Source organism: Crocodylus siamensis, chromosome 1, assembly GCF_052110815.1.
Source record: "Crocodylus siamensis isolate JL-2025a chromosome 1, ASM5211081v1, whole genome shotgun sequence".
Classification (NCBI taxonomy): domain Eukaryota; kingdom Metazoa; phylum Chordata; order Crocodylia; family Crocodylidae; genus Crocodylus; species Crocodylus siamensis.
In genome coordinates, this window is record NC_143395.1 from 114242584 (window position 1) to 114530941 (window position 288358).

The window sequence follows — 288358 nt, forward strand, 5'->3', positions numbered from 1 at the left end:
TTTGATCCCAAAAGCTTGCAGACAAGGACAGTTTTTTTGCAATTTCCCAGTTGGTCTAATAAAAGGTATCGTTTTGGAACCAAGAGTTCTAGTTTTTTGTATGTCTTCTATGTGTAGTCTAATTATTGATGAGTCATCTTAAATTCAGGGTTATTTTGTATTTGGGTAAATATAGTATCATATGCTTCTGTATTTCAAACAATCTATACCAAAATGAATATGGGCTATTTTCCTTTATATTCTAATTTTGAATGTGCAAATTAATAAGATTTTTTTTTCTACCATCACATAATGTCTATATCCACTACCCTAATGGTAAAACACAATAAAATACAAATTCTTTTAATGAATATCTGGGCGTACAGGAAATTCCAAAACATCTAGAGATGGATCAAACAGTTTCCCTTAGATCTTTATTTCCAACAGTGTAATTTCGAGAATATCCATGCCACCCAATGTCTACTTCCAGTGTTATTGCATTATTGCTGCAAAACCAGATCAGGAATTATGGAAAGAGCCACAGTGGCCATGTAATTTAAGTACCAATCATCCCTACTTGCTTTACCTTGCCTTCTGAATGATCCTAAGGTTGATATACAGTAACATTTCTAAACACATGGATCCTATTAGTATTAGTATTTACCTGAATCCAGGATCATTTCTAATTTAAGATGACCCCGGCACTGCAATGATTAGCTCCTATATAAGGAAAATTTATAAATTTGTTTACAGTTCCCAGGTATAGAATCAAATTATCAGAATGTCATTTTAAATTCATCCACCCAATTACTGCAGTGGGGAAAGCCCTCAGTGCTTGCACCTTCTGCCCACCTGCTTCCCTTTGCCTCTGCCCTGGTGCCTGCCCACCAGTCTCTTCCCCCCACCCCCCAGACTCACTACAGCCGTTGTCCCCTGTAGCTTCCATCACCCTGCCTGCTCCCCATAGCTTCTGCTCTCTTCCCCACAGCCTCTGTCCTCCCCCTCCCCCTTTACTGTCAGATACAAATCCAACTCCATTTAAGACTGAGCACATGGAAAGTACACCCTCTGCCCAGCCATACAATAGCATCCTGGAGCTGAAGCTGCACTATTGCTGAGCAGCTGGGCAGAGGATGCACATTCCATGTGCTCCAAACCCCAGCAGTGAATGAAGCCAAAGCAATACTGATAGTAAGGGGAATAGTGGGAGGGGCAGGTGAACCAGAGCACGGGGTATGGGGAAGAGGTGACAGACAGCTGTTGTGGCCCTAACTCTGGCCCTGACCCAGGCTTAGAGCCAGAATCAGAACCTCAGCAGCTACCTTCACTGCCTCCCCCACCTTGTATGCAAATTTAGAAGAGAAGCTTTTCAAGCAGTCTTCATAGGCAAGGTCAGCTTCCAAACTCTGCACCTAGCAGTATAGTTTGGGGAGGAGGTAAGCAGCCAACAGTGGTGAAAGAATAGGTTGGAGACTATTTAGAAAAGCTGGACATGTACAAGTCCATGGGGCAGAACACAGGGTGTTGAGGGAGTTGGCCTATGTGACTGCAGAGGCCATTATCTTGGAAAACTCATGGCAATTAGGAGAGGCCCCAGACAACTGGAAAAGGGCAAATATAGTGCCCATCTTTAAGAAAGGTCAGAAGGAGGATTTGGGAAACTACAGTCCAGTCAGCCTCATCTCAGTCCCTAGAAAAACCATGGAACAGGTCCTCAAGTATCTATTTTGGAGCACTTGGAGGAAGAGAGGTAATTAGAAATATTCAGCACAGATTCACTTAAGGCAAGTCATACCGGACCAGCCTGATTGCCTTCTATGATGAGATGACTGACTCTGTGAATGTGGGGGGAGCAGTGGATGTAGTAATCGCTTCTCGGCCTCTTGAAGGCTCAGATCGAGCGAAAACATTTATTCTTCTATCTTGACATTAGCATGGTTTTTCATACGGTCTCCAACAATTCTCACAAGCAAGCTAAGGAAGTATGGGTTCAATGAATGGACTGTAAGATGAATAGAAAACTAGCTGGATTGTTAGGCTCATAGGGTAGTAATGAATGACTCAAGGTCTAGTTGGCAGATGGTCTCAAGTGGAGTGCCCCTAGGTGTCAGTCCTAGGGCGAGTTTTGTTCAATGACCTGAAAGATGGGATGGAGTGCACCCTCATTAAGTTTGCAGATGCCAGGAGGCTGGGGGGAGTAGTAGATATGCTGGAGGATAGGGTTAGGATTCAAAAAGACCTTGACAATTGGAGGACTGGACCAAAAGAAATGTTATGAAGTTCAATAGGGACAAGTGCAAAGTCCTGCACTTAAGACAGAAGAATCCCATACAGGCTGGGCACTGGCTGACTAAGCAGCAATGTAGAAAAGGACTTGGGGGTTACAGTGGACAGTGAGCTGAATATGAAGCGCATCCTGTTTTTGTTAGCCTACCCCTGTAACCTATCCAGGTCTTGCTGCAGTCTTTCCCTCCCTACTAGTGTGCTCACCTCACTCCACATTTTGGTATCATCAGCAAATTTAAACAGGCTGCTTTTCACCCCATGGTCCAAATCACTGATAAAGACATTGAACAGCGCAGGCCCAAGGACCAAGCCCTGGGAGACTCCACTGCCCATTTCTCCCCAGGTCGAATATGACCTGTCCACCACCACCCTCTGAGTATGACCCTTCAGCCAATCTGCAATCCATCTGACCGTGTAGGCATCAATGCCACAGTCACCCAATTTTTTAACGAGGATGGGGTGGGAGACAGTGTCAAAGGCCTTGCTGAAGTCCAGAAAGACTACATCCACAGCATCACCTACATCCAATGCTTTTGTGACCTGATCATAAAAGGCAATCAGGTTGGTCTGACATGACCTGCCCCTAATGAAACCCTGCTGGTTGCCTTTGAGCATCATCTCTGAGGCCGGCCCATCGCAGATGTGCTCCTTGATGATCTTCTCAAAGAGTTTCCCTAGGATTGAGGTAAGACTGACGGCCCTATAGTTGTCCAGGTCCTTCCTCCTCCCTTTTTTAAAGATGGGGACCACGTTGGCTATCTTCCAATCATCTGGCACCTGGCCCGAGCACCACGAGTGCTCGTAAAGCCATGCCAAGGGCCCTGAAATAACCCCTGCTAGCCCCCTCAACACCCTGGGGTGAAGAGCATCTGGACCCGCTGATTTGAACACGTCCAGCCCCTCCAGAAGCTATCTAACCCGGTCCTCCCCAACCTGAGGTCTGGAGGCGTTCCCCTCGAGTCCATCTTCCATCACGGTGGGGAAGTCCTGGTCCCTGCCCAAGAAAATGGAGGTGAAGGATTGGTTAAAGACGTCTGCTTTCTCCTCTGGCACAACCACCAGATTGCCCAGAAGATCTTGCAGGGGACCCACATTTCCTGGTGCTTTCTTCATCCTCCCTATATATTTGAAAAAGGACTTCTTGTTATCTTTGATTTTGCATGGAAGTCCTAGCTCTATGTCTCCCTTAGCTTTCCTGACAGCCCCCCTACAGGCCCGAGCAGAGGAGGTATACTCCTCTTTGGAGATAGCACTCCCCTTCCACTGGTTGTACACTGCCTTTTTGGCAATCAGGCATTCCCGTACACTCTTGGTGAGCCAGGGGGGCTTTCGGGCACTCCTGCTCCCTTGCTTTTTGTTGGGATGGTCACCCCTTGGGCCCTGAGTATCTTTTCCTTAAGGAACGACCACTCATCTTGGGCACTGAGCTCCCCTGCTATTGAGAACCCCAGCGCCTCTCTCACTAATCTCAACTCATTGAAGTTGGCCCTTTTGAAGTCTAGGGCTACTGCCTTGCTGCAGGCCCTTGACACTCTGCACTGGATGGTGAATTCCAGCAAGCGATGATCTCTATCACCCAGGTGGTCAAGAACCTGGAGGCCCCTTACCAGGTCGTTGCCTGTGGCCAGGATCAGGTCCAACAGGGCATTTCCTCTGGTGGGACTGTGCACCCCCTGAATTAAGTGGAGGTCCTGTATCTCAGCCAGGAACCTCCTGGAACGGTCCAACCTGGCTGACTGTTCCTTCCAGCAGATGTCCGGGTAATTTAAATCTCCCATGACAACTACAACCGTTGCCTTAAGTGCCTCTGCAAGCTGGTCTGAAAATTCCCGGTCTAGCTCCTCCCCTTGGTTGTGGGGTCTGTAGTAGACCCCCGCCGTTAGATCCCTCTCCCCATAGCCCCCTTGTATTTTGACCCAGAACACTTCCGCTTGCCCCCCTGACCCTATTTTGCTGGCAGAGGATATGTATTGCTCCTTGACATAGAGAGCCACACCCCGGCCTTTCCTTCCTTCTCTATCCTGCCTGTAAAGCCTATAGCCCCTAATGATAACTGCCCAGTCATGGGATGAATCCCACCAAGTTTCTGTAAGCCCTATTATGTCTGGGTCTGAACTAGCTATTCTGAGGGAGAGTTCCTCCTGTTTATTCCCCATACTGCAAGCATTGGTCTATAGGCATTTAAGGCCCTGCCAACTGCGTGTGCCACCCCCTAAATTGGGACACAGTTTGGACCCCCGTTTCTTACCTGGGCACTCCTTGCATTTGTCACCCGTCTTGCTCGGGTGGTGTCTCCTCATCTTCCTGTGGTCCCCTCCCCCCGGCGATGCTAGTTTAAAGCTTGCCGTATGAGATCAGCCAACCTGGAAGAGAAGACATGCTTGCCTTTAGGAGAGAGGTGAAGCCCATCCCACCCCAGCAAGTTCCCTGCACGAAAGCATGGGTCATTATCAAGGATCCCAAGGCCTGCCTGGTGACACCAACTGTGTAAGCGCTGGTTGACCTCGCCAATGCAGGCCTTGTGTCATCGTCCCCACCTACTGACCAGAAGGAGAGAGGAGAATACCACCTGCGCCCCGTCTCCTTAAACTCGTCCCCCAGAGCCATGAAATCCTTCATAATGCGGTCAGGGTTGCCTCTTTGGAGGTGAATCCCATCCTCCATCCTTTGTAGGCCTTTCTTTTCAGCCTCAGGAGGTCTGCTAGATCCCTGCGGGCTGCTGTGCCCTCTTGCTGCCTTTCCTCCAAGATGGAATTGAATTAGCTTGCGCATTGAGGATCGCTCCCTTGAGGAGCAACCACTGTTCCTGGACTCCCCTCCCCCTGGGGTTGTGGTCCCTTAGGGCCTCACTGACAAGCCTCCTGAGCTTGTCAGAGTTGGCTTTCCTGAAGTCAAGGACTTCAGTGTTGCTGACTGACTTGCCAGCTTTACGGAGGATGGTGAAGGTGATCAGCTCGTGGTAACTGTCACCCAGCTTCCCATCAATCACTAGGTCACCGATTAGGTCATCCCCAGTAGCCAGTACCAGGTCGAGCAGCGCTTTACCTCTCACTGGCCCGCAGATTTCTTGAGTCAGGTAGAGGTCATCCACGCACGATAGGAAGCTTTGCGACCGCTCGGATTTTGCTGAATGATCCGCCCATGAGATGTCTGGATAATTGAAGTCACCCATGTCAACCATGGTTCCTGGAGCATGTGGCCTCAGCCAGCTCCCGGGTGAACTCTTGGTCAAGCTCTTGACTTTGGGTGGGAGGTCTGTAGTAGACTCCCACCGTTGTGTCCCTTGTGCTGTGTTCTCCACGAATTTTAACCCAGAGGGTTTCCAGTTGTCTACCCTGGTTGCCAACATCAGCTTGCAGGGACAGGTAGCTTTCCTTAACATAAATAGCTCCACCCCCACCCTTTTTATCCACTCAATCTCTCCTGTACCAGGTATAGCCATCTATACCCATGGTCCAGTCATTTGGCACTGGTGAGGCCACATCTGGTATACTGCATCCCATTTTGGACTCCCCAATACAGAAATGATGTAAACACATTAGAGAGAGTTCAGCAGAGGACAATGAAAATAGGGAGCTGGAGCACATGACTTATCAGTAGGTACCTACTGAAATCGCAGCAGAACTGCACTATGCAGTGGCTTCTTTAACCTTGCAGGTTTCTCTTGCATGCCCCGCTGCCACTGATTGGTAGCGGGGCCCCGCCCCTCACCTCTGATCAGCAGGAAGGCAAAAACCATCGTTTTAAATACGGTGCTGTTTTTGCCTCCCAGCTGGTCAGCACCAAGTGGCAGAGGCCATCGGGTCCCCTCAGCCAATGAGCAAGAGGGTACGTGGCGCAAACTGCAAGATTAAAGGAGCCTCTGTGCAGTGCATTCCTTCTGTGATTTCAGTAGGTCCCTACTTATAAGGAGAGGCTGAGGGATCTGGGCTTATTTAGTCTGGAGAAGAGAAGACTGAAGGGGGAATTTAATAACTGCCTTCAACTACCTGAAGGGTGCTTACAAAGAGGATGGAGCTAGACTGTTTTCAGTGGTGACAGATGACAGAACAAGGAGCAATGGTCTCAAGTTGCAGTCAGGGAATTTTAGGTTGGATAGTAGGGGAAAAAAATTACAGGGAGGGTAGCAAAACACTGGAACAGGTTACCCAGAGAGGTTGTAGAATCTCCATCCTTGGAGGTTTGTAAGACCTGGGAGAACAAAAATCTTGGCCGGGATAATCTAGTTGCGGATTGCCCTGCTTTGAGCAGGGAGTTGGATTAGATGTTCCCTTCCAACTCTCATTTTCTATGATTCAATTCCCCACGTTGAATGGGCAGGGGAACCTCAACTTTGGTTCAAGTAAGTACAGTATATAGCAGGGGTCAAGCTCATCTGACAGCAGGCAGGATTAGTGGCACAGGGCTGGTCCACAGGCAAGATGAGTGGCATTGAGCTAGTCCAGAGGCCAAACAAAGCCCGCAGATGAGTCCCATATGATGGTTCCAGTGCACTAGACTCATCCACTGCAGGTGCTGCTAGCACCCTGGACCAGCCGTGTGCTGCGAGTGTTGTAAATGTTCTGGACCTGGTTCTGTGTTTCCTGCATGCATCAGAACTGGCCCTGCATGCCATGTGGAGTGCACTCTGGAACCAGTCTCACATGCACCACATGTGATGTGCAGGTCTGCTGCAAGGCCCACAGGCAGCACAGCAGGCTGGATGATGGGGATGTGTGGGTCAGGTCTGGCCCACAACTTGTATCTTTTACACATTTTTTTGGTATATATTCATTGTAGCAATCTGAAAAATGAAGAACAGTGTATTGTCTTGTCTAGTACAGAGTCATCCACTGGAAGAATTGTAAGTGAAAAAATGACAGAGAAACAAACAGAACTTTATTTAAATCAAGTACAGTATAACCTTGTAAATCTGGTGTGCTCAGGACCAGGCACCTGCCAGATTTTTTAAATTGGCGCAGTGGCTGGTTGTGGAGCTGGGGGGAGGTAGCAGTGGCTTCACGTGGAGTGGCGCCACAGGGTGGTGAATGGAAGCAGCAGCCACCGCATGCAAGCTTCCCTGTCCACATTCGGGAAGGGGGGAGTGATGGCTGGTCCTGGAGTGGCAGTGGGAAGTGCCATATTTTGATAATTCCAGATTTTTTATATCCGGATTTATGAGGTTATACTGTATTTCAAATCAATGTAATGGCTTTCTCTGCTGATTACACGATGTTTCCACTACTGGTTTACTAAAAGCACTTTTTGTAGTTACTACAGATCAGCTAACGGATTCACTTTTTCTGGTTTTACACCTAGTAGGATATGGATATGTCATTCAAACACATTTTTCTTCTAGTGAGTACGTAGACGTATCTCCCACAGGCCAAGTTATTGAATGAAAGCCAGAGCCTTGAAAAATAATCTCAGGTATCATGGCTGAGCAAATCCATCCTACAGGAAAACCCTGGAGACATTTGCTGATGAGATGGTTATCACAGATTTGCACACTACTTCGTACCACTGGAAGTACAATGAACAAGGGTGAAAACAAATGTAAAGTCACATTTGAGGTTATTCGAATAGATCAAAACCTGGGACAAAAGAACAGAATAGCCTTTTACATACAAAGCTTGTCCCTGAAATGAATGGCAATTAACTCAATTTAGCCATGATTTTATGGGGAAGATTATCATCTCAGAAACTTCATGGCACAATGGGCTCGTAAGTCCACGGGATCCCAGGATAAAAGGTTTTGGGAGAAATCCAGTGTCTGCTTTTATCCATTCATCATACCACCTGGCTTCAATGAACTACTGTGACTGAGTAAAATTAAAAACCTTGAGATTTTTAGGATACATAGATACTAAACACAACCCCCGCCCCCCATGGCTTTCTGCACCAAAATATCTAGCCTGGTCAATATGCATTTCTTTAGAAGAGCCAAATTAAACTTTTCTTAAACACTTCTTAGAAAGTTAATGATTTCAACATAAATTTGCACTTTTCTATCTTTACCTGATAGCAGAAGTTATACCAATATGTTTGGACAACATGGGAAATGCTTTTTAAAAATCACTCGAGTTTAGAGAGGCAAGGATTTGTTAGGAAACATCTTTTTTGGACCAACTATGTAGGGATAAAGTTAGACAAGCTTTTGAATGTATGGCATTCTCCATCAGGTTGTTTGATATCATCCATGTTATGGTAGCATAAGAGTGAAGACGTAGACATGATTAATGGACTACACAGCTATAACATCATTCTCACACTACCATAAAATTTAGAGAGACATAGTTGTTTCTTGTTTTACTGTAAGTACACATACCCACACAATTTATATTGCCACTTACATATTCATAACTTGTAAACTAAGATTGGTAATGATTAACCTGTCGCTCCTATGACTATTATCAAATTATGAGAATTTTTTTTTAGATTTAGATGCCTAAAGTGAGGGATTTAAACAAATGACCCAACTCTCTAAGGAAACTGCCATCTAGTTGATGTCACTGGGAGACTGTAGAAATTCTACACTTCTGTAAAATCAGACACTCATTTACATTTTTAGATACATACTTCCTATGGAAGTTTGAAACTCTCTCAAAATAAACCCTGCAATTACTTTTTACAAAGTCTTTTGCATATTTACACACACATATATACACACACCCACCCCCCATCCCCACAGACCACATGCTCAATATATGCCATTTTTGGAACACGACAAGGAAAATTATAAGATGCGAGAAGTGGGCTATGATGGGGAGAAATTGTTCACTGCCTTGAATGTGTGAATTCAAAAGATGATGATGAATTACTCCTCTACTGATGCTGTTGCTGCTGCTTCTGCTGCCAGCAGTACTTTGTGCAGACAGCTATGAATGTCATTATAACTCAAATATAATCAACTTGTCATGTTTCTAATGGTCTAATTAAATTCTAGATACTGATTTGAATATTATGTAAATTTCTTATGGTTGTAGTTCTTTTCTGCCTTTCTAAAATGATTGCAAATATTGTAATTTGGTCTTTAAGGGCACGTCATCATCCATAACTCAAACTCACAATATAAAAGGGAAGCCTACTGAATTATACCTAGCAGCTGATAAAATTGATGGTTAGATTCTACACTACCTATTAGAGTTCATTTCAGAATTTTCAAAACTGATTAGAGTTTTTTGTATTTGAGAAATATTCTGAGCAGCAAAGAGTTTCATTTGCAAATTTCAAAAATTGTATGGCAAATAATTTGAATGAACTTTAAATAAAAGCTCCACTCAGTTCTCCCAAATCAACTCTCTCTCTCTCTAATTTAATATGCTACTGTTGTCATACAATTGTCTAAACATGAAAGTAAACAAAAATATATAACATTTTAGCTAAAAGACTCTATTGGCACCCAGAGATAAAAAAGGTTACATAAATGCAGCTTTTTAAAAAGTAAGTCCAACAAGCATCACTTTTCATTAGTGTTTTAAAATTAAACCAAAATAAAACTAAACTAAAATATTGTTACAAACAAGACTGTTTTTTTAAAAATTAATAACATGTAAAGTATTTATCCATATTTGTGTCCTAGACAGATTTATTATTTTAAAATACACTGAATTCAAGGAAGCAAAACCAAACTAAATATCTTCGCTCTATTAATCAAAATTAGGATTGTATGAATTCTACAGGATAACCGAAGCACACTAATAGCTTTAGCATCCTCATTCATTCACTGTAATGTGATTATATCTATATGATCTATAGCGAGCAATAAAGAAATAAAAGTGATTTTTCTTATCCGTCTTGGATTATGGGTTAGGAAGTGAAAGCAATCCTCTGGAGCAGAGCAGAAGCTCTAAAAATCTTTCACCCTGTCTTATAAATAAAGTTTTGAAACATTATACATTTTTTCAGTAGAGTAACTCCTGCTTTACAATGGTAGGAGATCAGAATCAGGGCCCAGAGAGGCAAACAATAGGCTTGGGAACAACAATATGCAGGGTCTAGCATCATCAGAGGCCTTGGACATGCATTACATTTGTAGCATTACAGAAACATAGCACGTGCATACCAATACGTTCAAGTGCCTGCAGAGCCCTTCAGCTGGAGAGCTATAATGTTGCTTCAAAGCATGCTCTCCAGCCATGGGGGAATAGAGGAGAAGGAGCAGAGGAGCACAACTGGTCTGCCGCTGCGGTGGCTGTTACTTAGCACCACTGAAACAGAGCCACTCCACCAATCTGTTGTTTGGCGGAACAACTCTTTAATAGCTGCTGTGGCAAGTAGATCTGCTGCACCATGCCTGAAGTTCACTGATAGGCTTGCCCCATCAACTGTTGCCACTCAAAGCCATCCATGGGCTCCACTACCACAATGCCCCTGCCACCACTGTTACCCTGTGGCACCAGTGAGAGTAGGGATTGACCTGGGATCAGTGAACCCTAATCAGCTTCTGTTCCCATTACCTGCAGCAAGGGTGATGGGAACTTTAAAGGGCTGTTGGTACCACCTGTTTAAAATTTCTGGTGCTTTAATTGGCTTCTGGTGTTCAAGCAATAGCAGCCCTTTAAATTTCCTAGGTTGCAAACATGCTCCCACCTTTGGTGCTTGGATGCAAAAGTGAAGCAACTCAGTGAGCCCTAGTGTCGCAGCAGGAGCTCATTAAGATGGGCTCCACCCCCTGATCAGTTCTTGCTGCCACCACTGCCAAACCAATGAGGCCTTGTAAACATCCTATACCCTCACTGAAGAATGGAACAGTATTTAGTATTTTGGTCATACCCATATTACCCTTAGTCTTTACCTTATCTTTGGTATATTGAAGTTTCATTTCTTCTTTCCCAGTTATCAACAGGTGATATCAAAAAAAGAACTTCCATCATCATCAAAAGTTTTCATCTTGAATACTCTTTATAGTCACATTGATAAACTTGACCCCTCTTTCTACTGTGGAAGTGCCCAGAATAACAAATACCACTTCGTAACACTCGCAAGATGACATGAGGCATAGGTTAAAGTTCCTGCTCTGCTCGATTTGGAGGTGACTTGAACCTGGGTCTCTCAAATCTGAAGTGGCTAAATGTTGCAGTACAAAATATAGGACATAGCCACAAATGTGCCAGAGACTTCCAGAAATAGAAATCTACTTCACTTCTGCATCTACTTAATGAAGATGCCTTAGCATAGTTCTGTAGTAGATTCAACATTGCATGACTGCTGTTATACTTCCCACTGAGGATGTAATTCTGGGAACAGGAAGCAATAGAGTTGTGTTCCAACAAGGCCAGGCCTACTTAGGTTGCATCCCTTTAGTAAATGTAGCAGGGTACTGTCTTGCATCAGCCCAGGACTAATTAATCCAGGACAGAACTCCCATTTCAAGGAGTCACGAGCATCAGGGCACATACAGGGGCATCAGGGGATGCTGCCCCAAAATTTGGAACTGTCCTGGAAAATTCAGTAGAGTCAATCCTGTGAATGCCCTTAATTAGCTATTCAAGGATGTGCATTTGTCTCTCTTTACAGAGTACATCAAAAGGTGTTAGTTTCATTGCAAGAGAAAAAATATTAAAGCCTCAACATTTTTGGCATGACAGTTCTATAGTCAGAAAACTTAAAATATATATTGAATTATACAGACCTACTTCAGTTATTTAGTAAATAATATTAACTCAATAAGCCTGCCATGGTAGTAAATATAGTTAAGGCCGAGAAAAGGTCTAAATCTGGATTTCACTAGGCACATCTACACGACATGCTTCCTGCAGAAATTACTAATTAGCTACACAGTAATATCACTGTCTATATGTGCAACCCTAGTAGACTAATAAATGCCACCACAGGGTAGTACAGCTAAACACAAGTACTACCCTATGGCAGCGTTGTTTTGTGTGTCACAGCACACGAGTAAACTATGCTGGCTGCTCCAGCAGGGCTCCATGTGCTGTGGGGGACATAAGGACACTTCAGTGCAGGACTGCCTGCCAGCTAGCCCTGCACTGAAGCACCTCCTCCTCTGTAGCATGTGGAACCCCGTTGGAGCAGCCCTGGGCTGGCAGGCTGATCCCTGGGTTCCCTGCCAGCCCAGGCTGCTCCGACCAGGCTCCATGAGCTGTGCATGAATACTCCAGAGCAATATGCTCTAGAATATTTTGCTGCTGGGTGCAGGTTCTAATAGCATCCCCGGGAACAAAAAAAATGGAGCAATAACTCTAGAGTTTATTTGTGCACATTGATTGCATGTGTAGACATTCACACTAGCTTCTAACCTTGAGTGAACAGTTCTCTTTGGGATGAAATTTTCATGAGTGATCTCAATTCAAAATAATTTTCTTTAGTTAGAATCAAGCAAGTTCAACTGCTTAAGCAAGAGGAAAATCAGATTCCTCACATTTTTCTTATCAGAAAGCTTGCATATTTGAAAAACATGTCGATAGGTTTCCAGGACAGAGTCATTATAATGCTTGAAGGCACTTCGTTTAACACTGTTAAATATACAATTTAAGCTTTCTTTTCTGTGTGTGCTAGATGTACACCTTGTTGGGGTCATTTGACCCCAGTACTCCTTCCTGCCATGGCAGGGGGTTGGACTCAATCTGCTCAGGTCCCTTCCAGCCCTAGAAACTATGAAACTATTACTAAAAGCATCCGACAAAGTGATTATGCCAGTCAGGAAACTTCACAGTTCGAAATCCGTTACAAATGAAAACCAATGTGTACACACTGGAAAGTTGTTACCAGGTGTATTGCTGCAGACAGGCTCACTCAGAGCCTCCAATGGGAGGCATCTACCCTACCTGTAGAGTAGAATCTCAAGCCTCCTTGTCCCCAGATAGCCAGGAAATAAATGGCAGTGTGCACTTTCTGCTCTTCAGTTCTCTCAAATGAAGCCTCATACTGCATGTAACTTTGAGAAACAGAATCCAGGATGTGAATGTGTTTGTAGACAATACAACTTGAAGAACTCTACTGGTAAGTATATTTTCTTTTCCCTTCCAGTAGTTGTCTACATACGCATCCTCAAAGTGGGTGATTCCAAAATAATGCCCCCCATGCCTGGAGGGGGACCCACCAACAATGGGTCTTGGAGTGTGGTAGGCCAGCCGATACGTTGCAATTCTTGATGTAGCTTCTGATAGGCATTGCATAGGTAAGCTATGGAAGTGGCTGTATCACAGTGAAGTGGACCTGTATCATAGAAACTGGCTCCATCTTGGAGGTCTCATAGCAGTTTCATACAGCCCAAAATCCAGTTGGATGGAGTCTGGGCTATGGCTGTGGTTTTCATGTCTCAACTAGCGAAACAAATAGCTGTGAAGACTTCTAGAAAAGCATAAACACATGAAAACAGAAGGTCAAAACTTTACATCAGAAAGAGCAAGTCTTAAGAACTCTCAAAGCTAATCTGTTAATAGGTGAAATTCAGAAACCATCTCAGGCAGAAACTTTGGGTGGGTTCTCAAAGAAATTTTGCCTGGATAGAAGCAGGCATTAGGAGAAACCACCATGAGGACTAATTGCTGAAGTAATTACTGTAAAGAATGATGTTTTTTATGAACAGATGAAGAAGGGAGCATGTTGCCTTGAGGTCAAATGGCAATTCCATCAGTGATGTGAGGACCTGATTCAGGACCTCTGAGGAAATACTTTAACTGGACCACTGAGGAACTTCAGTGAGAACAGCCCAACAGAGTACCTACCATCGCAAAAGTTATGGAAGGACAAGAAGGTGTGAAGGGCACAGGTCTATTTACTTTATTTAGATGTTTCACCACTGTAACTCTACCAGCCTTTGCCTATTACTTGTCTACTTTGCCCATATTCTCCTGTCTCCCCTTATGCTTACCACATGCTCCCTGGAAATATTCATATAGCCAGTACCGTCTTCAAATCCCTGCATGACTCATTTCTACTATAATACCAACAGATCACTGTAATTTGGTAATGACTACGCAGATGAAAAGCTACATCACATGCACACCTGTAATAGAAAAGTAAATACAGCAATTATGTGCTTTTTCACCTGTTAATTTGCTTTCTACAGATTGGTCTTTAACTACTGGTTTCCTCCTCAGTTGCTGTGACAGGTAGAACAACGAGCAGTCAGCATTTAAGAGTTTCTCAATCTCTAGGTTTCCCTTTCTTCACTTTGATTTTAGCCTCACTCTAAGAGGGAACATATCTGGGTGCCATACAAATTTTCCTTATTGCCTCTACTTCTCTGCTTTCAGAGCAGGAGCAGGGCAAAGCACAGGCACATGGAAAGTATAGGCCAGGAGGGGAATGTTACACAAAACAGAAATTCTGTTTTCTGACTAGTTTTTTTTGTCTAGGGTAAAGTGTTCATGTCATATTTCTACTTTAGCGAAACAACTGTCCTTGCATTTTTCAATATGGAAAAAAGTGTGCATGCCCATACATATACACACACACACACACACACACACACACACACACACGCATGTACATCGACCCACTTTTCTGCTACCTGGCACCATATTCAGCAGGCTGTTGAGGCTCTGAAAACACTCAGTCACTTCTGCCCAAGTAAAAGGCTTGTCTGAGTAATTAATTGGAAGTTTCATGGTTTGGTTGTGTCAAAACAGCAAATCTCATTTTTGATTTTTTTTTTGTGTGTCTAACCACAAATTCAGAACACATTCTGGGGGCGGGGTTTAGTCCACAATGCCTTAGCAACAGCTGTTGAAGCTTACCAAAAAACTGTGGTTATTTTTATGCCTTTCCCTTCTGTCCTTGCTGTTACACACATAATTAGCATAAGCAGAAAATTCAAAGAGAAACTGGGCTGAAGGGCAGTCTAGGTAAGGGGTGAAGGACCTCACCAACTCTGTCCTTATCAACTACTGCTCATGCCTCTGTAAGCATGGAAAACCAGCACCACAATCTATCTTTTGTGGGTGTGGGGGAGACTACTGAATTTAACCTATTTCTTGGGCCATGGTGTGAATACAGGCAGTTAGAGGAATTACTATTAGGACATATTAGAGCTGAAAAAGCAGGCATGAATCAGGTTCTGTCACAATCCAATTAACACCACAAACTCCCTGCACTCCATGAACACTATACCCAAGTCAGGAAGGTTCTCTTCCTTCAGCCAGATTGATTAATCAATTTAAGTCTTTCCAATTCTTCTTCCAGTAGCTCCTCCAGTTTGAACTACTCACTCTTCAAAATTGAACACTTCATAGTACTCTGCTTGACAGACTTCAGACAGGAGCTTTGAAAATGGGGATAGGGCATAGTTGCCAGAATCTCCAGCATCATCACCTGATTGTATTGCACTGTCATGACTGCTTTTTTCCCTTGATGCTTCAAAAATCCATGGAATCCTGCCCTCCAGAAGATGATCAGAGATTGTCCAACACATTTTCTAAATGTGCTGAAAACACAAATCAATCTAAATCTTCTCCATGACACAGTGGCAAAGTCCATACAGCTTAGAAAGACTGTCCTGCTGAAATTAGTTATCAAAATGATTGTATAGAAATATACATGGCAAAAGACATTACAAGCATTTTAAAACACCACCCTGATAACTTAGTCAAATAATTAGTCCTCTAGAATATGCTTATGCAGGAAGAACCCCAAAAGAAAACACAAATAAATACAGGCCACAGTGTGGAAAATCTAGTTGAGGGAACTAGTGTAAAATTAGCAATCTTCAGGAATTTAACATGAAGTATGTTTACATATTGTATAACTTGTGATAGCAATCAAAAGTTTAACATAAATTCCCCTATGGTAATTTGATTTTAAGAATACCCAATAATGCAATCAAATAGCAAGCCACAGAATTCTATATTTAAATACTGAAGGAACTGTCCAGAAGCTTGATTAAAAAACAAACAAACCATGTTCATACCAAATAAAGAGAAACTCCAATTGTTTTTATTAGATTTTAACAGACATTGCAAAAATATTGCATGATTTAAAACAATATTTTAAACAAGGTAGTAATGTGGCATCAGATAAAAGACAAAGAATGGAACAGCTATGTAAGCTATAAGGGAAATACAAGGGAACCACGTGATATGGAAAATGAGAGGTATATTTTTAAAATCCAAGGGCAAATATGAACAAGCAGCCAAGTTTTGACAGACTGACTACATACCACTGATGTTTTACAAACTGCATAGCAGTGTAAAATAAACGTTGTTATCCTAACTATGTATTGTATTCCTGCATCTGGAACAGTTTACAAGGCAAAGATTTTGTTTACAGCATTGATATTTTAATAGCTCTGGATTTTCATAAAAATAAAAAGTAACACAATGAAAAAGCTAGTATCTACATTCGAAAACAAAAGTGCATGTATTGAAAACGTAGCATTATCTTCAAGAAGAGGAAATATTTAGTATTCAAAACACCTATTTTAACAAATGAGGACAACGGATGGTGCTTTAGATGCATAGTTGCACTGTGTTACAGGCTAAATTCAGTCAACATGAGCTCCTGCAATTGCGGTACCCTCCTCTCTCTAGACACCAAGAACACCTTTTCCCAGCCCAGTTCTCCTATAAAAATCATGACTCTGATTTACCTATTCTTTAAAAAGAAGATGCTGGCTGGACAGTCTGGGTTCTTCCACTCTGACAACTCCGGTTTCTCCTACCTGTACCGGAGAGATACAGAACTGAAGTTTATTTCTCAACAGTTTTACCATATGGCATTGCAGAACTGGATTTGTTTTCTTTCTGGAGCATCCTTAGCATTCTGGACAGGGAAAGGCAGCTATTGTTTAGCTGGATTGGACCCAGCATGGGAAACACACACATACTGCAATTGTGAACTGTTGCCAGGGTAGCCATAAACAAGTGTCTAGTACAGAAATTACAAGCTTTAAATCTAGTCATTTCTGTAAACATCCTCCTTTCAATAGTTTCTTGTTTTTCCTAAAGTGGAAATATATACTGTATTTCATTGTTCCAAACACTGGTCTATCTGCTTAGCCTGCAGCACAGTTATTAAATGCAACAGGCTAGCAACACCCACACCAATTCAAACAAGTCTGAAAGTCACTTTGAGATGAGCTATGGCAGTTTTGCTATTATGAGGGCATTTTTCATAGCATGTGTTTCCTGTTCATAAATGCTATACAAGTTCTCTCATGGAAGACAGAGGAAACAATTAGGAATTGTTCATTTAGTCAAATATGCGGGTGAACACGCATTTAAGATATGCCTTATGCAATTAATGGATTCTGTCTCATCTTATGAAGATGATACATTTTGATACTCTTAGGCAACTTAAAATGCCCCCCCAGTAAGAGTAGCATTTTATTGACAAATTAACAGAAAGACAGTATCTTACACAATGCCATAAAACAAGTAAAGCCCTTTCATTAGCTGCATTTTAAATCTACAGTTGTTCATTACACACTTCCAATTCCTGACTAGAAATAGTTTCGTTGAAGCATTTTCTCCTTTGCCAACTATAGGAGCAGGGGAATTGGAAAACTATTTTAACTCAAATGCCAATCTAGGTGTACATCAAGGGCTAATATTTCACGGTTTTAACTAACAGTTTTGCTGCCAAAAGTGAAATAATAGTTCCTAAGGCAAGCAACCTTTGCTGACTGTTCAAAAGGAAGTTGTGCTAAAAATTAATCTGCTGTAAATCAGAGTTCACTAGATGATTGCTACAATTTTAAAAAAATGCACATCCTAGGTCACTTGTGTGTTAGCTAGGAAGAGCACTAGAATACTGATTATATTTTAAGAAAACTTCACAGATATGCCTAAAAAATTATGCATTTGTCTGAGACACCTTTACAAAGTTTTGGATTATTTTCAATTTTTGAATATTTAGATCATAACTTGTTAAAAAAGTCCAAATGCATAAAGTGTGTTTGGTCAGGAACTTTTCTCTCTACAATTCAAAGTTTTGCATCTGAATGTGCAGATCTTTTAAAGACTGTTTCTGAAAAGCTATTAATTCAACAGAACATGGGGACCAGTGGATCAGAAAACACACCTTAGGGATTTTTTAAAAATTATATAAGTTAGATAAAACTACCCTGTCCAGCAAGTTCCATTTTTTTTTTCAAACATTAAGGCAACTTCCATTACTTTCAACTAATCAACGTTATAAAAAATAAATGTCACTTCAAAACCTTATATACATAGTGACAGAGTAGATTTAACTAGAAATTATCTTTAGTACATTAATAAAGTGTCACGTAATATTACACAGAGGTTATATCAGGTGCTTGAGTGTATGTGCAAGTGGAGTGACTTCTTAAATTTAAAGTACAGGTTTCAAGACAGATCGTAGTGAACGTCCTTCTTTAGTAAGTTCTCGTGTTACACACATACATGGCAATGGGACAGCCTCTTCCCTTCTCTCCACAGCATTATAACTGCATTTTTTCAAGTGGTCTGCCATGCTCACGATGTCAGCAAATTTCCACTCGTTCACAGTACAAAAGGCTGTACTGAATCGCCACACCTGGAAAACAAGTTATACTTGGCATCAAACTGGCTTATTTTATAGAGACTCAGACTTGCAACAGCAAATACTTCATTTTGTAATAGAGTAGTTCGCTCTACCTAAAATCAACATTACCACTTCTTACTGACCACTAGTTCCAATCAGTTTGAACCCGTCTATATTTCAGATTCAGTTTCCCATCTGACTCTGTAGGGTGAGCATTAAAGATGAGTAAAAACCATAATTTAATTTGTAAACTGACTATATTTTATCAGGCAATTACAGGACAAAATACAGGCATGACTTTCAGTGACAGTGAGGACCTGACTGTCAGACATGCTGAGATTCTACAATTCCAAATACAGCAAAAGGAAGTTGTAAGCATTCTGCACTTCTGAAAACGTAGCTGCTAAGTTACATACCTCATATACTTTACTTGAATGTCTGCTTGTACCAAGTCCTGCGACCATCACACCAAGACCTCGACGTGTATGCTTAAGCAAGAGTACGGAGGAGTATAGGCTGCCCAAGACCTACCATCTTCGCTTTAGATCATTGAGACAGAATCCAAAGGCCAAACCAAGTCCAGACACTTAGTGCCTCAATGGTAGTAGCTTTTATCAGACAGCAACAAATAAGAATGGCTGCTGACTGCCTAACACACCAGCAAAGGCGCTTTTGCTAGGGTGATGTCTCTTAGCTGCCAAAAAGTCCCATGGTTGCAACACTGGTATTTTATAGGAGCTACACCACAACATGCAAGCCCACCAGTCAGATGCAGTTTATGGTCATACCCAGGACCAATTAAGGCATTAAATACAATGATAAGAGATGGCTTATAACTATGTGAAATGTACTTTCCTCTCTTTGAGATGTCTAATGCCACAAATGAAATTCCCAGTTTCACACAAATTAACTGCAAATAAAGCCACAGCAGCAGACAAATATTGAGAAATTTAAAGTTTTTTCTCCACTGCTACAAATCTATTATTTTACATATTTTCATGGCAAAAAGACAGAGGTTAGCTCAAATCCTACTCCCTGCCACTGCTACAAATATGGTGAATGTGTACAAAAGTTAATAGCTGGTTAAAGTAGAACCTTTTTTTCAAGAAGGCTCATGGAATACAAGGGATTCCAAAGGCTGTCTTTTCCCAGAGACATCATGTCAAACAGTAAAACATACTACTAAGTTACAGAATATATATACAAATATTCGGCCCATTTAACAGCTTTTTCCCATCCATCCCCACTCCCTACAAAAAATTAAGTTACCTTTTCTTTTAATTGCCATGAAGAACTTCCATCTGGATACCTTCTCTTTTCCCAAAGCAGTATGACCATACCACGTGCCTGAAGCAAACTTCCACATACATCTCGCATTAATCGTGACACTCTTGAAAGCTGACACAAACTAAAGCCATCTAGAAAACCAGCAATATGTTGTAGAACTTCAAAAGGAAGACTACTCAGATGGTCATTACGCAGTCCAATGATGCAGCTTTTAGCTGGTTCAACTAATACCGTAGATATGCAAGGCTGAACTCCAAATGACCTTAAATGGCGGTCATGTATAATCTTTGCCCCTTGCGTTGAAGGGCAAAATCTACGTTGAGAGTATGTACACCCATAATATGCCAAAGGACACCTCTGTTCCATCCAGCCATTAAGGCCAGCATGAATGTCACCATGCACATTCTTAAAATGTGAAGAAAATTCATTTCTCCTAAACAACTGTCCACAAACAAATGTAAACATTGAACGCTGTTTTGTTTGGTATCTAGCGACACATTCCAGTACTAAGTCCAGTCCAAGTGTTTGGAAAGGACTTGGATTTGAGAGCTGTGGGTTGGCATGATCACATGCAGAAGCTGATGCTATTTCCCCTACCATTGTATTAGTGGCTAATATTGCAGAAGGAAGAGAGAACGTTTGAGTTCCAAAGTCAACATGATATCCATCGACAATGCGACTATCAGATATTCCCCTTCCACCAGGAGAGTCTCCCAAACAAAACAACAAAGCTGCTGTGATTAGATCTATGCCCTGAAGACCCATAGGGTCTTCTGTTATTTCCAAATCTGAGGTATCAACAGCTTTGTCTTCTTTTGGCGTGGACCAATAGTGGTGAACAAGGAAACTGTACGATCGATGCTTCATTAAAGAAAACACGTCCACATTTCGCAATCTTTCTTGCTCTACTTGTCTTTCTAACATCTCTTCTTCACTAACATTACGGGGTGGTAGCAGTATATGACTAACAGTGCCATTAAGCAAGCTGTCTGGTGGTATTACTTCTCTAAGCTGTTGTGTTGCTACAGAAAAAGAGCTGCAAGTCTTCAATGCTCCATCATCAGAAGATGCAATACATTCACCATTTGCTACATTACATGATTTTGAATCAGATATATCAAGAATTTCATTCTGGTCCAACACCTCTGCACTTACGTTTTCCAAATGGAAGCCATTACACAGCCCTGAAGAATTATTAAGATTCAAATTCAAGTCATGTTTTTGTACTAAATCGTAACAAAAATCACTCGAGCCATTTTGTTCTGACTGTGAACTTTGACTCAAGACATCAAAGTCAATTCCACCAACTGCTCCTAGATTATCCTCATCTAGATATTCATGGGCTGACTTTTCACTCTGCATACTTCCATTAAAAGTTTGTTCTTTAATTTGGATATCTTCTTTTATCTCATATGGAGAGATGCAGAGTCTTGAACTTAACATGCTTATATCTCTTGTAGCAGTGTTCAGGATATCTAATGCAGCAGCTAAACTCTTTGTCGTTTCTACAGTAGCTTGATAAAGTGCACTATAAGAATCTTCATCAGCAGGCAGTAAGCCATTTGAAAGTGTTGCAGCAGGGGTACTTGATTTAACTGAAGGTTGTTCTCTGGGTTCTGGTATTTGACTGGCTGTTTTTGACATCATTGTTGCTACCTTGAGGGATTCTAAAAGCATTCGCTGGTCCTGAAGGGCTAAAGCCATGTCTAGCTGTTCCACTTCATCAACATCTCTACTTAGATTTTCATAAGATTTCCGATCTGCATAACTGACAGGCCATCTATTCCATTCCATAGTACAACATACTACACTTGCAGGACACATCTCTAGATGTTCAGCAATTTTGTTTCGGGCTACAATAAAAGGACATCCAAAGCCACTATTCAAACAAGGCACTCTTTCAAGCGGACATAAAATGCGATGTTCTTCAGCTTTGCATGAATGAAAAACTGCTCCACAAACCAAGGGGCAGCCAATCAAGTCACAGGAAACCCCAGTCTCTGGTCTGGTCATGCAACGCCGACTGATGCAATTTACACAGTGTAAATGCTGCTGAAGTTCCTCCATGTCTGCAAGCCCAGCTCTGAGTAAGGAGACAAAAAAAATTAATGTTAGCTGACCTAAGCAATTCATTCAATATAAAAAAAACATTCAATATGTTAGCTGACCGAAGTAATTATTTATCGTTTATTTATGTTCTTGGTCTATAATATATACAGAATACAAATGAACAACATACTGATTACTACCTATTATTACAGGAACAAACATACAATTTAAAGCCTCCTTTCTCCCCAAAAAGTTCCAGGCAGCAATTAGGGTTACTCACTTGTACTACAGCACTTCAAGATGAACTTGGTACCTTTACATACTTGGGAATGTGGGCTGTAGAGACCTGATAGAAGAACGTTTATAACAGTACCCACCAGAATGCTTTTGCACCTTTTTTTACTTCTGAGGATGAGTCTATACATTCCAAAGCCCTAATAATAAATTATAAATTAGGACTGTCACAACAACAGGAAGGTGGAGAGAGTGTGAATGTGCAGAGTCTATCTCCAAGAACTCTGGTTATGAGTGAATAGAAAGGTGGCTAGTTTAAAAAAACAAAACAAAACCACACACAAATGCTGGAGGGGTGGGGAAGGTCTGGGGGCCTGATGTGGCCCCGAGCCATTTATCCAGTCTACAGATCAGTGTTGCATCACCAGGTGAGTTTAACACCACTGACGTAACCTCCTTAGTGTTCAGATTGTTTAGTGACTTTCTGAACATTTTTTTAAGGAGAAAGCAAAAGGTCTTGGCATCCAACATTTGGAGTTTCATTTCATGAAACTCCATGATAATGGGTTCTGGGGAAAATTACTGGCAGAGATATTGACCAAGACGGAAAATTTTACTTGGATAAAAATTTAGAGTGGAGATGGAAAACAGATATGTCCTGCAGAAAACCAGATGTTATGGATAACAGTGAATGGTGTTTTGATCAATGAGTCAAAGATGACATTCATTCAGATGTTCAAATGCAGGCTTCCTAACATGAATATGGGCAAAACTGATGTCCCAAGACTGATCTGGTTCACTGTTGGATACCTCTTTGCTAATGTCTTTACCATGCTATTACTACTTCCAGAATGAATCATTAGCTAAAAAACCAGAGGGTTTAACCGATGGTGCCTCCTAAAATAGTCAGCTTAGAAACCTGTTGAAAACCACATGGGGTAAAAGGCTATAGGCTGTGCACTATGAAGAAGAGTATCCTTTTCCCAAGAAAGTTGGTCATTTTTTATAGGTGACCAATTCAGGGAACAATGAACAAGAGGTTCGACCTCTTAAATACTGGCTTCTTCCCTTCTGATCCACTGCAGGACCCATAAAGAAAAAAGAAAAATATTTTTATAACACTAGAATGAGCTAGCCAGGCTAACTAAAATCTAGCTAACACACTGAAACTTTGCCAAGATTGATCCATCACAGATCCAATCTGGAGAGGTTCTTGGTCTGCTGCCATAGTCATCCCTTTTAGAGGCCTCCTTCAGAACATGCAGGCACCCCAAGGGTAAGGGCACTTGCCTGGAACAGGCCATCAAGATTGCACTGCCAGTACCTCCCAAGAGTAGGCATACATGACGGCTTATTGAAGAAGTTAAGTTAGTTTAAAGCACATCTCAAATAAAATCTGTGGGCTGGCAATGTCCAAGGCACTTTTCTCATGGCTAAGTCTGGTATAGCAGTCTTTCTGTCAACTATTACCCTTTGTACATGTTAGCTTACACTGTCACCCCACTCAGGGAAACAAAAAGCAAATTCATTCTCTTAAGTTCTCCTTCTGCAACAGGGGGAAAATAAAGATCCATACTCTCTTCTGAATGCCAGCCCAAGGCCAGGCATTAAGTACCTACCTTCCCTGGTTTGCCTTCTTTCTATCTTCCCTGCTCCGTTGCCTTTTGTCTCCCTACCTTGCTCCTTCCACTGCTTCTTTCAACCTGCATCTCTGAAGCCCCAGATCTTCCACCTGCTTTGCCCCCGTTCTGCAAAGACTGCAGCCTTTATATGACAAGTAGCGGTTAGCAGGCTGCTTGGTCACAGCTGAGGGAAGTAATTGGGCTCAAAATTAAAACATGCTGCACCTTTATGAAAGTCTATGTTCAAAGCTCCAGTGCATGGGACTTTTACTATCCTTTCAGTGCCAGCAAAAACATGCACATTCCAATACGATTAGGCTTGTGCTACTTAGCATTTGTGGGAGCAACAAAGGAATTCTACATGACTGGAGCCTGTTCCAGAATAAAAAGCAGGTCAGATCATGTGACTAGTTTTATTTTGAAGCAGGCCCATTGTACCACATATTGGCACTGAGCACTTGGATTCTTAGTCTGGTACAGAGGGAAGAGGAAACAGCATTCTATTTCTCACCACCATGCCACTTGCATTGTATTTTGAGAGGATATTTCAGCTTCCTTCATTTAATTTGGTTTTATCCTTTTTTTAAAGATATTAATGAGGAATTAATTCAAATTTGAAGAGAAGAAAAAGCCAATTTTTTCTAGACCTTCCCTCTCCTCCTTAAAGCTGTTTACATTCATATATAAACTCATGAAAGATTTTACTGAAAGAACAAGCTAGTAAAAGTAGTTAAAACGAGCTTAAATCACTAGTTTCTTCACAGACTTAAAGGAACAATGTCAGATCCAATTTATCTTCCCGTCAGATTCACTCTACCTCCCCCAAATTAGGTTTTGTAAAAAGTCCGCCTAAAAAAAACCTAAGAATAAAACTGAAATAGTTCCATGTTTGATTTTATTTCACTGGCAAATGAGAATTACTAAGTAGTGTTTCCAGCCTAAACACTGTGGCACTATGCTACTCCAGAAGAACTCTGTAGCACAGGCAATTAGAAATAGACCAAACAAAAGTGAAGCAGATCATTATTATTTCTGTTGTCCAAGCTGAAAGGCAAGTTTTCATATTTTCCATTTTCAGTAACTTAAAGTGCTTTTGTTGCACAGATTTAAAATCTAATTAAGTAATTTTTATACAATTCTCTAAGATTTCACATTTTGCCATTAAGAGCAATTTTAATGCCCCTTCTCCAAGTTGCATAACTCAAATGTTTTGCCCACCCCCTCTTCTGAACTCTTCTAACAAAGCAGCGTGTGTTGCACTTGCTAGGCAAAACACAGTGGACTACTCTTTGCATTCTGAAGAGTCTATTTTTATATGTATGCAACAAATTACCTTTTCATCATATTTTCACTAAAATGCAATTTATCAGAGATTTCTTGGACACAACCTACTTTATCCCACAGATTTAGTGCCAACTTTGTAATGGTGTTCTCAAGCATTTTAGGCTTGATGCACCCCTTGGGAAAAGCAAGCTCTTAGTTTTCACTATTTTTTTTTTTTTTTACTGCAAAAAACAATAATAGAAATTCGTCTGTTGCAAAGAACTCTGAAAGCTCACAACAGGTCAGAAGGTTTTTAACACGATGGATTCCTATCTGAAATCTCTGGGTTCAGCCTCTTTGTACAACAGTGCTAACACTGCATGGCATCCCACAGTACCTATGAAAGGATCTCATGGCACCCTGGTTGAGAATAACTGGTCTACAGTACTTAAAGTCAAAACATGTTTATTAAACTATCAAAAGGCAAAACTGGGAGCTAGGTTTATTTATTATTCTGCCAAAAGTTATTAAAAAAATTATTCCTGCACTTACATGTAAACTAAATACCAGTAAATTAAAATAATCTTTTCCACAGTATTGAAAAATGCATCCTTCCCCGTCTGATACTGCTGAGAAGAAATGGGATTTTTTTTAAATAAAGAAAAATGTATTCCTCTTCTTTCTTCTAGTCCACCTGGTAGAAGACTAAGATCTCTCGTTCCCAGCCCAGGCAGTAAGCAACTTGCAAATCGTTTCTACTTTTGAACCAAACAGAGAAAGAACTAAATGGCAGAATTCCATAAAAAGATGGTCTTTTTGCAAGATTATCCCTTACAGCTCATTTCCAAGCTCAAAAGGTAAGTTTTTTCTTGACTATTTTTCATGCTTGCTTACCAAACAAAAACAGTCTTACTAACATGTTCTAATTTTCACTGACAACTCTGCACATCAAGGTGAGGAGGAAAAAATGAGGAGCAAGGAAGAGATGGGCTTCTGATGAAAGGCAAGTATTATTTCTGAGGTAGCAATAATATCAATGAGATAGTTGAGGAAGATTGTATTGCTCCTCTCTACTTGGGAGAAGAGATAGAAACTTGTATTGTCTCAACAGTTATTTTAAAAGGGAAGCATGGAAGGGCCCCACATATTCTGAACTTCTTCAGATCTTGGGTGCAGGCCCGTGCAGATTCAGAATCACAAGGCGTGGGTATGGCCAAACTACCTTTGGCCGTGTGGCACATGCATAGTGAAGAGAGCGCACCGTGAATGCAGCACATGGCCAATGGAAGTGTAGTTGTAATACCCTTGCTGCAATCCTGGATGCCAGTGAACTCTCTCAACTCACGTCAGCATGGGCTCCTGCCAGAAACTCTTGAGCTCACCAGCTACTTAGCACAGGCTGTGGCCAGAGCCCAGGCACTGAGCTTCCACACAGCTGTGGAACCCAGGAAGCTGACTGCCACCATAGCTTATCCCCTTTCCCTCTGATGCTAAATTCAGTGTACAGGGTCAGTCTAGCATGGGCGTTGCATGCACCATGTGGGGTCAGGGCTGGTGCATGCAGCACTGGGAAGCCAGTCCAAGACCCACAGGCAGCACCTTGGAGAAGATGACATGACTCCAGAGACCAGATCAGGATAGCCACCTCTCTTTGACAGCCCTCCATTAGAGAATCTAATAATGTATGCCAAAAAGATATACATATCAGAAATAATCAGTGTCCTCAAAACAACAATTGAATGTACATTTTCTGGGTTCCCAGACTGAAACTTCAAATAGTGCTAGCAGGCACTGTATTAGTGCCAAATTAAACAATGTAATAATTTATACTTATTAACTAAATGCAGTAATAGATGTGAGATTTTATATACATCTGCTTCTTAATATTTGATGCATTTTAAATGTCTCTTCCGTGTCTCATACGTACTTTTTCAATTCTCTCTGTCTTATTAGCGTTTCACAGGTCAGTGTGTAAAGACAAGATCCAATTGTCTCAGAAGCACTTATGCATTTGACTGCTTAAAATCTAGGGGCCTTGCCCCACCAGAGCAATTTACTTTCATCTGCTGTATGTACCTAGAACCCCAACAGTGTCAAAGTGGAGACCTGGGTGCCTCTGAAGTGATCAGTGTAGAGTCCCATGACTGGTGCAGTCTTGTATGCCCTGGCCCAGCCGCAGTGGGTAGAGGGTACTCCCTCAGATCCTATTCTATAACCCCGTGCTAGAATGCTCTCCAAGAAATTGGAGATGAGGGTGTAGTGGTCCACAGGACCCAGTCTTAGAATCCAAGTCTCCATAAATAAGTGATTTTGCCACTAGACTAGTGCGCAAGAAATGGATCTCTGTACCACAAAAGCAGGCCATTTTTACATGTGCACTGGGACGCACCACCAGATGCTTTAATTAGTGAGTTGCACTAATTAAAACTGCTTGCATGTCCTGTGTATCAGCATCCCCATGCTGAAAAAAAAAAGTCAGTGGGGCTCTGAACTAAAGCTTACTGAACTTGTTCTATTTTAAAGCACCCCCACTGCCATTTTTCCAGCACAGGGTCGCATGGGGACGCTGATACATGCGATGAGCAAGGCTGCTGGAGCACATCTATTTCCATGCTTCAGCAGACTATTAATTCCTGGATTTCCAGTGCATCGGAGCAGGTTCCCCGCATATCTGTAGGAGTCCCTAAATTCCACATATTAAGACTCAAATTGATACAGGATCAAATTGGATCTAGCCATTAAATATTAGTTGCTGTTGCTCTTAACACAGCAACTTAGAATGCTTCTTAGCTGTGCTACTAAAAAACTGCAAATGGAGTCAGTAGACAACACTACAAATTCACCAAAATTCTCTGTGCTGTACAGAGTTTAAACTTGGGAGCATTAGGTGATAAGATTTGTCAGTGGACCATTTAATTTGTAATTTATTATGCAGCACTGGATCTTTTTAGAAGTTTTTTTTATGCATTTATTTTAACTGCTAGTAATTAAAGCAACTTACTGAACACTATTGTCCAGGTAGTTTTTAAAAAGCATTGATAATTTGGGTTTTAAAATGGTTTAATAATAGTTTTAAAGCAACCATAACCTTATCAATATTTTAACACAGTTACGCAGAACACTAATTGTTTAAGTTAAGGTTTATACTTCTTCCAATTACAGAATTCAAGTTTTAAAGCCACATACATTAATTTTAAGAGTACTCAAAATGCTTGAGAGAGACATTACTTGTCACTGTAACACTTTTTAACTTTACAAGTCAGTACTCTATCAATCTCCTTATTTTTACTGTTTTGTCCTTTTCATGACTGGTTTCCCTCATACCTTTCATTTACTCCAGCAAGAAAATGTTTTATTGCACTTATTTTACATTTAAGAGACTAGTAATTATGAATGTAATGCTACACTTAGCTGAAAACAGAGAAAGACCTTATTTAAACACTATACATTAACTTATTTAAAAAAGGCACAGAACGAGGAAGCATTTTCACTAGAGGGCACCTCAACATTTAACCTGATATGAAAGTTGTTCTTTAAATAGTAAAATAAAATTCAAAGAATAAATACTCAAAGAGTAATTATTTACAATGGTGTGAACTGTCTAGAGAAAGGATCAAACATTATCTGAAATTAAAATATATACTGAAAATTATTGATTTATTTTACCTTAGACAAAACTAATTGTGTACTAGTACTTTGGTAAGAAGTTATACGTCAAATCAGTGACTATATCCAGAAAGAACAGCTGTACTTTTCTGGTTATGTAATGTCAGCAACTAGGTTCAGTTCATTTGAGATGCTTAAGTATCCAAGCTTGACTGTTACTAGCAGAGAAAACTAAAAATACATCCAGTTCCAGTGAGGTGACCACTGCTCTCAGAATTTGTAGGATCACTTGATGTTATTGTACATGTAATACAGTCAGCTGACCAAATCTGCCAGAACAAGCTTTGAAAATCTGTCATAATCAAAAGGATTAAAATTCCAGCTGCTACAACCACATGATTTACTCTACCTTCATATTTGTGTTAACACAACAACTGCGTAATAATGGATTTAAACAGTGAGTGCCCAGTATTCCACCAGCAACTCTACCTGCTCTGTTCCACCTGCTAAGCTGCCCTATACATGCACATTTTTTCAAATTCAAAATGGAATGCCTGCATCCCCTCCAATCACATACCCTCAATCTCTTGGGCTATAAACGATTATCTTTTTATCTCAAGTGTTTGGAAATATACACAAACAAACTCAATCCAATCTTTATCTTCTAGTCTTGTATAATCACAGCTGGTAAAAAGACAGCTTTTCCTCCTTGCTATGAGATTATTTTTTTCAGACCAACAATACTTATTTCAGTAGAATCTAAGTTTTTCTCTTCTAAAAAGTTTTTATCACTTACACCTTTGAACATATTTTGCCAACAAAAATAACATGTACGTTGTTGCAGTGAAATCTGGCCAACTTTGTAGGTAAACTGATCTCGTGTTTCTGTTCTTCAAGCTTCATAAACTGCATCCAAAACTGAACAGAATCTGTTCAGAACCCTATGGAGTTACAGATTAACAAATACTTGGGAAAACCATCAGTAGAAGCATCAGGCAATAAGCTGGTCACTGAAGAAGACGGCACTCAAAAAACAAAAGTAGGGACCAAGCTTCCTTTGCATTAGCCAAAAGTTAGCTCTTCCAAAGCAAGATCTAGAAAAAGCACTATGAAAAGAATCCTGCTCACCTGAAGTGGCTCAAGGACACTGCCAACTTCCTGGCCTGCCCTGCCACCTTTCATGGAAGTCTCTGGCTAGGAAGTTTAACTTTTACTGTTTGAAAGAAAAACTTCCCACCATGTTCTTGAGAGGGTGCATGCATCTGTTGAGAGTAGGTTGACAGATGTGAGAATGAGATGCAAGAAAAAAAAACCGATGGAAACAAAAAAAATTTAGAAAATATCAAAGAAAATATGAGAAGAAGAGACAAAAAAGAAAAGAAGGAGAAGAATAACTGAAGACAATTCAGGAATACATTCACCAGAATTCGTCAGAGGACAAAAAATAAAAGGGGGCCAAAAAACCCCCAACAAAACAAAAACAAGAGAGAATTTTAATTTTATTACTGAATTACTGACAACCAATTTTCAGTAAAACAATGTTGCAGTTAAATACACAACAGAAACCAAACCAATCTGTTCTTAAACTGTGCAATGGCATAGGTATTTTTCAACTCAATTAGTTGGCTCAGATCCTAGGAAAGTAATTGCTGCCTAAGCATTTTTAAATTCTATGTATAAATCGCCACCTCATCCCTCCTACAGACAAAATTTTATTAATTTGTGTCTCAAAGAGGTAGTTATAACCTTACCTGCCGCTATGGCAGCAAAACTATGCTAGTATTTCAAATACGCATTACAGCTAGTCACATTTTTAGTTATAAATAGTTATTAGTAACTAGTTCCTGGGAGTTTTGAGCCCATCCATATTTCACGTTCTAATGAATATTTATACTTCATGCTTCATTTTTCTTTTTTGTGAAAAATGCCTTTTAAAATAGAATTTAAAGAAAAAAAGAAATGAAAAAAAACTGACTGTACTACTTTGCAACTGGACCCTCCTCAGCTGATGCTTTGGTCTCTATAAGAAATCAACGTAATATTGTTTTAAAAATTCAATTATTTCTGTGATGGGACTACCTCACGCAAATTCAATTTATGAGCCACCATTTTAAAACAGTGCACTAGGATTCCCTTAGGCTTAGAGTACTTTTGTGACCTATTTTCCATGTAATTTTGACTTCTTATCATAGTACCCAAATGTATGCGCCTTGTAGTGATCCCCCAAACAAGAAGTACAAGGCCTTAATGTACGTTAGGCAACAAGACTTCTACATGCCAATTACACCAGGGAAGGCTATACTTAGTGCATGGTACAGACATAAAAGCATTTTACCTGCTAAGATGGTGACAAAGAAAAGACAGCTAGAGAGCCAGTTGATTTCATGCGTAAAGTCACTACTGAACCTGATCTCACTATGACTCCGTGAGTTTTGCAGACTCTGAAAAAAAAAAAAAAAAAAAAAATCAGACATAAAGGCTTCATATCAGACTGTAAGGACCACTCCCTAGGTGCACAATCCTCTAAATAGGACAAGTACCTTATTTGGCATTACAGTAGATTAGACATTTTGCAAAGTTTTACTTGCCCATAAATGGCTAATAATTCTTTCAATGAACAGATAAAATATATTTCATTATCAATCAAGATTGGACATTGTGATCTACACTGATTTTTTTGCACAACATATAGATTTCACCTCTTGGGTAAGTCCAACTTGGATTCTAAGCGATACAGAATGTATTGCATCCTATGTTCATAGCTTCCATTGCTTAATCTAGGAATTTTCATTTTTTGTTCCCATTTAAAAAATTGTCTAGTTTCAGCCTCCACATATTGGAAATTTAAATATCTGCTAGCTATATTAAAGACTCTTCTGGTACCAACAAATATCCTCCCATTATACCTGTACCCGTGGATTGCTAGTAGGCACTTAGGTCCCTGGCAGATATAACACTTAAGATGGGATTAACTAGTAAAGCAGTTCTTAACCTTTTCTACCTTGCATCCCCCATCAACCATTTCGTCAAAAAAAACAAACAAAAAACCTAGTCCCACCATGATAAAAACAAAACCCCACTTTTTCCAAGAAGTATATTTTTATGTTTACATAAATTTTAGTATTATATTAATCATTAATGGAAATTTTAAAATGAGTTGAAGTCCCACCTACATGACCTTTGCGTCCCACTGGTTGAGAAACACTGAACTACTGGGTCATGTTTTAAATAGTAAACCAGCCGCACATTTATTCAGTTACAGTGTAATAAAACAGGGAATAAGCCACAGTTATTACACGCAAAATGAAAGTAAAAACTTTATAGCTGGTTTCCATAGCACCTTTAATTTAATGTATGACCAGCACTCCCAGGCTTGGAAGTGCACCGGAGTCCTTCAAGACTGGCGTAATTGTGATCCTGATCTCACCCTGCATCAGCAATAGGGTCTGATTAGGATATTATCCCCAAGGCCACAATCATGCCCCCTGCCAAACACATGGGGACACAGCACGAGGCGTGATTGGTGGGATGGTAGATTAGATCCCATTACACCTTCTACTGAATGTTAGCAGCCTTAAGAGAACACTGAATGCTAGTATGATATTAATACAAAATATGTGACCTAAACAAATGTTTAGATAAACATCACCATCACAACATGGATACTCAGTCATTTTTTAAATGACTACTAGAGAGGAAATATGAACAAAGAGAAAAAAAGATAGCATAGTGGCAGCCTTAACTGGCATTTATTTACAATGACAGACCTTGTCCAATACACGGACATTTCCTATCTTCTCCTAAAATCAGAGATAACCACCACATAAGCTAGTGTGCACCTATATTTATACTTATGAATACAAAGAACTGAATTATTGCACAAGGGCTGACATTTTTGTTTATATAATCAAAATCATAAATAAACTCTCTTGTATATATTTAACTAAGCTCTTAAGATGGTGTTAGCTTAATATTTTAATTCAGGCATGCTGTGGTAACAGGGCTGTCAAAACTTTAAAGCTCCTGATCTTTGTTTAATTATACACATCAGACATAATATCTTTATACATTGTTTTAGTTATTTCTGCACAAACTTTCCTGTTCCCATACCAAAATGAGTAACTTTAAAAGCAAGCAAAAAGTGTCCCAAAACAACGTCCCCACTGACTGAGCACTGAAATGCAGGGGCTATATATAAAATATACATTTAATATGGGTAAATGCTCATCTGAACCTGATCACTGTATTTAAATTAACAGTACTAACTCCTCTTAGAGGCTCCAACCTGGACCCTGTGCAAGACACAGCACAAAAAATATACTGTGCTGAGAGAAACTTTTGTCCCAAAAGGGATTACAGTCTATGCCAGGGATGGCCAACCTGCAACATGTGTGTGACAAGTGGCAATCAAGGAGGGAGAAAGAAACAGTAGCAGACAGGGAAGGGACCAAAAACAAAGCAACAAGTTCTGCACTCAGGGAGGATGTGGGCGCACCTGCCAAAAAGGTTGGCCCTCACTGATCTAAGGTTAAGACAGAGGATGGGAAAAGAATATATCATGTGCACATGTAAACTGCAAGATTATCAGAATCATAGAATCACAGGGTTGGAAGAGACATTAAAAAACATCTGGTCCATCTTTCAAAAAGCCCAGTCTCCTCCAAGGAGGAAGGGGGCCTTGTAAACTCAGAGGAGATGTTAAAAACTAAGAATATCAACTTATCCACTTCCAAACACTTCAGTAGTATAAAAACATTCAAATCACTCACATTTCAGTGTTTTTTCCCCAAGCTATTTAAGTTTTAAATCACCAGAATTCTCAGACTACTTTCACTAGTAATTTTTTTCTCATTTGTGGGGACAAGGACAGAGATGTAATTTAAAGCACAGGAAAAAATTAGATACTTTTCTACTGAGCCTTAAAAAAGATACCTTTGAGTTGGACAAATAAGACACTGAGGCCCTGAAAGAATCTGTAAGAATGAACATGTGAGTAGTGTTAAAACTGAAGAGCCAAGACATCATATGAATAGTAGGCATATATTTGACAAAACACTGTTGAGTGAATGTTCAAGCACCACATTTTTCAAAACACTCCCCATTTGACAGAACCATCTGTACAAAAACTTGGTAAAAAAAAGTATATAAATATTTATGGAACATAAATCAACAATTTGCGATACCATATATCAGGGATGGTCTGGGCAATTATTTGAGCTGGAGGGCCACTTAAGGAGTTTTGGTGAGCTGTTGCAGGCTGGGAAGGAAGGGAGGTGTTGTGGATGGGAGAACAATTGATTGCAGCTCAGCCCAGACCCTTCACTGTCACCACCCTGTAATCCTGGCCCTGACCACCCACTGCAGTCCTATATGCCATCCCTCTCCTGTGTATACGCTGCCCACAGCGATCCCTGGCTGGTCTCCATGGAGACCCCACCCACCACCTGCTTTGTCCAGCATCCCTAAGGGCAGATGAACCAGGGTTCCAGGCAGCAGGGCCAGTGGCAGAGACAATGGCAGCAGCAGCCAGACAGAGGGAGCTACCACCACAGGGGCTGCCGGGAAGCCGAGTTCAGCCTCTGTGCACCCAGGGGCAATGGGACTAGCCACCTGCTCCACAGCCCAGGCTGTCCCTTGCACCTGGACCAGGTGGGGCTGAGAAATCTGTTGTGTACCAGACATAATTCCTCAGCAGGCCAGATCTAGCCACATTTGGCCCACCCCTGTCATATATTTACTAATTAAAATATCTTTTCCAAATGCCAGCAGATACATAACTAAGATGTAGTTTCCACAGACTTTAGTTGAAAAGCCCTATCCAAACCCTTTCAAAGACTGGTGACAATAATGACTCAGCTAAAACCAGTGCTTGACTGCTTTATGGCAGTGGTAAATAAAGCACAGCCTTTAAAACAGCATTATTCATTACTGAAGTGTCACTCAGTTCCCTTACTTCACAGCATTCTGGAAGAACCAGTGACCCTGTATGAGACACACTTTAAAGACACAGATTTGAGACTTCTTAATTACTTGAATTCACTTCAGCTAAGAGCCTGACTTATTAATATATCACTAAAAAAACCCAAAAAAACCAGGGGGAGAGAGAATTTTTGGCACTCACGTTAAGGAAAGTTTAAAAATAAGCTGCTGCAACAAGTATCAGTAATTTTCAGTGAGCAACCTGTATCATGAATCTTTAATTTTAAGCTGAAAAATGGGGCAGGGAGAAGGAAGAGGAGGAGGGTTGGTCGGTATAGAAAGCAGTATCTCTCATGCTTGGTTTTTAAATTGCCATTTGACAGAATTCTATTATTCATAGCACCAATTGTGAAATAACTAATTTGCCTTTAGTAAACAGTGTTTTCTACTAAATTATATCCTCTCTATGTATTAAGAAATGTGTATGGCATATTCTTTAGATTCATCAGTACTGGCTAGTATTACAACATAAAAATATTCAGACACAATGTCAAAATGCTCGTAACAGTAAAAGCCAACTTTAAAAACCTAGTTAATATTAGAGTGCAAAGTCAAACGCTCATAAGCTTGGACATGTCAGAACTTAGGATGCAGATACAACCTTAATTCAGAGGCCTGTGAATACACAGGATGATGTAGTTAATTTTGTGATTAGATACTTTTGCACAGAACCTCCACTCATTCAGTGCTATGATCAGAGAATGAGACAGCTTGATTAATGAATTTTTATCACCAACTAAAGGCTTCCATACACAACTGATAGCTTTACAACCAACAGCTATTCATTTCTGTATAGTTTTTTCCAGGGTATTTTTCACTGTGGTGTCCGACTGCCTCCCAAAGATGATTCTACCTCCAGTAAAAGGAAAAACCATCATTATCCTCATTATACAAACAAGAAACATACTTGCCGGAGGTCATGCTCTCAATTAGTGATATAGGATTAGGACTCCCCCCCATCTGAAGTTCACCCCCTCTGGCCCATGCTGGCTTAATGACAAAGATACTATATGAGAAAGTAGCCAAAAATGCTTTCTAGTTTACATGGAAACTTTAGTGTTCTGAAAAGATCATTAAAAAAAATCACACAAAAAACAACATATTCAAAGATGACCCAGAAATTCCCTGGACCTGTAGCTGCCAGGTATCCAAGAAGGGACCCTGCATAAGGAAGACTCTGCAAAACCAAAGACCTTAAATACTCATCATATGGGGTTCTGGCATTTTCTAAGCCAGGGGTGTCAATGATACAGCTTGCTGAACATTTATAGGTGCTGCCTATGGGTTTTGGACTGAACACGGCTCTGGGTCTGGCCTGTAGGGCCAGTTTTGGTCACATGCGCTGGATCCAGCACACAGGGCCAAGCCTGTGGACCCAATCTGACCCATAGGGGCTGATGAGTTTGGGAGCCCTACTTTCAGCAACCTGTTTCATCAGAAAGTTTCTGACCAGCTATAGATTAAAGTGCTGAGTGCCTCAGCACTTTCAAGCCCCAAGCACCTCCAGTGGGGCACCTAGAGAAGAGTAGAAAATGTAACTAACATTACTGTGGGGGGCTGGACCCAATGATTTTGTAAGGTCCCTCCCAGCCCCTAACATCTATGGATGTAGTGCCTTTCAAAATTCTGCTTTAACATCATCTAGAAAAAGTGTCAGAAAGGCAGGAATGACAGTGCTCTGGCACAGTATTCCCCGGTCTCAGTCATGGGACTACTGTTTATTTCCCTATGAAAAAAGCAGAGAGCCGAGAAAACAATCCTCAGTCCCAATTCCTAAATCTTAAACAGAATTCAGTCCCCCCAGGAAACAAAACAGGGCTCCAGCAAACAAAGGAACATGCGATAATGTCGCCCAACTACACACAGGCCTGGAGGCTGTGCCAAGGAGGCGGTTGGCCGGGGCCCACCAGAGCAACTCAGAAACTGTGTGGCAGAGACGGCTCGGGCCATGGTGCTCCTGAGTATCCAGCCTCCAGAGGGGAGGCCACTGGCGACACAACGACTGAACACAGCCATTGAACATAGCCGACAGATAAAAAAGGAAACAGGGCGGGGAGCGAGGGCGAAAGGTTAACAAGGGACAGCTCGTCAACGGGGGGAGCCCTCCGCGCCGCACCCCAGGGAGCGAGGCGGGCGCTGCCAGGCCGGGCCGCGCCACCATTTGTTTACTGCGCGGCTGCCAGGCAGCGGCGGCACGGCGCGGCCCGGCCCGGAGCCGCAGGGACGGCGCCAACCCCAACCTCCCGGACACTCACCGGTCCGCAGGGCGCCGACCGCCGCGCGCGCACACAGCCGGCAACTCCCTACCCTGCGCAGGCGCACACGCGCAGGCCGAGCCCGCAGCGTTATGCTCGCGGCCGAACCGGAGCCTGCACCGCCGCCGCGGGCGGGGGAGGGGGCGTGGCGCCGGTGACGCACGGCGCCGCCGCCGCTGCAGGGAGAAGCCGGGAAGGGGCGTCCCAGCACCGCCCAGTGCCCGGATGCAGCGCCGCCCCCGCCTGTGACGTTGGGGGCGGGAGAAGGGTCCTGTGTTGCGGGTGTGCGACTGTTACCGTATTTACATGATCACTTGAATCCTTGCGCGACGTAGGAGCCCTGGGGGGAAAGGTGTTAAGAACGCGCCTCCAATTTTGAGGCACGTTATGAATGCAGCACGTGCAAAACCCGAGCCCCTCCTGGGGAGTCTTAGCCCACTCCCGGGCTTGATGGCAGCACTTTCTTGCCACTGCTTGCCTCAAAATAAAGGTTTCAACTTTGAGGACCTGCTTCTCGCTCCCTCACTGGCGAGTTACGGTGAACGACAGAAAGTAAAGATGACTTATTTGCATATTTTATCGGTACACGATAGTTTTTCAGCAACTATGATCATGTTGAGGTTCCAGGATGATCATTTAATATTTAAGACACAGCGACGCTGCTACCGGCACAGAGCAGGATTCCAGCCCTGCTTCCCACCCCTGTCTGGAGTGCAGCACTGATTGCGCCCCCTTGACAAAATCCTGGATCCACCCAGGGTTTCCTCTTACTTCCTGGCGCTGTGTCTTCACTTTGGTGGGTGCCGGAGCTCCCATAGTCCTACTGCAGGCAGCCGGGAATGTGACTTGGGAGTCCACATCTGGCCTGAGATGGACCTGCCCTGGCATTTCTAATTCCTTAACACCATGCATACCTGTGGAAAGACTTTTTCCTTCTAATGGCCAATGTGGTAGTGCAGAAGTAGAGTTAGTCATTTTAATTTCTTTCCCACTCAGCAGAATGATCCTTTAGTACCAGGCAAAGCCAGACACAGGCATTGACGAACTGGTTGGCCACGTGGGGCCTGGACACAAAGGGGACTCGGGAAAGGTAATATTTTCCTATTGTCCACCCTCCCGCTCCGTTCCCATCATGGCAGCGCAGCGCTGCACCGCCACCAGTGTCTCCTGTCAGAAAACCAATCAGAGTGCGAATAAAGTGTTATAGACAGACAGGCAGACAGACTAAGGCTTTTATAATATTAGAATTATCTCTGGCAAAGGGGGCCCTGATACTAAAAGTTCACCCAGGGCCACCAGGAGTCTAGGTACAGTGCTGGTACCAGGCCTTTTGTTTACCTGCCCCTGGCTGCTTTCATATATGAATATTCAGAGCACACCTACAAGTGCATTAATGTGCTTTTTCCAATACACATTAAATTTAGGACCTCTGGGCACCTATACATGAGCGGGGAGGCTGCTGCGATGCACTGGAATCCCAGCACATCAAAGCAGACTCAATTCATTGAATCTGCTGGAGCGTGGCAAGTGCTGCACTCTATCAGACCTCTGCTTCTCATATATCAGTGTCCCTGCGCTTAAAAGTGGTGGTGGGGGCACTTGAACTAAAGGTTGTCGAATGAGCTTTATATCAAGCACCCCTACCGCCATTTTTAAGTGTGAGGATGCTGATAGATGAGATGTGATAGATAGATGAGATGTGCCCCCCAACTCCCAGAGCATATGTAAAAGTGTTCTCCAATGTAAGGTACTAAATAAATGCACATTAAGCTCCTACCCTAATACACAGTACTGAAAACACACTTTTTAGTGATGCTTAATGTGCAGTAGCCTATTTTACTGTTAATTAGCATATTTGCACAGTTTTTGATGTGACACTTCCATGTGCAGTAAAATAGGCTACTGGGTATTAAAGCACATGTGTAGATGCACCCTCCGTGACTCAGGGAAGAATCTATCACTGCACATGGATGGACTCACTGATATGCAGTCAGCTGTTTCCATCTCTTCCTCCCCTACCCCCCAATAAGAAACATAATATGAGCTGCCATTTTGGTTAAGCAGCCTGGATAGGATCAATCGCACTGTTAGCTCAGTAGTCATCTTCTGTCAACGTAGGTACAAGATTCTAGCGCTCCATTGCCTGTGGCAGTGCTGTGGGTGAATAAATCTAGAAGCTATTTCTACTGGCTCAAAGCCAAATGAATGAAACTACATTTGGGTTATGAGAGGAAAATGAATATCTGTGTCTGGTGATATTCTGTATATGGAACTTCCACAGAAATCAATGAGACACTGGAGTGCAATTAATGCCAGATCCATATTGGTTGGCCATGCCAGATAGAACCAGATGACATTGGCTTTCTCTTAGGCTTTATTTCTGACCATTTCAAACCTATTTCAAAGACCATGCTGTCAGACTGTATCTGCAAACTGAGAAATTCCTGCTACTCAGTAATTTTGTGAGATGTAAAATATTAGAAACTTTTAAGACTACAAAAACATGCAAATTATTTCCCAAGGAACAGCCTTAAATTCCAGTTGTTCTTATAATTTTTAACTGTATAAGACCTTTCAAGTTGCAAGCATTTATAAGTGAACTGAAGTTCAGAACGTTTTTTTTTCTTGCAAGAGTTTGTGCATGAGTATTATGTATGGTAAAATTATTTAAAGTTTTGGTCCAGACCATAAACGTAAAAAAAGGTAAACATGTTATGTGCACATTAGCAAAAGATTTGCACACACACAAGCACTTCCATTTGACAGGGCATAAATATCAAACATCAACATTTACGGTATCAAGTTCCACCCTTAGATCTGCACATACAACTTCCATTGTTTCCATGCCCAGTCTGAGAATGGAATGTGTACAAACACCAGTGACCTCATACCAAGTTCAATATATGCATCCAGGGCCAAAGTTTTAAACCTAGCACATTGAAATATATGCCTCCTAGGATTGCTTGAGGGGGGTTTTTTGTTACTCTCCTATGACAATACCTTATGACCAGGGATCCAGGTTTTCTGTTTGCCATGGAGAAATGCGTTTTCTCCTTTAAAGGAAAAAAGCATGGGAAACCACAGGTTTCCCCTGATAGGCTGGTAGAGTTCCAGCCTTCCAGGGCCTGGGGGGAGCGGGAGGAGGGTGATCAGGCAGGGGACACCACATGCATGTGTGTGCACACACATGCATATAGCAGCCAGGCAGTGATGGAGAGCAGCTCCCCACAGGTCAGTCTCTGGGGGGGCATAGGGGACATGTGCTCCCCAAGATTTATGTGCTCACAGCAGAGCATAGGACTGCAGCCTGGCTGGACTTGGCTGGACTTGCACAAGCAGGAGCTGCCTCTGTGGCCCAGCGAGCAGGAATCAGTGCAGGAGGGCAGAGAAGGGCAGTGGACCCCTGCACCAGCCATGCCACAAGCAGCCCAAGAAGTAATGGACTGGGGAAGGGGGCCACGCTGCCCTTACCTCCTTTCATTGCTAGCTGGTCATGCACCAGGCTGCAGCTGTACCCTGGAGGGGAGGTGAAACATGGACAGCCTGAGTAGAGAACTAACAGTGGTGGCTGGGCTATGGTAGAGTTGTGGCCCAGCATGCAAGTGGCTGGTGGCAGGAAATGGCAAGGGCAGTGTGGCTCCCCAGTCCATTACTCCTTGCGCTGCTGGTGGTACAGCTGGCATGGGAGTCATGGCAGCAGGAATGAGTCTCGCTGCTCCACGCCAGGTCCCACCCACAGGCCAGGCTGCAGCTCTGTGCCCCTCTGTGGGAGCAAAAACCTGGGGGGGGGGAAATACGTGCCCCCCAGACCACCCTAAACATACCTGTGCTTGGTCCCCCCACACACATACCTATCCCCCATCCCCTACACAATGGGGGCTGGGGATGGGAGCAGCAGGTTGGGGAGAGGGGCACCAGCAGGGCTGCAGGGGAGAGGGGCTGTGGGTTGGGACTGAGGGGCATTTGCAGTGATGGGGGCTGCGGGTCAGAAGCGAAGGTGAGAGCACTGTAGCTTGGGAGTAAGGGGCACTGGCATATCACGGCTGCTCAGCGCCACACAGCAGTGAGGGGGACAGCTGCAGCTGGATCCACATGCTAATGAATGAAGCAGGTAGGGGAAGCTCTGATGTTCAATGATAAAAAAAAACAAAATCAAAACCCTAAAATATATAGGTATTTAGAATTTATTTTAGTCTAATGATTAAGGCACTGGTAGGCTTTCAAATTGCTTTAAAATTGTAAACATATCAATAAAACATTGTGTTCAACTGATACCTATATATAGTGGCGTTTCATTTTAATTGCGGAAAAACACAGATTTCAGGGGTTTTAATCAGAGAATTTGGGGATTTTTAAACAGAGAAAACCAGGATCCCTGCTTATGATCCTTTCACTTATGATCCCTTCTGCTCCTATGTAAGTTTTGTGTGATCCCAAAATATCAAATTGTATAGGGATTTTAATACTAAAAAGTAATAATACTAATACTAGTAATTCTATGCTAGAATTGGAACCAACTTCCAAGAGAAGTGGTGCTGGCTCCTACCCTGGGGGTCTTTAAGAGGAGGCTACATGTACACCTTGCTGGGGTCATTTGACCCCAGTACTCTTTCCTGCCATGGCAGGGGGTCAGACTAGATGATCTACTCAGGTCCCTTCCGACCCTAGAAACTATGGCATATTATCTTGCATACTGATATTATAAAAGAAACAAATTTCAGAAACTCTCATACTCTCTCCTGTGCTTCCCAACCTTAAGCATGAAAGACCTATGACTTAGTAGAGGGAAAGGGCAGTTTTAAATCCCATCTACGTTAGCATTCTAACCAAGTTAGGGTTAGGATCAACACAATTACCTTCATAGTCAATTATATTGTAATACCTAAAAAGCCTACTATGAACTGGTGCCAGCTGTATTTCTGCAATAAGCCTTGAGCTGTCCTGTGCTTTTACTCTGTTACAAGGATCTAATTAGGTCTAGACTACAAATTTTATTCATATTGGAACAGCTTCCCAGATTCAGAAGAAAATGATCAGAGTAAGATATAAAGCATTTATGTTCATCTCAAAAAATGGAAAAATTAATTTCTTCATATACTTAAAGTGGTGGTGCAGGTGGTGTGGGAGTCCTGTCTAAATCCCACTAAGATGAGACACGGAATTACATTTTTTCCACCCAAGTGGAAGGGGAGAACAAGAGATATTTTTGCTGCCCTGGTAGTAACTGGAATACAGCTACAGTGATAAAGTCTGTGTTCATATACTTTCGGCTGTGACTTAGCAACAAGTTCAATCAAAAGAACAGTCTCTATTTGTCTTACGAAACTTAAAAGAAAGTGACAAGTCATTTGGTGCTTATACCATAAAAACAACTGGTAACAGATTTTTCCTTGATAGAGAAAAATCACAATAAGCCTGAAAAAAATAAAATCTTCTTAGAAAATAAAGTTCTCATCATACATTATTTTAAACAGTACTAATTTTCTGTAAGCTATAGTGGCATGAAAGTGAACAGAAGAGCATACCCAATAATTCGTATGATTCAGTTGTACCCAAATAAAAAATTTAATTTTGTAAAATAACAGTTAGTTGGAGGTAGGATTATGTTCCTATTACATCTTATGACACATGCTGTGCATGACATCTAACATGGGGAAGTCACTGGATCATGATGCTACTTCTGAGTTGTGAAAATGTAACATAGTGAGCTGTGCTTGCATAGGAGGATAGGCTCTTCTTGACTGAAGTAAAAGTTTTCCAAAGACTCCGGTTATAACTAAGACTGCCATTAGTACTCCACCAAGAACCAAGCTTTCTACAGGAGGAAGATTTCTTCTATCTGTAGGGACTGGAAAAAAACAGAAAAGGTTTACAGAAAAATTCCTTGTCATAAGATCAAACTTACATCGTTACTTGGCACAGATCAGGGTTTTCCTATTTTACATTAATTGTGAACTGATCTTACACACATGTAGAAAAATTAGTTTAGATTTCTCCAAAAGAAAACGTATACCAGGATCATTCATCTAGGAAGAGATGGGGGTGGGGGAAGGGGCATGGGGAGAGCGAGGGATTGGGGCTGGGACAAGGTGCCCAGCTGGGGCGGTGGGTGTATTACTCACAGAGGGAGGCAGGGGGATGCAGGTGCGACAGCACTCAGAGCGGGGGCTTGGCCTGCTGCCGCTTGCCCCGCCAGGGTGGGGGAGGGATGCGGGTGTGGCCCACTCCAGATGGAAGGGGGCAAGCAGCAGCAGGGTTTAGCCCTGCTGCACCTGCATCCCACACCCCCTGCCACACTGGCTGGTAAGTGACGCCAGTGCAGAGTCCCCACGCCCAACACTGATGTGAGTGTGGCAGAGCTCAGAGTGGGGGCTCTGCCGTGTTGCCTCTTGCCAGCCAGCACGGAAAAGGGTGGAAGGGAGTGATTCAGACACAGCTTGATGCAGGCAGAAGGGGGCAAGTGGCAGCATGGCATACCCCCTGCTTCCAGCACCACCACACCCACATCAGCGCTGGGAGTGGGGGCTATGCCCTGCTGCCACTTACCCCTTTCTGCCTGGAGCAAGCCATGCCTGCATCATGCACCCTTGTCTGTGCTGACCGGCAAGCAGCAGCAGGGCAGAGTCCCCACTCCAAGCGCTGCCATGCCTGCATCCTACGCTCTCCCGCCTTCTTCCCCGAGTAATGTGCCCTATTGCCCCAGCTGGGCAGCTTGTCCCAGCCCCCTCCCTCCCCCACACTCCTTCCCTCTCCCCTCCCCCAACCCCACCAGACTTACCAGCTGGAGGTAGTTGCGTCAGCTGCCTGTTTAGTCTATGGCCGAATCGCCAAATCTTTTCCAAATCTTTTTCCGAATCAATTCGGATGTGTCAAATTGATTTGGAGCTTTTAATTTGTCTCCTGATTCTATTCAGATTTGGAGATTCAGCCACCAAATCAGGCCAAATCTTCTCCGAATCAAATCGGCCACACAGCTTCAGTGGCTAGTACTAGTTCTTAGAATCTCCACTATATGCAAGGGGCTTCAAAATAGAAATAAATGGAATAAGTACCTTCTGAGATTTACTACTCTTTTACTTCTCAATTCTATCTCATATAGATACTGAGAACAGTTACATACATGCCAAATTTTTCTTGGGCATTGAGAAGACCTATATAGAGTAAGTGCTGCCATATAGAGAGTTTTAATATGTGGTATCCTTTTGAAGATCCATGTTAAATTTCTTAAATACTGTATTTTCTATTTCAGAGGCTATCATAATTCCAAGATGTACTCTTGGCTTGATACATAATTATTATATTTTTAAAACAGAACAAAGCACCCAAAATAATTCAATCACCGATTCAAATTCACTGATACCTTTTCTCAAAAATTAAATATATGTAGCTTAATTAGGTACTGCTGATTTGAATCAATCAGTCATACTGGTGATCAGCAGGGATCCTGGCTTTCTCCAAGTAAAAAAAAATTCCAAATTTTTGGACATAACCCTCCCGCCCCCAATTCATGTTTATGGTTTCCATCAAAACTCACTCATACATCACAGGACCACTGTGTATTATAGGATCAGAAAATCTTTAAAAAAACAGGGTGGAAAAGGATCTTGGAAGGTCTTCTGGTCCAAACCCAACTTAACATAGGAACATTCCCATCTAAACCATCCCAGACAAATATTTGTCTAATTAAAAATCTCCAGAGATGGTGATTCTACAACCTCTCTAGGTAATCTATTCCAATATTTACCTACTCTCCTATACTCTTCCTACTATACAATCTAATCTTCTTTGATGCAATTTAAAATAATATCTTGTCCTGTCCCCTGTGGACACAGAGGACATCCTCTTTATAATTGCTGTCCTCTTTGTCACAACCTTTTTCAATTTGCTTTTGAAAACTGTTATTACATTTCTCCTCAGTCTTCTCTTCTCCAAGCTAAACTCAATTTCTTCCAACTTTTCCTTGTATGTCATGTTTTCTAGTGGGGGTAAGTATATTCAGAACCATCCAGGAACACTCTGCAGGATGAGGCACATATAAATAAATACAAAATAATACAAGTTAGACAGGGAAAGAAAATTGCTTATGGTATGTGTCAGCTTGATTTTCCTGGATTTTTGTGCATTTAAAAGTCTAACTTTTAATGTCACATTTGTGACATTTATGACTTTTAAAAATATGCTACAGCGATCACTCCAGGCACTGTATTTTAAAACCTGACGTTATGAATCACTTACTAAGATTTGCTTCTTCATTACCATCCATCTTTCGCTTGATGGGACCATAAGAGACAGTGTGAGTAGGAAATGATGATGCATCTCTCTTATTTCTAAGAATTTTGCCATAATTAGTACAATTCTGGTAAAACAAATTGCAAACAGTAAGTACCCTCACTTATATGCACAAATCCTTCCCAAAAGGAGGTTAAGAAACTCACATTCACATTCCTTAGAAACAAAACTCACATTCCTCACATCACCTTAAAAACCTCTCATTAGGTGAAACAATTCCACCAACTTTGTAAACAGAAAATGTTAGTGATAAGGCAAGAGAGGACAGTGACACCTATAGATACAAATTCATATTTAATGTAAAATTAGAGAGGAACAGGGCTGGAAAGTATGTCAAGGAAGTCATTTAGTCCAAGTCCCCTCCCTCAGGGCAGGAGCATCCCTGTCCAAACCATCTTAGCCAAGTGAATACTCACATGCGTCTTGGAGTTTATGAAGCCGGCACATTTGTGAGTCAGGTAACTCATAACAGAAAACAAAGCTGTCCCATATAGGTCACTAGCTCATATTTATCTTAGATCTGTAGTGACTTGATCTTGCAAACATGTATGTGCTTTTCTATTCTGATGGGCCATGCCATTCAGGGTAACTTATTAGATACAGTAGTGTGCTAAAATCTGCTTTCTGGACTGCAGTATATGAAATATTAGGATAATAATTACAAGTTTTACATGGTCTATTTTTTTTCTTTTTTTTTTAATTGGGGAGGTCAAGGCATGCCCACTGAGTTCAGTTAGTTATTTTGCAAACTCCAGCAAGTGTTCCCATTTCTCTTTCTCAAATGTTGACAGGTCTGGTTAAAGGAGACCACCTACTTTCTTAGTAGAAAGATACATTATTTCTCAGTAAAGCCTATATAAAGGGAATATATGTATCAAGAAATCTCAGCTCTGCTTAAGTTTTGGTGCATTGCAGATGCAAAGGATAGTTACTATGACTGCTGTAAGAATGGCTGGCACCCGGCTGGTTCTGCATAACAAAGCTGAAATGGATCAATCACAAGTGGATGAATCAGGGGCATTTCTGCCAGTTTAATAGGCACAGCATTCAGCCTGACATTGACAAACTCCAGAAGTGAGTAATGCTGCTGAGAAGAGGGACGGCTGTACAGCAATACTGCAATAAATGTACACATTTAAAAGGTTATTTCAGAAGGTCTTGTGTAGGACTCTTCCAATTTTAATACATTTAGCTTCTTCATTAAGCTTTCTTTTCACTCTTACCCACCAAAACAATTAACTTGATCCAGCCAAGAGTCTCTGCTTTTACAGAAGATGATATCTAGTCTGAGGAGGAAATGTTACCTCTCTTGAAGTCACAGGTCAAGTCAGGTTATCTTACACTTTCCTCTTTTCTAAGGGCAAAATTTAAGACTTTTCCAAAAAAACAAGTCAGTATAGTTGTTGGCAGGGATATCAGGGGAACCCCACTGAGTAATGACTATGAATATCTTAACATTGTTTTAGGGGAGTGGGATTTTCCCAAAAGCATGGTCACTTGGGAACAAATCTTGAAAGGGTTCCTGGGTTGAATGCATGGAATCTCCTTAGCAAATAGCTATATAGTTTGAAAGATCAATTAATATTGAAAAATAAGGATCAGGAATCAAGAAAAACTTTCAGCATCAATAACAACAAAGATCAGGAGACAGAAATTCTACCCCTTTCATGGTCTTGCAATACGCTTGGACTGGACATCCAGGTCAGCTGCACAGACAAAAATAAAACCCTATTCCATTGGTTGGGCACTGAACATATCAGTCCCTCCACCCACAGCTGTGCAAAGGAGTTACTAGGGTGAGAGTTATTCTCACTTCACAAACACATGTGCTGATGGTGGAAATTTGTGAATGCCCTGAATAACGGAGTTGTCCAATGTCAGAAGAAAGCTAACTCACAGGAGTTGCCCAGTGCCTCCTGGGCAAATCTGCAGTTTACAGCAAAAAGGAAAATACTGAAAGTATTTTATAACAGACCAAATTTTCTACTGAACAATGGGCACCTACATCCTCCCAAATTTTGGTGTCTTAGGACACCAGAAGTGTTTTCATCTCAGGGCATGTTTTATAGGGTTTTAATAGCACAATTTTATTATGTTAGTGTTCCAAAAACTGGGGAAAAAACTGTTTGTCAGCTAAAGAATAATAAAAATATATCTACACTAGAGGCCAAATTCAGGCATAGCTTCGTGGATTCAGTGACACTGTAGCTTGAACTTTAGACACTTTCAAATTGTCCCTATGTTTATTTGGCCCAACGTTTTAGGGCCTGATTTTCCTCTCACATCAGTTTTATACATTCAGATGACTAGTGAGTTCAGCTAATCCCAATTTACACCAATGTAAAGTTAAGAAAAAGAATAAGGCTTCAATTTCTTTTCTTTTTAAAATTCCCGTAACTTAAAAATGTGTGTGGATTTTTAATATTTAGAATATATGTACTAAACCAGGGGCAAATCTGAATTACTCAGTTGTTGTCTTTTGAAAAATCATTATTTTTCCTGATGATGTTGTGTGCCCAAAATTTTGAATCATGAAGGTGGTAAGAGAAATGGCTGATTTTTTTTTTTTTTTTGAATAACAGGGTTATAGAAAAAAGTGTTTTGTTGGTTTGTTTCTGTTTTACAAATAGAAGGGTTTTTTTGGTTTAAACGAAGCGCATATTATTTAGACTTAAAAATATCTGACAGGTGTTTAGCAATAAATGATACACGAATCAGTGGTCAGAAACAAACCCTACATTGTCAGTGGCAGACTTTACTAGTGGTGTTGATATACCGTCTTGTGACTTTCAGTACTAGCATCTGGTTTTATTTGAGGCAATTTCCAAAATGTCATACTGACTTCTGCTTTGATTTCTTTCCCTGCTTAATGTCAGCTTGGTGGCCTTTTAGAGGTAATTCTGAAGAAACAAGCCAACATATGAAGCACTGTTATTATTCTGCAGCTGCTATTAATGACTAAACAACTATTCACACTGACATTACAGCCTGAACCACAATGTCTCAAAAGTATTGAGGAAACTGTACAGTATCTTCCCTTATGTCAAAAAGATTTCTCTTTTGTTTTGTCTTTTGTGATGAAAGATACAATCAGTTTTATTGCTAATAAGATCATAAGAAAACATGCATCTACATACACAGTTTTAAGTAAAAGTGTGTACTTCTGAGATGGAATATTATGTTGCTCCCATTAGAAAACTTCTGTTTCATCAGCTTATAATTCATTAACTGAATGCTTTTAAATGTTAACTAGTTATAGCTCCTGTTAGATCCACTAATATTTAATGCTGTCTCATACCGTGTTACATCTTCTGATCCAAAGGAAGCAAGTTCATGCTATACATTTTTCTGTTATAACATACATGTCTAAATTAAGCTGTAAGCTTCCAGAAGCCTGGCCCTTGTCTTCTATATGTGTTTGGATATTGCTGGGTACACAGCTCTAAAAATAATATTAAATATCAATCCAAGTTATGTGACATTACTCAGGCAAACATTCATTGGTTTCACTGGAAATTTTGCCTCTGTAAGGGGTAAAATTTTCTATTTTGTGTTTGGTTCATTTGATTTATCAGCATAAACATTAATTTTAAATATAAACCTTTGTTGACTGTTCCTAGGTTTAGAATTACTATTCTCACTTTGCAGGTGGGAAAGCTAAGGCAGAGAGGTTAGGTTTCTTGCCCAAACATCTAAGTGGCAAAGATTACAACTTATTGCCAAGCCCATATTCAGTCTACAATACAATACAGTTTCCTCAGCTTGGTCTAACAACAACTTCATTCCTATCCTCCTGTCACATAAAAATAATCCAAACCTTACCGGTTTGCAAACAGCAGGTGTATTGTGACAGATCTGAACTGTGCAGTGCAAGAACACATCATTGTAAGAGATACCAACAAATTTGAACATCTGGATCCTAAACATTGCATCTGCACTTTCTCCATTCATGATAACTGACAGCGTTTCATCCTTGATAACTTGTGGGCAGCTATGTAAAATAAAAGATATGCAATAATTAGTCTGTTACAGAAACATGATGTATCAAACACTAAAGGTGATTTTACCCAACTAATGGCTGCACTTGCTGTTTGTACATCTGTCAAACTGATTAAAGAAGGACTGGTCATATTTTTTAATGATTAAAAGATACTTTCAACCTAAACTGGTTTTTTCATTTTTTTGTCGTCTTTTGTTTTTCAGATAATATGATACTTTTGTAAATTTTTTGTTGCAAAAAATCAACTATTTCAAACCAAACTTTTTATTTTTAAAATGCTCCCCATTGTCTGCTTTGTCTCGCTCCTTTCTATCACTTTTTAAATATTCTTTTTTTCTTTTCTCCCTTTATTCCACTGGAGAGAAAATATGCGAGAATATAGGTGGGAGCCGGGAGGAGAAAAAAAAAATCAAGTCTCTTACTTCATATTCTTTCTTCTTTTCAAATGCAGAAAAAAAGGACAATCATAAAAGTAAGAGAACCAGTAGAAATCTAAATTAATTTTTAATTCAAGATAATAGAAGATTTTTCACCACATTTAAGAACTTGAACTGAAACAATTTCTGAAAGTGTTGAAATGAAACAACAAAATCTTCTGAAAGTTAGCATTCCCATTTTGACAAGCTCTCCTGAAGACAAGACAGAAAACTGGAACATTTCATGGCTTAAAGGCAAGAAGTTCTATTGGGTAAGCTCATAAGAGCTTCCTTTGCACCAAACTATCTTCTGTGATAAATGCATCTCAAATGGAATTAATTTTTGTATCCTTACAATATTTTTGTTTTATTTCCCTTTCTTTTAGAAGGGTAAATAAGGGGAAAAAAATTCAATTCAATTAAAAAAAAAATATATTATAAAAATGGCAATCAGTTGTTTTCTATGGCCACAGGGGAAAGAACAAGAAGAAAGAAGCTTAATTTCCAGTGGAACAGTTAGGCTGATACTAAGAAAAAACTGTCAAGATAATGAAACACTAGAAGCTAGCTAGGGAACTTGATAAATTTGCTTCACTGGACGGTTTTAAAAACAAAGTTAGACAAACAATTACTGGAGATGGTCTAAGGTGTACTGGGCTGTGCCTCAGTGCCCAGGGCTGAACTAGATTATCTCAGTTTTACACCACAGCTGTGCCATGCTGAAGCCAGGATGGCCTCAAGCACACCCAGCCCACCTGCTCCTGTAGGCGCACTCCAAATCCAGAAATATGCTAGTGAGTATGCCTTGTGGTAATCCCCAGCAACAGTCAAGCACACCAGAGACCAAAGCTTCAAAAGCAGCTGCAGAGGGATATCCTGGAGTGTCTTCACACTGTATTTTTGGTTTTAGAGTATGTCAGCAAGAGTTGGCAGATAGAGCATTCTTGGAAATGCCCCAATGGAGCCATGCTGCTGCCACAGTATAGACATGCCCTCAAGGTCCCTTCCAGCCCTATCTTTCTATGAGTCGGTGATTTAAAGCAGGGCTGAAAAAAGAACCCCTATATTTTTTCACAAACATTCACTCCTGTAAAATACTGAATTAGCTTCAGTTATGTTCACTTCATGTGTGTTTATGCAAATATTCTTGTTTACTGTCAAGGGCATTTAAAAGGACAGCATATTTTTAGACAATCTACAATTGCTCGGAAAATAGAGTTTACTTTTCCCCTGGACAGTGCCCAAACAACAGCCAAGTACTACAAGCTGAACTGTTTTAGCAGACTGCATCTCTCATAATGCAGCACATTACCTGCTCCCAATCACCCTTTGCCCTGAGAGGCACAGTCTAGCCAGAGAGACCTGGTCATAGAGGACAAGAGGTACATAAAGCACCCAAACTCCACATCCAGCAAATATGGTTCCATTTTGAATTAAAATATTTTGGGATTTGACCAAAATACTTTGGATTTAGGGACTTAAGTTTTTTCACTGAAATATCGAAATTGCTACCAGATATACAACACTGTGGGAAAAACAATGGATTTGTCAAAAGCCCAATTTTCCTTTGAAGAATAATTTTGGAAAAATAATTTTGAACAACTCCAGTTTCCTTTCTTGTTTCTGAGCCTATATGCACATTCGCGTCATGTTTTCAACCTTTTTTTCTGTATTCACGAAGGCTAGAAACTTACTTTTCTTAAAAATGAATGTTGGGATGTTAATGTTATCCCATGAGTCCAGCAACTGAGGTTTAAGAAAAATATTAAGCCCTGTAAGACTAACAGTAAAATGGCAAGGGTAAAGCAAATTTTGAACCCAACACTTCAGCATTCATACTGGGCATCGCTATATGTGCAATGAATGCACCTGAATTTTCTGCACAGAAGATTCAGGCATATTAGAGCACATGTCTGCATGTGCGTCTGCATCACGAACAAACTGAGCCTCACAGGAGGAGCACAGTCCAGGGCTGCTCCTGCCCTGCTCTGGCCCCCTGCATAAGCCAGAGGGAGCTCCAGACTCCCCCAGGTACTATCCCCTAGCTGGCAGGAGATATGGGGTCAGGCCTGCACTTTGGGCGGTGGAGAGAGCTGTCCTAGCTCTTGGGGTAGTTCCCTTGAAGCTGTATGGAGATTGGGGCTGGCCCTGAGCCCTGGGGGGCAGAAGGAGCTCCAGGGTTAGCCTCTTTCCAACCACAGGAAGATAGGGGCTGGCCCCAAGTCCTAGGGAGTGGGGGGAGTTGTCCTGGCTCTGGGGGACGCTCCCTTCCAGCCCCATGGAGATCAGGGACAGCCCAGAGCCCTGAGGGGCAGGGGAAGCTGTCCCGGCTCTGAGAGAAGCTCCTTCCCAGCCACAGGGTGATTAGGGCTGGCTCTGAGGAGCAAGGGAAGCTGTCCCAGCTCTGCGGGCAGCTCCCTTCCAGCCTCTGAGAGATAGGGGCAGCCCCAAACCCCAGGGCGTGGGGGAATTGTTCCAGCTCGGGACAGCTCCTTTCCAGCTGCAAAGAGCTGGAACAGCTCCCCTCGCCCTCCAGGGCTCGGGACCAGCCCCAATCTCCCTGTGGCTGGGAGGGAGCTGCCCCTAGAACTGAAAAGTTCTCTCCACCTCCCTGCCAGGGCTCGGGGTTTAGCCAGGGCTAGATTAACGCATAGGCAAATGCCTAGGGCCCTGAGCTGCAGGGGGCTCCAGTCATTCCCTTGGTGGCACCAGCGCGAATGGCCCCATCCGCCTCCCTTCCCTGGCCTTACTGCTGTGGTGGCTGCTTTCTAGTGGCAGCTCAAGACCCGCTCCCCACAGGCAGCAGCACCAGTGTGGGGAGGGGGGACTTGACTGGCCCAGGGCTCATGAGTTTGTTTGCCTAGGGCCCACTAAAGGGTTAATCCAGCCCTGGTCTTAGTCAGACAGCAGCTGTGGCCCTCTGCTGCCTGGGATGACAGGAAGCAATTTGTTCCTGGTCAGTGTCTACACATGCGCTTCCATATATTAATTTAAAGCACTGTTTTCTAGTACCTGTAACTAGCAAATGACAGTTTAATTTACTGCACAGTAATTGCTGCGCACATGTAGATGGTGATGCTTTACTGTGAATTACATTATTCTAATGTGCAGTAAAGTGTGTCATACAGACATGCCCACTGAGGGCTTGATGCTAAGAGTTGTACTCATCCAACTGAAGAAAAGAAATAGCACCATGAATTCAATGGGACTGATCAAAACGAACCAACAAAATTTGAGTTTCTTCAAATATCAGATAATTATAATGAATGGGTTTACAAGCCTATTAGCAGGCCAAGATTTATTCATAAAACTATGAATACCCTAAATCTCATAAAGCAAACCTAGGCAGGTTTAAGTTACATGTTAAGGACTCTAGATCTGTATCAGACTACATCCCAACCTCTTTCCCTTCAGAGGACAGTGGAAAAAAAAGCAAAAAAGTTGTTTAAATGTGCTTAAAGTGTACACTGACACCATTCCACAAATTTGCAGAAGTTCATATTTGTTATAGAAGTTGATGCTATGTTCAGACTTAAACAGATCACACAGTAGTGGTCTACAGTTAGTTCATGCTTTCAACTTTTTTCTTCCCAACTGTAAGGCTTAGAGACATATTTGTAAAAAATGGAAGCTTAAAAAAATAAAAATAAGCTACTTTTAAAAATTAAAAATAAAATGTTATGGCCACTGAAGATCATATGGTAATGTAGGTAGCTGCATAATCACAGTACAGAACTGATATATTTTCAGTAGGGGATGTTAAAACCAGTTTGTGGGAAATTTCAGCATTCTTAGATTTTCTTTTGTCACAAGCAGGAATGAAAAATGTAAATGTTGACATTTGCTATGAAATAAAGATGTCATTTAGAAATATGAAGCCTACATTACTAAAATGCTTCATTTCAATTAAGTCAAACCTTATCATTTTGAATTTTTCTCCAATATATCATAATACTCAAAATAAAGTTGAAATGCAGTATTTCAAACTTATAGAAATATACATTGATAAGTTTTGTTGAAAATGTAAACCATTCATAATGCTGGAGGATCTCTCTTGGGCTCATTGTAAAGTACTATGTTTGCAAAAATTATTTGGCTTCATTTTACTATGCATTGTTTATACACTTCATAGGATTTATTAAGGAATCAAATATGCATTGATAAGTTTTGTTGAAAATTTGAACCAAAGCAACATGTCTCTATGGAATGTTTACATTTTCATGGAACCAGCATTTTCCAAAGGAAAAGAACTCCTTAAAAGCATTTCAACCAGCTCTGAGGTTTAAGACAATACACCTAATGCATAATGTTATGATACAAACCTTTGTTCTATAAAAGAGTACTGAACTGCATGAGAAGGATTCCTCGCTGGTGTGGACCAGCAGTTTTCAAGGCGGATTATTAGATGGCCTGGAACCTGTCAGAGGACAGAGACAAATTAATATGATGAATGCAGCGTTCTGCCTTTAAGAGACATTAGTCTCATCTTTACCTAATATGAAGAACTCGGAGAAGCTAATGACGTAACAAATGATTACATCAAACTCTTTTCAAGATACAGATGCATGTTAATTAGAGGCAGGTCATTTTTCCACCCCTATATTACATTCTGTGAAAAATTTGGGAAGGGAGGGTTGAAACCTCTCCAAAATTTGGATTGATTTCAGCCAATAATTTTGTCTAAAAGCAAAGGGAAAATTAGATGCTTTGAAATATTTTGTTTCAACATTTTCTTCTAAAAAATGATTTTTTTTTTAAGTGTTCCAGCCCTCCCTCCATGATAAACACAACATTTAATTTCAGGTAGAATAAAATGTCTTAAATTAACCTGAAACTGATTCCACCTCCCTCCCTCCCCCTGCCAATCCTCAAAACTCCATGGTTTTTGGGGAGAAAGGCAAAAGAAAAAATATTGGTTTGGTTCAACCACAAATGAGATTGAAAAATCCATTGCACACACATTGCTAGTTGAGAGCCCCACAAGCCTACTAGAAACATTACTACAGAAGTTTCTATATACATCAATACAGTATTAAAGACACTGAACATCTAACTTACCAACATGGCCTTCACTTGTGACAATTTTTCAGGCCATTAAAGCATTAAAAACAATTAAAAGCTTGCATTTTTCATATATAAACATAAGCACATCTAAATTTAGCATTAAATATTGCTATAGATCTGCATTTGAAAATGCAGTATGGTAGGGACACATAGCTGGGAGCAGGCTGTGGGAGCAGGAGAGGCTGTTGGACAATTTATGGGGTGCTCATATAAATTGTCACAAGTGTGGGGCACAGTGGAGATCTGTTGTGATGAACCTTTCATTGCCCAAGAGTGGAGCTCTCTTTTGACAGATCATAGGAGGTTCATTACAGAAGTGCTGGATGTGTAAGAGAGTGACCAGAAGAGTGGAGGTGGTAGAGGGACATCCTGGAATATCCCAATCTATAAACTTTAACAGGCTTGCTCAAATTCACCAGAATGAGGACTTTTATCTAGTGAATCCCAAGTTCATCAGAGGGGCTGCCTCCAGAGTGAAAATTATAGCTCCTTCCTGAAACATCATGATCTTCAAGTATTCACCTCTCCATGCCCCCATTCTTATAATCAAGGTGAAGACATGGTGGAAGCAGGCAAGATGACGGGTAAATTTGCAGCACAAAGGGCTTGAGGGGCAGTACTAATGGCACTACCTAAGTATGCCACTCCACACTTCAGGCCAATTCTTCTGAAGTACTTCCCATGATTCACCACTAAAGGAAATGTAGTAGATCCTCCAAGATGGGAATTTGCCTCCGAATGAGGCATACCACAAGAGGAATTAGATAGGGCTATATAACTGCAGGGAGAGAGCATGGATGTAAGGGATATTTGGAGGAAGGCCCAGAGGCTGTCAGCTGCTGTAAAGCAGAGCTAAGAGCAGGAGCTCCTTACTGACAGCTAACCTGATCCCCTCTGCCCACTGGTTTCCTGCCTTAGTCAAAAAGGCAGCCTGTCTCCCAATTTCCATAGTCTCCTTCCATCACTCAATCTCATTCTAGGCAGAAAATTATTATTCTTTGTTACACTTTTATGTTAATCTGTGCTAAAGTCTCAAAATAAAGTATAATAAACATGCTTAATAATTGCTTTTTTATTCTGTTTAGCACTAACTTTGTAACTACCAAGACAAACCATTTCAAAGGATGCACATGACTTTTTCAGAATTTTCTTTGCCAGACAATTTCAAAACAAAAATGGTCCTCTACGTAGCACTCCCCTCCAGAAATGCAAACCATTCATAATGCTGGAGGATCTCTCTTGGGCTCATTGTAAAGTACTATGACTGCAAAAATTATTTGGCTTCGTTTTACTATGCATTGTTTATACACGTCAAAGGATTTATTAAGGAATCAATTATGGTAGATACCATATTGACTTTGACAAAGATGTTGTCCTCTAGGGTTAGGAAGGGAATAGTAGTCCACATGTCCTCAAAATCTGGGTCCTTGTACAGCATCATTGAGACAGAAAAATTCCCATCTTCTGTGTTCAGTGTAATGGTTCTGCAAACAATTTCGATAAATCAATGATGATGGGTAAATTTGCAGCAGAAAGGGACAGTGGGGCATAATCTCACAGAAAAAGAAATAAAGCTAGAATATTTTAAACTGTAGCACACTGTCTAAAAGTGTTTAGTAAAGTGTGTTCTATAGAGAAGCAGCAATGAACTAGATGTACTTTACCCCTCTAAACCCTCAGAAGGGTGCAGCTCTTGGTACTCACTGACTGCTTAACAACACTTCCAGTAGAGTTTGGTGAAAAAAACTTAGTTGGAACTATTTTCTGTGTGTGAACATGGTTCATTCAAACTGCTCTGGGAAATTCCACTGATTTCCCCAAAAACTTGTTTTAGAGGAAAACACGGGGAAACCAATTTCAGAGGAAAACACGGGGAAACCAATTTTAACAATAATGAAACAATGCATTTTAATATTTTTGAAGAAAAATACATTCTATTGGTTAATGGTCCCATTTTTCATTTCACAATTTTTAAAACTTTGCATCATATAATATTTTAAAAAGGCAAAATCAAAACATGTAGCTGACAATACATTTTTCCAGATTTTTCTTTCACAGATAATTCCAAAATTTACAAGATTTTTTCCTATTAAGAACTAATATACAAGACAATTTCATGAAACAAAATCTGTCCTTAACATAGCTTCAGTGAGGCAAAACACCCATAAAGCTATAGTAGGGGTGTCAAACTGATGGCTCATGAGCCGAGCCATGTCATGTGCCCTATGAAACTGGTAGAGCTGCTGGGGATTTGGGGGTTGGACACCTTGGGGTGGGGACTCCTGCCTAAATCCAGGGCATGGAGCCCCATTGGGTATGCATGTCTGAACAAGGGATGAGTGACAGTTGTATTAATCCCTGCTTGTGCTGCTCAACCTAGCACCATGTACACATCAAGCCAAGCCCTCAGGCAATTCAACTCTCAAAGATGACTTTATCCTATCCAGAGGTATTTTCAACAGGTAATGAACTGCCATGCTGCCTCGTGGGCCACCATCCTACTCTTCAGTGCTGGGGGTCTCTCAAGAGGAAAGGGGCATGGGCCAGCATGTTCCCACTATTTCTAACTGCCAGAATGGACCTTTGGGGCCACTGAAACCAGGATATAAATCAGATCTCTAATTTAAGACAGAACATGGCCTTTCCCTTGGCTGTTCCCAGATCAGGCTAGCACAGACGTAACTTAAGTTCCTCCTCTCCAAGGTTTCATCTTGAACAAAGTTAACTCATAAAGATGAGATCTGGGCCAACAAGGGCATCTTTTATAATACCCTAAATCCCAGAAATCATAACTAATTTGGTATGACTCAAATGACCAAGTAGCAAGGTGTTGTGTAAACAGCACCAGGGCTAGAAATTATTCCTGGCATGTCTTACAGCATGGGTCAGTAACCTTTTAGAAGCAGCAGACTAAGTTAATGAAGCTTGGACTGACAATAAACCACTGCTTCTAACCCAGCCACTGGTGCAGCTTTGCAAACCTGATGCACTTGGTTGGCAGGCTGGATCCAGTCACTGAGTCAGAGGTTGCTGACCCCTAATATTTCTTCTTACCTAGGCTTTTGGATTTTTTTCACCTTCAAATGTTCTCTTGTTTCAGGAAATAGAATTACTTATTAAAAAATAATTCAAAGAAACCAGGTTTGCCATGGAACACTATAGATTTACTATGAACCAGGCTAGTAGATGGGTGCCTAATGATTTTTTTCTGCCAGGTGATACATAAAACAGTTCCTAAGGAGTTAGGTTCCAGTTCAGCCAAATATTAAATACAAACTCAAGTCATTGTGTATAGATTGGCAGGTGTTTAAAATGCTTTGCTGAATTGGGTTCCTAACTTCACTTTTTGAAAGAATAGGGTTGTCAGCTCCCATGTCCCAGACAGATTCCATTTCTAGTATTTAATGGTGAATTGATTAGCCTAGGCCCAGATCCACTTAACTTCTCGGCCACTCTAAGAGCTGCAAATGTATTCATGCATACTGTCAGACTCAGTCATCACTCCCATCTGCTGTGGGTGCTCCCTTTACTATGACTCACATTGTGCCATGCTGCAAGGGTTGGAAGGAGGTTTTGTGGCCCTAGAATTCATTGCCTCTTTCCTGGTCTTTGTATTTTGGGCTTAGACATTTGCCACAATGCCTGCAGCACACTGAGGCACTGCTTCAAGAAAGAGTCTGTCTGACAGGAGGCCTGCATCTCAAGGATGCTGATAAATTTGTAAGTGATTTGTGTTACAGAAGAGCCTAAAGGTATCATGAGTGATTAAGACCCCACACTTTTAAGCACTGGGAATGCATAAAACAGGAGGCCTTAAATCACAGAGTAAGTCTATGACAAAGCTAGAGCCCGAAGTGTCTGAATCCCAGTTCATTGTGTTCTCCATAAGATCATCCTTCATTTTAATTAATCCGCCCCCCAGCCAGTATTACTGTACTGCGCACAACTTGTAGAGGACTAGCTATAGTTCTTCTGGATGAAAGGAGCTACATGAAAAGTAACATATCAGAGGAACGAGAAGTCTACACTTGCTTAATTTGCCTCAGTTTTTAATGACTCTAGACAGTTTAATGATACAAGATTAAAAAATAATGGATTTACCTGATATCAACACTGATCTTATTCTCCCCATTAGGCTGCTGCACCAGGTAATTAAGAGGGTATCGGCAAGCAAATGTAATATTGATAAAGGTTCTTGTAATTATTTCAGAAATGTTACTCTGTATGGTGTTGGTGAAAACAATATGTGTATCATCAGAAGCCTGAAAGGTGATAGAAAAAAAGGGTTGTTGACAGGTGCTGTTTATTCATAAACAGCCTAACTTGCATAATAAACCACAAGTACGTACATTATCTCTCCGGTAACTCCACCAAAGGTGGCTGCTGTTATTAATTATAATTAAGTTTAGTTTTGTTGTGCTTAGAGGAACAGGCTTGCACTAGGCTCAATAATGTTAATTTTGTTCAAAGCATTAACAAATAAATAAATGACTCCAGCCACAGGCGTGGGAAAGAATGCTGCCCAACTGACAGGTGATCCAGGAAGTTTTTGGAGAGCATTGGGGAGAATTTCCCAGTGCAAGTGCTCTTCTTGACCTACTGCTCACAAATAGGGAATAACTGGTGGGGGATGTAGAAGTGGATGGCATGTTGGGCAGCAGTGACCACAAGATGACTGAGTTCAGGATCCTGACAAAAGGAAGAAAGGAGAGCAGCAGACTTTGACAGGCAGGATTCCCTGGGGGGCCAGTCTGGTGGGGAAAGGAATCCAGGAGATCTGGTTGTATTTTAAAGAAACCTTACTGAGGGGGCATGAGCAAACCATCCCGATGTGCAGGAAAAAAAGCAAATGTGGCAAGCGACCAGCTTGGCTTAGCCAAGAAATCACTGGTGAGCTTAAACACAAAGAGGAAGCTTACAAGAAGTCGAAGCTTGGGCTAACAACTTGGGAGGAGTATAAGAATATTGCTCAGATATGCAGGGATGAAGTCAGGAGGGCCAAAGTGCAATGGGCATTGCAGCTAGCAAGGGACGTGAGGGGTAACAAGAAGGATTTCTACAGGTATGTTAGCAACAAGAGGAAAGTCAGGAAAAGTGTGGGTCCCTTACTGAATGGGTGAGGCAACCTAGTGACAGGTGATGAAGAAAAGGCTGAAGCGCCCAATGCCTTTTTTACCTCGGTGTTCACTGGCAAGGTCAGCTCCTATACTACTGTACCTGGCAGCACATTCTGGGGAGAAGGTGAGCTTCCCTCAGTGGTGAAAGAACAGGTTAGGGACTATGTAGAAAAGCTGGTAGTGTACAAGTCCATGGGGCCAGATGCAATACATCCAAGGGTGCTGAAAGAGTTGGCTGATGTAACTGCAGATCATTGAAAACTTGTGGTGGTCGGGGGAGGTCCTGGACAACTAGAAAAGGGCAAATACAGGGCTCATCTTTAAGAAAGGGAAGAAGGAGGATCCAGGGAACTACAAACCAGTCAGCCTCACCTCAGTCCCTGAAAAATTATGGAGAAAGTCCTCAAAGAATCCATTTTTAAGCACTTAGAGAAGATGATGATTAGGAACAATCAGCACGGATTCACCAAAGGCAAGTCAATCTGATTGCCTTCCATGATGAGATAACTGGCTGTGTGGATGTGGGGAAAGCAGTGGACATAATCTACCTTGACTTTCTATCTTAGCAAGGCCTTTGATACCGTCTCCCACAGCATTCTTGCAAGCAAGCTGAGGAAGTATGGGTTGGATGAATGGACTGTAAGGTGGATAGAAAACTGGTTGGATTGTCAGGGTCAAAGAGTATTAATCAATGGCTTGATGTCTAGCTGGCAGCAGGTATCAAGTGGACTGCCCCAGGGGTGAGTCCTGGGGCTAGTTTTGTTCAAAATCTTCATTAACCATCTGGAAGATAGGATAGATTGCACACCCAGCAACTTCATGGATGTCAAGCTGGGGGTGGGGGTTCAGTACATACCCTGGAGGGTAGGGGTAGGATTTGGAGTGACCAGACAAATTGAAGGATTGGGCCAAAGAAATGTCATGAGGTTCAGCAAGGACAAGTACAAAGTCCTACACTTAGGATGGAACAACCCCATGTACCGCCATAGCCATGGACTGACTGACTGGCTAAATAGCAACTCTGCAGAAAAGGACCCCCCTTCCCTCCCACACCCCACTATAGAAAGGATGTGGACAAGTTGGAGAGCGTCCAGTGGAGGGCAACTAAAATGATTGAGGGGGCTGGGGTACATGACTTCTCAGGAGAGGCTGAGGGAAATGGGCTTATTTAGTTTAGAGAAGAGAAGACAGAGGGGATTTGATAGCAGCCTTTAAGTACCTGAAGGTTGGTTCAAAAGAGGATGGAGATAGACTGTTTTCCATGGTGGCAGATGGCAGAACAAGGAGCAATGGTCTCAAGGTGCAGCAAGGGAAATTTAGGCTGGATATTAGGAAAAACTCTCACTAGGAGGGTGGTAAAGCACTGGAACTGGTTACCTAAAGGTGGCAGAGTCTCCACCCTTGCAGGGTTTTAAGACATGGATTGACAAAGCCTTGTCTGGAATGATCTAGTTGGGGATGGTCCTGCTTTGAGCAGGGGGCTGGACTAGATTTGACCTCCTGAGGTTCCTTCCAGTCCTAACTTTCCATGACATTGTAAACAAACTAAAACTATACATACATTGGCATTAGTAGATTCAACAGAAAGTAACTTAAGATTCACACATACAGATTTAACACATTCACATATCTCATAGGGGGCATCAGTCAGGGGAGGAGGAGGGGTGGAGATGGGAATGAGGGCCATGGGAGCAGAAGGGTGACATAATTATGGGTGGTGAAGCAAGAGGGAGGGAACTGGGGGTTTAGAGTAGCTATCAGCCCCATATTCTGTCCTGCATGCATGCACACACCTACAAGGGTTGAGGGAGCTGCTCCCCTAGAAGTATTTGTGTATTATGTTGTTTGTGTGTGGGATCTGAATCCCTACTCCTTTGTGGGGAGTGGCAGTCTGAATCCCTTCCATGTCCCCACATGGACCAAGATCAGACAGTGATGTGGTGTGGGGGTTGTCAAGGTTCCTTTCCTGTCTCTGGTGAATGTATTAGGATATGGGGGAATCTTGTCCCAGTAAGGTTATCTAAACTCTAGTCCACATGTCTAGGAGGTCCCACACAGGCAGTGTTAGCAATTAAATACTGCAAATGTTTCAGAGCCTAGCCGTAATCCCTATTTCACTAAAACACGTGCAGCATGAGAAAGGATTACTTAGGAACCACACAGTGTTCTTTATTTTCACTTAGCTACAGCAGCAGCTTTGCTGCAAACCTGCATAATAATAACTGCTTTAACAATCATTTGTTCCTATAAACAGCATTTCTACTTTGGTTATAAAGACAGGAAATTCAATGGCAAACTTTTACTGTAGAATAAGATTGCTTGGGGGTATTTCATACCCTCTCCAAACATAGCAAAACTCAAACTCTTAAGTTCCTCATTTTTAAGGAGTTCAGGCATATGTCCAGGCAACCATAAACTTCTTTTTCTGAAGCAATACCTCAGTATACCCATAATGCATATACCTGCTTTTGGACTGTACTGAACAGAGCAACCTGTGCCTGCTGTATAGTCAAACCCTTAGCCTATTCTACAAGAAGGCACTACATCTGCTAAATTTTACAATTCCTTTACCTGCTTTTATGGTCCCTTGACCTTACTCTCACAATGCCATATAACACTGTACTTTCACTTGTACAACTTTAAATTGACAGACAACACTTGTCTCCCACCTACCCTCTAACAATCTCCTATGCAAGGTCATTCCTGAACTCTGCTACTGAAAAAACTGCACAATGGAGCACTCAAATGAGGCTTATTATTGTTCTCTGTGTGCACATCATTATTATTTAGCTTTACATCCTGTAGCTCTTTGCTTTGATCACATACAAGGATCAAGGACATGGCTCACCACTGCCACAAAGGTCATATTTTCTCCTTGAAAGCCCTGACACCCCACAGCACTGCCAAGATACCCCAACTGTACCACTTAATGCAGCTGCACCCAGTACAGTGAATGCTGGATAGCTAATTCTCACTGGCAGCTGCCAACTCTGGGTATGCAGTAATGGATCTATATGACTTAGAAAAAAGGCTATGGTAGTACATAGAGAATTCCTTTTGTCACAAATTATTTTAAATTGTAAGCTTTCAGCAGTTTGGACTGTGTCCTTACAGATGTTTATACCATGCCTAGCACACAGAGCCTCTGTATAGATCCTATTATAATGTTTACTTACTGTTACTGTTCCTTTAAATACAGAAATTGATCATGATATTAGCAGCTATAAAATCCTACATGCAGTTTATTCTTGGGTTTGCTCTTCAGGCAAAGGAATCAGCCTCTCTCTACCCCATAGGCCTGATAAAAGTGTCAGCTGAAAAGTTTAAGCTATTTCTTTCTTTCATTCTCAATCTCCTTCAAAATGAAGCCAAGACTTTTACGGACTAACAATCTTCCTTCTTGTGTGCTGTGGATAACTGCATTATGCATAGGGGGTCATGGCATCTGATCTTATCTTCTGCCACATTAATGAAGGTTTCTTCTTTGTCTATGCTGTAGAATCCACACATCTGTAGCTAAAGAATCTTCAAAATGCTCACAAACTATTTTCTAAATGTACTGTATATCCTACTTTTATGCATATTGGATAAGTGCATAATTTACTTTGTATAAGACAACACCAGTCCTAACTTGCCTATTGCTTACATTTTAACACCAGCTTATCTACATATCAGGTAACAGCAAGAAACCTCTTAAGTGCCTAGCTTCTTTCCACCCTGTAATAGGACTGAAAGAGACAGATGTACAGATAGATAATGGCTATATTTGTGCTTAGATGTACGATAAATTATGTTCAATGAGGTGAAGCATCAGCTGTGTATTAAGACATGGTCATGAGGATGCCTGAAGATAACTAAGGCCCTGGTGGCTTGTATTCTAGAGGTAAATGAATGGGTGCAGGGGTGAGGCCAATAGTGCAATCAGAAACTAGCCAGTAAGGATAGTTGTTAAGATAGCACAGATGTTTGATTTCTAGCAAACTTCCTATCAGAATAAAATATTTTAGTCATTTGTTTCCCTATAACTTTGAATTCAAAATAGTTCTGGTCTTATTTTAAATATTTTGCAGTGAACACACATACATTTGCCCTCTTGTTTACAATACTTTGCTAACTGTAATACATATTTAAAATGACAATAGTACTTAATGGTCAAATGAATGCAATTGGAGGAAGTTGGTTCCTGGTGAGATTCTCTCTCAGATTGCCCCTACTGCTAATCCTTTGTATCTAAAGAGTTGTATGGACTATTCATGGCAGCATTTGGCTTTTTTATAGCTATGGAATATTATCATCTTTTGCCTGTATGCAGAGAGAGAGAGAGAGAGAGAGAGAGAGAGAGAGAGAGTGCGCGCATGAAGAGAGACAGTGAGTGACCAAGGGAGAGCAAGGTTTTGCATTTGTCTGTAACAAAGCGAGTTTATACAAAGCCTGTATTATTAGTGTTTTAATAACTGACAGAGAAGATCTTATAGGAAATGTATACTTTAACACAATAGACATGAGTCCTTGCTTCCACTGTCAGTGTATTTCATGCACTGAGATATTTTACTACTACTAATAACAATAATAATTCAGACATGTAAAATTTATATTAACTCAATATTAGTATAAGAACTCTTGGGTCTTCCTTAATGTCTAGGATAACAATAAATTAATACTTAGCAATAAAACACATGCAGAAAATAAAAGGCTGTTTGATTCAATGTTATATGTATATGTATTTGTTATTCTGTGGTTCTAGTTGATTATAACTGTAGCACACAAATTAAACTATATAAGATGACTTCTTCACAACAGCAGCATCTTGTGCATACATTACCATTTGAGTTCCACAGTCTGTGAAATTGTTTTTAATGCTGAACACATAAAGGTTTGCTGTCTCAGTACCGTGACATGCAGGGTCATTGAGGTGTAAATCAGAGATCTGAAATGAAATGACCATTTATTCTTTTTATTGTTTATTACATCTTTAGCAAAAGCCTATTTCATGTTTAGATCACCGCTACTTAAATCTACACAACACTGCAGGTCTCAAGACATAATATTTCACCTTCACCAGGAAAAAGTATATTAACTACATACTGCAACAGAAAGTTAGCAGTGACCAATCAGAATGTGTCAACCCTCCTCCTTGATTCTTTTCTCACTTAATTTTTTTCACAGAGTGTAATCAAGCTGTAAAATACCCTGGGGTCAAATTCTGGTCCTGAGGGCCCATGGACCATAAGGAAAAGGAGGCATGCATAATGCTTCCAAGGTTCTGGGGAAAGGAGCAATAAATAGCTGCACTATTATACCTATATAAAAGGTGGATAAACCGCTTCCCCAAATTGCTTTGCTGGAACAGGGCCAAGACTGCACATATCTGAGTAGATAGCACTGACATAATTCAGACACTAATACTGTGTGCAACTCTTTCCTACAGAATTGTACTGAGGAACGGTGGCAGATAAGTGTCATGTAATCTTTCCTCTAATTCTTTACTGCTGTAGAAGGCGGATGTAATTATAGCCTGCAAGTTCAGATGATCCCTTTTTGTTTTAAACATGCCGTCAAGCACTGCTTTCTAATTTACTGCATTCACTCGAATCCAAGAAGAGTGTTTCCCCCACATTCAACCTAGGGAAAAAGAAGGCTTTTCTTGAATTTGAGCATGGTCAGTGTAGGCAGCTGCTGTGGGTCCTGCTAGTAGCTGATAAAGCAGGCTGTCACCTATGAAAGCTTATGCCTCTCTGAATTAGGTAGTCTCTAAGGATGCCTATACATGACCGCAAGTCTGCTGAAGTGTGGTAATTACTGCGCTCCAGCCAGTCTCTGCATCTTGTGTATCAGCATCCCCACACTTCAAAATGGCAGCAGGGGCGCTTTATTTAAAGCTCCTAAAGCCTCCACCAGCATTTTGAAGTGTAGAGATACTAATACATGAGACACTCTGGGTGCTTTAATTACAGCGACTCCAAAAACCCGCCCACCCCCTTCTCCCAAAGCACATGTATGCCCTAAGGTGTCACCCGGCCCTGTCTTCTGTCTGATTTCAGATTAATGTGGCTAAGTATCTCTGTTAGTGTCAATAGAAAATCACACTCCAAGACTGCAAACTATTGAAACCAAAGAAGAGCAGTATCCCCTCTTAATAAGGGAAACAGTAAAAACAAATCCTGCTAACTCCTCATGAAGAACCAGAAACCAAATGGAAAAAAATAATATTGATTATTCTTTCTGGAAGAAGTCATGCAACATTCTTGCATGTCTGTTTCAGGCTGGACATAAGGAAGAATTTCTTTACTGTCCGAGCCCCCAAGGTCTGGAACAGTCTGCCAGCGGAGGTGGTTCAAGCACCTACATTGAACACCTTCAAGCGTAAATTGGATGCTTATCTTGCTGGGATCCTATGACTCCAGGTGACTTCCTGCCCTTCGGGCAGGGGGCTGGACTCAATCTCCCGAGGTCCCTTCCAGCCCTGATGTTTATGAAATCTATGAAACATCATGCAACATCCTCCTGTTCCACTTGCTGTAGCTATGCTCATTGATACCAGGTAAGAATCTGCTCTCATTATGCTTTACAAAGTCAAACAAAACTTAAAAATGGAGGTTTAATATCTGAATTAATATTAGTGAGCAGGTGACCACCGGTTTATAAATTGGGTCTTGGCACTTCACCCAGTTCCTTGGCTGGTGTAATCTCCCTTTTGGGACATTACAACTCAGTATCTGGGTAACTTAAGCATGAACAGTATTAAAAGAAGCCGAGAAGGTAAATGTTTATGTTTAATTTGTAACTGAAAGTGAGACATATGACTTCAAGTACCAATGCAAGTGTAGTGTGAATAATAGTTTACAGGGCCAAATATAATTGACTTCACAGAAGCTCCCATTGACTTCAGCAAGAGCCATGATAGTATAGCTGGCTCATCACTTGTTGTCTATTAAAATCTAGGAGCTTGCACTGTATCACAACTGTATGAAATGCAGGTATAGATAACACTTGCTGAGAGAAAATGATGCTACATTCAAGAAAAAATAAAATTTCCATATTTGAAGACACTCTTTTAAACAAAGCATCTGAGCAGTTTGATGTACAAGTGGAACTTACAAGGATCGGAGGGTTCTTGCTTAGGAAAAAATCACTTGGAATCTCCACCTCAATCTGGTCTTTAGTACAGGTGATGGTTTCATTGATTTCTGTATAAACATTAAAATTAAAGTTTTATACCTCGAGTCTCAGTACATTCCAGTCTATATTTAACAAAAAATATTCTACCTAAAAGTGAACAAGAAGGATTTCTTGGTTTAAATACTGAAACTTCATTCATGTATATACATATACACATATATACTACATTTATGTGAATCCAAGACAAGGTTTCTCCCCCCCCTGTTCAGAATGAGGAAGAAAGTGCTTTGTCTTGGATTTGAGGGGAAGAGGGTGCAGGCAGCTGCTGCAACTTGGACACTGGCCCCAGAATCTGGGTTAGGGCCAGAATCAGAGCCACAGCAGCTGCTTCTGCATGCCCTCTAGTTTCTACCTGCTCTGCCTGCCCCCGCAGCTTCTGCCCCTTCCCTCTTTCTTACCATCAGGTACAGCTCTTGCTCCGGCTCCATTCCCTCCCAAGGCATAGATCCCATGGAAGCTCCATCCCCTGCTTGGCTAATGAATAGCAGGACAGCTCCAGTCCCTAGACTCACTGTGTGGATGGGCAGGGACCATGCTACCATGTAACCTGTGTTACAGAGGGAATGGAGCCAGAGCTGCATCTGACAGTAGGGGGAGCAGAGGCTGCAGGGCAGGTACCAGAGGCACAGGTGATGGGATCACTGCAAGGGGAAGATGGGGGAGGGGGAGTAGAGGGGGAGGGGGTTGACCTGACCACCCCAGCCATCAGCCCCCCTGCAGCTGCCCCTGCTGTAGCAGTAGGGGGGAAGGGGAAAGCAAACTTACAACGACCCTCTGATAATTAGATGCTATACCTGGAAAATGATAACAAATGTATACATTTTTCATATGTAGAATTTAATTACTGGGGAGAGATCGTCAAAGCTATCTTGGATTTGGGTAAATATGGTACATACATATATACATATCTCCCTATACATAATATAACAAAAATTAAGAAAAGGGCAGGTACACCTGAGAACCAAAACAGAATTTGTACCCCCACAAGAAATGCTGACATTTGTTTTTATGCTGAGTTTGAAATACCAATCTTTTTTGGGGGACTGGGAGGTTTTGAAGACAAAAAACGTTGAGAAGATGATAAAACTAAACATTCTAAATCAAAACTTTTGGTTTCCAGCGAGTTGGACGTTAAACTTCAACTGCCCAAGTTATCCAGTGTCTCTCAGATGCTGTAGTTCTGGCATTTCATGGCCCCCTGTTCCTCTCACTGGAGCAGGCTCCTAAGCTGGACTTTATCCCATATGAGGAGGCACTGCAGTCATTTGACTTTGACAATGCCCAGTGCAGCTGGATCAAAGGAGACAGTGCATTTTGAGAGATGTAGCCCAGCCTAAGAACCCAAGGGTACATACGGACAGAGAGGTGGGGAGTGCAGTGCTGTGACTGCACTCCCTTCCACAGAATAGCACAAACTCTTCAAAAGAAATACCAGTGACTCCACTTCCCTGGAACCTAAATGCCTGGGTCCACTGAGGAGTCTGGGTAGCAGGAACTGAGCTCAGACTAAAACAGTAGGGGGTGGACAGGAAGATGGGGAGGCTGAGCTACAGCCCCTAGCCCTGTGGGTGACATCCAGTGGGGATTGGAGGGAGAAGGTACAGAAAGTGCAACCTGCCTACCATTGCTGATGTGGAAACTAGAAGTTCAGGGCCATGGGGAAGTGGAGCTGTAGGCATGTCTTTCATGCCATGGTGTGACCACCATGCAGCACCTAGTGAAGCAGTTCAAGCTGGAGACATCTGGGACACAGAACAAGGTAGGGTAGGGGAGTGGGAGACAGGGGGTGGGATTATTGTAGCACTTGCCACAGCTGCCACCACCTCCCCCCAACTTTCAAAATCCTAGATCTGCCTGTGAAAGAACTTTACCTTCAGGCTAGAATGGAGACATGCAGCACACAAACTACAAGGCAAGCTGATGTGAAACTTTCTTTTTTTATTCAGTTTAACAAGCTGTAACAATCTGATTAGTGTTGAAATGATCCAAAAATAAAATATTTAATTACCATTATTCACAACATAAATGGAAAAATGCCAGCAAGACTGAAACTTTTCCTCTGAAACATTTTCAATTTGCTGTAATTGTATTTGTCATTGGAAAATTACTTTGACACAAAGTTCCTGGTCAGTTCTAGGAACCAAAGTTATTTCTCTGTTTACAAATTATCTCCCTCCATTCCTGTCCTTTGTATTCAAATCACTCTCTCCATTTTATACACTGCCCTGTGCATGTCCTTCCACAGCATTTATAAAGTGAGCTTGGGCTCATGAAAGCTTATGCTATATAAGCCTGATTTAGTTAGTTTATAAAGGTGCACATGTATCCTGCCTCTCCAACTTACATAGTCATGTCTAGGGACTTCAGGAGACTCAGACTGGTGTACGGTTTTACATGCCATATGGTAGAAGGCACTGTAGGACGAGCTGAACTTTAAATTATTAGTTTTAGTCTTAATATTAAAAAAAAAATTCTCTCTTTGGGCTTTACTCTTGCTCTTATCTAAAGTGCATGTTTCCCTCACATATTCTACATTGTTCCATAGACAGTCAATGAAGAATATGGATTTGAGATCTGAGTCAGATACAAAACTTTTATCTTTTGTGTTAGTGTATTGTTCATTCCTTCTAGGAAAATAATTTTCTCTTTGTAAAAACACTTGTATAGTATCCATTCTGTTGTGCCTTTATGCCAATCTAAGTATTATTTGGGGAAAACTTTACACTTTAAATTATTAATACAAGAGATAGTAATGCCCCAGTGAATCAAAGTTTACATTAGAATCTTTAATCCAGTCTTTTTTTTTTTGAGTGAATCATCCCATCTCCATCATAGTTTATTCATTAAACCTAATTTAGCAATTGACTAATTCACAGACAGAAACAATAAAGAAAGTAGTAATTATGTCTTTATCATCTAAAGGTTCTTAATGATCTTTGGAATAATAAACCAGCACAACTCCTTTCTCTATAGTATTAACATGTGTACAGTAAATCTTACCTACATTCTACCAAACACCTTTGATGTTAAAGTGTTATTATTTTTCTTTAAACATAACCAGTATTTTTAAAAAGGAAGAATTAATTCTGTCATCTTGAGAATCTTCCATTGAACACTTCATTCTAGGGGAAACTTTCAAAACATGTCCTCACCCAACATGCACACATACCAATTATTTCTTAATAAATAATATTTTAAAATAAGGAATCCAAACCTGAAGTCCTTACTTAGAAAAAACTGCTGTTTGCCTGAGCAAGGACAAAGTAAAACCTGGTTTAAAATTAGCACCATGGTTTGGGACCAATCTTAAATATTTCCAGTGTCCTTCACATATCAGTGCAGCAATAAGGCACATCAAGGTTTGTACTGTCTAGACTATTGGGGCCAGTTTTGAGTGTAATATGGAACAAAGAAGCCAAAGACAGAATAACTTCAATCACTTGAGATACAGGAAAAGGGTAAGAAAAATCCATTAACTGTAAAACAAGATGATTATTCTTAGATTCATTAGCTCTTCTCAAAGTACAGACTGTCAGGAACTGGATACTGGGTGAGTCTACACGACATACTTACTGTGCATGGGCCTAATAACACTGTGCAGTAGCATGTAATGGCAAAAATCATGCTAACAGCCTACTGCACAGTGTTATTAGGCTAATGCACAGTGTCACTAAATGTGTGCCAGTGCTAGTGTGCAGTAACTGTAGGTACTGTGCATTTAGTTTAGTGCTTTATTAAGGAAGTACTAAACTCACAGTATCTGAGGTGAATTAATGAATGTGTACATGCACACACTGGTTCACAATGGGTGATGACAGACATGCCGCTCCCACTAACTTGTGGCACTTTGCAAGAAACACCATGAGTTACAGCAATCCTCTGGACCCAACAGATGTTTGCTGTTGGGTCCCGGGGCTTGGGCAATTGAGCTGCAGTTTGGAGCACCTGCAAGTCTGAAACTGCTCTTCCCTAGCCCCATCCTTTCCCGCTTTCAGCCCCAGTGCTATCTTCAGGATGGGAGTGGGGAAAACTCAGTTCAGGATTTACCTAACCTTTGCTGGAGATTTGGGTGGGTGGACTGTAGCCCCCCACCTCCAGTCCACCCACCCCACCTTCCAGAGAAGGCTGGGTAAACCCCAGACTGAGCTGCCTGCTCTCCCATCCTGAAGATAGTGCTGGGAGCAGGGCTGGGCTGTGTAAACCAAGCCCTGCTCCCAGTGTGTGCTGACAGGTGTTAATGAAGGTGCTCCACTGTGGAGTGCCTTCATTTGAACACTTATGTAATGAGGGTTCAAATTGTCATGGGATTGTACCCTTTTCAAGCACTCTGCAGCTGTTCACTTTGGTAAGAGCACAGCTCTGGAGCGCTTCAGAGGTCTGATTGCACAACAAAATGACACTTGTGTCAGTACCCAATGATCCTGAATGCTTAATCATGCTGTCTCAATCTGTGAGAAATTTGCATTGTACCATTTACGGCTCATTCTATGTATGAGACATTTTGAGAGAAGCCTACAGGGCCAACATCATTCTAACAGAATCAAGAACAATGAAGAGCAGCTTTCATAGTTTCATAGTAGTTTGGGGTCAGAAGGGATGTGAACAGATCTAGTCTGACCCCCCGCCACTGGTAGGAGTACATGCTGGGATCACATAACCCCAGCCAGGTGTTTGTCCAACCTCTTCTTGAATTTACCCAAGGTAGGAGCGAGGACCGCTTCCCTAGGAAGTTGGTTCCAGATCCTAGCCACCCTAACGGTGAAATAGTGCCTCCTAATCTCTAATCTGAACATATTCTCCAACAGCTTCTGCCCATTGTTCATCACCCCAGGTGCTGCTGGGGGGAATAGGGCCCTTCCTATTTGCTGCTGATCTCCCCTAATGAGTTTGTAGGCAGCCACCAAATCCCCCTTCAGCCTCCGCTTCCTGAGGCTGAACAGGTTCAGGTCCCTCAGCCTCTCCTCATACGGCCTGCCCTGTGCCTTCCAACCAAGCAGGTGGCCCTCCTCTGAATCCTCTCAAGGCAGGCCACATCCTTCTTAAAGTGCAGTGCCCAGAACTGGACACAATATTCCAATTGTGCCCTGACCAATGTCACATAGAGGGGGAGTATAACCTTTCTGGGATGGCGTGAGATGCATCTTTGGATGCACGACAAGGTGTAGTTGGCTTTGCTGTCTGCAGTTTGGCATTGGCGGCTCATGTTCATCTTGGAGTCAATAATGACTCCAAGATCCTGTTCTTTCTCTGTGTTCACAAGGGGGAAGCTCCCCAGCTTGTATGTATGCTGTGAATTCCTTCTCCCCAGGTGCAGCATTTATTTACATTGAACCCCATCCTCTTCCCATCCGCTCACTTCTGTAGTCTAATTGCAGCCTCTCTCTCCCTTCGAGTGTGCCTACCTCACCCCACAACTTGGTGTCATCGGCAAATTTGGACAACTTGTTTTCCACCCCCTTGTCCAAGTCGCTGATGAAGATGTTGAACAGTGTAGGCCCCAGGACCCAGCCCTGGGGGACCCCACTATTCACATCCCAAGTCGAGTACAACCCGTCCACCAACACTCTCTGGGTGCGCCCCATCAGCCAATTTTTGACCCATCCAACTGTGTAGGCATCAATGCCACAGTCACTCAACTTATTAATGAGAATAGGGTGAGAGACAGTGTCAAAGGTCTTCTTAAAGTCCAGAGAGACTATGTTCACGGCGACATCATCATCCAGGGATTTAGTTACCTGGTCATAAAAGGCCATCAGATTGGTCTGGCAGTACCTGCCTTTGATGAACCCATTTTGATTTCCCCTGGGCATGATCTCCCCTGCTGGCCCCACACAGATGTGATCCTTGATAATTTTTTCAAGGATTTTCCCCAAGACCGATGTGAGGCTTATGGGCCTATAGTTTCCTGGGTCTTCCTTTCTCCCTTTCTTATAAATGGGGACCACATTAGCTAGTTTCCAACCTCTGGGCACCTGGCCCATGGACCATGATCGCTTGTACAGCCGGGCTTTGGTTTCCATGACTCAGGTGCAGGAAGCTATCTATTCCAAAACAGGATCTAATTGAGGGGATAAATAGATGAAACAATTATACTAATTGAAAAAGTTTGGAGGAGGAGCAGAGACTTGCAATGGATCAGCCTGAAGTGTAACAATGCTCATGAGTGTTCACTCTATCCCACAGTAAGCAGAAGCCAAACTGGCAATTTAGCAGCTATTTCATTCTGATGAAAGCTGCCTTAGTTTAGCTTCATTTACAAAAAGACATAAGGAGACACGCAACATAGTTACAACAGTCAGTTGACATACTCACAAGCAGTACATTTCCCCTCTTCTCTCCCCTTTAAAGAATCCTGCTTTATCTTTCCATAGCTTGAAAGAGCTATGCACAAGTCTTTGGATTGGGTTAATGATGTAATAAAAGCTGTAGCTGACTTGCTTAGGTTTTTTCATGACTTAAGTATTTATTCTCAGTGATGATTCTTCTGGATTCACTCAGGTATCTTCATCATCACAACAATAGCCAGAGACTCCACACATTTTTTTTGTGTGCTTAACTTGTGTAGTTGGCTGTATTCTGGAGTACAGATTTGATAGGCAATGATGGCAGGCTTATTACAGATCCATTGTTCCCTCCTGTGTTTTGAACCCAAGGTAGTCTTTTGTCACAGAAACATCATCATTTTTGATGGGTCTGCCCAAGGACACAGCTAAAATGGGATACCTTTCAGAAAGTTATGAAGAAGTGTACTATCTTATCAAATGACCTATTTGCCCTGCTGGTATGAATATCCTTGTTCATGACTTTTGAAACATCAGCTCAAACTTTCTGTTCACAGCTTACTATTTTCCATGTGACAGAAGAAGGAAGATAGCTAAAGAGCTTGAGAGAGTCATTAAACCTACATTTCTTATATGGAAAAGACAGGAGTGAGCTGTGACCCCCAGGTTAAAAGCCACCCCCTTCCCCTCGCTAGAGCAGGAACCTACTATGCCTTTCCTTTTATTCAGTGTATGAAATCACTAGGCAGGTTATTAGGGAAATGCTAGTTAGGTAATCTATACCATATAGCTGGTACCTAGCTTTGTGCCCACTATTGCTGATCCCCCTGGCGTATTGAAAAGGTGGAATTACTACTCTTGGAATTTGGGGCTGTGATAAGTCCAGTTGCTAAGACTCAATTTCAGGTAAGATTGAGATAATTTTGATTGGACTGGAGGAAGTAAGAATTCTATTATTATCCTTCTGTGAGGAAGAGTGTATTTGTGAATCAGGATTACAGTACAGTATCCTTAGACTCCAGGCTGCAGCTGGAAACAGTTATGTCAAAATACATTTTTTGCACTGGGTAAGGTCAGAGAAACCTTGAATTCTAGATGCAGCCCTTGCAGTTGCTTATTCAAGCCCTTCTTACCTGAAAGCTTGAAGGGAAGCAGCAAATACCAAGTTTTTTTAAATGCTACAGAAAGGCTTCTAGCTCTAATCTAATGCGTTTCCAGTTGAGTCACTACTCCTACCAACTTGGCCACTCCCTGTCAGCTCCAGCGAGTTAATTCTATCTCTGAGGAAACATTACTTTCTGCTGCCTGCAAAGCCTGGCACAACAAGCCATGAACACTTTTGTCAGATTGGAGAATGACTCCCTCCAGTTTTATGACCAGTTAGTTCAACTGAACAGCTCATGAAGGCCCTTATGTTCTAATTGTGTTCCAAAATGTCACAGTGGTTCCTAGTTTAAATGTTTCATTCTGGTATGGGTCATTAGCTGTGGGTGGCAGGAAAAGACAAGTCAATTTCCTGCTTTTCACAGACAATTGGTATTTATAAGGGGTCTCATTTCTGTAGACATAATGTATCCAAATTACCAATCTTGTTTCCAACAACCTTGAGGTTCAGGCAGGGGAAGGATAAAAAGATTCAGAAGGCAACTCCCCTTACCAAACAAATCTCTTCCTTTCTCCATTTTCTTAGCATTTCAGTCACTATTCATTTGGGACAATGGCCTAGTGCCAGTTACAGAAGCCAAGTGACCAAGCCAGGAATGCAAATGGTTTAGCATTATGTAAGGCTGGGATTATTTAAAGTGCCTAGGGGATAGGTGCTCAATTCCCACTGAAATCTCAGATAAAGCTAAGGGATAAGTAGAAACATTAACAAATGTGAAAGGAAAAAGCTGACTTCATGTAAACTCCATTCATTTCCTTAATGCTCTGCAGTTCTGTAGGCAGATGTGATATCTTTTATTAGACCAACAGAGTCGTTGGAAAAAAGTTCTTAGCAAGCTTTCGGATACAGTCACCCTTCTTCAGGCATAGGGAACAGTGGCTTACCAATGGGGGGGGAGGGGGGTTCCATGCTTGTTGATCGGCCACCAAGGTCTCCCTTCCCCCACTCAGTGATCAGCCACTGGGGGCTCTGCAAATGCAAGAATTGGCCCCTGGATTCTGGAAGCCCATGGTACACCACTGATAGGGAGTCTCTGCTGTTCTGAGAGACTCCCTGTGCCTGAAGAAGGGTGACTGTGCCCGAAAGCTTGCTAAGAATTTTCTTCCAACTACTCAGTTGGTCTAATAAAAGATATCACATCTAGGCCTAGAACCTTGCCTGCCTATGTCCTTCAACCAACAGGGCTACAACCAAAAACCCTGCAGTTCTGTAGCAGATGCTAGTTGAGGACTGAAAATACTTGGAACTGAGCTGCAGAGTATTCCTGACAGATAATCAGTTAGGGTCCCTTTCTTTTCTCACTTAAGCACAGCGTAAATCCAGAGAGAATTAAATCCAGTGTAAATCCTGAGCAGGAGAGTTACATCTTACAAGAAAATCATAATATTTGTAAATCTTTAATGTTGAAAAGCACATCACCACAGTGTTAGGGATTATTGGACCAAATGCTGATGCCCTCACACATGCAAAGCTCTCTGATGTCCATATCGGCCTGGTGATCTAGATAAAGCAAGCTGTGTACTGCTCTAGGAAGAAGAAACAAGAGCCAAGGTTCAGTCCTGTCTACCGTGGAATAGCTACAGGGAAATGTCTTAATTCTCAATTGACTATGAAGTAACTGACAAAAAAAAAGTATCCCAGTCTTTTCACTTCTCCAAAACTTTTCACTTCTCTTTGATCTCATGCTTAGACCATCACTTCTGCTTAGTTTCCACCCTCCCCACAACCTTGAGACAGAAGTTCATTTTTTCCTGTGAATCTCTCACAACCCTTGCCCTATTAATATATGACATTTCTAATTCAGATTATTCCAAGCTGGCTGCTAACTGGCTCCAGTGGCATCACAACCTCAACCCAGCGGCAGCCTGTTTTGAGGTAAAGCGCCTTGCCCATGAAGTAGAGGAGACAGCACAGAAGCAAAAGGAGAGGAATCCAAGCTTACAGCCTACTCCCTACTCTCTCCTGCAGAAAGAGCTGCAACATCTGCAGGTTGATCTGTGGCTCAAGGATTGGACCCTTAAGTCACCAAGACGCATCAATGTATCTTAGCAGAGAATCATCCTTGAATTGAGGGATTCCTAACAGACAGCTTTTCAAGCTAAAAGCAAGCGTATTTAAATAGGTTCTTCCTGGGCACAAGTGTAGTGAATAGATTCTTCATTTATAAGACACCAATTAAGCTTTTAAATTCTGTTTAAATCCTGTCCTTCTTGCAAGTGACATACCGTTAGACCCAACATCTATTTCAAGGGCCTGCATTATGAACTTCCTTTCAGATTTTCTTGTAATAAGGGCAGGCATAGAATCTTCTGTTTTCACACAAGGTCCTCCTCAAGTATTAAACACCTTTATCAGCAGGTTGGATTTTTACCATATTAAATGTCAATACACACAGATGCACATACGCCTCATTTTCCAGTACTAGTTACAATGCCTCCTCTCCCTATACCCCTTCTGTACCCCCAAACACATACTTACTAGGGTGCCAAAATAGCTACCTATGCCTTTGCTCGCTGCAAACATAGAACTGTTGTTCTTTATTTGGATTGGTACTTCCTATTCCTCCTCCTGTTAAAAGAACAAGTCCTTTTTTGCTTATCTATGTGGATTTAGTAAAAGCACCAGCATCTACAGACTATCTGGCCATGGTGACAAATCTGGTTCTGGTTTCACCAAGTCCTGAATAAAAGTGAATACTGCCAAAGAAAAACAACGACAGGCAATTACAGTAGGTACTTATTATACCAATTGGGCACCACATAATTGCATGTAGGCTCATACCCCCTTCTCTTGGCATACACATCCAGAGTAACTCCACTACAGTCAGTATCAATTTTAAATTATTTTGAAACTAGAACCTAGCTTATTGATGTCAGTGGAGTTATCTCCTCCTTCCATGCAGCAAGTTTATGTGAGATCAGAATTGGTTTAGTTTCTCTTGTGACTCCTGCTGTTGTTTCCTTTGTCTGGGGGGGCGCGGAATATAGGAAAGAGCCTGCCTAGGGACAGTTTGTCAGCAAGGCAACCAGCAAGAAGTTTATTTATAACAGGGATGATGCACAACAGGCACCATGTGTGCAAACACATGCTGAATGGGCTCCAGACCAATTGTGCTAACAGTCTCACAATAGATACTGCAGATGCAAGTTTGGTTGCTGTTGCCTAAGTATGAAGGGGTTGGCACAACCTAGTGAACAGGATAAAGTCAGGAAGCCTGGCTTGTACTCTCAGCTATTAGGGGTGTGCGAAATGGGCTGTATTCAATCCAGATTCGTCCCAAATCAGGGACAGTGATTCGATTTGTTGATTCAATTCACTGTCCTGATTCGATTCGGCCGAATCTGAATCTGAAGATTCAATGCTGATTCGGAGAATCAGTGATTCAGCCACAGACACAACTTTAAGTGTTTTTTCTACATACCTCAAGGTACCAGGTGTGGCTCATGCACGCTGCAATGCTGGGGTGGATGGAGTGTTCCACAGGAGTATGGGCCCCCCCACACTGTGTGCTCAGCAGTGAACCTAGAAGTGGACTGGAAGTATTTCCAGTCCACTTCTGGGTCCACCACTGAGCACACAGGGGGACCCCCCCCCCCCCAACCAGCGATTGGCCATGGGGGGACCCTGGGTGCCCCCCCAGACCCAGGAGGAACCAGTCGCTGAGCTGGGGTGGGGGCATGCACACACTGGTGGACCCTGAAGTACTTCTGGTACACTTCTGGGTCAGCTGCCAAGCACGCTAGAGACCCACCCCACACTCAGATTGCTCTCTCTCACTATAGGATTGATTCAAATGCCACTTAACGCTATAGAAACTTTCTTGGTTGTCCACTGATTTCTGCAGGATCAGCACAGTAGGGTCTTGATTTCTGTTGGGACTTCCAGGTGCCACACTTTTAAACACGAGATAATAATAATAGTTAAAAATTCCTTATAGTATCTTTCCTCCCATTTTTTCTTTCAGAAAGTTGCTTTTTCAAACATTTTGGCTATCAGTTTTTTCCACTGTGAAACTAGCATTCCTTGGCTCTAAATAACTGGTTTACAGCTACTTTGAAAACCTCATGTTTAGACTGAAGCATAGATAAGAGGTTTACTTCTTCAAACACAATTTCACTAATATTTATTCTTTTTACATATAGGGACAGATTGAGAGATAAAGCTACAGTGGCACGATGATAGGAATACTAAACCACTGAAAATATGGTGCAGTTTATCTGACTCCGAAGTCAATAGTAAATAATGTATTAACAATAAATAAAACAGAATAATCAGAATAATAATCCACTTCCTCTCTCCAGTCATTCCCCTTGACTGCCAAGCCCCAATTCATCAAGTAGCACTGTTGTGGCACTGTTATAATCCCAGCATTTCCTTAGGAGCCCATTGTCTCTGGCAGGGTAAATAAGGTTGGAATTTCCAAGCTAAAAAGCAAGCCAGAAAAATCTAACACACATTAAGATGACGCAAAAAAAAAAAAAAGACAAAAAAAAGACAAAAGTTTCTTATCCTCTTTCCCCCCTTTACTGATTCCCTCTGATTTGTGTGGCACTAAAGATACCTTGGTTCCGAATACTAGTTCTTTACACATACTTTACTTGGAGCAATTTCATTCATTAAACTACTCTAATAAAGTGTAGTACAGGTTACATCTGTCACACAACTCAGCAGTTTGCTATGTAAAGAAAACAGATTAGGAACGTGGGATTTCTTAACAAGTGGCTTACAGGAATGTTTCTATATGCTTGTCTCAGTGGCTCAATGAAAAATAAAATACATTTCAGAGAAGTAAAAAAAAAAGTAATTAATATTGTAATAAACCCAGTCTATTTTAGTTACAGGGTAAGTAGCAAGAGACATTTTGAACTATCTGAAAATTGTGAAGGAAAAAGTAATGCATTTTAATACCAAAACAGGGCTTGAAAGCACAAGGGTGCTAACACAGCATGCAATTATTGAGAGACCAGAGATAAAATATGCAATGGATTTCCCATCACTGGCAGCTTTAAAATCAACATTGTACATCCCTCCCCCAAAATACACACTCTACTTCAAACAGAAATCATTCCCTGGAAGTCCTATGACTTGGGTTATACAAAAGGACAGAGAAGTAATCACAGCGGTCCTCTTCTAGCTTTATAACCTAGGAATTTCAACTTTGGAATACAATTAAAAATGTATTTTCCCCTACTAATTTCTATTTTTAAATTTTTAAATATCTTGGTTAATGACTTTGGCAATACATAAATTCTTCAGCTCCACCATTCTATTAATAAACTTCAATTATTTCCAGTTTCCATTCTGGAATCCTATAATTAAATTAGGGTAGGGTACATAGGGTATTTTACAATTCTTAAGGACCAGACTCATGTTCTTTCATACATGTGTAATAAAAACATTTTCCTAATTCTAGCAATATTTATGGCATTTCAATTTAAAACATTAGTAAATGCTAATCCAGGGCTCTAGATGTCCTAACATTATTATGGAAGTATAATGGGCACAATGGAGTCCTTCTTGAAAAGTAACTCACATGAAATTCATGAAGCTTCTATATGTTAGCACACAAATCAACAGCCAGCATCTATACCAACTTCACATTAACATGATTCATAGAGAATGTATGTTTTTTGAAAGCCTGCCATTTCCTATATGCGACCCATAGCTGATCTAATACTGGCTAAGCCAATGAAATCTCTCCAGTGTAAATTCAGAAACAAGCCCCTAAAATTTCAATTTGAATTTTCATTTTTGAGTGAAACAATGGTAATATTTTTCTTTAAAAGAAGAAACGTGCCACCCACTCACCTTCTCCAAAGTCTGCATTACTCGCTGAAGTTAAAGAAATCAGCAGGGTTCTCAGGAAGAGAGCCAAGAGCATCTTGCAAGGTGCAGTCAGAATTGGAGTTCTCTCAGATGCTCAAAAAGAGGAAATACTCCTAGCATGTCTTGCCCTTCCAATTGCTTTCCTTAGCAGGGCTAACTGGTTTATGTTCAGTCCAACAGGCAGTAAAAAGGATCCCTCAAGACTTTTACACACTATGGAGTTAGGTTTTGCAAGCTCTTCAGAGAAATGAGCGCCTCCCAAATAAAGGCTGAATGGTATCCTGTGCCCAACAATAGGATTCCTAACGTGCATAGAGATAGAGAGTGGAGACCATGATTACTCACAAAACATTTTCCACCTATTTTAGAACCAACTCCTTCAAGGACGGAACACCGCCCCCCACCACACACACATACATTTTTGTCCTGTACTATAGCAGCACGATAGCCCATTCTTTATTAGACAGGAGCTGAAACCTCCCTTACCTCATTCACTTCATTTATCCCTTTGGTGTTTTATGTCTTTCTATTCTGTTTTGCAGGCTGTTAACAAAGGCTGTAAATGATGTAGAGCCTTATCTTTGTTAGAAATATTAACAAAGGAGGCAAAAGCAATATGTGGCCCCAACTTAAAAAAAAAATCTAATGGTTCTTTTGATAAGATGTGGTTTTCCAATAAAGGATGTGGTGGGGGTGGGGGACGGGACACTACACAGAAAAAAGTCACAAAATTCCTTGCTGATAATAACAGACAAGGTTCTCTGGGTGAATCTGATGTCTTTTATTAGACCTACTTAAACAGCTGGGGAAAAAAATTCTTAGCAAGCTTTCAAGTTTAAAAACCCTTCATCAGGCTGCGGATTCCTCAAGCTGAGGTGTAGGCTACAACCTTGCAATGTGCATGAAAGAACAAAGATTACAAGGTCACCAGTGGAAATACATATGATACTATGAGACAGTCCTGGTCTGACAAGCTCAAGGCACATAAAATCCATCTGCATGGCCTCTCTGCAGCTTGTGTACTCCTGCACAATGGACCACAACTAGGTCTACTGTTTTTAGACCTTCTGCTGACATAAATCTGAGAGATGGCAGGTTTTTTAAAAAAAAGTTACAGTTGAGACTTGCTGCTTCTTCCCATCAGAGATGGCAATATCTTTACCACAAAGAAAACTCAGGTCAATTGCACCTGTTTTATATATTACACAAATACACAAATAACGTCTTATTTTTATATTGTGTTCTGGGCTTGTGATTTCTTTTCTCATTGGCTGCAAAGACTTTTGCATTTCCATGAATTCTATTCATTTGCATTAAGAAAACAGTTATACTTTGATTAAAAATTAAAGTAAAATATACAGCTGCAACAAAATTCACATTCTTACGGCCCCTGTTAATGAACATGCTACATTAAGAGAATTTTAAAAAATCCAAGAAAACCTCCATCCCAACCCCTTCTTTACGTATTCATCATTCAGTGGTGACTTGAATATTCTCTTAAAGAAAAGCTGGGTCAGGGGAGGACAGATAGTAACAGAAGTAGCCAATGTTTGCGTCAGCGTTTGTGCCGGTGGGCGAGCAGGAAGGGCCAGGACGGAGACTCCTGCTAGGGAAGGGCAAAGGCACCGCACTATGGCAGAAACAAGCAGCAACTCCTACGATGGTGTCAACACGGAGTGCTGCCAGGGCCCCTGCTCAGGGGGCACAGCCTTCCCAGGGCTTGTCTGAGGCCTCCACCCAGACACAGCCCATGGAGGGGCTGGCGTCCCTCCACCCCCTGGCCTGCAGGAGTTGCCCAGCAAGGCCTGGGGGGGGGCAGGGACTGGGGACCCCCACACCTGTCCTGCACGCGCCCACCTTAGGGCCATGGAGGTGCAGGTGAGGGAGCTCCAGGAGAAGGTTAGCAGGTTGAGGGGAATCAGGGAGGTGGAGGAAGAAATTGATGGCTATTTCCTTTCCCTGTAGGGTTACGCACCCAAGGAAGAAGCACCACAGGAGACACCCTCTGCTGCAGAGTGGCAGACGGTCACCTCCAGAACCAGGGCTGCTTGTAACACAGCAGTACCAGTTCCTCCAGTCCAGCTGGAGAACAGGTACGAGGCCCTGGCAACTCTGGAGGAGAAGGAAGGAGAGGAGGCAACCAGAAAGGAGGCAACTCTACGCTCTCCACGTTCCGAGCAGGCCAAAGGAGCTAAGCAGACCAGGAGGAAAAAGTGTCAAGTGATCGTCATAGGCGACTCCATCCTGAGAGGTACAGAGGGCGCCATCTGTCGCCTGGACCCCTCGACACGTGAGGTCTACTGCCTACCTGGAGCAAAGATTCAGGACGTGAAGGGGATGATCCAAGCCGTAATCCAGCACACCGATTACTACCCCTTGGTCCTAATCCATATGGGTACTAATGCTGTGGCCAGGAGAAGCCCTGATCGCCTGATGGCGGACTACCACGCTCTGGGGTGCGTGCTAAAGGAGATAGGCGCACAGATGGTTTTCTCTTCTATCCTACCAGTGAGTGGACGTGGAAGACAGCATGCAATGTGCATCTCGGAGACCAACTGGCGGCTTTGGGAATGGTGTCTCGAGGCAGGCTTTGGCTTCCTCAACAATGACTGGCACATCACAAGACACATGCTCAGATGGGATGGGCTCCACCTTTCCCCTAAAGGTAAACGTGTGTTTTCTTCTAGGTTGGCGGATCTCCTCCGGCGGGCTTTAAACTAGGCTTATTGGGGGAAGGGGAAGACGAGGGTGGAGGAAACATTGGACTGCCAGACCAAGCAACACCCACAAGTACAGCCCAGCCTAGGCCGATGAGCAGAACATATACACAGGTAAGCGACAGGGGCCAGGGTAATGCTGAAAGTAGGGGGCCAGTGCACACATCCACAAACACTTGTAGTATGAGAAACAAGCAGGAGGAACTTAAACTCCTGCTAGCTGACATCAACCCAGACATAGTGGGGATCACTGAAATGTGGTGAGACCCAATGCATGACTGGGCGGTGAATGTCAAGGGCTATAGGCTGTACAGAAGGGACAGGATAGGAAGGAAAGGTGGGGGTGTGGCACTCTACATTAAGGAGGAATACACATCCTCGTCAATTAGCAATGAATCAGAGGAGGGGCACTCTGTAGTGCTCTGGGTTAGCATACAAGGCAGTCGAGGGGAAAGAAACTTAACAGTGGGGGTCTACTACAGACCACCCAACCAAGGGGAAGAGCTACACCAGGAATTCTTAAGTCAGCATACGGAGGTAGTTAGGTCAAAGGATGTGGTCATTATGTGGGACCTGAACTTTCCAGACATCTGCTGGGAAGCACAGTCAGTCAGGTCTGATCGCTCACATAAGTTCCTAGCCAGAATGCAGGACCTCCATCTAACCCAGGAGGTGCACAGCCTCACCAGGGGAGACGTCTTGTTGGACCTGCTGCTGGCCACAGGTGACGACCTGGTGAGAGGGCTAAGGGTGCTCGGCGACCTGGGTGACAGTGATCATCGCCTGCTGGAATTCACCCTCCAGCGCAAGGTGGCAAAGGCCTACAGCAAGGCAGCAGCCCTAGATTTCAGGAGGGTGGACTTCAATGAGCTAAGGAGAATAGTCGGGGAAGCACTGAGGTCCCAGAGGGGAGGGGAGCCAGGTGTCCAAGGAGAGTGGTTGCTCCTTGAGGAGACAATCCTCCAAGCCCAAAGGGAGGTAATCCCAACACGGATCAAAGGGAGCAGGAGGGCACATAAGTCCCTGTGGCTCACCAAAAGCACCCGGGAATGTCTCCTAGCTAAAAAGGAGGCATACACCCAATGGAAGGGAGGGGCCATTACCAGGGAGGATTATACTGTGGTTGCTCGGGGATGTAGAGGGGCAGTCAGGAAGGCCAAGGTGGAGATGGAAGCTAGTCCTAGTTCCCGGACCAAGGACAACAAGAAGTCCTTTTTTAAACACAAAAAGAAAGTTCCGGGTAATGTGGGGCCCCTGCAGGACACGCTAGGAAATTTGGTCGTCACACCAGACGACAAAGCCAACATATTTAATGATTTCTTTCCCTCCATTTTCCTGAGCAGGGACTGGAACTGTCACCCCGCCTCCGGGCTCCCCTTATATCCCAGGGGAGGCGCACCTAGGCCAAGGGTTAGTGAGGAACTAGTTAGGGAACTTCTGGAAGGACTGGATGTATTCAAATCAGCTGGTCCGGATGATCTCCACCCTAGAGTACTGAGGGAATTGGCTAAGGTCATTGCAGGACCCCTGGCATGGCTTTACGAGCACTTGTGGTGCTCTGGTGTGGTGCCACAGGACTGAAAGAGGGCCAGTGTGGTTCCCATTTTCAAAAAGGGGAGGAAGGAGGACCCAAGAAACTATAGACCAGTTAGTCTTACCTCAATCCTGGGCAAGCTTTTTGAGAGAATTATTCTGGCGCATATCCACAAGGGGCCAGCAGGGGAGATCATGCTTAGGGGCAACCAACACGGATTCATTAGTGGCAGGTCCTGTCAGACCAACCTGGTGGCCTTCTATGATCAGATCACCAAATCCGTAGATGCAGGGGTAGCAGTGGACATAGTCTTCCTGGACTTTTGGAAGGCCTTCAACACTGTCTCTCACCCCGTTCTCATCAAAAAACTGGGGGACTGTGTCAACACCCACACAGTGAAATGGGTCGCCAACTGGCTGGAGGGCCACACCCAGAGAGTGGTAGTGGATGAGTCACTTTCGACCTGGAGGGACGTGGGCAGTGGGGTTCCGCAGGGCTTGTTCCTCGGGCCCGCACTGTTCAACATCTTCATCAGTGACTTGGACAAGGAGGTAAACAGCACCCTGTTCTAACTTGCTGATGACACTAAGATGTGAGGGGATGTGGGCACGCTAGAAGGAATAGGCTGCAATCAGACCTAGACAGGTTACAGGGGTGGGTGGATGAGAATAGGATGGGATTCAACACCAACAAGTGCAAAGTGATGCACCTGGGGAGGAACAACCGGCACCATACCTATAGGTTGGGAAACTCCCTTCTCGTTAGTACAGAGGCAGAAAAGGATCTTGGAGTCATTATTGATGCCACAATGAACATGGGCCGGCAGTGTGGGGATGCAGTTAGGAAGGCCAACCGTACCCTGTCATGCATCCACAGATGCATCTCTAGCAGGTCCAAGGAGGTGATACTCCCCCTCTATGCGGCACTGGTCAGGCCACAGCTGGAGTACTGTGTCCAGTTCTGAGCGTTGCACTTCAGGAGGGATCTGGACAACATGGAGAGGGTCCAGAGGAGGGCCACTCGCATGATCAGGGGGCAGCAAGGCAGACCATACGAGGAGAGGCTACGGGACCTGAACCTGTTCAGCCTCCACAAGAGAAGGCTGATGGGGGAATCTAGTGGCCTGTTACTGGTCCCCCCGTCAGAGGGGACCAGCAGGCACTGGGGGAGTCCCTGTTCCCCCGAGCACCGCCAGGAGTGACCAGGAATAAAGGTCACAAGCTGGCAGAGGGTAGATTTAGGCTAGATATCAGGAAGTGCTACTTCACGGTCAGGGCAGCTAGGATCTGGAAACAACTTCCAAGAGAAGTGGTGCTGGCTCCTACCCTGGCAATCTTTAAGAGGAGGCTAGATGTACACCTTGCTGGGGTCATTTGACCTCAGTACTCTTTCCTGCCATGGCAGGGGGTCGGACTCAATGATCTGCTCAGGTCCCTTCCAACCCTAGAAACTATGAAATGTTTCTTTCCCACTAAGAGTGAACTGTGCCTTCCAGAAGCAGCCCTGAATATGATAGATAACAAGAGACCCTGTAAAACTCCTGATGCAGTTCTCTTGGCTTCTTACCACCATGTCTCCATTGCAGCTGTACTTCCAGAGATGCCTTCTTGTTACAGCTACTCCCACCACTTGTTCTAAACTGTTCCATTTTATGGGGTCTCTTCACACAGCTGGAGGGATGCATGCATGACATGATCAGCCCATTCTGCTTTCTTCCATCTGTGCATTAGACAGCACTTCCTCTCCACAGTGTCTATAGAGAATCATGCTGTAAACACATCTAATCCTTAACTCCTTTGATAGGAAATGGATCAGCAATACTGAGGGGTTCCTGCATAACTAGATCTGGATGCATGGTACCATACAACATATTGGTCAAGTCTTACAGTCTCTATTCAGGTTAAATCCATGAGTAGAGTGCATGATCTGTCTGTCCTATATTAAGACATCAATGAAGGAAGAGCTGGTTGATTTGAACCTATGATTCTTCTGTGGTCTTTCATACAGGAGTAGAATAATGCTCAATTTCCTAAACTTGCTGCTGCTGCATAAATACCTGTAAAGAAACAGTGTGCACCTAATTTAAGTAGGAATTAAATGTCTTATTTGCCTATTCTCTAAGTAAACTTCCTTCTTTTGTCACTGGAACTTGGTTGCTCTATTAATGAATAGAAGACTAGAAACTCCACAACCAAATCCAGGCTGCATTGCTTGATTACGAAGGAGATAATGGAAAAGCTATTCCTATAATCCATGGTTCCAGTTCGATGTTGTACCCTCAGTTACATAAGGGAATTCTCAGAAATGTAAGCAAGAATGCTACTTAAATAATCTTTTACCTGATCTAAATTTCCAGTCTACCTGTGAATTTAAATACAGTTCTCTACGTTCCCAATTATATATTTATTAGAGGTTCACCGATACATCAGTCAATATCATACTGACGCTGATAAAAGGAAAATTGACATTACCAGCAACTAGCTTTTTTTGGCTGATGTGGCTGATAAATGCCGCACGCATGTATGCAGCCCCAGCATGCGCATGGCCAGGAATCCAGCCTAGTAACACAGAGAGCAGGATCATGCTGGTAATGTCTGTGGGGAAGAAGCAGCAAGGGGGGTGGGTAGAAGGGTGCAGATCGAGGCATCATGGTGAAGGAGAGAGTGGGGCTGGGGCAGGTGCTGCACAGCCAGGTTGAGGCATGAGACGGAATCACAGCTTGTCCGGGGTGCAGCTCCCGTTGCTGCACGCACCCTCAGGGAAGGCATGGGGGGGCATGTGCCCCCGAGATCTGTGCATGGGGCTAGGGTGGTCTGCCTGCTGCAGGCTGGGGCCTGTGCTGGCCTATTTCTGGCAGGGGTGGAGCTGGCCAGGGCTGTGCTCAGTGTGGGTGGGGGCGGGACAGGCAGTGTGGGTGGAAGGGCTACAGCTCCTCCCCCCATATATGCTGTAGCCCCCCTCCCAGCACTGCCACCACCTGCCCCACTCTCACCCACCCCAAGTGCAGCCCTGGCCCAGCCCCTCTGCCAGGAAGAAGCCAGCATAACCCAAAGCTTGGAGCATGCGGCAGCTTGCCCTCACCCCATGCACAGACACACCTCCCCTGTGCCTCTCCTGGGTGAGCATAGAGCGGCAGGAGCCGCCTCCTGCCCTCCCCGGACTAGTGGCTCTGTCCTGCGCCCCGGCTGTGCAGCCCCTGCCCCAGTCCTGCTCCCTCACTGTGGGGGCCTCAATCTGCCCCCACCATACCCCTTCCCTCCTCCATCCCTGCTCCTTCCCCCAACACACTTACCAGCCAGACACTGCTCTCCAAGCTGCTGGGCTGCATATGAGTAATCAGATCAGTATTGGCCAATATGGCTAGTTAATAATCGGCCATCGGTATCGGCCCAAAAAATCTTTATCAGTGTACCCCTAATACTGTATTTATAGTTCCTTATGCATGACTTGCATAAAAATGTTAATTAATGTCACAACACAATTTGAACAGATAAAAGACAACCAAGTAATCAGAGAAGCATGAAATACATGCACAACTTGCTCTATATCCTTACAATGTTGCATCTCTGTCCCGTTTCCTTAGCCGCAGCTTCTATCCTCGAGTTAGGATATAAATGTGTTCAAAACAGCTAGTGTAATAATGGCACTGTATTGACATATAATTATAATAAAAAAAGATTAATCATGTAATGATCTGCAATCCCAAATTAAACATACACATTGTGTTGTTTTTTTGAGGACTGAGCAGATTTACTACTTTCTTGGGATGGCATGGAAGCAGGATTTTCTCTCTGAATGAGATGGCGATATTTTCCAGCACTTGGCATACTGTTTCTTGGCTGATTCCCAGCAATCACAAGGGATATGAGTCTGTTTCATAACTGGGGCTTGTTTCTGCAGACTTCTTGAGACCAAACTCTATCATGGTGGACTTTAAAAGTAGTCTGTTTTTGATCACAATGAATTTACTTTGCTTCCTGTACTTGATGCCATAGTCTCAGAGAAAGCCTTGTGCTGATAAGTTTGTGCCACAGTTTGTAGGTACCATGATAACTGGTACTGTAGAAAATCTAAAAGATCTGATGAGGCGTTTTAAAAAGATATGAATCCTTTTTACTTATGCTTGGCTACATTTATGCAACCCTAAAGGAAAAACAGCTGGGTTGCACAAATGTATCTCTGAAGCGATAATTCTACGTGTAAAATCTTCATTACTGGTAATGACTTATAAGACAGGAAAAATCCATCCATGCCAAAGGTAGAGTTGTGGGATTAACAAGTATGTTAGAGCTAACTTCTATAGCTCGGCAGAAGCCACCAGCAGGCCCACCTGTATGCCATGTGGACTGCACCAGTCAAACCATAGGCCATTGGGCTGCACAGACACGCCCCCCACTGTTACATAGTTTAATATTTCCCTTAGAAGGCTTGGGGTTTTAGTTGGCAGGCAAGGTTCTTTGCATAAATCTGGTATTTTTTATTAGACCAACTAAAATAGTTGAAGAAATTCTTCTTTGCAAGCTTTCAGGTACAAACATCCTTCTTCAGGCAAAGAAAGTATCTGCAGCTGTTATGTGCTCTTCCTTTCTTGTGTTCCTTAACTCCTCCTGGAAGTGCCAACATTCAGCTGACCAGCTTTCTCTATAAGCTGTACAGCAATACCACATGCAAGAGATAATTTTAATGTTGCAATGAGTTATGAGGAGCTGTGCTTTTCCCCCTGCTCTCCAAAAGAGCAGCAAAAAAGTCACTGGAACTGGCAGCACTGGTGTTACATAGTGCTTTTTGTATATTTTGATGAATGTCTTATTTTTTAACTAAGATTTATAAACCTTAATGGTTTCTTAATAATGCAGCTGTATAAAAAGGCAGAAATATAAAAATAAAAGTGCTTAGAGTGAAATTTGCTTCTGTAGGAAAAAGAAAAACAAAAAGGAAATAGAGTAGGCTGCAGAGGGATGTAATTTGGCTAAGATCCTTTCTTCTCTCCCTCCCCCAATGTTTTTTGTTTACTCATATACACTTTTTAATCTAATAAGCTAGTTTTACTGAAGCCATTTTATAGATTGTGACTCAGCTGCTTTAATGCCGCCAACCAAATGCATACATTCTTTGTAAGAGACTAAGCAAGCTGGGAGGAAGGAAAGAAAAAAAAAGAAAGATTTTGTTGGCTTCATACTTCTCAGTGTGGGATTCCTAGAGCCTGCATTTATAGTACACAACCAAGCTCGTAAAGAACTTGCACATCCCAGGCAACCAAAAAAGGAAGAAAAACAGCGGGTACAGACACAGCAGCTTTGTAAACTAGTGCTTCTGTCTTTAAAGGAGTTCCTGCACCACTTATACCTTAAGAAGTAAATGTTCTGATTAAACTTCAGAAACAGTCAGAATCCACTAATGAGATGGAAAGAAAACAAATTTTTCTATAGAAAAAACTGTCAACACCCTTATGCCAATTGAAGGCTATTTAAGTTATGAGCAAAAGCTTTTGTTACATCATTCAATTCATCCAAACTTTATCCCTCAATATAGTTGTGTACTGAAGAACAGCATAGTTTTTCTGAAGAGCTGCTCTGTGGAATAGAAATCCAATCTACTGATTAAAGGGCCCACAGGACAAATATTGTGTTCAGAGAACAGTTGGGGTCCTGGAAGAGTAATGTAGACAAGGAGCATTAGCTTGGGATAGCCTTTCTGCAAGGCCTGCAGGAGGGAGTGGAAATGTAAAATGTCTTTGTAATACAAGGCTCTGGACAGACGACGCCATAAAAGGTCAAATAAACCCCGATCACCCTCTTGCCTTCCCATCCATTCAGAGTCCAAAGAGTAATGTGAATCTTACGACAACTAGATAATTAGGTTTGTGTGGTCCAGTCAGCATTTTCATTTCTATAGCAATCTTTGACTCTGAAAGATTACTAAACTCTGGAGAAAATACGTAAGTGCCATGTCACTAAAATGATGCCACTTCTGGGACGAAGAACAGCAGCTTGACCACGTCCCCCTCCCACCAAGGTGGGAGGAAATTTGATCAAATATAAAGGCAAATCCTCATTCTTATGAAAAGTGCCACTGGCTTTCATGTCCAAAACCAACTTCGTCTTCAGTAAGTAGAAGTGTACCAGGAAATAAAATCCTAAAGATAGGAGACAAGTTGTAATTCTAATATACATTAGTAGGTTGGCATAAACTTAGGATTCCTCCAGTGTTGATCTCGACCTGCGTGTGAAAACTATGAAGTGCCTTGGGCTTTACTAGAATTTTACTGAAGGTTAGTTAACATGTTAGCTTAAAAATAGCAAGAATGCACCTTAGACACACCTGTAAAGCAAAGAGAATCCTAGCTTTCAAAGTCTCATCCAAAAAACAATCAATGAAATAAAATTTATGGATTTCAGTTTAGTACTTCAGAACACTGGATGGCTGAGTTTTTGACCCAACTAGAATTTGAACTTATAGTTCAAGGGAGTTTACTTATTTGTCTCAGAGTAGCATCAAGAGGCTGCTGAGATCATGGAAGCTCCAATGTCCTTGGTCCTGCATAACGATAGAGTAGGAGAATGACCCTGTACTCAGTTTACAGGCTGCAGATAAATGAAGGGGGGAAATTATTTATCACATGTATTTTTCAGCTGGGAAGTGAAAGAGAGTAAGGGTCAAATTATCAAGAGAGTTCCATACTAACAGTCAGACCTTGATTTTCCAGAGATGTAAGTAACTAGACAGATTACTGAATATCTAATCCTTATTAGGTGCTTAAATGGAAACCATATGCTTGAAGCTCAAGTGCACTGGAAAGCTGTACTAACATAGAAGGCCACAGGTACCCTAATTCTGTGAGGGGAATCTCACTTCTAGGGTTTTAAACTATGACAAAAATGTTTATTCCTAGACAAGAACAAGATGGAGCTAATGTTGCTTTCAGTTATGATGATAACTGTCACAACGTTCCCAAGAAATAAAGCAAGACTGTAATTTGGAAGGATGGTGATCTCTCACACTGTCAGGATGAGGACCAGAGCATTGTAAAGAGCTGATGAATAAGTACAGGGGCCTTGGTCACAGTGGAAAAAGCAGGGGAGGCCACTTTGGAAGGGTGCAGGTCTTCATGGATTTCTCTGAAGCAGAATTTTTCTGCCTTTGTTACTCGATACTTCTCGTTGTAAAAAACTGGAAAATTATCATAAAATCCTACAAAAACATTTTAAAATGCTATGTGTGTACAAAACTGCAATGATTTAACAATATGAGAAGCTTGTAGACCTAAGTATTAAGAGACAAAATTATGATACAATGTTAAATTTCTTAAGATCCATTTCTAATAGAATTTAACTCCAACACTTATTCATAAATTCTGCAGGAAAAAATATTCTTTACTGAAAAAGCTAAGGAAGATAAAACTGTATTTTTAATACATAACAAAATTACTGAATCTCCACTTTGGGTACAAACATCTTAACTATGGATGTTGTAAGACCTATTCATTATATATGCCACCTTCTGGCTGTAAAAACCTTCTGGGAAAAGGTAAATGAGTAAATGAAGAACAACAAAAAAAATAGACAGACACCAAAAGAGTATAAAATTATGGGCAGCTTAACCAGTTACTTTTTAAAAATTCCATTACAAAGGACTCCAAATTCTTACAATAAATCACTAAAGTAGGCATGGCTTTAAGAATCTTTAAAAATGTGTACAGTAGTGTTTAACTATCATTTTAAGACCCATATACATACAAGAGCCATAATTTAATTAATCAACTCTGCAGTAAGTGAACATGGAATAAATTTATGTTATAATGCAATTTTATGCTGTTACATAATAGAATACCTGGAAGACTACCATGAACAACAAACTCGCTAATAATGATTCATAAGTAAGTGTTAACAAATAAGAAGGGTTATTTCAATACTCGAGTGACTTGTTAAACACTAACTACAACAGAAGTCCTTTCTAGGGGGATATTTATTTACAAAGGAATTCATTCTGGCCAATGCTTTGTACAGTTAAAAAGACTACAGCAAAATACTTTGTTACCTGTTTTACTGCCCCCCCCCCATCCTTACAGCTTTACTTATCTGGAATGAAATACTGGCCCATCCAGGTCAGTGGCAAAACTCCCACTGACCTCAGCAGGCAAAGATTTCAGCCTGAGAATCAATCATATTCTTTGGAAATAAAATCCATCTTTTTGTATAATGTGCAAAGTGCAATCTCTCTCCAGTGCTATCAGAAAAGATGTTCTAAGGACTCAGCCACAAAATCAATGGTAATGATTAAAGGATCTTACTAATTTTAGAAGCCCTAGCTAGGGTGAATGTTGGATGACATATACAAAGATTTATGACAGTTATAATGATTTCATACAGATACTCAATGTCACATCATTTCCCAAGAGATCTCACTGGGTCAAGCCAAAGACTTTTCATTCAAGTTCTTCAGTTTCCTCTGTAAAAAGGTCTGCCAGATCAGCAACCGTCAAAACTGAGGCTTCTGACTGTTTCATGGAAGAACTAGTGTGACTGTAGGGAAAAGTATCTGAGTCAGAGAACAGTTCCCGAAAAAAGCTTTGTGCAATAGAGAATAAATATGCAGTTGCAGAGTACATTAAAATTATACTCTAGTGAACATCCAAAAGGAAGATGGCATGGGAGAGCATGCCTATTATTGTGCTTAACCAAAAGCAGCATGAACCATCCTGTTTATTACTTTGGGGGCATTTTACAAAAAGCTTTTCCAGTTGGCAATTTTAAAGACAGCAACTGAAATACTATGGCTCAGCGTTATGTGGAGATTAGCAATGGAGGAATGTGCTCTATGCCTTGGGCTGAAGTCAGAACTGTGACTGAGGGTAAGTGGAGCAGAGGCAGTGGAGGGTAGCAGCTCCAACTCTGACCCCAAACCTGGATTGAGGCTGAAGTTGCAGCAGCCACCTGCTCTTCCATCCCCTTACACTCAAATTTAAGATAAGGGGCATTCCCCCTCCATATTGAGAAGGGATGGAAGGATGGGGAGGAACACATGTCATCTTGGATTCAAGTAAATAACATAAAAATTAAAATGCATATCCAGTAAGGGGAGGGCCAGACCCTATACCATATAGGACAGGGGCAGGCAATTATTTTGGGCAGAAGGCCGCTTACTGAGTTTTGGCAAGCCATCAAGGGTCGCATGACAGGCAGCCAGGGGTGGATTGATATTAATTTTCTAAATTTTTTAAGGGACCCGCAGGTCAGATGGAATGTTCTGGCAGGCTGCATCTAGCCCGCAGGCCGCATTTTGCCCACCCCGATATAGGATGTGCCCATGTGGATTTAGATGCCCAAGTGGAATTCCATTTCACCCTGCTTGGATCCCTGAAAAATTTAACACAAAAGATAGATGAATCCTCTTCCTCTTTGCTGCTTTTCTGTGCCTTAAGGTTAAGATGACTGCACATTACTAAAATAAATCCACTAATGAATTATCAGGGGCCTGAACAGGGTGAAACTGGTGCCAAAGTCTACTTATGTACATAATAGGTGGAGTAGGTTCTGGCTCATTACATTTATGTTTTATATTTCATCTCAAGCTAGTGAATATCCATCCTGGTTAAAAATCTCACTTTTCTGAAGTTTTTGTAAATTTTTTGTGACATAGTGAAGACATTTCAGAGAAGGGCAAAAGTTTAAAGTGTTTTCATTTGATCATGAACAGCATGAAAATGTTTGAAAACTACTCTTTTTACTGAGGGGGGGAGAGGGGAGGAAATCAAATAATGTTTTTAAACTCTCTCAATTGAGAAACATACCTTCTCTCCACAGTTTTCAGCATCATCTGCATCCTTTCTTCTATTGTTGCTTTTATCAAGAACCTGTGCACAATGGTGGGCCTGAATGTGTTTAAAAAAACAACCAAAAACCAGAAAAGTTTAGCACAGTTGAAATTTTGTTGGATACTGTCAAGAAGTTCAGGACCAATTTTTAGCCATCTTAAAATTCTTTTAAGCTGGTCTGAAAATGTCTTTTGGATTTTAGGGTCAATCCCACAAGATGCTGAGCAACCTCCACCAAGAGTTAAAGAATACCCAGCACTCCTTATCATGCCAACAGCACTGACCTAAATGAATGAGAAATAAATTACGTCCTAACAAACACTAAGCAAAACTCCACCCTCATTTTCACTAGTGCTCAAACTATGTCTTTTACCCAGGAGTCTGTCTAGAATAACATAATGCCAAGAGGACTCCTCATAGTGGGGGGGAGGAGAGTGGGGTGTTCCTGAACTTCCTGTGCACAAGAACTGTGATGGAGCCCGTGGTGTTCACAATATATGAGGACCAGTCACAATCTACCTCTGTATAGTCTACTGTTTATACAGTATGTGCAGTGTTTTATATTCTGCTGCTGCAGAAAAAGTCCAAGAGAGGGAGCTCAAAATAATGGCTTGTTAAGCCTCATTCCCATAGTTTTAATAGCACTGCTATTACAGAAGACAAGATAGTAAATAGAACTGTAGTTTATACGTCACATAAAACAGGGTGAAAAATCAGTTTAACAAAGGGAGCAGAACAAAGCTGGAGGAGATAAAAATTCTCAGGGTTCTGAGGTGGGGACACATGGGAGCATAAAACCCAAAGGCAGTATCTGTGAACCAGTGTGTAGTCCTTCTAAACATACGACTTCAGAACACATGTTTATATAGGAAAATGGAATCAGACATTAACTACTGCTCAGTCAGGACCTGATTCAAAGTCCACTCAAGTAACTAAGAGTCTTTCAAGCCACAAACTCATTTTACTAAAGCAAGGAAAACTACTCAGATAGGTAAAGGGATGTGTCAGCACAACTCTATGCAGAATAGGAGACTAAATGAAGATCAGTTTTACTGACTTGAGTTACTTCAGATCTGTACTTGTGAAATCTAGAACAGAATTTGGTTGAACTGTCTATTTCACTTACACATACCCCTCAGCTTAACCCAAGGTTAATCAATGGATATAACACAACATGCTGCTACTACACACAGTTCTGTTACACAGGGTTGTATTTTTTTGCCATACCCTGAACTTCTAGTGCCAGCATCATGTGAAATCATAATACAGGCTGTTGCAATCAATCTGATCTGTGTGCTCATAGTTGATTCAAAATATTTACCACCACACCCAAACATACACCTGCTCATACATTCTTTCGTACAAGCTGATTCATGCCCTCACAAAATAAACATGTCATCTTTATTCACGAATACATTTGTTCCAGCTATGTTTCTATATCATGTGTTACTGTTTTTATTTTCCAAGTTACTTTTGAGCTAAGTAGGTGAACATTTATATATAAACCATACTGCATGAACTTTTGAAGGGCTTGCTTGGTTCAGTGCTCTGCAACATCAATACAGCTGCACAAAGATCCATCTACGGTTCAGAGAGATTAAGGTGAAAATATGGAAACAATGAATATAAAATTAGCAAATGCACTAACAAAAAGCATACTATACCCATTGTTTTACAGTCATATTAAATAATTCATTTTCAGAGTGATGGTATGAAAGAACAGAACATAAAAAACTGTAGATTTTGTATGAAGGGGAAACTGAATGGTGATTCAACAGTAACTGTATTTTTGACAGCACCTTATCTATTAATGGTTTTAAAGTAAACAACTAGTATTCACTTTTAAAAATTACTATAAAGAATTTAGAGGACTGTCAAGTGCTTTCAGTTCAATATGAAAAAATGATGGATACTGCAGAAAGAAACCTAAACTATAGATGTATTGACAAGCTGATGTTTTCTGAAATAAATTATTGCTTTTTTTTTTTTTTTTAAAGTGAGTCTCCCTTTAAGGAAGGACTAGATTAGAAAAAAGGATGTGTACCAGACGGCCCTCAGCGCAAGTGATAGAATACACTCATCTAGAATTTTAAGATACGGAGAACATAAGCTATGATAATCAACACACACCAATGCCAACCAGTGCTATGTACTGTACTTACAAGCATACCAGGTAAGTGCACCGGGTGTACAACTGTACAAAAAAGTGTCTTATTTTGTTGCTTATTGATAACATCAGGCCTGTCCAACTTCTCAGGGACTGTACCCTCCACCCCACCAAACCATGGGAACCTGTGGTATGCAGCCCCATGGCTCTGCTGCACTATATGGGCACTGAGGAATCTATAACCCACTGACTTTCAATGAGAATTAAGATCCAAGGACTGGATCCTAAAAAGGGCTTATATACTACAAAAGCAGTGTTTCAATGCTCCTCCAGTGCAGTGAAGAACCACTATAGTAGATCTATATAGTGTAGCGCTATCCAAAGAAGCTCTGCACATGCTAGCTCTTGAACCAGATGCATTATAGCTATATTTGCATAGTGCTGTATTTGGACTAATAAGCTTTGTCAAGAAACTAACAGACACCCTTAAGGCACCCAGGCTCCCCATACAATGCTTAGGGAGGATTAGGCACCTAAAAATGGAATTGAGAACAACCAGTATATTGTATGGGGAACTGCTGAGCGGCAAGGCACTGCCTAGTACTAGCCAAGGAACTGCAAAGAACAGGTAAGCGTCTTCAGCCACAACCCCCTCAAGAGCTCAGATGCCTAACTCAGGGCTGTGGGATCTGTCCTTGACTACAGACCACAAGCCTTTCCTGAAGGGAGGTGCTTACAACCTGTCTTTCAGGAATGCAGCAGGAACTCTTTAGTTTTTACATGTCAGGAAGTGGGCATGATAGTACCCACTTTTACCTGGGGGTGGAGGGTACTGTTGGCAAAATAGGCTAGTGGTTAAAGCAGTAACCTGAGTTGTAGGGGAGACAGATTAAGATACCTTCTTTGCCTAACAGGATTAAAACCCACCTCCTAGAACAGTGTCCGTCATTACCAGACTATAGGCTCTCCTGCATCTCAGATGGGGGCATTTATCACCTCTTATTGAATCTTTCCCACTGTGTGCTGGCACTTGCTCCATATTATTTTTATAGTTTGCATAAAACAGTTTTCAGAACAGGAATCCATATATGGGTATTACCCAGTAGGTTAAAATCATACTCTCCATGGTCCAGTGAATCTTGGAATTCTTCTCTGCAGAATGGCACAGGTCCAGCAATAAGGAGAGGTAAGTTCTCCTGTTCCAGTTAAACCTTTTTTACTAGTCTAATGGCTAAAGCAGTCTTTTGTGGAAGCAGATACGGCTCTGAATCCCCACAGGCACAACACATTTTAACATAGGTCTTCCACATCCTGGTGACTGTCCTAACCAGTAAGCAGTAACCATGAAGCTATTACCTTTCCCTCTGCTCTTAAAGAAAGCAGCAGCTACCACTGCATTTTGTGCATATGCCAGTCCTGTAAAAACATGTTAAGCATGCTCTGAGTACACTTACTAGATTGAGCTCCTTTGGGCACTTAGGCAAGCAAATACCAAGTTTCAAGATCTGATCAGACTTCTGGAGAAGTTCAGTGTTGAACTGTTCAGCCTTCTTTAGACTAAGGAAATTCTCGGGGTGCACAGAAAGACACCTTTGGGACTGGGTGGAACTTGAAGTTACAAACTGTAAGAAGCCTGGGGCATTTACATGCCTCCAGTTAGGCAGCACTGAGCAGGGCTTCCCAGGATTTAAATTTTGTATTTAGGTGCCTAAAATCTGTCTATAGGTACGTCTTTTTTTGGATCTGCTCTGAAGTGGAAATGGAACAAAGAAGCTTAAGTCACTTAGGTGCTTTAGAAAGTATTGCCTAGAGCCTGTGTGATCCTCAGTTTTTCCATTAGTAAAGCAAGAATACTATTACCTACCTTCCAGAAGTGCAGGGAAAGCTAATCAATTAAAATCTATGGTGGGGTCTGAGATTCTCACACAAGTGTTATACAGTTGTGTTTTAGACTGGACAAGGCATTAACCAATTTTAAATAATTCAACCTCTTACTTTGTTTGGCCAATGCGGTGCACTCTGCCAATTGCCTGAAGCTCATGTGCAGGATTCAGAATGGGTTCGACCAGCAGGACATGAGTCGCTTCAATTATGTTTAATCCATTGGAACCAGTATGTAGGGGTAAGAGCAAAATATTGATCTTGGGGTCATATTTAAATGCTGAAAGATTTTCCTAAAAGACAAACAACATATTAGCTTTTCAATGAAAGCTATTCCTGAATAAAGAATGTGGGAACTGTCCCTACAATTGTGATAATTCAGTAGTTGTGAAAACATACCAGATCAATAACCCTAAAGACAGACATCGTCCTTTGTCCATCAGGCAGATACAGCACAGTCAGCAGCAGTATCTCACACTCTTTATTCTTCCCTTTTGTCCATCCACACATTACTTTTTAAGAATGCAGATGGTGGTTAAGGCAGGCAAGGTTGTTTAAACAATGGTGGTTAAAATATTTTCTGGAACTGCACCATGTTTCTAGTCACTGTAGTGTTAGAGTTTAGTGAAGAAATTAAAGTTGAAGAAATTAAAGGTTCTGCTTGATCAAGCTTATAATTTTTGTTTTGTTTCCTCAAAGCACCAATGTGAAAGGAACAAATAAACTTTCACCTAACTTTCTGCCATTCAGAATAACTTACAGAAAAAAAATCTTCTTTACATACCTGAAATTTACTAATTCCATTGATCTGAGCAAACACCATGTTGTTATCATACAGAGCTTTTGAAATTATATCCAGCACATCTTGCCACTAGAAGACGCACAAAAAGTCAATCATTATTACCAAGTGGTATGGACAATGCTAAAACATGAATGAAATGATCTCTCACAAATACTCAAAAGAGAAAGCAATAAAAAAAATACCAAACATTTTCTATGTCCTTAAATATTAATACTAACAAGTTGATTTTGTTTTATTTTGCTCCAAGAGTAATACTATTCACATTTTTTCTCAAATATACTGAATGTAAAAGTGGCAGCACAATGGCATTCATAAGGAGCAAGCATAGGCAAATAAACTGAGGAAGCTAGGCAAGACACTTGTTTGAAAAAAAGCTGAGCAGAACTGCAACAGTAAAATGCAGTTGTAAAATTTATGAAGAGCAGTTTGACCTGCTCAAGGTTAAAATACAGTCGACTTGCTAATGCTCCTGCACATTGAATTTCAGTGTTTTCCCTTTGAAGATGTACAATACTTTCCATCGAATGAAGGAGGCTACCAGTAATAACACCCCAATGATATAAATCATCTCCTTTATCTCTTTAACTATTTAAATAGCTACTGGTAACTACTTGCATATTTTGGTAGGGAAATTGAATTTTGAAACTATATTAGCACCTAATATCCTGCTGCACAACATGTAAATTTTTAGATAGAAAATAGTGATCAATACCGTTGAGAAAACCAAAGATTTAGCCCCTGGATCTTTACACTGGATTTTCTTCAGAGTCCGTACCACAGCTTCCACTTTGGTGGAATGGCTTCCCTTTGAAAGGGAAAGAAAAAAAAAATCAATACAAAGATTAAGACAAAGAAAAAGCATGCACACTTTCATTACACATTGCTCTTTTAATTAGCTTCTGTTAAACACAGCGAAGTCTGTCATACATGTCCCATAAGGAATTAACAAACAAGCATATGCTAGTGGATCTGGTTTTTAAAAGGTCTAAGAAGATTATACCAGGAACTCTGAAGACACTTACAATAGCTGACCCTTAGATTATATGCATCTCAGGGCAAAGAGTATGGGCAAAATTCAGACTCTGCACCCCAGAAAAATGGGAGCTGGAAACTGCCACTTAATGTATACAGCTCTGGAGCCTGTCTCACGTCTTATGAGTGGCAGAGCTGATTATCAGTTGGACAGGATTTTGTGCTGCAATTCTTCTCTGATTCAATCCTTCCATCCCTGGCTTATCTGTTATACTGGGATTCAGCAAATAACCTGTGACCGTCTTCTTCAGTTCCTGCAGCAAGCAGTTTCCCTTTTGGTTAAATTTACAGAGAATACAAAGCTCACAGAAAGAGTGTTTTTGTTTTGTCTTGTGCAGAAATAAGAACACTGACAATCGATAATTCTTTAAAATGATTGCTCAACACATGGTTATTTCTATTATATTGTGCATCCATGGCTTTTAACAGCTGCTTAAAGAACAATCACATCAAAACAAACAGCATCTCCCAAACCAAAATGTAATCAACAAGCAATTAATCTGAAGCAGGAAATCCCAGCTCTCACTTGACTCTTCCCTTTGTGTTCCTTCCCATTAAAATTGCAGGGAAAACAGATGGGCTTTGAAAAATGCTGTATGTAACAACAGTCTTGGACTATTCTGGATCAATGAGAGTGCTAACTTCTGAAATTCAATATGATTCATGAAAGCACTCTTCTAATTTCCTATTTTCTAAATATGGGATGTTTGAACTGAGATGCCCTTACAATTATACCTGCATTTATATGCCATGGGAAAAGGTGTTCTAGCAGGCAGGTTGATTTCAATTCACAGAGGTCAAACCCACATATGTAACTTAACTTAGAAACCCAAATGAATAGTAGTGTCATGAGGTTGTGGAAAGTTACTCTGCTTAAAATGTGTGCTGTCGCATTCTCAACATCAGTTTACAAATAGTGTGCAGATATTTCAATTTGACATGGCAAGAGCATGGGTAAGAGTAGCTAGACTGAATATAAAATGGCAGCCACTGCTAGGTCACAGGTGGAAGGACTGAATCCTTTGGTGATCTAATGGGGCCAATTTTTTTTTTTTTTAGCAAGCATGCCATAAGTCCAACCCATGAAAAAGTGCCACTTTCTCAGCCGTCACTACTTCCCAGTGCTGACAAATATCATCACAACAGGATGTGGCAACACTGAATCTGACGGCACCTATCACCACAGCTCCTGCAGGGGTAAACCTTTGAGCCAACACAGACCTCCAACTCCCATGCCCTTCTTGAGAGCCATTCTTACTCTCGTTGCTAGCACCCCCTTCAATTCAATGCTGAGGATTCATCTGCAAAATACCAGTTGCCCATGACACCTATGTATGGCATGTGTGCTGTGGGTTGCCGACCACTGGTCTAACTGTACTTAGTTCATGAAAGTGGGCTGTATACAATTAAGGCCAAAACTTTCAAATGTAGCCTGAAGTTAGGCACCTCTCTTCATAACGAATCATTAAAGTGGCTTGATTTTCAAAGGTGCTGAGAATCTACAAATATCATTCACCTAGATTCAAAAAATGTTGTGCAGGTCTCCTACCAGCATCCATGCTTCCCCTTGAAGCAGGGCTTGAAGTTTCCCAGGACTTTCCAACATTTCTCAGCAACACATTCACATAACTTCTTGGTAACTACTGGCAACTACGAAAGGGACACTGCAAATCCTACACAGCATATCTTTTAAATGTTTTAGTTACTCTTTATAAGCTTCTGGGCAAGGTTTATACTCAACAGACATTCCCTAGGGAAAAAAAGAATATCTCAACTTTGGCACAGCAGTGTTAGCAGCAAATCAAACATGAATGCATATAAGCTGTAAATGTTATCAATGTCCATGGCCAGGAATTTTAGCCACTTCTGTCTTGGATCAGCTTTTAAAATCAAAAATAGTTTGACTGGCTACATATTAAAGCATGTGCTAGTGAACTTGGATTAATACTGTAGCAGCTTTGAAAACTAATGTAAGGGTTAAATTACTTGGGTAGCAAGTCTACTTAGCACTACATAAGTACCCTGAGATTTCCCTTCTGCACGGGAATTGTCTGATAATATGGAATTTATGGTGAAAATGGATCCTCAACCTTGTGTATCTGCTACTTCCCTTTGGTGTATGGCACAGCTGATGGACATTTTAATGTAGCATTCTGCTACCCAGAAGGACTTCATGCCACTGCACTCAAACTGCCTAAGAACTCAGCACATTCCTGTGCTTTAAGGCAAGATCTAAAGTACTTAAGCAGGACAGTAAGGGTAAGTACATGAGCTGTTCCACTGAAGTTGGAAAGAGGAAGACGAGGTAGAACCCACAGTATCTTCCCTCACAAACAAATCTAAAGACCCAAATGCAATTTTATTCTATGTTGTTCTAAAAAGAATTTGTGACCAGAGCAAAGTATATAAACGAGATTTTATGGTTTAGATCAGCTCTTTCAGGAAGACATAGAAAGCAAAACAGATTGAGTCAAACTCCTCAAAAGTATAATTAATAAGTTCCTCAACAGATAAAAACCTATTTAGGGCATATTTACATGATTAAAGGATCATGAGAGGAAGCACTGGGGTGAAGCCATACCAAGTACACCGTACTCAAATAGATGTAATGTCACCCCTTAGTGAAATGCACACCAATACACTCCCTCACTTAGGCATGTTTTTTGGTTTTTGCCCAGAGCCGCATAAAAGTGGCCACATTACATATTACGTTGATATTGGGGTGTAACAGGTCTGCCACACTGTGCTTAACTGTATGGCCATGTAGTGTGAGCTTTCAATGATGTGGACATGCCCCAATTTGTCTTTCATAGACCCTACTTAGTTCTACAAGGCTGAAAGTATTCTCAGCATCAAGAAAACCAACTTTGTATTCTTAAAGATGAATTACTACAAACTGATTGATAACTAGCAGCCTTGATCTATGATTACATTTTTATCTGTTTAGGGAAAAAAAGCAGAAAAAATTACTATGATTTTCTGTAATGTTTATTCATAATTACTGAGAGAAACAAGATACTTGCCATTAACTGCATCTTTTCCTTTCTTCAGAAAGGAACTGATAACAGTTTTCAACATCTTCTGCATGAAAAAAGTTTTCACAACAAACTGGAATAATTCATAGGCAAATACAAAGTCTGAAAAATATGCAGGTTTTGCAAGACTTAAACTAAGAGGTTATATAGCATCTTTTTTGTTTCTGAAATGTCATATACCTTTTGTATACTGCATCCAGAGATATATAAACTAATTTCAGTCATCACAAATTTAACTACCATTAAAGGTTCTACTGTTCAATCTCTGTGACCTGTGACAGCCTCCAGGATATGACATATATGTGAATTCTTAAAAGGACCATTAACATTTAGAGGCAGATTGTCATAGACAAAAATGGAAGTTTTAACTTCTCCCACAATGCCCAATAAAAGTCAAAGGAAACTGACTGTCTAATAGTGCTTTGTGATTTTCAAACTCTCTACCAGAAGCATGTTTGCCATAGCACTGCATAAATACTGCAGCAGTTCCTGCAATGTTCTATAGCAGAAGAAACTCCTACAGTAAAATACTTCCATCTTTAGGCTTTTTTTTCTTTCTTTTTTTTTTTTTTTGGAGGGAAGGAAGTAGAGTACCCTTCAGACATGCAGATGTTGAGCTTCTACCATGAGAGTTAAGGTTTTTTGAGTAGATGTGATATCTTTTATTAGACCAACTGAGTAAAAGCTGAGTTATCGGGCATCTTACAAGCCGGCATGCTCTGTTAACTTCTTTCCCCTCCCTCTGCTTTCTTGCCTCTCCCTTCCTTGTGTTACCTTTTGTCTTTCTAATTCCTATCTATTTACATTCTCACTGACATCCTGCCACACTTTTAGCTTCTCTCATTCCTTAGAGTCTCAGAACATCAAAGACTCCCTGTGTCTGAAGAAGGGTGATTGTGCCTGAAAGCTTGCTAAGAATATTTTTTGCAACTACTCATTTGGTCTAATAAAATATATCATATCTACTGAAAGAACTTTGTCTGCCTATGTCCTTAGACCAACACAGCTACAACCAAAAACCCAGTACCATAAGAGTCACCATTCTCTTAGTAGAAAGCAAAAGTTTGCAGATGTTCAAGCTTTTTTCCCCCCGAGAAATAATGGCTACTCTGGTAGAAAAATAACCTGGAAACAACCAGGTTAAATTGCTCCCAGAAGAGTCTCTCCCAGGAGATTGAGCATATGACATGCTCTCCACCCCACCTCACCCCACCCCCTCCAGCTTACTTTTCCTGGGGACCAGGAGCAGAGCCAGAGGAAAGGCTGCTATGCCTTCCCCATGATCAGGGTCACTAGTTTGGAAAAGGCATGGGGGGGAGAGGGGAAGATGCTCCCTGCCTGCTTCTCACATGTTACTTCCCAGTACTAGAAGTAGGCTGGGCATTTGCTATAATGTCTCCTCTGATTTGCTCCTGGGCACTAGAAGCTGAGCAGCACAGCCCCCTGCCTGCTTTTCACACAGAGTTCTTAGTGTGAGAAGCAGACAGGGGCTTTACTCTGCTGCTCAGCTCTGGGGCACCAGAAGCTGAGTGCAGGGAGCAGCACTGGGAGCATGAGGAAGCTAGCTGGCAGGGAACTAAACTAGGAGAAAGCTGCCCAAGCCCAGCTCCTGGCTTTTAAAATCTCTGCTCCTGCCACTCAACTTTTCCCTGATGTTCTGATTCTCCCTCTTCACCCCACAAGAAACAGGAAGACTAGAGCAGTCCATACTTTCCCCACCATTCCAAGCGTAAGGAGCAAGGAAGAGGGGGTAGCTGCAGACTGAATGTCTGTACTAATCCCTCTTCTGGGATCATTTCTAGAAATGGAAATTTTCCACCACTAGAAATTAACATTTCTATGCAGCCTTAGAGGGCTTACTCGCCTCTTCTAGTCTCAAAAAAATCACTAAGAAAATACAGATTTAGAGGGGAAACATTACTTTTGTCTCCTCCCATAAGATTTACTCTTGGGGAAAAAAAGGAGATTTGAGGCTCCATCCTTGTTTTTCTTTTATAATTAAGTCTGGGCCTGTGCTTCAGGGACCTTCCATTTCAACACTAAAACCAAACACACCAGTAACATTTTAAAAAGCACTAACTGATGACCTAGTAGCATACCCTCCCTCTATTACTTAAAAAACCTGCTACATGCTACTTTGTTTTATTAGTTGGGTTTTGTTTTTTTCCTGAAGCAGCTCAAGCTGCATTTTAATAGGCTACAACACACACTTGTTTAATGAAATCATCAATCCCTTTAACAATCAAGTAAAATATAATGTGATCAGTCATCTTTGAGTTACAAACTAAATACAAAGATTCTGATAAATTCTGTTGGAGAGCTACTGTGCTAACAATGCCAACCCAATACACTCTTCACCAAACAAAGGTGCATTTTATATACAAACATAAAGGTTCTCTCTCATGTTTTCTACTTTGCATTGTTACAAGTGATACCTAATGTGCCAGCGTAAAGGACACGGCCATCTTTGAACAAGGTCTAATATGCATAAACTTAAACTTTTAAAACTTTTTTTGTTTTGAAAACTTTTAATAAGTTGCTGACGTAAGCCTCATATTAACAGAACTAAAAACCAGTTTGTTGGCAAGAGGTCACTTACACCTGATCCTGGTAAAGCTAACCCATTTTTTCTAGAATTTTTTTGCTTGCAAGTGGGACCAAGAATATGTTAAGAAATGCTGTAAGAATTAAAATATTAAAGAAAACATGAGGTATACAAGTTAAGCAAGAGATAGTGATGGAGATCAGATTACGAGCTGTGCCAAAATGATCAGAAAGGTTGTGGAAGTTAGAGAACCTGAGTCACTTGTACCCTAACTGTTACTCCATAAAAGGGAGAAGGGTCAAAAGTCACATCCAAAAAGATACCTATTTGATAGTGATGCACCAATAGAGATTTTGGGGACCAATACTGAGAGCCAATATTTAAGGAGGCATATTGGCCAATACCAATCCGATATCCGACACAGCTGCCATCAACTGGTAAGTCCCTTGTGGTGGAAGGGGAGGGGAGAGGGAAGGGACATAGGGGGGGCAGATCAACGCCTCCCATGGTGAGGGAGGGGGCAGGCGCTGTCCAGCCAGGACAAGGGGGTGGTACAGGATGGAAGTGCAGCTCACGAGGTGTGAGTGGCTCCCAGTGCTGCTTGCACCCTGGGAGGGTGGGGGGCATGTGCCACCTGGAGCTGCACAGCACTGGGTGGGCTGCAGCTGCGGGGTGGAGCTGGAGCTGGGGCTTCATGGGGCTCTTCTCGGCGGGGGCTGGGCTTGGAGCGGGCTTCAGCAGCACTGGGAGGAGGATGCAGCCACCCCAAATTTCACCACAGCTTCGCTCACAGCCCTGCACCACCACCCAGCACAGCCCAGGCTTTTCCCAGCTCTTGGGTGGAAGCAGGGCATTCAGGTGGGGCTGTGTCAGGCAGTAGCACTGGGCTGGGAGTGGAACTGCAGTGAAATCTGGGGTGGCTGCCTCCCAGTGCCACTGGAACCCACTCTGAGTTCAGCCTCAGCAAGAAAAGCCTTGCACAGCCCCAGCTCTGGCTCCATCCTGCAGAGAGAGATGGGGGTTGGGGGTGGGGGAGTGCTTTAGGTAGAAAAGACCAGAGCCGGGCTTAGAGCCATGCTGCCCCCCTAGAGCAGCCTGTGTGCCAGCCTGGAAGGGAAGGGGCTTACCTAGCCCAGTACCTGAGCCTCAATCGAAGGTCCCAGGAACAGCATAGAGATTACTGGGGCCTGGGCACAGGGAGCAGAACAGCAAGGGCTGACACTGCTCAGAACCACAAAGCAGCAGATGGAACAGCTGCAGCTGGACTCATGTTCTGGTGCTGGGACAGAGCTGCTGCCAGGAGGGAGCCAGTGGGGGCAGGTGGGGGCTGTGGGTTGTGAGTGAGGGGGCAAGGGCAGGAGCAAGGCACCGAAGTAGTGCTGCTCAGCGCCCCACATCCTGGTGAGCGAAGGGGGCAGAGTCAGGTCTAATTATTCTATGATAGTTTCACTAACTATGAAACTATTAAAAAACCAAAAGCAAATGTCAAAGTGTATAGATATTTAGAAATTGTTTAATGATGATGCTAGTGGCACTGGTAGGCTTCCAAACTGCTTTACACTTGTAAACGTATCAGTAAGACACTGCTGAACTGATCTTGCTATATATAGCGGCGTTTTATTTTAATCACAAATGAACATGGATTTGGAGTATTTTAATGAGAGAATATGGGTTTTTCTTTTCAGAGAATTTGCAGTTTTTAAACAGGGAACACCAGGATCCTTGCTGGTGAGGCAAACAGCAAGACCCAGGCAGAGAAGCCTGCCCAGAGCCAGCACCAGGAACCCAGCTGGAGGGCAGATGAGTTGGCTGACCTCCTGGGCATTTAGGGCCAGGAGAACATGCTTTGACATTTTGAAGCAGGCCACCACATGGAGTACATCTGGGTGATAGCTGCCCAGATGGCAGAGTGGAGACACCAGAAGACATGACAGCAATGCCACCCAAAGGCCAACTCTGCAGCCGCAGTGCACTGGCAGTTGGCCCAAAGGTGCAGGCGGCTCTGCCCAGGCGGCTGTGTGGTCCCCATTTGGGTCTAGCAGGAATGCAGCCATGGGGCCCAAAGGTCCAAGGGGGCGGATGCTGTCACAGGTGGCAGCAGATCACAGCCAGGCAGCAGCCCTCACTGCTGCAGTGGGTAGAGGGTGCAGGGCCCACTCGTTGTTAGGGCTGGTTCAACAGTTCATCTGCCACAAGGGGCTAGTGTTCTGAGATACCAGCTGGCCAGGCCTCAAAAGCTCCCAAAGGCAAGTGGGCAGGCAGTGGCCCCAGCTTGTAGCTCCCCCTGGCTGAAGCTCTAGGAAGAGCTGGGCAGAGTCAGTTTGCCCCAAGTGGCACAAATTGCCCCACACTGAAGTGCATGTTCAGGTATGTGTGCTGAGGCACAAATATCCAGCACAAATTTGTGCTGCTGCTATTTGAGCTGCTGCAAGCACATGTGCCTGCATGTGCAGACGTGCCCATTGAGTCTAGAGGGTGAAAAATATCCCAAGTGATAAATTTGCAGGCAGTTGGTTCTACTTCCAAATTCACACAGGTATGTTAATTTTCTTCTTATCTTTCCTTTCTCTTTTTTTTTTTTAACTCTGTATATCTGTTAGTGCTTGGGTATAATCAATTTTCAATTGTCACTCCTATGCAATGGATCTATTTACAGTTCTTATGCATCTTTTGCAGATAAAAAAATGCATTAAAAAAACAAGAACAATATAAAACTTGAAGAGTGTGATCATAAAGCCACAGAAAATGGTAGGTGGCTTGAAACGTCTTACTTTTTCCCAAATAACTACCATTTAAGATTTGATATTGACCCTTAATTAAAATAAATAAATAAATCAAAGCTTATAATCTGAGGATCCAATATTGCTCAGTTTATGTATGTGAAAGCCCCACTGAAACCAATCAATTAACAGGAGAACAAAAGGCTCTGGTCCTGAATTAGACAATAACAAAGGAAGGGAACAATGTAGTGGCATTTGACCAGCTGACATCTGTTGCATCTCTTTCTGCTTCTATTTTATTGGAAAGCCCATTCCCCTGGTTTGCTTTAAAGTCTGATCCCTGTTCTTAAAATCACTGAACACTTCCATTATCATGCCTGTCTACAATGGTGTTTATAGATTGATAACTCTCTCTGCTTTATACATTTGCGAAATTAATTGTTGGGCCATCTATCTATCTGTCTATTAGACAGATAGATAGATAGATCCTCTGCGACAAAAGGAATTTTCTTACAAATTCACAGGAAAAATGTTCAGCAGTTCGAGTGGTGTTACTGAAAACCCAGTAATTGTGACAATATTAAGCATCCAAGCATGTAACAAACCTGAGCACCACAAGGAGCTCATTAGTATAAAACTGTTCATTTAATCCGTAATACAATGTTTGAAGTATTTTATAAAACTACTACATGTATAATGATACCCAGCCTACTAAGAAAAGAATTAGCAAATACAGATCAGCTAGCAACTCTTGAAGCTACGATTATGTCAAAATATGAAGTCCCATGACCGTCAAAAAAGCAGCATTTCCTCAGGGAACCTGCACTGCAGTTAGAGAACCCACAGTTGGGTTATGATCATAGCTCCACTTACTACTAAACAAGGATTCAATGCTTTTAAGTACAGCAAAGCCAGGCATCTAAAAACAAAACAAAGTAACCCGTGCCTGCCCCCCCAAAAAACAACCAGACCTTTACTGTTCCTTAAAGGTCATTCCAATTTAGTCCTTTAATGTTTTCACTCCTCCTTGGTTCATTCCACACTATGTAATAGTTCATAGTTTCATAGTTTCTAGGGTCGGAAGGGACCTGAGCAGATCATCTAGTCCGACCCCCTGCCATGGCACGAAAGAATACTGGGGTCAAATGACCCCAGCAAGATGTTCATCTAACCTCCTCTTAAACACCCCCAGGGTAGGAGCCTGCACCACTTCTCTTGGAAGTTGGTTCCAGACCCTAGCTGCCCTGACCGTGAAGTAGCGCCTCCTGATATCTAACCTAAACCTACCCTCTGCCAGCTTGTGACCGTTATTCCTGGTCACTCCTGGCGGTGCTCGGGGGAACAGTGACTCCCCCAGTGCCTGCTGATCCTCCCTGACTAGTTTATAACAGGCCACAAGATCCCCCCTCAGCCTTCTCTTTTGGAGGCTGAACAGGTTCAGGTCCCGTAGCCTCTTCTCATAGCGCCTGCCCTGTTGTCCCCTGATCGTACGAGTGGTCCTCCTCTGGACCCTCTCCATGCTGTCGACATCCCTCTTGAAGTGTGGCGCCCAGAACTGGACGCAATACTCCAGCTGTGGCCTGACCAGTGCCGCATAGAGGGGGAGGATCACCTCTTTGGACCTGCTTGAGATGCATCTGTGGATGCATGACAAGATGCAGTTGGCCTTCCTAACTACCTCCCCACACTGCCGGCCCATGTTCATCTTGGAGTCAATGATGACCCCCAGATCCTTTTCCGCCTCCGTGCTGACAAGAGGGGAGTTCCCTAACCTGTAGGTATGGTGCCGGTTGTTCCTCCCGAGGTGCATCACCTTGCACTTGTCTGTGTTGAAACCCATCCTATTCTCGTCCGCCCACCCTTGTAACCTGTCTACGTCTGATTGTAGCCTGTTGCATCCTTCCAGTGTGCCCACGTCCCCCCACATCTTAGTGTCATCAGCAAATTTGAACAGGTTTTACCCCCTCGTCCAAATCACTGATGAAGTTGTTGAACAGTGTGGGCCCGAGGACAGAGCCCTGTGGAACCCCACTGCCCACGTCCTTCCAGGTTGAGAAGGACCCATCCACTACCACCCTCTGGGTGCGGCCCTCCAGCCAGCTGGCGACCCATTTGACTGTGTGGGTGTCTACACCACAGCCCCCCAATTTCTTAATGAGAACGGGATGAGAGACAGTATCGAATGCCTTCTGGAAGTCCAGGAAGACTATATCCACTGCTACCCCTGCATCTAATGATCTGGTGATCTGATTGTAAAAGGCCACCAGGTTGGTCTGACAGGACCTGCCACTGATGAACCCATGTTGGTTGCCCCTAAGCATGCAGTCCCCTGCTGGCCCCTCCTGGATGTGTGCCAGCATAATTTTCTCAAACAGCTTGCCTAGAATCAAGGTAAGACTAACTGGCCTATATTTTCCCGGGTCCTCCTTCCTGCCTTTTTTGTGGATGCTTTACATTAGTAATATTAATTATTAATTATTATTACACGGGTGCTTTACATTAGTAATATTAATATTTGTGAAACAAATTACTGAATCATGAGCAAAGTATTTTATTTTGTCTTGTGTATTATAAATGAGTTATAGTTTTACTGTATACCTTTTTTAAATGTCATGATGAGCTGTTGTACTTGTTAGTGTTCAGCTTTACTTAGTTATCCAAATTAAAAAAAAACAGAAAATTGTCAATAACTTAACTTTAATTTACACATATGAGACCTTGTTAGAGATGTACTGCCATACAAATCATTTCTACCTATGCTGCCTACCTTCCATTCATTATAATTCCTAAAACATGATTACACATACAGAAATTACAATATTCCCAGTACATGAGATTACAGTACTAAATTCTACTTTTTGTTTAGTTTGTTGTCTATTCCGCTTGTTTGTCTGCAAGAGGGCTCTCATTAACAGATCGTTAATGTCTTCTTGGAATCAGAAAATGTATTCCTTTAATTATGCATTTTGTGCAACAGCAATTTTACCTAGAGTTTTTGAAAAGGCATTTTTAATTGCTTACCAGTGCTTACATGTCTATACAATTTCATGCTGCAATAGTCTCAGCTGGGCAAGTATTGTTTTATTTCTGTCTGCACCTGTTCTCTGAATACTCAACTGCCTATGTTGGCTGCACTACACTGGCAGATCAAATTTAGTGCAGTTATGTTGCCTGCAATATTGGTGGGGAAGGTTGAAAACAAGTCTAAGTGTGTGCCTTGGAGCACGCACTGGGTTACTCAAGCGTTCATATATTAACAAGTAACTGTGAATGCTCCAGCAAAGCTGTGCAGAAGACAGAGCTGCCAACGGCTGCAGCAACCTGTCCCTCCTTTGTCTCAGTGAACTCATAGAAAATAGTGAAGTGGATATGACAGCACTTGTTGCTAACTCCTTTGTGATTGACATGCATCTGGTTAACATCTAACATCTTGTTTTCAGAAGTGAAACACTTTAAAAAACAAAAATTGCAGGTGTTATAGATTGAGGGGATGAATGAAGTTATGGAACTTCTTATGACTGTAGAACAATTTAACTTAACAAGCAGCATCTATTATACTGTTCAAATAACCAACCTAAAGGAGAAGTTAACCCTTTCCCTATATTGTACAGTAGTAGCTACAACAAACTATTTCAGAGTACTTCATCATAGAAAAACCATACTTATATTAAGGGGCTCCCTGTAATATTTGTGAACCTATTATAAATGTTGCAACACTGACAATAAAAAGGTCAAAAGAAAAGCCAGTTATCCAAGCTGCACCCTTGCAATAGAAACTGCTGACAAAAAGTAAATCTGCCAATTTAAAGACAATGTCATTTTAATTGAAAGATCAAGCTGTGTAAATGTTTAATTAAGCTACCTTGTGTTTTTCTCGTCTTACGCACCGTCCTCTCTCTCAACTCTCTGTTAACATCACTTGTCAGTGTCCAGAAGTTGAATTCATTCCTATGAATAGTTATGCAGTGAGTAATTCAAACATGTAAATATCTACAAGAATTGAGGCCTTGTACATTCTTCGGGGCAGTGATCACATCCTCTACACCCTTGCTGACCAACAGTATTAAAAAGAAAAGCAAAAATCTTATCTTGAACACTACACAACAAAAGACTGGAAAGCTGGAATGCTTTTACATGTACTAAACAGGTTCATTTTTTACTGTTGCTTTGCCTCACTGATCTCTGTGGTTCTACACTTTCTACAGCTCATTTGCTTTTCCTATAGCTGTCACGCTCCAAATGACACGCAGCTAATCAAAGATGTACAACAAAAGTAAAGGAGCAGCACAAGTGCTGAAATCATGGATAATGGAATAAAAAAGAACTATAATTATATTAACAATTGCAACCCATTTGCTACCTCTATTTTCTTATCATTAAACTATAAACAAGCTAAAGGGCCACTACTAAAAGAAAATGATCTATCCGAATATCTATCCACTTCTGGACCCCATATTTCAAGAAGATGTGAACAGACTGAAAAGAGTCCAGCAGAGAGCAATGATTAGAGCCCTGGGAAGCATGGCTTTGGAGAAAAGGCTGAAAGAACTAGAGTTTAGACTGAGGGGGTATTTGATCACAATCTTCAAATACTTTGAGCAGGGGGTTGGACTAGATGAGTTCCTGAGGTGCCTTCCAACCCTTATTTTCTATGATACCTGAAGAGTGACAATAGAAAGAACGGAAATTTTTTTTCTCTGTGGCCATGGGGCACAGGACTAGAAGCAATGAACTCAAGATACAGAGGATGAAGTTTAGGCTGGAGAGTAGGAAGAACTTTCTGACTCTGTGAGGGTGGTCAAGCATTGGAATAGGCTACCTAGATAGAAGTTGTGGCCATGTGCTGTTCAACATCTTTATTAATGATTTAGATGAGGATGTGAAAAGCAACTGGCCAAGTCTGCAAATGATGCTAAGTTATGGGGGAAAGTGGTCACTCTAGAGAATAGGATGCAGATCCAAGTTGACCTGGACAAGCTGGAAAGGTGGGTAGAGCAGAACCCAATGCAGTCAATAAGGATAAATACAAAGTGCTTCATCTGGGGAGAAGTAATCAGTGACATGAAAATAGTTTAGGAGGAGATGTCCTGGCCAGCATGATGGCTAAAAGGGACCTTGGGATTATGGTTGATCACAGGATGAACATGAGCCACCAGTGCAAGGCTGTAGTCAACAAAGCTAATAGCATAGTGGGATGCATTTGCTGATGCATCACAAGGAGGGCTAAGGAAGTGATACTTCCTCTCTATGTGGCACTAGTGAAACCCTAGCTGGAGTGCTGTGTCCAGTTCTGGGTGCTACACTTCAAAAAAGACATGGAGAATCTTGAAATGTTCCAGAGAAGGGCCACAAGAATGATTAAGGGCCTAGAGAACAAACCTTATGAGGAAAGACTAAGGGATCTGAGACTATTCAGCCTGGGGAACAGAAGACTGAGGGGGAACGTGGTGGTGGCCATCTGTAAGTCTGTAAGGGGTGAATATCAGGAGCTGGGAGAAAAATTGTTTATTAGGGCACCCCAGGGGAAGACCCAGGCCATAAACTGTCAGAAGATGGTTTCAGGTTGGAAGTAAAGAACTTCTTTACGGTAAGGGTGACTAGAATCTGAAGCAGACTTCCCAGGCAGGTGGTGCTGTCCCCAACTTTGTAAGTCTTCAAGAGGAGACTGGACAGACACCTCGCTGGGATCATTTGATCTCAGTAGAATTCCTGCCCAGAGCAGGGGGGTTGGACTTGATGACCTTTTGAGGTCCCTTCCAGCCCTTAATTTCTATGATTCTATGATTCTCCATCCCTGGACATTTTCAAGAGCAGGTTAGACTGACTGGGATGGTTTAGTCAAGGGTGGTCCTGCCTTAAATACAGGGCTGGACCAGATAGACTCAATGAGGTCTTTTCCAGACTTTTTTTTTCTTTATGATCCTATATTTGCTACTCATTAAAAACAGTACAATGAAAATATCCCCAGTACAATGAAAATATTCCCATACTTCATCTCACTCCATTCATTCAGACACATTTGCATGCACACACACAAAACACATGTATGTGAATGTGCGTATATCATACATGTGTACTTCAAGGAACACAGGGTAGGAACTAGTCTACAGCTCACTTCAAACAAGCAAACAAACAAACACACAACTGAAATAGATCTGTTGTGCCAAAAGGATGGCAGACTTAACCAATCAAAAGTTTACAGATAGTCCTACTTTATTTACTGGCGTTTCTTGGCTTCTAGTCTGGATTTACATATTATACTACTGGGCACCAACAGATCTTGGGTTTGTCATGTTATAGAAAGTCCAGACTAACACATAAATACAGTAAAAGCTTTGTCATCCAGCATGAATAGGGTAAGAGGGGTGCTGGTTATCTAAAAATTCCAGTTATCTGGGTTTGCACACGGCAAAAGCACGGGGTGGTGGATGGCAGTGGCTGTGGCATGGAAACTACTCCCCACCCCCCAACCACACACACACACACACACACACACACACACACACACACACACACACACACACGGTGCCTGTGCAGCCTGCAGAGGGAAGCCACTGCCCTGGCGCCCCCTGCAGCCCTCTTCAAGAAATATAGGATGCGCATGCTGGAAATTCAAGTTTAATAGAGTATTTTGGTTAGTAAAAGTAAAAGGCTGGTTAACACAGTTTTTACTTCAAGGTAAGTGATTATTCAAGGTAAGATAAAAACAAAATAGCTTCAAACAGGGGTGTTCAACCCCCATATCATCTGGCCTGCAGGGTTCCCCACGGGTCCACAAATTTGACAGCAAGGAGCAGTGATGTGAAGCTGAGTGGAGTAGAGTAGGGTGGCACACAGTCCAACTGGGAAGCATGGACCCGAGCAGGGAGGCAAGGAGCAACATGGAAATGAAAGGGAGGGGGGAATGGGCTGCAAAGAGTGGTAGGGAGCTAAACTGGGCAGCATGGGGCAGCAAGAGGGAGGGGCTGAATGGGGCAGTGCACGGTCAAGCGGGACAATATGGGGCCTGATCCGGCCCATAAACTGGTCCTGCACTACTTAATTGGGCCCATAAGGCCAAAAGACTGAGCACTACTGGTCTTGAGTATAGATGTAACTTTGCTCAGATAGCAACCTAATGAAAGCCTGATGGTAGAATTTTCCACAAAGAGAGGAAAACATGCTGGAATTCCAGTAATAACTTTCCCAGTAGAAAAAGAGCTCCACCTCCAGAGTTACTCTGAGTACAGTATAATACAGAAGACTTCAAGACACACAAGATGGACACAGACTAGAGAAAGACCAATGGACTAGGGTGACCACATGTTCCTCTTCGCCAGGACAGCAGCTCACCAGCAAGTTCTGCTCTGTACCCATCACATCAGTGTGCTCTGCCTTACACTCCTACCCCATACCCAACTCACCAGACTGGAGCTCAGAAACAGCTGAGCATGCTAGAGTGTGGGGAGTAAAAGAGGCCTCTCTCTTACTGGTAGTCAAGAAATATGGTCACCCTAAACAAATCTAGAGAATTATAGTTTGAACAAATAAATATAGAACAGGCCCCCTGAATTTTCACACCAAGACAATAAGCAACATAGACTACTGGCCTACTGTACAACTGAAAAATGCATTCTTTTACTGACTTAAGTAAAAAGAAGGGAAGAGTCTTTAAAAAAAAAAAAAAAAAAAAGGCTGCTTGTCTTGTTGCCCGCCCACACACACACAACAGTACAATACAGAACATGGCCCCTGCAGAAAAGTGACAGGCTAATTTATCAAATACTCTGTATTTTCACTCAACCAGAGGTTGTAGAGTTGATGGAGAAATCCTTCAGGGCAATGCTATCACCTGCTTTATGCTGAACATAAGAGCAGATAATCCTAATGATCCCTGCTAGTCTTAAATGTTATGAACCCACAAGTGAGCTCAGTAGGTATTTTTGTACTGTTGGAGATGGGATGACATTTACTATCTCCCTTCCAAATTCCTAAGTAAAACTACAAAAGTGGAAAAAATTAAATCAATCCTATAAACAGAATCTACCAGCTACACCCTCCTACAGTACAGCCTACTTACTCCCTCTTGTGCCAACTCCTGCCAATTACCTGAAACCTTATACTCTTTATTGGATTTAGTATATATTTTAATGGGAAATGGCAATGAAGCTAGACATACTCATGCTAGCTTTAAATCTAGCTAACAAGGATAAACATATAATAGTAAAAATGTGGCAGTACAGACTGCTGCATGAACTAATAACCCAAGGACATGCCCAGGGTCCCCAGCATGCTTGAGTATCTTCTTCTGAACCTGTTGCTGACCCATACTGTCGTAAACCATGCTAGCAGAATAAATGTCCCATTGACAAGTATATCTGTATTACAGTCACCTTTATTTCATGCATAGAGACAGGACTGGAAGCAGCCTCATGGGCACTTAAGTCTAACCCCAGGGTTCATGTGGGCAGTCTTATTTGAGGAATCCCCAAGCTACATATCAGACTTTGAATACACAAAAACAGAAACACCCAGAATACTCCATCATATAAGGAGATACAAGTGCCATGCCAATGTCCTGCCACTGAAGTGACAGGAAAGTAGCTGGATAAGATATACTTAGAGAATCCTAGAAAGGGGACCATGCCCTATGCTTACAGTAGTAGAGTAGGGTAAAAACTGCACAGTCCCTGATCTAGGGCAGGGGCGGGCAAAATACATGCAGCAGGCCATATCTGGCCCACCAAGCAATTCCATCCAGTCCATGGGTGTCCCGCCCAGCCCACATGCCTTGCTCCCACTCTGATGCATGGAAGGGCCTGGCCCAGCCAGCACGCAGCTTCTGGGTGGAGCTGCTGTTGTCACTGCTGCAGCCACTGGGGACTCACTCAGCTTCCCCAGCCTCCAGTGGCTCCTCCTTGTCTCCCTCTGAGAAGCAGGTAGGGAAGTGGTGGGGGTAGGGGAGCTGTGGCAGGGGTAGGGACAGCTGCAGCTGGGCAGGAGCAGGGAGTGTGGGGCTAGGGCAGGCAGGAGCACGGAGCAAGCACCCAGTGGGATGGTGGGAGTGCAGAGCTTGGGTGGGCGGAGTGTGGGAGGAGGCAGCAGGCAAGGGCCCTTGGCAGCAGCAGGCAGAGGCCCTTGGGGCACTCGTGTCCCATGCAGGTGCTACCACCCGGCATCGCGCAGCTCCAGCCAGAGCTGCACATGGAGACAAGGAGCACAGTCAAGCCAGCCCGCCTGCATCGCATGGGGTTTCCTGTGACTCACGTGAGCTCCTGGCACTCATGCAGCACCAGGGGAAGCCCTGCATGATGGACCTGGCTGCCTTCCTCACCATGTACAGTTGTCAGGACTCTGCCAGAACTGGCAGAGAGTTCTACCCCTGCTTCCATGCCAGCACAGAGTGTGGAAGGCAGCTGGCTGCACTGCATGTAACTACCCCCATTAGCGCACAGTGCTAGGAGCTGAACACATGCTGCAGAGGGCCCTGCAATTGGGGTGGGCTGGTCCGCCTGCGCTCCTTCTTGCAGCTCTGGCCAGAGCAGCATGCTGCCACGCGGCAGCACCTGCACAGGCCACAGCCACCCTGAGCCCCTGCCTGTTGCTGCTGTTGGTGGCAGGGGCTGTGTGCCATTTGGGGGAGTGTATGGGGGTCTCCACAGCCCCCCACCCCACAAACCCTAGACACCCACACCTTGCCCCTACAACTCCCTCATTTACACACACCCCATAACATACCCTATGCCCCCACACAGCTACACCGCTTCACAAACCCCACATGCACCCACACCCCACACACTCCCTGACACACAAAATACAAGAGGAAGACTTTGTTTGACCTATTATTCAGACATCTCTATATATAATACACAAACACAAATCATGATAAAAATATTTTTTGTAATAAAACTTAAAATATGTTAAAGTAAATGTTTGACTTTCAGTTTATGATTTGTTTTTTTCTGGTTCAGATGGCAACCCACCCCCAAAAGGAGTATTTCCGGGGGTGCGAGGAGTGGGGAGAGAGTGGAGGGACTTCTAGTGGCAAAGGTCAGGGGTTAGAGGGTAGGACCTCCAGTCCCTAGATGGTGACCAGGGGGTGGGGCTACCCTTGCAGCCCTCAACAGCTCACTACAACTCATTAAGCAACTTTCCAGTCAAAATAATTGCCTACCCCTGATCTAGGAACAATGCCTTCCTGACCCTAATTTTGGTGATCTGTAGAAACCTGACTGTAAGAGCAAGACCCTCTTGCTAGGAAATCTAAGTTTTCCAAGCACCAGCAGGAATGCATCCTAGTCAAAAACTGAGCCTGAGCTGTGGCCAATTACTCAACAGTTCAGAGGAAAGTAGAAAAAAGAAAAAAAGACTTCTCAATCGCCTCACTTAAAATAATACCAGTGTACTTGCCTCTCTACCAATGGACCTTAAAACAGGCTCTTCATTGTTTTCTTCTGAACCACTAAGAATTATTGGTTTATTAATAAAACTTCAATTATAAGACAAAAATAATCATGCTTTTCTCAACCCCCAACAGCCCACATTAGAGGGATGATACGCACTGTAAACTGTTCATAGCAGTGATCGTTTTTTGTTGTGTTTTAAGTACCTATATCAGTGTTCCAGCTATTTCCTACCCAGGTCTGTTTAAGATAATCATTCTCCCCATGTTAAGAAATTGTGAGATTTCAAACTTCTTATTTCACATTGGGATGAAACCAAGATCTTTCAAATGTGTTTGCAATACAAATACCAAACAGCCAATAGCTTGGTGGTCTAGGAACTAACTTGGAATGTGAGCAGCTCAAGTGCACATTGCTTTTCTGAACTATGAATAGGGTCTTAAAAATCGGGTCCACATGATAGGCAAGTGCCATGAGCATCACATTACTAATCACTCTCAGGGGGGTAGCAACAGCACTCTGTTTCTCTTTCCCATCTCTGAACCAAGAAACATTTCCCAATAGAGCTCAGTTGCAAGTGACGTAATGTTCTTGTGAATAGTTTGTTTTGACAAAATGGCATTTTCTGGAAAAAAGGCCACAAAGCCTGAAAGTTTCCCACTGGCTCTACTGCAATTGAAATAAAAAAAAAATTATAATGTTGAGTCCAAATTATTTAGAGCTTTATACATTCACTAAAACTTTGAACCAAACTCGCTGACTTAAACGAAAGGAAATGCAGGTGGAAGAGTGCTACAGATTCAACTCTTATCCTTTAACTAACGGGCAAAAAAAAAGTACATTCTGGCACTGCTGCTATTTTCAAGTCAATGTCAAAGCAATTGAAAAGAGAATTACAATAATCCACTGCAGATTTAAAACAAAAAATGGGCAATTCCAGGATAAGAGCTATAGCAACGAATGCTTACTAGCAGCCATAGAGCCCTCGACTGGAAGCAATTTAATCAAGCAGCGACTACTTCCTGAAGTGTTCTATGACTGTACATATATAATCTTTGTTCTGTCTTAAAAAAATGAAAACAAATCATCATACTTACAAGACTTTTCCATTTAAAACTACTCTAGTGTGAACTGCAGGCAATCTTTGACAGATACTCTTAAAGCCCATAAAAATCTAATCTGTACATCCCAAAGGTGAGAAAACTAACAGAAATCTAAACTTAGAAATAATATTCTGGATCTTTAGTAAATAGTTTTATATTTTAATCAACTGAGAAAATATCCGGCTACACCTGCAGCTAAGACATAATTATCTTAATAAGTGCTACTCATCTGAGTAAACAGAATTGGATCCAAAAAAGGAATTAGAGCTTTGGCTAGCTACAGAAAGCCAATCAATAATTTGACAGTCAATCAAACAATTCATCATTTACATATTTATGAATCTATAATTACATGGTATCAGATGTTAAGAAAACTTGACTAAAACTAACCAAAGCCTTTTTCACATGGACAGTCCATATTTTTGCAAAATTTTAGCTTTCTAATTCACCTAACAGATTTTGGGCAGACATATTTACTCCTATAATTTTAAAACATCTGATCTTTGAGGCCATCATGCAGCAACTTCTAAAATATGAAGGTAGAATTATTTTTTGGAAAAAAGAAGAAGTGTTTACTTAATGCTTCCAAATGACCATATTTTTTAGAAAGTTGTAAAAAAAAGAGGCTCATGCCATCAAAAAAGTTCAGGTAAATCACATCCAACTTAGCTGCAAAAACCGTCTTAGAGTGTGCACCGCTGAAAACCTGTGCCAGGAAATTCTATGTAAGGCTGATTACCTTCACAGGAATATCATCTTCCTGGTTTGCAGTCTCCGCAGTGAAGACGTAAGATATTTCTTTATGAGAGGTTGTCTGTCTGCAGATGGCGCACTTAATCGAACTCCTGCGAGTGCCAACACTGTACTGTTCTATAATTATAGCTATACATTCATTACAGAAGCAATGCCCACAAGTCAGAACTGCCCACTGGAAAGGGAAATAAAAAAAAAAATATTATTTTTTCCCCACACATGCAATCACAGAGGCACATAAAGTTAAGATTACATTAACAAAACATGACCTTACCTTTAATAAGACAACTCTTCAGAATATTAAAACTGAGGGAATTAAAAAAGACTGTACTGGAGCTAGTTGAAAAATCCTGAATTTCAACGTAAGGAAATTAATTTATTTCAAAGAAAGGACAATTTTTAATGGAAGTTTTCAAAGATGTACTATTTATGTTTATCATCTTTGTCTCAATTTGGAAAGCTAAATCAGATAACCTTTTATTTTTTTTAACAAAATCTTGGTTTTTTTAAATTTAGTTGTTATGACCTAAAACCATGTTCTAATGCAGACTATACATAAGAGAAGGAAACAGGTTACTATTTGTAAAAGAATTTCAGAAACTTAAATGGAAATATTTCTTTTGGATTTCAGTTTGGAAGAGTTTATATTTTATAGAACCTATATTTTGATTCAGATTTCACCTTGCCATCGCAAAACAAAAAAGTGACAATTCTTACTTCAGAAGTCCTGAGACCAAATGTTTTAATTTTTTTGATAAGACTGTTAATTGCAATGGCACTCCACTTATTAAAAAGAAAGAATGTTTTCAATATGGGTTTTTTATGGAATGGACTATAATTAATGCAGAGACTGTGTTGGGGACACCTTCTCTTTAGGAGGAGTTATGTAATACTCCTATGACAACTACAACAATTAACAAAGAACTAGTATTTTGCAATTAATGTAGTTTTAGCAACTGACAATGAAGAATTCAGCTCCCAGATGTGATCACCCAGTTCCGCGGACCACCTGAGTAGTCTGAGAACTATGGCTGCCTATACACATGCTCAAGAGCTGGGGGGTGGGAGAAGCATCTTATAATTAGAGCAGTTCCTAGAGAGCCACTCTAATTAAAACACCCCACTGTCACATGTATTAAGGTCCCACCATGAGATGCTTTATCTAAACTTCATTTGATGAGATATAACATCATTATACATGGGATAGTGAGACCATGCAGAAGCATTCTAATTAGAATGCAAACCAGCATGTGTATAGGCAGCCATAAGCTTTAGAACAAAATATAAATTCTGGAAAGACCAGGTAACACAGCAGATATGATAAAAAGATATGGAGCCTTTTAGTCTTGGGTACTAGTTTAAATTCAGCAGACAGTACATGAAGCATTACCTATACTGCACCTGTATTTAAAGACATAGGGCATGCATCTCATAATCTCACATTTTTCACTAAACTCACTCTCAAATTCCAGCTTTTCTAGTTCTGAAAAATAAAAGAATCCAGAGTATCAGTATCTATCCTATTACATCCCATTAGTTTCTGAACAGCTAATATACATTTTTTAAAGTTTTCTATTCTCAGAAGAAAAAAAATTAAAAACTCAGTAAAAACAGATACAGAAAACCAGACCCTATATTCCAACTTTCACTGAGTAAAGAAATCAAAAGGAACATATACACAGATGAGAGAATTCAATAACATGGTGTTTTTGAAAAAATCTTAAGTTTCTCAGATTTAAACACAATGCTCATTTAAATTCAGATGGCAGAAATCAAGTCTAAGAATTCTGTAAAAGAGAGGATCACTTCCTGGTTATTTACCTGCTTTCCCAGTTGGCGAGCACAAATTGGACAGGGTTCTGGATTAACTCCACCAGTGGTTTTATCCTGAGACTATAAAACAGAAACATTTTCATTTTTCAAAAAAACCCAAAAAAGATCATCTATATTTTAAATAATCTATTTGGAAAGTTAACCTATGTACTCGAGCCAAAGACAACACTGAATTTAAGACAACCCTTCAACTATGAAACTGGAGACATGGAAAATTATAAATTACTTTGAATTTTCCACATCTAGAATCTAGTTCTTGAAGGGTCCTCTTAAATTCATTCCTCCTACCACTTTCACAGGAAAACTAGTGGCAGGGAAGTAGTAGCTGGGGGGCAGGCAGCCTGCCCTATGCCCCTTGGGCAGGTAAACTTTGCCACTTACCTCTAGTGCCTTCCCCTTCCTACCACTTGACCTCCTCACCTTTATAGTTGCTTTTGCTTCGTCTCTGAGGGGGGCACGGAGCACCTGGTACAGCCAAACAGTAGCACCGGTTCTGACTTCAGCCTCCAAACCCAGGCAGGGTGGGGGTCGAAGCCATAGCAACTCCCCTACCACTCCGCACACCCCTTCCCTGTGCATGCCTCTCTCAGTGCTCACCATTCACTATGTACTCCTTCAACACACCTGTTCCCTATGCTCTTGCTCAGCACTCCACTTGCTCAGCACCCTATGCATCCCTTTCCCCGCACCACTCATCCCTTCCTCATGTTCCCCCAGAACTGCTCACCCTTTCCCCATCTGTAGTGCACATCCCCTTGCTGTTTCCCTTCCTTGCACCCCATGTCTCTTTTCCTGCATTCCCGTCACTCTGTGCATTTCTTCACGAGTGCTCCCCCTGCACTGTGTGCCCCTCCCTCATGTTCCCCCTGCATTGCACACCCCCCCATGATACCCACGTCCCTTCTCCTGCAATACCTCCATTGCTCCCTCCTGTGTTTCCCCCTGCATCGTGCACTCCTTCCTCTTGTTCCCCCCCTGCACTGCACACCCTTTTCCCCTGTGCTCCCCTCTGCATTGTGCTCACATGTCCCTTCCCCTGTGCTGTTTGCCCATGCATGCCCCACTTGCTCTGCCCATCCCATCTCCCACAATCCCACCGGCCCTTCCCCATGCTCTCCCATGCACACCCTACCTGTCACATGAGCCACCCATGCCCCTCTTCCACAGCCATAGCAATAGCTTGCCTGATCTGTACTTGATTCTAAGAGGTTTTTTCCTCCCTGTACTAAATAAGGAGGGAAACCCTCACCATATTTGAGCAAACACAGTATTACAGTCAATCCTGAACTTATTTTATAACTGCTTTTAAAGTTGTTGAACATCCTTTGCTAATTTTTGTAGAAATAAAACCAGGTTATCTTCTCCACCCCATGAATCAAAAATAGTAAATAGAGTATTTAATTAATAACAGTTCTATTTATATCTGTTTTTCAAACTGTATCAGACTTTGAAAATATTCCTCAGAAGTGTTTCAACATAATAAAAAGTCTGATGAAAATGTTGTAGAGATCTCCTTTCCTTCTTTTTAAATTAAGTTTTAACTTACACTACAAAAGCTACTACATTTTTTACATCAGCCAGATTATATAACAGACCAAAATAATCAAATATGCTTAAAAGTGTCATTACATTTTTAATGAAATGTTCTGTCATTACTGTAGGAAGGAATGAAAAAAAGGAAGAAAGCTCTTTGGCTTCTGAAGGTTTAAGCAATATTTATAATACATTTTGAGTCTGCCTGAATCATACCAAACTTTGTTTACCTATGCTTTGACTCATTTTTGTTGTTCAAACAATTGGCAAAAAGTAGTTGGCATAAATATCACCAAATCAAACTTTGCACAACAGGTCATCTGCACCAGGGCAGTCTCCATCTTAAACACACTGGCTAATTATCCCTTAATATACTGAACACAATTCTGTACAATCTTTATCTGAAATAATTACCTGTTAACTGTCTGCTTTAGATTTTTTAGAAACATACACATAGTACTTACTATTTATATTATAAATACTGGGGTACTGAAATGTGCCACCAAACAGCGTTTGAAGAGATATCACCCCACCATCATAAAACCATTCTAAGATATTCAAGGTGTAATTGAATTAAAACAACTAGCTTGTCTTGTTCCATAATCTCTTGTGATAACTGGGGACTTATTCAATGGAAGAAGTGGAGCAGAAGATACAGACTTTCTCCTGGGTAGAATGACCAGAGGTTGCTGGGAAACCAGTGACAGTAAACTAACCAGAGTGCTCAATACTGGTGATGAACTTATTTAATCAAGGCAAAGATCTAACAGGCATTTAAATCTGGTATCACAAAAGAAACCTTTGAAGCAGCGGTTCTCAACCAGGGTGCCATGTGACCCTTTTCAAGGGTACTGAAGCACCAGTGCTACTACAGCCAGGTGAAACTGCTGTGTGCCTCAGACGGAGCTAAAGGTGTATTTCTCTTTTAGGTTTATTTGATAACCCTAATGCAGGCAGGAGTACTGGCTCCTGCCACAGCCATTCCCAGTCTTACTCCGCATGCCTCTCATGGGAACAGATGTATGTGGGGCAGTGTATAATTTATCTCCAGGCTTCTGTGCTGCTGCCTCCAGATGGAGCTCACCCACCTGCCTCTTTCCAAAAGGAATATGCAAGGATACATGGGGCCATACTTGGCTTAAACCTAATGAAGGCAGGACTGCCAGCTCCTGCCATAACCACTTCCCCATCTGGCTCCATATGAAGCACAAGGGGCACTCTTAAATGGCTGCAGCAGCAGTGTTTCCATTGAGAACCACTCTTCTGCAAACAAGTTGACCTATTTGAATATTATGCTTCAAAAAAGTAATAACTTTAAAGAAACTTATGAAAATTAGCACATATATTTAGCGGATACTTTTGACAATTATATTATTTCTGCTTATTTACAGATTTCCATACCAAGAGCCGAAAAGAAACAAAAGTCATTTTAGATTGTTTGTTTATATGTTCACATTTGAGTGATTTAGAAAGTGGCCAAAATATATTATGTTATACAGTATTTTTATGTAACATATACAACATGGATTATAGATGAATAGAAGTTAGGATCAGAAGGGACCTCAATAGAACATCAAGTCTGACCCCCTGCATAGGCAGGAAAGAGTGCTGGGTTGAGATGACCCCAGCTAGATGTCTATTTAACCTCCTCTTGAAGACCCCCAGGGTAGGGGAGAGCACCACCTCCCTTGGGAGCCCATTCCAGATTTTGGCCACTCTAACTGTGAAGTTCTTTCTAATGTCCAGTCTAAATCTGCTCTCTGCTTTCTCATGGCCATTGTTTCTTGTAACCCCCAAGGGCGCCTTGGTGAATAGAGCCTCACCTATTCCCTTCCACACCTCCGTGATGAATTTATAGGCAGCCATAAGGTCACCTCTCAACCTTCTCTTGTGGAGGCTGAAGAGGTTCAGGTGCCCTAGTCTCTCCTCGTAGGGCTTGGCCTGCAAGTCCTTAACCATACGAGTGGCCCTTCTCTGGACCCACTCCAGGTTATCCACATCCCTCTTGAAGTGTGGCGTCCAAAACTGGACGCAGTATTCCAACTGCGGTCTGACCGGTGCCCCAGAGAGGGGAAGTATCACCTCCTTGGTTCTGTTTGTCACGCATCTGCTGATGCATGATAAAGTGCCATTAGCTTTGCTGATGACTCTGTCACACTGACAACTCATGTTCATTATGTGATTATATACTATATCATGTGGTAGTCACTCACAATACAAGGTAATAAGATTACAGTGCATCTTTAAAGTAAAACTATAATCTACTGATAAACATATATATATAAATGAAAGCACTGAAGTGGATTGCCAATTTGTGCACTAGAAGGTGACACTAAATTGTAATATGGGAGTAACAAGTATACTGTACCTTCTCTAAATTAGTGAGATACAGGAGCTGGCCTAGTTTCTTCTGAAGCTGGGATTTGGCAACTGCCTTGTCATTCAAAAGTTTCACTCGATTTTGTTCTACCTAAAAAACAGCATATATTAAACATGGATATGGAATCATACAAAAGAGGGTCAAAGATAGGGATGGAAAGGACTTGAGGAGACTAATCAAACCCCCTGCTCAAGGCAAAGTCTTCCTTGTTTAAGCCATCCCAGAAAGACATTTGTCTAACCTGCATTCAACATTTTTTAGTATTGGAGAGTCCACAATCTCTCTATAATCCATTCTAGTTCTTAACCACCCTCAGAATTAGACAGTTCTTCATATATCCAGCTGAAATCTCCATGATTTCTTGTCCTGTGCCCTGTATCCATGGAGAACAATGCATTGCCCCCTCTTCATAAGAACCTTCCTGGTATTTTAGGCCTGTTATGGAACGCCTTAGTCTTCTCTTCGTAGACTAAATCTCAATTCCTTCAAACCCCAACTTGTATGAAATATTTTCTAGACCTCTAGAAAAATGGCAGGAGGTGGGGAGGGAGAGAGGAAAGTACATAGCGAGTGGCCCAAGTGGCATGCAGCCTCCTGGTCTACACCCATGCAGTGCATGGCCACCAAGAAGTTGGAGAGCCCTGATTGACAGAATAATTGATGTCAGCACCTAATGATAAGTCTTCAACCAACCTGTGTGAGCTGACCCCAACTGTTTAGTAATTTTTCACAACCTATGCTGTAATTTTTCACAACCTAATTTTTCACTTTAGTTTTCTCTGTTCTTCATTTAGCCCAGTGGTTCTCAACTAGGGTGCTATAAGACCTTTTCAGGGGTGCCACATAACAGCTGCTGCCACCACAATGGCCAGGTAAAATGTCCTGCCTACCTTGTGCACAGCTAGACCAGGAAGGGCATGGGCATGGGTGCTTGCTCCTTCTCTTGGTAAAGGTTCTTGATAGCATAACACAGGCAAGAGAGCCTGCTTGTGCCATGACCCTTCCCTGCACAACATCACCCAAGAACATTCCTGCATGCCTGTTTCAAGGAGGAGCATGGGAGGAGGAGGGCAGATTAGAAAAGGCTGCAGCATAGGCAGCCTCTCCTGCCTGTTTTAGTCTTATTAGAATACCCAAATGGAAGTAGGGGAACACAAATGCCACAACCCTGTCCAGCCTGGGTGTGCACAAGGCACATAGGGCACTTTTACCTGAGTGCAGTGGCAGCATACTGATTGAGAACAACAGAAGTAAACTGAGGCAGTACAACAGTGGTTGTCACCCAGGGGTGCTACCAAATTCAAAAAGTTTGTGGAGAGATGTCCTAAATCTAACAAAGTTGAGAACCACTTAGTTAGCATATTCTATTACAATGGATTTGTCCAGTTGACTTTTGTTTCTAGTCAATTTTAATCCTGCAAAAGCTCCAAACACTACAGATAAACACTGAGGACTAAAAAAAAAATAAGTGATTCCTCTTTAGTTTAATGAATAAATTTCTATGGTTTTGTAAAAAGTCTGTTCTTTAAAAAGGAAAATTCTACATTTTGAATTATAACCTGATCATGCCACTTAAAAATTAATTTTTCAATCCTATTTTTGCAGGGTAAGTTGAAATGTTTTGCTGAATGCAGAATCTAAGAAGTTGTAGAAAATTAGAAAGCAAGCATCTAGCTCATTGTTACTCCTCTGTTTTTATCCTGGTCAGCATGGATGTCTAGTGCCTCTTGAGTTAGCCCCCACAACACAACTCAGTGACCAGGGTGGGCAGCCAATCCTGCTGGCCGGGGAAAGGGAGTTTCCTGGTGGCCGATCTCACTCACTGTAAAAGCGGCCAGCGCTCCCCAACTGGCGTTTGTGGGGGTGGGGGGGTTTACTGGTACTCCGGCCTGCCCTACTGCCCCCCAGCTAAACAGGGAGCATGGCCTGACAGGCGGTGCACTGGCGCTCTCAGGGGGTGCACATATATCCCCTGCATGCCGCCCCTGCTGGTCAGTGTTGTTATTTGCGTAGAAGCATTCTGGCAGGTGCTGTCTGTACTGCAGCAGGTAGCATGAGTGTTTGTTTGAGGACCTCAACATTATGCACTTGATTGTCACAAATACAGTTCAGTGGCAAAGACTCAATAAGGTTTATTACTTACAAAGTACCACCTTGCTAACACACTTGTCTAAAAGTTGCAAGCCCTGGATGCTTGTGATAAGACACAGGCTCAGCTTGCATAGAGAAAGAGAGAGAAGAGAGTCCCATAGGCCAAGTACAAAGTTCCAGAATTTTTCAGGCCTCCTCATAGCAATTCAAGCAATTTGTTTGCATTAGATACTTACAAAAACAGCACCATCCCTCACCAAACTACCCTAAATCCTTGTACCTTTTGATATCCTCTTACATGCATTTTGGACTCTTTGGCAATCAATCAATCAATTTTTGTCAACGGGTTATCAAGCTTAACTTCAAAAACACCAGTCTCGGGCTGTGGTGGGTAAGGTGTTAGCCTTCAGTCAGGCCTGCTTTTAACAAAACCTTTATGGCTGGGCACAGAAATTACATAAACTGGTACAAATGATCAGAAACCAGTTCAAATCTGTAACACAAAAGAAATTCAGTGCATACACACCACTTTCAAAAGGGCCAAAACCAGTTTAGGATAAACCTAGATAGATATAGTATCAGACTTAACTGATTGACATTAAATTGGTTTATTGAACTTTTGTCTCAGATCCCCATGAGTTGTATATGTACTGCGAAATGCCGGTATTAATCAATAAGGCCTACACCCATATCTTTATATCTATATATAATGACAGATATATAAACAATATATTTATATATAGACGAATTGTTACAGATCTACATACATATAGATATCTATGTATAGTTATAGGCCCCCTTTACACATTACAACTATTGTACAATTAATTGATTAACTGTGCAATTGCCAGTTACATGTGAAAAGTAGGTATCACACAATAAAAAGCTCCAACCAGCTATGAAGTTAGACCTCAGAAATGTGGACTAACTTTATAGCTGGTTGCTATAATTTGCACATGTAGCATTGTCTCCTCTGCAGTCTCCCTTCAGCTGAGGGGGCTCCCAGCTCCAGAGGCACACCATGCCCCGTGAAAAACCCCAGACCCAGCAAATCATGGCTGCTGCCAACTCTAGGATTCAGAGGTGTGTGAAACCTCAGGATCCTGGGGATTACAGCTACCGTTCTCCTTGTCCAAAGTCTCCTAATGTATATTGATGTTACATAAGGCAAAGTATCTGTCTACACACATACGGAGAGAAAGAGAGAGAGAGAGAGAGAGAGAGAACGGGAATGGGAACAAGAGAACACTACCTCATGTGGTTCTATGATGTGAAGTACTGGAGGGTTCGGCTTGGGCTCATCAGGATGACGCACTCTCAGCCGTTCTGTGGCCATGGCAAGTTCATCAATAGCAGACACATGATCCCTCAATACCATCCAATATTCATGAAGTAACTATAAAATCAAAAATGATTACTAAAAATACTCAGGTAGTCTCCAGTATACTCCTGCATCACATTGTAAGCAAATTTACTGCCAAATCTCAATCTGAATCTTTAAATGAGGATTTCACAATCATGCAACTACCACAACTTTCTCTGAACCAGAAACTAAAAGATTATGGCTATGCTTTATCTTGCTCTCTTGGTACCAACTTTATGTACAGTTATGAATGAACATACTATCATAACCACTACAAATACATTAACACATCTAGAAACCAGGAAGCTGGCTGCATTTGTTTGACTCCACATAGCTTCAATTAAGAAAAGGAGTAACACTTGCTGCAAAGCAAGAAGTACTAAGGAAGCACTCTTAGATGAAGCTGAAACATTTTGTTCACTGAAGCAACAATACTAATATAAAAAATGCTGACATACAATGTTAGAACGTTCTTGATAACACAGAAAAAGTAATGTTCAAAAGAAAGCCAGAGGCATTGGGTTCTATTCACACACTGATTACCAGATACTTCAAATGTTAACTATTATAATTATTTACAGAAAACCAACAGATCATAAGCACAGTTCACAGTTTTCGCTCAGGAGTTTATGGTGATTATATTGTAATTTGTTAGTTTTTAAACTCCTGCAATTTTTTTCTGTTAAAGCTTTCTAGAACACTTTAAGTATTTTAACTGGTGGTCGGTCCTTCTCTGAAACCCAACAATTATCCCCATTTCTTTTCTGGCTTTTGGCTTCAAGGCCAAAAGATGCATACGATCTTGATTTCTTACTCTAAAGATATTCCTTAATGTGGGTTTTTGGGGTGTAATTTTTTTTAAATAAAGAAAAAAATATGAAGCATTGGTTTTGGAGCCTATACCTTAACAAATCACACATGCATACTCATTGTGCATGGGCACTGACATACAATTACGTAGAGAGAAATAAATTCAATGTAGTCTACATCACAAATAAGAAAAATAAAAATAAAACTGCTTATAAAAACGTCATGAAAGAAAACTAATAATCACCCCTGAGGACAACCTTAAGCGTTTCCTTGATGTTATCAATATCTTTTCCTTCTAGTCAGAGTCTTGATTTTACAGCTAACACCAGTTCCTTCTTCTCCTGAATACTGCTTTACATTAAGTGTTCATCTCTGCATGTAGTTTTAATAGAACAGATGCATAAAAGCTCTGAAATTAGTACCCACTAATAGAAAAGCAAGCAGTTACTTCAGCTTTCTTCTTTAAGCAAATGTTTAAGCAAGTGAAGTGGTATTACAGTGGGCAAAGCTTCCCAATTTTAAATGAAGCTGTCAAGCTAGTCTGTATAATTAGAAAAGAAACTAGAACAGTTCCCCTCCTCCCCTGCCTACAAGGAATTGGCACTGACAAAGCACATATATTTATATGAATTCTAAAACTAATCAAACACATGCATGCCTTTGATTAAATGCAGCAGCTCTGGTATTTCAGGATAGGGTCAAAAGCCAGAACAAACTCCGTTCTAGATTTGGGAGTTCATACCTCAAAACGAACAGAACAGAATCAATGTTTCCAGGCCAGCACAGATGGATTCACAAATGTACTACTTTTATTGTCACTGGCATATTAGTTTTCCTTCTGTTTCCCAAAGCAATAGAACACGAAGAGACTATTTGTACCCTTCCTACACTAGCAATAAACCACAGTAATTGTCTGGCTTATGTCAAAAATACATTTTTTCTTTGCGCCAATTATAAAAAGTTCTGTACATAAAATAGTGAAATCTGAGATAAAAAGCTAGGGCCAACATTTTTAGTCAATATTTAGGTATCTAAAAAATGGCCTGAATTTCAGAAAATACCTGAAGTGTAGAAAGTACTTGAGAATCACCTAAATCAGGTGCCTAAATACTGATTTAGAGGCCCAGGGGTTCGTTCACATTGCTTTTGAGGTCATGGAGCAAGCTAGCCCTTTAATGAAGTACTGGCATCAGTCTCACTTGTCAATCAGTTTACTCCTCAGTCCAAGGGAATACATAACTAACAACCAGGCCTACTATAGAATAAAGGTAGACTGAACTAAAGCAAGAGGAGTTTTGGGGCATGCTGGGGAAGAGGCAGGTTGGTGATAACTCTCTGTAACTATAAAGCAAGTTGGAAAGACATGTAAGAAACAGAAGCCAGTCAGACAGAAGCCCCAATTAAGGGAGCTGCAAAAGTATTGGCACTAGTAGGACACGCTTATAAGCTCAGGTTTAGCTATAGTAAATTACTTTTAAGTAAAGAGGAAAGCCTATATGGTTATTAGAGACTGTTGTAAATGAAAAGGAACAACTGAACCCAGAATACAGAATTGGTGATTTACAATCCATGTTTAGAATGGGAAAAGTATTGTGAAGACTTAAGTTATAACAATTTAATGCGAGACAAAAAGTAAACTAAAGTGGCAGATGAAGCAGATAATGGATTCAGTGAACCCCACTACATACAACTCTGTTAAAATACGAAAATTAAATTGACTAAGTCAAATGATACAAGGTAGAAATTAACACCTGAGGCAGTGGACAGGCCTGACATTGGATTTGCTGAGTCCTGTTACACACAGACTTAATTAAATGAGGAAAAAAAGAATACAATTGGTGCAATGTTTTCATAGATGAAACTATACAGGTCCATACTGACTTGTTTTAGGAACTATGAAAGCAGATAAACACTACTCAAGTTAATCTGTGCAAAAACTTAATAAGCCCTAACGTTAGGTTTCTAAGATAAATTTGGGCTTGTGTTTATGTTACATGAAGTAAGTTGCAGTAATGTTTCTTCAAAATCACACCCACAGTGCAGTACCTTGTATTCCTTCTTCCATGCTTCAAAGAGCTCCAGAAACGTGTTGCCCTCTTCAGTTAGTTTAGCATCCAGACGGTGAGCTTTGGCAAAAGAGAGTATGGCTTTCAAGGCACGCTCTGTCTCACTTGCTGCCCAAAGTCCTCGGCTTGTAGTGGGTAAACGGTCATCAACAAGCCCTTCTTCATCTTCTATCATCTCCTCAAAAATAGCCATCTGACCTTTCACACTTAAATATACCAAAATACACCAAGTGTCACTGATTTCTGACCTCCATGCCCACTGCTGCATTTTGATTTTCTTTTGTAGCATACTACTGTTTGCTATGGAGGGGCAGGGTATGGAGAAAGGAGGAGAGAAGGGAAAGGGAAAGGAGGGAAAAAACCCCACACATGATGGCACAACAGTAGACCAAGAAACTGGATATATCAAGTAGGCAAAATAATAATGATCCTCCCTATCTGAGGGATGTGAATAGGATGGGATTCAACACAGACAAGTGCAAGGTGATGCACCTCAGGAGGAACAACCGGCACCATACCTACAGGTTGGGGAACTCCCCTCTTGTCAGCACAGAGGCAGAAAAGGATCTTGGAGTCATAATTGACTCCAAGATGAACATGGGCCGGCAGTGTGGGGAGGCAGTCAGGAAGGCCAACCGTACCTTGTCATGCATCCACAGATGCATCTCAAGCAGGTCCAAAGAGGTGATCCTCCCCTTCTCTGTGGCACTGGTCAGGCCGCAACTGGAGTACTGTGTCCAGTTCTGGGCGCTGCACTTCAGGAGGGATGTGGACAGCATCGAGAGGGTCCAGAGGAGGGCCACTCACATGATCAGGGGACAGCAGGGCAGGCCCTATGAGGAGAGGCTACGGGACCTGAACCTGTTCAGCCTCCAAAAGAGAAGGCTGAGGGGGGATCTTGTGGCCTGTTATAAACTAGTCAGGGGGGATCAGCGGGCATTGGGGGAGTCACTGTTCCCCCGTGCACTGCCAGGAGTGACCAGGAATAACAGTCACAAGCTGGCAGAGGGAAGGTTTAAGCTAGATATCAGGAAGCACTACTTCACGGTCAGGGCGGCTAGGATCTGGAACCAACTTCCAAGAGAGGTGGTCCTGGCTCCTACCCTGGGGGTTTTTAAGAGGAGGTTAGATGAACATCTTGCTGGGGTTGTTTGACCCCAGTATTGTTTCCTGCCATGGTGAGGGGTCAGACTAGATGATCTACTCAGGTCTCTTCCGACCCTAGAAACTATGAAACTATGGATTTAAGCATCTTGGTTTTTTAAATTAAAGCTTACTTTCATGTTTATAACTTGTTCATAATTTAACGAGCAAAAAAAAATTTTGTTTCTTTTATGCCTCTTTCAATTGCTTTCAGAGCATACTGATGATAACCACAATATAAGGTACTAGTGATGTAAATTCGGTGTAGAGATTCCCAGACCCCATCTACACATAATACTTACAGCATGAGTAATCAATCACACCTTAAGCAGTCACCCGGCCAAACATTCAATCAATTAATGGCATGATAAAAAGAGGAATAAGCTCTTTTTGTAGCTGGTTCATATAATGCCATTAACTCAGGGGTGTGCACCTGACTGCATCTGGCCCACAGATAAGTTTTGGGCAGACAGCTCCACGCAGCTGTTGGCAGTGGGGGAGAGGCACTATGTGGCCGCACAGCAGCTCCAGACGAACACTCTGCCCCCACCCGGGGCCTGGAGCCTGCACAGCAGCGGCTTTAACCCACATGCAGCCACAGGGAGCCAGAGCCTGAGCTGGGTATGTGGGGGAGCCACTGTGGCACATGCTGCCGGAGCATATGTACTGCATGAAAAGGGCACTGGGTGCCGAGCTGCAGTGGCTGTTGGGGTGCTTTGAGCCAGAGGTGGTGGCTGGGTTGGTGCAGAAGGTCGAGCGGCTGCAGGAACTGCTGGAGGTGCTGGTGGGCCTGCCCGATCCTGAGCCAGAGACTCAGCCTGGTGGCTGCTTGAACCTAACTGGGTCATCTGCTGTGGGTGGCATGGAGACTGCATGAGGAGAGGGGTGCAGCGTCTGGCTGTGAGGTGAGTGGGTTCCCCTGGAATGGCTTGGATGTGGAGCAGCTTGTGCACCCTCCAGCCACCCTGTACCCACCCCCGAAGCCCACCTAGCTGGGAGACGGGGCCAATGCATGGCCTGGGTAGAGCTCATGGGCACTGGGACGGAGCAAAGGTCACTGAAGACCCACTAATACCCAGCACCTTCTCTGCAAGGTTGGGGGGAATGCAGGGAGCCCTCAACTACAACTCCAAGGAGCTGTGCAGCAGGTGTCCAAAGGGCCAGTCCTGGTGCCCAAAGAGGACAGCAGGGGCTTGGCAGGCAAGCATGCTGCTGCCTGTGCTATTGGGCAAGCCTGGCAGCCAGGGCATGGGAAGCCTGGCCAGGCCCAGGGAAGGGATAACAGTGCCTGGCTGGGCCGTGGGGAGGACCTCAAGCTCCCACTCCTGCTTTTACTCTGGCACCAGACTTTACTTGGCTGCAGGGAGCTCGTGTGTCCATGTGTGCATGCGTTTCTGGTCCTCAACAGCTTACCAAAACTCGCTAAGTAGCACTGCAGCCCAAATAACTGCCCAACCCTGCATTAAGTGAGAGTGTGGCCATGGGCCCCTGGGACTGGGAGCCAGATCAGCTAATCAGAGCTATCAGCCAGGGGGGGCCATATGCACCCCCAAGCCTTAGAGCTCCCTCCACAGGGTGAGACTAGGATTGGGTTCCCCTCACACTGGCAAGAAGGTGTGATGGGATCTGATTCTCAATCCCACAATAATGCCTTCTGCCACACACATGGCACAGCAGGAGGTATGACTGTGTGGATCACACATTAGATCCCATCACACCTTTACCTGCATGTGTAGAGGGGCCTTTATATGCTCAGTAGTAGCCTTAAAAGTAATATATTTTTGAGTGCTTCCTTAGAATTCAAGACTTACTAGCATTAAAAAAAAATAAAAAATGGTGCAGTGGAATCTTTGTTCAGAACTGATACCTGATCAAAAGAATCCTTTCAAAATCAAGAAGGTCTCGGTTCCCTCCTCTGTCACATTGATACTGGAATGGGCTTTAGGATTTAGGAATGAGTCTACATCCCATTAACTGTTAATGAGAATTGTTTTCCTTGCTCAGGCACTTCTGAAAATTCCTCACCAGCCCTAAACTCTTAGTATTCTCCCCTTTCTAACTGTTAATTTATGGTCTGACAGAATATTTAGATGAAAATAAATAAGCAAACAGCCATGTTGTTGGAGGACCAGTTATCTGCATGCATGCAATCAATCACTTACACATACAGACTGTGTAGGTGAACATAGCTATCAAATTGACACACAAAGTCTGGAAACACTTTGAAGTCTTTTTCCCTGTATAATTTCAGATTGCACCCCATAAGGGAAAAAAAATAATTTATTTGTTCATTTTACAAGTCCCCCCCCAAAATGTAACATACAAGCAAGTGTAATGCCATTTATAACAATGATACTTAACCTCTTTGCAAAAATAAAATGAATGATTACTTCTAGAGAAAGGTTAGATAACTCAGGATAATTTGTATTTTAAGAAATTTCTTGTACTACAGAAAAAGCAGCAAAACTACTTACGTATGAGAAAACAGCTTTGACTCATAGTCTGTGAACAACTCATCAGCCTTACAGAAGACACAGCTGGAATACAAGATGTTTTAAGGAGGAGCTTAGAACTTCAACCAATCAGCAAGGAATTCCTATAATTATTTCCATTCTGATTAATGAAAGCACAGATGACAATTTTATATAAAGCTTATTACATTGTCACATATTCAATGACAAAGTCAATGTGAATAATTGATATCCCTTTTTAATAAAATAATCTTGGATTCTAAGCGTATAAACTGGGTTCCTGAAGGCAAAAAGGACTCCAATTGAAAAAGAGCTCCAAATGACTTCAATTGAATTATAGGTTCTTCCATATTTAAATTTCCTTCTCATTCCAAATAAAGGATGGAGATTCATCAAGACACCTCCTACTCAAGAATTTATTTATTTTTTTTACATACTTGTTGAGAGGAAGTCTAACAGGCCGCAAATGGCAGATAGTGGCAGCCTCAATAACTTCCTTAGAAGGAGGGCCTTCTAGGTTTTTGACAGCTTCTCTTACAAGCTTCTGGAACTTCTTCACTTCTTCTAGCTGAGTAGTGAGCAGGTACTGAAGGCCTCTACAATCACGGAACCTGATAAACAACAACAGCAACAACAACAAAAAACAGCTAACTCAGTCTAATTCAGTAGTTTCACAGAGAAATGAAGCAAACTACACACCCATGTAAAGCCCAAACCTGCAAACACTATCAAATGTAACACCCACTTTTAGACAGATTCCACACAGTGAAGTCATTGAGATAATATTATAAATCCAAGATTTTCATGTTTCCAATATACAGAACTATCTTTGAAGACTGAAATAGTGGTTTAAAGGGGAAATGACACAGGTTTTGGAAGTGACAACAATCTGTAAAATCATATTCACTGATACAGCTCTGACTATGACTACGTCTAGACAAATTTTATTGAAAGGTAAAAGCAGGCGTTTACTAAACATCAACTGTTCAGTAAGTGTCCAAAGCTTGTTCGTACTCCCCAGCAAGTAGAAGCTATGATAGCTTAGTCAACAACAGAATAGGGATAAAAGTTATCATAGCTTAACTTCCACTTACACTGGGGAAAAAAAACAAACCATGTACACAGGCAATATTCTATCCCCTTTTGGTCTGTGGTAAACTGTTCATATGTTCACACACTGTGGTCAATAGTGCCTGAAACCAATTAGCATTTGATCTGTGTTTATTGACCAAGATTTCCCAAATCTGTTGGTCTCAATCCAGTGCCCAGTGGACATGCATAGGTATCAAAAACCCACCATATTTATCACCTGAGTTCTAACAGGTAAAGCTTTACAAGGGTATGAAGTGAAGGTCTACTTTCCCAAAGCTATATCATTGCTCTTGATCAGCTCTAGAGCATGCTGCCATGGGAGCATATGGAGCGCACCTTGCACTGTGAGGCCCTTTCTGTAGCTATTCTTGGGACACAGTGCTTTGGATATCAGGACACTCAGCAATTTGACATCTTTCCAAGCACTTCAAGTTACTTCCCCACCCAAGAAAACTTTTCTATCCCTAAGAAAAAGCCAGAAAAAAAATCTTATGGAGCAACATCATGCGGCTACCAGTTTAAAAGATCAAGTTAAAAAATACATATTTAGTTTGGAATTCCCTGACAAATTAAATGCTCTGTCACAGGGCATTAAAGTGCCCTGCTCCTAAAGAAGGACAGGTGTGGGTTGCTGGGACAACACCAGAGGTCACCTGACCGGAAGGGGGCAGGGCCTGGCCTTTTTAAACAGCCTGGGGTCTCAGGACTGATGGTGTTTGAGGAAAGGGTGTAATGTGAAGGGAGCGACAGGTAATAATTTCAAAAGAATTAAAAGTGGTACTGATGGGTTCTAGTGGAAAACTATCCATAACCCTGTGCTTAAAAAAATTCACATCATGAATGGGAAGCAGCAGGATTGGAAATGGGTGGACCACAACGGGGGGTCCAAAAAATACTAAGAGTGAGTCCCTAGAGCAACAAAATAAACTGTAATTCAGTTTTCTTTTGAGAGATTCAATTCCGATGCAATCAACATTTAATTATTTGCTCACTGGTTGCACATACATGGAAAAGTATAAAAATACAGTAGACAACACAAAGAAGAACATTCTAATGAATGCCTGCCTAGGTGAAAACTGAAGTTCTCTCTCTTTTGAAGTTTTATATTTACTTTCTCCTTTTAGAAATGCATATTTTAAAACTTAATTGTAGCCCAGATGTTCTGAAGCACAAGTGCTTAGCATTTAATTGCATTTGCTAGCACAAACTGATTAGAAAACTCAAGCAGATTTAAGTGTATTAATTATGCTATTTTGTAGTTATTCTCTTACTTGTCTGCCATGGAGAGTTTATTCGTTTGCTGTTTGTAGTTGCTGGTTATCTCATTTTGCACACGCTGAACAAGCTCCTCATCAATGGCATATTGTATTGCTGTCTGGATCGCATCCAACCACCAAGGCGAACCAGAATGTATCTGTACACAAGAGAGTAAATTGAACCATGAATACTCAACAAGTACTTTTCTCACTATGGCAGGAACTTTGACTGCTCTCTGGACCATACTCTTAAGCCCAGATTTGTAAATTTTACTGGAAGTAGCTAAGAGATGAAGACATGGCTGGGAAGTACCCCTCTCACATTTCAATTAAATGCATGACTAGTGAGTATTTCCCAGTAAGTTTCCAATTACTTGCATACTCTTCATCTCCCCTTTAAACATACCTAGACTGTCTATGCAAGAGAAAAATAAAGGTTTGTAGATTAGGAAATGTTTGTAGAATGTGTAAACTAAGACATTTGAAAGCCTCCTTCTATGAGGAATAATCCCCTTTTCTCCTCTACTTGGGCACAGACTAATGGTAGAAAGAGAGAAGAATAAAGGGCTTTTAAAGGAAAGAAACAAGTCTTTCTTCAAAATTAACAAGAAAAATAACAAAAACTGAAGTATGCTTGAAAATTTAAAAGAGGATGGAAGTAAATGGAAAAAATAAGTGTATTATTTGCTGTTATTTCATCTTCCATTTTCTTATTCATTATATTAAAATGTAGCCTAATCATCAGCATTTCAGCTCAAGTGTTTATTAACCCATTATTCTTTTATATCTTCCTGCAGCACCAAAGCTAACAGAGTATATTAAAGTTATTGAGCTATTCTAGTCTAGAAGAACAGCTGCTTAGGAAGTAAATGAGGCCCCATCTGGTACAGAGCTTTTTTAATACAACAGTAGTATCTTCAAGGTCAGTATAATATTGATTCTTATCTTAAATTTCAAGAGGTGAGAGTGTAGGTATTAGGGATGTGAAAGGTTAAAAGTTTAAACGATAAGTATATTTATACTGGTATACTGGGTAACGTTTAGCGCAGAGTCCAGAGGGGAAGAGAAGCAGTGCAGTACCTCAAACAGGAAAATTGGTAGGGCAGGCAGAAGCGAGAGAGGAGTGAGAAGGAAGGGAGTGTGGAGGGAGCGGGGAGGGAGGGACTAGTACCCATAACCTATGAGGTTAAAGAGGAAAACAGCAGGCAGCCTAATGACTAGTCAATTAAGCAATTAGCTGCTTGCTCACTGGTGCTCAGAAGCCAGATGGAAGGAGGTAACAGGCTACTTAAAGTTTAACCTGTCCCCAACCTGCACTGCCTGCATTGCCTGTTTCCTCCTTCCTAGCTCGCTGGAAAAGCCCCTCGCCTGCTGTTACAGCAATCTAGCTTCCTGTGGGCTTTGTTGTCTGGCAGGGCTTGCTGTTGCTCAGGTCAAAGGCCCCGGAGAACAGTTCCCAGGAGCAGCTGTATCCAAGCAGGTGTGTGTGTGGCCCCTGGTTCCGCACAGTGCTCCAAGCAGGTGGCTGAAGCCCACCCCCTGTGGCAGGGTGGGGTGGGGCAGGGCAGGGCAGATGCTGGCCTGGGACTCCACACCCCAGGCCGAAACTAGGTATGTGTTATCGGTTAACCATTTAACCAACACAGAGGAGGTTATTTTTTTCAAAAATATTTACATCCTAGCTACTTTTTTTTAAATAACAACTGTCTCGCTATTACCTTGCATTTTTCCCCATGTGTCTGCTATATCCACCTGTTGTATTATGCGCATGTGTGCACAGAATTCAGTACAGTGGAGTCCACATTCTGACTGGGTTTCTTATTCCTGAGTGCCCCAAGTACCTAAAATTATGTATTTAATGCTTTACATTGAGTACACCCAAGTTAAGACACACAACTGTGTTGGGTACCACATGCACAGGTGACAATAAAGGAGATTTATATAAGTAATTAGTAAACCAAAATTACAAGCTAGTTACATGAGAGAGACCTACCTTTCTCTGGAGCTCCCGAATGGTCTGCAGAACTGGCTGCAATGCCTGATGAGCTTCTGCAACTTCTGCATTGGATTTACTCATATAATGTTGTCGAAGTTGTTTAGCCTGTAAGTAAATAAGAGGGCAAATTCTGCTTTAGTTTTTTATATTTACGTAAAATTATTAAATACACGAAAGTTCTCAATTATTGTACTGCATTTGTTCAAGAATGTGGTTGATTATCCATGGTGTGTACGTACTTGCCTTCACCTGTATCCAAATATCATATTTTTTCCCTTAAGTTCTTGGTAAGTTCATACAATTCAATAGTTATTGCAATACAAGCTGAGAGGCATATTGTTGTGATAAACTAAAAACACAGGGAGACTAATGATTTCCACAAATACAACATCTAGATATACCTAGTATATTACCAAAATTATTTTACCTGAACACACAAAAAGTAAAAAGCCCTTTTTTCTGTACTCTTTAAAAATCATTCACTAGCTACACAACTACTACTGAGTCTGAGAATAACAAATAATTTTATACTTCACCAAAACGCTTACTTCAGCACAATAGTGAATTAAGGCTGTAGAAGGGTTTACAGGTGAATATCCTGACTTTTCAGGTACATTGAATAATGACTTTTTTTTTCTTAAAGGTGATACACTTCTGTGAGTGAAAATTCACTGTGACAAGTGGCAGTATGAAAATGTTATGGTTATCAGTTTATATAATCATTAGGTATGTCAATCTTCATCAGGTCTCCAGTCCACCCATTCTATATGGTATGTTCCCAATATTTTGCACAGGCCACTGCTTCTAGTGTTGGTGTTGCCAAATCTTTTGGGGTGCATTGTGGTGCTACAGGGCATATCAGGAGATGATTCATGGTTTGCTTCTTCTGCCAATCATATTTGTTGGTTGCATAGAGGCTCCATGATTTCATGATAAAGTTGCATCTGCCAAGACCCACTCTCAATGTATGTCAATGGTAGGTTAACATATACATTAAGTCTCAAACATATTTTTCCCATATAAGTGGGAAATAAAGATGTACCTCCTCACACTATTGTGTGTGGTTTGTCTCATATTTATCTTTGCTGTCTGCATTTTGCAGTTAAGACTTGCTCTACTTTGTTTTGGCTGTTCTGAAAAAAATATTGTTATAGGTATGAGTGGAGCTTAATCACCATAGAGGAGCTCAAGGATCCTTGGATGACCTCTTTGATCAGGAAAAAACACCTTAGTTTCCACAGAAAAGATTCCATTCCTTTTCCTTGTGTCTGGTGTGTCTACATGTACAAAACTTTTGTGAACCCATGTTCACTTCAACAGATATTGTGAAAGGCCAGCATAGAGCAGACCAGTCACAGTTTCAGTTTAATAGTTTCTAGAGTCGGAAGGGACCTGAACAGACCCCCTGCCCTGGGCAGGAACGAGTGCTGGGATCATAATACCCCAGCCAGATATCTATCCAACTTCTTCTTGAAGACCCCCAAGGTAGGGGAGAGCACCACCTCCCTTGGGAACCCACTCCAGAGTCTGGCAGGCTTAACCAAAAAGTAATGCTTCCTGATATCAAGCCTGAATCTGCTCTCAATCAATTTGTGGCCGTTATTCCTTGTTATCCCAGGTGGTGCCCAGGGGAACCACTTTTTTTCACAACCATCACCTATTTTCTGCTGGTTCCCCCTGGTGAGTTTATAGACAGCCACCAGATCCCCTCTCAGTCTCCTCTTGTGGAGGCTGAATAGATTCAGGCCCTTTAGTCTATCTTCATAGGGCCTGGCCTGCTGCCCCTTGACCATGTGAGTGGCCCTCCTCTGGACCCCTCAATGTTAGCCACATCCCTCCTGAAGGGTGGCGCCCAGAACTAGACACAGTACTCCAACTGCAGCCTGACCAGTACTGCATAGATGGGAAGGATCACCTCCCTGGACCTGCTTGTGATGCATCTGTAGATGCACGACAAGGTGTGGTTAGCCTTATTGACCGCTTCCTTGCATTGGCGACTCATGTCCATTGTGGAGTCAACAATGACTCCAAGATCCCTTTCCAACACTGTTGTTGAGAAGGGTGTTCCCCAACTTAAAGGTATGTTGCAGGTTTCTTCTCCCTAGATGCAGCACTTTGCACTTGTCTGCGTTGAATTCCATCCTATTCTCATTTGCCCACTTCTGTAATTTGTCTAAATCTAGTTGGATTCTGTCCCTCCCCTCCAGTGTGCCCACTTCTCCCTAAATCTTTGTGTCATCAGCAAATTTGGACAGTGTGCTTTCCAGGCTAACCTCCATATCACTGATAAAGATTTGAATACCACAGGCCCGAGGAGCAAGCCCTGGAGAACTCCACTGCCCACATCCCTCCAGGTTGAAAACAACCCATCCACCACCACTCTCTGGGCGCGACCATTGAACCAATTTGCCACCCATCTGACTGTGTAGGCATCAATGCTGCAGTCACCTAGATTTTTTTTATGAGAATGGGGTGAGAAACAGTATCAAAAGGCCTTCTTGAAGTCCAGGTAGACAACATTCACCCCAATGCCCATACCCAAGGACTTTGTGACTTGGTCATAAGGAGACAAGGTTAGTCAGGCAGGATCTGCCCAGAATGAACCCGTGTTGGTTGCCCGAGGGTTACCTCCCATGCTGGGTCCCTGCAGATATGTTCCTTGATAATTTTGTAAAAGGTCTGCCCAAGGACTGAGGTGAGACTAAACGGGCTATAGTTACCCAGGCTCCCCTTGTAATTGGCCCTTTTCCAGTCCTCTAGGACCTGGCCAGAGCACCGTGAGTGCTCATACAGCTGTGCCAGGGGCCCTGCTACAACCTCTGCCAATTCCCTCAGTACCTTCGGATGAAGAGCATTCGGACTTGCTAATTTATACATATCCAGCCCCTCCAAGAGTCCCCCAACTAGATCGTCCCTGACCCCAGACATGATGTCATGTCCCCTGATCCTGTCCGTAATCCTACCGGGGTAGTTGTCCTGGTCCCTGCTCAGAAACATGGAGGCAAAGAACTAGTTGAAGAGATCAGCTTTTTCCTTTGCTGAAATCACCAGATTGCCAAGCCTGTACTGTAGGGCACCCACATTACCTGGTACCTTCTTCTTACTCCCTATGTATTTGAAAAAGAACTTTTTGTTATCCTTAATTCTGGTAGCCAGCCCTAGTTCCAGCTCTACTTTAGCCATCCTAACCGCTTCCCTGCAATCATGAGCAATGGAGGTATAATCCTCCTTGGTGATTGCCCCTTGCCTCCACTGCTTGTATGCCACCCTTTTTGCCCTCAGGCCCCCCTGGATGTCTTTACTGAGCCACGGAGGCTTTTTAGCACTCTTGCCCCTTTGGTTTGCATTGGGACTGACTCCCTCTGAGCTTGAAGGATTGTCTCCTTAAGGAACAACCACCCACCCTGGACTCCCATCTCACTGAAGCTCCGAGTCCCCAATGTCTCTCTTATTAATTTCCTTAGCTCACTGAACTCGGCCCTCCTGAAGTCAAGGACTTTTGCTTTACCACTTGGCTTTTACCACCCTGCGCCAGATAATAAATTCCAGCAAACAATGGTCACTAATGCCTAGGTAGTCAAGCACCCACAGATCCCTCACCAGGTCACACAGCCTGTGGCAAAGACCAAGTCCAGCAAGGCATTTCCTCTGGTAGGATTATGTACCTCCTGGGTTAGGTGGAGGTCCTGTATGCAGGCTTAAAACCTATGTGAGCATTCAGACCTGGCTGACTGATCCTCCCAGCAGATGTCTGGGTAATTTAGGTCACCCATGACAACGACATCCCTTGTCCTTACAGCCTCTGTGAGCTGACCTGAAAATTCCAGGTCCAGCTCATCCCCCTAGTGAGGCAGTCTGTAGTAGACACCCACTATCAAGTCCCTATCCCCACGACTCCCTTGCATTATAACACAGAGTGCCTCAGTTTGCCCCTCTTCGAAACCCATCCTAGTTTGAAGAGCTATACAACAAAAGTGAGTTTGCTCTCATATACTAGCGTAAAAGCAAGAGTGAATCCAATTAAGTCAACAGAGGAAGGGATGTGTGAGGACAATTGGACTTCTACTTGCCCCACTCTCCAACACTTAATCGCCACCTCATTAATCCATCGACCAGCAACAGAAGAACAGAAATTAAGGTTCCTTGAGGTGGCTTGCCTCTCTTTCATTGAGACAGGAGTCACTTTGCATTCGCCATGGCACACTGTAGGTTATGTGAGAGTAGTTACAGTGCTGTAAATTCAGGTACACTAGCTACTTTGCACACACCCCTGATGTGACTGTTTTTAGTATACAATAAGTGCAAGATAGCTTACAGTGCCTTGAAAGAGCTCTGTGGTTGAGAGCTACTGCAAAGTACAAAAAGCTAACACAACATAGAGAAGCTTAGTGCTCACATGACTAGCACAGTAGTAGTTTGTGTGCTGAAAAATCCAAACCCTAGTTTATCACAGACTAACTTCCCCGCACAGACAAATCCTAAAGGGGTGGCTCATTTCTCTTCTTTTCACTCTGCCAAAAGTAGGGAATGCTTGGTAAATAACCTGGTGTATTCCAACTGATCTGCTCCTGTCTTGTTACTGTTTGTAGGTTTTAGAACAAACCCTGAGGACATGGCTTAAAAAGACTAATCCTTGGTGCTTTGTTCCTTTCCTGGCTATAAGGCATCTTATACAAATCCAATACTAGACAAAAAGAAAAGTAGAAAGAAGTTGCAGGAAACAGCAAAGAGGAAAAAAATGTGCTCATGAGCTCAAAATTAAGAAGAGGGAGATAGTTGGATAATGAATTATGCTGACCCAAGAGAAGCTACTTTGAAAACTTGAAATACAGGTACTTCCTAAAATTTTACCCAGGAGGTGCTATAACGTTCGACACATCTTTTTACCATGTCTTTCTACTGTAGCTACCTTGCAGTACCCTTAGACTAAGATAAAATTGAGTATGAATTTACAGCACTGTAACTACTCTCACATAACCTACAGTGTGCCATGGCGAATGCAAAGTGACTCCTGTCTCAATGAAAGAGAGGCAAGCCACCTCAAGGAACCTTAATTTACCACAGGCTCAAAGTGTGCACATGGGCAGGGACTATGGAATAGCTAATACACCAAGTTTACACCCTACCTTCCCTCATGATAACTTATTCATGTGGCATATCCACAGACTGGCACTCTGAGACATTGTATAGTGCAGTGAAACTTGTGTTATATGCACTGTCACAGAATAGTGTATTCTAGGATTTCATTGTCAAAGCAAATACACCCAACCAAGATTTCGTAGCAAGTTAGACAGCAAGTCCCTTTTTAAAAACATGTTGCTGTGACAGACCTCAAGCAGAAGTCATATAAATTAAAACATGTAAACTGGCTTCACCTGCTGTTTTTCCTTTTCTCAGTTTTTAATTATTTGCATATTGTACTATCTGACCCCAAACCTGAAAGCACTTATATGTACTTAATTTTACACTCAGAAATGTCCTAAGTGCCTATGAAACTACTCCTGCACAGACATTTGCAAAACAGAAGCCTTGGTGATCAGCTTTTGAAATTTCCTGTAAACACGCTTGTACCACTGGGAAAAAATCCGATCAATCAAATGAAATCAATATTCAGATCAATGAAAAACAGGTCTGTTAACCTGTTTGTCACCTATTTTATTTCATTTTTTGAAATGGCATTGTAAGTCAAAGATGACATGGCATTGTAAGCCAAAGATGGTTACATTCTTTCGAAAGTACAAACAACGCCCCCACATTGTTCTCAAAAATGTATTTGCATAAAAAATGAACAGTAATCACCTCTTCTTCAAGCCTGCTATCTCGCAAGGTTGGTGGTATCCCTGGATGTTTTGCTACCAGCAGTTCCATGAGGTTGTGTGTTGAATGTAGTCTCTATACACATACAAAGTCAACAATAATCACACAACAATGTACCATATTATTATGACAGCAGTCAAATCCTATAGGCATTTTGTGAACCAGAAAAAGATCATACAAAATCCTGTAAAGCTAGGACTCTCCTCTGTAAATCTGGAATCATTTTAGGAATGTGGGTGAGCAACATCTCTGGATATGGATAAATGCACACTTAAAACCATTTCAAAAAGGGCTGGGGAGTTTTCACTCAGAACTCTGGAAGAGCTGTTATATTCTAACAATTGTGTGTGCCACCTAGAAACAATATACATATCGAAAACCTAGCTAGCTCCAACTTCCACGCTGTTTCAACCAGAGTTTAAATTGGAGCCGTTTTTCTACATTTGTATTGTTCCTTGCTCCCATTCACTTAAATTATCAGAATAGAACTGCTGAGGCACGCTCCAGATCAGGAGCTTCCCTTTTAAAATGATTTCTTTAAAAGGACTCCAAATGCACATGTCCAAACTGTATGTGTAATACAAATCAAATATACAGAACAAAACCGACCTCTCCAAGATTTCACAACAAATCAATGAAAAATTCTCAGCCCTTTGATTTTGTGTCATTACTTCCTATCAGAAGCAAGTCATTTACCTTAATGCATATTTGTTTAGAATGACTGTCAAAAGGAATATGGAAAGAATTGTTTAGATTTACTTTAAATAGACAAACTTGACAAAAGCCAACAGTTTGAAGTCAAAGCAATGCCTAAGAGCTTTTGCCATTTTCTTAAAATTTGCAAATATACCTTAATTGGCATAGTTATTGTTATATTAATGGCTGCCATATGATACAATAATACAGATAACAATTAATATGAAAAGTAAAGCCTTCTTGAATTAATAAACCAAAGATATTACTGGATACTATGAACATGGCTGTAGGAGGAGGAGAACTACTACATATGTGCAAGGTCCTGCATGAGAATAATGCAAATACAGTACAATAATCTAAAACACTGGTTTTCAACCTTTTGGCCCTACAGGCCAGATCAGTCTCCGCATACCAGGATCAAGGCCCCACCCTGCCCTGAATGCTTGATTTAGCATGCAGGTCCATGACGGCCACTGGGCCCCTAACCACTTGAGGGGCATCCCACAGGCCATATGACATACTGCTGAAGGCTGAATCTGGCCCACAGACCTAGGGCTGAGCTCCCCTGATCTAAAATATTGGTGTTCAACCGTTGTTTTTTAAAAACAAGTGAAACAAATCTTAAAAGCAGAAATAGGCCAAGAGCTGCAAAGAAAAACATTATAATTCTATAATGTGTCATACCCTAATAGGAAGTATTTAAACTATATTAGAAAAGAAAAGATACATTTTTAGTTATCTCAGTCTTATTAATACAAACTAAAAAGTTCAAGATTCTGTAGTATTATTTTATAAAAATTATTAAATTTGCTAAGGGCCTGTTGTGCATGACAGAGGAGGCAGTGAAACTGTCCACACTGGGCTAGAGTGAGGTCAAGTGGCAAGGTGCCCAACTCAATGCCCTGTTCAGCAGCAGGGATTGAGGCTGATGAGCCATCAGCTTGTATTAACTTATAAGGAGCTGTTTGGCTTCCAGATTCTTAATGTTGGTGGAAGATGGTGGGATCTCAAGCCTGTGGGAAAAGAAGACATCCTGAGATTGCCTAGCTGGCATCACTGAACCTTGCCTCACTGAGCTTTCCAATGCCATACTTCTATCACAGTGGGTGTAAGATCATGCTCTGTCCCAGAGCACTGGGACTTTCTCTGAAATAACATTGTTTCTTTTTTCAGGTGCTGTAACAGTGTGGTGCCTGCCTGGGTCACCCAAGGGTGGGTCTCTACAGCCTTTCCCCTTCCAGGTGCAAAGTTTCCACATGGCTCTGAAGTGCAGAAGCTGAGCCATTGTTGCTGTTTGCCTCCCCCTCCCCTTTTTCTCCACTAAATTCAGCTTCAGGGAAAAAAAAAGAATGAACAGCAGTGATGATGCTCAGCTCCTGGGTTCCATATATTAAAGAAAACTGTGACTACAACCAGTGCCCACACTGACATGCTGGTAAGATCAGAGCTTTCACGTGGCTCTGAACTGCAGGAGCTAAGCACCACCGCTGCTGCTTCCCCCCATTTTTTCCCCTGCTATTGGATTCAGCGGGATGGGGAGGGAAGGGGAAGGGGAGGTGAATGGCACCAATGCTCAGCTCCTGCAACCCAGAGCTGCGTATAAGTTCAGTTCTTATTGGCATGTCAATGCAGGTGAGCAGTGCTGCTGCTCATACCTGCCTTTCCACTGTCACTCAATTTAGCCACCAGAGAAAGGAAAGGAAGAGCAGCACGAGGATTCATCTACACTGATGTATCAGTGTTCACTCCAGCTGTGCAGGGCAGAGGTTGAGCAACCCCAATCTAAAACAATACTTCAATTCTTTTGGTGGCCACAAGCACTAAATAAACAATTAGTAAACTAGCCAATTACACTGGCCACTACAAGATATGCAAACATGTCATAGTTCTAACACAAAAAGTAGATCTAAATTACCCTTGTCAAACACGTCTTTGAAAATGTCATTAGAAGTACCTGTTCTTTACATAGATATACATGCATAGCATCCTAAAGGTCTTTTCTTTTTTCCTGTTCTTTTAGAAATAACATTTCTTGCCAGAACAGAAATCTGATTTCCCTACATTTGGCTGTACTTAATACAGAAGCCATCATGGCTTCCTTCTATTTACTTCTGCCTACAAGCCAGCACCAGGAAGGCAACAGTCATATGACAAACTTGAGGAATAAGCTTGTTAAATTTTAGAGCAGAACAGCAGGTGGAGCTCTCACTTTATGCTTTAGAGAATTATTAAACATTACAAGCCCTTTGGGGCTGATTTTATGAAGATATTTAGGTGGACAGTTCTCATAGATCATAAAGAACACACTACCAGTATCACTTTGTAAATCAACTGTGAAAAAGAGTTGCATCAAAATTCTGCTGGAACCCAAGATGTACAAGAAGAAAAAGCTGGAAAATTTACTTTAAAAATGCCGTTGAATCTGAACGTGTACTTACTTGTAAGGAATCTGTTTTGAGCTTTTCTTTGTGCTCTTCAGAAGAACGTAACACCTCTCTGTATAACTCTGCAGCCAATGCATATTCACCTAAAGAATTAAAAGCTATTTATATCGAACACAGGATTTTTGTTTCCAAATAGATAGGAGTGGCCATCACCTGAAATTTGTGTAGGATATTTTCAGAAGACTATTTTCACGTGCTTTTAAAATTATTTTTATTTTTAAAAAAACATCTGTTAAAGCACATCAGATAAAGTATCATTTATACCTGCAGGCCTCGCTAGGCCCAAGTTGACACTGCCCTATATGAAAGTTCAATGTGGAAAATAAGTTTGTAAGACTGGCATCAGAGTACGATGTTTGTGCCTTCCAGGGCAAACAGTCTGATTTCAAGTTAAGCGTGGGGTTTTTTTGCAACTTCCTGTTGGAAGACTCAAAGTCGAGCAGGATTTTGCAGGTCATTTTGTTTGCATTTACATGTGCCCATGAAGTTCAAATTTTCCATTACGACAAACTGAGGGGGTTGCTACAGGGTAACTTTAGGCAGCTTCTGGAGCTCTTAACCCCTGGACTGTCTATACATTAACAACTTTAAGTGACTTCAAACACTTGTTATTTGGCTTAAAGTTATGCCACACCAGGGCTAGATTATCTCCAGCCTGCCTAAATTTGCTCCTAATTAGGTCCATTATGGTGTGGCCACTCCACACAACTATACCACCCAAGTTGAAGTCTTCCAGTATCCCAGGATGCAGTGGCCCCTCCAGAGTCAGGGCAACATGGATACCCGGGAGCAGCAGGGGCAGAGCCAGCACCACAGCCCTGGACCACCCGGCAGCCATGGTGCCTCTCAGACTGGCTCACTGCTCCATATGCCCAGGACAGATTCGGGCCACAGTTCCCAGACTAGGATTAGCAGCTACGGGCAGGACCAGCTTGCTGTTCCCACTGGGCATAGCTAGTGCCAGAGTCCTGGAGCTTGCTCACTCTGCTTACGCCCAACTACCTGGGAACATGAACGGGGTAGGGCAGAGGGACAGGTGGTACAGGAATTTCCCACCCCCACAGGCTTTGGGAAGTAGCCGAGTGACACAGCCAACGAACTGGTGGCCACACCCTTTACAGCCTAGCAGAGCATGGGGTCAGTGGGAACCAGCCTCAGGCTGCCATCTTGCAATCACTGAGCTCCACCATGCTCCAGCTGCCTACAGGTGAAGCACAGGCAGAGATGGTTTTCTGCCTTAAGGTGCAAACGCTCCACTAAAATGAACAACACTAAGCTGATTAACATTTGTGCAGCTTACAGCGTAAGGTATAACAAGGCCCTGAATCTTCTACAACATATTGCACTGATGTAATGAAGAATCTGCCTTGATAGTACATCTTATCTCACAGTTCAGTTTACCCTCCCACAAAACTTAACTCAGTACTTTGAAACCTGACGACAAAAACAGGAGAAAAAAAAAGCAGGACTGGCAGAAATGGGGTGTCGCAGACAAATCAAGAATTCAGTATTACCCAGCCCAACCAAAAACACATATCTGAGCTGCAGTCAAGTCTCTCCATCACAGATAGGCCTCATCAGCCATTCTGGGACACACAGATAAGACAATAATGGAAGATGATCATCCCCCACTGTGAGGGATTGCCAAAGAAGAAACCAACAGCAAAACATTTAAGAAAAGGTTAGTTTGGATAAGCAGATATGACTGCACAAGCACAAAAATCAGACCTGTTAATATAAGGTGCCACTTTCATGATCAATTTTCAGAGAAAAACTATGGTTACATGACCACATGCACTTCAATACAGAAATAAATTGCAAAATTTACTCATGTTTTCATGGCCCCCAAGAACAAATGGAAGATGTATCTAACAAATAACTGAATGAATAGCTTGGAAAAACTCAACAAGCGTGGTGGCCCATATATAATAATGGGTGGCCCCTCCATAAATAATGGAGGCCTGGACAGAAGAAAATGAAATCACTTTTTCATTTTCAAATACCTAGAAAAGTGCTACTTGAACCAGAGGTTTTGATATTTTATATTAATTCTGAGTTGCTAGCAGTATTAAAAAAGTGCTTGTGAAAGGTATAGAACCAGATACCTGGCCTAGGGAAATAATTAATGTTTGTACTTCTTCACATTTTTTCTTTAAAAAAAGAGGTAATTCATTATTACAATGTGTTTATTGTATATGAAGTGCCCACTTCCTTTTCTGGTCAGGACCAGAAGCCACTGCAAACTGTTCATTTCAAATCTATTCAATGAAGATGAGAAGGGCTGTGATGAACCCACTCTTCCTATTGGCCAAGTTACAGGGAAGGCAGCTCATCTTGTTAAACTTTTCTTTGAATGACTGAACATAAGCTGACGAGACTGTTTCATTCAGCTACTTAACTAAAAATGATTTATATTATTTGACCTGCAAGAAACTATTAAGTATTACAGTAAACATTTCAGAGTTGGTGGGATGACACCTAATCAACAGATGCAAATGGGAAGGCATTTCCATTTAACAAACTCCATGTGTTTTCATAATCTTATTTCTTCTAGTTTTTCCTTATCCTGTATTATTTTTCCTTATTTTTTTAAATTTCTTGTAGAATTTACAAAAAAAACTGCTCTGTTTCAACTGGAAACTAACTGCCATTAACACAACTGCCATTTATATGCTAATACTTCTTCACCTAAACAGCAATTGCTGAAGTAACATAATAACTTCTTGCATTTCTTACTATCTTCTATATAGGCAGCAACTGCTTTAGATTTGCGGGTAAAATGGAGTCATTGCTGCCACCTTTTGTACCTTCAACTTTAGGTCTTGCTACCCGACACCACTAGCACAGTGGTTCTCAACTTTTTCAGATTCAAGGCATCCCTTGTTAGGCTCAAAGCACCCTCTCCATATCTTTTGTGAATTGAACAGCACGCCGTTTAAAAGCTAATTTATTACTGTGCTTACCTCTTTGCAGAGGCCTAGGCAGCAGGAGGAGGGGAACTGCCACACAGTGAAAACCTGACCATGCCCTTATCTCCTCCCACCTCTCTTATCTCCTCATATTTCCTGTGCCATCCCTCAAAGGATCTTGTGGCACCCTAGCTGAGAATCACTCATCTAGCAATTCTCAGAAATATTACGAAAGTTTCCATAATTTATACAATATTCAAAGCAAAACACAATTTCACCTTACCTTTGAGTTCTCCATGGTGTTTTTAAAACCAATGTAAGCTTCAAAAACACATTTCATAGAAAGTATGAAACAACACACAATAACATAGCTACATTCAAAAGACAGGCCAAAGATTTACATTATCTTCAGATAAGCAAAAAAGAGACTAGAAGTAAAAAGCAAATGAAAAATGTTCCTGATAAGTTAAGCACCATACATACTTTCTAAACTATTTCACTTCTTGCCAATGACAGCTCTGAAGTTCTACTATCCACAGAAAATCTTTGATAAAAAATCCACTATCACAAGCTTAACAAAGGTGGAGAAAAAGTGGGTCTAATTCACCTCATTCTCATCAATTTCCCAGATGTACAACTCAACTATCTTCAATGGTGTTACACCTGAATTTCACCAATGTTATAGCAGAATTAGATTTTTTTTGTATTCCTTTTACCCTCTCTGGATGAATCTAAACTGTCAAAAGAATGCTGTCAAATAAGACAATGAATAGCCTCCAAGAACAGCACCTCTTCCTTTCCTATCAGTCAGGAGGAATGTGTTGGTGCTTCAGATGCTGCCTGCGTGCTGCTCAAATTTTATGAGTCTGTTTTACATTTCTCCCTTGAATTAGTGAACTGGCCATTTTTCCAAAAGGTTAGCTAAATTCTTACCTAGCCCATTAGAAGCTGTCAAGTAATACACTCTAGCAATCTGCTTTTACCTTTAATGATATGGATACCAGCTAAGCCATTAAGGGCACACACTAGTTGTCGATGTGCTTCCTCGCATTCTGTTCGACATTTCTTCTGCAGCGATGTTAGTAGTTCCTCCATGGTCATAGTGCTGAAATAAGAATTGGATGGATCAAACTCAAAATAAAACACAATACTCTGCAAGCAGTATCCTACAGTCTACATGAAAGACTGCAGGAATCATAGAAAAGTAGAGCTAGAAGGAACGTTACAAGATCATCTAGGCCAGCCCATTGCTCACGGAAGGTTCATCCCTCACTAAACCATTCAACCTAAGTGTCTGTCTAACTTGTTTTTGTAAGCTTCCAAGGATGCAGATTCCACAACGTCTCTAGGTAGCCTGTCCCAATGCCTGATCACTCTCATACTCAGAAATTACCTCCTAATCTCTAACCTAAATTTCTCCTGCTGCAGCTTGAGGCCATTGCTTCTAGTCCTGTCCCCTGCAGTGACAGAGAAAAGCTCATCTTCATCTAACCTATAATCACCCTTTAGGGATTTGAAATGACCCCTCAGTCTTCTCTTCTTTACTCAGCAACCCTTAGATCTTTCAGCTTTTCCTCATAAGTCTCGTCTCCCAGGCCCGATTGTTTTTGTTGCCCTGCACTGGGCTCTTTTCAAACTGTCCACATCCTTTTTGCAATGTGGGGCTCAAAACTGGACAGGACAGTATTCCAGGTGAGGCCTCACTAGTGCTGAATAGAGCAAAAGAATCACATCCCTTGATCAGCAAGTGATACTCCTGTTAATACAACCCAGTGTGCTGTTGGCCTTTTTTGCAACACAAGCACACTGTTGGCTCATAGTTAGCCTATGGTTCACTATAACTCCCAGGTCCTTCTCTGAAGTACTGCAGCCTAGCCAGTGATTTCCCAATCTGTATTTCTGCATGCAGTTATTCTGTCCTAAATGCAGGGTTTTGTACTTCTCTATGCTGAATCTCATCTAACTGATTGCAGACCATTTCTCTAATCTAGGTCATTTTGAATCCCAGCCATGACCTCTAAAGTGTCTGCAGTTCCACCCAACTTGGTGTCAGCCACACATTTGTGAAGTGTGCACTTGATGCCATCATCCAAATAATTAATGAAGATATTAAACAATATCAGACCCGGGACAGACTCCTAGGGAATCCCACTCAACGCCTCCTTCCAACTAGATACAGAACCACTGAGAACTATTTACTGAGCAGGATGATCCAACTAGTTATGTATCCATTTTACAGTACGTTAATCTAGTCTGTATTTCCTTTGCTAGCTAATAAGAATTTTATGGGAGACCATGCCAAGAGCGTTGCTAAAGCCAAGATATACCATGTCCACTGGGCTCCCCTCATCCAATGATCCTGTCACTTTACCATAGAAGGAAATCAATTTGGTCAGATCACATTATCCACAACTAATATCATGCAAATATACAAATTTGCTGCACAGTAAGTATTTTGTGTAAAACAGCTTTTCCTTGATCTGTATATATATAGGGCCTGTATATATATAGGGCCTGTATCGGGAAAGTGGAAGGTAAATACCTCAGCTCTTTGTGAAAATTAGACCTGTCACAGGATTCCAATGTCATGAATTGCATTCTGCCCTACCTACAGAACAATAGCTTCCAAGCCCCTATATTGCAACTGCCATTCCTACAGAGAAAGAACCTATACGTAAATATTTATAAAAACATTTTCTCTCAAAAACCAATTATTTCAGTAGCATGACAGACCTCTACCAGTCTCTCATGGGCAAGAAAGAAGGTGCTATTGTAAAAGTACCTTGACTTTGGAGCTAACAAGGCCAGTACTGCCACTGTACTAAGCACAGTACAAATGAGTAACAGGCAACAGTCCATGCCAAAGAGACTTTTTAACACATCTTTTCTAACACAGGTAGAGATCAAAGAGATGCAACTTTGGATGGGATTCAGTTAGCAGGCAATTAGCTCAGAAGAGAGTGGAATGCAGGGAAGAAGTCAGGAAAGAAAGAGAGCATAAATCCTTGGAGTGAGGCTGAGATGAAAAGTCCAGGCAGGAAAAAGTATTGACATAGGCAACAATCTTCATGAGGTGAACATAACCCAAATGAAAACTATACAAAGCAGTCTGATGTCATCAGTGCTCAACAGTCCAAGCCAAGGTGGCTTCCTTACCAGATTGCTTCTCTAGCCCATGGGGCTGGGCCCTACTTGAAATTGTTGTTACACATTGTCACACATTTTGGAGAAGAGTATGTGCTTCGCTGGGTCCCTGTACCACGGAAGAAAACTGTTGGAGGAAGGAGTACCCTTCACTGGGTCCTCATCTTTTCCTCTCTGCTGCAATACCAACTAAAGTTCCTTTGCATTTGTTCCTGTCAGATAAAGTTTCAATGATTGTACAGTTATTCCAGTAGAGGAAGCAGGCATGCTATCAGCTTAAAACTAAAATCATACAGAGCTAAGAAGTTTCTCAGCTGTACTATAGCAAATATGAATATAGCCTGCTGCATCTTGCTTTTCCAAGTTCTATAAAGTTTTTATTTTCAAAATCAAGAATTACAAAGAATGTGTTTAAAAGCAAGCCACACAAACATCCTTTTGCTACTACTACTAATTAACTTCAAGAGCAATTCCTGATTTTAAATTTTAGAAAAATCTAATAGTTTTCCTGTAAAAAGGGCTACATATTTACAAAACAGACAGCCTTCCTGCTACCTTTACCCAATAAAGAAAATTGATGTTATCTATCCCAGAATATACCAAAATGTAGTTTCCTTGCTTCAATCCAATTCTCCTATTCATCAGTTTTTTGGCACAAAATTCTTTATCTATTTACATGTACATAAACAAGGCCAGGAGTCAAGTCTTCTATTTATTCTGGGAATGGTCCACCTTTGCAGATAGGACTGGCTCAAAAGAAAATATATAAACAGCAACTGGAAACAGCTTTTCCTTAAACACAATGTTTTTAGAGGGAATTGGTTTTTCACTGGTGGTCTTCGACTGCAGTTGCTATGCTGCTGTCACCCATCAACATCCCCATGAAATTCAGTATCTGTGCTCAGGCAGTCAAAGTACACTCAAGAGCACAGTTTGTACGTTAAACTTGTACCCCACTGGAACACTGGGCAGCATTCAAAGATCAGCAGGGTACAAGCTGGTGGGAATTTTTCCCATCTTCCAACTCACTACTTCCACACTTTAAAGAGTATCAACGCAAGAAAATACAAGAGATTGCCTACTGCTGCAGCTGTTCAAGTAGACACTGGCATTGTTTCCAGTTGCACTGGCAAAATTTAACACTGAAGGTACTCTGCATGAGAGGAGGACACAGAAAGTAACAGACATATCAGAGGTGGAGAGCGCAGAACACAATACAACAAAAATGCAGAAGTACATTCACAGCAAAGTCTACTTTCAATTTTGTGCTTCCTATAGCACCAAGGGTTAAAAAATGTAGCAGACAGTGTTCAGTTGTTCCAATGGAAGTATTCATAGATTGTTAGGGGCTGGAAAGGATCTCTCAGATCATTGGGTCCAGACCCACTCCAGGTAAAAAGACAGCTGTGGTCAAGTGACTCCAGAGAGGTGACTGTCCACTCTCCTGTATGCAAGTATGTATCTACATACTTGCTCTCTAGTAGTTGCCTCTAACTGAAGCAGGAGCACTTGCTCTGTGGGGAGTATTATCAACCCTTTTTGGCTAAAGAGAGGTTTGCAACAATGGCTTAGTGGGGCACATAGCAAGATATTGAGAAGCATGTGTACATGAAAGCAGGCAAACAGCTTTTGAACAATTAATCCTATTTTAAGTAAGTTTATTACCACCAGATTCAAAGTGGTGTGTTTTTTAAAAACCTTTTGTGTGCTAGTCAGACTCTTCGTGCACTGTTCTTTCAGAAAATAAATTTTAGGAGTTAGATGATACTCCTAGGCTAGACTCCTTCCAAGTTAAGTTTCATTTCTCAAGTTTCAGTTCTCAGCTCTACTACAATGGGGGCCAACCTTTTTGGCAGGCATGCCACTCCAATCTCCTGCCTGATCTGCTGCTCTGCTTTCTGCTTGCTGCCGAATCTGTCACTGTGTTCCCTACTACCTTCTTTATCTACTGTATGCCACACAGAGAGGCAATCTATGTGCCAGATTGGCCACCCTTTCTGGACTACATGTCAATGTTTTAACTGTAAACACTTAACTTCAGTGATATTTTTTTACCTGTCTTAAAACATGGAAAAATCTCAGTTTAGTTTCTCATGGCAAATTTGGCACCTCCGGTACTATTCTGCCCCAGTATTGCACCCAGGAATTGTTAGAAATAAACAACCCCGTTGATCCTGCTGAGCTTCCAATACAGCTTGATGTAGCTTGGCATCAGGTAACTCAATATACAGTATTCACTATTGATCCTGCACCATTAGAGTCAGAGTTTTGCCTCTGATTTCAAAGGACATGGGAACAAACCCCCAGTGACCAAATGAAGCAGGGATAAAAATTCACCTTTTCTGTAGTGGCAAGAATTCCCCACGGACAGCCTGTGGATGACAGCAAGCCTGTCTCAGCCGCAACAACGGGTACAAAATGGAAGTGACCGTCCTTCTATCCAAACTGCTAAGCTTAAGAGTCCAATCAGAAATTTTGCGGAGTTTTACCAAAGCATCCTGGCAGCACACCTCATGCTGGCGATGATAGAAGTGTCTCTCCACAGGAGAAAAGTGAAGCCAGTGAACATTCTCTGTCTGAGGGGGTATTTGAATCTGAAAAAACATATAAATACAGTAATATGCAAATAATGTTCCTGGAGAAAGCACTGTTTACAAACAATATTTTTCAAAGATTGTTTACTTGGTCAATCACGTCCTTCTTTGCTGACCTCCACATTATCTTGGCAATGAGGTTGTAGAGAGGCTGAGGATTTTTCCTACAGTAAGGTCGATACAAAAGCTGATCCCACCAATGTTTGACCCAGTAAGGATCAACTCCAAGAAAAAGAACTAACCCGTAAAGATCTGACAAAAGAAAAACATATTGGAATGAGAATGTCTTCACTGCTAAAATTATCAATTCAAGAGTAATATCACTAGATATGAAATACCTAAATTCTTTATACCATAAGGGTAAATTCAGTTCATCATTCTTTAGTGGTGTTAAGAAATTAAGTGCTAGGTTCCCGCCTGTTTTGCAGGGACATAAAATATCCTCTAATTCTCTGCATAAAGATTTTGAATTTGTCCAAGAATATCATTAAAATCACAAATGCTGCTCTCCACCACTGTTTTGACTCCAGATGATCATTACCCCAGACCTAACTGAATTCAGATAAGTTTCATTCTTGTGAACACATTTTAATATTCAGACAAAGGCATTAAAAGACTTTCAATAATAAGTACTCTACCAGAATTGGCAAATTTCGTTTTCTCTTCGGGGACCCAGTTTAGCAGTTTATCCCTTTTCAGTACTTTGCTTAAGTATATAACCATGCATTTAAACCTAGCAAAAGACTGTGGGAATTAAACATGCTCCTAAGTGCTTTGGTTAACTGGGTCCTGGAAAAAAAATACAGGCAAGTATAGTAGTATGTTAAGGATGTTTAGAGTTCCATGTTTTCTCTCTCTTGTTGAGAAAATCATTGATCCAATCTATCATGTTTGCTGGTAATAAATATAGTCACCTCCTTCTGCAGATTTATTTCAAAATTTCTTTAATTATACATTCTTATGATTGATCAATATATTACTAAACCCACTCATAGTGCATCATGGATTAATCCCCAGTACTGACATTTTTCAGAATTTGAGGCCTAGTTCACAAATGCACACAGGAAAATATACGAGTTTAAGAACCAAAAAATTGCCTCAGTGTCCTTGCCTGGCAACACATACTGCTGTGCCCATCAGTATTATGCCACATGGAATTGCTTCTTCCTCTTTGCCTGCTTGAAAGCTGCCTAGAGAAACCATCCACTCTGTGAATTGTGGAAAAAAGATAAAAGGGTCCAGTTTGCAGGGACAGTGGCAATAAAACTGATTTTACCACTTCTACCGTCTTAATTTGGAATCTTACTTTGGCAAAATACTTAAAGGAGTGATAACAATGGAGTTATATAAAAGTGAAGGATGATCCTTATATTTCTGCCTAGGATGTTATTGGTCCAAGTGAGGCAAAACCAAAAAAGACTTGGTAAGATGTAGAGTAGTTCCAGTGGCCACATCTGAGATCTGAAAGGTTTCTCTAATGGTGGCAGACTGCCACACTCTGCAAGGAAAGGTCTCAGATCCCTTTTTGTTCACTCATTGTGGGAACCTGAGGTGCAAACCTGAGCATGCATTAACTCATATGGCTGCTTGAGTTCCAGCCTGTGAGAGGAAGCATAAAAGTCCAAGTCATAAAATCACTTCACCTACTAAAATTTATGCCTACATCTCAATTCTAATCTTAGTAACAGGCAACTAGGCTTTATTTACAAGTTTCAGGTTCGAGTCTTTCACTTTCAGGAGGCCCAATGCCTTCTACAGCAAAAGATCAGGGTTGAGGACTCGCATTTTGTATGATATCTAATCCATTGCTTGTGCATAAATGGTACTATTAGGTGAGCTCTACCAATATTGTTTAAAGACACAATTTAGGCCAGTAGATATCAGGGTGTTTTTTGGGTTTTTTTTTAAATCATAGGTTAAATAATGTTGAGGCCAAAATACTTTATAAAACAATTCAATTTGTCAGGTACATATCTGAAAGCAGCATAAAGCAACTTGTAAATTAAGACTAATAACAGAAATTTCTGTTAGAACCACCTCTCATTCTTTCTCTTTCTTTCAGGTGAATATCTGGATACAGTGTAAACATTTTCTTCCCTACAAATTGTAAAGCAGTAGAAACTGAAACTCCTTCAAACCACTACACATTTTTGCAAAAAAAAAAAAAAAAAAAAAAAGCAGCTACATGTATTACACTGCTATGCAAAGGTCACCTTCTAATCCTCGTTGCACAGGAGTGCCGCTGACACACCAGCGGTTGATTCCACTCAAACGAAGTGCCATTTCAGCAGCCTAATGAAAGGAGACAGGAAAACAATTAAAAAACATGAGAAAACCAGAGGGCCAGAAAAAGAGATCATTTTCTTTTGAAGAACAATGGCCGTATGTTTCAGCTTTATAAAGCCCTTCTTAACCAGGTGCCTATAGAGAGCTTCAATCAACAGAACGTTTTCATTGTTTGAAAAAAGGTGGACAAGAAGATTTTGTGCCTGGGCTAATGAAGGAGGGTGAAGGTGTCTTGCTATGGCTCGGGAATTACTGAGAGTCAACAGCTGGAAACAAAGAGGGCTAGGATCCAAGTTTAAGCCAGAGGTGAGCAACTACTTGGGCTGGAGAGCCATTTTAACATATATGTGTACACAAACACACACATGTGCAGACACCCAAATGTACACAAGCTCCCCTCAGCTCTCCCTGCACCCCTTCCCCCGCCCAAGTCCTTGGCACATGGCTGGGCTGAAAGGAGCCGTGCCAGTCCGCTCCACCTGCATCCATGTAGCCTAAACCAGTGTGTGGGAACACAGAGCAGCACTACTCCGGCCTTGTGCCAGGGCATCAGGGTGGAGGAAAGGGTGTAGAGAGAAAGGAGAAGGGGTTTGGGAGCCAGGGGTTATCTAGGCCTGGCCAAGCCAATGTTGGACTGTGTTCCTCGCCTCTCCCTGCACCCCCTCGCCTGCCCTGAGCCCCTGGCATGCAGCCAGGCAGGTGCAGTGCTATGTTCCTGTGCACAACTTTGGGCCACGTGGGCACAGCTGGAGGTGGCTGGTGTGGCTCCTGCCCAACCCAGCTACATGCCTGGGACCTGGCTTCATGCAGGAGCCGTGCCATCTGCTCCACCTGTGCTCACATGGTGCAGCCCAAAGCAGTGGGTGGGAACACACCATGGCATGTTAGCAGCACCTGTGCCCCTCCGAGGTCCTGGCTGGCTTGGCAAGGCCTGGGTTACCAGCAGGTCCTGGCCCTCTTCCCCACCAGGGGGCAGAATCATACCTGAGCTTTGACTCTCACTGGGTGCTGGGCTGTCTGGTCTGCAAATGGCTGCAGAGTCGAAGCAGCACACAGAAAACAGTGCAAGGCAGAAGCCCGCCCACAAAACTCAGTGACCCCTGCCTTGGAGTGTACACTGGGGGTTGGCAGGTGAGCCAGGCTGGGGAGGGGTTCCCTGGTCACTGGAGCTGAAGCTGCTGTTGCTGCTGCATTCAGCTACGGCATGGGAAAAGGAGAAAGGCAAGACGCACCAAAACCCACGTAGCTGCAGGATGGATACACTTCTTCAGAGGAACAGCCACAGACCAGGTAGAATCCCTTGGTGGGCTGGATTCAGCCTACAGGCAGCATTTTACCCACCCCCAGTTTAAGCCCTGCTTTGGACTTGTGAATAGGTAAACATATACTTGGGTCAATTGGGCTGGGGAAACAAAAGGTGCTAGTGACATCACTGCCTGGTGTGCCCACACCAGGGAAAACTAGGCTTGGAAAGACCTTTGGCCTTTCAGCTAATTTAGAGAAATACCATCTTTAACACAATAAACATTTACAAATTTTGGTCTGAGAAACATGTTCCTGCGTGGGCAAGAACAGCAGCACTTCCCTACTTGTAAAAGGAAAGAACCGATTCATGAAGAGCAATACATCTGACAGCTACCTACCTAGGAAATATGATCTTGGCTCCCTTTGCTTCCAGCTGCTAACTACCAATAAATAGACTGCTAGAATTACATTGGGTATTTCTTGGACCTAAAAAGGAATTCCTGTATTTGCCACACCGACATTAAAAAACCATGAATGGAAACAGGAAGGAGACACTCTAATAAAACATGGACCACATTTTGAAAGAGTGCCAATAACCCTGCACAATGGAAAACTAATAAGGCTGGTACAGACACATAAACATCCCTTCCATCAGACTGGTTAATCTTTTAAAAATGAAACTGTCACCTGAGAACTGGTAGGATCTATGATTGCAGATCTAATTCAAACTGGATAAAGCATTTGAGACAAAAGAAGGCAGAGTGACAGTGCACACATGCATAAAAACAGTAAAAACTGTTACTTAAATAGCATTTTCTCCTTATCTTCAGCTACAAGGTGAAAAAAAAATTAAAACAATCTCCCTCTGCAAACTGTTGAGAAAAAAAGTCAGCCTGTTGTATGGTGCTACTTTAACTTCTTCATCCAAAGGAAATATTTATGCCTCTGAACCATGTCACAGAACAGGGTAGTGCCTTGCTTGAAACTGTCAAACACCGTATCTGACATGATGACCCAGGTCTTTAAACTGTCAGTGTAGATTATGTTAAACACTTTTTGAGCCAGATATACTTCACAGTCTGCCCAAATTCTGACAGGGAAAAATATAATAGTAAATATCTCTAAGGGAAAGTAAACTATCCATCACTTCTGAAGAACAAACTACAAGGACAAATTATTTATATGCAATACATATTAAGACCAAAAAATAGCAGCTCTACAGTACTTTTTGTCTAAGTTAAAAATACAAGCTTATCAAATTTTCTCAAGTTCAATACAGACATGCCCTGGAGATTCCCTTACCTTTGCTGTAGTGCACTCAACCATCTGTGCTTCATCTAGGCATATCCTCCACCACTCCACTGCTACTAAAGGGCTTGGGATGGCCATATACCGCTTCTGGTTCCTGAAACGGCGTCCATCTTCACTGTTGCTGTGAGGGATGTCCACGTAGTTTAGTTCAGTGCGGAGGACATCATATGTGGTGATGACTATTTCCTGTTCTGCCAACATATGAGGCTGCAAGAATCCGTGTTTCTTCACGCCTTGATATACCTACATTAATTTATACATACAAGCAAAAGGACAAAGAATGAAGAGACATCCACATCTGAAAAAAGAAAAGTTCCCCACATTAAGTAATGTCAGTTTGTAAAATCTCTACTTAAAAATATTTTATTTACTTATATAAAATGTGAAGGCAACAATGTTTCTGAGTATTTCTTCCTAGAAAAAAAAAAGATAGGTTTCAATATTTCAGATGACAGCTGTGTATGCAACCACATAAAAAAAAAAGCCACTTAAAAGCCCTTCCAGCAGATGTGTTATGCTTTTTGATTCGTTTCTGACACTTAAGAATATCATGGAAGAGTAGGCAAAGATAGCAGCATACAATCAATTTAAGGTAGGCGTGTCAAAGATCTGGCCCATGAAAACCTACTGACTGGTCACGGTGATGATGCTTGTCAGTCTCGGAATGGACCTTCACACTGGATGTGATGCATGCTGGATCAGCCTTGCATATGCTGTATGCAATGTAGGGCCAATGCATTGCAGACCCGTGCTGGTCTACAATGTGTGCTGCACATGGTGCAAGAGCTGAGACTGCCCAATGTACTGGACTGATTTGGCCTATTCATGGTCTGGCCCTGCACAATTCTTGCAGATAACAGAGCCAAGTGAGTTTGACGCTCCTCATTTACAGAATCAAGGTATGGGCTACACTGTTATTTCTAATCTCAAATGAGATCTCTGAGCAGAATCAGTGAAAAAGGAGAAACAGATATGAAAAATGGCGGCTTGCACATCAACAGTACATACATTTTCTGTAATGGCTTTCTATCAGAAATGCCAGAAGTCTGACAAGAAAAACAGCTTTGTCATTTATAGCAGAATGCATCTGTCCCTCTTTTACCTCAACATTTTTAATGCAATCCCTTTGAAGCATACAAAAGCTTATAGTAAGTGCATATGTTAAATAAAACCGTGTAATTAATATACTTGTATATGCTAAAATTTTACATCTGAAGCAAAATGCAGTAAAAATTGTAAACCTTAATCTTTTCTTTATGTATACTTTGAATACCTTAAGATATTAACAGTCATGTTTCAGATGGTATAGAATTTAACAAATACCATCCATGAGTGTAAAAATGCACAAACATCTGGTTGTCCACAAAGATTTTTAGATACCTAATATTAAAGCAATTAGCAATTTCTGCTAAAGACGTGCACCTATTACATGCTTTCTTTTCCCATCATATCACCAAGTATATTCCACTTATTCATTATTCCTACTAAGATCCAATTCAAAACTGCAGATTCACCATTTACTTAATTGTTTTCTGAAAATCTACTGTCATTACTCCCACCCATATATGTAGGCACCAACATCCCTCCTATAACCTCCTCTGTGCTTTAACTCCAATTATAACTACGTTCAAGAAATCCTAGTTAGCACTTTTCCCACTTCTCTACCTAAAGAAATTAACTTATTTTCAAACCTCATCTTAAAACAAGCTTTGTCCCTTCCCTTGCCCCTGTTCTTTTCTCATTCTAGAATGCTTCAATCAGCAACTTTATGTAAAGTAGCTATATACAATTCTATAAACACACTTTTTTTAGTCTTTGTTGCCTGTAGGGTATACTATGCTATATTCCAAAAACCTTTATTTTGCAAAAACAGGCATCAAAGATTAAAAACTCGTAATTAGTACAAATCACTCAAAAGGGGAACAAGTTAATGAAACCTTAATTTGTTTCCCGTGTACAAATTATGATAGTCTTAAAAATCCATGAGCATGTAATATTCCCCCCTCTCCCCTCCGTTTTCCTCCTCCTTGGGTTCCTGTCTGGAGCAAAAACAAGTCTTGTTCAACCTGAAGAAATAATTACAATTAAATTTTGCTGAGCCTTTGCAGTCCCAGGATCAACAATTATTAGCTGTGGTTACCAGATATATGAAATTCAGTTGGCCCACAGGAACTAAGAGAAGCTAGAGCAGGGGCAGGCAATTATTTTGGGCAGAGGGCTGCTTACTGAGTTTTGGCAAGCCATCAAGGGCAGATAAATATTAATTTTCTAATTTTTTTAGGGGCCCCGCGGGCCAGATAGAATGGCCTGGCAGGCCACATCCAGCCCCCGGGCTGCACTTTGCCCACCCGAGGTACAGCATGCTCACTGCAGCTAGTGTCTGGTAAAGTTAGCTGCCAAACTAAAAACATCCACTAAGCTTGTGAGAAAAGTTTTCAGAGGTTTACAGTAGGTACATCTGCATGACCTCTCACAAAACAGCAAGTATACTGTGTAGTTTAACCCTCCTGACAAAAGTCCATGCTTCAAAAATATGGCAAGTGGAGATAAGGGTGGCAGAACTCCTTAGTAAATCTGATGCAAAAGTATCTTCTTTACTTTTTTTTTTAAAACATGGAAAATTATTTTTCCTATCCTTGTTTTCAGAAGTGACTGAACTATTTTAGCTGTAATTTCAAAACAAACAAAAAACCCTGCAGAAATTCCGTTTGGGATAGATACCATCCTGGATCGTTTAATGTTAGAAAAGTTTTAAGCAACTGAAAACAGAAACTTAATCGAAAACACTCCCTAACCTTAACTACTGGAAATGCAACTTGAGCCACTTATGATAATGCCTATTGTACAGAGCCACTTGGGATAATTTTCAGAAAGCTGCTGCAAAAATAAGCTTTCAGTCCTATAAAGACTTACTTTAATACATAGACAGTTCTTTTGATTTCAGTGGTAATTTTTACATGTGAATATCTTTTGACTTTGCAGGTTTGAATATAGCTAATAATTCATTTAGGTGTGCTAGTTATTATGTTATTGGAATGCTCGTTTGTATGCACATGACAGTAGAGTTTACTGGTACAGCTGCTAGGAACCAAATAAAAAAAGTAACATAAAAGATTTCCAGATAAGTCACCTCCTGGCAAGTGTATGAGAGGCAAGACCTGAGCAATTAGTTGAGAAGTTGCTGCTTTCAGGTACCATCCAAGTTAAAAGACTCTTTCTGTTACAGATGGAAATCAGAAGTACACCACACAAATGAAAAAGTCACTCTCTAGAGAGAAATGGGAAGCAGCTGAGGGAGCTGTTCATAGAGGGCAACCAGGCAGGCACAGAAACAGAATCTGCTGGGGGGTCTAAACCAGGCTCTCCACTTCATGGCAGTAATACTGTTTATGTGAGAGATAAGCATGTAGCTCTCTTTCATGTCCTGCTTCATTTCTACTGTTCCAAACAAGAAATGAAATAGGCATAAAGCTCACAAGCTGATGAAAAAGAAGACTTGCAGGTAACTGATCAAGTCAGGTAAGCACAGGTAAACCACGGGCTGCTGTAGCCCAAGACCCAGTCTAATTATGGGGATGCTACCCCAGAAGGGGTCAGGGCACAAAACTTTATATTCCTGGGGAGGCACTCAGACAACAGAGAAGGGGTAAGGAGGAAGACAGCCCTAAACCATAGTATAATTTTCCAGAATACAAAATCACCCTACCAGAACTCGAAGGGAAGATGATCGCACATGCCTGTTGATCTCATCCACCCACTGATGACAGATAGAACTTGGAGAGATTATCAGAGTTGCTCCTGTGGAAACTGGTTTCATTGCTACTAAGCAATGAGGACAGTAAAAGGGCTTGACGTTCAAGTTTTCTTCTTTGTAGTTTACACACTCAGCATGTTGCCACAAGTGGCACTTCAGGCACTGCACACGGGCCTTATAATCAATCAACCCAAGTTCACCACAAATGCATTCAAAACGGTAGTCAGAAGTATTGAACGGATATACAGAACTGGCATGCTGTACACCACTGCTGACTTGCTCTTGGGAGCCTGAGCACTGGCCCTCAGAGAAGTCTTGCTGGACTTCATCATCATCTGATTTTTTAGGTATACTAATAACAGCAGAATTGGTTGTGTCACTGGACACAAGGAGGTTTCCCTGCACGTCAGACTCTAGGTCTATAACTTCTGGAGAATTTTGATCTTTGATGCAGGTTTTATGACCTGTCTCAGACTTTCTATTATTTCTGGTAGTTGCACAATAGTCATGCTCCTCTGGAGTGATGTTGCCAAACTGTGGTGATTTAAGGACATTTTCAGTGGCTGCTTTCCTACTCGCCAAATCTTTGGTTTGAGTTTTAGCATCAGGCAAACATTTCTTCTGAATCCTTTCAGAACTCTTTGTTACCTATATAAAAAAAAACACTGTCAGATTTTTTTTGCTTTTTTGTGAAGAAGTGTAACTACACCAAACTAAATTACAAACATTTCATATATTTTCTGATTTGGAAAGTTTTGTTTAGTGTTTTCCACAGAACTTCTTGATTGTAATAACAAGGCAACTGCCAACCCTTCCAACAATGTTTGTCTTTTTTTTACCAATCGAAGTCTTTAGTCTCCATACTTGACCTACATTAGTTCCATCCACTTCTTATCCATTTGGGATGTCCATATACAGTAACTTTTAATTTCTATTTTCACAGTAAATGCTTCGATTTTTTTCCCCTAAAAATAAACTAAATACCTTGAGTCTAGCACTCACAGACAACACTTTGAATTGTATCACTATTGTGACAGCATACAAGTAGCAAAGCAAAACATCCCTATGCAACATCTGCCTTAACAGCTATTTCAGCACAGTTTACCTGCTCTTTGTTTTTTTCTCGCCTTTTCTGTTCCTTGTAATTCTTCCCTAACTTGAAAGATCCAGCCAATCCATGGCCTTTGACCTGTTCTACTACTTGGTCTGCAATTAGTTTCTCCAAAGTCCTTTTAAGAAGCCTTCGATTTCTCTGTATATCATACTTGTATATGGCACTAATATACTTAAATATTGCAATGATGGAAGCTCCTTTCTTCACATTCATTTCTTTCACAGCTGTTAATATCATCACTCGTAAACCTACATGCAAAAAACAAAAAAACCCCAGTTCAAATACAGTAAAAAGTTACACAGAAGAAAACACTTAAATAGGAGATTTAAAACACAGTATTATCTGCAAGTGGATTAGAAAGCTTGAAAAGAAACTAAGGTCTGGCAATATAGTTAGCAGTGACAGCAACTGTTATGCTTAGGCTTGTCTTGAAGGCCATTACTTTTCAATCAAGACATGCAAGCTAACCAAGAGTACACATAACAGAAATATAACAGTCAACTTTAGGCCCCCTCTACACGTGCACGTAAAGGTATGATGGGATCTAATGCACAATTCACATAATCATTCATTAGATCCCATCATACCTTATTGCCAGTGCAGGGGAAGTCTGATTCTGGGCTCCCCGTGCAGCAGCAAGAAGCAAGTTCTCCTGGCTGGGAGCCCCATGCACCACAACTGAGGGGCTCCCAGCCATGAGGGTGCCCCTGTAGCAATCCTCTGGCCCTACAGGTTGGGATGGAATTGCCCCTGCAGTGATCTTTTGGCCCAAGGGGTTTCCTGCATCCCATAGCCACACGGATAGTGCCAGCCACAATCCCCAGGGTCCTGGGGTTTCATATGCCCTTGAACCCTAAGAATCATGGCAGCTGCAATCCCCAGGGCTCAGGGATTTCACTCATTCCTGAGCCCTGGGATCACAGTTGCCTTGATCTCTAGAGCCTGGAGGTTTCATGCTGGGCATAGTGCGCCACTCTGGTTGGGAGCGCCGTCACCTGGACGATGCGGCTCCCAGTCATAGAAGAGATACTGCTACACATGCAAATTAAAGCTTGATAACAAACAGGTATACAGTTAGTACACATTTTCAAGGTCTAACTTTATAGACAGTTAGAGCTTTTTATGGCGTAATAGCTATTTTGCATGTGTAGCTGATCTCCAGTTAATTTACAATACCTTTAATATTTAGAGGGGGAGCCAGTAACACAGAATGTGCAAACAAGGTACTTGGTCAAATAAAGCATCAATCAAATTGCTCCATTTTATACAGTCAAGAACAATCTCTGAGCTCCTGCCAAACTGCCAATAGTGTACTCAACAAGAAAAGTTTAGATCTTTCAGATGTAAGCATGTTATAAACAAACATTATGCCTCTCCAAAAATACTTACTGGGATACTGTATTTTTTCCTTCAATTTAAGCTCTATTTTCTTTGCTCTTTTCTTTTTGCTTCCTTCATTAGGTTGGGGTGGAACAAAGAAGTTCACTAGTTTACCCTAATGCAAACAATATTCAATAATGTCACAGACACCAACATAATAGTTTTATAAAATTAGTCTTTTCAGTTAGTGGACTAACAACAGAATAAGTACACACTATCAACTGGAGAGATAAAAGTATTTATTTAAGAAAAATGAAACATTTTATGTTTCATAGTAATCAATAACCCCATAAAATACTGTTAAAAAGTGAAAAAAAATATACTTATCCCATAACTGAAGTTCTTTTGAGATATGCAGTAGACATATTCAGTAAACATGCTCTGAACAGAGTCTTTAGGGGCAGTAGCACCCTAGCACCTATTCACATCCTTTACCACTGAAGAAAGATAGAATTGCAAGACTTTGTAACTGCAAAAACATATGCACGCCTACAGATATAGGCAGAAAAAACATCTTGAAGAACTCCAATTACAGTTAGGTATAAGTGCTTGTGCATAGAAAATTCTACTCACGGTGACTAACTGATCTAAGGAGGTAGACGCCTAGTGTCTAGCTAAAGAAAAACTGCAAGAAATCTCTGCCAAAAGCAGCATCAAACCTTGATGTTTCCATGAAAGTATGTTTTGTAAAAAAAGTATGAGATGACACCTCTCCCCCATGCCTGCCTTGCAGATGTCTGAAATGAGAACGTTTTTACAAAGAAGCTGAATAAACTGCCTACACACTACTAGAGCACACCTAATTTGAAATGGAGAGATCTAGACTAGTTATGTCACAATGATTTTAACAAAACACAAAACCCATCTGGACAGTCTCCGAATTGATATCAGCTGATCACTTCATCTATAAAAGGTACAAACAAGGCACTTGCTCCAAAAAACAACACTGAAAATGAAAGACTAAATTTAGGGACAGTGAAGGAATGTATGAAACCTCCTGGATCTTCAACCCCAGTCCCCTGAAACTGGAGAAAACTGAATTGTGTAATTTATATATTCTGTTTACAAACATCCAACTCTTGAAAAACTGTTCCAAACCCCCCCCCCCCACTCTTCTTCCCCGACACAAAACTCTCACTTCTCTGATGGTTGAAAACTATTCTAATTTCCAGCCTATATTTATTTACAGCTCATTTACCCCACCTGCTCTTGTGCCAGTATTGTTCTTTAATTTGCACAGCTTTGTATTCTAGTGCTCATCCTTGATGCTTTTATGATAGCCATCCTGCCCCTCCACAGCCTTTGCTTGTATAGGCTAAGCAAGCTAAACTCTAGGACAGCCCTAAAGCAGAACTGTTCAACTGGCAGCCTGCAGGTTGCATGCAGCCCACAAAGGATTAATTCATGGTGCATAGGGTCTCACCTAGGTGCTGCTCTCCCCATAGCTTCCTCTTCCTGCCTTGATCCGTGGGAGTGGGAAGGGGAAGTCAGAGGGATGCCTGGGAGGGTGCTGTGGCCCATGTGGTACAGCTCCTGGCTGCTCAGAAGTTGGACAGCCCGACAGCCCTGATGTAAAGCATCCAATCTATTTCTAACCCCCTTATCAGAGTGCCATTTGGGAAAAAGATGTCAGTAAGCAATAAAAAACAGAAGCATGTAACCATCCGGACAGGACTTAGGGTCATAGTCTGAAAGATATTTTCTGTGGGTAAAATACAGTGTAAGATGGTCCATGAGGACCTACAGCTCCCCAATTTCTAACCTAAGGTAACAACAACCAAGAACCAAATCCTTATAAGCAAATGAAGCCCAATGTAGTCTCTGATTAACACATAAGAACCTCATTAAGATTGTGCCGGCAAGAACCTGGTCACTGGAGTGAAACCAGTCATTTTCTATAGGAGTGTGTATTGTTGAGAGGGTAAACAGTGATAACATGAAGAAACTATTGCTATGTGTACCCTACAGCAGCTAGTTTACCTTTTACACAGAGTAGGAAGCCCAAGATCATAAACACCGTGCACTGAGTTCTATTTAGCAGCATAAACTTACTGATTACAATCTTTTCTACTATGGACAGTTGATTACCATAATCTAAGTATATGCTATATACCAAATACAGTGCTGTACAGTGATAACCCCAAGCTAGCTCTAAATGTACTAGCCCCAGAACAGGAAGCAATTTAATGCTATTACCACAGTAACATAGTACCCAACCTAATTCGCTCTTACTGGCTACAGATTTAACTGGCTATAGTAGCAAGTGGCTATATCACCTCTGCTTCCAGAGCTAGCATAGGCATTTCTGAGATATTCTTTGAGTAAAGGCATCTTTACAAACAAAGTTCTGTTGTAGCATCACCTATGATGAGATATGTCCTGGCATGGCTGATCCTGCGGATCAGCTGCCAAACACAAATGATGCTGCTGGAGTCATCATCACACAGGGTCAGGTCCCTGCCACTCCAAGGACTTCAGGGGCCTAATCCTGAGGGACAACGGCCCTAGGTGCCATGTCCTGATACTGGGTGCATATCTGCAAGCAGGGGGCGAAACCAGGAAGGCTTCCCCACTTGACCCAGGTGGGGACATAACAGCAATGAATTCCCCTTCAGGGGGATTCCCAGGGCAAGCAATAAACAAACAGGCATCCTCCCCTATAATGTGTCACAAACTGCAATGAACAGGGTGCCAATTTACAGTCAGTAAAAAAGATAGGTTAGAAACATCTGTCCATAAAATCTGTAAAAAACAAAAAAACAACCCAACAAACCTGAGTCATCTGTAAAACACTAGGCAACTGGAGCTTGATTCAGCATACTTGGAAAGAATCTGAAGGCAAGCTAATGGACAGACTGAGCATAGCCTGAGTGCCAGCTGGTGTCTGAATGGGAAGGTTGCACCCTGCAAGGGGCCTTTTTCTCAGGGTTTTGTAGACTGCTTCCCCCAAGCCATGCATTGCTGCCAAGTCCTCCTGGCTAACTGTAATACTGCTGGGTCACAGGCAGTTTTCTTTTGGGGGTCCATGCTGGGACAGGGGGAGCAGGGCCAAGAAAGGTAAAGCTAGGGGGTCAGCTGGGTTGGAGGGGGACAGCACAGTACATGATGCAGTTGGGATCATCAGGGTACAGGGTGAGTAGGGGACCTCTGGGGTAGAGGCAGCACATGTAAAAGAACTGCTGCAATCAAGCAGGGCTACCAACTACCCAATTTTTTTTTGGTTGTCAGTAAAATGTTTACCACAAAAAAACTTTCGTTAAATCTCTAAATTTGAACCCAGCTCTTTTAAGTGCGGCCTGGCAACAGAGCAGGCCCTGGCAAAATAAATATACTGACATTATATAAAACAAATATCAGTAAAAACATGTCAATAAAAAGTTTGCAAATTGTCAGTTAAATTTTTTTTTCTGGGGTTGGCTGGCAATCCTGATGACTAGGTTTGGTCATGCACATATTTTTGAGCAACAGGAGTGCAGGAAGCAGCAAGGATGTCTGTTCAGCTCACAACTTGTGTTGCAGCCCTAGATAACTGGATACCCAAGCTGATTTCAGTTAGGCCAGCAAGTGGAGCAAGTATAGTCTTGCATTTTCAGTAGTTAAGCATTATATCAGATGACTTGGAGAGGCTGTGGAACCTCTGTAGCTTGCACTTCAATTTCTTCCAAGACAAAGATTTGTCTGGATGATTTAGACAGGAATGATCCTGCCTTGAGAACAAGTTGAGTCTAGATGACCTTGTGAGGTTCATATTTTTCTATGTTGTGTGACAAATATAGAGTGGCTATATGCCCAAAAGCTATTCATGAAAATCCCTTTTGTAAACGTGGAGATTAATCCGCATAGTTTCTATTATAAGACTAGATACGGCATTAAATCTGTCTTAGGCTATCATGCTTTGGCTGTAGTAGAATGCAACTGCCCCTATAGATTCTATTATTTGCACCCATTTTTTTCAGTAAAATCAGAGATATTTTAATTCAGTAAACGAATGTGCCACTAATAATTAGATAGCCTAAAAACTTAAGAATCTCCAAGTGTTTTTTTCTGAATAAATCAGATTTTTTAAAAAAAATTGGTGTCATTTGGTGTGGTTATATATTTCTCATTAGCAGCAACTACCAGGTGTAAGGATATGTAGGAGACCCATGTCCACTGTGCTATGACCTATCTGTTGAAGACATGACAATTATAAGGTTAATGTAACCGCTGCTAGGCTGTGGGACGAATTTGAAAGAACTGAATCCTTGGGAAACACCCATGCAACAGGCATAAATTGTATCCAGGGCAACTTTAAAACAGTAAATACATAATATTTAGGCTCCACTAACATTCAAAGTCCCAATTTGGTTTACCCTATACTTTTTCTGTACGAGCTGTTTTGAGCACCAGCCCAATGGAGTAGAAGTGGAAAACATGAAAGACATCAATACCACAATAAGTAGCAAAATTGTCAGTACAAAGGAGCAAATTTTTGACAAATTTTCTGTGTCGCAGAGCACTCAGGTGCCCTGCGCCTGAAAGCAGAAACAGCTCGGGAGAGGCCCGTAGTGGCAAGAGGAGGGAGGCTCAGCTGCCAGTTACCAGGGCAGCCAGAGCCACAGGTGCTGGTTGCTAGGGCAACTGGTGGAGCCAGCTGACAGGAAGGGGCAGGCTTGGCCCTCCTTAAGCCCACGCGTGAGGCCAGGAGGGCAGTTCCCCTCTGGCGGCCAACGGAGGGGGAGCTCGGCCAGTGCAAACAGAGGGGAGAAGCCCGACTGCATGAGCGTCCCGATTGCTGCTATGGGTTGGAGTATTTCCCGGTACGGATTGCATGTTTTTGGCCGGATGGTTTAGCTTTTTATGTTATAGCCCAGGGGCTTTGTGTTTTTGTGTTCACTGTTTGACCGGAGGACCAGGTGAGGCTATTAGGGGTTGGAGGAGGCCTCATAGGGGCTCCATGGTAGCATAGGGAACCTGGCACCAGAGAGGGCACAGCATTTGGGGTGCACTGACCCCCGCCCCAGAGCAAGGGGGCTGGGAGAAGCCCCAGAGCAAGGGGGGCAGTGAGGAGCCTGGAGAGAGGGCCACGAGGAGCAAGAAGCCCCAGAGCAAGGGGGGGGAGCAGCGGGAAGCCCCAGAGCAAGAGGGCGGGCAGTGGGGAGCCCCTGAGAGAAGGCAAGGACAGAGCCAAATCACAGCAGGGCCCAGGTCGAATACCACGTTAGTACCATCTGCGAGGCTTGGGCTGCAGTGTAGGGGAGGAAAAAGGAGCCGCAGATGGTGCCCCGTGGCACTGGGGCATGTAAAGTGGGCAGCCTCCTGCTAATTACAAATCAATCAATCAAGATCAAGGCATGGAAGGCGAGTAAGCAAGCAGTTGGCCATAACAGGAGGGCGGAGTCACCAAGAGAGAGGCTCCAGAAGCAACACTCTTGTCTCAATTTGTTTATGGAATATGTAATTTTTGGACATACAATATTTTGTTAAAGCAAATAGTTTTGAAAGAAATTCTTAAACTCAGAAATGATAAAATGCTTCATTTCAGTACTTTAGAATATTTCAATTTTTTTGTGCTAGAATTACAGAGACACTTAGCGCCATATATAAAATGAAGATAGTACAGATGTCATCTGCCTTCTACTATAGAGCCCAGCAATGATGGCATTTTTCAGGGAGACCCAGTTTCAAACCCGTTCTCTCTCTGAATGCAAAGGCATGATCTTGGATCTCCTTTGCTCAGGAGAGTAGTTTAACCACTGGACTACTGGGGATTCTAGGGTGGGTCTCTTTCAGTTTTTTCTGCTGAAACAGTACCACTCTGTACAAATTTTCACTGGATCAAAAAGTAGTGGTGGTGGTTGGGGTTCAGATGGAAAGGAAATATTAATACATAGTCATTGTAATCAATTTAGATATTGTGATACACAACATCAAAGAACCTATCAAGGCAGCAGCTGACTCTGTGTGTTGGTATGGTACCAAAAGTCTTGTACTAATCTCCAAGCTTCCTCTGATAAATGAAGCCTCTTTGGAACAACTTCAACAAGGAGATTTCTATCCCTTGTTAGGAGTTTTTTTGCAGAGCTATTTCCAATCTTCAAGAAGTGATACCTCTTCCCTTCAAAATACTTCATTTTGCATGTTATACTAAAGTTTGAAGTCAGAGGCCTGTGAAGTCAGGGTCTGAAATTTAACGAAACCTAAGCTAACAGGAGCAGCCCTATGGGGCTGGAACTTGTGACAGAAGAGGTGTGCCAGCAATATTGGCAACTTAAAATGATTACACGGAGCATTCCAGCAAAAACATTTGAGATTAAGTCACCCTGGCTATTAACATCCCATTCAAAAAAGGACTCCCAAATAGAGAATTTGCTGGCAATTAATAATACCTATCAATGGCAGGCATAACTGCACACAGTAAGTTTGGGCTCAACTATCCAAAGTCCTGTAATGAAGAAAAAAATCCTATAGAGAGAAGGAAAAAACCTACTACAGCTTATGAAATAATCTGCCCATAGACTACTCATCATAACTGACTCCCAAACACTAAATCCTTATCCTGACAGTCTGACACCCAGCTGGATTTTTAAAGAATTAACTGTTTGTATATTGACCATGTGCTATAAGTATAATACACGTTTATAAAAAGTCATGGTATTGTAACTCAAATACCATATACAATATACATACCATATTGTAACACTGCATACCACACACATTTTTTTCCCCAAAATTAGTCTTGCAGACTTGGAGGTGAAGATCTTAAGGGGGGAATCTGATTTACTTCCCAGAATAGAAGCGTGTAAGATGACCGCTGTTTCTTTTCCCTCCCCACAGTGACCACAGAAAGAGAAGAACAGAGTCCAGTCTTCACCTGCAGCTACAGTTTTAATTCTTTTACAGCTGAACAGGAGCAGAACTGAACCTAATTTTCAGCTCATTCCCCCTCCCCTTCCTGCACAGGTAATAGCAGCCAGTTCAGCTATAAAAGGGATAAAACTACAGCTTTTGCCTGAACAAGAAAGGGATGGTGAGTGAGCTGAAGACTGGACTCTGTCCCTGCTCCATGCAGCCCTAACCCTAAAAAAGTCTCTTTTCATTCTGCTTTCACAAAAACAAGGTGCATGGCTTACCTGGGAGCATGTGGTATGCAAAAAATACATTATCCTATAAAACTTGAGGGACCTGAACCGCTTCAGCCTCCACAAAAGGCTGAGAGGGGATCTGGTAACTGTCTACTAATTCATGGGGGGCAAGGGAAGGAATCAAGGAACAGGGGATACTCCGTTTACCAGGGCACCCCTTGGGGTTACTAGGAACAATGGCCATAAACTGACAGAGACCAGATTTAGATTAGACATTAGGAAAAATTTATTTACTGTACAGGTTGCCAAAATCTGAAATGAGCTTCCAAGGGAGGTGGTGCTCTCCCCTACCTTGGAGGTCTTCAAAAGAAGACTAGACACGCACCTACCTGGGGTTATCTGACCCCAGAGCTCTTTCGTGCCCAGGGCAGGGGGTCAGACTCAATGATCTACTGAGGTCCTTTCTGAGCCTAAAAATCTATGAAAACAGATTTTTACAATACTTAACAAAATCCTGATGGTCAATATATTTAGCAGTAGGCATCACTGACAGATCTTCTCCCCAGCAGTAGCTATTATAAGTTTTTAACATATGTAGTCAGAAACATTACTGTTTTGTAACAGTCATCTAATTAAAGTATAATATACAATGAGAGGAGCGTACACTGATCAGAACTATGCACTTAAATGCATAAAGGAAACCCAAAGTCAATGGAATATGTGTTCTTATACCCACAACAACATTTCATTCTTTTCAGTTATAAACCTCAGTAAATACAGATTTTAATTAGATTTTCTATAAGTTTCTCATCCCATTTTCTAAGAGTAAATCTATATGCCAACTTTCAGATAACTGAGCCTTTATTCTTTATTCACATCCAATGACAAACAGTACAAATTGTTATTATTACTTGTATCAGTCTACTAGTCATGCATCAAGAACTGAATATGAAGACTGATCTTTTCCTTCACAGTAGTTTTACAGCTTTACAGAAAGCAATAAGCTAAATAGCAGAGGCAGATGTGCATATTACATTAGGAATACATCTCTTTGCCCTACCCCTGCACTGCTCATTCACTCATCTTCTTTAGAATCTACTAGTTTTCTCACCTCAGGTAAGGTTAGAGCATCCTGTTTAATATCTTGCCGTGCGTGTGTCAGAATAAGAGCCAGTACTTCTACTGTCTTCCCAAGACCCATTTCATCAGCCAGAATTCCTCCAGGCCACTGAGGCCCAGCAACTGGGTATTCACGGATAAGGCTAAAAACCAAAAAACATTCCCAAGACAAGCTTAGCACTTTGATGACCAGTGTGACAAGGAAACTAGCACATGTTCAGAATAAAAGAAAATACATTTCTGCAGAACTAATATGTATAGAGGGGATCATATTTTAATATAAAAAATTCTTCTGGTGGTACCTTTAAACAAAATACAAATATGGGAACATAGTTTTTTCAAAAAGTGACAATAAAGTGCTTGAAATCTAATATAGATAATAGTACATGAACAAACAAGATTCACTTCTAAAAATACACGAACTGTTAAAGTAATCCTAGTAACCATATTTACCTCGGAAAAAGGCACCTCCTGTCCCTCCTCCCCCCCCTACAACCATGTTTTCTGTTGATAATTCTAAAACTTTCAAGACAAAGCAAGACAGCTGCAGTCTCAAAAAAAAAAAAAAAAAAAATCAATGTAAACTAACTGAACATTGAAAAACCAGATTACTTACAAGGTAAAAAAAAAATAAATTACAGTGAACACACTGATGCATGTAACTTAAGATTTATCTATTTGGCATTTTTAGCACGTTTCACATTGTATTTTGAAATTAAGTATCTTACAGCTCAAGTTCTAGTTCTGATTTAAAAAGCATCATTCTTGCTTATCTTATGTTCCTCAGGTTTATGTAAAGAAACTAAACAAGAAACCTTGTAAAACAATTCTAACAAAGTAGAATGCTTAGGGTTTTTCCAAGAACAGATGCTACTTACCAGCCAATAAATGGATTATAGTAGATTTTCACTCCATCTAGAGTGATGACCTCTCGCCATAAAAAATGAAGAGTATTTTCTATAGAAAAAAGATCAAATAATGACTATGATTTTTTTTTCTATTAATAATATACACCTTAGAAGTGCTCAACAATGTGATATTTTGAGAAAAAGAGGAAAATCCAGTACTTTTAAGCCAACCATCTTGCTCAACTGCCTCCTGGTCAGCAATGTTATACTGCACTATAGGCTCCTTACCCTGAAACTCTGTCCTTAAAATACTTTCATGTTGAAAAGGCAATCAGAACTCATAGTAAAGATGATATCTTTTATTAAAACAACAAGATTTTTGCAAAAAAATGTCTTTAATTGCAAGCTTTCGGGCACAAACACCCTTCATCAGGTATTGGAGGAAAGATTGTAAAAGTTTTCCTGGGTAGAAATGAAAGTTTGTATTTCGCAGGATTTCACAGAGGAGTCAATAGATGGAAAACTCCTCCGGGCAGTCAGTTTATCGCTGGTATGAAGGCTCTCACCTCCTGTGAGGATCTGTGATGATGCCAATTACCTTGAAACAAAGGCAGGAGCAGGAGCTCAGGTTTCAGGTGGTCACAGTTGCTTCCTGCTTGGGAAAATATGAAGATTTCATTTTTAAAAATTTCATTTCTACCCCGGAGAACTTTTACAAACTTTTCTCCAGTGCCTGATGAAGGGTGTTTGTGCCCAAAAGCTTGCAATTAAAGAATATTTGTTGGTCTTGTTGGTCTAATAAAAGATAACATCTCTACTACAAGCCCTGATTGCCTTTTCCTCTAGAGCAATATGACTACAACTTGGATACCTGACTTCATGTTGAAAATTATTTTATGCTGATCATATATTCACAAATTTATGCAGAACTCTACTCCAAAAAATATCCTGTTGTAGTAAGAGTAATGGACAGTGGCACGGAAAGTTAGCATGTCACCCAAAATAAACTAAAAAGCGTGGCTAAGCTACCAATTATAGGAAGCCACTTTGTTTCAGAGTTAAATGCTTTTTTATCATAAGCATTTCCATAATTTTGTAATATGTAGTGTAACACCCAATAATAATAAAAGTTAACATATCCAGGTTGTCAATGTTTATATTAGTTTCCTGCCCAAAATAAAACATGGATAAAAGGATAGTATACCACAATACCTTTACCAGGGCATCTGAAAAACACCTTTAAAGCTTTAATAATAAAAAATTAAGTAGTAAACAAAGCTTCGTCATGGATAGACCTTTGCTAATGAAACAGGCCAGATCATAGTTTATTTCAATCAATCCTCAGTTGCATTATACTGATCACATTTATATTGCTTAGTCCAAAATACTTGCCATTGGTAGAGATGCTTCTGAAATTCTCCCGTTGCAGCATCCAGTTCACAGCCTCACTTTGGTATGGCCTCAATATGGGAATAAGTGCAGGGTGCTGTACATCCTCCCTCAACAACTGATTTTCCTGCTGATGTGTATGCCTCACAAAGTCATACAGCTCTTCAATATTCTGTCGCTCTAGTTCTCTATCAGATTCTTCCTCATCTTCCTCCAGCACATCTGTATACACCACGAAGCATAACAAATCACATAATCATCTTATCAACAGTGATCAACATCTCAATTAAATGGTTTAGCTTTAACGAAATGTGTTTTGTTAATAAATGAAAACAATAAAGCACAATTCCACGAAGAGCATGACATAAATATATTCTAGGTGGTGGGAGTGGGAGGATTATGCAAAGACAGGAATTACGGCTCCAGAATCTTAATGCTGGCAATTTTCCAGACTGCAATCCTAACACCCAGTTAAGAACAGGACAAAAGGATTTTAGCAGCAAGTAGTGGTACAGGGCCTAAATACTGCTCTTTAGATTTCCACAGGCCAGAGCTCTTCTTTTCTTTTTTTTTAACAACAAAATAAATCAAGTGTGAAAAATTATGAACCATCTGTTTTCCTTTTAACTGAAGGGAGCAGGAAAATATGAAAACACATTCAAGGGAGGGATACATGAATTTGTAGTGCATTCCCACTTAAAAACAAGGAAGCGTGCATCATGGAGATGAGAGGAAAAAAATGGGAGTGGGATAAGAGAAGGAAACTTTTTTCCTACTGGGCCCCATGAATGGTGCCCCCTATTTCCCAACTTCAAAGAAAACAGGAGGGGAATTAAATTGATGTGGGAAAAGTAAAATGAAAACTGCTCTCACTTGTACATTTTCCTATGCAGTCCCCCTCATAAAAAAGTTATGAGATGTACTTATAAAAACATATTCACAGAAAAAAAATCCATGGCAATACTGTCTCTGGCACAAAACTAAAAGCATCTCCGGTGAGTCAAATCTAAGCAAGCATTAAAAAAATTCAGGACCAGATACTGAATTGGTGTGAATGAGCATAGCTTGATTGATTTCAACTGGTCTAGGTTGATTTACACCAACTCAAGATCTAATCCTGAGTTAATTCATATTTAGAGGGTCTCTTTTTATTATTTTTAATGAATATTCTTCTGGCTACTCCAGGCTGCTTTAAAAATTTCAGCTTGCCTGAGAAAAAACAGGTGGTATTGATGCAGGACAATAATTATAGAGATGTCAGTCTGATGCAGGCAGAAGGCAGGGCAGAGTAACATTTTAGAGCAGCACCGATTGGGTGTAAAGGTGCCATTCTCCCCTCCCTTCTGCCTGACCATAATAATTACAGAGTCTTGCTTTAGAATTTAGAGGCAGAACACAGAATAATAAAAAGAGCCTTGTATATTAGATACAAATTTCCAGGTAAATATTTGTTTTTCTGGATAATTAACTGCCTTAAATTGGCTTCTGCCAATTTCTATTGTTCTTCTGTTGCTAAGCAAAGTTTCAATATAGGGTTTAGTAAAATAAACCCACCATCAGTAAAGCACAAAAAGTGGGTTTTATGGGAATGATTTCATCTTAAGTGAATGTGACAGTGAAAAAAATGGAAATTTGGAGTTGAAACCTGAAAATTATGAAACATGCTTCCGTGACAACCTTTCAGAGTCTACTACTTTTGAATATCCCCTCAGGAAATCTAAATTCTCTCTAAATGTGGAGATCACTCCAGATCAATCACCAGGACCTTAAAAAAAATCTACAGAGTAATACATCCCTTCACTTATTTTATCATAGACCTTTAGGAAATATTATGTCAGCCTAATTTAATAGTTGTGACAGATCTAGAATTATACTGAAAAACAAATTTACTAGCCTGTAACATTATTAAGATACCTGAAGGAATGCTGACCTCACAAACCTAAAGACAGGCAGTTTCAGTACTTCTGCTTGTGTTCATGGCTTGGCTACATATTAGCATGGTTAAATTTTAAAAAAACCTAATCAAGTTTGCTGTAGCTATACAAATCCTCATGAGAAGTGAAACAAGCAGATACAAGAATCACATAAATTTCACTTAAATCAAAAGGCTATAGACTGAGAGGTGCCAACTCCTGCCGAGTACCTGCAATTGCTATTAAAATCAATGGGACATAACCTGCAGGTAGAGGTGCACCAATATATCAGTGCCATATCAGATAGGCACCAATAAAAGGAAAATTAACATTTTCGGCTATCAGCCTTTTTTGGCCAGCATAGGCAATAATGTACCAATAAATATAATGCGACTTCCAGCCAGGGCCACCAGATGCAGCAGCCGCACACATGCAGCAGCTAGGAATGCAGCCAGTGCCCTGCAGTTAAATCTGTGGAGGGGAAGGAATGTGGGGAAGGGAAGGGACATGGTGGGGGGCAGATCAAGGCCCCCAGGGTGAGGGAGGGAGTGGGGCAGGGGCTGGGGTTGGGGCTGGGTGGTGAATGGAACCCCAAGGGAGCAGGATGAAGCCATGGACAGCTCATCCACGGGATCAGCATCCCCGTGTCAAGCTGTGCCTCCAGCTGCTGGACGGGCAGGGGGTGTGGCATGGCCAGTGTGTGGCTCCCGGGGCAAAGGCAGCAGGTTGGAAAGCCCTGAGCCCATAGTGGGCAGCCTAATTCCGCCCTTGCCCCAACTTCTGTTAAAAGTTTTCCCCGGACTTAAAAATGGTGGTGGCAGTGCTTGAACTAAAGCTCATTCAATGGACTTGATGATCTCCCGAGGTCCCTTCCAGCCCTGATGTCTATGAAATCTATGAAAGTGTCCCCTGCTGCCATTTTTAAACACCGGGATGCTGAACCCCTGAACAAGCCACCCGCAACTCCATTCCACTCCCTGACCTCAGGTTCCCATTCACCACCCTGCCCCAGTCCCAATCCAAGCCCCAGCCCTAAACCCTGCCACACTCCCTCCCTCATCGAGGGGGCCTCAATTTGCTCCCCCCCATGCCCCTTCCCCATACCCCTTACCCCCCACTTACCTGCAGGGAGCTGCTTCTCACGCTGCCTGGCTGTGCTTCTGTAAATCAGCTATCAGACTGGTATCAGCCGATATGCTTGGAGAATAACTGGCTATCGGTATCGGCCAAGAAAATCTTTATCGGTGCACCCCTACCTGTAGGTACTCACCAATTCTGGATTTGCTACTCAGAGAAAGAAAAGAAGAAATTGTGAAATGTGCTTGATATCTCAGTCAATGCTACACATCACTAGGGACCTACCGAAATTGCGATTTCATGAATTTGACAAAATCTGGCATTGCCCATGTAAGCAGGCAATGCCACAAAATTTACAGAAAAAAAAAGAAGAAAAGTTACTGAAAATAAAACGCTGGCTCCCCAGAGGAAGCCAGCAGTCCTCAGGGCACTGCAGCTTGGCTGTATAGCCCATGGAGAGAAGGAGGGAGAGGTCATGACAGGCAACCCTTATAGCCAATCAGCAGTGAGGAGTGGGGACGTATGACAGGCAACTATAGCAACCAGTCATTGGGAGAAGAAAGAACCAGAGCCCCTCACTGAGCTGCAGCAGCAGTGACAGGGAATTTCTGGTTTGGCATTAGTACTGTATAAGAGGACTTGAGGTTTATGAGGATCACAAACCAAATGTTTAAACATGATGCTGTCCCCCAAGAAGTGCAAACACTATTCTGGGATATACCAACAAAAAGGCTACATGCAAGATATAATTTTTCTGCTGAATTCTGATAAGGTAAAGCCACAGGTAGCATTCCACGTTCAATTTTGGGCAGCACACTTGTTCAGAAAGATGTGGACAAACTGGAGCAAGTCTAGAAGAGAGAAACTAGAATAAGCAGTTTAGAAAGCATGACTAAAGAGGAAAGGTTGCAAGAATTGTGCTTCTTTAGTCTAGAAAGCAGAAGAGATCCTAACTGGATTCTATACATAAGCTCAAATAGGGATCTACCTAATTCATGGCAAGAAAACGCAATTTTTGCAGCTTGGTCATGACCTGAAGAGCTGATTTCGCAGTCATTTTGCAGCGGCCCCATCCCTCAGCACTGACTGGCGAAGAGGACCCAAGGAAAGAGAGATGAGGGGGTGGCCACCAGCTTAACCACTGGCTGCTCTTCATGGGTCCTCACCCCTTGGTACTGATTGTTGGAGAAGCACGAGCGGGTAGCTGCCATCTTGGTAGCTGTCCTTTGTGCTGCCCTACCAGGAGACACCTTCACACTTCCTGAGCGGGCTGCAACACTGATCTGCAGCAGCAGTGATAACTGCTGGCTCCCAGTGAAGAGACAATATTTTAATGTTATTAAGGTTTTTTTAGGTTGATTTCTTGGGAAAATCATGGCCAATGCCATTTTTCACAGAGATCGCCATTACTTGTGGTTTCCACAGAATTGTGAAACTGCAATTTAAGTAGGTCCCTAGGTATAAATGTTGCCACAAGGACACAGATGTTCAATTATTCTCAATGTCTTCTCAGTAGAGAAAACTGACTTAATTTGTAGTGTGAGTGTCGCAGAGCACTCAGGTGCCCTGCGACTGAGAGCAGAAACTGCTCAGGAGAGACCCCTAGTAGCGAGAAGGGGGAGGCTCAGCTGCCAGTCACCAGGACTGTGCAGGTGCTGGTTGCTAGGGCAACCGGTGAAACCTAGTGACAAGAAGGGGTAGGGCTTAGCCCTTCTTAAGCCCAGACAGGAGGCCAGGAGGGCAGTGGCCCTCCAGCAGCTGAGGGAGGAGGAATTTGGCTGGTGCAGACGAGGGGGAGAACTCTGACGGTGGGAACATCCCCTGGTTTCAGCTGGGGCTGGTGCACTCTCTCTCCCTGGTAGGAATTGATTCTTGTTTGACCGGATGGTCTACCTTTTATGTTGTAGCCCGGGGGCTTTGTGTTCTTGTGTTTAGTGTTTTGACCAGAGGACCAGGTGAGGCTATCAGGGGTTGGAGGAGGCCTCATAGGGACTCCACAGTAGCGTGAGGGTTCCTGGCGCCGAAGAGGGCACAGCATTTTTTGGGGTTCATTGGCCCCAGCCCTGGAGTGAAGGGGGGCAGTGAGGAGCCCCAGAGCGGGCACTGGCAAGAAGCCCCGGAATGGGCAGTGCGGGACTAGCCATAGGGCGCCGGCGAGGGCACAGGCGGCGAGACAAGCCAAAGAGTGTCCACATGGCATGAAGAGTAGAACAGACCTGAACAACATCAGATACATCTGCGAGGCTTGGGCTGCGCTGTAAGGGGAGGAAAGGAGCCGCAAATAGTGCCTCAAGCACCGAGACAGAAAATAGACAGCCTCCCACTTGATTATAATCTTCCAATCAAGCAAAAAAATAACAACAAGGCATGGCAGGAAAGAAGGTGGGCTGCTGACCCTTAATCGGTGTTGTGGGATCACTAGTAGATGGCTCCGAAGAGGCACAACTGTCACAGTGAGTCATGTGTTTGTGTATGCACATGATGGGGAAGGGTGGTTAAAAATTAGATCTGATATTAAGTAAAAACTCACCAACTATAAGAATAGTTAAGTGCAATCAGGTTAGGTAAGGAGACTGTGGAATCCTAGCAGATAATGTTTTTAAAACAGGTTAGACAAATATCTGTCAAACAGTCTAGGTACACTCAATCCTGCTTCAAGACAAGATGAATAAAACTATCCCTTGAGATCTTTCAGTCTGATATTTCTGGGTTTCTTTTAAAAAAGATATTCTCATCTTAAAGACAGAGGTACAGCTAGTCTATGATTTCTGCAACTGAAGCTGTTCCTGTGTTTAACAGTCAAGTTACTATATTCCAAGTTTTATTTAGCTGCATTTTGTTGTTAGAGATAATATTCACAGCAAATTACTTTTCCAACTCAAAATAAATCTACCAGTAATCCTGAATATCAATTTTGGGAATAGCATTTTTCCCCAAATGTAAAACTTATTTTCCTTCCCTACCTGAAGAGGGAACTGTGAAGATAAAATACTTAATTCTTGAAGAGGGTCAGATATTATAAGGAGAGCCATATAATTACATATAAAGTTAGTTCTCATGCAAGACAGGAATGTAATAGTATATTTTCCTTCAAATTTATCTTAAATTTAGTAACCTTTTAACTGTTAAAACAATTATGCAGTAATAATCAATTGTACTGAAAGGTTAAATTAGATTACCTGGAATTCTAAAACTGTAGAACTCTTCCATCAGTTTCTGAATCAGGTGGTTAGCTTTTTTTGGTCTTCCACCTCCATCACTGAGAAACTCTAGTTTGCTTAAACCAGTTTCGAGAAGGTAAATGCCAACCTGAGAAATAATAAATTAATTTCTCACAAATAAGTTTAGGATATTTTATCAGGATATTGTAAGGTAATCCTAAAACCACCCTAACTTAGAAAACAAAACAAAATGCAGACCAGTATTTATAAAGCAGGAAAACAATTTGGCACATTTTAAAGACCTATAGATACAGATGTACTTAATCTCTTAAAAGCACCACATAAAACTTTAGTGCACTGCAGACAAGAAATCAGGTAGGGTCTAATAATTCATTAAGTCACCTTGGTGTATAATAGCTAAAAAGCAATTAGTCAACAGTGGCAGAAAATATTTATGCAAATAACTACTGAGAAGCACAGTTTTTCTAACATTATGCAAATCAGTAATAGCAGTTAGACCTAGCTTTCTAATTTTAGAAACAAAATAAACATTTTATTTATAAAAGCCTCTTCAAAGAAAAATTGTATGAGCAAATACCTTTAAAGCTTTTTCCTCCTTAGGTCTTTGATAAAGTTCAACTAGCCTCTTCTTTTGCAACCACCTCAAACCTTCTAACATTTCACTACTTAAAGATGATTCCACCAGAATGGCTTGTTCATAATCATTCAGGTCTTCTTTATCTTTACCACTGTCATCTTCTCCATTTTTTGCATCAACACAGATCTGCAGCTGACCACCAGAATCTGTTTTAATCAAAGAGAAACTCCTTTCATGGATCTTATCAATCAAAATTTGTTCAGGGAGCAGCTGAAGAACAAACTCTCCAAGCAAAGCTTTCCAGGAACTGTCTGCACAATAAGGTGAGACCATAATATTGAGCTGTATGGATAAAGGGGTAAAGTTGGAGCAGAAATCTTCTCCATCTGTAATAGTCGAGAAGCTCACCAACTTTGAACCACTGTTTTCACTGGGAGTCAGTTCTTCATCAATGCTATCATCATTTATAACAATGAAGGATGAAGAAGACGTGCTGGGAGCTGGAACAGAGTCATCAATCATCACCTCATTCCTTCGATCTTCATGCATATTCCAGCAGAGCTGCTTCTTTTTCTCCTCATCTACCCTGGAGGGCGGTGCATGCTTTCGTCGACTACTCATCTTGCCACCTTTCCAACAGTGCCTTCAACCTTTTTAGGATGGATTAATATTAGTCAACAGTAAACAAAACGTATCAGATAGTCAAGTGATTACTTTATTACATAATAGCTGTACTTGTTACTTCTGGAAATGTTTTCAGTTATCTGCATTAAACATTATTCAGGCTGCTTGAATTATCTATTACATTTTATAAAAACATCCCCTTACCCCCCTGTCCAAGGAGGTCACATGAAAGAAAATGTCTTGTGGTACTTGCAAATAGATACTGTATCTGGTTTGACAAATAGCAAGGGCACATCCAGATGAGTGCACACATATGATTTGTGGTGCCACAGACCCCATCGGCAGCACTGAAAACATCCCCACATGCAGGCATTTGCCACACTGCTAATTTGCAGCTTAGTGAATTTTATGACACTGTAAGATCCCAATGTCAAAAAAATCCCATGCCAGAAAAAAGCAGGATGGTGCACGTGGCCACAGAACGTGCTGTCTGAAACCAGTCTGGCCAGCCAGAGCCATGTTCCAGGTGCCAGCCAGGTTCCACATACCCAGATCACCACCACTGCAGCTCTGAGAAGCCCCTTGCAGCCCTGGGAGGTCCCATACCCTATCTCAGGCAACTTGCTGCATGCCAGAGCATGCATACAGGGGTATTCCCTGGGGACAATCAGCAGCATGTATTTGTGCCACTTATAGTTATCCCTGGGGAACACATACTCCCATTCACAGGGATGGGCTCCAAGAGATTAAAATTACCAGGACTCTAGCCAGTTTCACTGTTGTTATTCATTACTTTAGTTCCCCCAAATCAACAAGCAACTGACACATTCTGCTCCTTGAAAGATGCACTGTTTTGGAAGCAGCTTAAAGAGGAGTGCTTACTAGTTTATTCATGCAATCAGGTCCCAATACAACAAGTTGCTTAAGCAGAAGAATACCTTTAAATGTATCAGGAGTCCCACTGACTAAATCATGTCCATATTATATATTCAATTTATGACTTTGAGTTGCAATCAATGTCATGACATTTATAAACTGACACCACGTTTTGACCTTCTGACTTGGGTTTCGTCTTTACAATGGATGATATAGATGCACACAGCTGGTAAATGGTGGAAGGAGGAGGGGGAAGAGAAGAGGCATGGTGGGGCAGATCAGTGTCCCCCCTCAGTGAGGGAGGGACTGGGGCTGGGGCAAGCACTGCCCAGCCAGGGCCAGGCAGGTGTAGAGAGGGGAAGGTGGTGGCTCCTGCTGCTGCCAGAGGCAGCGCAGTGGCTCCATCCTGTGCCTGCCCCGCCCTGGCTGGGAGGGCATGGGTGGGAAGGGGCATGCCCCCAGATCTGCATGATGTGGGCAATGGAAGGCACTGGGAGTCGGGGCTATGCCCTCCTGCTGCTCACTCAGCCAGGGTGGGGCAGAGGGGACACAGGGCAAAGCCGTGACTTGTCCAGGAGGTGTGGGGCGGCTGGGGTGGCTCCCACTGCTGCACACCACCTGTCCAGAGGCAGTGCAGCAGCTGCACACCGCCCCAGCTGGATGAGTGGTGGGAGGGCATAGCCCCTACTCCCAACGCCTTCCGCTGCCCGCCCTGCACAGATCTGGGGGCACACGCCCCTCTATGCCCTCCTGCCACTTGCCCAGCCGGGGCAGGGTGGGCACGAGATGGAGCTGCTACGCTGCCTCCAGACAAGCAGCAGACAACCAGCTCTTTCTCTACATTTGGGTTTTTGCCTATAGAAAAAATGAGAGCCATTTTTCTGTTGTCCAAGAACTAGGAGACCACAAGGTTTCATCATACTGTGGATTCCTATCCAAAATCTCTGTTTCATTCCTTAGCTGAGGTTTGCACTACCATGGTGTGATTTCCCCCAACTGACAGCTGAGAATCCCCGGACCCAAGGCAGCTCTTGGAAAACACCAGCTCTTCCTTCTCACTTGGGGTTTTGCCTACTGAAAAATGGCAAAGCCATTCTTTGGTCACCCAAGAACTGAGGGCACTTACACACATGCAGGGGAGCTGCTCAAATGCTCTGTCATTGAAGCATGTTGGAGCACACACAGTTAATTAGTTGAGTCTGCTGGAGCACAGAAATTACCAGACTCCAGCGCTATGTATATCAGTGTCCCCGCACTGAAAACTGGTGGTGGGTTGCTTTAAACTAAAGTTCATTTGAGCTTTAGCTCAAAGTGCCCTGCTGCTGTTTTTTAGTGCAGGGATACTGATACATGATGGCTTTGGATGCTTTAATTAGCATGGCTCTTGGGGCATTTTTATGTGCTGTGGGATGAGGTGCCAGGTGCTCTAATGAGCGAGCCGTGCTAATTGAAAGTGCCTGTGTATCAGTGTTGGGTGGCACCTTTCTATCCCAAATTTCGGGGTTTCACTCCCGCATAAGCAGTTTTCACCCCTACCTGTGTGTGCAATACCCTAAAAATATCAGGTCAGCCTTCACACTCTGGGGTTTTGCCCACAGACGAACAACCAACTCAGCGCCTCTCCCTGGGGGCAGGGCTGTGGGAGATGGACCCCCACGGGAAGCCCCTGGCTCTCCCCTGCCAACCCCCGTGCTTGCCCCTCCCCCCCCGCCCCGTGTTAGCGATGCCCTCTCACGCCCCCTCCCCCCGGTCTCAGCGGGTCCTGGGGGGTCGATGCGTCCCCTCACGTGACGCTGCCCCGCCGCGCGAGCCCATTACCTGGTCACGCCCCCCCCGCGTGAGCGTCCCTGGCCGCCTCAGGCCGCGGCCCTCAGAGTGGGGCGCGCGGACGTCACGACGCCACGCCCCTCAGCCCCGGTCAGCGAAGACAGTACCCGCGCTTGCGCAGTCGCGGGACAGACCAGGAGCCGCTTGCCCGTGGTTGGAACCGCCGGAGACCACATTCCAACTACGTCATGGGTGGGGGGAGGGGTGAGTCAGCCCCGCGAGAGACAACTACAGCCCCCGCCGCCCCAAGCCTGTTGGGGAATGAGCGCGTGCGCCAACAGGATAGGAAGGCACCGCATGCGTAGTATCGATTTGGAGGCCGGAGAGAGAGGGCGGGCAGTTGTTGGGCTGTGGGGCGCATGCGCAGAGGGGCGGTGGTTGAGGGGCATGTGTATAGGGGAGGCTCTGCGTTGAGGCCGGTTTTGCGTCTAGGCTTTCTCTCCCCTGAGACGGGGTGCTTTCTGGCCTTGCTCCTAAGTGCGATGAACGTTGCTAAAAACAAAGTTTTAAATCTCCCTTAGAATAAAAGTCTGTGTGTTGCAAGGCATCTGCATCCCCCCCTCTTATGGCTTGTTTGTACAGATGTTTATAACCCCCTTTTTTTACAAGGAGAGACATTGGAAAGGGAGTTTGCGGAACTTCTTATGAAGATAGCCCAGGACGTGAGCATTTGCAGCAAGACAAAACCCTCACAGCCATGGGGGTTTATCTAGTCAAAAAAGAAAAAAAAGGAAAATACTTCACCTCAGGTAGCAAATAGTGACTTATTGCTAGCAAGGCTTCAAAGTAGGAGAGAGGGTGAGTGTTTACAAGCAGTCCATGCACTGAAATTTGTTTGTGAGAAAAGTTGCAGCCACTCAATAAGTTTTAAGTCACAAAAAGTTCCTTTAAAAAGTGTGTGGGTAACTAGTGTTAATAGTAGTGGGATTTCTCCCCCCCGCCCCCATACGTTTAAATGGGTATGAATCAAGGTCGTGATTTGAATCAGAAGATGCCTTTTTTTCTCTCTCTTGAGTAAGTACTTTGATACCAGATTTTGGTACTCTTTCCTTAGGATGAATAGCACCTAATTCAAAAACAGGCTATGATCCAGCAAGGCACTTAAGCAAATGTTCATCTTTAAGTACCTGTAATCCCAATGTTCCTGGGTTTTTGGTTGTAGCCGTGTTGGTCTAAGAACCTTGCCTGCCTATAATCCCAATGGCTTTCCTGGCACTACTAATAGAGCAAGTTGATATTCAGCATATGTACAGATGGCAGTATGTAGCAGTGCTTTCAGAATCACAGCTAACATAATAGTATCTATGTACCATGACCCTAATACAGGGGTGGGCAAAATGTGGCCTGCCAGGCCATTTATCCAGCCCACGGGGCCCCTAAAGAAATTTAGAAAATTAATATTAATCTGCCCTGGGCTGCCTGTCATGTGCCCTTGATGGCGTGCCGAAACTCAAGAAGCAGCCCTCTGCCCAAAATAATTGCCTGCCCCTGCCCAAATAGATCTCTATATATGCAAAATTTTGAAAGCACGGGATTGAAGAGAATATACAATATGTTGGTACTTTTTAGTGCCCTAACCACATTTCCCAAGGATAACTGAAACCATCCTTCACTGTTTTAGACTAATTTTCAGCAGTGAAATACTGTTGATTTTTGCAGAGCTAAACTAAACTAAGCACAGTTAAAACTAAACACAGTGCAGTGGAGAATAATACCCTCAGGGTTTTAGCAATTATTTTGTAATGTTTTGAGTGTCATCATAATGGCTTTAGTCTGATATCCTAACATCAGATTTTTATATCCAATCTGAAACCTGTAATGACAAAAAGAATGAGTAAAACTAAACAGATATCGAACTATATTTACTCTGAAGTGTTCTTATAATAACTCAAATCACAGCAATACAAGGACTGAAGGGAGAGTATTATATTTGTTCCATTGACGTATGAGGGCCAAGAGGCCCAACCTTCTGATCAGCCTCCTATGAATCTACCAAATCCTGTCACAAAAGTATCTATCCAGGGTGGTAAACCAAGTAATCCAGAATAATTATAAATAACAACAAAATGGAGCACCAAGTGTAAGTTACTTTGCTGAAAAGATCATGTGCATTAGGGAAGCCTTGAATAGCTTGGAACTGCTTTTTCTATACCCCTCAACCAACAGCTCCATTCCCAGTTTACTGTTCCCACTCAACAACAGGTTCTGGACACCCTAAATTAAATACAACCCAAGACTTTTGTCTCAACTCCTGGTATCCATGGCTAGTGGAGAGTCATACACAATTGGTGCTATTCTGAACCAAAACGGACAATTCAGGGGGGGAATTTTCCCTTTTTCTTTAGATGTGCAGTAGCCTGACCATGGACACATTGGTTTTAACCAGCCTACCATCAAATCTCCCATTGCTAAACAAGCTCACAGAGAATATAGCTAAAACCAACAAAAAGTTAATTTAACTGAATTTAAGAATTAAGTTCTGTATAGCTGGAGTACAGTATTTAGCAAATAAATCACAAGACAGTCTTCTTTGGTCAAGGGAACCTATGATTGGTCAATTCAGTCTGCAGTTTAGGAAATTTGTAGTCTGTACTCCTGGAGTCCCTGTTGATGCCTAGTTTTCTGTTGAAAGCAGCTTTTGTCTATGCTGCTACCATATCCATTTGGAAAGAACAGGGTCATCCAACTAGCAGTCTGTGCCCTAAGGAGTTAACCTGCAGTCCCCATAGTTCCTAGACTGAGCACTACTCCCTCCATCGCTCTCCTGGAGTCTCTGGGTCTCCTTTCTTCCTCCACTTTCTGCTGCCTATCCCTGCCCCTGGGGGTGGTACAGTGTGGAGATGATGGAGCCTGTGGCTGAGGGAGCTCAGGCAGGGACCTTGGGACCCAGCATGGTGCCAGTCCACCAGAGTGTAGTGCAGTAGGGGAGGCATGCCATATAGGGGAGGATGCCACAGCAAGACATGGGGCAATGGTACATTGCAACAGGGCAGGTTTGCATGGTGCAGTGTGGGTAGGGGGTATGTGGCATGGCGTTGTGCAGTGCAGGAGAGGTAGGAGATCACAAGATGGAGGGAATCCCTTACAGTTTACACAAGGGCCTCTGTGGCCCCCACCACACAGCAGTTGGACAGCCATTGTCTCCCCATTGTGGCACATTAGCAGGCAATGGTCAGTGAAAAAGGTAAAAGGAGCACCCAGGGGATAGTACCAATTGCCCACTTAATTGCAAGACACTCTTACTCTATCACTGTACTTTTCTGTTGCCAGCGAAGGAGCTTCCTACTTAAATACAGGATTAGGTGTTCCCTGTCCTCAAACTTTTGGGAGAAAATGGCTCCCCAACCTCATTCCAAAGAATCATTCTACAGTATGAATTATTTTATGAAGTCTGGGCCATTCAGTCTGGGAAATGTATAGGAGCCTTTTTATAGTCCCCAATGCCTCTGCGTACTCTGCAGACCATCACACCTTCCTGGGTGCCCTACCACAAAGTAGGTCTGTCACTGGTACGGTGGGATAAAGCACTAACAATACCTTGCCAGCCCTAAAAACAACTTTGTTTGCTGCTTCATTGTGGTCCCTGGGGATTTTACCAGTGGCTTTACTTTACCTACCAGGAGTTTAATCCTTCTATTTCCCAGGGGTACCCCAAGTATTTAGTCTCAGTACATCTGAACTGATACTCAGCTGGATTAGTTGCGAGGCTTGCCACTTGGAATGAACGGTGAATGAAGCACTGCCTTCACCTGCTAGAAGTCCTGTTAGGTGCTGGTGAATATTACCACATCATTCAGGTATGTAGGTGCATAGGCCCAGTGTGGACAGAATATTTGTCTGTTAAACTCTGGAAGGTGACAGATGCCCCATAGGGCATGTCCCCACAAGCGTACATGTGTATCTCCCTGGGGACAAAGAGCAGCTACTTATCTCCAAGGTATGCTCCTTCATCACACTTTGGTGGATGGCAAATAGCCACAGGTGGAGTATGGGAGGCTGGGGTCAGCACCTGTGCTGGTCCCAGCAGCCTTACCTGGGGCTCTGGGGGCTGCAAAGCCAGTGATCCAAGCACACAGAGTCTGGCCAGCAGCCAGAGCATGGTTTTGGCCAGCCAGGCTCCAGTTTCAAGTGGCACAGGTTGTAGCCGTATGCACTGCCCCCACTTTTCTTTGAAGTGCTTTTTTAGATACCAGGCTTTTCCAATATCTAGTTTTGGCTTCACACTGGAAATATGCAGTGCAAAGAACCTTTTCACTTGCACCAAGTGCATTTTGCAGCATCTCAAAAGTCTTTGAGGTTCTGCAAAGCATGTGTTCCCACTCATCTGGATGTACCCATAGACCACTTCCCCATGAGCATGGGCACATGATTGCCATGGGGAAAAAAGCAGCGGCACAAATTTGTGGGGCCCCTGGCCCTCTGCTTCTCTCCAGCACTACTCTCTGTTCTCTGTCTCCTGCATTCTCCTCAAGAGTTTTTAAACCCTCTTCATGGATCCTCCCCCATTAGATGGTGTCAGCTCCAGTTGGCCCTCAGTCTTTTGGCCAGGCAGACTTATCTGCTGAGCACCCATCACCAGGTTTCAGTCCCCTGAAGGCTGAGCACCTCCTTAAATACAATATAAAATTAGACTGTGGATACTTTTTGCCTTGCAAATGACATGTAGTAATTTGTATAGCCAGGGGAAACATATTCCAATAAGCATAAAGTGTGTAGTTTAGAGCTAGGTTTTTAAAAAATGGAATACAAAGTTTTCAAATGCATATTTGCTAAAATTTTTACTTATTTTTCCACCACCTGCTCTTGTGGGCAGGCCGTGTAATTATTTCCAGTATGTGAGTAAGATTCGGGGCAGCTGGCTAACATTCCTTGTTCTGCAGTGATTCAGTGTGTTATGCTGGGAAAGTCATTTAACATCTTCACGCTTCAGCAAAACAGGTATAATACCGCCTACTGTGCCTGACGGGTGTTATGAGAATTACTTAATTAATGTTTGTAAATCTTTTCAGTTCCTCAGAGGCAAATCACTATATACCACAAATGAAAAGCTATACTACAATAGGCTCTAGAGTTGTTCAGGTATTAAAAAGAAATCCATTATCAGTGAAATCATCAGCAGCATTACATTGCCCAAAGAGGAAATTACTGTCAGAGGCTTAACTTTCTACTGCCACGTTAGATTGCCTATTTTGGATTTCAAATATACTTTAGCTAACATAGTGGGGTTCTTGCAGTGATTTTTATAATTGTTTAATCTCCAGCATTGCCCCACTGCTGGAGATTAGAGAAGATTTTTGAAGGCAATATATTTTTAAGTGCCAAAAGCAATCATTGCAGGCCAGTTGCTAACTCACCACCCTCTGTACCAACACACACTTTCCAGCAATAGACTTTGTCTTCAGGGTTTCAGGCTTTTCCCCCTGCGAAATCACACAAGTTCTACAGCAGTGGTGCTCAATCTTTTGGCTACACAGACCAAATGAGTGGCATGGGGCCAGCCTGCATGCAGACAACCGGGCCTCCGTGGCCGCAAGCTGCCTCCACATGAAGAGAGCATGTCTTCATGCCACCCTGCACACCCAGTAGTGCAAAGGGCCACAATCTGCAGGGCTCTCCACAGACACATGGAGAGCTCTGCATTCCAGATGACACAGTGCCGGGGCCCAGATCCAGCCCACAGGCTGAGGTTGAGCACCCTTGGTCTACAGGATCCTATCTACACCTTCCAGATTTAGACTCTATCAGATACCTGCCCCAGAACCAGACACTTTCCTGTTTGCTACTCAGCAGTGCTAATTGCTAGTTACCTGAAAACCAAGTGACCTTCCAGTGATCACCTAACTTCTGGCCTGATCAGACAGTTCAGCCTGCTAAAGGGCATCCAATACTGTAACAATCATATTTTTCTCAAGGAAGGGAGACAGTTAAAGAGACTCTACTTGAATAAAGAGGGGGAAATAATTTCATTATTGCCATTTCATCTATGGCACCATTTACCAGTAGTGTAACTAAGTAGGGTGAAAGACAGCAGTCCTGGGTGCTGACTTAGGGAAGGAATGCAAAAGTATTCACCACTGCAGTTGCTGGCTGGCTCTGCTGTCACCATCAGCTTGGTAGCTGCCACTGCCCCATGCAGAACTGCTGTCCAGAGTGCACAGCTGCCCTGTTACGGCTCTCATCTACAGTTACAATCCCTAATTTTAAACCTAGTTCAGCAAGGTAATTATACATACACCTAATTTTACAGCTACACCAAGACATTTTTATTACTTAAATAATCCTTGACATGAATTTTCTTCCTTACCTTTCTATGCTTTTATTAGGTAATAGAAATCCATAAAGGAAGAGCCTGGCACTCACAATGCCTCCAAAACCAAACCAGGAAAAATACAATTTTTAATGGAAACTGTCAGGGAATTTAGGCTCAATATGTAAATCTTTGTAATATAATCTGTAGCACAAAACTGCTGTGGTGAGGGCCATGATCTAACCTTCTAAATTTGGAAAAAGATTCTATGGCATAAAGACACCAATTGAGTCTTGGACCACATAGCAATTACCTGAGGGGTGAGAGATATTTCCATTTAAGTATTCCTCTGTTGCTAGAACTTTGCTAACTACTGACAATGAACCATAAGAGAAGTAGGAAAAGTGGCCTACAAAAGGTCCACTTGCTCCATGGCACTTCTATACCAGTTGGTACTAGGAGTATGTTCAATGCCACACAGTTATTTCTGCTGACTCACCATCCACCAGCCAAACCATGTGGATACTGTTAACTCTAAGCAAGGAGTATAAGAAGGCTTGAAGTGACACATTGGGTTAGAAGGGATAAGGATGCCAAGATAACTACCATGCAGGGGAAATCTTAAAAGCAGCTGAGAGCAAGAGGAACCTTAGACTGAGTCACTCGATCTTAAATTGTGAATGAAGACCTCAGAGTGGGCTGAGGGAGAAGTGCCTTGGCTATTAATGTAGACTGTGCACATGCAGTTTCAAGGGCATATTGGGGACTGTCCCCTTTCTTTATTATATAGATAAAATATAACTGTGTGCATCTACATGTGTGTTTACTCCAGCCCAGATTTACTGTGCAGTAAGCTACTACACATTAAGTGTTTTTGGGTAGGTGTCTACATGTGCAGAGATTGGAGAGCAAATTTGCTGACATGTCCCTGCAGCCTTGCAATGTGTCCCTGTGTTCATCAGTGTTGAATGGAAAATCAAATCTGGTCATGTCATAGCAGCTGGAGTACTGCATCCAGTTTTGATGTCTAGTCTGAACCTGCTCTCTATCAATTTGTGGCCGTTATTCCTAGTTACCCCATGTGGTGCCCAGGGGAACAGGGCATCTCCTATTCCCTGCTGATCCCCCCTGGTGAATTTGTAGACAGGCACCAGATCCCCTCTCAGTCTTCTCTTGTGGAGACTGAATAGGTTCAGGCCCTCTAGTCTCTCCTCGTATGACCTGCCCTGCTGCCCCCGATCATGTGAGCTGTCAAGTTGAAAAAACTCCCAGAAGTCTCTTTGAGATGATTCAGTTAAGAATTGGCAATAATTGTGACCTATAACCCCAGTAAAATACCAGGGAACATCCAGAGCAATGAAACAATAGAACCATAAATTAAGACGTTAACATGGTAACCATGTTCCCACTAATTAATGTGGGAACAGGAAAATGTTCCAGGTGTGTAAGGCTGCGCTATTGTACTCTTAGAATCTATAAGCCAAAATATTATATAACAAGCTTGGTTTGCATTAATGATGGTGATATAACTAAAGAGTTAAATAGCCTGAGCAAGTGACAGCAGTGTTCTCTGTTTGCTGTATGCTATCTAAATTGCCTGCATGGATTTCTGAGGGAGACACCTGCATGAATTTTTATAAAGGAGGACCAAGTCTTTGGACTTAAAGTAACAGGACAACCTAGGAAGCTCACCCAGTACAGTCAACTGTGGAGAGCACTTCCTGAGTAACAGCTCTAGACAGACTATGAAGTGGTGAGGCGTCACGTTAACATGCTCAGTTTTTGGTAACCGTCTGCTTATATTCTGGCAATCCCAGTAAAGTTGACTACTTGTATACTAGCAACCCCAGCTGATTAATTGCTTTATTCTTAATGGATAATTTTGTAGTCAATAAAGCTTCTGACTGATTATCAGACAAGTGCTGATGGTTAATCGCATAGTTCTCCTCACCCACAGAGAAGTAGGGCTTGAATTTCGGCCAAACAATAAGGGGGAGCTCCAGGCTCCAGATGCCAGCACCCTGCTCTCTGGGCAGCCTCTTCCCTGCCCAGGTGCAATGTGCCCAGTGCAGGGGCAGCACACAACAGCTCCCTCCTTGCCCACTCTGCCTCCCCATGCCATAGCTGCTTCAATCCTGCATCTGACAGCGATGACCAGTGCCCCACACTCCTGCTGGCCCTGCTGACCCTGCCCAGGCCGCAGGAGAGCCACGCATCCGGTGCCATAGCAAGGAAGGGGGACGAGCACGGTGACTCAGCCTAACGCAAAAGGGCATCAACAGGCATTGCCCAGCCAGGGCAGGATGTGAGATGGAGCAGCAAGTGGCTCATTTGGGGATGTTCGAGGATAAGAAGACAGCAGTTCCTGCCACTATGTGCACTCTCAGGCAAGCATGGGGGGGTGTGCCCCCCAGATCTGTGCGTGGGGTGAGGGTGGGCTACCGCTGTGGGATTTGCTCCAGGCACCAAGTTTCCTTGCCACACTACTGCACACACCTGCCAGGAGGGGCCAGGGCACTGGGTGTAGAAGGCCCTGGACAACCACCTTTTCCTGCACTCCCTGCTCTAGCCCCACTGCCTACTGCCCTCCCCCGCCCCCAGCCCCCTGCCCATCCCCTGCACCATGCTCACTGAAGATACGTGTCAAAAGAACAAGTCTTTATTCCCCTCACATCCAAAGACCTCCCCTCCCCCAATACACAGAGCCCCTCTACTACCCACCTTACCCTCCAACAATAAAAAACCCTCTTTCCTGTGAGAAATGTTTAAAAAGATGTATTTTTTGTTGCTCTCCAGAGTGGAGGGCGGTAGGGTGGGGGTGCCTAGCAGGCAAAGCCTGGGGACAGATAACCAGCACCCTGGGCTCTGGCCATTCACCTGTGGGTCCACACACTCTGGTGACTGCAGTGGGCAGAGGGCTCTCCCAGGGGTGATGGTGCCTGCTGCCCAACCAAGGCAGGCAGCTCCCCTTCCAGCTGGTGGAGTCCAGGCTCAACAGGGCTGACGTCCAGTCCTGGCACCACTCCTGGTAGTTCTGACTCCATGGCAGAGCCAGGGCAAGAGGTGAGCCTGGGCCCAGGCAGGACCCAGGGCTGGAGTCGAGCCACAGTCTCCCACTGGCAGGAGGTGGCAGAGGACCTCTTCCTAGGCCCAGGCAGGAGTGGTGGGTCACTGCTATAGGGTCGGGCAGTGGTGGGCACAAGCAAGACTGCTGGGGCTAGGATGGTGTCCAGGGTCCAGCAGTCATCATCTGTGGCCTGCATGGCCCAGCCCGGGATGTTATTTTGCTCCTGCAAGACCTGAATCTACTCCTGCTCCAGGGCCAGGAGCTCTGTCCGGTGTTCCTGGTCCATCCTGTCCCACGCTTCCTCCCAAGTGATGTCCTCCCTCCGCCACGTCGGTTGGCAGGCCAAGTCTTTCTCCTGCCACTTCTCCACCTGGGCCACATCCTCCTCCCACTAGGCCTGTGTGGTTTCCACACCACCTCTGCAGCACAAGCATAGCCCTGCTGCACGTGCCCTGGCCAGTGCACAATGAGCTGTTTGTGCAAGCTGAGGGGTGCCCGACCCACTACGCCCTGCAGCTGCTGTTTCTCATGGTGCCCCAGGAGCACCTTTGCACCTGGCATGGGACTCTGAGCTATGGCAGTGTGGGAGGCAGGCCCAGGTTGCCCTGTAGCCTCTGTCACTGCCTGGTGGGCTACCTGTGGCAGTACTACATGTCCCTGCCCCTCACTACTAAGGAGGACATTGCTGTCAGCATTGCCACCTTCCTCAGGGTGTGAGAGGCCTGTGCCCACCTAGCTGCAGGGACACAGGCTGCTCAATAAAGTTTTGCACAGTGTCCTGCCACTCTGTGTGCTGTGGGGGGGAACCTGGGGCCAGGGGAGTGCAGGTGGGCCAAGCAGGGAGGGGTCAGGGGCAAGGGGTGGGGCTGGGGCAGGGAAGGCCCTCCCCACAGTGTGGAGCTTATTACGTGTCCAGGGCTGGCATGGCTGGTGGCTCAGCACAGTCCTCCCAGTAGGTAGAGGTGTCTGCCTACACCCAGTGTCCTTGGCCCACATGGTACGGTCTGCAGGCACCTGGCTAGGGGCACCCCCAGGGAAGAGCTGGCACTGCTGACAGCCAGCAGTAACATGGCCAACCATTCTTCATGGCTGGCCGTGGGGCTGCACAGCTGCTGAGGCAGGCGCTGGCCAGGGCTCCCCAAGCTGCTGGTGGGGCAAGCAGCAGGGGAGCTGGGCAGGATGAGGGATGCTGAACACCCAAGGGTCCCTCCTCTGGTGACATGTCACCGGAGGTGGTGGGGTGGGGTAGGGGCTCGGACAGGCCACATATGCTGGTATGGACCACACAGTTGTAACCTGGGTCCTGGGTCATGAGAATGTTAGAGAGTTGCTTCATAAAGGGTATTCTCTTAAGGGCACAGCTGGAGCAATGACTGTGGTCCATCACAGCCACCCGCTGTACCTACAAGGCCTTACCTTCATGCAACACTGCTGTGCCAACTGGTTGTGGCCTTGTTCCCTCATCCCACCCAACTGGGCCTCATAAATGTGGGTGCTTGAGCACCCACCCCACTCAAACTGGCGCAGCACCTCTGCATTGCCACAAAGTGCCATGAGGTTGCCAACCTCCTCCTGGCTCCAGTTGGGACCCCAGGTGGAGGGCATGGGCATGCCATGCAGGCTGTGCCAGGCAGGCCTGGATGGGGAGGATGAGGCCATGTTGCTGGGTCCCTCACCAGCTTTCTGAGCCACTGCATGGCTGTTCCTCTGTTGCCAACCCTGGGCAGCTGCTAGCAGCACCTGGCACAGGGGTACAGCAAGGGACTGGCAGCCGTGAGGCAGAAGCTAAGCCCCACAGCACCTGAAGGTGCAGGGCAGGCTGCTGGGAGTGTGCAGCAGGGAGGTGGTGCTGGCCCTACTCCCACAGACAGCCTTCAAGCAGCCCTGGGGAGCTCACAGGCCTGGCCAGGGACTGCAGCAGCCTGCAGCCCTGTTCAGTACCCACCTGGCCCAACAGCAGTGCCCTGGCAGCTGTGTGGCAGCTCAGCACCTGTCAGCACTGCTGGGATGCTGGCAAGCAAGCAAGCACAGTTATTCTGTGGCCTGGCCAGGGGGCACACAGGGCCTGCAATGCCCTCAGGCTCCCTGGTATGTGCTCCAGGACACAAAATGTCTGCAGGCTTTTGTAGCATGAATGCAGGGACTGCCATAGAGACAGCTCAGCCATGGAGCAGGAGAGGCTCCTAGGCTGCCGCTGGGTTGCGTCTATACATGTGATACTGCACATTTAATAATCACGCTTTTAATAATCACAGTTAAAGGTTTTTACTGTGCAATAAGCATGCACAAGTGTAGACGCATGCACTTACTAACAGTAAACTAGACAACTGCGCAGTAAAGTGTCTTATATAGTTGCACCAACTGACATCCAGGTCTGCTGAAATGGAGAAAGGAAAGACACGAGAGACAAATAAAATGAAAAAGAATCCAAAGATACTAGATTTGAAAAAAATGAGAGGAACATTTTGCACAGTTACAATTTTGCCATGAGCTGTTGGATTAAAGCAGTTCTTATGTAACTGGAAAAGGCACTATGTATAGAAACCCAAAAATAAAATAATCAAATTGCTTGTATTACTTGAGTCTGTTGTAAACCACCCACTCTAAGGCTGCTAATTCACCCAGCTTTTCAACTAAACTGCATTTCTGATATTCTGTTTTTTGCTCCAAACACTTATGCTACTATGTGGAAATGCCACAAAGTCAACTTTATTACTCCAAATTTTTCTTTACTGAAAAAGCAGCTCATATCAAACCAATTCCTTCTCCTGTATCTTCATTAGATTTAGAACAGTTTTACTATTCCAATTAAATTATGCTTCAAGTATATAGTCTCACTCATTCAGGTCCAGAACAAGTATTATCTTTTTTATTAGATAAACTTGTTTTGGGCCAAAATATTTCCTTGTAAAGCCCAGGTACTGGGACTTTGGTCAGTGATATTGTAGACTATGTTCAAACTCCTTCTTACCAAACTAGAAAGGTGGTGGCACTCCTGAATCCCCTGTTCAGTAACGAATGAGGCCAGTGGATTCACACTGTCACAGCCAGCAGGAATCTGAAATTTCCAATTCCTGTTTATCCATTTCTGCATAGTGAAGCCAAACTGGTTCCTTTGCATTCAAGTCCTGCTGTATTCAGACTAGATGTTGGGTCTCAGGGAATAAATAAAATGGGCCGGTCTTACTGCATTATTCCACCAGCATAGAACAGTCCTGACTCAGCTAACCAGTGGAGGACTGATTCAGTGCAAGGGAATTCTCTTGTGACGTAGAGCTGTTTCACAGACATGATGAAGATGGCCCATACCTATACCCTGGCCACCAGCATGACATAATATCCAACAAAATGGCATTCCTGTGACACTTGGTGATGGGATCCATCAAGATTGGCCCTGTAATCAGGGGAACACGAGGTTTATTTAAAGCTCTACAACCCCCTCCTCGAATATGCCAAGTGCTGCTCAGATAGAAGGCAATATTCAGTCCAATAATTCAATCTATTGTCTAGATTCAGGATTAAAGCCAAAATACTGAACACTATGGAAAATATATTACTGTTCTGTACAGCAAAGTACTTTTTCAGAAAAAATGCAATCAGTCATCGAGGTTGGTTCAGGGAAATAGTTAATTAATTATATTACTTTCCAAAGGAGGCTGCTTATTAATTTTCCTTTCAAAAAGCTGCATTGAATAAGATTTCGTTTAAAACTAGTTCACAGAGATCAATCTAAGGGAATAATTTGGAATCATTTTCTAATTTATACTAATTTATGACATTGGATTGGTTTGTATGAATAAGTGAAATAACTTCCTGATGGATAGATGGAGCTCATATTTTTCTTGACAGAAAATGTGAAGATTAATTTATAAAGAAACTTCTTTTAATATCTTTAAAATTGGCTAAAAAGCACCATTCCCAAGAGATGTTACAAGATTTAGGGCAAAATTTTCCTTTCTGATCTGCACTTCAAATTGCTCTCTTATCCACTGCGCAGACCACTGAGATATGTTTTGAATTAAGAGAGAAGAGCCCTTTAATTAGCTTAATATTGCAGCAAGACTATTTAGAGAGGCATGGCTCCATTCAATTCTCTCTTCACCTATGCATATGAAAATAGAGTTAACTGTGCCCCAGGGAAATTTACCAGGGAAAAGGCAGGTAGTGTCTGAACCAGCACACCAATGCAGGTTCTCAAAAAGGAGGGTGGCTTTAAATTGTTATTGAGGATCTATAGAGCCCTCTGGTAGATGCCTACCTTCTTATCTGCAGTGCATTCATTGTGTGATTTCTAGTTCAGCGATTCTATACCAAGGTGCCAGGATATCCTGGAGTGCCACCAGAACCTTTTAAGGGTGCTCCAAGATTTCATAGACATTAGGACTGGAAGGGACCTCGTAAGATCCTTGGGTCCAGCCCCCTGCCCACAGGGTAGGAAGTCAGCTGGAGTCAGATCACCTCAGCAAGATAAGCATCCAAGCATCAAGATGTTAGGAGGTAAGTAAGGTGAAAGGAGATAAGCAGATGAGCCAAGTAGGTAAGCCAGGGTCACGCTTGTCCCTACTTGGATGATCCTTTACCCCTAATGCCCAGCCCCTGTGTAAGGAGTTGAGCACTGTGTAATAGGGAGCCAGGAGCTCCCCATTACTTTAAGAGAGATACGTCAGCATATAACAGCCCAGGTAGAGGAAAACACTGCCCTTGATGAACTGGCTATAGGAGAATAGGCAGCCAGGGTATAGGCTATGAGTGCCTGTTGCAGAGGTAGCAACTCTGCAATGTACAGTAGGGTAGAACCCTGCTTGGGTAACAGGAGCACTACAACATCTACTAAATTAGCAACTGTAGACCGCCTGGGAGGCCAGACAGTCCAATAAGAAACACCTGCATGTGGCTGGAGAGCCACATGACTGGAAATGGGCAAGGCATGAGAGGCATATAAGCCCAGGGCCTGAGCCAGGGCATTGAGTCTGCCCCAGGGAGTGGGAGAGAAGCCACAAGGGGGAAGAGTTCTGCAGCAAGCTGCCTGTGGCTGAGCTAATGCCTGGGATCCTGCTGGGACTGCAAGTAAGGAACTAGGGGCTTGCAGGGAGCTATGACACAGGATGAGGAGGGTTGTGATAAAGCCAGAAGGCTTTGAGTTTGAGATATAGCCTGGATGCTTATGCTTTTTGTAACAGGGACTCAGGCAAGAGCCCTGTTACTCTGATAAGGTCAGGCCAGACTGACCTGACAATGAACTCTGCCAGGTGCGGGGAGTTGCACACATGGGACAAGACCAGGTGATTAGCCTGCCAAAGGAGGCATAAAACCAGTGGTGGGAGAAAGACTGATTGCCTTTGGGCACCAAAAGAAGAAGTGAGGAGTGGCGAAGCTCCGGGAGAGAAAAGAAGACGACCCACCAGAGATATGGATGGACTTGGGGAAGAGTAAAGCCCTGAGGCCCATGGCAGGGCAGCAGCAAAGGAGATTGCCTTGCCTGTAAACACCACTGTGCTGGTGAGTGCGGAGAAAGACGGAGATGCCGGGTGGCAGATCCTCCGGGACCTCGAAGAAGAAGGGATCTTGCCCCTCAGCAAGAGAAAGGGGGATTGGGGTTATCCCCAAGTCTGGAGCCCAGTGGGATTGTAGAACTGGGAGCAGGGAAAAAGACTGAGAGAGGGAGAAGCTAGAGACTACTCCCAGGATTGTGCACCTGTGAAGAATGAGGAACACGGAGAGTGCATGCCGCTAATGAGATAATTAGCAGCGAAGAATCCTTATTAAGCACATACAAAGTAACTAGTCTGAGTATTTCCTAATTGTAACACTGACTACCTTTGCCAACAAAGTAATTGGCAAGGATGTTGTTATCTCACCACTGTTAAGCCGGAAATAAAACTTACACTGTGAGCAATTGACATTAGGGTGGCATTATTCTATCCAAGAACAATAAAAAGCATTAACCTCCTTTCTTTTCTTTTTCATCGAAGTCATGGCAGGCGAGTATAAAGGAGAGACAAGGATAAGACTGACTATCCTGCTCACACTTTTGTTCAAGTTTATGACCAGTGGTCAGGTTTGGGACTAGCAGGGGAGGTAGGAGAACCCAATAGTGTCCAAGGGGGTATGTGATTGCTTTGAGCCCTGCCAGGGGCTGAGTTTAAAGTGCTAATAGATGGCAACCTTAAAGGGCTGAAGCCTAGGCTGAGCAGGCCAAAGCCCAAAACAGGGCAAGACAGGGCCAGGAGGCCCAGTGCCCAAAAAGAGTAAAGACAGGGCTAGAGAGTCCAGTGCCCAAAAAGGGCAGAGATCATAGTTCTAGAGAGGCGAGACCAGGACTAGCTCTCAGTATGCTCCAGTCCAGTGCAGTGGGGCTAAGCAAAGGGGCCAGCAAGAGTAGAGGAGCAGAGGCTGAGAAGGCTAATGGCCCAACAAGGAAAAGTGGGAGGCTGGGAGGGCCTTACCAGATACCCAAGAGCAGGACAGGGATCTGTAGGATTTGGGAAGAGCCCACAGATCAATAGGGCACAAGGGCTCATTCTGGGACCCTGGAGCAGCCTCCTTTTTCCTAATAGGATAGTAATAGCAAGGTGTGACAAGAGCAGACTTTCACACCTGATACAAGCACTGGCCAACCTTCTGTCTATGGGCCACCCACCCACCTCACTCATCTACCATGCCTTGATGTAATAGTATTGAGATATTAATTAGGCAGGAGGCTGCCCATTTTGAACCCCAATGTTTAGGAGAATATTCACAGCTCCATTCTATCCCTACACTGCGGTCCAAGCCTTGTAGATGGCATCCCAGGCAGCTAAACTCAGCTGTACCCTTCACCCCCTTAGCTGCAGTCTCCTCTCTGGCACCTTCGGCTCCCCTTAGGCCCTGGCCCCGTCTCAGGCTGGTTGGGATCCCGAGACTCTCTGGTCTGGGAATCCCTTGCGGTGGGCTACCTTGGCCCTTCGACCCCCACTTTGGTCCTGGCCCCAGCATGGGCTAGTTGAGGGTCCCTCAGGACAAATCTAAGCTGCTTGCCTCCTCACAGGGTTCAGGGTCCTCCATTTCCGGCTCAGGCGCTTTGCAAAGTGTGCTTGGCCCTGCAGGGTCACTCACCCCATCAGGCTCAGGTGTTTCAAGAAGCTTACCTGGCCTTCCCTGCATTATATAACCCACCCAAAAGTGGGGTCTGGAGTTAAGGAGCCCTTCCACTACGGAGGTGATCACTCCTGGCATTTACATGAGAACTGCAACTCCATCAGTAGCCCCACCAGGCCTTCCTGACCTGGCAGGGTGCAGTTTTGGGTCTTGCCCAGGACTAATGCAGCCTCATAGTTTCATAGTTTCATAGTAGCTAGAGTCGGAAGGGACCTAGGTAGATCATCTAGTCCGACCCCCTGCCTTGGCAGGAAAGAGCACCGGGGTCAGATGACCCCGGCAAGGTGCTCATCTAACTTCCTTTTAAAAATCCCCAGGCTAGGAGCCTGCACCACTTCCCCTGGAAGCCGGTTCCAGGCCCTAGCCGCCCTGACTGTGAAGTAGCGCCTCCTAATATCTAATCTAAACTTACCCTCCGCCAGCTTGTGACTGTTATTCCTGGTCACTCCTGGCAGCGCACGGGGGAACAGGGACTCCCCCAATACCTGCTGATCCCCCCTGACCAGTTTGTAGCAGGCCACAAGGTCCCCCCTTAACCTTCTCTTGTGGAGGCTAAACAGGTTCAGGTCCCGTAGCCTCTCGTCATAAGGCCTGCCCTGCTGACCCCGATCATACGAGTGGCCCTCCTCTGAACTCTTTCCATATCGTCCACGTCCCTCTTGAAGTGTGGCGCCCAGAACTGGACGCAGTACTCCAGCTGCGGCCTGACCAGTGCCGCATAGAGGGGGAGGATCACCTCCCTGGACCTGCTCGAGATGCATCTGTGGATGCATGACAGGGTACGATTGGCCTTCTTGACTGCCTCCCCACACTGCCGGCCCATGTTCATCGTGGAGTCAATGACGACTCCAAGATCCTTTTCCGTCTCCGTGCTGGCAAGAGGGGAGTTCCCCAACCTGTAAGTGTGGTGCCGGTTCTTCCTCCCCATGTGCAACAACTTGCACTTATCAGTGTTAAACCCCATCCTATTCTCATCCGCCCACCGTTGCAACCTGTCAAGGTCAGCTTGTAGCCTATTGCACCCTTCTAGTGCACCCACATCCCCCCACATCTTAGTGTCATCAGCAAACTTGAACAGGGTGCTTTCTACCCCCTCATCCAAGTCACTGATGAAGATGTTGAACAGTGCGGGCCCGAGGACCGAGCCCTGCGGAACCCCACTGCCCACGTCCTTCCAGGTCGAGAAGAACCCATCCACTACCACCCTCTGGGTGCGGCCCTCCAACCAGTTGGCGACCCATTTGACCGTGTGGGCATCGACACCACAGTCTTCCAGCTTTTTGATGAGGACAGGGTGAGAGACAGTGTCGAAAGCCTTCCGGAAGTCCAGAAAGACTACATCCACAGCAACCCCTGCGTCTAATGATTTGGTGACCTGATCGTAAAAGGCCACCAGGTTGGTCTGACAAGACCTGCCACTGATGAACTCATGTTGGTTGCCCCTGAGCATGCATTCCCCTGCAAGGCCCTCCTGGATGTGTGCCAGGATAATTTTTTCAAAGAGCTTACCCGGGATTGAGGTAAGACTAACTGGCCTGTAATTTCCCGGGTCCTCTTTTTTTCCCTTTTTGAAGATAGGGACCACATTGGCCCTCTTCCAGTCCTCCGGCACCTCACCAGAGCACCACGAGTGCTCATAGAGCCGCGCCAGGGGTCCCGCAATGACCTCGGCCAGTTCCTGTAGAACCCTAGGGTGAAGATCGTCCGGACCAGCGGACTTGAACACGTCCAGCCTCTCCAGAAGTACCCTAACTAACTCCTCGCTAACCCCTGGCCCAGGCGTGTCTCTCCCGGGGCCCAAGGGGGGCCCAGCAGGGAGGTGGCTGAACTGGTCCCTACTTAGGAAGACAGAGGCAAAGAAATCGTTAAATATGTTAGCTTTATCATCTGGCGTGATGACTAAGTTGCCCATCGTGTCTTGCAGGGGCCCCACATTACCCGGGACCCTCTTTTTACCCCCTATGTATTTGAAGAAGGACTTCTTATTGTCCTTAATCCGGGAAGCTAGTCCTATCTCCATCTCTGCCTTGGCCCTCCTGACTGCCCCCCTACATCCTCGGGCGACTGTAACATAGTCCTTCTTGGTGATGACCCCATCTCTCCATTGGGTATATGCCTCCCTTTTAGCAAGGAGACATTCCCGGATGCTCTTAGTGAGCCATGGGGGTTTATGTGCCCTCCTGCTCCCTTTGACCCTTGTTGGGATTACCTCCCTTTGGGCATGGAGGATCGTCTCCTTAAGGAGCAACCACTCACCTTCGACATCTGATTCCCTTCCCCTCTGGGTCCTCAGCGCTTCCCCAACGATCCTCCTTAGCTTGTTGAAGTCAGCCCTCCTAAAGTCTAGGGCTGCTGCCTTGCTGCAGCCCTTTGCCACCTTACGCTGGATGGTGAATTCCAGCAAGCGATGATCACTGTCTCCCAGGTGGCCCATCACCCGCAGCCCCCTCACCAGGTCATCACCCGTGGCCAGCACCAGGTCCAACAAGGCGTCTCCCCTGGTGGGACTGTGCACCTCCTGGGTTAGATGGAGGTCCTGCACTCTGGCTAAGAACCGACGTGAGCGATCAGACTTGGCTGACTGCTCCTCCCAGCAGATGTCTGGGAAGTTCAGGTCCCCCATGATGACCACATCCTTAGCCCTCACTGCCTCTGTGAGCTGACCTAAGAATTCCTGGTCGAGCTCTTCTCCCTGGTTGGGAGGTCTATAGTAGACTCCCACCGTTAAGTCTCTCTCCCCTGGACTGCCTTTTACTCTAACCCAGAGCACCTCAGAGTGCCCCCCCTCTACCGCCTTGCTAATTAACGAGGAAGTATATTCCTCCTTGATGTAGAGTGCTACTCCTCCACCTTTCCTTCCTATCCTGTCCCTCCTGTATAGCCTATAGCCCTTGACACTCACCGCCCAGTCATGCGATGAGTCCCACCACGTTTCTGTGATCCTCACTATGTCAGGGCTGGTGACAGCTAGGAGGAGGGCAAGTTCCTCCTGCTTCTTCCCCATACTTCGAGCATTCGTGTAGAGGCATTTGAGGCCTCCAACGGTTGTGCCCACTGACCCCCTAGTCTCAGCAATGCCCCGTCCCCCATCGCTTACCTGTTTCTCCCTTTTGACCATTGGTCTGGGCTCGCTGGCTGTTGCTGGGCCTGGTAGTTCATCATCTCCTCCGCCCTCATCTTCCCCCTCCCCCGACTAGCCTAGTTTAAAGCCCGCCGAAGGAGGTTCACCAACCTGGAAGAGAACACACGCTTACCTTTAGGGGAAAGGTGGAGCCCATCCCATCCCAGCATGTCTCTCATCACGATGTGCCGGTCATGGCTGAGGAAGCCAAAGCCTCCAAGCCATGCCCATAGCCTCACCGTTACCTCCAAGGTGTTTCTGGCAGAGCTCCACAGAGAGGTGTCTCCTCTGTTGGCTGATTGCAAACTGCCCTCAGCTCAGGGAGCTGGGCCTTAAAATAGCCACCCCAACCAGACACCTGCCCATCCCTGGCCCAGTCCTTAAAGTGGCAGGCACAACCAGTGCTGCCACACAAGGCATAGCGGGCAAGATGGCAAAAAGGGAGGGTATTTGAAGAGCAAGAGCAGGGCAGGAAGCATGAGGCCACCAGGGGGCATCATGGCTGCCCCTGGGACTTGGTCCTGTTATGCATTGTATTATATAAATTTGCTTTTGAAACTGGATGCCACTCAATTCACACAAGTTATGGAGGGGTACTTCCAATGAGGGGTGCCTTGAGTCCCTCAGGTTTGTAGTGTACACTATTCTAGTATAACCCTTCTTGAAGGTATCATCAATAGTAACAAGGGTCAACTTCAAATGTTTTCCTCTTAAAATTAAGAAAGCCTTTGGCTTGAGCTTCTACCCAGAAGCCTGGAAAAATTGAACATCTTCCTGGGGTAACCTGAAAACACAGTACATACCATCCGTACAAGTTCTGAGACTGTGTATAAAACAAACAAACAAAAAGTATAACATGAAGGAAGGATAGGGATGTATGTTTGATTTGGGAAATCACAACAAGAATCCATCAATGGTGTTTCAAGAAATATATTTACCTCTGCTGTATCTTTACCTGTAGTCTGCTTTGTCATAGACAGCTGTAGCTAGAAAATAAGCACATTCTGCAAAACAAAACAAAACAAAAAACTCCCCACCATCCTACCAGACAGGCTCCTTGCCCAGTCAGCCCCAACATTAAGTCTGTTTACTCTTGCTCCATTGGTTTCCTATCCAAATCTTTCTTGCCATCCAAGGCTCCTTCTCTTAATTCTTTCCTGTGCTTCAGATTAGGTTTTTATCTCCTCTGAATTGAATTTGGGCAATTTTTTCTGTCCAGGTTGTCTGGGCCCTTTTACAGAGGACAAGATATTCCCTTTGTTTTGAGTTGTAGTGCCTTCCCACCTTAGTCAATTCTTATTTCTCCAGCATAAATGGAAGAGCAAGTTCTGTTTTATAAAGGGCCATAACTTGACCAAACTGGGGAGATTTTTTACAAGAATGACAAAAATCTGTAGTCTGTAACCAAAGCATGGGTGTACTAATATTTCTTAAAAATAAAAGGATTTTTTTTTTTAATATGGATGAAACAAATTTTTCCCTAATCTTATTCTTGGAAACAACTGAACCATTTGGCTGATGTTTTTCAGGCATCAAGCATAATGCATTTTAACCCACATGGCAAAGTTATAAGCAACTGAAAATAAGATCTTGTAATAGGAAGTGTCAGACAACCTTAATAATAACTCGTGTTACCAACCCTGGTATCAGAAAATGTGAACATAAAAGGATTAATGGTGTAGGTAAAGTTAAAACATAAACACACAAAAAAGCTTAGGAAATTTTCATGCGACCAGCTATATGTAAAACATTATAATACAAAACTCTGCAAGTTTTATATATCTACCAAAAAAAATATGAAGTCCAGTTAAAATGGGGGAGGAGGAAAGGCGATTTAGTTTAAGCATCTTAGGGAGTATAATTTACAACCTACAATGTTAAGATTCTCTATATAACATGCCTTACAACTGTTGTGTGTGTACTTATACTGAATCTCTGGTGAGCCAGCATGGAATGTTTCAACAGTAGTGGATAGGAAATGTGTGAAGCTTTTTCCAAATATAGCTGTACTACATGTGAGAGCTTGACGTGCAAAAATGGTATTTTTTAGGACATTTATTTCTCAGGATTTTACAGCATTAAGAATGATTTAGCAAATTAAAAATAAACAAGACAAGTGAAGCAGAACACAGTTTTGTCATCTTGTTTCTCCCCTTATTACTAAAAATGACATTGTGATGGCACATACTTAAAGGCTAAGCTGAATTAGGAAGGAGTTAAACATATGTTTAAAGCTAAGCACATACCTACTTGCTTTTCTGAAGTAGGGCTTCTATGCTGTGTCATTGTTTTGTTTTTATGCAACAGCAAAACAGAAGCAAGTAGGACAGGCATCTTACTGGCTCAGTTACATAGAAAATTGCAATGAAACTAAGTTAATTATATGCATGTTTTGAATTGAGAATGCTATAGGACAGGGCTGTTCAACTTCTAAGTGGCCAGGGGCTGCACAACCTATAGGCTGCACTAGTGAAGGCCCCCTCACCCCCCACTATGTGGGGGGAAGGGAAGGGACTGCATGCCTGTGTGCTCCTCTGTGGCAACAGAGGCCTAGATGTCTCTCCCTACTGCACTATACTGCTCCCTGATGCACTGTGCCTCCACATTGTACCCTGTACTCCCAGCTGTACCACATGCACATCCTTGCTAATCACCTGACCACACTCTCATGTCCCTGATTGCAGGACCATGGGCTCTCTTGGCACTGCGGGCTGTACCGCTCCACTCCCTGGGGTGGGGACAGGAAAAAGGGGAGCGGGGAGGAAGAAGGGGGAGCCTGGAGCCCCAGGTGGAGCAGCAACTGAGTGAAAGCTGGGGGAGCTATGATTTAATGCTTCATAGGCTGCATGCAGCCATGTGCCACCAATTGGACAACGCTGCTATAAGACTACAGGTTCTTAGGACCTTACTTGCCCCAAAAAGGCCTTAAACCTGCATCTCCTATTTTTCAGCAAAGTATTTTAACCATCAGGCCACAGGCTAGGCATTGCCCAGTACCCCATCCATTCCTCTTAAAGCTTGCCTACTGCACCTACTCATTGGATAAAAAGGATAAACAATACTTATAAAGTTCCCACCCCATTAGGAGTAGGGGCCTTGGTTGGAACCTGGAGCATCTGCCTCATTGAACTGTGCACCTTTTTACTTTCTCTTGGTTTCACATATCTCGCCCTTTTGGTTAACCAGGGGTCCATTTTCAGGAGGCAGAATAGTAGGAGCTGTGGCCTGGTGATTACAGCACTTGGCTGAGAGAGAGGTTCAAACCTCTACTGGGGCAAGTGGTCTAGAACCTCTGCCTCCTATCAATCCCCCACAAAAGTACCCTAACCACTGGGCTATTGCACTAAAAGGTGGAAGGACCACCCTCACCTAGCACTTGCTGTTCTTGAACTTTTACCCAACTACAACTTTTAGATTACTTAGCCTTACACATGTACCTGGGCAATCCCATTTCACTGTGTAGAAACCCAGCCTGAGCACAGCCCTACTGAGGATGCTTGTCCACCCAGAACTGCAAACTCTCACAAGTGCCAAAAACTGCAGTTATGCAGCTGCATAGGTGCCATTTGGGGGCAGGATTTACCCATAGAGTCAGATATTCAGAGGAGGTGGGGTTCTTAGTACTTTCTGAAAATCAAATATCAAGCTGGGCATCAAAATATGGAAATATCCTAATTTAGAACATTCTGGCCAGTAAGCATGTAAGAAATCATAGTTGCAATGGCAAAACTAATCAGGCTTCAAAAATGTGCAATTGGAACTGGGAGAATAAGTAGATTTCAAAAGGCTAAGGAATGGGTTCAGTGTGATCAGAATAATGAGGACTGTAGATTTCATCACCTGCCCTGAATGATAAGGCATCTATTCAAGAAAAAATAAAATAAAATTTGAATTTAAATAAAGATGCCTATCAAAGGCACTGGAAGATCATTAATTATACAATAAACAATTAAATTAAGTCTCAGAGGCACTGAAGTCAATCCCACAGAAACTCAGCCAGCCACCAGCTCCCTTCATTCATCATGAGAGCAACCCTACCCTTTCAGATATCTTGTTGAGCAGATGTCTCTTGCAGCATACACAGAATCTCACTTAATATGGGCCACTTCAGATTAATGGAAAGGGCAAGCTCTAGAATTTCAAGAGTCCTCACAAATACCTCCTGTCTTCTATAATGACAGGAATTGAGATGGAGTTTCAGGGTGACCATAGCAACAGTTGCAAAGCATAAGGAAAAACAGGCTGGCCCAAGGCTACTTAGGCCATAACCAACCTCTTAACTCCAGGAGCCCAGTGGGCAGGTCCCAAAGCACTAGTATCACATATTCCAGCAAAATGTCCCACCTAGTACATAAGCTACTATGGTCTGCACCAGCTTCAGTTTCCAAATTGTTCAAAGGTGCAGCTCTCAGAAAAGCACATTGTAGCAGTTTAATCTTAAGCTGGCAAAAGCAAGAAGAAATGCTCCATGCAAGAAGTGATAGTAATTTCTAGCCAAGAGGCATACAGTATGTAGCTGAAGGCTGTCATGCTGGGGCTTGACCAGCAAGATCTGGGGGTCAACTATGGTTGAAAGAAGTAACTGAAATCTGAGGGGAGTGTGCAGAGTCCAAATGTAGGAGAGCCAGAAGGCAGGATATTCATCTGGAGAACCAAGTCAGAGATCCAGAATGTCAGGCAAAGTATGGGGTCAGGAAGCCAGCCAGGTCAGGTATCCAAGAGATCAAACCAAAGTTGGGTTAGGGAGACAAACGTTCGGGCCAAATTCAAGGTCCATGGGTAAGCCAGGTCAGGTAACCAGAGAACTCATCAGAGAGCCAGTAGAGGCACAAGCCAAGGGCAAGACATTCTGGGTACAAAGTTGAGCTTTGTTGCCCGGACACTTCCTCTAATGGGTTTTTCTTAGGAAGGGGTAAAGGGTTAGATGACCTCAGCTAGCCACTCTGGTTAAAGGGAGTGGGTAAGTGTCTAGGCCCAATTAGCAGGTTCTGACCATCTGTGTCCATGCTTGTGTTCAGATAAAGAGGCAGCAGACTAGGATGAGTAGCTATATCAGGCAGGCCAACGCCTCAGGCTTGTGGCCAAACTGTACTATATTGCAGTTACATTATAAACAACAAGCAGTAGCTTCAATATAAAGTTACCACCCCTAAAGTGCCTACCAATGGTGGGCATATTTTTTCAATCAAAATGGCAGATATTATCTCCATCATCTCCTCTGACTGCTTCACATAAGGCACCACTTTTGCCTCAAATTTACCTTTGTGGTGCTTCAGCTAACTTGCTCACAGCCATATACTAGTAGCTAATTCCATTTGGAGGAGATTCGACCCAATTCAGGGATTGAATCTCCAAATCCAAATCAAATTGGAAAACCAATTAAGAGCTCCAAATTGATTTGAAGCATCCAAATCGATTTGGAAAAGCTTTGGAAAAGATTCATCTGCTTCAGAGATTCAGCCATAGACTAAACAGGCAGGTGACACAGATGCCGCTAGCTGGTAAATCTGTTGGGAATGGGGGAGGGGGGAGAAAAGGGGCATGGGGGAGGGAGTGATTGGGGCTGGGACAAGCTGCCCAGCTGGGGCAGGAGGGCATAGTACTTGGGGAGGGGGGCAGAGGGGGGCAGGATGCCCTGCCGCTGCTTGCACAGCTGTGACGGGGGGCGGCATGCAGGTGCGGCTTGCTCCACGTAGAAGGGGGCAAGCGGCAGCAGGGTGTAGCCCCCACTCCCAGTGCAGCCGTGCCCACATCTCACATTCTTCTGCGCTGGCTGGCAAGCGATGGCAGGGCAGAGCCCCAGCTCCCAGCGCTCATGCAGGCACGGTAGCGCTGGGAGCGGGGGCTATGCCCTGCTGCCTCCCGGAGTGAGCTGTTCCTGCATCATGCCCCCACCACCAATGCCGGTTGGGCAAGTGACAGCAGGGCAGTGGGCAGGGGAAGAGGCAGGCACAGCTGGAGGAGCCACGGGAGAAGCCCCCATGGCTACCCAGCCTGGCCCCATCTGTTGCCCAGCCCCTGCCTCTCGGCACTCAAAAAAAAAAGCCTCACAGCTCTGGCAACAGGGATTGGGGCCTCTGAGGTCTTATAGCTGAGCCCCCTGCACAGCAGAGGGCAATGGGGATCACCCTGCCCCCCTGCCTGGCACCCACGCAGCAGCTGACCCATGGTGTAGGTTCAGTGCAGTTTGGCAGGGTGCCATGATCTGTCTGGGAGCCAGGGCAGCTCCAAGTGTCAGCCGGAGCCCAGCACCACTCAGCCCCAGCAGCCCCAGCTCCCAGGCAGTGCATGGCACCCTGCTGAGCTGCGCTGCACCTGTGCCATGTGGCAGCTGCCACACAGGTGCCAGGCAGGGGAGGCGATCCCCACTGCCCATGCTGGCTATATGTGTGTGGCGGGGAGGGCTCTGCCACGAGCACCCAGAGCCCTAATCACCACTGCTGTAGCTGGTGAGTGTGGGGCTTCTTTTTTTTTTAAGTGCTGGGACTAAGCTGGAGCTGGGCAGTGCAGCCAGGGGGGCTTCTCTTGTGCCTCCCCCCACTCAGGGAGAGGCAAGCACAGCCAAAGGAGTTGCCAGGGAGCCTGCAGCCACCTGACTGTGCTTGCCTCTTCCTGGCCAATCCGAATCACAAAATCTCTCTGAATCAGCACCTAATCTTCCAAAGTTGATTTGGCCGAATCGATTCAGGACAGTGATCTGAATCTCCGAATCAAATCATTGTCCTCTGAATCAGCTGAATCCAAATCAAATACTTCCCTATTTGCACAGGCCTACCTTACACTTGTTTTTACAAGTACTGAATAACATCGGAGAAAACAGAGACATACAGATAGGTATTACCAGCCATGTGAAACCACAGGAGTGTTGCCTAAGTAAGATTGTGGAGGAACTATAGCATTTGGACTACACTGGTTTCTTTGGTTGATGATCCTTAGGACAGTGGATGAAAATCGGGCATCAGTGCCTTTATTATACCTTGTTTGATTCCTCAGTTAGTACCATGTCCTCTTGAATTAATTGAGTAAAACATTATATTAGACCCTTGTGTTTTGTACAGATTTTCCTGAAGCCACTCCTGTATAACAAACATGGGATAAACCCCAGGCATGTGGACAGTGAGGCCGACAACAGAGAGACAAAATGTTATCAAGAAGTCTGCAGACAAATAATGAAACTACAAAATAAGTTGGAACTAAGATTGAATCATTAGCTCCTGTGGCATGCTACTTATACTCAGACTTGGTTAAGAGGAAGATCAAATAGGCAGATGTGTTCTTTCTTGTCTTCTTCCAACCTTGCAAGCGAAGGGATTTCTACCTTCCTTTTGCAACAGATATGTATATTCCTAAGTCTTTAAGTAAATATTGTCTAATTTTCAACACACTTCCAAAATGTTAATTTTTCTATGGTTCGGGTCTCTTATCTAACTTATATAATGTGTTCTCTATTTTATGACCAAAGGTTCCCTGTGTTATTAATTCATGCTAGTAGTCTAATTAAAGCTCAGGTCTTAGTCATGTCAAGACTCTGACTACTAAACTTGTAAGTCCTGAAATATCTCTATTTTGTGTAACTACAGAATGGTTTATATTCCTGTGGTTTTAGGAATTACACTAAAGTGCTTTTAGAAATTAGTTTGTTTAATTCTAGCTTATTTCATTATGTAAGAAATTAACCCACTCTAGAAAGGGAACGGATTAGACAGTTGTAGATCTCTTTCTCTAACTTTTATGATTCCGACACAATTTTTTTTGCAAAATATATAGAAGTGAAATATTAAATGTGGTGAAAAAGTGAAGAAAGCAAAGAACATCTAGTGAATATTTGATGTAGTTGCTCTCGTATGTGCTAAGATTAGTCACTACTTCAGAAAGTAGTATGTAGCTGGTCTGGCCCTGGGCAAAAGACATAACACTCTTTCTTAATATGGGTTGAGAGTAAATTCCGAGAGTTCCTTAGCGCCACCCCCCCACCCCCCGAATATTACTTAGACCTTTTGTTACTAAAGTTTGAAATGTAAGGTACTGTAGGATCCATTGCTGCTAGTAGAATGGCAGGTCGCAGAAGTGAATAAAAATACTTTTTTTTTTCCAGTTTGCACTGTGCAAAGATGTTTCCAGGGCTTCTTTTCAGATATGCATTTTACTAGTTATCCATGCCTTCATAACTGGATTATGACAATGAGTTTTGCATAGTGCTATCTTTGAAAAGTACTGGGAAATTTTACCTAACAAAGAATGAAACTCTCTTGCTATGCCCTGATGTTTCACAAATGGAGTACATCATATCTGTTCTCCAAAGCCAATGCTGAATTCCAAATAATTCACTGTTTAATTCATACTATTAGTTTTGATTTAGCAAACTGTTTATTGTTTGGTCCTGTATACTTAAAAATCTTCTCTTCATACTTCAACCTATTGGTATGGATATTCAAACTAACAATTCTTGGATTTTTTGACCAAAGACCAAACCATTTTACAGGGAAAATCTGCAACTATAGTATGCAACCTTGTTACTGAAATTCACTTTCCTTTTTAATCAGTTGCAGCCTGAGCTTATTGATATTCAGGTCATTGTACAAAGCCTATCTATTTACTCAGACTTTTATACAGAAGGGATGATTTTCGGTAAGTTAGGGGATTTTGTGGCTAGAGAGTTTTATCATCATTAATTAAGTTGGATTCAGTTGATTTATGTAATAATATATTATAGCTCTTGTGTAATATTTTAATGTAGGGGACATCACAGATACATTTTTATATGTTAAAAAAGCCCAGTAAGTACAGAAATGGCCTGAAACCTTATCCATGATCAGCTATACAAGTTGTGTAACAGGTCAGGCAATTACTGTACTTGTTACATATTATTAATGCTTTTTCAACTGCTATTAAAAAAGTGCCCAAGCTAAACAGCCCATTGGGCTAGAATGATTAAGGCACACTAGTTCCAGTAGACAGAAGTCCAGACTGAAGTTTTGAGTTCATGCCTTTTAGGGCCACAGCAGATCAGTTCTACCATTCTACCCCTACAGCAAATGCTATTTATTTTTCCAAAAAGTATTTATTATATCAGTACCTATATATCTGCAAAATATTTTAGTTAGGTTGTAGTTTTAAGACAAATGTCATGCCTCTCAGTAAAAGGGTTTATGATTGTGACATGTCTTTGTGTAAATAGTATGCCTCCATCAACAATAAAACAGACTGTAAGAAGTTTTTCTTTTCACTATGGAGAATGTGACATCACCTATGGTTCCACCTTCTTTTCTCATGTTCTATATGAAATATTTCCAATTTTGCTTTTGCTTCACACACAGTGTTATAAAACAACTAAGGATTTGGAAGAACATTTCTAATTTATGTGAAAAATTTGTAATGAATTAAGTTTGGATTACTGATTAGTATCACTGCAACTATATTGCCAGGAAGAGCCTGAAACTACTGAACATATGGAAGACTATACTGCATTCCTCACTTGATGGACTCTAGATCCCGTAGAGAGTGTCAAAAATCCACAAGATGTCCCTGAATACTGAATATTGCATTGATTTGGATCTCACATTTATCTGAAAGAGATTTAAAATCACAAGTAGGCAGATAGATATCTCCCTGCTGACTGAGTCTCTGAGGAAGTATATGTGCTTTACTTATTTTAGAAAGTATATGAAATTTAGCATGCTTGTGAAATATGCATAAGATACCTTGATTTCAGGCCAGACTAAGAGTATGCTTGATGGAGAGTAATAAAACATTTCAACTTTTTCCAGATCTCTATAAAAATGTTGCTATAAGGTGCATATGTCAAAAAGTAGAATTTCCCAGTGTAGTTTTAGTTTTGAGTAGATGCTACTACTAGTCTCTCAAAGCATACTGGTGATGCCTAAATTTACAGGCTTTTTCTATGTGGTAATCCCACAAATGTCAATGGATCTACTGACTGAGGAAGTCCTGAATAATCAAACCTTCTATAGGAATGAATGTGCAGAAACTAAGAAAGGATTCATTGGTTAATTCTCTGTTCTTAGCAATTATAGCAGGTAGCTAGAAACAACCAGAGCTATTATAAATCACATTTCTTTCTTTTCTCCCATTCTTCCAGTGCTGCATGAGAGGACTGGGATGAGAGAAAGTTCAGTGAGTTGATGATAAGACACAGAAACCTGAAGATCTTCCTGACACACTGATGTTGTCCTGAGGCACTAAGACATCAATTTTATGTTGTACTCTAGACATGCTGGGTCCTCACTGTGAAAACACAGGGGGTCTTCATGACAGCTGCCCCAGGTCCCAGGTACCTGAGACAACAGCACCAAAGCACAAACCCCTTCTAGGTTTGATTCTGCATCTTCAGTCTCTTGCACACACCAGATGGAAAACGAAATTGTGGGGATGCCTTGTGCTGTACCATAATGGAAAAAATAGTCTGTTTTCACCAAACCAGTGGTGAACCCATATTGGGCTCTCCCACTCACCAGTCTCTCTCTCAGTTCCCTTCTTCCCATCCCTTTCTCCAAACACAAGCTGCACATCCCCTCCCATGCTCTTCACAGTTCCCCTTTGTCCTCACAGTTAGTCTGTCTGCCTGGCTCTGTGCTGGACAGAGATGGTGAGTTTAGAAGGCAGAATGACCCCATATCAAGGAACAGAGTAAGATGGTGATGGGATCTGACTCTTTTGTTGGCTAATCCTACTGAAACTCATTTCACTCTTAGTGGGGGAATAACTCATCACATAAATAGGGCAGACATGGTTTTTGTGTAAAATATTGTCACAACACCATATACAAGTATTGTACAATATGCATGAGTATGTGTGTATGAGGACTGTGACTGAGAACAGGGCAACATTTCAAATGGGAGGAATTCAAAAGTGTTTTCTCTGCCAAAGTTAGTACTAGTAAATATTTTACTTAAATAATTACAGAAATAGTTCAGTTGTTTTTTGAAGCAGTATTGTGCCAAATGTAGAGAGTAAAATGAATTTTAAAGTGTGAAACAGAGGGAATTTATTCCTGTTGTAAGTGCAACTCTGAATGCAGCTTAACTAATGGAGGCAGCACAGATGCCTTCTCAACAGAGTGTTTGTGCCTATTCATATACACGTCCACACCCATGTATATTTGGAAGAGAAAGCAGCTCAGGAATTTCTTGGTAACCCAACCTTTCCATTATTTCCTGAGTTATTACCTTCTGATCATTTGGTAATATGACCAGTGATTAGTTATTACTTCATATCATTAGCTTGTCCCACATGTGTCACAAATCACAGTAAAAATATGTATCAAGACTTAATATAGTTGCATTTCTATGCTATGAAGTCTTTCATAATGAATGTGCCTCAGATAGAAGCTGAACATAACAAATAATCAGCTGTGTAAATGTAAAAGAGCAAATATAGACATACCAAAAGAAAAATGAGTGAGACCATATTCATCACAAGCCAGTCTCTGAATGCTCAGTAGTTAAAACCTTGTCCTTGTCTCCCTTTTTAAAAGTAGGACAAATATCAGCCTTGACAATCTATAGAGTTCCCAGTGGTGTGGTAATCTAAGTTTAACTTTCATACAGTAGAACACCTGAGACCTGGGGGGTGGTGATGTCTGAATTATGACTTTACAGACTAATATATATATATATATATATATATTTATCTGACATGCCTCTCACACACCTGATCTAGATTCATCTTGACCTGAAAGATATCATGTTGATTTCTTCCTCTTTAACATGTGGTTTATCTCGTTCCAGCACTTTATATTTTAACAGCAAACATTAAGAAACCTTACAGAGGAGCCAGATTTGCACATTTGCCTGTGCCAAGTACATCTGAATGAGAGATTCCCCCCCGCCACCTTCCCCCCCAGCATCCTGCTCTTGTTTTTGTTCTTTGTACATGAGAGCAGAAGATAATGAATTACAGTGCTGAAAGACAGACACAACACAACCTATGAGCAGCACTGTTTTTCTGGGCTATATTTCTTTTTCTTGATTACCAGACAATAGCTCCAGAAATTTAAGGAGGGGGAGAAGAAATGACTGATCTTTATGTATGAGATAATGGATGAGCCTTGAATGACCTGTTTTTTTCCTTGCGGTAAAACCGTATTGAAGAAAGAGGGCGCTAGCTTACAGCCCATCTCCTTCCCTCTGCCTGTGCTAGTCCTGGAGCTCGTGTTAACAGGAGAACTGCCGATGACTGCTCTCACCCAGGAAGGAGCAAACTGTCTCACTGATTCAGGTACGTCTCAAGTTTAATCCTGCAAATAGACTGAGATTTAAGCTTCAGCACCGCAGACAAAAAAGATGCAGGCAAAAGCCACTCGGAAGGCACCTTCCAGGTCTGTCTGCCTCTCTGGCCAGTTTGAGACGCCTTTTGATCTTGTGGCCACACAGCCAGGAGGAAGGATTGGGACTGGTGACTCCCCCCAGAGCATCTTCCCTGCCTCTCTCTTTCTGCCGCTGTCCCTCTCCTCTCTCCCTACCTTTCAGGAAGGGGAGAGAGATCCGAGGAGGGGATGGTTGGCTGGCTGCTGAGAGACCCCCTACGCTTTCCCGCCCCGGACCTGAAGGCAGGCGGGAAGGCTGGGGAGGAGAAGCTGCTGCAAGAGGAGGTTGGAGTGTCTGCCTGCTTGTGTGTGTGTATGTGCATGCCTCGCGGGGGTGTGATGTCGGCTGGGGGAACACGCGGAGGCTGAGAAGTTTTGGGGGAAGCCGTCAGCCCAGTGCGGGAGTCGCCTGGCGGGAGGCGAGGGGCACCCGAGCGCTGTCCGGGGTGCTGAACGCAGGGCGCCGAGCGCCGTCCGGGGTGCTGAAGGCAGCACCTGCTCCGGAGGCGTCCTCATCCTGCAACAGGGAGCTGGAGCCCGGCCGGGCCTGGCAGCCCGTCCCGCCTACCCGGCCGGCAGATGCCGCCGATCCCCTCGCCATCGCATCCAATAACTCAAACTAGATAAGCGCCTGGCTCATCACCTCTGCATGCCCAGCGTCTGCAGGCGAGGCGGGCATGCCAGAAAAGCACATCCCTACTTTGTCTGCGGTTGCCTTAGTAACTAATGTGGATTTCCCCCTCCCCAGCTCGCCTATTTGCTCCTCTTGCTGGCTTATATTCCCCCCCTTCCGCCTCCCCCACCCCAACCCAGAAAAGTTACCCTCACCTGTAATGGATCTATACGTGTCCCACCTCCCTCCTCTGACCTTTAAATGACATTTCCATTGACTGTACAAAGAAGATTTATCTCTTTATTTTGCTTCCAATTGTTTGGAGTCTTGTGGGTCATCTGTTTAAGTGATAAGAGTGGAATAAAGTATTTATCCCCCCGCCCCCACCTCTCTGGTATGATAACCACTGAGGTTGAGACAAGATTTTATCTGACTGGTGAACCCCAGAAGTTGTAAAACTTGTCAGATAGGTTATCATTGCTTTAAGAGACAGGACCTTGCCTTGAATGCATGTATGTCTATGGGTCTGTGCATAGGTATTGATGTTTCTGTGTGTGAGAGTGAGTGAACATGTGTCTGTATGTGTCTCAAGGAAGGACTTAGGAAATGTGCATGGGAGAACCTCCCCTCATGCAGACTGATTCAGGCTTTGTCTAAAATCAGTCATCCCTCTAAACTCTTTTCTGATGAATATGACCTTCATTGGGTCCTGCTTTGACATCGCCTCCTCTGCTGAATGTGTTCTGTTTCCCTTTTTCTCTGCCACTAGGCAATAATTCACTATTACGATGACTTCTCATGCATCCTGAAGTGATTTGCTTTAAAACTCTGCTGCCATGGGAGTTGGAGCTGCTTCGGAAGTGACAGGGGAGAAACGGATACTTCCTACATGTCCTTAAACAATGTGCAGACAGGAGGAGACCATGAAATTTGTCACCTGGATCTGGATGACATCCTGCAACAAAATGATTGGAGTGCTGCTTGTCTTCTTCCCTGCTATCTTCCTAGAGATAGACATCCTCCCCAGAAATACTGGCAGAAAGATCTTACTGTCAGGGGCTTCTTCCCAGCGATCGGTAGCTAGAATGGATGGAGATGTCATCATAGGTGCCCTCTTCTCAGTCCATCACCAGCCACCAGCTGAGAAAGTGCCAGAGAGGAAGTGTGGGGAAATCAGAGAGCAATATGGCATACAGAGAGTTGAAGCCATGTTTCACACTTTGGATAAAATTAACTCAGATCCAGTGCTACTGCCCAATATCACACTGGGCAGTGAGATCAGAGATTCCTGCTGGCATTCCTCGGTAGCTCTGGAGCAGAGCATTGAGTTCATAAGGGACTCCTTGATCTCCATAAGAGACGATAAAGATGGAATCAATCGGTGTATGTCTGAAGCCCAATCCCAACATCAGGCCAGAGTCAAAAAACCTATTGCAGGGGTCATTGGTCCAGGCTCTAGCTCGGTTGCAATTCAAGTGCAAAATCTTCTCCAGCTCTTTGATATCCCTCAGATTGCTTATTCTGCAACAAGCATTGACCTGAGCGACAAAACTTTATATAAATACTTCCTGAGGGTGGTCCCTTCTGACACGCTGCAAGCCAGGGCTATGCTTGACATAGTCAAACGATACAATTGGACCTATGTATCTGCAGTTCATACTGAAGGTAGGTATGGAAAAAGCAATGCACATAGAATCAGGGGAATAATTTTCCTTCCCATCCCTTTCTGCCACTCCTTCCCTCAGATCTAGGAAGTTTCCCTGAGCTTTTAGTGTCAGGCTCCAAAGCTGCTGCGTGGGTTGTTACACATTATAGATTTATACAACAGGTTTGTACTTTATACTGTTCCTTGGAGAAGGGAGGTTTACTGCTTGATAACTAGCTGCGATCATCTGGCTGTCTAGGAGTGCTTTCTACTAAAGAGAAACCAAGTATTTGACTTTAAATTTGAAAAAAGAAAAAAGCCTTGTAGCATATTTATTTGGTTTGCTTTCCCGGAGAAGTCAATTCCAACCCATGGGAGATGGACAGCAATCATTTTGTATTAACAATCTAGCTTGCTGGCAAAATTCAATGAAAAGGATGCAATTTGCCCCCTACTACTGTGGGATTTGAACAAGAATTTCTCCTCAGAGCAGTGCACACAGCCTCTAGACTTGGTTTCAAAACTGTCGGATGGATGGCTTTAAGCTTATAGACTTTATAAAACTTCATAAATATAATGTCAGGGGGGAAAAGCACACACAGAGACCCAGTTGTGACCTTCAGATTTGACCCCTTCCCTTTTTTTTCATTCACAGGCAGAATGATTCATACCTACTTCAATTTAGAACAGCCAATCCCTTCTAATTAAAAAGTTAACAGATGTAAGAATCTCAGGCTGAAGTTAATAAGGGCACAAAATCATTCTTAAAGAGAAAGTGCCAGTTCAGTAATGAAGTGTGCATATTTTCAGTGAAGCAAATTCTCAGATTTGTTTCATTCTTATTCAGGCAAAACTGTCACTGAAATCTGTGGAAGTTTTGCAGTTTTATCTGAGTAAGAACTGAGTCAACACTGAACAAGGTTACAGGATTTGGCATTATGTTTGTTCTATATGAATTCTTCAAACTAATTTCCATATCTATAGACACAGATATGAATCCTGAAAACACTGCTCCAATATGTTCCATAGAAATGTTTTGTAAGGTGTGGAGAGACATCTGTGCTATTTCACAAGCACATACATTTAATATTCATTTCTGTTTTAATGCTGTGTAAGGAACAGTAAAAATCTTACCATACAGAGACAATTTGCAACCAACAAGTTTAATTATCTTTAAGTGAAGGTATTGTAAGATAATATTATTTTAAAATGGAGGTTTTGGTTTATAGATGGACAATTGTTTTTGTTAAAGATAACCCAACACCTTTTAGCAATTAAATAACAGATAAGCAATATTTTGTCATACATTAGTATGCCATTTCTATAGTTTAATGATGTTGAAAACAGATTTTTTTAAATACAAAATTATAAAACTGATTTTTTTTTCTGTTTTTGTACAATATAGATTTCAAGTAATTCATCTATTTGACTAAATCCATGTGTAGAACTGATCTATGCCTCTTTATATCAGTTAACTAAATATATTTTTTTTTGGTCTCAGAAATTGAAATAAAAAAGTTGAAAACTTATAGTGCTACAATTAAATAAAGTGATTGTCAAGAAGACTTGCAAATACTAGATTTAAAGGTGAATTGGATTGACTTGGACATTTAAAACATTGAAGTGCTGCAATTTTAAAGAACATAGGACATGTGTGGTTCATTTTGTGACCTGTCACAGATGAAAAAACAAAATGTTGTATAGGATTGTACATGAGCTATTAAAATTCTTGGTTGCTAGCAGATGTGATTAGTTCTTGTGACAGATCAGGGTGAAAATAAACATTAAGGGACTGATATTTAGTTGGTGTCAATTGTCATAGCTCCATTGAATGGATTTCAAAGGAGCTATAACAGTTTAGACTGGCTGAGGATCTTCCCTCAGAGATCTCTTCCTTCCCTTCCCTTCCATGTGCAAATAAAGTCTCTTTATCAGGAATGGGTTTTTTTGTCTTGAATGACACTATAGATTATTAAGATTGTTTGTTAATTTGCTTTTTTAAAAGATCATTACTGGAGACTTTTCAAGGTAATGATTTCTCTTGCTACCTGTGAGAACTCTTGATTAGCTATCCAGGTTTAAAATATTGTTGATTGGGTGGTTGTTGTAGGGTATTTTTTTCTGATATCTAGGGTGTATTTTTTGGAAATATTAGATCAGTTATGTAAACATTAGGGTAGTTTCTTCAGTATCAGTTTTATAATTTTATAGATTATTTAGGTTTATTACTTTGTCTCTTTTTGCTCTAAAACCTGTATTTAATATGCCATTAAAGAATTAGAAATGTAGATATTGTACTGGATTAGAAACATTAAGTAACATTATTACACCTATGTTGATTTCTTTCCCCAAAAATGCAATAATTATGATACATCCATTTATGAAGTATATGGATTCCAGATTTTTTTTTCTTTTTAAAGTGAAATTAGCAGTTATGAAAAATGCTGGAACCACATATCTGTGGTTTAAAGTTCTATGGATTAACTTCCAGGGGTTGTGCTGGAGTATCTGAAAGGGGAATGCAAAATACCTTCCCACTTTGCCTAACCAACACAAGGACTACTCTCAAAAATAGTCCCTGTGAACAGTGACTGCTCTATTCTTGCTTCCTCTGAGAATAAATGACCCATTCCCCCTCTATGCCAGCTGACAGAGCATGATTAACGGAATCTACCATGTTAATTCTCAACTGGAGTGCCATGGTACCTTGGAGTACCATAGGTTCCTTTTAAAAGTCCTACAGGGTATCTTATAATACTAGCACTTTTAGGTATGTAAGCACCTCCACATGACTTACAAGATAAACCCAGGAATTTCAAATATGAATCCATTTTGTCAGAAACATTCTGACCTTTTATTGTCTTTAGAAGTTCTTTGCAGCAGAAAAATCACTTTATTATTTTTCCATAGTCAAAAAATGAGTGAAAGCTAACAGCTAGCATTTTCCAAGGGGTGCTTTGAGTCTAACAAGGTTGAGAACCAATGATCTACACCATAAGGATGATGTAGAGCAGTGGTTCTCAACCTTGTTAGAGAATGTGCAACTGCTACAGAATGTGCAACCGCTATGCACAATATGTTTCCAGGGGGAGACTGTCCTGATGTATTTTGACCTGGCACACTTCTCTCACAGAGCTATATGGGAAACGTGCATATTTTCATTAAATGTGCAGGCTATCATAGTAGTGCAGATTTGCATCAAATTGTTTTAAGGTCTTTGTACTTGGTTGGATCAACCGTGGGAAGGAAGAGATGGGTGCACACTAAATCAGCCTTGCCCTCTCTCTGAGACTGACAGTTCTCAACTAAATGTTTGTGTTGTTTTATTTTGTTTTTTGTAATACCCTGCCCACAGAAGGATGACATAAGTCCACCAATTAATTTGACATAACGATTGATCAGTCACCAGATGGAAATATTCTTCTTCAATATTCTCAGGTCAATTCATAGAGGTAACCAGAGGTGAAAGGCTCCCAACCCTTTCTTGATATCCTAAGACATCCAATTAGTCAAACCTAACTGTTACAGTTTCACCAATTTTACCCTCAGGCATTCCTGCCTTAAACAATTCAGATCACACTAACAATGGCAAGGTGAACAAATATTGGGTCTTTTAATACATAAATAACACATAAATGTGAACTTGCTCACACAAAGATGTTCACTATAACGAATTAGCTCACCATAGCTGGCTTAAACATACACTGCCATAATAGTTTAAGTGTTCCACTTTGTAGTGCATTACCTTTTTGGAGTTCATGACAGCATATTCATTTCATTATTTAACATCTGAAATTTCATTCTTTATCAATGCACAGGACATGTACAACTTCCATTAATGATAATGAAATTTAGCACCATACAATCTGTGCTGATTAATGAACAGTGGATTTCTTGAAGAAACATCATACTCCTGTTTGCAACATTAGATTAAGAGATACTGAAACATCGTAGAAAGGTGCCGATTACTATAAAGTTAGTTATAAATAAATCATTGTTATCAAAGCTGCATGTGATTCAGCTAAAAATTCCTTTTCAGGCTAAAATTGACAGGTAAGTCTAGAGCAATGGTTATCAACTAGGGTGTCATGGCAGAGAAGTGGAACTGCCCTGTGCTTCTCATGTATAGTCACACTGCAAAAGGCATACGCATGAGCATATACCTCTGCCAGCCTTAGGATTATTTAAAGCAGACCCGAATGCCTAGTCCTGCTGCAGCCCTTGCTGGGCCAAGCCCACACAGTGTCGCTTGGAAACAGGGGGGCATGGGACAGGTGGAAATATTCCATGTTCCTCTGTTCCCAGGAGGAGTACATCAGGGGGAGAGAGGGTTGTCAACCAGAAAGATATGCAACATCTGATAACCCTAATGCAGGCAGGAGAGCATGCTTGTGCCACAGCCCTTCCCAATCTGGCTGTGCACAAGGTGCGTGGTAGTTTCACTCTGAGAACCACTAAGGTAAACTGAGGCTTCACAACCATGATTCTCACCCAGGAGGTTGCTGGATTCAGAAAAATCACAGTGGAGTACCCTGAATATAAAAAGGGTGAGAACTACTGGGCTAGCGCATCTGTAGAAGACAAAGGCAAGCCATTGTGCTTGATTTATCGTGTATCTCAGATGAACACAGCTGCACACCAGGAAACTGCATTATTTTCAGAAGATGCAACAGTTGTGAAATGATGTGAGAAAATCTGTGTATTGCTCTGTGCAAATTTGCATGGCCATATCCCAATGCAAGGCTTTTTCTAGGCTTTTGTGCTTTCAAGGAGGCATCAACAATTGTTCAGTGTGCAGTTTTTATGCACGTGTGGGTGTGTAGCCTCCAAGCACTTATGCCTGATTCAGGAAAGTATTTCAGCTCCAAAAAAACACATAAGCACTTGCTTAACTATAAGTGCATTTATCTCACAGAAGTTAAAGGGGCCAGAGGCACATGCTTAAAGTTAGGCACATAGTCAAGTGCTTTCATTACTCAGGTCTTAATCAGACATATCATATAGGGCAAGTCTGCCCTACTTACTCTACCTGAGTAAGACTACTTCTCTGCTTTCTCATATGGTCTGTATGGGTTTGACTATACAGCCTTTATGATGCATCCAGGAGCACTACTATGAAGCATGGCTCCCAGTCTGCATGAAACACATCCCAGAAATGAGGCAGTGTTGCTGCTATAGGATGGTCCTGAGCACAAGCATTCCTAAGACAGAGAACTCATGTGTAATTTTGGGTACACACTCAGCCCTGCAATAAGGTACCTCTATTGCCTCATTATGGGGAGTTGGCATATGCAAAGCAAGAGCTGGTGGATGTGGTACTCCCAGCAAACCATAGGTGTAGGGTAGGCATGAGATGATCACCTGAAGCATAAGAGACTGTTCCAAGTGCATAAGGCTTAATACAGATGTTAGGTAGTATTTGAATGAGGCTATGAAGATAAAATCCCAGATCCTGGGCTACAACTTGGTCCAACTCTTAGGCTGGTGAGTATAGTTAACTTAGATCCTGGGGTCATCATGTTGTGGAAGTGATTTCCAGTATCTTTAGAGCAGCTTTGAGGCTGCTGTAACTTATAATAGATCTAGCAGCCACAGGAGGCAAATGTGACAGCCAGGATCAGCAGAAAGACTCCATCAAGCCCCTGTTTCTCTAGCTGTGACTCTCATGGCAACAGTAGGGAAAGCAGGTGATGAAGGAACCATTGTATCATGTCTGCAGTACCACTGGATCTCACTACTTTGGGGTTATCCTATGGAGGAGGAGGAGTTTTAGGGTAGTGACCCTAACAGAAGAGTGGAAGGAACTGTGCTTTGAATCTATGCTCTACTTGCCTATTTTGGGCAAAATAGGTAAATTCATAAAAACAATATCTAAGTGGACAGGATAAATCATTTTGCATACCAGTTGGTAGTAACATACAACGAAAGGTTTTAGTTCACCAATTCTCACTTGTATATAGGATTTGCAAGCAAAAAAATTACTACCAAACTCCAGGAAAAATCTTTGTTACTTTAAAAAATTCTATTTATTTATGGGTCAGTTATGCTTGTAGCACCTCATTGTTTCTGGTTTTTATCCATTGTTCATTGGTTTTCTGTGGCAAGGTTGTACGTTTTGCCTGAGTACAAATATGAAGCCTAAAATTAGCTATAATGAAATAATTAGTGCAATTATAAAGATTCTAATTTCACAGTAGATGGCGTGGGCTTTATTTATATGCATGTGATGATTCTTTGTGGCCAATGTCATATATTCTCCACAGTAGTGAGTTATAAGGAACTGATCAACATGCATTCACATACTTGTAAAGGATGAAAGCTGGTTACCCTTATATTTAATTGCACAATTCAAAGAGAAATTTTCTTTTGGCAATATTCATTAAACCTGGTTCCAGAGAACTCATCAGGCAAGTTTTGGATGTACTAAGAAATAGAATTACCATTTAAAGATATTAGTCAAAAGTTGTTCAGAAACTGTTCTTGACTCTTGTAAATATTATCCACTTTTCCATTTTTACTGCTGGCACTAAATCCCTCAGTTTATATGGAGCTGTATCAAATATACACCACTGGACAATTTACTCCACTGTTTGGAATTATTCACAAAATGGTTCTGATGAATCATTTTCAGACTGTTTGTTATTTCTAACTGTTCAGACACTGTTCACTTTAGCTATTTGTTATTTATGGTGTATTACTGATGACATAGGACGGTTGGAGCAGGGACATCTCTCAGTAGAATTAGGTTAGTAATTAAGAATAGCAAATGCAGCTCTACTAGTTAAACCTTTCTGAATTCACAGGCATATTAGCAGTGTAAGTAGTATTAGTGGTAGTAATAGTTATAAGAATACTAAGTGAGTTAGAGCTGAGGTTTTACTACTAACAAACATGCACCAGTTTGATGTTTTTTGCTATTCAACCAGCATTATTAAATATCAGTTTTAACTGTGTTTAATATGGGCTCTCTGGGGGCTCTAAGGGAAAAACATAGAAAAGGTATGCATATTTTATCAATGCCAAAATTTACTGTAAGCAGGACAAAGATAAATATTAAAAGAAGTTGGAATTGGAATTTTCTCATATTGGATACACTAATTATAAGATAGTGGTAAAAAAACATCGTATTGATTGAAAGTGACAGAAATTCTTGCTCATGAGAAATACAGCGGAGGAGTTGTTCAAAGGCAATTCCTTCTTGAAAATATATTACTTTGCAGTGATACTAAATTCACAAACAATGTAGCTTTTCAATGGTACAAGTGGCAGCTGCTTGAGTTAGATCTGCTCAAAAGAATTATCTAACTTCTGTGTCTGCCTTTTCAGCAATATTGTAAGGTGTCATATTTATCACTTGGCACAATGTGCTCCATTGTGCCAGTTGCTTGTTTTCCTCCGTTATTCTTGTGCTTCTGGATTTATTTGTACATTCCACATTCCCAATATACTGCAGAATATTTTCTGTGTCAATGAAAATTGTTTTTCTAATTAAAAGCTCTATTTATAAGATTCACAAGAAAACATCTTTTAAATATTGTTTTGAACATAGACTCATTAATATCAGTACTCGTGCTTAGATTTCTCACTACAAAAACCCCCAAACCTAAAATAAGGCAGAGTTTAATCATCTGACTACAAATGCTGGTGTCCAATAAGGTAGGCATTTTAGGAGATGGGGTACTTCAGGGGATCAAGCCCTGTGAATAGAAAACAGCTTATTGCCTCAGACAGAGCCCAGGGTAACCATAATCAAAAGTCATTATTAACTGATGCCCAGTGACCTATGTATGAATCAGTGGTCTCAGTATATTTTTTATGTGGCAGGTGTTCACAACACAGAAACCATCATCACAGATGGCACTAATTAATACACTTGCCGGCAGTCTCAGCAGAAAAGCCCATGACTGACTGGACATAGACACTGAACTAAAGTACCCTCTCACCTCCATCTCAGGGTAGAGGCACATTATCATGGTAGAGTGGGGAAGTTTATGCAACCCAAAAATACATCATGGTTGTTCAATGGGTAAATCAATCCTTTTGTTTGTAGAGTTGTCAGCTTTAAATAATCAAAATTACCTTTTTTTTTAAAAAAAAAGTAATTTTTAAAGGCATTTTTCTGAAAAAACTTTACACTTAGAATGAGTGAATGGATGTAGCAGCAGAGATGCAAGCCTTTAGATAAGCTTTATATTTAATCAAACCAGCTTACATGTCAGAGCAATTGCACAAATTTCAGTAGAGATGCAACCTTTAACAGCAGTATGGGATCAGCCCATTCTTGTCTAGTACAAAATTGGCTCCATATCCTGCAGAGAACTGTTGCAGTGTTCCTTTGCTATAGGGCCTAGAGCTATGTTCAGGACTAAGACCACTTCTTGGAACTCTGTCCTAGTTAGAAAGCCAGGGTGATGCTCACTGTTAACAGATAATATTTACACAGAAGGTCATACATTAAGGCCTGATAAATAATTGCTATTTTCAGTTTTGTATGATAAACAAACAATATTTGGCTGAAATTTCAGCTTCCAAACTAATGAACCAGCATACACGAGATGGAAATACAATATATACTATTTAATATTTCCCCTCATTTTTCATTACCTGTTAATGAATATTGTAACCACAAATTACATATAGCTTATTAATACTGCATACTGAGCCAATATGTGTCTGCAGCATTTTGTGACATGTGGGGTGCCTCTTAATGAAGTGAAAAGTACTGTGTAGCACAAGCTGTCTTTTCATCTGTGACATGCCACTGCCTGGATGGCTTGCTTTAGTCAAAAGAAAAAAACCAAGAAAAACCCCAAACCAGTGAGACATGTTTTTCATTTTTCTGAAAGGCACACCACATGTCATCCAGTACTGTGGTCCTTTTGATGAGCAATTTTTATTAATTTGTGTTCTTTCATACATGTTTCTTAAACAATTGAATAACATTAAGAATACTTTAATATATTAACATCCTACAATAATTTATGCCTGTTACTTATTAATGAGCCTGATCCTTAATTTCTTCTAACAGATTCACATTGAGATGTCTGTGAAATATTGCTAACAAAGGCACTTTAGATTGTTGATAGATTGAATAAGGTTCAGGATAATGTTTTGGTAAATAAAGGTATCCCTTGCTATCACAGGATATACATATATATGTAAAAGGCCTAAACCAACACACTGAACTCAACGGAAAGACTCCAGTGACTTCAGGGGGCATTGAATTAGTACATTTGAAAGGACACTTGAATGTCCTGCATTAGACTTTTGCGTTATGGAGCTCACGTTCCTCTGAGAGCAGCACAGCTCCAGTTAATGCCCCTGAGTCCTGTATTCAGTAGATTGATTTCACAGTTACCTGAAAATTACATACAGGCAAACAGCATTCACTCTATTTGGTCACTTAATTGAGGAGGTTCATATATATTATTTATTACACTTAAGTACATAAACATGGGGTCTAACTCAATTTCTTCCAAACATATTATCCAGCATATTTCACTTTTCCCCCTTACTTATAAAATGCTTATTAATAGACTTTGAATGTTATCAATACATTTATTATTTGAAATAATAGTTTGGCTGTCAGCTTCAACCCTTATTCATAAGGGGAAATGTATACTTTCAGAAAGGAGTAATTATTCAAACATTTATGCAAACAAAAACATCTGTGCAAATAGAAACGAAAAAGATGCATGAATTTTACTGAACTGACTGCCTACTGAAATGGAAATGAATGTCCATGTATACTGTTATATACTGTTTAATGAGATTGTAATAAACACAGAATGTATGAGCTATTAAGGATTTGAATAGCTATCAGGCAAGTGGGGGAAAATTGCCACTTTTATCTATATGTAGCTTTTTTAGGAGGAAATAGCTAAGTATTTACAAATTAGATATGAACATGTCTGAAAGCACCTTTTTGAAGATACTAACAGCTTAGCTAAGCTTCTAAGAGCTGAATAGTGTGTGTCCTGAAAATCATTATATACTTCCCCTTTGGCAAGTTCTGTCTCTGTTAATCTAGAAGTCTGGGTTAAATGTGAGAATTCTCTCCATCTAGAAGACAGTATATGCAGTAGAACCTAGATACTTCCCAAGGCTTGGTTCCTAATCCATTTGTGAAAATATGGCTATACAACCTAACTGGATATATGCATACCTGCAGCAAACAGCTGCATGGAATCAGCAGTTTGTTGGTGGTCCAGCTTTTACCTCAAAGGATGCTGCTTCTCCACAATCAGTTGTGTGGGATCACTTATGAGCTCCAACTGATGGGAGAAGAGGTGTTCTCTGAAGTAAAACCTGCAGCAAACAAGTGAGTAGCTCACCTTATCTGGACAACTCACTGCAAAAAATGTGTTTTTGAGCCACACAAATATAAATAATCTATATTATACTGTATAGTTTGCATTAGTGCAGCCGTGTGAGACTCTGAGTGCCTGGAACATTACAATAAATTGTTAGAACCTATTTAGAAAGGGTTGTGTGCAGAGTTGATGCTCTATATTTAGGACATCTTGCTTTAGAGTGATTGATAACCCAGTAATGCAAGTTCTTGAATCTTGAATAAATCTAGGAAGTGGCACCTATGGGCAGGGGAGTCTATTGTGGACCTCTGACGCAAACAAAATAACAAGATAAGTTACTCCTTAAAAACCTATCTGTCAAATATCTGGAGGAAAAATAACCATGTTAAGAGGATTTCCAGTTTAGGAAAGATTTAAAACTTTATTAAGAAAATGTTAAAATTGTACAGACATTTATGCACATACTTTTTTGCCCTGCAACGCACTGGGGATCCACCGCTTTGGAGCAAAATCAGTTAATAGAGTCTTCTCCACATGTGAGCTGAGGCAAACAGCACTGCGCTATGTGCAGTTGTAAAAGTGGCAAAACACACATCAGTGCACAGAAAATGGTGGCAGTGTACTTTTGAACTAAAGCACTTCCAATGTGCTTCCAGCCCAGGACCCCCAAATGCTTCCAACCATGGTTCGGGGGTCCTAGGCTATAGGCACGCCCCTGAAAGGTCCAGGTATAACTGAAGCCCAGGAAGTAGAAGGAGCTGGCATGTGGAGACATTTTCCTCAGCATGCCAGGAGGTGTGCCAGGAAATTGTTTAAAAACAATTTTTTTTAAGATGGTGCTCCAGGCTCTTTCAAGAGATTCAGGAGGAGACGCTGCCTGAAGAGCCCCGGGGAGGACCTATTAGGGGCAGTGAAGAAGCCCCTTCTGCAACTTTTGTTGTACAACCGCCAGAGGGGCAGGCTTCTCCCACCTCCTCCTTCCTGCCTGGTGGCAGCTGCTCCAGCTCTGTCCAGCCTGCCTCAACACATCCTCCTGCAGGCTGCCAGGGGGACATATCTGCATGTGAGAGAGCGAAGGGAGGGGAGTGGAGGAGGGCACTGGGAGAAGGAAAGCCATCAGCCTCTCTGTGCCAAGTGCAGCTGTGGCTGAGGGGCAGGGAGAAGCAGCAGCAGCATTGCCCCTGTTCCTTGCACCTGCTGGAGATGTATTAGAGCCACTTGGCTGAGGAGTGCCTGAGGGGAGAGCAGTAGGCTCAGGATTGCACTGACCCTACTCACTTCCCCTGCCAGCTTGTTGCACTACCTTCCTGCTGCAGCACAGCTGCAGTGCTAGGGCAAGGGGCCTCACCTGGCCCAGCATGGCATCCCCCCAAGGGAGGAGGTAGCTGGCTGATGCATGGGCTTTGGGCCAGGGCCTCAGCGGGCTGTGCTGCAGCCTGCAGCTCTCCAGGGAAGCACAGGGGCTGTGGTGGGCCCAGAGCAACCTCAGGTCAGTCTTTGTCTTGCAGCCCAACAGCCCCGCCACTTGTGTGTGTGAGTATGTGTGTTTGTCTGGTTGTGTGAGTATGTGTGTCAGGTTGTGTGTGCATCTGTGTGTGTGCATGTGTGTCCGTGTGTCTGGTTCTGTGTGTTTCTGTCTGCAGGCATAAATCTGGGGGGGTATCTGTACACATGCACGTGTGTCTAGTTCTGGACATGTGTGTGTGCATGCATTTTCTGTGTGTGTGTGTGTGTGTGTGTGTGTGTGTGTGTTTGCATGTGTGTGGTTCTCCGCATGCATGTGGTTGTGTGCGCGCGTGTGTGCGCATGTGTGTCTGGTTCTCTCTGTGTGTTTCCATGTGCGTGTCTGGTTCTTTCTCCTCTCCTTTTTTCTCTCTTTTTTTCTTTCTCTCCTCTTTTTCTTTCTCTTTCCCCTTTCTCTTCCTTTTTCTCTCTCTTCTCTTTTTCTCTTTTCTCTCTCTCTCTTTCTTTTCTCTCTCATCACAGCATGCTTAACAAAAAAAGAATATACAACAACACAGGTAGTATATGAAGTTTTATTTATTGTCACCAGGTTTAGAATTTTTAGAAAATTTGGTATTTCCTGTAAAAAAAAAAAAGCAACATTTATTATTATTAACTATATTAAGATGCAGTGCATTCTGCATTGTCCCCCTCACCCCACACCTGCCCCGCTTTTGTTTTTCTGGCATGCCAGCATTCTGGCACTTTACAAAGTAGACACTGCGGTTTTTTTGGCACTCCAGCCAAAAAAATTGCCTACCTCAGCTCTAGCTGGAGAGTGCTTCTTTGTTGATTTAATTTTTGTAGCGCTACAAACTTTGTATCGCTACAAAAATAATGTCTGGAGGCAGCCTTGGTCACTTGAGATCATTTGATCAAAATAGCTTTTAATACAACCAAATGCAAGTTATACATCCAGGACCAAGGTGCAGGTATCACAGCTATAGAATGGAACACTGTATTCTAGAAAGCCTTGACTCTAAAACTGGTGTAGGAATAGCAGTCATAGGGCTACAATGAACTCAATGAGAGTTCCCTTTGTGATGCTATATGGCAAAGGGGGATAGTGTGACACAAGCTCATCTTGGTCTCAACAGGGGTTAACTGAGTGAGATATAATGGCCTGTGATGAATCTACTCTTTCTTCCTTGCCTTAAATACTGTGCAGCTCTGAATAGGATTATATGACTATGCCTTACCTCCAGGTAGCATAACTGTAATCTATCTGTTCAGCCATAACAAGGAGCCTGATCAGGTGTTTCCATGTTGATAGTGAAAATCATTTTCTCATGGTTACAATCAACACACTTTTCAAATTACTATTTTCTTAGTTTATAGTTCCCTTCATTTTGTGTTAAATGTGAGAACTGATTTAAGGCAGAATTATAGATCCTGGAATTTCATTGACTTCACCATGTTTATGCAAGGCCAATACAGACTGAGCACTTAATGCATATTTTAAAAAAAGTATTCAGCTTGTTGAGTACTATGCCACTGTTGTTTAATTATTTCTTGTCATTACTGTTCATTGGGCTTGTCTACATGCACATCAATGCACTTTAGTTAACACACATTAAATCTAGTACCTCCAAGGCCATTTATACACATGCTCTGGGAGTTGGGGGGAGCTTCTTGTTGAATGAGCTTTAGATAAAGCACTCCCTTTGCCATTTTGAAGTACAGGAATGCTAATACATGGGATGCGGGAGGCAATTACCACACTCCAGAAGACTCAATTAATTGAGTCTGCTCTGGCGCACTAGAATTCCATCATGTTGGAGCAGCCTCCCTGCTCAGGTATAGGCACCCTTCATTTTAAGATACTAGGAAAATGTGTGTTAGCTTATATTAATGTGCATTAACTAAAGAGCACAGTTTTTAAGTGACACAATGCACATTTGCCTATTTGAATGTGCATTAGCTAAAAAGCACAATTTTTAGTGACACTTGAATGCATATTAAAATAGGCTAAAGTGTACTAAAGCACATGTGTAGATGCACCCAGAATTTCTTCTTTTGCTATTTTTGTGTCTCCCCATTTGTTCCATGTCTATAATTGACCTGTGGTACTTTCTCTGTGTGAGGCTGGATCCTTGTCTTATTTTTCTTGGCAAACCACAACTGCAAAGTTGGCATTTCTGTTTCTCTTCCTATGCTAGTTGCCTTATTGCCTCCCTAGTAGAGGGGACATCAAATGAAAGAGAACTGGTTATGGAGGCAAGGAAAGAAGTGACGGTGTGTACTAGTAGGGCTATGTTTCTTTGGTATCTCTTGCTTGATACCCACTGTTTTTATTTGTCATGGCTTTTGTGCTGATTGCACAACATTCCAAGAAAAAATAAAAGTTCTGACTGGTATTGCTGCAGAAGGCTTTTTTTTTTAAGTGTTCACAGTATTGGCACTGTGAATATGACACCCATCTCCCTAGAGATGGGAAGGTACAAGTGAGGATAAGACCTGAAACTCCTGTGGCAATCAATTACTATAGTTCTCATATTTTATTAAAGACTCCAATTGCTGTTTTCTACACTATTCTAGTTATGCTAGAACCATTGAATGACAGGTAGAATCTGCACTAGTTTGAAGGAATGAAACACTGTGAAAGTGGCTTCAGTAAAGAATGCAAATAGTAGCCAATCACAGGCTGTGTTGCATATACTTTCTGTGATTTATGAATGTAAGGGCTCTGTTACACTTTGTGCTGTGAGCTGCCAAATGTTGATTGGTGCTAGTGCTACCTTGTAGTCTAGAGCAGTCACATCCATAGTCTAGAAACCTTCTCTGACTGTCCTCCACCTGCACAGCTGTGACTTGCCACTAAAGGCCAGGTGTGCAGGGGCAGGAATAGGAGCCGTAACTCTGAGTTGCCAACAGAAGGCAGGTGATCAAGGGCAGGCTTCTATCCCTGCTCTGTGGGTGGGGGTGTGAGAGATCCTGGGATAATGGAGAACTTCACCTTGAAGTGCTCCACTTAGTAAGGCAAAGTCATATAATCCTAATCAGAGCTGCACAATATTTAAGGTAAGAAAGAAAGAGTAGATTCATCTCAGGTCATTATATCTCACTCAGTTAACCCCTGTTGAGACCAAGATGAGCTTGTGTTTCATCAAGAATCACACTCTCCCCCTTTGCCATATAGTATCACAAAGGGAACTCTCATTGAGTTCATTGTGGCCCTATGACTGCTATTCCTACGCCAGTTTTGGAGTCAAGGCTTTCTAGAATACAGTGTCCCATTCGATAGCTGTGATACCTACACCTTGGTCCTGGATGTATAACTTGCATTTGGTTGTATTAAAAGCTATTTTGATCAAATGATCTCAAGTGACCAAGGCTGCCTCCAGACATTATTTTTGTAGCGATACAAAGTTTGTAGCGCTACAAAAATTAAATCAACAAAGAAGCACTCTCCAGCTAGAGCTGAGGTAGGCAATTTTTTTGGCTGGAGTGCCGAAAAAACCACATTGTCTACTTTGTAAAGTGCCAGAATGCTGGCATGCCAGAAAAACAAAAGTGGGGCAGGTGTGGGGTGAGGGGGACAATGCAGAATGCACTGCATCTTAATGCACAGCACATCTCTGGACAATGGCCACACCTTAATGGAACAGAAGCTGGGTAGTACAGATCAGAGATAATCCTGCCCTGGAGTGGCATGATTTTGAGCCACATAAGTGCTTAAAATCACTTTAAGGTGTTAATGTACAGACAGTCCAGGGTTTAAGACCTCCAGAAGCTGCCCAAAATTACCATGTAACAAGGCCCTAACATATCCATTGATATCCATTATTTTTAACTACCTCTATTTCACTTCCTTTTGGACTATATTTTTTTCTTTTTTCATAACATAAATATTGGCATGTAAATGAAGAAAACAAAGTAGTATGAAAGGACTCTATACTGTTCTCCTAACCTTGCTTATTATACAATTACTTTATACCTGGAGTTACATAATTTATTTGACAGCATATGCAAAATGAAGTAAACAGTATAGTAGAAAAATAGAAACTGCTCCTACAGTTGTTGGCATCTTTATCTAACAGTTTTCCAGGAAATATTTTAAATATCTTGCTGGAATAAATGTTTAATGTAGTAGATGTTTGTGAATATTTGTTGCAGCTGACCACAAAAAATACCAAACAGTGGTATTTTCAAATTGTCTTAAAGCAGGACAGTATGATAAGCATACTGTAGATGCTGCACTTGGGTGTCTCTTGATATAATATTAATATGCTTTCACTGAGGCAATCCAGAATAGAGACATTTCTTAAAATAAAATGTCCTTGTCGCATCTACTTTTTCTTCTGGTGAGTCAAGATGTACATGTAGTAATATATTCTACCTTTGTCATAGTCACAGTGTTGCCAGTAAAGTCTGAAGCAGAAATGTGCTTGTACCACAAATATCTACAATGCATTGTTACTTTTTGTAGTTCATATCCTAAGGACATATGAATAATGTACTGTTTTCTAAAATACTAACAATGTATCTGTATTTACATTCTATGATCATATTCCTAACGAAGTGAATGAGAGTTTAGCCATTGACTAAAACTGAGTCATGTGTCTGATTCTATGGGCTTGATCCTGCAAGATGAACAGCATTATAGACTGACCCAGCGAAGGTCCTGTAACCATATGAATCTGAGGAATCACTTGAAATCTAGGTAAAATCAAATGCTTAAATTAAGCATTTGATAAAGGCTAGGGAAGGAGAGGTGTTAGGTTGAGTGGCCAGCACACTGTAGGATTAATCCCTAAATCTAAATAAGATTCATGCTGGCTACGTCTACACTGCACAGTGAGCTATGGTAACTCATTACTACTGCACAGTAGCATTGTGTGGCATGAACTGTGATGCAACACTACTGTGCAGTAGTAACAAGCTACTGCATAGTCAGCATCACCAGGAAATTTTACGGGGATGCTACTGTGCAGTAACGCCAGTTACCATCTAGTCATTTAGTTTTGGGTATGGAAGTACTAAATGACTGTGCAGTAACAACTGCACAGTCAGCATCTCGTGTAGACATGGCCACTTCCTCTAATGGACTATACATATATCTATGTATCTAATATCTATATATCACATGAGAGAAAATGCTTAATGGTTTGTGTCCCAGGAAGCAGGGTAATGCAGGGTACTTACCTGCAGCCCTGAACGATACACATGGAGAATAGTGGAAGGAACCTGCGCGGCTTGTGAGCTGCCTCTATGTACAGCTGTGGCTGGCCGGTGACGTCAGCACCAGATGCCGGCCGGCAAAGTTAAAAATGGCGGCCACTGCAGCAGATGAGGCGGATGGCCCGGAGAAAGAGAGGCTGCAAACATCTCTGGAGAGGGAAGCCCTGCTGCACCACTAGGGAAGTGAGCTGCGCTGCTGCATCCGCCGCTAGAGGAGCGAGCAGAGCTGCTGTGGATGCCACCGGAGGAACGAACAGAGCTGCTGTGGATGCTGCCCAGGGAGCAAGCAGTACAGCTGCAGATGCCTCCAGAGGAACAAGCTCGGCTGCTGCAGATGCCACTGGAGGAGCAAGCCTTGGAGGAGGATCCAGAGGAGACTGGTGAGCTGGAGCACGGGCCATGGGAGAGAGAGGCACCCCATTGAGATCCCTCATCTGGCACCGTGGGAGTGAGTCCTGGCTTGAAGGAGGGAGAGCAGAGGTATCTATGCAGAAGCCTCAAGACGAAGGTGGAGTGGCAGGCCGGTGGGGCAAAGGATGTCACATCGGTAGACAAACACCTGTGACGACCCAGACGAAGTGTTGGGGTAAGACAGGGTCACCAACGAGGCCCAGAAGGGCTAGTGGGACTGGCCTGAACTCCGAGGCCAAGTGAAGGGAGATCCACGGGGTTTGTGGAGGAGCACTGAGTCTTGGTTGCCACAGGCCAAATTCCCCTGAGTGGGGGATTTAGAGTGAGGGCACTCAGGGTACAGGCATAGGGAAGTTAGGGAGCAGTTCCCAGGAGGAAGTGTCCCATGGGGCAGGATTAAGAGTGAGGCCAACCCAACGACATGTCAGCGCACAAGTAGTGAGGTTGTGATCTGCTGGAGGACCTCACTGAGGTGACCCCGCAAGGTGGCATGAGGCCGGGGTGTAGGGGTGGTGGAGCCCCATGAACAACCGCCGGGCAGGACCCGGGCACTGAGGGACCCCCAGCCGCCCCGCCCATTGCAGAACATCAAGACGTGGCAGGCGAGCGCGGGGTCTACTGTGCGGGAGGCTAGAACTGCCTCGAGGTTACTGAGGGTCCGGAAGGGGCATAATATCTGAAGAGAGATCCGAGCCACCACCCGGTGGCTAGTGACAGGCCGGCAGGCACAGCTTGTAAATAATGTTAGCATCTTATGATAAAATTGTGACTTTTAATAATTCTTACAGTTTGTGCACATTGTATGGTGTGCACAAAATAAAGGCATAAAACAAATACCTAATGCAAACTATGACTTCACTGTCCAAGAGCCATATTTGGATCAATCATGGTTGGGTAACAACCTAATTTGTGATATCATGGATTTTGTAGAAACCGGGAAATCAGGCATTGTCTGCAAAATCCACACAGACAAAAAAAACTTGCTAAAAATAAAATGCTGGCTCCCTAGTGGAAGCCAGCAGTCTGCGTGGTGGCTCTACTCAGCCTTCCAGCCCACCTGGGGAAAAGCAGGGGAGAGCTGTTAACACAAAAGAGAGCAACCAAGATGGTGATGGCCCCCCACCCTTGCCCCTTGCTGCTGATTGGCTGAGAGGGTTGCCCATCACCATCACATGGCCCTGCTTCTCTCCACCAATCAGCAGCAAGGGATGAGGGCACATGTTAGATATCCCTCTTAGCCAATCAGAGGCAAAGGGCAGGGCTGTATGTTGGACAACCCTCTCAGCCAGTTAGTGGGGAGGGCCAGGGCCAATGTGGGCCCTCAGCCAATCAACGGGGAGGAGCAGTCTTGCCATGAAAAGGCCACAAAATTGGCTTCACATACTAGAAGTGGCCTGCAAAAATCCCTTTCACTTACCATGACTTACGTAGATCCCTAGTCATGGTGAGAGGAATACACCTGTGCATAGACAGAGTGACAAAGTTTTGTGTGTTTTTCTTTCCAAAGAGAGGAGGAATTAAATTCAGGCAGCTCTTGTGCCTGTTTCAGCTCATAAGCATCTTCACTTCCCTTTTCATGGTTTTGGAGGCAATTGTCAGTTTGGCTATCTTTTTAAGTATGCAAATATATTGTCAATATAATTAGGCATCTTGCTGGGTGATGAATCTTTAGTCTTTTTGCAGTTGTAGAAATTAGGATTTATTTTGAAACATTCTGTTTGTTACACTATTATCTTCTTGCTACAAATCAAATTACTCTGGGGTAAATTCTATTTGGAAACTGTTCTCTTTTGTTGTTTACTTATTTTTAATGATATTTTCTTGGATGTTAATTCACATGTATTGGGAGGCAAAAAGTCAAAACATATTAACAGAATATATGTACCAAAATAATATATTAGGTAGAAAAAGAAAAAAATATTTCTGTGACACCATCTTCTGACAGTTCTCTCTTACATAAAGCTGTTGGAACTCTATAGTATTGTTTGTTCATCTGATGAGGGTTCAATACCTATTTGTATAGATAAGCACCTGTTTTGTCCATCTCTTATCTCAAGCTGAAGGAGCTCTTGACATTTTGATGATCCTTTTGACGTTGTTTTGATGGCACCAGCAGCAAAACAATGTACCTAGATGGAACACCATATACAGCAACATTTAGACTGGCCTTAGACTGCCTGGGACACTGCTACTGGTCAATAGCAAACACAGGCAACCATTTTACAATCTCTTTCATGGAGTCATCAAGCTCCTTCTCACACTTTGTTAGGTTTATTTTTTTTCTCCCAAGTTGTTTCAAAACTTTACTTTTTAATAGTTAGCAACCAAATTTATAGCCTGAATTTAATCATGGTCAATTTATAACCACCGCTTCCTGATTTAACATTGCCCATTAGTTTTGTTTCCCTCCCTGATTTAACCTCAGCGTATTCTTAGACAGTGATGTCTCCTCTGTTTTGCCAAACACAGCAAGATCTTTCAGTCTCATCTCAGAAGATAGGCTCCCCATTCCTTTGATCATCCTCATAGCCTTTTTCAATTTTCACATTTTTCAGTCTGAATTCATATTTCTGGGTGACAAGAACTGCACACAGTATTCCCAGTGAGTTCTTACCATTGCCTTAGACAACTTCCTAGGATTGCATTTGTCTTTTTTATGACTGTCTTCCATTTAATAGCTTACAGTCAGGCTGTGATCAACAAATCAATCATGCCTTTCCTCTTTTCCGCAAATGATGAACTCCTAGTTTGTAGGAGAAACTATGGTTATTAGTCCCAGTACATGAGCTTGCACTTTGTAGTGTTAAATTTATCCTGGTTCTATCACTGTAGCCTTCAACATGAATTAGCGTGAGTTAGCGCAGAGTGTGCAGGAGGGTGTGTGGGAGGGCCTGAGACCCTGCCTGTGAACCCTCCAGGGTAGACAGTCCCAGCTGTAGCCAGCCTACCAGAGGCATGACATGGATGGGCACGCATCGCATCCCGAGGGTCCCCTCAGGCTCTGTGGCCCACCCCCCTGGCACCTCAGAGACTGCCACCCAGACGGAGCCCATGGTGCGGGGCTCCATGCAGATGGCCCCTGGCTCTCGGCTGTGCGGGCTGCCTGTCCCTTTTTCAGGCTCTGGCAGCCGGGAACATGGCCACCTCCCCATGTGGGTTCTGCTCCCTTTTGGGGTCTCTGGTGCGCCAGCTGAAGGAGCTCCAGACCACAGTCCAGAGACTGCATGCCATCAGGGACTGTGAGCAGGAGATTGACTCCTATTGCCAGGCCCTTCTCTCCCGGGAGCCGGAGGGTAGACCACCGTTTCCCTCCAGGACAAAGGAGGACTCCAGGACCTCTCACTCTGTCCAGTCAGGGGCATGGACCAAGGTGGTTAAGGGCCCTAAGGCCCACTGCACCAAGGCCCCTGCCTTGCTGGAGCTTAGCAACAGGTACACAACTCTTGCTGCTCCAGCAGAGCCTGCTGAGTTGCCAGCTCCCACAGGCAACACAAGCTCAACTGCAGCTACTGCCCCCACTCTCCCCAAGACAAAATGTAAGGTATTTGTTGTGGGAGACTTCATCCTGAGGGGGATTGAGGGGGCAATCTGCCACTCTGACCCCTTAGCCTGGGAAGTCTGCTGCTTCCCAGGGGCCCGCATCCGGGACATTGTGGAGAAGATCCCTAAGCTCCTTCAGCCCACAGACCACTATCCTATGCTCCATATTCATGTGGGCACCAATAACACGGTTCGGAGCGCTCCCAGCTGGGTCATGAAGCACTACAGGGATTTGGAAGCGGGGCTAAAGGGTCTGGGGGCACAGGTGGTGTTCTCATCAATCCTCCCAGTCTCGAGCTATTGGCTGAGGAGGGAGAGGAGGATCCACATAGTCAACCAAAGACTGCGGCGCTGGTGTCATGGGGAAGGCTTTGGCTTCCATGACCACAGCCTGCTTTTTGGCGAGAAAGGCAGTGAGCTGCTGGGAAGAGATGGCCTCCACCTCTCTCCCCTGGGAAGGAGGCTCTTCTCAGCCAGACTGGCTGACCTACTCCACCAGGCTTTAAACTAAACCCATTGGTAGATGGGGGGACTACCACCATCGCTGGCCCGCTGAGCAACCCTTGCAAAGCTAGTGGACCAAGGCACTTAAGGGAGCCCACCCCTGCCCCAGCGCTGGTACAATCTATGGGCAAGGCAAGAGCCCCCAAGGGGACACTTGCCTGCCTGTACACAAATGCCAGGAGCTTGGGGAATAAGCAGGAGGAGCTCGTCTTCCTGCTCAATGCAAATAATTATGACATCATTAGGATAACAGAGACCTGGTGGGACTCCACCCATGACTGGACCACGGGTATAAATGGCTATACCCTGTACAGGAGGGATCGTGTAAATAAAAGGGGCGGGGGTGTAGCTCTCTATTTAAGGAAAGCTGATATTGGCGACCAGGGTGGATGACTGGAGACTCTCTGGGTTAAAATCCATGGGGAACATGGCACAGGGGACACAACAGTGGGAGTCTACTATAGACCTCCCACCCAAAGTCAAGAGCTTGACCAGGAGTTTGACCGGGAACTGGCTGAGGCCGCACGCTGCAGGACCATGGTTGTCATGGGTGACTTCAATTACCTGGACATCTTGTGGGAGGATCACTCAGCAAAATCTAAGCAGTTGCAAAGCTTCCTCTCGTGCATGGATGACCTCTACCTGACTCATGAAGTCTATGAGCCAACAAGAGGCAAAGCGCTGCTTGACCTAGTACTGGTTACTGGGGACGACCCAATCGGTGACCTAGTGATCGATGGGAAGTTGGGTGACAGCGACCACGAAGTGATCACCTTTAACATCCGCTGTAAAGTTCTCAAGGAAGCGATCCTCAGTGCACAAGCTAAATCTATTCCAACACGGAGGAAAGGCAGCAAGAAGGCACAGCAGCCCCCCTGGCTCTCCAGAGACCTAGCGGACCTACTGTGGCTAAAAAGGAAAGCCTACAAAGGATGGAGGACGGGATTCACCTCCAAGGAGGATTACTCCGCGCTGGTCCGGTCCTGCAGGGACCAAACCAGGAAAGCCAAGGCTGCAACTGAACTCCAACTAGCTTCAGGCATCAAGGACAACAAAAAGTCCTTTTTCAGGTATGTGGGGAGCCGGAGGAAAAGCAAGGGCAATGTTGGACCCCTGCTAAACCAGATGGGGCAACTGACAACTGACGCCCAGGAAAAAGCCAACCTATTAAATAGGTACTTTGCGTCAGTCTTTCATCAGTCACACGGGATGCCCATGCCTGCTATGGGACAGGGAAATCTGGGTGAGGGGGATCCCCTACCCTCCATCAATGCTGACCTCGTGAAGGAACACCTTGAGAAGCTGGATACCTTCAAGTCAGCCGGCCCTGACAACCTGCACCCCAGGGTACTCAAGGAGCTGGTGAGCGTCATAGCCCAGCCCCTGGCACAGGTCTTTGAAAACTCCTGGCGCTCTGGTGTAGTGCCCAAAGACTGGAAGAAGGCCAATGTGGTGCCGATCTTCAAGAAAGGGAGGAGAGTGGATCTGGCTAACTACAGGCCCATTAGCCTGACTTCTATCCTGGGGAAGATCTTAGAAAAGTTTATTAAGGAGGCCATCCTTGAGGGACTGGCCCAGGCTAACATTCTAAGGGACAGCCAGCACGGGTTTGTTGCGGGTAGGTCTTGTTTGACCAATCTCATTTCCTTCTATGACCAGGTGACCTATCACCTGGATGAGGGAGAAGAGATTGATGTCATATATCTTGACTTCAAAAAAGCCTTCATTCTGGTATCCCATGATCACCTCTTGGCAAAACTGGCCAATTATGGCCTTGGGTCCACTATGATCCGCTGACTGGGAAACTAGCTCCGTGGTGAGACCCAGAGGGTTGTAATTGATGGAAGTCACTCATCATGGTGTCCTGTGACCAGTGGGGTCCCCCAAGGCTCTGTCCTTGGACCCATATTGTTCAACATCTTCATTAATGATGTAGACATTGGAGTCAGAAATGGACTGGCCAAGTTCACCAATGACACCACACTTCGGGGCAAAGCATCCACACAGGCGGGTGATCCAGGCTGACCTGGACAGGCTCAGCAAATGGGCAGACAAGAACCTGATGGTGTTTAACACTGAAAAATGCAAGGTTCTCCACCTTGGGGAAAAAACCCTACAGGATCCTTATAGGCTCGGCAGTGCTACGCTGGCTAGCACTATGGAAGAAAGAGACTTGGGGGTCATAATTGACCACAAGATGAACATGAGCCTGCAATGCGATGCTGTGGCTAATAAAGTGACCAAAACACTGGCTTGCATCCATAGATGTTTCTCAAGCAAATCCCAGGATGTCTTTCTCCCCCTGTACTCGGCCTTGGTGAGGCCGCAGCTGGAGTATTGCGTCCAGTTTTGGACTCCACAATTCAAAAAGGATGTGGAGAAGCTTGAGAGAGTCCAGAGAAGAGCCACGTGCATGATCAGAGGTCAGGAAAGCAGACCTTACGATGACAGGCTGAGTGCTATGGGGCTCTTTAGCCTAGAAAAGCGCAGGCTCAGGGGTGATCTGATGACCACCTACAAGCTTATCAGGGGTGACCACCAGTATTTGGGGGAATGTTTGTTCACCAAAGCGCCCCAAGGGATGATGAGGTCAAACGGTAATAAATTACTACAAGACCATTTCAGGCTGGACATAAGGAAGAATTTCTTTACTGTCCGAGCCCCCAAGGTCTGGAACAGTCTGCCATCGGAGGTGGTTCAAGCACCTACATTGAACACCTACAAAAGCAAATTGGATGTTTAGCTTGCTGGGATCTTATGACCCCAGCTGACTTCCTGCCCTTTGGGCGGGGGGCTGGACTCGATGATCTTCCAAGGTCCCTTCCAGCCCAAAAGTCCTCCCCAGAAATAACAGTTAACTATGATTGATTCTAGGATCACTACTTCAGTAACTCCACTGGTAACCTTCCAGCTTGAAAGTTCCTTGTCAGGACAATCTCTTGGCATGTCCCCTTTTGCCAGTTCTTTACCCACTCTTCTAGTCTTGTACTAATTCCCAACTTTTCCATAAAGTAATAATTCCTCATGTGATAATCTATCAAATACTTTATTAAATAGATTCAACTATTTTATTTCTAAGTCCAAAAATTAGTTTTCATATGAAAGAAAGGGCTCAAGTTAATTTAGCATCATTTAACTGTAGTAAACACATTCTATTTTATTCCATTTTTCATTTAACTTTAAGTTTTTAATCTTTCCTTCAAAATGTATTCCAAAGCTTGGCATATTATTCATTTAGATGAATGACCTGGGCAACTATTGACCTACTTTTTCTCAAATACAAATCTTAAGTATGATGCTGCAATTGTTATTTTCCAATCATGCAGTATCAAGCCTGATTTGATAGATCTATTACCTATCTTTGCTACCAGATTTGTGATTTAATGTGCCAGCTTTTTCAGAATTCTAGGATGGAGATCATCCAGCTCCCTTGACTTGAATGTTCTGAGCTCTGAAGGTTGCTTTCTCTTCAGTTGTCGTAATTCCTGTGTCTAAACCATAATTTCCATTGTCCATCGTGCCTTTGTCCCTATAATTTACATCATTTTCTACATTGAAAATCCAGATAGTTTGCAAGGTTGGATTCCATAGCCCTTGTGATGATGAGAGTTTGAGAGCCGACTGAGAACTGACCCACAGAATTGCAGAGGTGCTCCAGCTGATTGCTGTGGCTTTTATTTAAAAGGGCTTATTTCTCCAGTCAACTGCACAGGACTGGTGAGGCATTCCAAGCGAGTGGAGATGTGGTGTCTATTAAAGTAAATGCCACAACAAACAGCTTCATGGCTTGTCCTTAATTTAGCAACTTGCTGCAAATTAAGTCAGTTGTGAGCCACTTGGAAAAGAATGATTTGGGTTCTACTGTATGTAGTTCTCGGGGCCCTACCTAGCTTATTCTACATTTAAATTTCTTCTTTGCTCTCCAGTTTTCGCACTTCTTTCCTTTTTTTCTCTTTTTATCTATATAGCTAAAGAACCTTTGGGCAATTATTTTAGTCCACTCTCAAGGGTCTAACTCAGCTTGACATTTGGCAATTCGTACTTTATTTGTGCACTTTCTGACCTCTAAAACATAGCTTTCTTTGCTGATCAATCCCTTTCTCCATTCATTGGAGGCTCTCAACTTCCTCTTAATAGCCTTTTCAAAGTGATTATTCATTCAATTAGGAACATTACCTCATGCTTGCTAAGACTGCTTCTCAATCAGGTGTCAAAGTAAGGACAGCATAGCTCCCTATCTTTTGCAAAACAGAAACTAAACTTCTTCCTTGTCCCTCTCTCCTGGACTCCTTTTCATTTTCCCGAGACTAAAAGAACCCAGCTCCCCCATATCCCCACCTCCTGACTTTTTTTTCCATTTGATGAAATTAGGATGCATCAGGCAGGAGACTCTGAAGTGGAAGCTCTAGGAGAAGCTGGTGTTTCTCTGGGAGCATCTAGTGTTTCAAACCTTTCTACCAATAGGTCGGGTAACAGCAGCGCCTAAGGAAAAAAAAAGAAGAGTCCAACCTGGAATTCCCCTATCTCTTTTTTGTTATAGGAAAGTCTATCCCCTGGGTTGGTTCCTTCTTTCCTTCTGTTAGATAGTGAGGGAAAGGGGAAGAATCTGCTGGTAACTTACCCTTGACTAGTCACAATCCAGAAGAAGCAGAATCGAGCTATCAGTTTCCTCTCCCCTGCTAACCGTCTATACTAGGGCATGAATGGAGTGGGCTTGGCAAGGATGTGCCAGAGTAGAAGGAACAGTTCTACATTGTGCACATCTGTGTACACACACATATTCATAAATACAAACACATGCTGACTCTTGTATGACTGACTATTAGCTTGCTGGGATGGACTTCCAAAGTAGATTCAGCTAACTCAGAAAAAGGCACTTGTTCCTAGAGTTTCTTCACAGGCAATTATAGCAAAATAACTATTACAAAATAAGTATTTCAGAATAACCATTCCAGTAAATTCCTAAATATAAAAAACTTTTATTATAATGGAGAGACAAGTTTGTAGTGTCATCTGTTTTGGACCAATAGGCATCACAGTCCAAAGCCAACGTCCTTTAATGAAAAATGGCCTATAGATGGCTCCATCACTTTACAACTGAGTAGTAGCTTAAGTGCCATCATGGGTCTTAATTGCAATTGTATGACATGATGAGAGAGGTGGTCTTTCAGGTAGGTAGGTGGGCCCCATGGGGTTCAGACACTAATAGATATAAACATGTTCTGAATTTTTCCTCTTATTGCAGACAAAATATTTTTTGTTTGGGTTAAATGAATTAGATTACCAGTGAAGAGGTGAATGCATGAATTTTGTAAATAGGAGACCTGGTGTACTCTTAAGTAGGTGCCTAGCTGATTGGAAGAGACAGTGTAGTTCCATAGATAGGATACTGGACCGACACTTAAGAAACAAACCTATTACCAGCGCTGTACCATGGCCCACTGGGTGACTTGAGGACAAATCAATTCACCTCTATAAGCCTCAGCTTTCCTTTGTTAAAGTGGTTTGAGATGATGATAAGTGCTATATAAGAGCTAAATTATATATTTTTATTATTGTTGTTATTATCATTTGACTACATAATCATTTTTTTTGTAAACAAAAAAGAACAACATGAATATGCAATTACCTACCTGATCCTGGTTCAAATGAAGTCAGGAATGAAAGTTTCTTTAACTTCTATGGGAGCAATATTAGACTTTATAAAGATCCATGCCTCCAATATTAGTTAAGATTACAAAAATATGTTAGTGGTGGGAGCAGAGAGAACACCAAATTATCCCTCACAGTTGGAGTTGATATCACTAGAGATTCAGACAGTTCATGGCTCTTGTAAGTTGAGCTCACTGTACACCCACTCAACTCCTGATTAATCTGTTGGCTTGAAGGCTGGCTGAAACCCAGGCAGGTTGACCAGTCAGGCCTACCTGCCTAGATTACAGTGAAAATTTGTCAAAACTGAATCAACCTATGGAATGTTTTGATTTCGATAAATCAGCATTCTGCAAAAGAATATAATTTTACTGGAGAATTTCTAGCCAGTTCTATCCCTAACTCTTCCTTTCATATGCTTAAACCCACATATCTCCTCTTACTATCATATCAAAGTCCTCTCTTCTTCTCTCCTGTCCAGGCTAGAGTCTTCTCTTTGCTATCTAGAACAGCGGTGGGCAACTATTTTGGTTGGAGGGATGCTTAATGAGTTTTGGTGAGAAATCGAGCCCCACAAGAGTAGCCCTGCCCCTTGACAGGTGCCCTACCACCTGGTTGCCATCTTGTGACTGGAAGTCCTGCCCCCTAACCCTGGAACCTCACCACTGGATGTCTGGATGGCTTTCCCTTTACCCAGGAAGTACTCCTTTGGGGAGAGGGAGTTGCTTGTATATTATGTGTGAAGGGGTGGGGGTGTGTGGTTGGGGAAGTATATGGACAGGAGATATATGGGTGCGTGTGTGGTGTGGGTATGGTGTGGGAGGTGGGATGTGTGTGTGGGGTGTGGTTGAGGTATGGGGTGTGTGTGGGTCGGGTATGGGGGAGGTGTATGTATGGTGCGGGTTGGATGTTTGTGGGTGTGTCTGGGGGAGTGTGTGGCATGTATTTGTGGATGTGTGGGGGGTGGGATGTGTGGTTAGTGTGTGGGGTGTGTGGGACTTGAAGGTATGTGTGGGTATAGTGGGGGTGGGGAGTGTAAGGGAGTGTGGCTCTGTGTGGGGAGGTGTGCGTGTGGGGTATGGGTATGGTCCGAAGCGGGTGTGGTTTTGCGTGTGGGATGTGTGTAGTGGGGTGTAGGTGGAGTGTGTGGGGGTGGGGTGTATGGTAGGGGTGTGGGTGAGTTGGGTGTGCACATACGGAGGACTTCCTCACCCCACCTCGCTTCCTCCCTGCCTGTTTTGTGACGTGGCTGAGCCCAGCACCTATGCAGGCCGGGGAGCAGTGAGGGGGAGCATAGAATCATAGAGAGTTAGGGTTGGAAGGGACCTCAGGAGGTCATTGACTCCAACCTCCTGCTCAAAAAAGGACCATCTGCAAACGAAATTATCACAGCCAAGGCTTTGTTTTGCTTGGTCTTAAAAACCTCCAAGGATGAAGATTTCACAACTTCTCCCCAGCTCTCTGATCACTTCCCCCAGCTCTCTGATCATTTCCCCAGCTCTTCCTGGGGGACACAAGCCCCGAACCCATGCACCCAGTGCTGGTGAAACAGAAGTCGAAACAAAACAGTGCTGTTTTGCACAGCCCTACTACCAATGCAGCCCAGGATGCCATTAGCCTTCTTGGCAACAACAGCACACTGCTAGCTCATATTCAGCTTCTTGTCCAATGTAACCCCCAGGTCCTTTTCTGCAGAGCTGCTACCCAGCCAGTCAGCTCCAGCCAGCACTGGTGCATGGGATTGTTCCATCCTAAGTGCAGTACTTTGCATTTGTCCTTGTTGAATCTCATGAGATTTCTTTTAATCCAATCCTCCAATTTGTCTAAATTACTCTGAATCCTAGCCCTACCCTGCAATGTATCTACTACTCCTTCCAGCTTGGTGTCATCTGCAGACTTGCTGAGGATGCACTCTATGCCATCTTCCTAGTTGTTGATAAAGACTTTGAACAAAACTGATCCCAGGACCAACCCTTGCGGCACTCCACTTGATACTGGCTGCTGCTGGTGAATCCATGCTGACTCTTCTAATCACCTTTTTCTCCTTCAAATGCTGAGAAATGGATTCATAGATGTTAGGGGCTCGAAGGGACCTTGCAAGATCATTGGGTCCAGCCCCCCTGCAGTTGGGCAGGAAAGGTGGGTATCAAGATGCTTTTTGAAGATCGCCAAGGTGGGTGACTGTACCACCTCTTGGGGGAGCCTGCTCCAGACCCTTGGCACTTCACTTGTAAAGAAGTTTTTCCTTATGTCAAGTCTGAAGCAAACTTCAATCAGTTTGTGCCCGTTGTTTCTTATCGCCCCGGGGGGCCTTGGTAAAAAGGTGCTCCCCAGGACCTGATGTATGCCCCTAATAAGCTTATAGGCTGCCACCAAGTCCCCTCTGAGTCTGCTTTTCTCCAGGCTGAACAGTCCCAAGTTTTTCAGCCTCTCCTCATATGACCTGCTCTTTAGACCTCTAATCATATGTTCGGCCCTCCTTTGGATTCTCTCGAGCTTCTCCACATCCTTCCTGAAGTGTGGAGCCCAGAACTGGAGGCAGTACTCCAGCTGCAGTCTCACCAAGGCGGAGTAAAGCTGGAGGATGACATCCTTAGTCTTGCTCAAGATGCATTGGTAAATGCATATCAGTGTTTGATTTGCTCTGCCAGCTACAGCATCGCATTGGTGGCTCATTTTCATTCTGTGGTCTATCACAACACCCAGGTCTCTTTCAGTTGTGATGCTGGCAAGTGTAGCACTGCTAAGCCTGTAAGTATGCTGCAGATTATTTCTCCCCAGATGGAGCACTTTACATTTCTCCATATGAAATGCCATCAGGTTGAGATCTGTCCACCTCTCAAGCCTGTCCGGATCGGTCTGTATTGCCAGCCTGTTCTCGAGCATGACCACATTCCCCCATAATTTGGTGTCAACCATGAACTCTGCCAATTCGCTTTTACTACCCAAATCATTACTAGCCCAAATAATTGATGAACATGTTGAAAAGCATTCGTCCAAGTACTGAACCCTGAAGGATGCCAGTGGTTAGTTTCCACCATGTTGACTCAGTTCCATCTATCAGTACTCTCAGGGTTCTACCTCAGAGCCAGTTACCTAACCATGAGACTGTAAAGAACTCGATTCCACATTCTCCCAGTTTTACCATGAGGACATCATGGGAGACTGAGCAGAAGGCCTTTTTGAAGTCCAAGTATATGACAACAACTCATTTCCTCTATTGAGGTGGTGAGCTACCCGATCGTACGAGGAAATGAGATTGGTCAGGCATGACCTGCCTGTAATGAAGCCATGTTGGCTATTCTTTAGAATACTGCCTTCTGTTAGCCTATCAATAATAGATTCTTTGATACTTTTTCCCCACGATTTTACCAGGGGTTAAGGTCAAACTGATTGGTCTGTAATTCCTTGGGTTTTCCTTCCTCCCTTTCTTGAAGACAGGCACCACTATGGCCCTCTTTCAATCTTCTACAACCTCTCCAGAGCACCATGAATCATGAATTAACTTTGCCATAGGTTGCACAATGATGTTGGACAGTTCTTGGGACCCAATCTTGGGTGTAGTTCACCTGGTCTTGCTGACTTGTAGATATTTAGCCTCTAAGTGTTTCCCCATGAGATCTTTGCCAACTATGGGAGGGTGATCACCCCCACCTTGATCACCTGGTATCCTGTCAAGCAGGCTAACACCTTGGACTGGTGGAATACGAACACAAAGTATTTGTTTAGGAGTTCAGTTTTGTCCTGAGTGTTAGAGATCAGCCATTCCATTTCATTCATCAAGGTCCCTATGCTTCTCTTATTTTTTCTCTGACTTCCTACATATCTAAAGATAGACTTTTTGTTGTCCTTGATTCCAGTTGCCAATTTGTATTTGGTTTGTGCCTTTGCTGTTCTAATTCATTCCCTGCTGAGTACTCCTCTTTGGTGGTTATTTTTGACTTCCATCCCTTGTAAGCTTCTCTTTTCAATTTCAGGAGGTCCATGACTTCCCTATTGATATTCCTTGAGGATCTGATCCATTTTTCCAGGGACTGAGGTGAGGCTGACTGGTCTGTAGTTCCTTGGATCCTCTTTCTTTGCTTTCCAAAAGTTGGGCACTATGTTTGCTGTTTTCCAATCATCCAGGACCTCTCCTGATTGCCATGAATTTTCAAATAGAATGGCTAATGGGTCTGCAATCACAAAAACAGCAACTACTAGGAGTGTGTTTGCACCCTCACAGACATACATTGGCTCTGAAGTCCAGCACCTTAATCACTCAGCCATCCTGGCACACACTTGCAATATGCTGCAAGGGGAAGGAAAGCAGCTGCCACAAGCAGGCAGCAAGAGCAACCCTTAGCTTGGAGGGAGGGGAGGGCAGGGAGCCAAGCTGGGCACCAGGAGCTCTCTTGGTCTGTGTCCCACACCTGCCCAGTGGGGCTGCAGTTGAGCCCGCACTGGCTGCTGCTGCTGCTTCCATTCCTTGTGCCTGCCCAGCAGGGCTGCACCACATACATGCTGGCTCCTGTTGATGCTCCTGCCCTACCTGCCTGCCCCCATGCTTACTCAGCAGTACTCTGTCAGCAGCCTAGCACCTTCATGCCCTTCCTCCATTCACATGCTCCCTCACCCAGCCATATACAAGCAGAACCAAAGCAAGCTGTAGGCAGATCCCACCCCATTCCACTCAACCCTGCAGCTTCCCCTCCCTACCTGCTGCCCAGAGAACTGCAGCAGGGACAGGAGGAGGAGTCGCTGGAGGTTTGGGGAGCCCAGCAGTTTCCTGGGCAGTGGCAGCAGCAGCAGCAGCAGCAGCAGCAGCTCTGCCCCAAAGCTGTGGCTGCTGGCCAGGGCTGGCTCTCTCTAAGGGGGGAAACTGAGAGTGCAGCAGGCATTCCCCAGGTGGGAGCAGGTGGGACTCTGCCTCGTGCAGAGCACAGCAGGGGCAATACAATTAATTGATGGGTGCCTGTCTGCAGGCCAGATCCAATCAGCTGGCAGGCTGGATTCAGTCCACAGGCCGTATTTTGCCCACCCCTGATGTAGAACACTCCCATAACTGAGAGAGGTAGTCAGCTGTGTTAGACATTCCCAACATTCCCTGAAATGTTGAGATTGATCATATTGTTAAAAACTCAGTTGTCAAAAATACTCTACAGACAAGTAGAGAAACTGCCAAATCTACCTTTACACATTTTCACTATGTGTAATAAGTTTGTAAACTACTAGGTTTAAACTTCTTCTAGACCCTGAGGAATTAAAGGTCATGCCACATGTTACTGGAAAGTTAATTTTCTTAAGAATAAGAATTTTTTGATTGATTCTTTAAGATTGAGCTCTTTACTGACCTGCAGCTTCAGTTTACTTGAAGGCAGTGCACAGGCAAAGACAGAGTTTCAGAACTGATTTTGCTGACTATCTTATTTTATAGTAAATAGATCTTTACAGTTTTATTCATATTCAGTGAGAACAGGGTTCCGTAAAATTCGATTTAAATGTACTTTAGGGGGAGGAAAAAAGAGAGGGGAGAAACCTTGATAATACTGACAATATTTTCTCATTCTTCCTTCTTTTACAGAGAACTATTTCAGAGGTATATTTTAAAAATGTAAAACTTTAAAGATAATTATTTTATGGTACTACACGTCTGAATCTCATTCTCAGGGAAACTTGGTTTTATGCTGCTAGTAATGATCTTTGTGGTGACAAAGCCATTGTTTGTTTGAATAAAGGAGAAAGGATATTCTTCAAAGTATAATCAAGAGCAACGATAGGAGGAGATATGCATATTAATGAACAAGAAGGTATGGATCAGTGTGCACTTCCAAAATCAGAAAGTTCCCTCTAATATTTTGTAAATTTGATCTTAGCTTTCTGACAGGGTTATGCATTTAAGAGAGCGTTTGGATAGTCAGTTGGACATGCCAGGTCTATAGGGGCACTTTCTAAAAATTATACTCCAGTAGAGGAACAAAAAATGGATCGTGTATCCAAAGTCTGATTCTATGGTTCTGTAGTAGAATTGCTTTGACAAATGCTTAATTTCTGAAAAATGAATGTTTGTGGTGGCTAAAAAAGTGGCCTGTTTCAATGTTTCTGAAATATTTCCTTTTCAGAAGTCCTTTCAGTGTCTTTTTCAGACACTTGTAATAAAAGCCAATAACGAAAAAGGCAAGATATGAAAAATGACAGCGGTTCCCCTTTTACTCAATATCCCAATGATATGGCACTCATTCAGGATATAGGAATCCCGAGCTCAGAGTCATAACAAGGTAGTTCCATGGTGTGGTGTATAGGGTAGCACTGGCTGCAGGGCTGGATTAATGCATAGGTGAACTAGGCACATGCCTAGGGCCCTGAGCTGCAGGGGGACCCCAGTCCTTCATGAAAGGCCCCATCTGCCTCCCTTCCCTTCCCCTTTCCTCTGCCAGCCTTGTTGCTGCAGCGGCTGCTTCCTAGCAGCAGCTCCAAGCCCTGCTCCCTTCAGGTAGCAGCGCTGGGCTGAAGAGGGGGGTCTCTATCAGCTCGGGGCCCACAAGTTTGTTAGCCTAGAGCCCACTAAAGGGTTAATCTGGCCCTGATTAGCTGTAGTTATTTTTGCTACCCTTCCTCCTGAGAAGACACCCCCCTGGGCCGCTGGCCCAGATGCTCCCACTACACTTATGCTACTGCCTGTATCAAAGTCCCTTATGTGCTTGAGAGGATTTGAACCTACATCTCCTGCCGTAACCCCCATGCTATCAGGGGAGGGAACAAGCAACTGCTCATATTGTCATGATTCCATTTTGCAGAGAAAAAGTAGTTATTCTTTAAGCCAGACAGAAATACTCTACTGCCTGCTGGATAGGGAATTGCCAGGGAGATGTAGGTTTAGATCCCTTATGGAAAAGCTGAGAATTGAACACAGGTACCCACTGTACAGATACATGCTCTGTTCAGTAAAATGGGATTCACCACAATCATGGTGAATCCAGTCCTTCATCTTTTTTTTAATGAAAAATGTTCCCAAATTGAATGTTTCTTTCACTTTGCAGCAGATCCCAATTTGTGATATGTGTACCACCAGTGGTACGCAGATAACCTGCCAGTGGTACACATTAAAAGATTTATTATAATTCCTTTATATGACAAAAATTTGCTGATGATACTTAAGGTTGTATCATTTTAAATTGGTGATGCATAATCTTTCAGGGTAATATGACATTTTTGGTTTGGTAGTGTCAAAGTGATGTTGTTGCCAGGACAGTCCAGGTAATATGCCAAGAATTCTTGTGGGTAGTATCTTTTATTGAATGAACTGTATGAGCCGGGCAAGGTTAGGAGGTTGTTTGAAGCCCAGGTGTAAGGGGGCACTGAGAATATTTCTCTCAAGGTCTGATTCTTTTCAAATATAGGCTGTAGTGGTTTGATGATCCTTCCTATTGGTTCAGGTGTAAGATGGTAGGTGACATACAAAGGTGTGCAGTCAGTGGTGGAGATGGTGGTAAGGTGTTCTTGTATTATAGTAGGTTGCTCTGTGGTATGTAATATAGTTGGTCAAATAAAAAATATCACTCACAAGAATTCTTGCCTCTCATATTTTTTGTTTTTTCAATTTGCCAAGAAAAAATAAAATGGAAGTCTGTGGGATCCAAATTTAATTTTGTTTTGTTTTGTCCTCCCTATTCTGTAGGTCCTTTACAGTGCAGGATTGCAGGACTGACCTAGGTAAATCTGATACCCTTGTGAATTCCCCACTGTCACCTACTTGCAATATCTGTAAATTCTCCCTCTTGCCCCCATTACAATGTCTGGGAGAAGAGATAAGGATCCTCCTAGAATAAGTAGTGGACTCATAGGTTTTAAAGAAACAGTGAACCGAGGGTTCTTTATATAAAAAAATGGGTAGGTGACTGAAGTTGAATGTGCCCCAGGCTGGGCTATGAAACAGGTGACATTTTGAGTCTCCAGGCAGTTTGAGCCCATGCTGAGGCTTCAGGTAACATGGAGCACTTGCACATTGACACCTGCAGCACTTGAACGCAAATGTCCCTGGTTGGATACCAAAGTCTGTGTTATTGCTTGACTTAAGGTTGTAGCATGGAGCCAAATTGTATAAACACTGGAGCCATAGCCCATGCATTTATAGGAAAATACCCTGGCGAGCTATCGTATGCTTGGATTATACATGCCCCTGACTCGGGTAGTCTCTAGATAGTTGTGTGAGGGACACCCGCTGGCAGGAACTTGTGTAGTCATTATAGATGAATGGCAGCTCGACTATAATTAAAGCTGAGAATAGCTTACTGTTTAAAAGATAATTATTCTAAGTGCTCTTAAAAACCACATGCCAACTCAGATTGCCTTACTTTTTACTATGTATTATAGGCAACGTTAGTGGTTCAAATGTGGTTTCTTTGGAAAGGAGTTCCCAAGATACAGTTTTTTTCAAAAGCAGTGGTTTCCAGAATCACTTTTTATTCTACCTGTTTTATGGATCGAAAACTGGTCACAGCTTTACCTCCTTAGTCCAATCAGTTACTCAATATTTGGCTTAGCAAATGTGGCCTCACCCCTTTGTGGAAGCTGTACAGAAAAAAAGTAATTACATGTAAAGTTTGGAACCTAGGGCACAAGCTAAACTGATGTACTTGGAGAGTGCAATGTGCATGTGCAGAAAGCAAGGCCTCCACTGAAACTAAAAGGATTGGAGATATTTTCTTGTTAGAGTAACTGGCAGCATGTCAACTCAGCAAACCTACCATGCCAGGCAGTTCTGTCCTCACACATGTCAGACTGCTCCAGACCAGCTGCCTCTTCAGCTAGTTGGATTTACACATTGTTTCAAGTGGACTAGTTAGCACAGGTGTGATAGCCTGTCCCAATTAGCCTGAATGCCGATATACTGCTTCCAGTCCAGGAGGCAGACTATGGGGAGCGGCACAAAACACTTGAAGGTACCACTGCCTGCCAAAATAAGCTTGCCATATGCTCTTAACTGGGGTGGCTGAAGGTGCTACGCTGTGTTTTCTTCCTCTTTTCACCAACTGCACTGCACAAAGAGACTGTGAGTTCAAGCCCAACTTTTGGAAGCTTTCAAAGAATGTCTATTGTGCATGTTGGGCTATTTTGCCTACAAATTTCACTCTGTTATACTACAGTAAAAGCAGGAGGGACTATGATCTAGAAAAGAAGACGAGATATCTCAGAACTAAGTAGCAGCAGTCTTTAATGTTTTAAATGAAGGATAGAAATGTTCACTATTAGAGTGACAAGGTTCTTTGAGTGAATCTGATATCTTTTATTAGACCAACTTAAATAGTTGGAAAACAATTTTTAAGCAAGCTTTTGGGTTCAAAAACCCTTCATCAGGCTAAGGAAGTTTCAGCAGTTGGTGTGTGCTCTTCCTGGTTGGAATGAATAGTAAAGAAGCCAGAGGCTGGGCTGGTCTGCATACAAGATAGACAGACTATTAGATTGTGTCATTTAATGTGTGACAGGTCAGGAAAAGATGTAAAAATGATAAAAATGAAAGAAAAACAAAATTCATCATGATTTTTAAAAAGATATGTGAAGCAGAATCTTGAAAATTTCAGGAATGATTTCCCCAGATAATACATTTATGTTTTGAACTTTATTTCATGTACATTTCCAACAACATTGATTTAAAAATCCTTGAAAAAAATCAATTTTAATGGAACAGTTATTTTTTTCCAACAAAAAACTTTTTGTCAAAAATTTATGTCCTGGTCTGTAAGTATATAATGATCTAACAAATTCCATTAAAAGGAAAGGGCATTGGGTATGCCCTTGTCTCTCTTGCTTTTTATCTTTTAAATGTTGTAGGGTGGACTTGGTTTCATTTTCTATGAGGTGCTTCAAAGCTGTAGCATGTGGGAGGGGCTGGAGTAGACCATTTTTAAGTCTCTTTGGATAAAAGATTGCTTGTGAACACATAGGGTTGGATTCAGTGGCCCATAGAGTCCCATCCAGTCAAATGTTCCTAAAAATTGGGTTTAATTAGATGCAGCAACCAGGAGCTACCTACATCTGGTCTATAATCAAACACTGAGGCTATTCCACACTAGCTGCCCAGACTTGAAAAATATCACCACCCCTTTAGCTTTACTTGTAGGATTCTTTCAAAATGAATGCTCTATGGGCATTGTCTTAGTGAAAGATGTTATTTTGTATATCTCTAGACTGCTGACAGTCCCCATGGCAAGAAAACTCCTGTGTGCCGTTACTGATACAACCCACTGAATTCAGGGTCTGAATGAAGCCTCGATGATTCTTCAAAGTACACCGTGCACATATCTTCATACTGTAGTAGTAGTTACGCTGACCTGCTTTAACTAGATTCATAAATTATGAGGTCAGAGTGAACAATTTTGGTCATCTGGCCCAGGGGTAGGCAATTATTTGGGCTGGAGAGCCACTTAAGGAGATTTGGTGAGCTGTTGTGGGCTGGGGGGGTGCTGACCCAGCATGGCGGGGGGAACGGTACTACCTGGTATGGTGTGACAGAGAGAGTGCTGACCCAGCCTGGCATGGAGAGGCAGGAGGAGGAGAAATTGGTCCTATTGAGCTCTGGGCATGTCCATGCCATACCCATTGTTGGGGCAGTGGGCAGAGTAGGTGGGTGGGGTCTCCATAAACACTGGCTTGTGACCCCCCCATAGGCAGGGTGTGCTGGGCTAGGCAGATGGGATGGGGCCACAGCAGGCAAGGAGCAATGTCCAGGAACAGGACAGGCAGGACTGGGGTCTGGGGCAGAGCTGTGATCCTCTCCCTGCACGTCCCTGTGAAAGGTGCTGGATCCACGAGCAGGGACATGTGGGAAATGATTGCAGCTCTGCCCTGAGCCCCAGCCCCACACTGTCACTGCCCCATGATGCCAGCCTGGCCCCTGCCCACCTATTCCACTCTCCAATATTGCACCCATCCTGCCCTTGGCCCCATCCCATTCGGCTGGCCAAACCTGCCCTGCCTGTGGGGTTCCTAGACTTCTCCATGGAGACCCTGCCCACCCACGCTCTTGCTCCATCTAGTGTCTCCAGTGGTAAGTGCTGGGCAGAGTGAGTCACTACCACAGGGGCTGCCAGGAAACCCAAGTCCAGCTGTCATGCCATCCCTACTCTCCTGGGCACCCGGTGCTGGTGGAACCAGCCACATGTGCCATAGCCCAGGCTACCTCCCATGTCTGGGTTGGGCAGGGCTGAGGGATACACTGTGGGCTAGATAAAATCCCTCGGCGGGCCAAATCCAGCCTGTGGGCCATATTTTGTCCACCCTGATCTAGTCTGATTTCATAGATTCATAGACATTAGGGTCGGAAGGGACCTCAATAGATCATCGAGTCCAACCCCCTGCATAGGCAGGAAAGTGTGCTGGGTTCAGATGACCCCAGCCAGATGCCTATCTAACCTCTTCTTGAAGACCCCCAGGTTAGGGGAGAGCACCACCTCCCTTGGGAGCCCATTCCAGATTTTGGCTACTCTAACTGAAGAAGTTCTTCCTAATGTCCAGTCTAAATCTGCTCTCTGCTAGCTTATGGCCATTATTTCTTGTAACCCCCAGGGGCGCCTTGGTGAGTAGAGCCTCACCTATTCCCTTCTGCACCCCCATGATGAATGTATAGGTAGCCACAAGGTCACCTCTCAACCTTCTCCTGCCGTTGTTGAAGAGGTCCAGGTGCCCTAGTCTCTCCTCGTAGGGCTTGGCCTGCAAGCCTTTAACCATATGAGTGGCCCTTCTCTGGACCCTCTCCAGGTTATCCACATCCCTCTTGAAGTGTGGCGCCCAAAACTGGACGCAGTAATCCAACTGCGGTCTGACCAGTGTCCAATAGAAGGGAAGTATCACCTCCTTGGTTCTGTTTGTCATGCATCTGCTGATGCATGATAAAGTGCAGTTAGCTTTGCTGATGACTTTGTCACACGGATGACTCATGTTCATCTTGGAGTCCACTAGGACTCCGAGATCCCTTTTCGCTTCCGTGCTGCCGAGCAGCTCATTTCCTCGGCAGTAGGTGTGCCGGACATTTTTCCTCCCTAGGTGCAGCACTTTGCATTTCTCCTTGTTAAATCGCATTCTATTGTTTTCTGCCCATTTGTCCAACCTGTCCAGGTCTGCTTGTAGTTGTTCCCTGCCCTTCGGTGTGTCCACTTCTCCCCCCAGTTGTGTATCATCCACAAACTTGGACAGAGTACACTTCACTCCCTCGTCCAAGTCACTGAGGAAGACATTGAAGAGTATCGGTCCAAGGACCGAACCCTGTGAGACCCCACTGCCCATGTCCTTCCAGGTCAATACTGACCCATTCACCACTACTCTCTGGGTACAACCCTATAGTCAATTTGCCACCCATCGGACTGTGCAATCATACAAGTCAGAGCCACTTAATTTGTTCAACAGTATGGGGTGGGATACCATATCGAAGGCCTTCCTGAATTCTAAGTAAATGATATCTTCCCCTACTCCTGCATCCAGGTGTTTTGTAACCTTGTCATAAAAAGAAACTAGATTAGTCAGGTATGATTTACCTGCTATGAACCCGTGCTGGTTTTCCCTCAGCATAATTTTTTCTGCTGGGCTCTCACATATATGAGTCTTAATAATCTTTTCAAAGACTTTCTTGCGTAACATTTAATGGCTTCCCTGAACTGAATCACAGAGTTATAAAATCACAGAAAATTAGGGTTGGAAGGGACCTCAGGAGGTCATTTAGTCCAACCCACTTCCCTACGCAGGACCATCCCAACTAGTTCATCCCAGCCAGGTTTTGAAAACCTCCAAGGATGGAAATTCCACCACCCCTCCGGGTAACCTGTTCCAGTTTTTACTACCCTCCTAGTGAGAAAATTCTTCCTAATATCTAGCCTAAACTTCCCTGACTGCAACTTGAGACCATTGCTCCTTGTTCTGTCATCTTCCACCACTGAGAACAGTCCTGCTCCATCCTCTTTTGAACCCTACTTCAGGTAGTTGAGGCTGCTATTAAATCCCCTCAGTCTTCTCTTCTTTGGACTAAATAAGCTCAGTTCCCTCAGTCTTTCCTTAGAAGGCATGTGCCTCAGCCCCCTCACCATTTCTGTTGCCCTCCAGTGGACTGTTTACAGGTTGTCCACATCCTTCTATAGTGGGGGTGGGGAGAGAAACTGAACACAGTACTCCAGATGTGGCCTCACCAGTGCTGAAAAAAAAGGAGAATTATCACTTCCCTTGGTCTGCTGGCAACACACATATCAATGCAGCCCAGTATGCCATTAGCCTTCTTGGCAACAAGGGCACACTGCTGGCTCATATTCAGCTTATTGTCCACTGTAACCCCCAGGTCCTTTTCTGCAGAGCTGCTGCCCAGCCAGTCAGTCCCCACCCTGTACTGGTGCATGGGATTGTTCTAATAACTCCTATCTGAATTAGAGTATACCTTTTTTAAATTCCAGCATTGGTTTTAAACTACATCTAGTGATGGAAAATCTTCCAGTACCCTCAATAAATTGATCTAGTACTTCATTATTCTCAGTGTTAACAATCTGTGATTTATTTCCACTCTACTGTTGTCTAGTTTTGATTTAGCTCTCCTTGTTATACCTTTGTCTACCAGTTGAAGATTAATCTATTATCACTTTTCTTTTCTGACATGGGTTTTGTAGAAAGAGATCTCATGGTTCATCCAACCCAGTCTCCTCCAATTGCTGACAATTATCTCATATAAACATAAAAATAGTTAAGTTAGTTCTTTAACTTAAATCCAGTTAGGTTTCTTGCTGCCCTGCTCCAGTTGAGATGCTGTTCCAGATCTGCATAGCCGTGACGGTTAGAAACTTAACATGCTCTTTGATAAGCAAAAAATATTGAATTCTTTGAAAATATCACTAAGACATATTTTTAATTCTGTGGTTCTTTTCTGAACCCTCTCCAGTTTTACAAATCCATCTTGAGATTGCTAGTAGAAATCATATTAGCATTCAATAAAGAGGTACTATGACCTCTTTATTCTTTATTTATTTATGTATCTATGGATCATATTCACCATTCTGGCCACAGCATTAGATTATGAGCTCATGTTCCTAACCATTACAACCCACAAGCCTTTGAGTGTTACTGCTTCCCATAAAGTCCCCTGTCATGTAAGAATGGCCTTGATTTCTAGTTATATAACATATCGAAGTTGAACTTCTCTGATGTATACCATTGTTAGGATTCCTTTTTGTTTCTACTCTACCTAATAATTCCTTATCATCTTTAACATTGAAGATTGGAGATTTCTTCTTGGGTCCTTTAGCTTCTCTTTCCAATTTTATAAATTTCCCAACTTTTGCTTTTCATGGTATCAACCTCCCTTTTTTTCCCATTAATAATCCCTCCACTATTCTGCACAACTGTGCCCAGCACGTTAATGCAAATGGAGTGCATTTAGGTATGTACTAGAATTCAAATCTGTGAGCACATCTAAGTACAGCACATCTGAACCATCCCCCAAAGTTATTTTGGCATGGACCTTTGGTGATGATGGAGGGTCTGTCTTTTACTTTTTTTGTTAGGACTATTTTGGAATTTAGTATTGTGTTTGCTTGGGGGAGGAGGGGGGAACTGGATGTGTGTTTTGGGATGGGGTGAAAGCCACAGCCCCTCTGTAGGAGAGTGAGTAGGAGGTGCAGGCTGCTAGTATGCACTGGGGAAGTGTGCAGGGATTTTCCCTGGGACTGAGGTAGGGTAGTGGGAGTGGGTGAGCAGAGAGTTTGTGTGAAAAAAAACGTTTCTTGTATCTGGTTGTGAGTGGCATTTTGGAGGTCTGGTTAGGACTGGTGGGAAGGTTTGCTTGTGTTGGGGTTTGGGCAGGGAGGAGTTGGAGTTCTTGGGTTTGGGGATGTTGTCTGGGAAATCCTTTCTGTGGGTTGTTTGTTTACTTAAGAGCCTCTGAGCTTTCGGATAGGACAGGATATAAATCTAATAAATAAGTAAAAAAATATTTTCTGCTTCAAGGAGTAAGACTGCGCTGCTGATGGGATCCTTCAATCCTCCTGGAGCATGGTGTATGCATGAGACCAACCAGACCTTCAATGCATATACCTGGGCAGGAATTTTTTTGAAGGAGTGGAGGCTGCCCAGACTTTCCATCCTCCCTTTAGGCCACTGAGACAGAATTCAAAAACCAGACTGAGTCCAGAAGTTTGGTGCCTCCATCGCTGTAATTGTATAAGTGTCTGGAAATCAAACCCAGGTCTCCTGTGTGGTACACATGGAGTCTACCACTGAACCACAGGGGACTCCTACTGCAGTGGTAGCATGCATCTTAATTCTTCATTTTCTGGTAATCCAAGGTTAAAGCACAGATGTTCTAGAAGGGCATGAGGTACCTTCAGGCAATCTCAACTCTGCATTAACAATTGTGGCTTGAGAAAGAGGCATTCATTATCTTGGTTTTGCCATGTCAGTGGATGGCTAAGCAGAGGGCACTGCTCTGGCCTTTAGACAAAATTTGGGATGTTATTTTCAATTGTTTAGGCACTTAAATTACTTTTTATAAAACTATTTATGTTTTATCCCAATACTAACCCCACTGTATGAGCGTGGTCTGTCCCTTTAGGAAGGGGCAGCCAGGCCTGTTAATGATCTATAGCTGTGGGGCAGGCTGCTAATAAGGGAGTGTCCCACTGAGAGCTTAAAAACCCAGAGGGGAGACCAGAAAGGGGCAGACTGTGAGGGCACAATGGGTGCCTGTTGCAAAGCACTTAGGTGCCCTGCGCCTGAGAACAGGGATGGCTCCAGAGAGCACCACTAGCGCAGCCATCAGTCACCAGGGCAACACAGTGCTGGTTGCTGGGGCAACCGGTGAAACCCCCTGATAGGAAGGGGCAGGGCTTAGCCCTTCTTAAACCCAGGAGGAGGCTAGGGTGGCAGTTCCTCCTCTGGCAGCCAAGGAGTGAGGAGCTCAGCCAGTGTGGAGAAAAGGCCAAGGTTTGGCTGCATGAGTATCCATGGGTTGCCGCCATGAGCCGGAGTATTTTTGCCTGGTAGGGATTAACTGTCGTCTGACCAGACCGTTTAGCTTTATGTTATAGTCCTGGGTCTTTGTGTTTTGTGTTTACTGTTTAACCAGAGGACTGGGTGAGGCTATTAGGGGTTGGAGGAGGCCTCATAGGGACTCCCCAGTAGCGTGGGGGGTGTTCCTGGTGCTGGAGAAGGTGCAGTATTTTGCGGGGTGCATTAGTGAGGAGCGCTGAGAGTGCGGAGGGGCAGTGAGGAGCCCCAAGAAAGACAGGGGGCAGCGAGGAGACCCGAGGGCAAAAGGAGGGCCGAGGCATAACAGGGGCCCAAGTCAGATCACACCAGCACCATCTGCGAGGCTTGGGCTGCGGTGTAGGGAAGGAAAAGGAGCCGCAGGTAGCACCCCCTTTAATCGGGGCGCGTAGAAATGGGCAGCCTCCTGCTAATTACAACAATCTATTAATTGACCAAGATCAAGGTGTGGCAGATGAGTAAGCGGCGGTTGGCCCACTGTGACAGGAGTGCCACTATTGGAGACTCTCCGGGTATGGCTCTGCCCTCCTGTAATGGGCCAACCACCTGCTTTCCTTCCCTACACCGCAGCCTGAGCCTCGCAGATGGTGCTGGTGTGATCTGACTTGGGCCCCTGTTATGTCTTGGCCCTCCTTTTGCCCTTGGGACTCCTCGCTGCCCCCTCTCTTTCTCGGGGCTCCTCACTACCCCTCTGCACTCTCAGCACTCCTCGCTAATGCACCCCGCAAAATACTGCACCTTCTCCAGCACCAGGAACACCCCCCACACTACTGGGGAGTCCCTATGAGGCCTCCTCCAACCCCTAATAGCCTCACCCGGTCCTCTGGTTAAACAGTAAACACAAAACACAAAGCCCCCGGGCTATAACATAAAGCTAAACCGTCTGGTCAGACAACAGTTAATCCCTACCAGGCAAAAATACTCCGGCTCATGGCGGCAACCCATGGATACTCATGCAGCCAAACCCTGGCTTTCTCTCTGCAGTGGCTGAGTTCCTCAATCCTTGGCTGCCAGAGGAGGAACTGCCATCCTAGCCTCCTGCCTGCATTTAAGAAGGGCTAAGCCCTGCCCCTTCCTGTCAGGGGGTTTTGCCAGTTGCCCCGGCAACCAGCACCTGTGTTGCCCTGGTGACTGATGGCTGTGCCTTCCCCTTTGCACCGCTAAGGGGCTCTCTGGAGCCATTCCTGTTCTCAGGCGCAGGGCACCTAAGTGATCTTTGACAGTGCCCATACACATATGGAAAGACTGCTCTGACATGCTGTAATTACAACACATCACAGCAGACTCGATTAATCAAGTCTGCTAGAGTGTGGTAATTACCGCACTCCAGCAGACTCCAGCATCACATGTATCAGTATCCCCACTCTGAAAATGGTGGCAGGGGTACTTTAACTAAAGCTTGTTGAATGAGCTTTAGTTAAAGCACCCCCACCACCATTTTTCAATGCAGGGACACTGATACACATGACAATCCAAGTGCTTTAATTAGAGCGACTCTCAGAGCTGCTGTAATTAAAGCGCCCCTCTCTCCTCCCTGCTGCCCCTACCCTCCAGAGCATGTCTCTAAATGACCTATGTGCAGGAAAGGAATCCAGCTCTGAGCAGAACAGCTTGTTACAGTGAGGACCCAGGCTGCTGTGCTGGGGCTCCAGTTAAAGGATTCCCCTCCTTTTGCCCATGACAGATCATAAGGATTTGGCTGTCTGTTTGTGGCTTAAAGAGTATGTTTAAGTTGGGAGGAGTGGTTAAGGAGCTCCTCAGGGAGCAAACCTACCTGCAGAAGCCAGCAGGCTAAGTGACCTGCTTATACTCACTTATTTGAATTTACTTCAAGAAAACCTGCTCAGTAGGAATAGAATAACTGAATTAATTTCAAAATAATCTTTTGGAATGACTCATGCAGTAAAACAAACTTCTGGGTTTAAAACTTATTTCAAAAGCAAAATGTTTAATTTTTACATATTAACAGTGTTATCCCCTAATAGTTAAACCATTGGGAAAGCAATTTAAACATCTGGCCATGGCAACTCTTTCAGCATTATGATATGAACCAGAGATATTTGTTTTTTAGGAAGAACTCCTGCTATTGCTTAGATATTAAAATAATGACTGTCAAAACAAAATACTTAACCCTGTGATTTTAGGAACCCCCATTTTAGGGTGCTCACTTTGACATACCTGAAAATTAGGCCCCAAACTTGGCAAGCAGACAGAACTTCAACTGGCATCAGTGAGAGCTGTGGTTGCTGTTGTGGCGGGCCAGTAGGGTGCGCTCCTGCGTTGAGCCACCCACCTCACTGTGCCCGACCACCTTCCAGGCTCCGAGTGCCTCCCTAGGGGCGCCTTGCGTCTGGCTGACCCCCTTCCTGGAGCACACTTGCTAGCCTGGGGGTAACATAAGCCGCCACCACCCAGAGAAGGGACTATCTCGGCCCTGTGTCCTCAGGAAAACACAGGCCTAGTAGTCCTATGGGTACTCGACCCAGTACAGGCACTTAGGGCACTTCCCCAATTCAGGGGCCAAAAAGAAAAGTCTCTCTTAGTCCGCAGGCCTAAGGGGCCTCTTGGGCATAATTTAGACCCACCCCTCAATAAGACTCCCACACCGGTCACAAAGAAGAACTTTATTGATTACAGGGGTAGGGTGAAAATAGGGTACAAGATTGAGACTATCATAGAAATCCCATAGAGCAAAACAGTTTGGCTGAGGTAGCCTTTTGATCAGGCATCTGAGTTACTGCCAGCTAGATATCTAACCAGATCTCAAGTAGCTTACTTACAAGCATTATCCTGAGGCTGTTGGAGATTCCCTCTGGAGGCAGGACATTCCTCGCTCATGAGATACAGGGGAGAGAGCCTGTTTCAGATGGTAAAGCTCCTCTCTGAGTCCCCCACATGGCTGCTGCCCCCTCCTCCTGGGCAGTCTTAACTTATATAGCCCCTGTGACTTCATTCACCTGGTCCAGTGGAGGCCAGCTCTGGTTGGCTGTCGGCCAACCAATTTGAAATACATCACTAGTTGCCAGGCTGACTCTAGCCCAGGTAGCTGATACCAGTCACCTAGGCAGAGGGAGCAGGTTTCCCCCTCCCTCAGGAAAGTAGCCAGCTCAGCTTACCTAAAGAGAGAGGGTAAGGGTGTGTCTCCTCTGCTGGGCCCATCCTAATCAAATTGTCACAGCACAGAGATTTTGGGGAGAAACAAAGGTGGCTTCCTGCCACAGCTGTGCCCTTCTGTATAAAGAACTCCTGATCTAAAGTTCACAGGAGTCATTAGGAATGTGTCAGTGGACTTTGGATCAAGTCTAAAGTGCCCAACATGGCTCCAGTTAGGTTACAAAGACTGAAGGATCCAAAGACTGAAGTGAACACTCTTAGAAACTTCAGCATTTGTTTCTAATGAAATATCACAGTTTATTTACATAACAGCCACTTTGAACACTTGGATCAAACAAAAATTACAGCAAGTTAAAATGGAGCTGAGATCTCCATGCCTCATCTTCTCTGCTGTAATGGTTTGTTAGCCCACAGAAGGCTAAACCACACTAACTTGGGCATCATTCCTGGGGAGAGAAACTCACATCCTGTGGGCTAAGAGCCTTATTTTGCCCGGTCCTGGCTAAGACCACGCAGATAGACAGCTAACATTGAACAATTGACTCTTGGTAACATTTTGGTCCCTTTTACATTGGTGTAATTTGTTCATTTGTCCATACTCAAACTGCTGACTTGAGCCAAGAGGGCACAATCTTCCTTCCTTAAAAGGCAGTTGTTAAAAAATGGCTGCAAATAGCTGACAGCAGGGGTAGGCAAAATACAGCCCACAGGCTGGATTCAGCCTGCCAGCTGATTGGATCCAGCCCGCAGGCAGGCAACCACCAATTAATTGTATCTGGCCCTGACAGCTGCTGCCCCTGCTGTGCTCTGCATAGGGCTGAATCCTAACTGCTCCTGCCTGGGGCATGCCTACTGCACTCCCAGCTTTCCCTGCAAGAGGGTGCCAGACCTGGCCAGCAGCCACAGTTTCCGGGCAGAGCTGCTGCTGCCACTGCCCAGGAAATGCTGTGCTCCCTAAGTATAGGCAGAGATAGAAAAAGGATTTGTGGGGGGGGTTGTGTGTGCGCACACATATGTGCGTGTGACTCCCCTCAGGAGGAAAATCTACGGGGGGAGGGGAACAGGCCATGAGGGATGGGAGGGGAAGGTGGAGGGAGTGGGGCTGGGGCTGGGGCTGGGGTCAGGAGGGAGCAGAGCTGAGCCAGGATCAGGATTGGGGCTGAGGCCCACTGCGCCTGTGTGACTGCCCCTTCCCCCATGCCCGGAGTCATTGCCCGGCACCAGCACCAGCACCCCCAATGGCAATAAATCCACCACCCCGCAGCTCTGCACCAGCCCTGGCTGCCTCCTTGCACGAGCCCAAGCCCCAGCCCTGGCCCTGGCCTTGGCACTGCACCACCCAGGGGGGGCCAGAGCCAGGAGCCAGGAGCCAGAGGGCCAGTCTTATCTGCACTGCTGGGCTAGAGTGGATGGAGCCCCTGGGGCCTCCATGCCCATCCTGCCCCAAGTCAGGGCAGGGTGAGGGACTAAGCCATGGCTTATCTAGGAGGCACAGGAAGAGGGTGGTTCCCACCACTGAATGGTCCAGGGAGGCATGAGGGGAATGTGCCCCCAGAATTGCATGGGGCAGGGTAGGCTGCTGCTGTGGGCTGGGCGGTGCTGGGCTCTTCCTGGCATGGGGGGCAGCCTACACTGCTGTGGGTAGTAGTGGTGCTGGGAGGTGGTTTTGGGGGGACTACTGTGAATTTTGGGGTGTCTGTGCACTCTGCCCCCTGCCCCCCCGTAGCCCCAGCCCACAGCAGCAGCCCGTCCTGCCCGGGACAGATCCAGGGGCACACATCCCCATGCCTCCCAGGGTGTAGCAGCAGGAGCCACCCCCTCTGGACAATCTGCTTGCAGCTCAATCCCACACCCCACTGGCTGTGCAGCACCTGTCCCTACCCTAGTCCCAGCCCCACTCCCTCCCAGCCCCTGCTGCAGCTGCCTTGCAGCCCAACTGCTACCCTGCATATGGGGGCTAAGCCCTGTTGGCCCCTCCATTTCCACCACCTAAGTCCCTAAACCTCCAGTGACTCCTCCTTCTGTCCCTGCTGCAATGCTCCAGGCAGCAGCTGGGAGGGGAAGCTGCAGGGTTGAGTGGAGTGGGGTGGGCTCTGCCTGCAGCTTGCTTTGGTCTTGCTTGTACATGGCTGGGTGGGGGAGCGTGTGAATGGAGAAGGGGCCTGAAGGAGCTCAGATGGTCACAAAGCCCCACTGAGCAGGCATGGGGACAGGAAGGTGAGGTGAGAGCACCAGTAGGAGCCAGCATGCACATGGTGCAGCCCTGCTAGGAAGACATGTGTGACGGAAGCAGCACCAGTAGTGGAAACCGGCGTGGGCTCAGCTGCACCCCAGCAGGGCAGGTGTGGGACAGAAACCAAGAGAGTTGTTGATACCAGCCTTGGCTCCCTGCCCTCCCCATCCCCTGCCTAGGGGTTGCTCTTGCTGTCTGCATCTGGAAGCTGTTTTCCCACCCTTTGCAGTACACTGGAAGCTTGCGCCAGGATTGCTGAATTGTTAAGGTGTTAGACTTAAGATTCGATGAGTAGATGTCTGGGTGGTTTCAAGCTCTACTCCTGGTAGTTACTGTGTTTTTGATTGCAGAGGCATAAGCCCTCATCTTTGAAAATGCATGGAGATCAGGAGAAGTCCCAGATGACTGGAAAAGGGCAAATGTAGTACCAATATTTAAGAAAGGGAAGAAATAGGATCCTGGGAACCAGTGCCATAGCAACAAAATTTGGTGTCTGGGCCAAAGCCTGCAGTGGCAGCTCACCCTTGCCCCACACACATATCTGGGGGACATGCCCCCCAATGCTTGCCCAGAAGTGCATCCAGTGGTGGGAGCTGCCCTTCCTCCATCCCCGTGCCTCCCCAAAGGAGCCACTTGTGGCTCTGTTCCATGTCCTGCAGTTCCTCTTGGTGCCCCTTCACTTCAGTGCCCGAGGCAGTTGCCCCACTTCCCCCCGCCTTTGCTACGGCACTTCAGAGAACTACAGGCCAGTCAGCCTCACCTCAGCCCTTGGAGAAATGGAATAGATCCTCAAGGAATCCATTTCTAAGCACCTGGAGAAGCAATAGGTGATTAGAAATAGTCAGCATGGATTCACGAAGGGCAAGTTGTGCCTGACCAACCTGTTTGCCTTCTATGATGAGGTGACTGGTTCTGTGTATGTGGGGAGATGTGTGGATCTGGTATACCCTGATTTTAATAAGGCTTTTGATATGGTCTCCCATAACATTCTCACAGGCAAGCTTAGGAAGTATGGGCTGAATGAATGGCCTGTAAGGTGGATGGAAAACTGGCTGGAGCACCAGGCTCAGGGGGTTGTAATCAGGCCAGTAGGTGAGCAGACTGACCAGGACAGGTGGGTGGGCCAATATAGAGATTGGCCACGGGATGGCCCCCTATCACACCTGGCTAGACAAGGCTTTGGCTGGAATGATCTAGTTGTGGCTGGCCCTGGTTTGGGCAGGGGTTGGACTAGATGACCTCCTGAGGTCCCTTCCAGCCCTAATTTTCTATGATTCACCCCCACTTCTCCCCCAGCCTGCATAGGGGTTGGGCTCAACCAAGTCATAGAGCAGGCAGAGGGTAGCCAGGTGTGGGGAGGACCAGAAGGGAGCTGTAAGATCATCGAGTCTGGTCCCCTGCCATAGGCAGGAGGTAATTGGGCTCAAATGAGCTCAATGAGGTGCTTGTCCAGCCTCCTCTTGAATACTGCCAGGGATGACAACTGCACCACCCCTGCTGGGAGTATGTTCCAGATTCTAGTTACCCAGACAGAAAAGCTTTTCCTTATGTCTAGCCTAAACTTTTCGTCAACTAATTTGTGTCCATTGGACCTCATCCTCCCAAGTGGTCCCTTTCTGAAGAATTGTTCTGCTAGATCCTGGTGTTCACCCCGACATACTTGTAGGTGGCTAACAAGTCACCCCTCGATCATCTTTTATTCAGACTGAACAAACCCAGATCCTGAAGTCTCTCCTCATACGGCCTATCCCCCAGGCCCTTGATCATGTGTATGGCTCTTCTCTGCACCCTTTTGAGCTAATCCACATCCTTCTTGAAGTGCGTTGTCCAGAGCTGGACACAGTACTCAAGCTGTGGCCTCATCAATACCAAATGGAGGGAGAGGAGCACCTCTCTGGATCTGTCGGTGACACATCTGCTGATGCACGCCAGAGTTCTATTTGCTCTGCTGGTGACTTGATCATCCTGTTGGCTCATATTCATCCTCTGGTCAACTTTCATCCCCAGGTCCCTTTTGGAGGCAGTGCCAGTCAGTGGGCCACCACTCATTGTATGGATACCGTGAAGGTTCTTCTTACTCAGATGAAGGATCTGGCACTTGTCTTTACTGAACCTCATCTGATTGTGTTCAACCCATAGGACCAGCCTGTCAAGGTCATCCTGGATCCTTGCCCTGTCCTCAGATGTGCCCACAAACTTAATCATAGTATTTTTCCACTCTTTCATCCAGGTCATTGGTAAAGTTGTTAAAGGCCCAAGAACTGATCCCTGGCAGACACTACTAGAGATGGCCCTCCAGAATGAGGCCACCCCATCAATTACAATTTGCTGGGATTGGCCGCTGAGCCAGTTGCCAACCCACCTCACTGTAGCCTGGCCTAGGCCAGTACTCTCCAACTTGGTTGAGAGAATTTCATGGGAAACGGTATCAAAGGCCTTGCTGAAGTCTAGGTAGATCATGTCCACCTCCGCTTCCACGTCCAGCTGGTTAGTTACCTGGTCATTAAAGGACCCCAGGTTTGTTAGGCATGACCTCCCCTCAACAAGGCCATGCTGGTTGCTTCTCAGTACACCACCAGTTGTGAGCTTGTGGTTGGTGGTCTCCTTGACAATTTTTTCAAAGTGCACAAGCACACATGTACACACAGACCCATCCCACACCATACCCACACACACATGCAAGAGTCCCACACACACCTCCACAAATACATGCCACACACACACTCCTCCAGATACATACCCCACCCGCACCATACCTACACCCTCCTATCCCCCCACCATACCCATCTCCACACCCCTCCCACACACCCCCACACCTCACCCACACTATAAAACCCCACACCACCACCGCTCCACACACAATATACAAGCAAGCCCCTCCCACCCAAAGGAGTACTTTCTGGGCAAGGGGAGAGATGTCTGGTGGTGAGGGTCAAGGATTATGGGAAGTCACAAGATGGCAGTTGGGGGGTGGAACACCTGTCAAGGGGTGGAGCTACCCTTGTGGCCCTCTACAATTCATCAAAACTCATTAAATAGCCCTCCAGCCAAAATAATTGCCCACCCCTGTCTTACAGCGTTGCCTTGAGATGTGCTTTAAGAATATAATTTATAACTTTCCTATGCCCCTAACTCTAACCACATTTGGACTTTTCTCATTTGAGAGAGAGAAGCATATTTTATTATTTGATGATATTAAGTATCTAACAAGGAATGTCTGTTTTTCAGCTATGTAACACTCTTGTGTCCTTGAGTAATGGCTCTAGGATAAGAAGAGAAGGAAAAGCTGGTTTTTCATCAGAAATGTATATAAACATAACATTTCAGAGTAGGATATAATCATTTAAGCAGCAGCAAATTCATTCTTTAAAAACATTTTTGATCTCTCCTGTTCCATACAACCCAACACAGCACCTTTACCTATCTAAGTATATATATTCAAATATATACTAAAGCATTTCAGATGGTTATAAATTAATAGTGGTATTGTTAATGATCATTAAATTCTGTGAATATGGTTGTCCACTATGTATAAAGGCATGTAAAAAAATGAAGAAAAAGATAACTAGCACTAAAAAAGCTAAAGGAATATAGATCTAAATAACTGTTAGTGCATCTAGTTTAGGAAACCAAATCTCTTTCCATGATAGATTTTCTTCAGGTTTGCTAGGTTAGAGGGCAGATGCCAGGTTGGAAGACAGCAGAAACACTGTGAGAAAGCATATATCAAGTGTTAAAGTAAGGATGAAAAATAAGAAAAGCTGTAACAGCAGTATTCTTCATTAAAACCCAAGCACTCAATTTTCTGCTAATTCATTTTGACAGATCATATGAAGACATAGTTGACATATATAACAAAACATGACTAAGTGGATGAGGTTTGGGAAATGATGTTTTTAAGAGACTTTTTTCCCCACCATGATGTCAATGAGACAGATAATTCGGTAAGAAAGAAAACTGTCTGTTACTTAGGTTGACTTATTTTTGTTAATCCTTTTATCTTTGATTTTTCCAAGCTCTGTAGTGTAACATATATGCGTAAATGTTTCCTAAAAACATAATGGCAATAATATTATGCATGCATCTTAAATACAGTGACAGTTTCTCTTTTCGGAGTGCCTTCCAATTACAAAATAATTAATCGGATTAAAGTTACAAAGTAAAGCAAAATACTTTTCCTGCATGAATTACTATTTTTAAGTGGTGCTTTTGTCTCGAGTTTGAAAGACATCACTCTAGATACAAAAGGTGGAAGAGCTGTGAAGGCTCATTAATTACCTTTTACTTTGTTAGATTTAGCAGAAGATTAATTTTTATTGAGGGCTTTTCCCAATGATTTGGAAGTTGATTTCTTATGTAACTGTAACTCAAAATATATCCTGGGGCAGGAGGCTCCTGAAATCAGAATTAAATTTTGGTAAACAGATTTAAAACAGATGAGTAATTTACAAGTTGGGCATTCAGTTTGGCTGTAGGTGTATGAACTGGAGTAATAGGGATTAGATTCTTTATAGGTATCCTCTGCTATTGCGAAGGAGTGCACAGTGGAACTCACCATGTCACTAGAGTGCAAAGATGGATGGAAGCCCTCTACAACCTAGACTGAATTTCAGCTATTACTAGAGTTATTTTAACTCATGCTGGCAGCAAAACAGCCTCAGGCAAAGCTCCAGCCAGGACCCCTCTGCCAGTTGCTAGGTGGACAGAGCATAGAAATTAATACAGTATTTATACTACACTGAGTTCAATAAATTTCAATTTCCTGCAATTGACCAAAGTCTGCAGTGTGCTTACTTGAGTTGTGGGGGAAAGCTGGGACTCACAGTTTTAGTTTCCCAAGGGCTGGGAGTAGGCCATGATTAGAGGCTGTAGGGAGTGACGACAAAGCTGGTTGTTAGAAATATGGCTTTTATACAAGATCTATTGATTAAAAGTGTCCCCCAAAAAAGGGGGGAAAAAGGGGGACAATAAATTTCTGGCTGTATACCAGAGTGCGTATTAGTTGCAGGAGTGTGTGACAGGGTAAGGAACAATGCCATGTGGGATGTTTGGAGTACTGACCAGACCCATGCAACATGTGTGCTTGGTGTGCATGTGTAACATTGAATCAGTTCACAGTGAACCTGTTCAAAATAGTACTGGATTTTCCACGTGCTCTTTTGAACAGTTTTGGGTGGCTTTAAAACAGTTTAACAGGCTCATTGGCCCATCTGCTTCAGGTTGAAACCACATTTAAACCACTTTAAGCAGGATCATTTCATCTCAGCAGTATTCCTGTCCAGAGCTGGGGGGGTTGGACTCGATGATCTTTCGAGGTCCCTTCCATCCCATAATTTCTATGATTCTAAGCGTTACATGTGTCCATCAACTCTTGGGTTGCTTTAGTCTTGCAATGCAATGCAATGTTGGCCAACTGCATTATAGCAACTGACCTACTGCTCAACTTTATGAGAGCTGTTATTTAGTTGCTTACTCATGAACACAGTTTCTCTGGCCCTTTTAATTTAGTTCAGTAAACTTGCACTTCTCCATCTAATTCTTTGCAATATATGATTTTTTTCTTGCAATTAATATCTCATCAAATAAACCTGTTGTGCAAATCTGAGCTATTTAAAGATTTGATTTGACCTAAAATGGCTTTGTTTCCTTTCTAATTTCTTCAGTTCATTCCTACAACTGTCCTTTTGATTGGAAATGTCCTATATGAAGGTGAAGGAGAGGGGACTAAAGTGACTTGGAAGTACTGCTGTCTTGCATTGAGAAAAATCTCAAGGGCAGTATTTATGCCCAAATAGCCTTCAGTATTATCATTAATCATTGTCTGACCTGTTGGTTCTTACCGTGAAAACTACAGAAATCCCTGCCAGGAAGGAGCTTAGTAATAAAATGTCAGTTCAGGAGCCTTTTTGTAAAATCCAAATTTTAAACAAGTGTTGTTTTTTTTAATGAATAAGAGAACGTCCTGCATTGAAAGGTACTAAATAGGGATCAGGGCAGTTTTATTAACATGTGATTGTACATAAAATATCTTGCCCTTTGAAATGAAACTGAATTTTTCTAAAAGTTTAATAAATCTTCTCTCTTCTCCCCCTCCATCTTTCAAAACAACAAATACGGTTCTTTCTTTTTTCCTCTTACAATAGGCCTCTCATATTATTTTTAGCACTCAGGAGGTGCCTGTGTGACAGTTCTATCTCTTTGATCCACTTGTAGCTTTACCTGGCCTGCCTTACTTACTAATCTTGAATCTTAGTCTGGTTAAGTAACTGATTCTCTCTTCTCTGCAACCTTCCTGGATATCTCTGCTCTTTTTCTCTCCTTGAAAACCCAGAAAGACTGCCCTAACTTGGAAAATCAGGGAGGGCTCCAAGAGGTTGACAGTAACTCTTTTGGGAATATAGACTTTTGCTTTCATATCTGGCACAAGGTCGGCTCTGTGATTTGCCAGATTATATTGCACCATCTGCCTCTTATCATGGAAGCCTGAGGATATGTGCAGATATTTAGGGAGGTTATGGGGAGGTTAAATGAAGTTAAAAATGGCCACCTGATTTAAGCTCAGATGGGATAGGGCCAAGGAGAGGAGGTCTTGGGAGGATAGCAGGATTTGCAGAGGCAGCCAGGGAGATTGGGAGACAGATGGGGTCCATAGGATGATTGAGGAGGAGCAGGCAGAACTGGGGAGCCTAGTGGTAGTGATCAGAGGGATCAGTGTTGCTAGCACTGACCATGAAGAGGATGACGGGGGGCACAGGTGGAGTCTGTGGGAGGGACTGGGGGATCATGAGGGGCAAGCAAGGTCTGTCGAATGGAACAGAGGGACAAGAGGGTTCTACGGCGGGGGGGAGTGGGGTCCAGAATTGTTGGGTGGGATCAGGGGGGCTAGAGAGCTAGTAGGGTCTGCATGGAGGATGAGGAGATTTTTCCTCCACCCCCTGGGACCAGGGGCTATTTTTAGTCCCTTGGATTCCCCCAACAAACCAACCTCCTTGATTCTGCGCACCCCTCCCCCTACCCCAACTTACTTCCTCAGCTCCCAGCACCTAATGAACACTGGTAAAACTGGTACTGGAAGCAGCTTTTAGGATGGGGGTTTTGCAGTCTTGGGGGGGAGGGAAGAAGGGGGTTGGCTGGTCTACAGGGGCTGGTTTTCTGTTTGGGGTGGAGGGCTAAAAATAGCCTGGTGATGGGTTGAGGATGGGGGTAGGAAAAGCACAGCCTCAGGCCTGGGGCCAGTGGCTGGGCTTTCCCAGCCCCAGGTCTGTGCTGCAAACTGTACAGATGTTTAGTCTCACCTGACCTGATCTAAGTTAGACTACCTTGGACATATACTTAACTTGGACCAGGTTGGCCATTTTAGACTGATCTAACTGTCCTGAACTTCTGTACAATTTTTATTTAGATCCACCTAACTATTGATCTAAGTGTCTACACCTGGGTAAACTAAGTTAGATTGGGTGGCCATTTTTAATGCAATCTAACCTTCCCCTATCCTCCCTGAAAGTCTGTATGTACCCTGAGTGTTTACATATAGGCAGGCAGCCCACCTGAGCACAATGACCAATTTTTCTGGAGTCTGTTAGAATCTGCAAGCTCAGTCATTGCATTAGCTGGGAAATGAAAAAGGAGGCTGTAGAAACAAAAGAGAAGCTTGGAAGAGAAGGGTGGGAAGAGAAGGAAACAAAAGAGAAGCTGAGTCCTGCTGAGCTTCATGAAATATCCAAGCTTTTTGCAATTTAAATGCATCAGTAATTCAGTGCTGTATAGGCCCTTCTATAACTTACAACATTTTTAATGTCAAGAGCATAAGCCCTGCATGTTCACTTCTCTCCTGGGATATACAAACACAATTCCCATTCAAATCCATGAGAACTACACTTTCATAACTTAGGGTAAAATAGTTCCTTAGAATCATTTAAACTTCTTAAAAATGACATTTAAATAACTGAGTTACTAATGCTAGGAAATGGAATCTGCCTAAAGCATCTTTTTCCCATAAGATTGGAAAAACATGTACAACCAGATGCTTTTCAACTGAGATTAAATGACAGTTTTACATGATAGACTATAGTTTTTTGAGAGAGCCCCTGCAATCTAACAAGTGAAAACCAAAGATGTTTTTAGAGGTATAATAGAAATCTTATACATAATATCATAAATAGAAGTCCTGCTCAAGTACCATGTGTTGCAGCTGTTTATAATGTAAGTGATGATAATCAGATAATTTGGAATTCAATTTGTTGAGCTCTCCAAGTTTTTTAAAAATGATTACTGCACCAACTTAGGGCCTGGGTACCTCAGCCAGTAGAACATCAGACTTTTAATCTGAGGGTCCAAGATTCATGTCCCTGTTCAGATAGCAGCTCTTTTAATAATGGGCACAAACTGATTGAAAATCGCTTCGAGCTAGACATAAGGAAAAACTTCTTTACAAGTCAAGTGCTAAGGGTTTGGAACAGGCTCCCCCCAGAGTGGTATGTTCATCCACCCTGATGATCTTCAAAAAACATCTTGACACCCATCTCACTTGGGTCATCTGAGTCTTTCCTGCCCAAGTACAGGGGACCTGGACCTGATTATATGTAAGGTGATAATAACTATGGCCGTGTGTAGGTGAAATGGGGGGCGTGTGCGCACAACACTTTAAAGCAGGCTAAATGCTTTTGCACCACTTTCATGGTGTTGGTGTTTGCATGTGTCAGTGGCATATTGCATGTTAATTACAGCTGCTGTAGTAAACTCAGTGGCATAATGCAGCTTAAATAACTTGGGGTGCAGCAAGCTAAAACTCCTCTGAGAGAGTTTTAGTTCGCTGCCCCTACAGCCATGGAGTGAAACACTGGGCTCTGTGCAGCCCAGGGGCTCTGCAGGAATCCCTGCAGACAGCCTGGCAGCAGCCTGGGAAGACAGGCTCCAAACAAGAAAAGCAGTGAGTCTATTTTCCCCTCCTCCACACTGGAGCCTGTCTGCCCGCCTGAGCTGCACGGGGGCTTGGTTTTTCCCTCTGTGGCTGCTGTGCCCCCTGGGACTGCCCAAGTCAGGTGCTTACAAGTGAGTGTCGCCTGGGAGTGGGGGCTGCTGCTGTTGCGGAGGGAAGCACCCCTGCAGCCCAGGGACCACTCTGCCCACCGGCACTGGAGAGACAGGTAAGAGCAGGGTGTGTGCATGACACAGAGGGCCCTAGATTGACACAGTGGGTTTAAAAACCCACTGCATCAATTTAGGGCCCCCATTTCATCTACACACACCGTAAGAAACAAAGTTTATCCAAACAACCTCTTCTCCTGAGTTGACTGGAAAATATATAAGAATGAGCTTTCTGACAAGGCTTCCAGTAATTTCTGTTCTCAGAGGCTGACCTTGGAGATACTGAAAAGATGGTACTTTCACTTCCAGTTAGAACTCAAGATACTCACAATCTGGGACTGCTCCAGCTCTGGGTTATCAGTCAGTGAAAGAGCGAGCTTCATGGTGGCAGCCTGTCCATTTCCCAACTACTTACAGAGGGTCTGGAGTTGCAGCTAGGCAGTGGTTTCATCTCAGCTCCAGAGGAGAATCTGTGAAGAGACAAAGGGATTAAATAGCTCTTTTACTATTTTCAGGGTGCATCTACACAAGACGCTAACTATGTGATAGCCTAATAACATTACACAGTAGCATGCTGGGCAAAACCCATGCTAATACACTACCGTACACTTAACATCTGAAAGAACCCATGCATTGGTACTACTGTGCAATAGCATGAATTACTACACATTGATTTAGTACTTGGTTATCCAAGTACTAAACTTAATGCACAGTAACTATGGTGCATTAATGAACATGTAGACACACCCTCAGAGCCACCAAGTGCAGTTCAAGGGATTAATAGGGAGGAAAACACCCTTCATGACCATAATTTCCAATGAAACAACTGCTGGCATAAGCCAGTGATTCAGGGATGGAAAAAATCAGACAAAGCAACAACAGACTTAACAGCCCCTGGTGATCCTATTTTTCTTTAGCTATTCCATAAGCTTTCTTTAAGTTGGGTTTGACTGTTCCCCAAGCCCACTATTATCATATAATATAGCCAGGGAATATTCAAGAATTTTCCTGTTCCCTGATTCCAGTTCAGCTTAGGAGTGCATCTTCTAGGAAACTTTTTGGTTAAGTAGTCTTAATATTCTAGTTGGCTCTTGGAGAGACACTTGGATATGGGGAAACCGCCCATAAAAGGTAATAAGATATTGCTAAAGGTTCCTGCACATGCAAATCAGCATCTTGAACAGGTGAGTATACTCTTATCCACAAAAAGGAAACCACAGACATCTAATGGCATGGAAACCCCCTCCCCCCAATGTTTTTTCTAAAGGATTTCTCCTACTCATGTCAGAAGTGAAATATTCTTTCTGTGTGGCAATGGGAAATTTTAAGACCTATAGTGTTCACTAGGTGAAGTCCATCCACATGAAAAGAGCAGCCTCCACAACACTTCAGTCCTACATAAATAGATTTAAATGATACAGAGGCCTTGTGCTAGACCTTGCTCAGGGATGAATCTGTTCCTCTAACTGGATCAATTTCCTCTCATCAAGTGCTAGCAGTTTTGTGAACCAGTTGAACCCATCTGCACAAAATTGTCTAACTTAATTATCTAAGTGAAGAATCTGTTTATTTTTGGAAAACACTTGTAGTTTAGGTTTTGCTTTAGTTCAATCCACTGTATTTGGACTGGATACAGGAGGCAGATGATGTTTGGCCTGAAAACATTCTGTGTGTCTGAAGGATTCAGTATCTGTTCATTATATGTTACTTACTTCTTGTCAAATGGTATTATGTTATTTCATGCTAGAGGCATGACATTTGGTACTGAAATGGAAATTGTGAATTTGGTGCAGTTAGACCACATACCCTCAACAAGGTAGGGGGTCAGTTAGCACTTCTGGTAGTCATTCCGCAGTACTTACCTATGTCTGAAGTAGATTTATGGGCAACAATTTTCTGAATATTCATGTTCATGCTGTCCTTTAGCTAATTTTGCACAGAATATGTTGCCTAATGGGTTTCTATGTATCATTTTGTTGGCTGTATAAGAGTAATTCAGAATGAGAGTGCTGCTTCTTGAACTTTTGGGACAAGGATCAGCAATACGTCCAACTGCCCTACTAAAAACACTGGCTATGTTCTCCAAGATTTACTCTCTTGTTAAATTCAGCATGTTTTTCTTGTCCATGATAACAAAATACACTGGTGCATACTAACAATCAAGGCTCAGATCTACAAAAGAGTTAAATATGTAAAATGGGACTTTAGGCAAGGGGTAGAGGGCTGCACTCTTGGGTGGAGGTGCCTACCTTGCACGTAAGTCCCTCCCAAATATCCACTATTAAAATCCCTTAGGTGCATATCAGAACTGCTGCTGGCTAGCAAGGCCAAAGACTTTGATGTCTGTCTTAAACCTAGGAGAACTGAGTACCTTTTTCCCACCCCAAGAATTGGCCAGTGAACATGAAAGATGAACTTGCTTGAGTTCAGCTGAGCAGGACTTCAGGTGCCACAAGTTGGCTCCTAGTTGGACAGCCCTGCTTTTTTGTATAATTTGAAGAGGGCTTTCCTCATGTTCAACACATGGCATGTGGGAAGGAGTTGGATGATTGAGAGGAGTGTAGCAGAACTACCATGGGGTCCAACTATTGGTTTCCCACTGATGCTTCCTAGGCCCCACCAAAAATGTAATTACTGGTATCTTTTCACTGGAGTTCAGACCCCCTAAAATGGAGACCCAGATGTAAACCTAAAGACAACAGCTCTGAGGTAATGTTGTCTTTGTTTGTTTGTTTTAGATTTGTTTTTAGACTTGTATCTTGCCATCCCCAAGAGGGGTTCATGGTGGCTTACAACAAAAAATACAAATCATAAAATAGATAAAATTCAGCAGCTCCTCAGACAACCCCATTTGGTGACAGCCTACCCTAAGTTATTAATGGAACTGCTAATAGATTCATAACTGTGGCATTGCACAGGATTAAAGATTAGGATTATTTAAGTCAGGCAGAGAGGAGACTAAAGTATCTGCTTACAAATGCAAGACATGTTCCCCCCTCTGGAGAATATATATGCTATTAAGCCAGAACAATGCCTGACCTTAACAAAACATGAAAGAGATCTAGAAAATGATACTTGCCTTCCTTTGGAAGGAAAGGACCTCATGTTTGTGACCTTTGTGGTGATTTATAGTTTTGAAATGCATAAAATCCATCTCAGAAAACTTCAAATGTTCAAGGCAGAATGGTAAAAAATATTCATTAGGAAACTGTCAACAAAAAGGTAAAACATAGAGCAAAGCCAATTCCAATCTTAAGACAACTGAGGATATGGAACAGCTGGTCAGAATATGAGGTTTTGAATAGCATTGAGGTGTTTGGGAGATACCCAACTTCTCTTTGTTTAGAAACTTCGAGAGGCTTGTAAGGTCTGGGTTACATGAACAAGTAAGTAATTGGAGCCATCAATGAAAATAAGTCACAATCATTTGGGGACTGGATTTGTGCCAACAGATACACAGAAGTGGCCTTTCCCAGAGATCTGCCTTCAGTTTTTTGCCTTTCTCTTCCCACCTTGACTTGTAAAAAGTTCTTTGTAAAGCCCAGTGGGAAAGGGACAGGCTGGAGCAGGGCTGGAAGGAGAAGCATCTCTCCTGGCAACCTGTGTGTATTCTACCTGCCTGACTTCATGCAGCCTTAGGCTGTATTAACATCCCTTAAGCCCCTTTCTGCACAGGAGAAACTTCTTTAGGAGGCTAAGAACTTCTCCATGTGAGTCAGGGCCAAAATATCCTGCTCTTCTAAAGCAGGAAAAAGACCTGTCTTGATGGGAAAAAATTGGACGCAGCATCACACTGACATGCTTCCACTGTTGTTTTCCCCTCAGATGTGCACAATTTGGCTCTCAGCTGCTTATCTGTCTACTGTACAGGGAGGCTGGGGACGAGAGATGATGCTATTCAGTGGAGTGCAATCATCCATCCAGTTGTGCTTACCAAACTCCAATGCACTAAATGGATTAACCCATCCATCAAACCCAGGAGGGATTCAGTTTTCAGGGTCCAGGATGGAGGCAGATCCTCCCTATTATTTCCAGAAGAGGCAATTCTGTTGATTTGGGCAAGATCTCTATTTTCCTTTTTTAAGCACTTAAGAAAATATTTTGGTACAACACCCCAGTCTTGGCTGAGGTCCATCTCATTAGGATATTTTTTTGTTTGCATTTTTAAGGAAAAAATACTCTTCTTGGATGAATCACAGACACTGAGACACCTGCAGCAAGGTTTAACATAAATCATTTGGGAGTGCTCAGATCACAGAAATGTCAGTTCACTTCTCTTTTAATGAAGCTCATTATTTTCAGCTGAATTACTCTAAACGTCTGGAAAATATTTTAACTTGCATTTCAGTGTTCTCATCCACTGTAGGAAGCTCATCACGATAGGTTTCCAATTCTTTTGAGGCAAAGTCAACATGATCCTTACTCAGCCTTTTAATGAAGGTCTGAGCTCACCTGCAGGTGCTGCCGTTGCGTTTCCATTTTGTGATGTTGCTAGTCTTTATTGAGATGTGTTTAGAAGGTCAAAGAAATTCAAAGTTTTAGTAGTCCATCCAGAGGAAAAAACAGTAATTTTAGATTGAACTAAACTTGGCCCAAAAATGATGCCTGAATCCATCTCCTTCTAAATTTTGAAAGGAAGATATAAATCTCCTTTTTAGTTTTGCCTCTTGGTGGATATAAAATAAAAAATAGACTTTTCCCACTGTTCCTATTTCAGAGTTGGTTCAGATTTTAGCCCAACATCTTGAATATCTCATCAAAATGGTAGATACAGTGATATTTCCTGTATCCTTAAGACCAGAAATGTCAAAAGAAAAAGCTCCTGTGAGTTAGGAGCTTAGCACTTTAGCCCTGCTTCAGGCTTGAGTCTAGATTCTAGTATAAACATTGCTTTCTCAACTTATCTCTATTAAGAACTGATGTTAAGTAGCTGGTAGCCCTAACGACATGAGTAATCCTTCTGCTGTTTGTGGATTTACTACAGCTGAGCTTTGATACAGACAGATTTATTTTGCAATAGCAAGAAGACAAACATTAATGCAACAACAAGGAGTATTAAAATAAAATCTGCCCTTCATTTTTTAAGGAAAAGGCACTGGTGTTTTTCTGTCCAAACTACCTCACTGTTACAAGGCTGAGGTTTTGATTGTTCTCAACGGTACAAGCATAGATGTTTCTGTTGATCAATATATAAAAACACTGAAAATAAAGATTTGTAGTTTTAGTTTAAACTGCTGGTTAATTCCCTTTTTTTTTTCCAAATTGCCCAATGACTTTAATATGCAATTAAAGACCTCTTTCTTAAGATCTGTTTACAGGAAAACCCAAGCAAACTTAGATTACCATGGAGAGTTGGGGAATGTGGGTGGAGTTTTGGGAGTGGGTTTTTTTGGTACAAGAAAAAGGTCACTTTCAAGTGACTGTTTGATATATCACCTTCTGTTCCCAAACCAACACTAGAAAATGTTTATTCAGTTTTTCAGGCTTCTACTTTGCTTGAAAACAATCAATAAAGCTGAAGGAGAATAAAAAACATACCTCATACTTAATAAATTAGGGATAAACAAACCAAATATTTAATGAAGCTTTGTTTTAATCCTTTTTAATCTTTAACCTCCATTTTTCTTGACATTTTTATTATTGATAGCAGTGTTTAAACAATACAGAACCAGGAGGCAGTTTAAGGACACATAATAAAAGGTGTCTGTCTGATCTGGAGCACTTGCTGAGAGAGCATTTTCCTTGTGTTTCTCATGCATTTTTGTTATGTTTTACTCCCCAAGAGAGAAGAGAACTCATTTCCGAAAAAGAGTAGAAATTAAGTGAGACCAATGCAATGCTCTTTTGCTGCTTTATATTTGCTTACATTGGAGATCCATTCTAAAAGGTTCCTTACAGTTTAGTTCAAGGTCATAAAATGACAATTGAATTTATAGAGTTTGTAAATAATTACAATGTTTTCATTTTTGTAATAGAAGCAGATGTCATCAATATGTGATGGCAGAGGTGTTTTAATTTTTTTTTTAAATGCTTTCATAGAATTTGTGATGTTTTTCCCCTTGAAGGAGTGTCTCAAATACTCAGATGACAGATGCTATTTTGAACTTTGGTGCTTTAGAATAGAGCTGAACCAGACACAGGGGCATAGTTCTCCCTCTGAAATTCTCCAGTGTTTAAGGGAAAATGGCATGATTTCCAACTCATATGAGATGGAAATAAACTGTACAAGAATTGAAGAGCCTGGTCTAGCAAATATTTATCATCAGCTATAGTGTTATCAGCATGAATGAGCCTACTGAGGTTTTTAAATACTTAATTTCTTGGGGAACCTAACGACTGTTTTTTTGGGAGTCTATATTTGTCCTTCTGAAAGTCAAGAGCCAGTTCAGCAAAAGAAAATGGGAAAAAATAATCTCACCTCTAATTTTCTTAATGAGTGTTCCAGTTTTAATCTGTGTGTTTTATACCTTGTAGATTACACCTTTTACCTGCAATTAGCTTGTTTCATCGTATTTCACAAGTGTGCCCATTTGAAGTCCATCTTCCCCATGTTACCCCTCACAAAGTCACCCTTAGAAAATGCAATAACTAGATGTAGAAGCACTACTGGGTAAAAACAACCTAAATACATTTCCTGTATTTAGCACTAAGTAATAGCTCCATTGGTAATCACTGAAACAAGTGGCTGAAAAAAATGT

At 42.9% G+C, this 288358-nt stretch overlaps 4 protein-coding genes across 7 annotated transcripts; 1 reads left to right on the forward strand and 3 right to left on the reverse strand.

Moving 5' to 3' along the window:
- Positions 1-16119: 16119 nt before the first annotated feature.
- On the reverse strand, positions 16120-37186 carry FBXO30 (F-box protein 30). Of its 3 annotated transcripts, none has more exons than XM_090040997.1 (5): positions 36989-37186; positions 31090-31195; positions 19963-22063; positions 18573-18705; positions 16120-16870 (listed from the first exon to the last, which is right to left on the reverse strand). In XM_090040997.1, exons 3-5 carry the CDS (start codon positions 22045-22047, stop codon positions 16806-16808), a joined length of 2283 nt encoding a protein of 760 aa, XP_089897123.1. In that variant the 5' UTR covers positions 22048-22063; positions 31090-31195; positions 36989-37186; the 3' UTR covers positions 16120-16805. The 3 variants fall into 3 exon arrangements, with proteins under 3 accessions (XP_089897123.1, XP_089897122.1, XP_089897121.1); XM_090040996.1 differs by adding an exon at positions 29883-30016 and having other exon boundaries at positions 16120-18705; XM_090040995.1 differs by having other exon boundaries at positions 16120-18705.
- A 5419-nt stretch (positions 37187-42605) lies between these two features.
- On the reverse strand, positions 42606-80631 carry LOC149873227 (zona pellucida glycoprotein D-like). The gene is made up of 9 exons (XM_090031467.1): positions 80308-80631; positions 66973-67061; positions 64697-64801; positions 58859-59019; positions 56106-56241; positions 54016-54110; positions 49100-49268; positions 45224-45344; positions 42606-42836 (listed from the first exon to the last, which is right to left on the reverse strand). The coding sequence occupies exons 1-9, from the start codon at positions 80378-80380 to the stop codon at positions 42655-42657; spliced, it is 1131 nt and encodes a 376-aa protein (XP_089887593.1). The 5' UTR covers positions 80381-80631; the 3' UTR covers positions 42606-42654.
- Positions 80573-83232, forward strand: LOC149873228 (uncharacterized). The gene is made up of 3 exons (XM_090033064.1): positions 80573-80601; positions 80868-80892; positions 82291-83232. Exons 1-3 carry the CDS (start codon positions 80573-80575, stop codon positions 83044-83046), a joined length of 810 nt encoding a protein of 269 aa, XP_089889190.1. The 3' UTR covers positions 83047-83232.
- Positions 83233-92156: 8924 nt separating this feature from the next.
- Positions 92157-190160, reverse strand: SHPRH (SNF2 histone linker PHD RING helicase). 2 transcript variants are annotated; one of them, XM_090040998.1, is made up of 30 exons: positions 189966-190160; positions 186648-187297; positions 186068-186197; positions 179902-180120; positions 178540-178618; positions 177654-177804; positions 169488-169593; positions 168090-168346; positions 166937-167632; positions 163222-163473; positions 160602-160680; positions 158477-158640; positions 158132-158388; positions 153634-153755; positions 149736-149824; positions 146584-146676; positions 140782-140889; positions 138804-138946; positions 136878-137051; positions 136444-136506; positions 132807-133032; positions 129840-129983; positions 126485-126586; positions 122572-122643; positions 120737-120925; positions 99893-99985; positions 99163-99249; positions 98493-98671; positions 94367-94447; positions 92157-93098 (listed from the first exon to the last, which is right to left on the reverse strand). In XM_090040998.1, the coding sequence occupies exons 2-30, from the start codon at positions 187266-187268 to the stop codon at positions 93002-93004; spliced, it is 5073 nt and encodes a 1690-aa protein (XP_089897124.1). In that variant the 5' UTR covers positions 187269-187297; positions 189966-190160; the 3' UTR covers positions 92157-93001. The 2 variants fall into 2 exon arrangements, with proteins under 2 accessions (XP_089897124.1, XP_089897130.1); XM_090041004.1 differs by lacking the exon at positions 189966-190160 and having other exon boundaries at positions 186648-186853; positions 187173-187297.
- Between the last annotated feature and the right edge of the window lie 98198 nt (positions 190161-288358).

What these genes read in the sequence shown, in the direction of transcription:
- LOC149873228 (XM_090033064.1), top strand. Translation starts at nt 80,573, where the DNA reads ATGAGCGCCTCCCAAATAAAGGCTGAATG. An exon ending in TCCCAAATAAAGGCTGAATG is followed by an intron (nt 80,602 to 80,867) that starts GTATCCTGTGCC and finishes TCTGTTTTGCAG; the next exon opens with GCTGTTAACAAAGGCTGTAA. An exon ending in TAACAAAGGCTGTAAATGAT is followed by an intron (nt 80,893 to 82,290) that starts GTAGAGCCTTAT and finishes CTTTCCCTGTAG; the next exon opens with GGTTACGCACCCAAGGAAGA.
- SHPRH (XM_090040998.1), bottom strand. Translation starts at nt 187,268, where the DNA reads ATGAGTAGTCGACGAAAGCATGCACCGCCCTCCAGGGTAGATGAGGAG. An exon ending in CAGAAGCATCTCTACCAATG is followed by an intron (nt 178,619 to 179,901) that starts GCAAGTATTTTG and finishes TTTTTTCTATAG; the next exon opens with AAAATACTCTTCATTTTTTA. An exon ending in AGAAGGACGTGATTGACCAA is followed by an intron (nt 158,389 to 158,476) that starts GTAAACAATCTT and finishes ATGTTTTTTCAG; the next exon opens with ATTCAAATACCCCCTCAGAC.
- FBXO30 (XM_090040995.1), bottom strand. Translation starts at nt 22,047, where the DNA reads ATGGAGGAACTTCAGCAGCATTTACACTGTGTAAATTGCATCAGTCGG. An exon ending in CATGGCAATTAAAAGAAAAG is followed by an intron (nt 18,706 to 19,962) that starts GTAACTTAATTT and finishes CTTGTTTTCCAG; the next exon opens with GTGTGGCGATTCAGTACAGC.
- LOC149873227 (XM_090031467.1), bottom strand. Translation starts at nt 80,380, where the DNA reads ATGCTCTTGGCTCTCTTCCTGAGAACCCTGCTGATTTCTTTAACTTCA. An exon ending in AAGATCAGTGTTGATATCAG is followed by an intron (nt 56,242 to 58,858) that starts GTAAATCCATTA and finishes AATTGTTTGCAG; the next exon opens with AACCATTACACTGAACACAG. An exon ending in TCTTTGTCAAAGTCAATATG is followed by an intron (nt 54,111 to 56,105) that starts GTATCTACCATA and finishes GTCCTCTGACAG; the next exon opens with GTTCCAGGCCATCTAATAAT.